General features: G+C 49.2%; 9 protein-coding genes across 31 annotated transcripts; 7 read left to right on the plus strand and 2 right to left on the minus strand.

The window, feature by feature from the left end:
- Positions 1-1,760: 1,760 nt before the first annotated feature.
- Positions 1,761-6,654, minus strand: LOC115341525. Of its 7 annotated transcripts, none has more exons than XR_005932420.1 (5): positions 6,584-6,654; positions 5,376-5,616; positions 4,353-4,476; positions 3,236-3,619; positions 1,761-2,258 (listed from the first exon to the last, which is right to left on the minus strand). XR_005932420.1 is itself a non-coding variant. In XM_030014718.2 (4 exons), the coding sequence occupies exons 1-4, from the start codon at positions 6,645-6,647 to the stop codon at positions 3,356-3,358; spliced, it is 690 nt and encodes a 229-aa protein (XP_029870578.1). In that variant the 5' UTR covers positions 6,648-6,654; the 3' UTR covers positions 3,104-3,355. The 7 variants fall into 7 exon arrangements, 4 of the variants coding, with proteins under 4 accessions (XP_029870578.1, XP_040979480.1, XP_040979482.1 ...); XR_005932419.1 differs by lacking the exon at positions 1,761-2,258 and adding an exon at positions 2,267-2,751; XR_005932421.1 differs by lacking the exon at positions 1,761-2,258 and adding an exon at positions 2,769-3,089.
- A 396-nt stretch (positions 6,655-7,050) lies between these two features.
- IRF5 (interferon regulatory factor 5) lies at positions 7,051-12,049 on the plus strand. The gene is given in 10 exon segments (XM_041123545.1): positions 7,051-7,169; positions 7,976-8,183; positions 8,891-9,080; positions 9,387-9,439; positions 9,550-9,580; positions 9,686-9,780; positions 9,782-9,962; positions 10,309-10,698; positions 10,972-11,090; positions 11,233-12,049. Coding segments are annotated over 9 exon segments (1,467 nt in total). The 5' UTR covers positions 7,051-7,169; positions 7,976-8,009; the 3' UTR covers positions 11,467-12,049.
- A 422-nt stretch (positions 12,050-12,471) lies between these two features.
- On the minus strand, positions 12,472-55,249 carry TNPO3 (transportin 3). 2 transcript variants are annotated; one of them, XM_030014716.2, is made up of 24 exons: positions 55,052-55,202; positions 39,774-39,962; positions 37,601-37,801; positions 36,621-36,694; positions 35,643-35,799; positions 31,778-31,921; positions 28,841-29,016; positions 25,375-25,513; positions 23,542-23,688; positions 22,761-22,868; positions 22,274-22,365; positions 20,800-20,939; positions 20,521-20,712; positions 19,113-19,204; positions 18,119-18,195; positions 17,757-17,817; positions 17,126-17,266; positions 15,973-16,089; positions 14,952-15,046; positions 14,573-14,729; positions 14,162-14,329; positions 13,878-13,990; positions 12,846-12,937; positions 12,472-12,698 (listed from the first exon to the last, which is right to left on the minus strand). In XM_030014716.2, exons 3-23 carry the CDS (start codon positions 37,721-37,723, stop codon positions 12,877-12,879), a joined length of 2,574 nt encoding a protein of 857 aa, XP_029870576.1. In that variant the 5' UTR covers positions 37,724-37,801; positions 39,774-39,962; positions 55,052-55,202; the 3' UTR covers positions 12,472-12,698; positions 12,846-12,876. The 2 variants fall into 2 exon arrangements, with proteins under 2 accessions (XP_029870576.1, XP_029870575.1); XM_030014715.2 differs by lacking the exon at positions 39,774-39,962 and having other exon boundaries at positions 55,052-55,249.
- Positions 55,250-63,841: 8,592 nt separating this feature from the next.
- LOC115341526 lies at positions 63,842-66,680 on the plus strand. Its single transcript, XM_030014722.2, has 5 exons — positions 63,842-63,898; positions 64,517-64,598; positions 65,084-65,464; positions 65,720-65,845; positions 66,484-66,680. The coding sequence occupies exons 2-5, from the start codon at positions 64,541-64,543 to the stop codon at positions 66,561-66,563; spliced, it is 645 nt and encodes a 214-aa protein (XP_029870582.1). The 5' UTR covers positions 63,842-63,898; positions 64,517-64,540; the 3' UTR covers positions 66,564-66,680.
- A 3,696-nt stretch (positions 66,681-70,376) lies between these two features.
- Positions 70,377-74,992, plus strand: TSPAN33 (tetraspanin 33). 2 transcript variants are annotated; one of them, XM_030016279.1, is made up of 8 exons: positions 70,377-70,559; positions 71,825-71,882; positions 72,103-72,230; positions 72,344-72,418; positions 72,509-72,604; positions 73,056-73,184; positions 73,684-73,845; positions 74,092-74,992. In XM_030016279.1, exons 1-8 carry the CDS (start codon positions 70,392-70,394, stop codon positions 74,191-74,193), a joined length of 918 nt encoding a protein of 305 aa, XP_029872139.1. In that variant the 5' UTR covers positions 70,377-70,391; the 3' UTR covers positions 74,194-74,992. The 2 variants fall into 2 exon arrangements, with proteins under 2 accessions (XP_029872139.1, XP_029872140.1); XM_030016280.2 differs by having other exon boundaries at positions 70,401-70,593.
- Positions 74,993-77,482: 2,490 nt separating this feature from the next.
- Positions 77,483-85,195, plus strand: SMO (smoothened, frizzled class receptor). Its single transcript, XM_030016207.2, has 12 exons — positions 77,483-77,867; positions 80,192-80,397; positions 80,595-80,804; positions 80,885-81,057; positions 81,250-81,469; positions 81,574-81,697; positions 81,781-81,873; positions 82,088-82,196; positions 82,393-82,578; positions 82,940-83,088; positions 83,182-83,316; positions 83,475-85,195. Exons 1-12 carry the CDS (start codon positions 77,591-77,593, stop codon positions 83,999-84,001), a joined length of 2,409 nt encoding a protein of 802 aa, XP_029872067.1. The 5' UTR covers positions 77,483-77,590; the 3' UTR covers positions 84,002-85,195.
- A 6,530-nt stretch (positions 85,196-91,725) lies between these two features.
- Positions 91,726-200,926, plus strand: AHCYL2 (adenosylhomocysteinase like 2). Of its 3 annotated transcripts, none has more exons than XM_030014109.2 (17): positions 91,726-92,182; positions 166,129-166,237; positions 176,579-176,722; positions 177,425-177,525; positions 178,205-178,307; positions 179,238-179,332; positions 185,373-185,479; positions 187,284-187,400; positions 190,943-191,006; positions 192,141-192,229; positions 193,737-193,807; positions 193,946-194,040; positions 194,844-194,942; positions 195,380-195,448; positions 195,534-195,612; positions 196,400-196,520; positions 198,142-200,926. In XM_030014109.2, exons 1-17 carry the CDS (start codon positions 91,769-91,771, stop codon positions 198,146-198,148), a joined length of 1,884 nt encoding a protein of 627 aa, XP_029869969.1. In that variant the 5' UTR covers positions 91,726-91,768; the 3' UTR covers positions 198,149-200,926. The 3 variants fall into 3 exon arrangements, with proteins under 3 accessions (XP_029869969.1, XP_029869970.1, XP_029869971.1); XM_030014110.2 differs by lacking the exon at positions 91,726-92,182 and adding an exon at positions 155,383-155,571; XM_030014111.2 differs by lacking the exon at positions 91,726-92,182 and adding an exon at positions 162,050-162,207.
- A 1,487-nt stretch (positions 200,927-202,413) lies between these two features.
- STRIP2 (striatin interacting protein 2) lies at positions 202,414-237,536 on the plus strand. Of its 12 annotated transcripts, none has more exons than XR_005932503.1 (24): positions 203,513-204,323; positions 205,384-205,458; positions 205,562-205,696; positions 205,893-206,013; positions 206,414-206,482; positions 206,588-206,694; positions 206,812-206,939; positions 207,287-207,472; positions 208,721-208,944; positions 210,285-210,350; positions 211,005-211,068; positions 212,159-212,230; positions 212,528-212,602; positions 213,851-213,948; positions 214,486-214,612; positions 216,635-216,735; positions 218,838-218,904; positions 222,356-222,460; positions 222,846-223,050; positions 225,210-225,815; positions 229,317-229,348; positions 234,903-234,960; positions 235,140-236,921; positions 237,502-237,536. XR_005932503.1 is itself a non-coding variant. In XM_030015790.2 (21 exons), the coding sequence occupies exons 1-21, from the start codon at positions 202,429-202,431 to the stop codon at positions 225,458-225,460; spliced, it is 2,499 nt and encodes an 832-aa protein (XP_029871650.1). In that variant the 5' UTR covers positions 202,414-202,428; the 3' UTR covers positions 225,461-227,154. The 12 variants fall into 12 exon arrangements, 5 of the variants coding, with proteins under 5 accessions (XP_029871650.1, XP_040979792.1, XP_040979793.1 ...); XR_005932505.1 differs by having other exon boundaries at positions 236,446-236,921; XR_005932504.1 differs by having other exon boundaries at positions 236,593-236,921.
- SMKR1 (small lysine rich protein 1) lies at positions 229,318-237,970 on the plus strand. Of its 2 annotated transcripts, none has more exons than XM_030015805.2 (3): positions 229,318-229,348; positions 234,903-234,960; positions 237,502-237,970. In XM_030015805.2, the coding sequence occupies exons 2-3, from the start codon at positions 234,958-234,960 to the stop codon at positions 237,730-237,732; spliced, it is 234 nt and encodes a 77-aa protein (XP_029871665.1). In that variant the 5' UTR covers positions 229,318-229,348; positions 234,903-234,957; the 3' UTR covers positions 237,733-237,970. The 2 variants fall into 2 exon arrangements, with proteins under 2 accessions (XP_029871665.1, XP_029871663.1); XM_030015803.2 differs by lacking the exon at positions 229,318-229,348 and adding an exon at positions 234,413-234,458.
- Positions 237,971-240,146: the final 2,176 nt, after the last annotated feature.

The following is a 240,146-nucleotide window of genomic DNA, read 5'->3' on the forward strand; positions in this document are numbered from 1 at the left end:
GCGCACTGACCAGCCCCGTCATCGGGCTGGCATGGCACGTTCATGAACCATTAGGCAGTGGCTCTTAACCTCGCTGGGTAGCTATAAATACCCTCGTGCTCCACAAGCGGTGCCAGGAGGCATCAAAAGGGAAAAGCACAAACCTCCCCTGCAAAATCCGAGTGGAACAAACCAAAACTGACTCGGCATCTGCAAATCCCCGCAGTGTTTGAAAGTGCGGGGTGGAGGGAGGAGCAGAAATCCCGACACCTGGAGCGAAGGACTTGTGAAGAGCAACCCGTTGTGTGCAGGATTTAATATAGCGATGAGCAACGCGTCCTGGGGTCAGCGGCCGGGGGCAGAGGAATGCCCCCAGCTAATCCTCCCACCCTGCAGCCGTCTATTTAGGGAAGCGATGGCCGCTCGGAGCTGAAGGAGGCCCTGCGCTCAGCGTCCTGGCATTCCTCCACATCCCAGCTGGCTGCTCTCCCAGCCCTGCACCCACTCCTCCCCGGCCGCTCCGGGGCAGCCATCGGCAAAACCCCCACGGATCACGGTGGAAAGGGCTGGGCAGAGCTGTGCCCCCATCCAGCAGGCACAACACCTGCCTTGAGGTCCACGGGGCTGGCTGAGAAAATCGGATGCGAGCCAGGAGAAGCATCTTGCCGCTCCTCCGCCCTCCCGTGCCGTGTGCTGAGCCGTCTTCGTGGGCTCAGCCACAGCGCTCGGAGCGGAGAGATGAGCCGGAGGGAAGGCATTTGGGCCGGTGATCTAAGGGAGCAGCAATGCGAGGGAGCTGCCAGCCCCGGGCTGCTGGTGAGCGTAAGCCCCGTGAGCACTGCTGCCGCCAGCCAACGCGGACGGGGAGAAATGTCCTTGTCCGAGCACGGTGCTGTAACCCAGCACTGCCGCTAGTGCCAAAGGGGCACTGGCAGCCTGGCGTGGGGGGCACGTGGAAGGCAGCTGAGAATGGGACGGCTGCATTGAGACCCCATCCTGGGCACACACATGCTCCCACGGGGACGTGGGTGTGTGCCGGAGGGGCACAGCCCCCTCAGAGCAGCTCGGGCTGCCCACCCCTGCCGGTGTCTGGGGCTGCCTGCGGCCGCAGTGGAGGAAAGGCACAGGCTGGATGCATTAAATGCACATAGTTTGGACTGGGTTTTGTTTGCTTGTTTTTTAAGGAAGAAAAGAGTTTTCTGCTCTTGATGAGCAGAGCAGCACCAAGGAGACATGCATGGCCAGTAGCCCTGAGCTCCTATTCACCTTTAGGTCCAGAAACTCCAAAAAATCAGTGACTTTCTGCACCTTGGTCTCTTTGAACTGCTGCTGCCAGGACATGATTATGTCTAATTTGCAAGACAAACTCCAACCGGCTGTTACACCGTCCACAGCACCTGCACATCTTACAAATCCCCTGTCCCGCAGCGAGGCAGGGGGCTACAGGAGGAAGATGGCAGCTCTGCGCCCATCACCCAGCTCCAGGGGTGCCTGCCGGGAGCCAGGGCTCCAGCAGGATGGCAGACACGTCCTCTCCCAGCACGGGATGGAGGGTCCCTGCCTGGGGTGAGATGCTGTTCTGATGCTGTTCGAGCATGATGCAAGCTGCCTCTTCTCACTCCTGGGTGTTGAATTTTCCCAACTCTGTCTCCTGGATCTCTGCTACTTCAGAGAGCTTTAGCCAAAAAAAGAAAAATGAAATGGGGAATTCTTGTTCCCGGAGCAGATTGATTTAATTAAAGCCATTTAAATCATTAAAGTGAATCTTGAGCTAAATCAACAAAGCAAGAAACCTCAAATTAATTCCATCCTCTTAATCATGGTTTGTGTTTGTTCATTTTAATCGTTCCCTTGCAGGAAGGTCTGTTATCAGGGAACAGTCGCCAGGACATGCCTGCGCCCCGATGCAAGCGCCTTGTGTGGATCGAAATACCCTGAGGACAACCATGTGTCCCCCAGGTGTCCCATGGGGGCTCTCGGACCCCATGCATGGCCATCCAGGCACAGTCCTGGCACCAGTGACGTTGCTGCAGGACATCCTGGACCCAGTCCACGAGGCCAGGTCCTGCTCATGTCTGTGTGGCTCTTCTAACCTCTGGCTCTGGTGCTCTTAGCTGAGGAGCAAGGGCAAAGTTGGTCTGGTCTCCCTCTCCTGGAAAACCGGCACATTTCCTGCTGCCCGGAAGGTTTCGGCTCATCTCCGGCTTTCAATCACATGCTGCCCTTGGTCATCTGACCCTGGAGAGTTCTTCTTTGCCTTGGTGGCTTCCAGCTTGTCCCTTTGCACCGCCAAAGGGGAACATCCTGTTACCACTGCAACTCCATGAACTCAGCAGCACCCAAATAGCACAGCGAGTCAAGGGTAGCAAGCGCACGCTGACGGGCACGGCCACCGCGGGGGACCCCTTGCAACGCCTCGTTGCAGAGCTCATTCATTAAATCACAGCTAGCCGGCTCAATTCTTTGGATGATCTTACAGGCCGGGAAGTTAAAAACAAGCTGCTCTCTGCCCATAAAAAGCAAAGGGCTTTCAGTGTGGAATCATCAAGGCCTGAGGGATCTCGCAGTGCATGCAAGCAGTGGGAAATGTTCCCAGAAGGATATGCCCTTGGAGAGGGGAGCTGGCATCTAGGGCACAGGCATGAGCCCCAAAACATGGCTTAGTCCCAGCCCTGATCCCCTCAAAGGTTTTGCAAAACACACTTGAAGCTTCACTGCCTGCAATTCTGCTCCTCTGGCCTCCTGGTCGCTACAGGAATCTGTTCTTACTACCTGAAACGTGTACCAGACTTATTTTTTAGGAACATGGAAGGGGTGGCATTCACATATTTTTCAGACAGTCCCCAAATTCCTGGCTATCCCACACCACTGGCTACAGAGGGCTGCTCTAGTCAAAGCGAGGGTGCCCGGGAGCTGCTCGGTTCTCCGGAGAGAAGTTGTCGCCTCCTGGCAGGGCCTGAGGAAATCAGGCTCCTAACACCAAACCGCCTCTGAAATTGGCAGCAGAGCTCACCGGAGGAGCCCGGCTGGCCCACTGCAAGAGGCTGCACAGGGAAGTCCTTCCCAGCAGAAAGCCAAGTCTTCCAGGCAGGAATAGGAACACCACCTCGCTAGAGACACAGTCCAAGATACAAAATTGTCATTTAATGGGTTGGTTAAGGAGGTGTTTGCAAAAATAGAACATACAAACCCAATCCCATTGGCACCGTGTACCTACCACCCGCACAGAAACACGTGGCTACACTGTTCTCCTCACCTTCTCGGTGCCTGCCTCCCCATGCTGCAGACAGCCCCGCTCTTCCTCAATTTGCATTGCTCTTTGCAGAAATAAGCATTTTCCTCCTCCCCTTCTTCCTTCGCCTCCCAAGGCCCAGCCTCAGCTGCTGCCAACATCACCGAGATCCGTCCTTCTGTCTGGCTGTAGGTTGATCTCCACTAATCTGACAGCCCGCAGCACCACGGCAAGCTGCGAGCAGACGGCGGCCAGGACGTCGATGAGGGGGTCCGTCAGGTCCCGGATGCCGCAGAGGACCTTCAACAGGAACAGCAGCAGAGGTTGCAGGAGGCTGTTGAACGTCGCCGCCAAGAAGGGCTTCAAAATATGATCGCTGATGGCTGTCAGCAAACCGACCACCAGCACCTGGAGGGGAAGGCAAATTTGGGTTAAAATGCTTGTGTTTGATGAATATTCACCAGCACATGCCATCCTGAGGTGTGGTGGGGACTCTGTAAAGAGCAAGTTACTCAGAAGGAACTCCCCACTTCTCGTAGAGATGCCGAAAACGTGGCCAAGATGCAAAAATTTCACTATGGGAGGAGAAGTCTGAGATAGTGAAGAACCCAAAGTTTCTCCTCCCAATACTGAAGTGTTTTGACATGGAAATACTCAGAGGAAGGGAAGCAGAAGTTTATGCTCAGGGTTGTCAGCACGTCTCATCACCTCCTACAATTATCTCTCCTTTTGCCTTGTCCCCTTCCAGTGACCCCAGACCAGGCGTATCGGTGGCAGAAAGGTTCCTGGTGGTGTATTTGGGATGTAATCACAGTTTTTGGAGAGCAGATCTTCTGGGTTAAGTATCGAACACTCCCATTTCTCATGCCGCCCAACCTCCACCATCGAATGTCCAGTGTTTCTGACCTTGGGGCTTTCTTTTCTGTTGGAGAACAAGCCCAGCCTCCCCACAAACACATTCACCACTGAGACAGGACTGAGCTTTAACAGCCCAGAGCTCTTCAAGGCAAACAGGCATCAAAAAAAGTAATCAACAGACATTAAAAAAAAAATCAGATGGAAAATTCTCCATTAGAGGTTGGAGATCCTGACTGCTCGTACCGCATCTCCTCTCAGTGGCAGGGAAACCGGCGCGGCTCACCTGGACCACGGTCTCACCGAGGAAGTGAACCAGCTCGATCAGGAAGGCGGCGAGCCCGTTGACCAGGAGCCGTGGGACAGCAAAGGATTCCCTCAGCTTTTGCTGAACCGTCCGCTCAGAGCTGCCACGGAGAAAACGAGACGTCAAAACTGGAGAGTAAACCCGCGGAGCGATTCGACCCCCAGCACCTCGCCGCCTCTTCCCAGAGACGGCATTACGGAGCTCTTGGATGTCACGAGTGCTGGAGCATCTCCCACGCGAGTTGGGTATAAACTGGCCCAGAGGCACCGTCCCCGGCGCTGCAGGACCTGGCCAACAGCGGGAGGCCGAGCTGGGCTCCGGCCATGGAAGAAAACCCCTGGAAACACGACGGCCTTGTGTTTATCCCCCTTCCCAGACAGCCTGGGAGTGGGACGGCCGGCTAGGCTAGCCTGGCATGGCTCCGGCACCCCAGCCGGCTCCTCGGCGCCGCGTCCCGCTAGCAGCAGAGCTGGCTCCACAGGAGGAGACCACCAAATTAAGGATGAGAAAGAGCTGGAGGTCAGGCTGCCCTACCCGAGGGGGTGTCTTACCCCCCCCCCCCAAATTAACTAATGAGCAAATAAATAGGTGATTTGAGGCAGCTGCAGGCAGAGACTTGGAGGTGGGAGTGCGGGTTTGCTGCCTGCTGTGTTTTCGGGCAGGCTCTCCCTGTACCTGTGGCCAAAACCCGGCTGAAGGAGCTCAAAAATACATCATGCTGGTATCCAGAGCTGGCGGCTGGCCGGGGGCCCAGGAAGCGATGACTCCGAGATGCTGACAGCCCAGCTCAGGGAAATCCCATCCAACATCAGCCCTACGCCCCAGGGAGCCGCTTCGGCCTCGGCAGGGCTGAGTGCTCCCTCTCACGGCAGCGGAGACCGAGGCAATCCCGGGGAGTTTTAACCAGAAATAGAAAAATAAAGAGGCGGAGAGCGTTGGGAGAGGGAAGTCAGTGCCAGGTTGGAAGTGAAACACAGCGTCCCACCCGGAGAGCCAACGTACCCGGGGCTGCAGGCGAGAGCAGTTTCATTTCTCGGTGGAAGAAGCGAATGGGAAAGTCCCCTCCTCCGCGACTTCACGCGTGATAACCCCAAAAAGCTGATTTTTTTCCCCCCCTTTGTCCTCATGAGGGCACGTGGCAGAGAGCGGAGCTGGGGACGGGGACACGGGTGAGGGTCCATCGCCGGCGGAGCGGCCCAGGGACTCGTGTGAACAGCAAATCCAAAGCTGGTGGAGACAGTTGCTGTTAATGATGGAAAAATTAAAGTAAAAAAATAAAAATGAACCCTCTGAGTGAGCTGAAGCCCTGGCGCTTCCCAAAACACAGAGGATGCGAAAGGAGGCGGCAGCGGAGGGGAAATGCGCGACCGTCCCGCTTCCTTCCCATTTTCCCTGAAATCTCTGCCGAAAAGCTTGACGCCGGCTCATCGGCGGGGCTGTTGTCTCCCACCCATGGGCCTCCCGCTCCGGCCGCTCCTCCAGCGAGGACAGAAAACACCGAGGCAAGGCTGGAGCGGATGTGGAAAAGGGATCCTTGAGGAAATATCCATTCAGCATCCCATAAATTGGCATTTTTTAGTGCCTTTTTCCGGCGTTTTGTGCTTAGCTGTGGTTTGCATGCCGGGTACAGTTGAGGAAGGGAATTTGGATGGGTGCATGGAGGGAAGATGCTCCGAGGCTCACATCTCCCCTTCTCCCAAGCCCTGTGGCAGAACAGGACCGCCATTCCCAGCCCAAATCGACTGTTCCCGGCTCGTAGGCCAGGATCCGGCCCTGCCCTGCAACCGGGATTCATCCGTCCCGCAGCCACCTCTTGGCAGAGGCCAGGAACCCGGGACGAGAACGGACGAAAAAACCCACAGCGGGGAAAAAACATCCGTATGGCATGGCGGATGGCGGGGAAAGAGGGGAAAGGTTCCCCCGAGCACCCAGAACGTCTGGAAGGGACTCGGCGGTGACGCGGGTGCGGAGCGGGAATATCCCTGGGGAAGCACCGGGAGATACCCACGGGATTTTGGAATCCTCCGTGGAGCAGATGGACGGGAGCCGCGGGGTTAGGCCGGGCTTTGGCAGACGAGGGGGGGGCTTAGAACCACGGCCGAAACTCTGGGTGAGGAGCAGCAGCGCGGGGGGGTAGGGCTAGCTTAAAATTAAAACAAAAACCCCCACCAAAAACCCCTAAATTTGCAAGTTAAATAAAGCCGTTCTACCCCAAATCCGAAGCCTGCCCGGGGAGCGCTGGGAGTCTCGCCCCGCCCACTCGCCCCGCCCCATTGTTACCGCCCCCGCGTTGCCGGGCAACGGCCCCGGGGAGGGGAGGTGGGCGGGGGGAGCAGCGCTAGGGGCGTGGCCTCCCGTAAAGGGGCGGTGAGCGGGTGGGGCACGCCCACAGATGAGTGACAGCGAGCGCGGCCAATCACAGCCCGGTGGGGGAGGCCGGGGGCGGAGGGGGGTATGGGAGGGGATGCCCCGCCCGCTGCGGGGATCCCCCGCGCGTCACGTGGAGTGAGCGATGGGCGCGGGGTATGCAAATGAATGTAAAGCGTATGTTAATGAGGTGCCTGCCGGGAGGGGACACCCGGGGGCGGGGGGAACACGGGACCCCGGAGAGGGACACGGGGTGGGAGGACACGGGGTGGGGGGGGGGCGGACACGGGGGGGGGAGGAGGGGCACGGGGGGGGGGACACGCGGGGACACGGGCCCCGCCCCGGGGGCGTGGGCGTGGCCGGTCCCGTCCCAGGGCCCCGCCCCGCCGTGCGGAAGCGCTGGGCGGCGGCCCCGGCTCCGGAGCGCAGGTGAGTCCCGGAGCCGGGTCCCGGGGGGGGGTCCCGGGGGGTGTCGGTCCCGGGGGGGGTCCCGGGGGGGCGGGAGTCAGCGGGTGCCGTGGGCACCGCGGGGATGCCCAGGAAAAGTCCTGGGGGGCACTTGGGGGCCGTGACCCCCACCCCGCCGGGACCCCCCCCGTCCCCACAGGGACCCCCCCCAGACCCCGCAGGGACCCCCCAAACCCCGCGGCGACGCCCTCATCCCCATAGGGACCCCCCCGTCCCCTCAGGGACCCCAGGGACCCCCCCGCAGGGGCCACCACCCCGCTGTCCCCACGGGGCGCAGGACCCCCCCTCCCCGTTCCCGCTGGGGTCTGGGGGTGCCCCGCTGGGTGCGGCCCCTTCCACCCTCCCCATGTCCCCCCCCCATGTCACCCCCCCGGCAGCTCGGGGCCACTTTTGTTTCCCCGAAGCTGCCGCAGCTTCTGCTTTCGGGGCGCAGGGTGACGCCCCCGCACCCACGGGGGGGGGGGGTACACGGCGTTTGGGGGGGACACACCCCCCCCCCACCATCCCACCCCCCCAGGACGGGCAGGGACCCCAGCTCCGACCAAGCCCTGCACCCCTTACCCCCACCCGCCCACCCCAGGGTCCTGGGGGGGTGGTGGTGGCACGGGGGGGGGGGACACACACACGACACGGTTCCTGTTTTGGGGCACAGCTGCACACACGTGTCACGAGCCGGCCGGGCCTCAGCCCCTCACACACACATGTGTCACGAGCTGGCCGGGCCTCAGCCTCACCTCCGGCTGGCGGGTACCCCGGTGCCCCCCCAGCCTTTCTGTTCTCCCCCCCCCCCCAGATCCCACCATGAACCCCCCGCCCCGCCGGGTGCGGCTGAAGCCCTGGCTGGTGGCCCAGGTGAGCAGCCGGCGCTACCCGGGGCTGCAGTGGCTGGACCCCGAGCGGCGACGCTTCGCCATCCCCTGGCACCACGCCACACGCCACCCCCCCGGCCCCCAGGACCACGACACCATCTTCAAGGTGACAAAGGGGGGGGGGGGGGACGGGACACAGGGCGGGGGGCGATGGGGTGACAAGGGGGACATGGGACAGGGATGATGGAGTGACAAGGGGGACATGGGATGGGGGCGATGGGGGGACCAGGGTGAGAAGGGGGACACAGGATGGGGGTGATGGGGTGACAAGGGGACAGGGATGATGGGGATGACGGGTGACAAGGGGGTCATGGGATGGGGATGATGGGGGGGACGTGGGATGGGGGTGATGGGGTGACAAGGGGGACACAGGGGTGACTGGGATGATGGGGTGACCAGGGGGAAATGGGATGGGGGTGATGGGGGGACCAGGGTGGGAAGGGGGACACAGGATGGGGGTGATGGGGTGACAAGGGGACAGGGGTGATGGGGATGATGGGGTGACAAGGGGGTCATGGGATGGGGACGATGGGGTGACAAAGGGGACGGGACGGGGGTGATGGGGTGACACAGGGGACATGGGACGGGGGTGATGGGGTGACAAGGGGGACCCGGGATGGGGGTGACGGGGATGACGGGGTGACAAGAGGGACGGGATGCGGGCGATGGCGGCGACGAGGTGCCAAGGGGGACACGGGATGGGGACGACGGGGTGCCAAGGGGGCACAGGCTGGGGATGACGGTGGGACGGGGTGACAAGGGGGACCCAGACCAGGGTGCTGGGAGTGCTGAGCACCCCCGCCCCCCCCCCAGGCGTGGGCGCAGGAGACGGGGAAGTTCACGGAGGGAGTGGACGAGCCGGACCCAGCCAAGTGGAAGGCCAACCTGCGCTGCGCCCTCAACAAGAGCCGCGAGTTCCGGCTGCTCTTCGACGGCACCAAGGCCACCCCGCTCCAGCCCTACAAGGTCTACGAGCTCTGCGAGGGCCCGGCCGACGGCGCAGGTACGGCGGGGGGGCACCCATGGGTGGCGGGTGTGTGTGGGGGGGTCAGGGTGCTGGAGGGGTGGGGAGGGATGGGGACTGGGGGTGGGTGGCTTTGGGGAGGGGTTTGGGTACCCCACGAGGTCCCAGCACCCCTCAAAGCCCCAGCAGCCCATCGGCTCCCAGCACCCCGTGAGGTTCCAGCAGCCCACGAGGAACCAGCGCCCCGCGATGCCGCAGCCCCCCACAATTCCCCCTACACCCCCCAAAGCCTCAGCCCCCCCCCCCAGCCCCAAACCCCCGCCCCAGCCCGTCTCTCCCTTGCAGATGGGGTGGCCGAGGATGACTACGGCTGCGTTGTGGAGGAGGACGTCAGCCAGGTACCTGGGGGGGGGGGGGGGGGGGGGGGGGGACGACCCCTAAACCGGGGACACCTCGGGGGGGGTCCCTGCACCCTGACCCCATAACCACCCCGCTCTCCTCCCCGCAGCTCCAGAAGATGACGTCTCTGAGCATCAATGGTGAGTGGGGGGGGTGTCAGGTGGGCAGGGGGGAGGCACAGGGTGCAGTTTCGGGGGGCGGCTGGGGGGCCGTGGCCACCCTCCGACCCCACGCTGTGCCCCCAGACACCCGGCACGGGGGGGACCTGCTGCCCCCCTACCCCTGGCCCAAGGAGGAGCCCCCCTTCGGCAGCGGCTGCCCTCTGGGGCCCTTCGCGCCGCCCCCCCCCGACGCTGCTCCCCGGGGAGGTGGGGGGCACCCACGGGACCCCCGAGCTGCCCCCCGCCGCCCTCGCCGAGACGGGGCCCCCCCTGGGTACCCTGGGACCCCCAGCCGCCTGCCCGCTGGCACCCATGGAGCACGTCATCCCCAACCTGCTCATCAGCCCCCACATGCTGCCGCGTAAGGACCCGGGGGGGGGGGGGGGGCTGTCTGTGGGGTGGGGATGGGGTGCCATGGGTGGGGGGATGGCTGGGGGGGGGGGTGGTGTGGGGTGCTCATGGGGTGGCTGGGCATGGGTGTGGGGTGGCCGTGGGGTGGCCAGATGGTGGTGGCCATGGACGTGGGGTGGCTGGACGGTGGTGGCCATGGGCGCGGGGTGGCCGTGGGGTGGCTGGACGGTGGTGGCCATGGGCGCGGGGTGGCCGTGGGGTGGCTGGACGGTGGTGGCCATGGGCGCGGGGTGGCTGGATGGGGTGCCCGTGGCGTGGTCCCCGTTGGGCAGCTCACATCCGCGTCCCTTTGGCAGTGACCGACCTGGAGATCAAGTTCCAGTACCGGGGCCGTCAGGTCTGCGTCCTCACCATCAGCAACCCCCACGGCTGCCGCCTCTTCCACAGCAGCCTGGAGCCCACGCAGGAGCAGGTGGAACTCTTCGGGCCGCTGACGCTGGAGCAGGTCCGCTTCCCCGCCACCGACGCCATCCCCAACGAGAAGCAACGTTTCTACACCCACCAGCTCCTGGACGTGCTGGACCGTGGGCTCATCCTGGAGCTGCAGGGCCAGGACATCTACGCCATCCGCCTCTGCCAGTGCAAGGTCTTCTGGACGGGGCCCTGCGCCACCCACCGCGCCGGCCCCAACCCCATCGAGAGGGAGAAGAAGACCAAGCTCTTCAGCCTGGAGGGGTTTCTCAACGGTGAGAGCAGAACGGGGTTGTCCCCCCGTGCCCTTTGAGGACACGGGGTGGGACGGAGGGACCAAGCTGGGATGGGGGGACACCAGCTGGTACGTGGGGACCTGATGGCGTGGAGGGACCAAGCTGGGCTGGGGAGACATGGTGGCATGGGGGGACACCACCCAGCATATGGGGGGACACCAGCTGGGATGGGGGGACACCAGCTGGGATGGTGGTGGGACAGGCTGGCGCGAGGCCCCATCCTGCCCCTCACCGCTGCGTCCGGCCCCGCAGGCCTCATCCTGTTCCAGAAGGGCCAGACCACCACCCCACCCCCTTTCGAGATCTTCTTCTGCTTCGGTGAGGAGTGGCCGGACCAGAAGCCCAAGGAGAAAAAGCTCATCACGGTGCAGGTGAGGGGACAAAGGCTCCCGGGGACGGGGACACCCCGGGGCCGTCCCCCCCGGGGCCGTCCCCCAGGTCAGGACGCTGCCCGGAGGACACGGGCGGGCGTCCCCGCGCCGTGCCGGCTGATGCGGTGAGGGACTCTTGCAGGTGGTGCCGGTGGCGGCGCGGCTGCTGCTGGAGATGTTCTCGGGAGAGCTGTCCTGGTCGGCCGACAGCATCCCCCTGCAGATCTCCCACCCCGACCTCAAGGACAAGATGGTGGAACAGTTCAAGGAGCTTCACCAGCTCTGGCAGAACCAGCAACGGCTGCCACCGGCGCAACCAGAGCCCGGCCCCGCCGCCGGACCCTGGGTGCTGCCGCCCGGCTCCCTGCCCCAGTGACGAGGGGACGCGGGGCTGGGCTGGGGGGACGCAGGGGCCGCCCACCGCAGCGCCCGTTGGGGGGGGCGTTTCCCACGCTGTCACCCCGTGGCCGTCCAGCTGCGTCCACCCAGCGCCATCCCCGTCCCTCCGGAGCTGCCGGTGACAACCATCCACTGGGTCCCACGATCACGTCCTGGCCACGATCACCCGTTCCAGGAGGAGAAGCTGGACCCCCCCCCTCCCTGGGGGCACCCAGGATGCGAAATGGCAGTTTTGGGGCAAAACAGCAAGAAAAATGGGGCCACGCTGGACCCCCAGCGCCGGTGGGGGTGGCTGCACTCCCTGCAGCTCAGGGCACCCCAAGCCAGGCACGGCCCTGAGAGAAGAACCAGGCCGGGACTTGGGTTTTTAATTTATTTTTTTCAGTTTTTTGTTGTTTTTATTGTTCTCGAGATGGCTACACACCCCCGGAGGGAACAGCATGCGCTCTAGCCGTGCCCGCGGGCCCCGCGCCGGCCCTCTCCCAGCCCCGTCCCTGCACTCGCTCGAGCCGTCTCCTCCCCGCGCGATCCGACCCTAAAATAAACCAAATAAAAGCAATTAAAAAAAAAAAAAAAAAACCAAACAAAAAAAACCAACCCAAAAAACCAAACTAAAAAAGAAGAAAAAAAAAAAAATAGAATATATATATTTAAACAGTCTGTCCCGCCTGCATCTTCTCCGGGAGGTCACCACCAGGCAGGACACAGCGGGCTCGGGGAGGGCAGAGCCTGCAGCCACTGCCTTTTCCTAAATCTATTTTAAACCCCTATCTTTCCTGAAATAATTTCTATTGTTTGTTTGTTTGTTTGTTTCGGGTTTGTTTTTTTTTTTTTTCTCCACTTCACAGAAAGTTTTCTACTTCGCACTCCGGTGCAGGTAAATCCGTTTTCCTCCGGTGTCTGGTGGCGGTTTGTTGGTGTGTTGGTTTTTTTTGTGTTTTTTTTGTTGTTTTGTTTTGGTTTTTTTTGTGATTTTTTTTTCCCCCCGTTGGTTTGTTTTCTTGTTTCGGTAGCCGATGTTCAGGAAGCGAATCCGCCGGGAAAGCGGGATCCTCGAGCTGTCCTCCCGCGCGCACGCGCAGGCCCCGGCTCTCCTGGCTGGCGGGACGCGCTGGAGTGAGTGAAAGCCCTCGGCCACGATGAACTTTGCTGATTGTGGGACACATTCTTGGTTTTCTTCGTTTCCTGTCTTCTAATTAAAAGACATTCCTGGGAGGGGGAGAGAGGGGCTCAGTCCTTCTTCCCACCTGCTTCTCCCACGGAGTCGCAACCCCACGGCCCGTGGTGCCACCACCGTCACCGTGGGGCACGGTCACGGTCCCTGCGGCCGCTCGTGGTCCCATCGCCGGCTCTTACCTGGGAGACGGGCGCCGTGCCGGAGCAGGAGCTATCGGAACAGGCGGGTGAAGTCCCTCAGAGCCCAGCAGACTTGTTTACATTCCTCAGCGCTGCAAAACAAGGGGTGACACAGGGGGGGTGACATTAGGGGGACATTTGGGAAGAGGGGAAGGTGTCCTCCGCCCGGCACAGCCCTGCTGGCACGCGACGGCGGTGGGGACCGGGAGCCAGGAGCACGGTGGCTCGGCTCCGAGATGTTGGCAGAGACGTAGGGGCAACCGTTGGGACAGAACGGGCTCGGCAGCCCCCGGACCAGCTGAGGGGACCTGCGTGCCACTACGGTGGTGGCTGGATGAAAGGAGCCAGCCGCCCCTGGGGACGAGCCCAGCAGGAGACTCGGGTTCCAGGATTTTTTCCAGGGCCGGGCAGAGGGCGAGGGAGCGTTTGGGTGTTGAGCAGCCGATGCCCCCAAACCAGCCGGTGACCCGCTCATGGAGGGGAGGACAGCGGGCACCGGCTGGCCGGAGCAGGCTGCAGCTTGCCGGGCTGATCCTGCTGTGGCCCTGCGGCAGGACCCGGCCGTCGGAGCAGCTCGGCCGGGAGCCGGTGACTCACAGGGCCGAGGAGATGGAGGGAGGGAGGGCGGACGGCAGGATGGCTTGCGAAAGGAGGGATGCCGGCTGCACAGGGCTCGGGCAAGAGCAGAAAAACCTGTTCAGTGATGGAAAAGGCAACACGTGCCCTCCAAAGCAAGGCTTTCCGCAGCCCGTGTTGTACTGGCAACACCCCGGATGAGACATCCGAGCAGATTCGTGGGCAGAGGCCAGCGGTGACGTCCCACCAGCACGCTCGGCTCTTGCGGAGATGCTTTGGGGCTGCTGGAGGACAACCCGTGGCAAGCAGCAGGTAGGGCTGAGCCTTGTAGGACACCAGGGTGCACAGCCCGCAGCCCAGAGATGAGCTCGCACGGGAGACGGAGCTGCGGCCGCGTGCCGCCCATTGCCTTCCCGGCTCCCGGCATCGCAGCCTGCCCCGCTCCGGCACACTCACCTCGTGACCTGCTTGTGGAAGTCCGTCAGCTGTTTGTGTGTGACCTGGATGGCTCCTCCCGTCGTTTCCTTTGGTAAACCCTTCAGCGAGTTCTCCAGCCAGCGACAAAACGTCTGGAGGAAGCAAGAGAAGGGAGAAGCTCAGGATATGGAGCCAAACCCAGCTTCCCCACGTTCCGGCTTGGGGAAGGCTTTGGGATTTGGCCCCACGTGAGCCCACGTGCATGCCAGGACAGCTCAGGCCCCCCCCCCGCACCCTTTTGGGGTACATCCCGTCCCTCTCACCGGCCGGTCGATCTGCATGATCTCCCAGAGCACCTCGGCGACATCGGGCAGGGTGTACGGCGGCAGGCAGAAGCAGCACGTGTGCAGCAGTTGGTTGACGAGCTGCTGGCCCAGTTGGTTCATCACCTGGCTGATGAGCTCCTTCCGTACTTCGAAGTCCTCCTCGTGCTGCGGGAGGAAGAAGAGGGGGGCGGTGAGCAGCGCCCTGGGGACACGGACAAGCTGCTCCTCGCTCTGGGAGCGACTCCCAGAACATCTCCGCCGGCAGCGGTGGAGTAACCGTGGTGGCTTGGCTACGGCAGTGGGACAGGCCTCTCAGGGGACCGCGGTGACAAACGCTGATGAGGATGGCAACCCCAACTCCGCAGAGGAAGACCCCTGCCCCGAGGAATGACCCCACGGGTCACTCACGTCGTTGGCCACCCCGGTGTGGATGAGATCACGCAGGAACTTCATGACGCTGCAGTTGGCGTCCCGGTGATCCAGGGTGGTGGCGGCGATGGCCCACTGCAGGATGGGAATCATCACCTGGCTGCGTAGCAAGGTGACGGGGCTGCGCTGGATAAACCTGGCCGGGCAGAGGACAGACGGACATTACCGGCGCTTGCCTGGCTTCCTGGCACCCTGCCCATCCCCGTGTGCTGGTGGGAAGGCAGCACCCTGCCTTCTCCCACTTGCCCACGGAGACGGGAGCGCTCCCAGGGGCGCGTGGGGACCCCTCCACAAGGAGAGAGGGGTTGGTTGGGGTGTCCTCACGCAGCAGCAGAAGGCGACAGGAGAGTGTGGGTACCTGGCTGCTAGTCGGAAGAGGTCGTCCACAGTGTCCGGGTGGTTCTGAAGGCCATTGGGCTGCTCTAGGAGTTGGAAGGTGGGTATGCATAGCGCCTAGGAGAGGGGTTGTGGGGATCCGTTAGTAATTAACTATGATTACATCTCAAACTGCCTTTCTCTCTGCAGGGAGATTTCTAGCAGGGACCACACCAGAGTGGATCACACCCTGGCTTCTCCTCCTGACAGCCACCGTCACAGCCGAAAGGGCAGGTCTGGATCTCTCCTCCCGATGGGGTACGTGCCCCAGAGCAGCAACACCTTCCTCAACGACCGAGCTCCTCCAACAAGAAGCCACTCACCAGTTCTGCTTTAACCAAAAACTTCTCCTCCTTGCTTTTGTTCAGCCAGCTACCAACTTACACAAGAGCAGAGAGGTGTTGGGACCAGCCTAGGTTTCTGGGGAAACTGCTCTGCTTCGTACAAACCCCCCAGGCACCCACAGCACAGCCCTCCCCACGAGCACAGGGGGGTAGTTACTGTGCCAGCACGTGGAAACAAGAAGGGCAATGAGGTTGGTGAAGGGTCCAGGGCACAAGTCTTATGAGGAGCAGCTGAGGGAACTGGGGTTGTTTAGCCTGGAGAAAAGGAGGCTGAGGGGAGACCTGATCGCTCTCTGCAACTACCTGAAAGGGGGTTGTAGCAAGGTGGGGGACAGTCTTCTCCCAAGTAACAAGCAATAGGACAAGAGGAAACAGCCTCAAGTTGTGCCAGGGGAGGTTTAGGTTGGATATTGGGAAAAATTTCTTCACCGAAAGGGTTGTCAAGCATTGGCACAGGCTGCCCAGGGAAGTGGTGGAGTCACCATCCCTGGGGGTATTTAAAAGATGTGTAGATGGGGTGCTCAGGGACACGGGTCGGTGGGACTTGGCAGTGCTAGCTTAATGGTTGGACTCGATGATCTTAAAGGTCTTTCCCGACCTAGACGACGATTCTATGATTTAGATACGTGGGAACCAAACCCATCAGCTCTCTGCACCCACCTGCAGCATGTCGAGCAGTCCCTGCCGGCAGCCTTCCTCCATGCCGTACTCGTCCACCAAGATGCTGCCCAGGTAGAGGAAACAGGAGTGCTGGTGCGCCCGGTAGACATTCACCATCTGCGGGGAGACACGCACCGCCTGGCACCGCGAACGCCGCCTGCCCACCGCCAACACCGCAGGCGGCGGCGGGTCCGGCACAGAAACTGCTGCGGCTGTTTCCACCAGAGAAGTCCCTGCGTGCCGCTCGCTGGGGCCCAACGGCTGCAGGATCCGGCCGGGAACTTGGCAGCCCCCCTGCCACGGCCAGGGATTTCCTCGGCCAGCCCCACACTTCCCGAAGGGCTGGACCTACCGCAGAGACCCCAAACGAGCTGCACCCCAGGGGCACGGTCCTCGTGGCTTCCTGACGGCGAGGGGCTGTAGCCCGCAGCTCCGATCCACAGGCGAGCCATGGAGGGGTGAAGCCGTACGCTCGTCCCTGGCTGGGGCGGTGGGAGGTAACGCTTGCCCACCGGATCTGCCCAGCAGTCCCACCTTCTCTCTGAGAAAGGGCTGCTCTCATCACGTGCTGAGACGATGTCCCAGCCTGCTAAACCGTCCCCCAGCCCCACGGTGGGCAGGGGACACCCTGAAGCACTTGCTCAGGTCTGATCTTGCACTTGGGAGCGTCTCCGTGCTGCAGCTCCCAAAGCCAAGGCAGCTTCCCCTCGCTTTTGGTCCTTCCTTAGCCCAGTGGAAGCACCGAGCAGAGCAGGGGACACCTGACATCAGGCTGAGAGTTACCTCTTCAAGGAGTCGAACAATGCAGAGTTTCATGCATACTTTTCAAATTACAGATGCAACTGCAGGGCTCCCACAACCTACAGAGCATCAATCAGGCAGAGCTTAGCTCTCCCTTGCGGTTCAAAGGCTCTCTCTACTCCTCAAGGGTTTATGTAGGAACTCCTGAGACTCCCGGTATTCACCACAGCGCTTTCCAGCACCAGTTGCTGCCTGGCCACACATCAATGGCAGCCTGGGCAGCTGCCCACAAGATGCGCCTGCCTGCCGATGCGAACCAAGTGAGCTTTTTCCAATGACAGCTCCAAGCCCAAGATCGCAGCGTCCCCACAAAGATGTTGAAAGCGAGGTTTCTCGGCAGCAGCCTCCGTACCTGGGTGACGAGCGGTTGCAGCAGGGCGGCAGAACCTTTGCCCACGCAGCGGACAGCGAAGCGCAGGCACCGGCAGCACCGCTCCACGATGCGGTTATCGGCACTGTGTTTGTTCAGGGTCTCCGACAGCACGGGCCAGATCTGAGCGCAGACAGACAGAAGGGGTTAAAGCTGAACTGAGGACACAGTGCACCCCACCACAATAGCACCCTCCTGTCCGAAAAACACCCAGATTCCTGTACTGTCAGGCAGATGTCAGGCCACTCGGGTCCCGAAAACAAGAGGCACCTGCATTATGGGACACATAAATTAGCTTTACATAGGAGTGAAGAGCTCAGAGTGGCTTAATACCTCTGGTGCAGCGCTGCAAGCATTACAAGGGAAGAGAAATTAAAGTACCTGGGACACTTCCAGAGCCAGGTCCCCTTCCAGGGATTTGAAGACCCAAATCCTGCCCCCCCCCCCCCCCCCCCACTCCCCCCACACCGCACAGCCCCAGGCAGAGGTGCCGTCGGACACATGGATCTGCCCAGCAGCTGGGGATTGCAACCAAACCCACCACTCGGTACAACACCCCCATCAATCCCCCTGCAGAAATTCCTGCCCCGAATCCGGACCCGCTGGCACTTACTTCCTGAATGACTTTTTGGCACGGATGGATCTGTCCATTTTCTACAATGGGGTTGGTGTGTCTGTGAAAAGCAACAAAGGGTTAACGGTATTTTTTCTAAACAGTCAGGTTTTGTGTTTAAAGCTGAGGAAATGGGTTGGAGCCTCAAGCACCCACTGAGGCTGCGGGAAGGGGACCACAAACTGGCTTAGAGGAGCTGGGGAGTCTTGAACTTGGTTGAAGAAGCAGCTTCCAGCCCATTCCTCTCAGGGCCAGGGGGAAACGAGCCGCCACTAATTTGGTTTTAAGTCTCTGGGTGAGCAGTTTTGACTCACGTGCTCACGAACCCCCTGCACAGGCTGTCGCAGCCCCTCCTTCCTTACCTAAATATGACAGCGAGTCGATCCAGGGGCACAGTAGGGTCTGAGGAGAGGCCGTTGCTTGGCTCCTGAGAGAGCAGCTAGAGAACAAGGGAAAACAATGGGATTTCAGGACCACAGGCAGCCCCATTTCCCAGCCTGGACACCAGACCCCACCAGCAGCACCTTCACATCCCCTTCAGGCCAAAGCAGAGCAGACATCTCTGCAAACCTTGCCTAGGACCTAGGCAGCTCCTAGCCTCAGCCACACGCACGTAGGTTACTCTGAAAGCTCAGAGTGGCTTCTCTTTTTGTCTTCTCCGCATTCAGAGCCTACTCAAAGGGGTCTCTGGAGGAGAAGGGAGCAGGGTCAGAGGTGGAAGAGAAGCCTGCCAACGGGTGAGAGCTGCTAGGAGCGGGCAGTGTTGGCAGGAGGAGCTCTCAGGAACCACTCTTGTGCAGCTACAGGTCATCCTGAAAAGACAGAGGACGTGCACGTCCCTTTCTTGAGGCTTCCCTCCCTCTTCCTGCCATCCTCCGAGATTTCTACTCTCCGTTATCCTGGATCTGCATGGAAAGGTCACTAGGGCCACCGTGTTTTTGGGACAGCCAGAACGTGACCTTTTGGGGCCACATGCCCCACAAAGAAGTCGAGTTCCCACATTCTCCATCCCAGAGATGCGGGGTGAAAGCTGCCTGCTGCATTCAAGGTGGGTTCAGGAAGGCCAGCTCTTTGGCTCCTTGCACATAAACTGATTTCTAGGAACCCTTTTCTTCCCATTTAATGCATTACAGGCTCTACCAGCTGGGTATTTCGCAGCCAGGAGAGGCTTAGGGACAAATACGGTCTCAGTCGTGGACTCCTCATACACCTCTGACTTTGAGGACATGCAATTACCGCAGCAGATCAAGCCACCGGGCAAAGACGGAGCCTCAGCAGCTTGATGGCGTCTGATCTGTCCCATCCAAACCAGTGACAGACAAGGAGCATGTTAACGCAGCTCCGGCCGGGACGTACCTTCTTCAGCGCCATCACTTGTACGGCACAGAGTTCACTGAGGCATTCTGCTATCTTCTCCAAGGGGAGCCTGGCGAGGACCAAGGCTGTCCCTGAAAGGCAAGAGGAGACAGGCTCAGGAGCAGGAATGCAGCGTAGGAGTGTGGTCGGTGAAACACAACATGAGCGAGGTTCCCAAACAGGCCCTGCCTGCAGCCTGGTACCAGTCCTGCCTGTGTGCAGGCAGGGAGAGAGCACGGCTCCGAGGCAAAGGCAGGGTCTGCTTCCCGAGACTGGAAGATGTTTCTCTACAGCTTGAACCCGACTCTTTGGTTAAACCAGACACCAAAATACTTTCTGCGGGGCGGGAAGGAGGAAGGGATGCCAGCACGTGGGAGTACAGGTATGATCTAAAGGCAGACGGACATCACAAGTACATCTGGGCACCCCGGTGTGCCCCTGCAGCGTCCCTGCCCTGGCCCAGCAGCAACACGAGGTCTGAAAAAGCTTCTTTTGACCCACAGCTAAGGCATTTCAGGGCTCCCACAAAAATGAAATACGACGACAAACGCTTGAGCCGCTCCCCACTGCCACATCACAGCATCCCACTCAAAGGCAGGAGGAGCACAACCACCCCGCGTCGGAGGTGCCAGCAGACCACAGGGCTGGGGCTGATGACAACACCAGGAGGAAAAAATTCTCCCCGGCTCACGTATTCATTGCGTTGTTTTAAAGAAGGAAGAGAAAATACTTTGCGGCAAAGAGGAGCAGCTCAGAAGCACGGCTAATGCTGCTTGCATCAATACATGAGTACAAACAAGTGAAAAACCATGAGTTTTGTCTCTTTAGTCACACATCCTGACAGTACAAGCTCCAGAGCTGCTCCATTTTTAAAGGTTTTGGAAGGACTCGAATCCATCGGGAATCTTTGAGACCAGACACCAGTCCTGCACACCCACGAAACCAGCCGTGGTTGAAGAGCCACACAATGCCCAACAGCCAAAGGCCTGGTGAGAAGCAAATGCTCTGACTGCTGGCTGGAGTTGAAAAACTACATTCTTGTGCCCAAACTGTCTCTAAAATGACAAATACTTGCAATTTTCCAGCCTGTGCGTACAGCAGCCGACTTCCAAGTGTTCGGATATAGCAGTAACCCATTGCTAGCTTGGCATGCAAGCATTTCAAAGGTTTTTTTCCCGCATTTCAAGTTCAGAGCAGGGATGGAGATAGCTTATAAACCCAGAAAGGATCTCTTTCTACCTCCTGCCCCAAGCGAGCTCTTCAGAAGACTCTAAATGTAGACACATGGAGTGCCTCGGGGCAAACCGAGACACTCTTGTCTAAGAAAAACCATGTGAAAATGGAGTTGCAGCATCTGCAGTTGAGTGACAACCCCCTCAAAAAACACCATCAGCTTTTCCATACGCACCCTTTAGGAGCCCCACAGCAGCCTCCGGAGAGAGCGTGAAGGAGTCGAGGGAACGGGCTATCTCCAGCAGCCCGTTAAAGTGCTGAGCCATGTGGTCCCGGCATACCGAGCAGATATTGTGGATGGCCTTGGCCGCCGCCGAGGCCAGCCGCCTGTCGCACAGACCCTTCATCAAATAACCCAGCACGGGATCTGCGGAGGAGAAAGCCGGGGTGAGGAGGGGTCCCGGAGACCAGGCTCGTCGCAGGGCAGAGGGGTGGCGTGGCAGGAGGGACTCACCCAGGAACTGCGGGTTTCTGTCCACCACCTCGCTCATCTCTCCCACCAGCTCGATGCTGGTGTAGCGGACAGCGGTGTGCACCGTCTCGGGGAGGCGAACCACCCCCTCCAGCACCTCCACCAGGGTCGGGTTGTTCTCCCTGCAGGGAAAAGGCAGCTGGGTTAGCTCCAAGGTGGCTCCCGGATCGTTTCCACAGAGTAGCTGGTTTTATTGAACCCGATCGACTCCCATGTCACTCAGTATCAGCCCGGCAAACCCTGCTGCCGTGGTGTGCTGGATATCTGGGATGTGGGCTAGTGGGGGGCTCGGGCTGTTGGAGCTGGGTTCCAGACGCACAGCAGCCTCCAGCTTTACCAAACAGAGCAGAAGAAACTAAATACCTCCAGTAAGAGTGCTTGTGGCACAAGAACAAGGCTAATTAATCCTCTGGGGACTGCAGAAAGCCAGAGGAGCCTGTTCCCAGTGTGGGAGGGTGCTACAGGGGGAGTCCCGGGCTCCCTGCAGCCCATGTCAGTGGCAGGGCTCTGGCTCGCCTGGCACTGTCTGCCCTCTCACGGCAAGAGCAGAGCTGAGCTCAGTGGAGCCACGGGGCGAGCAAAAACCTTGTGGGACATGCTGGTGGGAAGTGAAGTCCCCTGTGCTCCAGCAGTGCAAGGCCACGCAAGGCTCACGCTCTCAGAAACAAAGGAGAAAAAAAAAATTGAAGATAAAACCGAGCGCGAATAGCCTTGACATAGATAACGGGAGCCAGTGAGCGTATAGCAATCGTGGTGACTCCCCCAGCCTCCCAAGGAAGGCAGAAACGGTGCTCCCAGCCCGGTGAAGGCCAGGCAGGCTGTCCCACTGCATCAGCATGGCTGTCAACACGCAGGAGGACTCACTGCACTCTCGCCGCCCTGGACATTAGCTGTTGACCCTTCCACTACAACAAACCAGGGACAAGAGGCGCTTCCAGAAAGTGATTTAACCTTCCCTAAAGATACCGGGGAAAACTCTACCTGGAGGTAGAAGGATCTGGATGCAGAAGGATCCCAAACAACCAGCCTAGGCAAAACCGCTTTGCTTTCAGGAGATAAACTAAGGGGAAACAAAACCTTAACCTATTTCACCAAGGCTGAACTCAGGTGTGTGGCATTAAAGTCCCCAGGCAGGCAGAGAGTAGAACTGAGAAGGTCCAACTGCTTCATGCAGTCCCAGCTCTGTCCTGGACCTGTATTCCTGGCCAGAAAGTGGAGATCTCTATCCTCGGGCTACAGGACTGCTGCATCAGCAAGGGGTACTGCACTGCTGCAGTACAAACCATGTACGCTGAGGACTATCTGAAATAAGTGTGGTTTTAAAACATCTGCTGCCTGGGAAAGCATGTTCCTAGCAGGATCCTTGGGATATTCGCGGTATCTCTGCAAAATTCACTTGGAGGCAACATCTGACCCCACAGCCCTTACAGACAAGAGCGGGATGGTCAACACTCACTGGTCAACGCTCTTAGCTATGGAGGCCATGATGAAGAGGACAGCTTCCGTCACCTCCCAGGGTGGATTCCCATCCTTCAGAGTCGCATAAAGCTGCAGGAAAGAGAATCAGTCACAAAAGCAGCTACAAACACAGCTCAGGGGCATGTGGTCACAAATCCCACCCTGCGAGATTGCCACCTGCTCCTCACCTCCCACACACCTGAAATACCAGATTCCAGGCATGGACCTGCATAAACCCTCCTGTTCCAGAGACCACCCTGCTATTTTGGGACCACAGTAGCTTTCCCCAGCTAGTACCCCAAAGTGTGAGACCTCCTGCTTCTCCCAGAACAGTCCCCACCACCTACTTCAAGATACGGTTGCTTCCTTGTGCACCAGGAGACAATGTGCGTGACCTCCTCCCCACCCCAAAGGCCACCAGGGCTCGGCTACCTCCAGCACAGCGATGGATGCAAGTGTGCCTCAGGATGCTCCCGCAAACCCACCTGAGCAAAACACTCCACCGATCCCACCAAGAAGATCAGGTCTTTCACCAGGTCCGAGACCCGCATCCGGAACTCCCCAAAATCATCTGTCTCCTCTGGGACACCCTCCTAACAGAAGCGAGGGAGAGGAAAAGGATGAGAGCAGCTCAGAGAAATCCAGGTTCCCATTCACCCACAGCTAGGACAAGACAAGCAACTGGGTTTTAGAGAAGAGATCTGTCGTTCCTGCCCTCATCTCCCCAGATCAAGCCACTGAAGGGGATTTGAAGGAGAGCCATGCACAAAGGAAACGCTAACAGCCTGGCCACATGCTGTGTATTCCTGCTATGACACACAGATGAAGGGATGGAAATCAAGGGGATGAGGAGCCTAGGCAAAGATGGAAGAAGGATAAAGCATCCCAGACTTCCAGGAGAAAAATGATGGTACTGCGGCTAGCGAGCTGTGCAAGCTTTATTCCAACACCAAGGCCCCCAAGCAGGGGACAACGCAGCTCTCCACAGCTCTCAAAACGGGAACCACCTGGGGGTGGCGGGAGAGGGTCATCCCGCAGCAACTAGACGCCAGAAAGCTCTGTTAGAACAAGAACTGACTTAATGAAAAGAGGTTTAATACAGCAATTTTAATTACTCTCGATCCTCTCTCTGCAATTACTGCAACTGCAGAACTATTACCTGCCGAGTCCTATGGCTACGGAGAGCCATCGGCACGCAGCAGTGAGGACAGACACATCCTACCGCCCTGGCTGCCTCCAGAGGAAACAAAGCAAATGCAGCCTTACGTGGTCTGAATCAAGCTGGCAGTGTCTGGCCAGAGCGTGGAGAAGGCGCTGGATGTAGGCTTTGAAGATGCTGTGGATGACTGCATCGTCTGTCTTGTACAGGTGCTCCCCCAGCCTGTACCAGAAGTTAAATGAAATTTCTACCACCTGTTTAGAAAGAAAAATTCAGCATCTTGTTAGCAACAGAGCATTTTTTCTCTACCCTGCTGCTGCTGCCGACAGTGTGGTGAGGCACCACAGATTTCCATCGGTGCTGCTTTATCACACGATGAGGAAACGTGGACCGGTTCCCCCAGCTTTGCCAATCTCCTCTGCTGCTTGTCACTTAAAAAAGGATTTGAAACCCACTGAGTTAATCTGAAAACCTGTCACCAGCCCTCAGAAGTAAAGCCTTTTCTCTGCAAAATTAACATTGAAGCATAAGAACTGTCTCTTGCTTCAAAGCATGGACATCACCCCATTTCACATCAGTCAAATCTGCAAGCGATAAGTTTTTATCTCCCTGACCTGATTCATGCCCTCCCTCTGTCCTTGCTCACGCATCTGGAGATGTTTAATACCCAGCCTGCCCCAACAAGCTACGGGGCATTTTGCTGCTTTTAGGTACACTGTCATCACCAGAGAGCCACATCGGTGGAAGAGTTTGCCCACCTCATTGCCTGTGCCTGGACATTTAATGGTCTAACCATCCCGATGGCCAGCTCAGGGTGCATGCAGGCTTGGGCTAATGATGCGAGGGGGACAGCAACCCCAGATAGGAGCAAACATCTCCAAGAGAGCAGCTCAGGCTGGAAGGTGACGTTGCTCCAAAGTCTACAGCCTCTTAGTAAGTAGGGTTATTGCAGAAAAAACAAAAAGAGAGTGCAGATTTTTTTCAGGAGCAGCTGCAGAGCTTCAAGTCCTCCTAAGCATCGCTGGCACAGGACAAGGTCGTGCCCAAGGGAGACTGAGCTTAACAGAACTGGAAAGGGGACTAAAAGAGTCACTGAGTCCCAAGCAAGCACCAGAGACCTGATGAAGCACAGCTACTCCACAATCTCCACGGCAAACAAGTCCTCAAAGGTTGCATCGCAGCAGCCATCGTTTCTTAGCTAACTCGCCTGCTGGTTCTCAGGTCTGATGTACTTTCAGGGCTCTGAAAGCTTCTGGAAAACACAGTCCTGGAGAGGGCACTATCTCATTCCATACCCCGCTCCCATCCATCACTTCAAGGGCTGCATTCCTCCCCCAGTGGGACCTTAAACACGGAGGGAAGGAAGGGAGCACACCCCAGCAAATCCCAGCCGGCACCTCCCTGCTCCCCGTGTCAGATCTAGCAGGACAAACCCTCTGCAAAGGAACCTCCGTCTGCTGAACACAGACATGAGTCAGCCAAGGATCAGCTACTGGGATTCAACTAACAGTTTTGGAAGAATAAAAGGGGGGTTTAAGAGGAGACTGCAGCTTAAATACAATGTTCGGTACTTAAGGCAGGATGGTCAGGGAGCTGTGATGCAAAACAGCATTTAACTTACTTAGAGGGCAAAGTTACCATAAGCTACACTGCAATCCCCGCAAAGCTTAATTTAAGTTGAACACATGGAAAGAAAATAACAGAGGCTTTCATAGCTGTACTCGCAGTACTGCACATCCAGGATGCTGGGAAGGGGAAGCTAAGTCAGATTTCTGCATCACAAACGCAGAGCAGGCATTTCAGGGCCAGCAGCTCACAGGAACTGAAGCCTCCCAACCACGTGGCAACAGAAGAGAAAGATTTTTTCCACTGACTCAACTCTGGACAAGTGAGATGTGGCGATAGGGATGAGGAGAGGAACACTGGTAAACCTCACTCACCTCGTACTGTGGGTGACCTGCACAGATCAGCAGCAGCTCCAGCGTCCGCAGGTCACCCAGCCCTTGGCCTGGCGTACAAACGATTTTATCTAGGAACGTCTCGCACAGCTCGGTGAAAACACGGCAATAATTGAGCACCCTGGTGAAGAAAAAAAACAGGGCACAAGTCAGAAAGATCTTCCACACGGGACCAGATATCCCAGCACAGGAGACATTTGCTCTGTGCAGGTAAAGTGCCCTGGAGCCTTATCTTGGACCAAGAAATATCGACTTCTGCTTTAGCTTTCTGTCAGCAGTTGGGCAACACTTAAATAGGGGAACTTGGCTTTGTTCAGAAGTAGGTGAAAACACTGTGTTCCAATAAGCAAATCTTACGAAATTTTCATATTACCCAAAGCATCTGAGTAAACTTCTCCAAAATCACAGCATCGGGTGACAAGGCACAGGACGTCTGCTACAAAACAGCTGGAGTCTAATTCAGCACCCGGAAGGTGCCACGTTTCAGAAGACAAATACACAAACCTACTTTAAAAATAAACCCCGGATGTCCCATTGCCCCATTGTCCAGGGGACAGCGCTGCGTAAAAACACAGGCTGCTCTTAACACAAAAACAATTTAGTGGCCGAGTTGAACTACAAGCTTTACTCTGCTTTAAGATTGCAGAACCAGACAGAAGAGTGAACATCCTGGAGCCACAGCACGGTGTGATGGAGGAAGCATGGCATCAAACCAAGGATGACTCCTCCCCAATAAAACAACTTCAAATCGGGGATTTGGGGGAGAGGTCCAAGATAAGCCATTAGACCTGGGCTTTGGTTTTAGTATTCCTGTTCTGGAGAGGTTTAGGGAATCCAAAAACAACATGCATCCAGAGATGTGCTGCAAGCACACCCTAACGCCTGTCTTAAAGACAGAGGTGAGTCCTCCATGTGAGATGTTTTGGTTTGTTTTTTTTTTAATCCCAAAAGGCTTCACCCTTAACACAACCCACCAGCTCTGCAGCGTATCCCCAGGAGCAGATCAAATACAGCGAGATGTCGCCAGTGCCGTCAGCAGGGCCTTTATACAATACCCGGAAGCGTTTAGGGGAGACTACCTTCTCTGACAGAGACTGGAGAACAGTTGCTACTAATTATACCGTGCCCCAGCAATTCCTGAAGATGAAAGCTTTCACATTTTTCAGAAAGTCACAGACCGAAGAGATGCTATTGCAGAGTCAATCTTACCAAGCAGAGAGGATATTATAACAAACTTTTACATGCCTGACAACTGAAGACTAATTCTATTAGTGTTAAATGGAAGGATAAATAGGAACAGATGCTACTATAATTTTCAATTTCAAAAGGACTAACTTTGAGGAGTCACTACTCATTTCGCTTGTGGAAATCTCGTTTAACATGGCAGAGGCTTGGAATTTCCTTAAGTCAAAGGCACATACGTTATCTGGGCTTTGCGCTGAAACAAGGGGAGGGGGGTGCTTGTTGAGTTCTTGAGCCTAAGTCATCAGAAAAGCCTCCGCAGTGAGCCAAGTGCCTCCAAGCAGCTGAAGGGCTGCCAGGGAGGAGGACTGAAAAGCAGACAGCTGGATTTTGCAAGGCAAGATGAGCAGAGATCAAGCGACAATTGCCAGAAGCCAAACCAGTGCCAGACCCTGCCAAGGACGGTCACAAAAACAGCACAGGATTTTTCAGCTGTAATAAACAGCTGGTGGAATTGCTGCACACTGAAGACACTGGCACAATTAAAGATTTGTGGCATAGCTCTAACTATATGAATACACATCAGTTTTCAATACTGTGGCTGAACAGGAGACACAAAGGCAGGAGGAGTGAGGAGGCTGTTTAGATGCAAGAATCTGCTAACCTCCAGGGTGGAAGGAGTGGAGACTGGCTAACTGCCATCCCAGAAGTCAAAAATCGGACACTAGACATCTGTCCTACAGCTTCATTGCTGGTCTTGTGGTTTCCATCCATGGCAACACCTTGCACAGCCATAAAACACGCTCGTATTTGGCATTGGGGACACAGGGTCTGGCAAATATAGGCCAATTAATCTGCCCTCAGTAGCACGAGCAATTTCCTACATAGTTTTCCAAATACATGGAAGTTGGAGGGAAATGGGCTAAACGCAACAGGGGTTTACCAAAAATAGACTGGACCCATCTAATTCTTATCAGTAATGTTTTAAAATAGGATAAGTGGAGCGGAGCAGATCATGGTGTGACACAGAAGCTGGTTAAACTGGATAAAGCACAGTTGAGGGCAGGGATGAACAGTTGGCTAGCGGGGTGGTTAGCAGGCTGGGCTGAAGAGGAAATACCAGTTTGGTACTAGGGAGGCTCCAGATCACTCTCGCAACTGATCTTGTCTAAGTTCATTAGCGACAGCCACATAAAGAAGGAAGAGCAAGCACTAATGGTGCACGCAGTATCTGTGCAGAAGAAGAATGAAAACCATCTAAATTTGAGCAGGAAAACTTGTCCACTTCTGACAACTTGTGGATGGACTCAGTCACAGGATGACCAAAACACTGATACCACGAGGTGACGAGAAAGGCAAGAGATGCCAGGCAAGGCGTTGCCTGCACACAGGGATGCCACAATGCCAACACACAGGAGCAAGATCCCTCCTGGAGCAGCACGTACCTCTCAGGCCCTTCTGCTCAAGGAAGTTAAATTCAGAACAGGAGCACTAAAGATCACCCAGGGAAAAGAAAGTCGTCTCGGGACTGAAAGAGCTGGGCCTGTTTATGCAAACTCAAGGCTGGCTGCTTCCTACCTACAAATGCATCTGGGAATAAGCACCAGCTGGGGAGCTATTCAAGTTAAGACAATGTTGGCAAAAGAGAATAGGCATGAACTGGCCTAGAATCAACCGAGGCTGAAGATCAGAGGGTTTCCAATCAGAGCAGCAACGTCTCGTAGCAGCCAACATGCAGGAAGCTCTGGTTTCAACATGCTTGATCAAGGTATGATGGCTACAGTTTCTTGTAAGTCAAGAATGAGGGGCTGTTGACCCAGCCGGCACATCCAGTCCTCTTTCCATTGTTAACAGCTGAGCCAGGTATGGACATTTGTGGAGAGGAGGCAGTAGGAGAAGCAGGTCGCTTCTAAACTCTATTTTAAGGCTGGCAACACATCAGCTGCACCTCAGAATACTTCCCTTGCGCTTTGCCCACTGCAAGGAAGACCAAGCATCCCAGCAAGCCGAGTCTGGTGACAGTCTAACTCTCTGCCAAAGCCTGAGCTGAGCGCACACGCCTGGAACACAAATCGGTGCACCAAGGGCAAGGAAGTCATTTGCTCACTTGTCTTCATTCAACAAATACTTATTTGCATAAGAGACTTCAGTGCGCGGCACGCAAACACCGTGGATTCCAAAAATAACCGCAGACAGACACCGTGACAGTTAATTACTGTACCTCTCCTTCCTTTCCGGGCACAGCCGCGGCTGCAAGTTCACTTACTTGTCTAGGTCCTCACGTGCTACAGCCATGTGATAGGCACTCTCAAGAGTGAGGACGCCTTGGAAAAGCTGCAAGGCCAGGGGAAGGTTCGTCTCCACGTTCTCAATGGCGTAGAGGGCTGAGCACACGCAATCTGAAGCAGCTTCATGGAGGTTTGATGATGTCTTGTCTTGTTGCTGCAATAAACAAGAAGCAGAAGAGCCCAGTGATTATATGTGAAATGAGATGGTAATGGAAAAACTAGTCTTTTGTTGTTCCTGAAAAACTTTGTAGAGCTTCTGCATAGCCACAGCTCCCATTAACTCACTCCTACCCTGCAAAGCCTATGCTGCTTTACCACCGCGGACACTTGAAGTCAAAACTGGTCCAATGGGACCCCACCGAGTCTTCCCTGGGAGAGGCAAACACAGGAGGAAAAATGCCAACCGAAATCCACAGCAGTTCAGAAGGAAAGAAAATGTTGTGCTACTCGTTACCCTGGCCAGGTCATAGAATCATAGAGTATCTCAAGTTGGAAGGGACCCATAAGGATCATCAAGTCCTCAGTGAAGAAGGAGACAAGGTTTCTCACAAGCACGTGTGAAATATTTATCATTGCGAGGGTCTGAGGGTGAACAAGTGGATTTCAGGCCCCGCCTGGTAGAGGTTTATAGCGATTGTGCAAGGCTGATTTAACAGGCGCTTTAATGGCTCCCGTGGAGCCCCGAGCAATTAAGGAGGGAGACAAGACTGGCATACTAAGAAGGAGGAGAGAGCAAACAGCGAAGCCCAGAGAGGAAACAAAGGAGCAGTAACTCTGTGCGTGCCTCTGTCCTTTCACATGAGATCTCAACGCATTTGGAAAACAATTCACGGTCCCACGTGAAGCTGGAAGGGGAGGAAGGAAAAATGCCTGATTTAAAAGCAACATTAACACAATAAAAAGGCTGGTGAGCCAAATGCCCTGTCCTGGGGGAGAGGGATTTCTGCTGCAGCACTGCTTGGGAGCTGGGTCCCTGCATGAATATTGTCTGTTCCTTTTCCCACTGAATGGGAGCCCTCATCTGCATTTGTCATTAATTGAATCTGCACCATGGAATAGATGCAAATGAGGGATCCTGTTTAACAACGAGCAGAGGAATAGACAATTCCTGCGCTGGGTCACAGCTCCAGGCAGTGCCACAGCAGAAACCTCTGTCCTCCGGGAATTCCTCCTTCCTGGTTGTTCAGTTCCTTGCCCTCCCTGTCACAGCGATGCGGGACTCTCCTAACCTCCCCGTTTCACTGGCCTCTTCAGCTCTCCTGCATTCAGATAGGACAAAAAACCCCAACAACCCCAAACACCTTCAGTAGTTAATTTTCCAAGGTGAAAATGTCAGAAAAGGAATAAAGTAGTATTTTATAGAAAACCTGGAAAGAAAACAAAACAAACAAACCAAAAAAACCCTGATTTTAGTATTAAACAAATGCAGTTTCTTCAACAACAGACAACAGCCAAAACTAACCAATGATCAAACCCATGAGGATGGCAAACTTACTTCAACAATGCACTGAACAAATGTGTTTTGCTCAGAGCCCCATAAAACAATTTGGTTTGGAGCAAGGACCAAGCACAGTGTGTTTCAGACCAAAACTCCCTCTCTCTTAAAGTCTAAGTATGCTCAAAAGTACAGCTGGCACCTACTTTGGCAGCAGTGGCAACCCACGGTAATGGCTAGAAATGGTCATTTCTCAGATGTTCAATCTTCTATTCTGCTCTGAATGGTTTGCAACCACCACAGAAAAATGGAACCTGGCTCCCGCTTGAGATAGACAAGATATCTGCTTAATATAGGCTCCAAAATTGATAATTAGTACAGTAGGATTAAGGAGAACAGATATAAATAGAAGATTAAATAGTCTTTGAACTTTTTTCTTGATGTACTGTCTGCCAGTGAACGTAGTAACGAGTTTATGGAGATGAAAGGATCATTCATGGTGATGTAGCAGGAAGGTTCCTGTGACCCAACACCTCTGTGTCTGTGGCAGCTCTGCCTCAGCCCGACACGCCGCAGCGAGCAGCGACCTCCGCTCTCCCCCATCGCCATCCGCCCGGCCAGCTCCGCAGGAACAGCCCCCATTCCATTCCCAAGTGGTGCGGGGAGAAGGTGCATCACGGGCACCACTTAACAGGAAAGCTCTCGTGGGGATAGCTGAGCCAGGTGGCTGAGAAGGGCTTCAGTAAAACCAGGCAAGGGCAGCTGCTCAGGAGAGATTTCAGTCTTTCATGCCTGCCCAAGAACAGGGAAAGATTCTCGCCTCTGAGCACATATTCTCTGGGTCAAAATAGAAGATGGGGAGGAAAGAATAATCCTGAAGGAGCTGCAGAGTATCTTTCCTCCATGCAAATAGCCAAACACACATGTGCTTTTTTGTTTGCATCTGAAAGCTCTGCCAATACTTTCTGTCCATTAGCCTTGTCCCCACATCACAAATCCTGAACTAAGGACCAAGCACACAGGCAGAGGAAACCCTGAAGTGTACTTCTGTTTTCACCCTTGAGAGATTGGCCAATATTAGGTGTTACTTATGTGCTGTCTTCTAAGCTTCCCAGGGCTAACAGGAGGCAGGGAAGATGTATGGAAACTCACAGCGGCAGCCAGAAGAGGACTCTTGCTGTGCGCTGCTGCTCTCCGACTGTCCTCCAAGGTGGACAACCGGTACAAAAGGAAGATCATCATTTCAGGCAGCGCAGATCTGTTACTGTGCACAGAGAACTTGCACTTCCCTGCCTGCTAGCAGAGAGGGACAGCCCGCTCTACGGAGCTGATCAAGGTAAAGAGGGAATCAGAGGGTTCCTGCTCAAGACAGGAGGGATGAAATTCACCTTCCACACCTCAGTCACTCTTGGATTTAAAAATGACACCATCCTGGTACCCAAGGCCCACCACCACCTCATTTCCCAACAGAAATACTCACCAGCACCTCGAAGAGGAGTGACAGTAACTTGCTGTTTGCCATGAAGGTGCTGTCCAGGACACCCAGGTTGAACCAGCTCCCCAGGCACCGGAAGATTTTGATGAGCATCTTCTCATCATTGCCTGCTTTCTCCACACACGTCATCTACAGCAGGACAAGGAAGAACTGCTTAGGACCCCAGCTCCAACAGGTAATTTCACAAGCAAAATAATAAATAACTTTTGGAAAGCCATCCTGGAGTCTCTACAATTAGCATCAAGAACCCCACCCATGACACCTAGCAAGATACAGGGGGCCTGGGACAGTCAGCAGTGATCCCTCCAAAAGGCAGGCACAACTTTCAGCAATCAAACAGTAGTGTTGTACCTACATGGAAGCAGCACTCTGACCAAAGACACCTGAGGATGCCCACACCAGCAGAGAAGACTTTTACATCTGCCTAGGGTGACCATGTCCCCACGCTGCTTCTGTAATCGGGAACACGACAGTTCTGCAAACATCCTCTCAACAGCACGTGGACTTTGAGCATCCTCTCAAACTCCACACGAAGCCCATTCGAGAAAGCAGAGTGCTTCCAACATCCCCATCCCCAAGTGAAGTAGCCCTGGACTTGGTGAGATGTAGGGGCAGAGCCAAAAACCTCTCAGTCAACTTCAGCTGCTGTTACAGAAGCGAGAAAAGCAGTTGGAGTGTTTTCATTCATTCCCAGCACATCAGTTTTCTGCAGAATCCTGTCTCAGACTGGTGGAGCAGAGACATGAGTTTCATACGTGATAAATCCCTAAACTCGCTCAAATCTCAATTTCATATTCCCCACCACAAAACAACCGCTGTCAAAGAGAATATCGGTCCTGAGGGTCAAACCTACCCCAAAGGCCAACCTGAGGACAGCCCAAACACACCATCGCAGTGTCATTCCAGTGATGGTCAACACTCCTGCTCCACAACAGCACCTAACAGCAACCCTTACCAAAACCTAACACCAGAGGAAGCGCTGACCTTGCCAGGCTGGGAGGGAAAGGAAGAATAAGTGGACAGGTAGGACCTGGAGAAGCATCCCAGACTCCCTTCTCCCCAGAAGAGAGACTAGACTGGCCAAGCAATCCTGCACATGACAGCTTCCAGAGATCCTTGCTTGACAGTTCAATCCTGAAGGCAGAATGTCGTACTTCATCACAGTCCCTGTACAATTTTTTAAAACCCCATTTTGTAACTCAAGAAAGTAAATTTAGAATTTAACTCCTACGCAGAAAATTTAAGTTTGCTCTTCAGGCAGGTGGTTGAAATGCTTGTGCTGGGATTTACCATGAAAGCTCCAGGCAGATGCAGAAGAAGTCTGAACAGAGAGTCTTACGACAGGGCTATGACCCTTGGCGATCCAACACCGGGGCCTCGCGCTGTCTCCAGTAAGGCTGCGAGCAGCCAGAGCGAGGTGATGTTGCCTGTCTCACCGATGTGACAGCCAGACTTCTCTGAGACCTCCTAGGAAGAATGCTGAGGGCTGGAGACAGCTCGGAGGGATGATACGGTGCAGGGATTCGAGGAAGGTGAAAAAAGTTTTAGAAGTAAGTGAGGACTTGTTCAAAGACAGCTAAGCCTATGGAAAAAGTGGAACTGGGCTCCCCTAATGGCTGTGGTGGTAATGGCATGGACCTCTGCTGGGATGAATACAGCGTAAGGCGGGGAAGAGAGTCTTCTCAAGCAAGACCTGAGCTGCTATTGAGCAGAGGACACAGCTCAGCTCTGTGTGCTGATACATCCTGGATCATCATGATGCCCCTTCCTTCGCAGTTACTGGAGTAACTCCAGAGAATGAATCCTCCTTCCCAGGCTTCTATGGGGAAAGACAAAACCAGACATTGCGCAAAGACAAAACATCCACCAGAAGTGTCTGCCACGCTCATATCTCTATTCCAGATACCCTCTGTGGCTGTCTTAACCACAGACACACAAAAAGCAGTGTAGAAACAGAACAGGGACCTTTTGCAAAGGTTTCAGATGCAAACTTAAACTCAACCCTCCTTACCACTACTCCACCCTTTTCTCCAAATTAAACAAAGGAAAACTGCTGGGGCTTGAGTTTGTGTCGGGTCCCATCAGAGAAGGGGATTCAGAGAGGGAAGGGATATTGGGGAGGGACTGCAGCTAACATCTGAGAGGCAGGAGGGGATGAATGAAATGGCAGGTTACACGAGTCTGGAGGAAGATGAAGCGATGCACCACAAGAACACAGGCTTCTCTGGGCAAAGAATCAAATCCCAGGGCAAGCATCCCCCTTCTTCTCTCTGGCTCCTGAGAGAAAGCCCAGAGCCTTATTTCTGTGCAGCACAGTACTGGGGACGTGCAAAGATGCTGCACGCTGGAGCTATTAACGTCATGAAGAAGTATCAGTTGAGGAGAAGAGAACATGGTCACAAGTAAAACTGAAACCTTACAGTTTTGCTCATCAATGAGGAGAAAATCTAAATGACAGTCTAACAGCAAAGGGAGACCGTGATTCTGTAATTTGGAGAAATGGCATAAAAAAGCACTGCAAAACATGGGTCATTTCACATGGATAAAGTATGAAGGATCCTAAAGGCTAAGGTTCCTCCTATCTTCAACAGCTACAATTCCACTAACAAAGGAGTACTGACCAGCAGGCTAGCAGGGCAAGAGGGAGGCACCTGGCAGAGAGATGGGGAGACCACAGACCCAAGAGTGCAGGGCGGCCAAGCACGGAAAGACAGGGCTGCAGAGCAGAGAAATGACTGCTGACGAGACACTGCAATTAAACGCACCAAACCTCGACTCCGTCTGGAGCACAGTGACATTAACCAGCTGCTTGGTGGAATTACAGACTTGCTACGTGCTGCCGAGTGTACGTTATCTTTCCTTCTTTAGATAAGCAGCGTGAAATGGTAGACATTAACGGGAAGCTCTAGAGGCTATGGCACATGCTCCGTTTGCAGCCTGAGTCAGGGATCAGGTTGGCTACTCATTTACTGAGGTCAAACAACACTGAAGAACATGAGAAGTCTCTCTGGAAAGGAAGGAGCCAGCAAGGAGCATTTCTTTTCAGTCCCTGAGGTAATTCACCTCAACGCTTATTCTCTGCTCCCCAAACTTGCCCTGTTTTGGGGCCCACAACAATCTCGTTCTTAGACAGCATGAATGCTCCACAAATGGGGAAACCTGTGAAGAAGAACCAGGAGATTCAGCTACAGTCTCCCCATTTGGCCTGCAGCTAAATGTATAACCTCAGCTTATCACACGATGGTCAGAAATTAGGCATGTACTTACATTTGAAAGGGGCATGAGAAGAGAGAGAAATCACAGTTAAGTACCTGAATGACCTTCTTCTAACACATATAGAGAGAGATGCGTGTGTGAATCCAGAGACGATCTAGAGATCTGCGTACACAACCCCGTAACAGGCTGAAATAATTTCTTAACCATCAAATAACCCAAAACTACCACAGCCTGTGCAGGAATCCAGTCCTAGCCAACCATGGGACGGACAGTCCAGGAGACTAAAGACCTTTTCCTGACCTTAAAGTACACAGTGCCAGAAGACAAGCCTCCACGCTCCGTACCACCAGCTAAAACAATGCAGTCCTCACAGGGACAGTCCAGTTGAGAGGATGAGAAAGTTATTAAGTTTCCATAACTAGCTCCATTTTCAATCCAGTGCTGACAACGGGAACCTGACTGTGATTTTGATCTGCTTGGAACCGAAATATAAAATCAGCTTGTTTCACACAGACCAGCTTTTTGATCACATCCAACCTGGAATAATCTGATTCGGAGATGTGGAGGGGGAGAAGAAGCTGCATGAAGTTCTTTAGCAGTTGACCATGGCTCAGTCGCTGCTCAGTCTCCTTACCAGCAGAGAGATGACTGTGCTGGAATAGTACGCCAGATCTTCTATGATTTCGGTACGGCGGTTGGCTCCGATGCGCAAGGATCGGCTGTGAACCTCTTCTGGCAGCACCGTGAGGATTTCCAGCAGAAAGGGTAGTGATGTTACATCATTGCTGTACCTGAAACAACAGGGAAGAAGGACAGCGCATGAAGGCAGGTGACAGCCAAGTGCATGCAGAAAACCTAAATACTGGCAAGTAGGTTAATGGTACAGTGAAAGATGGAGGGGCATTTCAAAGAGACTCAGCAAAAGTGTTACTGCAAACGCACTCCAGTGTCCAGCTGCAAGGGCAGAGCACTGTCGAGAAGAGCCTCCATCAGTGGTTTAGCTCAAGATTTTTCAACAGAAAAAATGACAAAAGCTTTCCCAGCCCACCAGCACATCAAGTCGAAGTGCCATTGCCCAGACAAATCAAGTTCCCTCCTGCTACAGAAATACCACAGGGCCACCTCAGCACGGTGATCTGCCCAAACAAGGCATATGGCATCCCACGTAGGCAAACACAGGGCAGTGAAAATGCTGTCACACAGAAATTGGGCATTACTGCACCAGCCAAACGAGCGCCTCGGGACACCCAACAGTAGCAGCAAATGACTCGACCTCACTGTTCAATGCTGCACTACGGCTAAAGCTGGGAGGGGATGAGGGATCATCGTGTAACAAAAACAGGGATGAGGAAAACCGCTGAGTCTCAGAGAGCCGTGTCCACAGAAGCGTGCACAACCTCTCTGTTACACAGAGCCACAGACAGCCCTATCTCTCCCTCCAGACCATCTCCCTACCATGATCCAAGAGACTTTAAATTATTAATCAAGAAAGAAAAACTTTCTTATTGTCAGGCCGTTTGCTGCTGTGTGCCTTTTTGGACCACGCAGGTCCACCCACTCAACATTTACTCAAGGAACAATTTGGAGTTTAATGATACAAACAATTACTTACTTTTCAACCAGTGTTTGTACACAGCCTTTCCAAGAAGCCATTTGCAGGGCAAGGTCTGCTATTGCTAAAGCAAGCTGAAAGTGGAAGAGGAAAAAAAACAAAAAAACACAACTAAGTGCAGTGACTGATGAAATCTGCCCAACAGCACAGGAGAAAGGGTGCTGCGACCATCAGACCTGAGCTTGGCAGGGCTGGCAGGTAACTTCGAGCCTGCAGAGGCAGGATATTAATACACAATATCCCTGTTGTGTGCGCAGTCCCTGTGGTTAACTGCAGAACGCCCACCACCCCGATGGGATGATATTCTCTGCTGGGCTATTTAGGGGCTGAACAGGCAACCTTGCCTCAGTCTGCACGGTGTCAGACATCCCAGTGCCACAGAAACGTATTGATAACAGGAATGATGTATACAGAACAAAGGGATTTCAGAGAACATGCCAGCACCTCAGAAGAAATCCACCCATCACCCAGGGTGCTGCTGGGCAGATCAACACTTTATCTCCATTGCAGAGCACAGGGAAAACCCCAGGAACAGCTGTTCCTCCTCTCAGCCTCTCCAAACAGCAAACAAGAGGATAAAGTAATTGATTTAACTACAGGAACCAAATAATGGAGGAGGGCAAACAATTCCATATTGGCAGACATGACCGGGCTGGCTGCAGCCATCAACCTTCTCTGTTCTCCATACTGGAGGAAAAGCAGCCAGAGTTGTCTCAGTCTCAGAGAAAGTCAGAAGTGACAAAAGCTGGAGCTGGCCACCATCGGTGTGACCTGCAGCATCTATCCTTCCTCTCCCTGGCTGGTGATTACTGTAAGGAACGGCTCTAGCAGAGCTGTAGCACAAGCCTGGCTACCAGTCTGCTCTCAACAGCAAGTTCAGACTGAATGGTGCAGGCTTTGCTGCTGAGAGCAGCCTCAGCCCTCTCTCGCTCGCAGACATTTAGAGAGCAGCTCCTTTCAACCCTCTGCTCAGCACCTACCTGGGTGACGATGACCGGTGACAGGTCTTTCAAGTTCTGGATGTGAGACAGCAAAGAGTCCCGTAATGAAGCATGGGAATCCGTGGGGAGTTCGTAGAAGGAAGTCTGGATCTTCATCTTCATGGTCTGCGCCGCAAAGTAGCACGACTCCACATCCTGACGGATCTGCAGCAACTGGTCGGAGATCTCCCAGGCGTGGACCTGGAAGCAAAGCACGGCATCGTCAGCGAGCAGGCAGGGGAACGTGGAGCAAACTGAGTAGGTACCAGCAGGCTTAACAGAAAGACCAAATTCCCCCAGATGAAAACGCATCCTCTCCCCCAAAATACCCCCAAAATTTTTCACCAGAACAGTCCATGCCGCGTTGCTGCCACAGCTCAAGCGGTGGGGACTGGCTAACAAAGGTGCCAGGGCAGTGGCACCCACCCAATGACTCGAACAAGCCGATCAGCTTCCAGCACAGACTTGACATCGGCAGAGATGCTCACAGAGATTACAACAATCCCTCTGGGAGAGCAGATTAGAGAGCAGATCTGATGCCCACCCTTGCAGTAAAGAGCAACAAAAGAGGCTTTTTTGGGCTAAGGTGGATAATTGCTGCGCCTATTACACAGCAATAAAACCGGAGAGCGCCCAGCAAGGGACAAATGGAAAAAGGATTGGATAACAGTCTCCCCAGATCAAAATAATGATATGTAATTGCAAGATTGAAGCCGCCGGGCCCATCTAAGAGCACACACTGGGACCGGCGACTCTGCAGTAGACTACAGATGTGCCGAAGAGCTTGGAGGAGAGCCAGCAACGGGGGAAATCATCATCTGCCCGGCCTCGGAGAGGCAACAAACGGCCTCCTGGCTGGTACAAAGCTGAAGGCTTTGCCCTTTGCATGGGACCAGAAGCTACGGGGAGAGAGCTGGGTGAGCCGGAGGACCGGTGGGCACTGCCAGGCAGACCCCGTGCCACCCTCGCCTCGCTGAGATGGGAGAACGGGCAGCCACGGGGGATAAGCCCTTTACACCCCAGGCATCATTTAGACCTGCCGAAGCACCTACTGCACAGGGTTTGGTGGGAAAACGAAGCCAGTCGGGGAAGGAAAGCTTGGCTGGGCCACCAAGCGTCACCAAACCCCACCAAGGGATGGCAGAGCCACCGCTGGAGCACGTCAGCACGGCTTGGGAAGAAACCCTTGGATCTGAGGTCTCCTGTTAAGGAACGAGATCTTCAAAGGACTCAGACGGTCAGTAAAATACTCCTCCTTTCCTGAAACATCTGCAACACATTTTAGTTTTGGTAAGATTTTTTTTTTTTCCCCCCCTTAAAAATTAAAATTAATGTTTTATTTTTCCAAAACCCTTGAAATCTGAATTTCTGTGCGTACTTAAGCTTGAACTAATCAATTCACACAATCCACCCTGTGCATGTGACTAACATCGAGTGCCTCAGCCCCCTCCTCTGACCTGCACCCCAAAAGCTGCTACACAAAAGCCACAGACACTCAGAAGGAAAGGCTAACCACACACAACACTCATCAGGCTGTGTTTTCTAGCACTATAGTCACTACAAAAGTCACTATTGGACTCCAAAAGATATCTGTGATAGAAAATACGGTGAATGGGTCATGGGACTGGAGGATGACAGATATTTCTAATTTTTCTCTTTGGGGGAGGTGAAAGACAGTTCCGACCAACATTACAGATGGACAAACATCGCACCCCAAAAGGAGGAGTTCCCCAAAAGCCTCGTGTTGATGGCCAGCAAGGCAGGACCCCACAACCACCACAGAGGACTTTATCTATATATAAGTCTATCCAGGTCCAACAGCACAGCGAAGGGAACAATTAAATAAATTAAATATATTAAAATCATCCACAGTACAAAGGATTCTGTCTGTCTGCCTTTTAAAAAACACTTCATAAGCACAAATCCAGGTGGTGCTACCAGCCACTGGTAGATGTAGACATTACCATTCTTCGCGCATTTGAAGCTGCCACAACGAACAGAAATCCCAAGAAAAAAAGCCATCCCCTTGCTCTACCTGGAAGAAACATCCATGAGGAAAAGAAGACCCAGGCTGTCACCTTCCCTAGTCCTTCACAGTCACAAACTTCTCCTAAGCTTACATTTAGGCATCGAGGAAGGGGGAAGTGCTCTTTGGGATGTGTCTACTGCTCGCCTCCAACTATCTACAAGGGAAGCAGAGCATTGCATTGCTTCGGGCTGGCCAGCACAGCAGGACTCGGCGATTCAGCCAAGCAACAGCAGCAGCTGATACCCCATTATGGAAATAAGGGTTTTTTTGATGAAAGTCCGGCTCGCGTTCATGAGGTCCAGGAGGTTATGCAGGCTACCTGCGTGAACACCTCTGGAAATCAAAGGAGAGCTCGGTCAGACATCCCCGGTGCATCAGGGCTGACATAACACCCACAGCGTGGTCTCTAAAATTCTTATTTTTCAAACTTCAAGCATCCTCTTGCACAGGGGCACCTTGGCATTACCCTCGCCCCATCCCCAGCCTAAGCATGGAAAGATAAAAGAAGAGAGACTGATGTCTTATTTTACTGAACTTAAACGCTGGGAATTTTTGCACTTCATGAACCTAAAGCAACGTTAAAAATGAGCTGATGTCTACATAATGGAGGAGGATTACTGCTCTTTGGTTTAGCACGGTTAAAAAATACAAAATTCAACTGATTGAGAGACCTGGTACTTGAGATGAGCATTTCTGAGCTTGAACCATGCTATGAGGTGATGGCTTTGCAGCCCTCATCTCCGACATCCTTTAAGCCACAGGACTTCCCTGAGTTAAATCCAGTGTGAAATAAAACCTCTCTATTTTTTTTAAAAAAACCCTTCTAGTCCTCATTTCAGCTTTGTTAGCAAAGGAGATTCAATAGTAACCTTTGGCCAGTTGTTCCAATGGCTAAATACACTTTTTTTTTTTTTTTTAAATGCAGTCTGTCTAGCCTTGTCTTCCAGCTGCATTTAACGTCTTCTGAGTAAAGAGCCACATCCGTTATCGAGAATTCGATCCTGCATCGGCAAAAAGGGTACAGACCACACAGCCAAAAAGAAGTAACAGGTGCAGTGGTTACGCCAATAAATCCCAATTCAGTGGTTCAGCGAGCTCTCCCGTATCCCAGCTTATTGGCTTCTGTAATTAAAACACCTCCAACTTCAGCTTCTTTCACACCTTCAGTATTACACCGGATAGAATTGCATTATGTGACTTTATTGCCTGGATTTTCCCAAATGTAAAATTAATTTGGCACTTCTGTTCCTCCCTCGCACAGGAGCACACATCCCACCATCCCTGTCCAGAGAGCAACACCAGCATTCAAATTTTGCTTTTAATACGCTTGAGAAACTTCCTTGTGATTCCTTGCTCCCCGTCAATCTTCTGCTATTCAGAGCCTGAACGAATTCATCTTGAAAGAAAAAATAATCACCTTTCAAAACTTATCTACCCCTTGCAGGAAGGTGGGTGCCCAGAAACAGCGGCGGTCTCCAACACATCACCAGCCGACACTCGAGAAACCAGACGTCCCGAGTCCCCGGTCGGACACGTGCCCAGGGGTCTGCAGCGTCATGCAGGGGGAAGAGACAAGGCCACGAGCAGTTTGCCAGGTTGTTCAAGACTTTGGGTCAAGGTCAGCACAATCCAGTCTTATTCCCAGCGAAAAACAGTCTTTTTTGCTCACGGCAAAGTAAAATTCTGATTTCTTTATAGTCAATATTAGCAAAAGGCTCAGCTCCTGAATCTACTCCCTGAAATTTCACTGGAAGATATTTCTACGGCCATTTTCGCCCATAACGTAGTACCTGAGCTGACAACCCCAAAATTCCCCAGACATGAGACTAACGTATATCAGGGACCCTCAGACCACGCCGAGATGCTCAGAGCTCTGGTGTTCTCCCCTCTCCTCTCCCCTCCTCCTTTTAGAATCATAGAATCGTTCAGGTTGGAAAAGACCTTTAAGACCTTTTAGCTCAACTCAGCAAAATTCAAGCAAACAACTGCATCCAAATACAACGGAAAGAGCCCCAAAAGAAGCGCAGTAATCGCCTTTATGCTCAACCTGAGTGACAGGCAAATCAATCCCTGCCACAATCTGCTGCCACATCCAGAGGGGAGCAGGAGAGCTTCACTCTTCACAGCTTTCAACAGGACACAGCACGTTTTCTCCGCGGGACCGTAACCTCACTGTAAACGCTGGTCCTCATCATGTCCCGACCATGCGTGAGGTTGGCTGCTAGTCCTCGTTCCCAACCTCGGGCTGGTGCTGCTGCCGTGAATCGCTTTTACCTTTGAACTTTACTGCAGCAAAAGGCTGGAGGGTGGACGGAGGAGACTGCCCACGGACACACGGACGGACAGGCTTGCTTCAACAGGTGCTCACCAGGCTTTGAAGCCACGGCTCGTGACGGTCGAGGACAGAGTCTTTCTGGAGCTGCCTCCTTTCAGACAAGCTCCTTCGCTGTTAACCAGGCTTTGATGCTTTCTTTCCAGCTGCCTCTGTGACCACGGGCTGTTAAATAAGCTTTTTCCAATAACTCTAGCTATTACTGGCACATAACTTGCCTGTAAAAACTTCAAAACAGGTAGTAAGAAAAATTTGGACCTATTTCTGACAGAAACGTCCCTACTGATTTATTTATATCCATCAGGTAATTCCCTAGCTCGTAATAAATAAAAAGCCCTTCTTAAGAAACTAAATAACTACAATAGCTAGAATCACACCAGACCCTCTGCAACTCATATTAAAAACTTTCTCAACTGTATTAATGAGCACATATTTTCCACAGCATTTAGAATTGTTCAATTACAGACACAGCAGCAGAAATGGGTGCTCAACAGTAAGCGTGTAAGGAGATCCTACCAAAAAGCATGCAAAAATCAAAGCCAGAGAGCTGCTATATAACCGATAATCTAACTGTCTGGAAGTCGCTGATTCAACAAAGACGGCAAAATTATTAATGGTTTCGTGATGACTAATGACTGACAGTACTAAAAGAAGCTATTTGTATGCCCAAAATTCACTGCAGCATAGTCAGAAATTACATAAACCCTTCAAGAGCTGAAAGAAGTTGGCTCACACGCCCTCAAACAGCTCCAACAATGATTACCTGGACTGCCAATCAATATGTAGGAAAAAAACAAAACCCTGAAGCAGTATTTAGCAAGAATAGATGTATACGGCAGCAGAGCAGGTAAGGAAGACCTTAAAGAAATGTCAGGTTGGGAAATAAATAAAGAATTCTTAGTCTTTGGCTGCAGCTGTCAAATACCCAGTCTGTATCTCACTGCAAAGAACAGATCTCGCCAACGACCAGAATGCAGCTGAGTACTTCAGGAGATTAACGTTATTTGGGGAATTTTTTCTGGGCACGTGACAACAAAGTATTTCCAAAATGTTAGAAAATAATGATTTTAGATTCTAGCGTTGACCACCAGATCGCTAAAAAAAGCGAGTTAAGAGCATCCTCCAGATAACAAGCGCCTGTGGGAAGGAAGACAACATACCATCACCATCAGATTGTGCAAGGATCTTGGCAAACCATCTTGAGTCTCGTGGATTTTGGGGGGTTTTAAATAAAAATTGCCTTCCTACTGAGAACATGTGAGTACTATGGGGCAGAAAAGTCTATTTTGCAAGCATACGATACAGCCTGTCTTCAAAGTTTTGAAAATAAAGGCTCATTCCTCATTTTCACCTACAAACAGACTCAGCTCCAGCTGGATTTCCAGAGAGATCCATGAAGGTGAACTAACCCAGCCTGGGTGCCAACATCCCCTTCTCTAACCACACAGAGGGTGACACCCCTGATGACCTTATCAGCCATCAGTTCAAACTAAAACAATCTTCACTTTCCAACCCAAACTATTTTTCATTTTTCTTGTATAATCTCCCCTACATCCTACCACGTAGATCCTTCTAGAGCAAAGGCGTTTGCCTGTAGACTGCTGTACTTGGGGGCTAACACCAATCATATTACAAATAGCTCAGATATGATGTTGCCATCACTTTGTGAAAGGATTTTCACGTAAAATTGAGGCTGGTTTACTGCCAGAAGCAAAAGTGCTCTCGCAGAGACGTACTGAAGCTCCCAGGGAGGAAGGAGCCGAGAGCCGTTGCAATGTTATAAACAAATCATGAGCTGCCGTTCCCATCCGTATGTAGGAGTCTACGGGCTTAAAGTTTGGCTTCCTCCAGTCCCTTAGGATCTATCTGCACACAGCCTTGCTCACATGAATAAAATTTTCTTTTACCATCTACCTAACTTCATACTGGGGTTCAAAATTTACTTTTGATGTAAAAATTGAGCAATAAAAGAATGAGCATAAACCAGGAAGACAGCTCAAGCCCTCGTCGTTGAGCTCTGAAGTTCACCACCCAAAGGGATTTGTCTTGATGCCCCCGGCTTCTAGAGGCAGATAAAAACCGAAACCTCACGCTAAAGCACAGAGCATTTGCAGCTTGACATTTAATACTGGGATGAAATATGAGTTGGGTGTTTACACGGCTGTAACAACAAGAGACAAAGATGTAAACAAGGCGAGCCTAGGGACCGTCTTCACACAAAGAAAAAACCCTCCCCACAAAAAAAAGCAGTATTTCTTTCAATTTTAACAAACGGGTAGATGAGAAGGCATTCATTTAGAGACGACTTGTAGCATTAGAACCTCAGAAAATTAAAAGTGAAAACATTTGCAAAAAAAAAAAAAAAAAGTATTTTTCATCATTTCACTGTTCATTTTCTGCAGTTCCCTCACTTTTCTGCACGGGAAGAGGATTGAAGCCTAACAAGTTTCACCATGCTGGTGGCATCCAGAGGGCAGAGATCATCAGCTGGAGGACAGGAGCCTGCTACAGAAGCATTAAGACTGATGAACAAAGCATCAGAATAGCAAGCTTTAAATAAGTAAAAACCTTCTTCCAAGGGAGGGGAAAGAAAAATGCAATTGAGCAGAATGAATACCCCGTGCCCACCAACCACCCACACCTACACCAAGCCTCCCAGCCCCACCCTCACAAAGCTTATCCATAAAAGCAGCCACATGCCACCACGTTAAGGCTGCTCTTCAGCACTCACGATGATGTCATCCAAGCTCTTACACAAACGCAGCCTTGATGCAAGAACCTCGATGCAAATAGCCTCAGCCCCGGAGTCGGGTGGAAACGGAGCTGGCAAAACGCATCACTCCTGGAGAGAAGAGCTGGGCAGTTTGCAGCTAGAAGGAAATTCAAAAAGGACCTCAAATGGGAGGCTGGAAACCATAAGCGACTCTCAGAGCTAAGTAACATTGCCTCTTCTACTCAGAAGAAGATGCACTGCCCAAGAGGGAGAATTTTAGGTAGGAGGACACGTCTACCAGCCTTGGCACAGAACTGCCTCCCCAGCTCCAGTCGTAGGCCAAACCATGGCACATCCACACCAGAAACCTCCAGGAGAAAAGGGACCGTTGCCTTCCCAGTGGACACCTCAGCTGTTCTCCAGCCCACGTAGAAGGACCTCTTGCTGGCACCACACCACCTTCTGGTCCCAGTACTATAAAGTGACCATCCGTAAGAGAATGAGCTTATGCCAGCTAACGTTACAGCTCCTGAGGGACGCGGCCGATTCCCACCATCTACTCCGCCAGGCCCACCAACCACCAGAAGTGACATCGGTTCAGCTGATGAGACCCTGGAGACAGTGGAGATGGAAAGAGGGCAGTGAAATGGGCACCACGTATTCTGAAGGATGAGGACTGGACAAAGAGACAAAGAATTGCCCGGTCATCTCGAGAGCTGCCGTCGTTTGATGGAGCGTGGTAGGAAGCGCCCCTGAAAATCTGCGCTTGGGTTTTGACCAGTCTCGAGTCTGAAGACAGAGGAGCATCCCACAGAAGTACTCGCTGTGTCCCTTCGGTGCAGAACATGAGGCACCAATAGACTCGAGATGTGAATTTAAGAAAATTAATGGAGTTTGGCTATGCATATCTAACCAAAGGACATGCAGATGGCTCTAAGCAGCTGTGGAGGCCCTAGCTGCTCCCTAAGCTCCAAAACCAGTTTAGAACTAGATAGGCACCAGAAACAAGCAAGTTCCACCAGAATTTAATCTCCTAGTATGGAGCAAGAGACCACGAGTAAGAAAGAGGGATTCAGTGCTGCACCACATTGGGCGCCAATGTTGGAGAGAGTTCCTAACAGCTCGACTCTGCTCATTCCAGCCAGAAACCTTCAATGACAAGTAAGTCCTTCTGGAGAAGCCGACTTGGGAAAAAGGAGCATGCAGCCTGTTCAATCCCAGCTAGCAAAGAGTTACTCGCAGAACAAATCTTCCAGCTATGCAGAAGCTGAAGCACCAGCCAGAGGAGCTTCTAACACAGCCCTAAATTTTACGGAGCCTTTTAGACAAAGACTGGCTTGAGCCATAAAGCTGTGAAAAAGGGGGAGGCTTCACGCTTGAAAGGCAGCCACAAAGTGTTTCTCTGACACCCCGGCCTTCTGACAAAGAGCTGTTTCCATTCTTCAGTCAAGTGGTACCTCCGAAGTATGATACGCCCAAGGTCATAATTCCCAAGCCAAGACAGTTGGCAAACCCTCTCAGCTATTGAGCGGCCTCTCCCCAGGGTCTCGTACAGGCTTTTGAAGGATGATTCTAATGGACATCACCACATTGAGCTCAAGCAAGCTTTAGGCAAAGACAGCACATTCAAAGTCAAGTCTTCTGCTCAACAAGACTTTGAAGATGACTCAAGAGGGCCAGTAAAGGTAGGCATCTTCCAGCGGAGAGCCTGCCAGCCAGACTTATGTCTGTTATTGAGAAAACAGATGGCAGCTTGTGTGCTGGAGACGTCGTTTCACCACGAGGCCAGGGTTGGTGACAGAGTCCAGCAAAAATCCCTGAAATTCCTCTCCTTTTCCACACACGAAATTGAAGGAAGGAATGGGCCTATTCAATGCCAGCCTGAGACGGATACCAAAACAGCACAAAGATGAATTAAGAATTGTAGGTGCTACGAGAATCAAGAGCTTCCAGCTCAAAAGGAAAGTATGTGGTGGGCCTTTTGGTAAAACCGTGCCACAGGGGCAGCATTTCCTTCTGAACTTCCACCAACACGTTTAACTCGCATTTTTTTCTCCAAATTATAATCTCATGCCCCTTCCTTCAAAGGATTCAACTGCTACCATAGTCAATCTTTACCATGGAAGATTTACATCGTAGCAAGGAAGACATTGATAAGACTGCAGAAAAACCTAAAACTCAGAATCACAGAATAACTAAGGTTGGAAGCAGCAGACCTGCAGGTGTCTGGTCAAACCCTCTGCTCAAAGCAGAAGCAACTTAAGTCGAGCCTGTTCAGGGCCCTTGTGAATGTCTCCAAGGACGGAGACCTCCTCAACACTGGTCTTTGTTCCAGGGTTTATCCATCCTAATGCAGCCCAGGGGCAACTTGGTCTCCTAAACCCCAAACCACAACACTGCTTTCCAGCCAGTCATCCCAAGGCTGACCCGCTGCATGGGGTTTTCGCATCCTGAGGAAAGGACTTTGAATTGGCTTTTGCTGAACTGTCTGAGGTCCCCATGAGCCTGTTCCTCCACCCACCGAGGTCCCTTGGAAAAGCAGCCCTGCCTCCAGAGTATCAACCACTCCTCCAACTCGGCATCATCCATGAACTTGCTGAGGGTGCATCTGTCCTATCATCCAGGTGATTAATGCAGACGTTCAGCAGTATCCACACTACTATTGACCCCTGAGGAATGCCACTCATAACCGGCCACCAGCTGGACTTCAGGTCAATGACCACTACTGTTTGAGCCCTGTGATTGGGAGAGCTTCCCAAGCACCAGGTCCATCTCCCTCCAGCTTGGTTACACGAACACTGCAGGACACCATGTTGAAAGCCTTGTTAAAAATCAAGGAACAGGACATCCACTGCTCTCCCCATCCACCACGCTGGCCATCTTATCATAGGAGGCTACTTGGTTGGTCGGGAAACTTGTCTTCTCCACCAATAGTCCAGGAGACACATCATTCTCTCTTCCGCAGCCTTTTCTACCCATTGCTTTTGGCCAGATGTGGGCCAATTTCATGACACGTAGCGTTGAATGCTTCAAAAACCCAGGACTACCATCAGTAGAGGACTTGGGCCGAACACAACCCTGCAGTCTGGAGCATCTCAGTGACTGGGCAATGAACACAGTCTCTTCTACGGAGGATCATTAAGGTCTCCTCTCAGCGTGCTGGCACACAGATTCTCTTCTGAAGCCCTGTCAAGGTGCCATCACCTCTCAAAAATCCATCAAGGGCTCAGCAGCCTACAGGAGGCAAGGTTATCTCCAGCTCTGGCAAGGGTGGCTACGCTGCAAGCAATACTCCCTAAATGAGCAGCTCACCTCTGGAATGACACTTTTAAACCCGTGCTTCCTTCGGATGTGCCAAAATGGACTTCCAGACGTCCCGCAGCAGCAGCCACTCATGCGTGATCGCCCAATACAACCAGCCAAGTGCCCCAATAGATAAAAAAACCCCATCAGATCAAGGCCCATAACCCCATCCTTGGGTACTTAGTTACAGGGTAACCAGCGACAAGCATTCTTCTGAGTCTGGGGATTTCTCATTTATACTGGTTTGCTGGTAATGTGAATCATGAATTTTGGGTCAGGCTAAAGCCTTGTTGACCAGGATGGTTTGAGCAATGGCCACACCATCATTGGCATGGGACCAGATCTAAGCTTGAAGCCTGCTCTGAGCAGCCGGGTGGACTGGAGACCCTCAAGGGTGACCCTTCCCGAGATCCTGCGATGCTATTTCATGCAGGGAAGGGGGAAAGTTTGTCTGGCATTTAGAAGAGTGATGCGCCTGATGCTCTCAAGCCACGTGGCCTGTGAGCAGCTCAACCACATCTCCTGGACCGTGCCCGTGCCACACGGCAGCAGGAGGGAGCGCGGAGGCGGGCAAAGCGGTGCAGGACTGCCAGGACCACACACAGATTTTGGCACGCAGCTCTTTGGTTTGGGATGAAGGGTCCCCATTGGTTGGACAACCTCAACCCACGCCAGCCTCAAAGCGACAGGCAGCACCAAGACACGATCACGTACAAAGGAAGAGCGACGTGACAACACCAAACAAATTTAGGCTGTCCGAGACGCTAAAACAAATCCCTAACATCTGCTTTTACACCTTAGAGGAACTCAGGAGGGGACAGTAAGAGCTGGCCACATCAGATGCTGTGGCCGACTGGCACCCAAAGGTTCCCTCGACAACTTGGCTGCAGGCGATGTGGGGATTTTACATTGGCTTCTCTTCTCACCACCCTAAAATGAAAAAGCTTTAAACAGTGTTTGTAAACAAGAGGAAAGCCAGCAAGCGCCTTCCTTTGTTTGCTTCCCAGGTTCTCCTCGCAGAGACGATCTGTTTCTCATGCATTTTGTGGGCTCCTCTCCACACACGCAGCACTGATCACGGGGTGCAAGGGCAGTGAGATTTTATTTCCCTTAAAATGGTTTGGGAAAGGATTCCAAAATTATTTCCATCATGCTTCAATTGGTAAAAGGTGTTTTGATTATTTTTTTTTAAATTTAATTAGGGGTTATACTTCTACCCAATATTATCATTAAATTAACTTTAGGGACAGATCAAAGGAAATCCATATCAGAATTAGTCACTTAAATGAACCCTGTCTGGCTACGAGCCACAGATAATTTCCGCCTCCTAGAAAGCACTTTATGAATCAACATTAAATCACAAACCAACCTACACTTAATCCACACCGAAAAAACCCAACGCACCAGCTTGCAGCTGCTTATCTGCGCCACATATTTTACAAATGCTCTGCTCCAGAGACAAGCTAATGAAGAAACACTTAAGAAATCAGGATCAGAAAGCCGAGCACATCTGTAACAAGTTTAGTCCCTACATTTGGTACAACTCTTCCGCATTAAAGAAACTCCAACTAGTCTGGAATTGCCTTTATGCAGCTCCAAACATACAGAGTAGGTTCGTTGGTTGAACAATCCTCGAATTCTGTGATTTAGGTAAACTTGTACCTACAGCCAACCTCTTCAGTGCCGTACAAGACAGAGGCAAGCTCACAACTGCTCTTCAAGATATTCCATTACAGCATGCCTCGTTCCCCTGAAATAATTAGCCATTAAAAGGCAAGAAACAATGCTGCAGGGGGAGCAGATGGACAAATCTGAGCCACCCAAGCTGATCACTACCAGCGACCTTACCAACACCGCTCAGCAGCGCCCTGTCAACGCCATGGAGTGATTCAGGCACACGCAAACTAATATTTAAGCTTTAGCTTCTCGTCCCCACGATGGCTCTAGCGTGTGATGACCATCCTGCCAAACAGTGAGATCTTAAGACAACATCATGACTCCAGAAATGCAAAAAATAGCAGCAACCCGATCCCGACAGCCCATCCAAGCAGCAGCAAACTTAAGTAACCAACTGAGACCAAACTGCTCAAATATCCAACAGGCACAAACTGCTCAAGTGTTTCTAATCAACCACTACCCTGGCTGATAACGAATATGTAAGAAATATTCAATGATGGGTGTCATTTGCACAGAGATGGTTTGTCAACAGAAGAGAGTCCAAAGAAAGGACCTTCAGGTTATTAAATCCAAGTGACCTGATCCGGCTCGAGATACAAGAAGGCCTTGTTTACAAAATATTAATGATAAGCGAGCACTTGGTCAGTGCAGCCACTGCTTTGAGGATCAGTAGGTGACACTCCAAGCCTTTGGCTCGTCACTGTCGACAGTCAGCAAATAGTTGAAGTGAAGAATCAGTTATTTTCCTTATTGAGCCACTGTTTTGGTTTAACCCCAGCCAGCAACTAAGCACTACACAGCTGCTCGCTCACTTTCCCCCCACCCAGTGGGATGGGGGAGAGAACTGGGGAAAAAAAAAAAGTAAAAATCATGGGTTGAGATAAGGAAGTTTAGTAGAACAGAAAGGAAGAAACTAATAATGATAATAACAACAACAATAAAATGAAAATAATGATAAAAGGATTGGAATATACAAAACAAGTGATGCACAATGCAGTTGCTCACCACTCGCTGACCAATGCCCAGTTAGTTCCTGAGCAGTGATCCCCCCCAGGCCAACTCCCCCCAGTTTATATACTGGCCATGATGTCACATGGTATGGAATATCCCTTTGGCCAGTTTGGGTCAGCTGTCCTGGCTGTGTCCCCTCCCAACTTCTTGTGCCCCTCCAGCCTTCTTGCTGGCTGGGCAGGAGAAGCTGAAAAATCCTTGACTTAGTTTAAACACTACTCAGCAACAACTGAAAACATCAGTGCGTTATCAACATTCTTCTCATACTAAATCCAAAACATAACACTATACCAGCTACTAGGAAGAACATGAACTCTATCCCAGCTGAAACCAGTACACCCACCCAGAGAAGTCAGGCACCAAAACCCACCACACTCTCTGCTTTTACATTTTTATGTCAACCACTGGACACAAAATCCACACTTGAAGCTCAGCGCTGAGGTCGTGCCTTCAGTAAAGCTGATGCCTTGCACACCACATCTCAGGAACACGTTGTTAAAGAGAGAGAAGGGATGAAGGGTGCAGAAAGATGGCAAAGGAGTTTTGGTTTTCAATCTTCCCCTAAAAGCTACAGCCCAACGTGCACGTCCCACGAGCAGGCTTCTGCCCCTGCCACTCACTGCAGCTACGGGCAGGACGCTCGCTCACTGCTGCCACCTCAGCTCCCTCCTCTGCCAGGGGAGGGACGACACAGAGCTCTAAGGACAGAGGGTGGCAGAATAACCTCCATATTATACCCTCATAAACTCTCTATATCCATAAATGTAAAAAAACAGAGGTATAAGAGTACTTGCATCTTCAACAGTGCCTGCTGCAACGGCTAATGAGTTGCATTAGGAGGAAAGGCCTTAATTTCAGGAATGGCCTTCCAACCTGAAAGCAAGCCAGCTGGTTCCTACTACAGCTAAGGCTGCAATTTGTTTGCCTTCATGAGTACAGAGGAATGCAGCTACTTAAACATCTAAGTTCAGTCTCTCTGCACAAAAAAAAAAAAAAAAAAGAAGCAGAAAGACCTTTACTTTCCAACGTACCTTCCAGGGACTTGCTCCAGCGCATGTCCTGTGACCATCAATGAGCAAAAAACTTCTGACTGGCATGTCCCAAATCCTCTTACCATACTCCACGACACGTGCATGAATAGTTTCCTGCTTTTAAACTCCGCTTTGCCACAGGCAGCGCTAATCCTGCAGCACCACGCCACGCCGAGCACACAACGCCAGTGACGGGCACGGAGCTAGCACTGCTTGTTAAGCATAATTCCCCCACCCTGTCTCATAAAGAAGCAGCCGAAGCTTCTGTTATCTTCTTTATGAAAAAATTACATTAAACAAGACCTCAGCCATCAGCTACCTGCAGCTTTACACCCTCAATTACACACAATACTTTTATCACAAGCTTTCATTTAGGCACAGGGATCGGACAACGTCGTACCTGCAGGGAGAAGTTGCTAAGAAGCAGCTTAATATCATCCCCGTACCCATCAGTAAAACTACCAGGCAGTTTTACCACAGCCAGGGCATGCTCGTACCCCACAGCAGCTTTGGGCTCCCACTTACCACGGGGTTAAGATCACGCACGCTGGCACGCCGACACGACGAGATGCTCGTCTCGCTCCAGGCTGCCTCGTTAACCATTGCTGCAGAGCTCGCAAGATCACCTCTCTGAGCAGTCGTTATCTTCTCTCAAGGAGAACGAGGGGGCTGGACAGCCCCCAGGCCTTGAGCAAGTCAAATTTGTTATTCTGTTATGGCGTTAATGCTATCAAAAGTGCTCACCTTCCTCTGGCTTGCGCCTGAAAGTTTAAATAAACTCGATAAAGAGTAGTTTAACCAAGCTGAACATGCTGAATGAAATCAGGCTGTGTGCCCCAGAGCATCCAAAGGCCTGGAAAATAACTGGAATTAATCCTTAGACCCGGCAAATAAATCTCTGAAAGGATCAGGCCAAATAAGCACAAATAAAAAGCGAGAAGCAGAAATGCCGTTAACCTGGAGTCGAGCTACCTTGCCGCTTGCGTTTAAAACACCCTTGTACATACAACAGAGTCAGTCCAGAGCTGGAAAGGGATTTCTGAAGGCATTTCTCTTGAGAAGAGATGGGAGAGATATGCCTCTCTGAAAAGCAAAGGGATCCCCTTTGTTTTCTGGTACAAGAGCTGAGGTGCTTCACAGGCACTTATCTGCGCGCAGGACAAAAGGAGCCGCGCAGAGAAACCGTCTCTTCAGCCACGGGAGACTGTGCGACAGCCGGAGCCAGTCAAGGGGAGCAGCGCAGAGAGATGCCTTGTAGGAACACAAAGGTTAAAACCACCTAAGGGCACCTGTGATTTCTATTAAAAACAACCTGGACAACACAGATAAGAGCCCAAAGAAACCACAGTGGAGGAAAAGAAACCCCAAGACTTTTCATAGGCAGAGAGATCCCATCCTTACAGGTGGTCGGGGTACTAAAAATTAAAAGTAAGTCTCAAATACTTCAATCTCTCCTTTGGATGGGGCAGTTTGTACCACGCGTGGGCAGCCAAAGTGCAGCCCGCAAACCTCTGATGCAGAAGAACCACCTTCAGCCTCCCATCCGGCACAGAGTACAGGTGAAATCCATCTTCTTCATCCCACTACATCACTCACCCATCCCTGATTCTCCACTCCACCCCGAAGGCTGACCAGGAGCTCCTCTAAGCACATTGTGAAATGGTTATCTACCCCACCAACAGATCCGCATTAATTGCACCATCGTTAACTCCCCTCGTACTCAGAAGTCGGGGTCCTCAGACAGCTCTTGGCTCTCCCCCCGCCCAGGCAGGGACTCGGCAGGCAGGCCTCACCCAGCAAGCACTGAACACCCGCCGCTGCGACCACAGATTTGGGTTGTTTCTGGAACAGCAATCATCTCTGAAATAATAATCTCCTTCTTTCAACTGAAATGAGATCTTCGTATGGGCATAACCACAGCTGGTGGTGCTCAGACACACCAAAGAACCGCTGTGGGCTCGGACCCACTGCTGATCGGCGCTGGACCCCTCACAGAACCCAAACTCTCCCCGGGTGCTTTCCAAAGTGTGAAGCCCCCTTCCCAGGTCAGGGGACAAACAAGGAGAGCGGCTGTCTAAAAACACACACACCTGACTGATGGGTTTTTCCCCCGCTCAGCGGAATAGCTGCAGAAACAAACACTGCTGCAAACTCTCGTGGTAACTGGGGATGTAACTCTGCATGGCGCGCTCAAGTAAATAAAAAGAAAGGGGGGAAGGAAACATGAGTTTGTGGTAACAAATGCTCTCAAGATGTACCAGCCGGTGGGAAGCTGATGGAGCTGAAGGGAGATCTGCGAAGCCTGTTCGGGGGGGGGGGGGGGGGGGGGGGGGGGGGGCACTGAGGGAGCCAAGGAGGGGAACTCTCTGCTCCGCTCCACGGGATTCAGGCTTTGAGATCAAAAGACCAGCGAGGCGGGCAGGATACTCACTCCTCCAGAAGTGACAACCCATGAGCTAAAACTAATCAGACTTCTCCTGGGAAAGCATCAGCAGCCACCAAAGATTTTAGGGGAAGAGCAGAGGGGGAAAACTATGTGCCATGGTGCCACAAAGGGCACAGGAGCTGCGCAGGAAGCGATGCGCCGGTACAAAAGACAACAAGGAGAGACAATAGGCTTTGGAGAGGGGAGACAACAAAGTCACCCCCAGCTTTGCAACTCAGAGGGAACAAATCTGTTTCCACGAAGACAAGGTGAGGACGGAAAACACACACTGCCTCCCAAATTTAGTCTTAAGGCTAAAGTTTGGGGGATAAGGAGCTCGCCATATGTGGCTTACAGACTTGGGAAGGGAGGATCACGGCCGTGGCTCCGTCGTCGGTCCCTTCTGACGCCTTTGGCCTCTCCCGCTGACTGGCTCTGCCGTGGGATGCCCGCCAGCTCCCTCACCTCAGGCGGCCGCAGAAGGTCGGGGTGAGCCCCCCCCCCAATTCCCCCCCCCCCCCAACACCTCCCGGCGTCGTTTCCTCCTTCCCGGCCACCGTGAGGGCTGTGCCAAACGCCTCAGCCTATCTTTCCTGTTATTAAAAAGAAAAAAAACCCACCGAAAGAGCTGACAAAAGGGCCGGGCCTGTGGGGCTTCCCAAAACGGCTGGGAGGGCGGCGTTACCCCAACCCCCCCCCAGCAACAACAACCAACAACAACAACGACAACAAACAACCCCGCTGCCCTTCGCATGGAGCCCCGGGGGAACGGGCCCACGGCGGAACCGGGCCTCCCCGCCGGGTACCGGCCACCGAGGAGACGCGACCGAGCTCCGAGGGGTTGGAGGAGGAAGAAGAGGAGGAGGAGGAGGAGGAGGAGGTGGAGAAGGAGGAGGAGGAGGGAGCCCCTCGCCCCCCGGCAGGCCTCACCGATCGCTGAAGCTCGCCCAGCCAGCAGCTCGCCCGTTCCTTGCCGCTCGGGTCGGGGTCGTGGTAAAGCGCCTGCACGGCCTGGTAAACCACCTGCAGGCTGGGTTTGCCCCCGCCGCCTTCCATGGCTTGTTCTTTCCACCACCACCACAACCACCCCCCCTCCCCTCCCGCCCCGCCTCAGCACCGCCCGCCGTTGCCGCCCGCCGCCATCTCCTCCGGTACCGGGACGGGGCGGTGTAACCTGACAGAACGGTCCCCCCCGGAAACGCGCTCCCTCCGCCACCCGCGTTCCGCTTCCCTTCTCCCCTCTTTTCCCTCCCTCCCTTCAGCCCCTTTCCTCGCCGCCCTTACACCCCGCCTCCGTCCCCTTCTCGTTTCGGCCCGGTTCGCGTATCCCGCCCGGCTCCGGTTCTTTCTAAACGGGGGTCGTCAAATCTCCCACCCGGAACGATCCCCTTGCGCCTTCCGGGGAGGGGGGGGGGTGTGTGCTACGGGAAAAGAGGTCCGGGTGCTTCCACCCCCCCCACACGCGGAAGGGACGCGCCCGCCGCGGCGGGAAGGAGCCCACGGGCCACCCACCCCCCCGGCCGGGCTAACGGGAGCAGATGGGGGGCGATGGTCCCATCGCCCCCCAGCTGCTCCCGTTAGCCCGGCCGGGGGAGGAAGGGGGGGCGTCCCCCCCCCCCCGCCAGGTCCTGGTACCCCGGGTGTGCTGGGACCAGTCACCCCAGTCCCCCATAGCCCAGTCTGGGGGGGGGGGGTCCCATCGCCCCACACCCCCAGTCCCGTTACACCATCCCACCGGGGTCCCAGCACCCCCCAGTCCCATCAGCGCGTCCCTTTGGGGTCCCATTGCCCCCCCCACTCCCATCGTGTGCCCCCCCCCCCCCAGTCCCATTACCCCTCCCTTTGGGGTCCCATTGACCCCCAGTCCCATTACGTCGACCCTTTGGGGTCCCAGCACCCTCCCCCAGTCCCATTACCCCCCTCACTTTGGGGTCCCATTGCCCCCCAGTCCCATTACCCCTCCCTTTGGGGTCCCATCGCCCCCCACTCCCATTACCCCTCCCTTTGGGGTCCCATCGCCCCCCAGTCCCATTACACCAACGCTTTGGGGTCCCAGCACCCCCCCAGTCCCATCAGCGCATCCCTTTGGGGTCCCATTGCTCCCCAGTCCCATTACCCCCTCCCTTTGGGGTCCCATCGGCCCCCAGTCCCATTACCCCTCCCTTTGGGTCCCATCGCCCCCCAGTCCCATTGTCACCGACCCTTTGGGGTCCCATTACCCCCCCACTCCCATTGTCATCCCCCCCCAGTCCCATTAGCCCCTCCCTTTTGGGTCCCATCACCCCCAGTCCCATTACCCCCTCCCTTTGGGGTCCCAGCACCCCTCCCAGTCCCATTACACGGACTCTTTGGGGTCCCAGCACCCCCCCAGTCCCATCAGCCCGTCTCACTGGGGTCCCATTGCTCCCCACTCCCATTACCCCCATCCCAGCCTGGCCCAGTGTGCCCCCATTATTCCCACTGGTCCCAACAGCCCAGCCCAGGGCGATCCCACTCGCCCTTCCCACCTCCGTTCCCAGACCCCGGGGTCCCCTTGTGTGTCCCCCCCCCCCCGCCATGGGATAACTCCACACCATCCAGCATTGACCACCCACGGAGTCCCACAAGCCCCCCAGGGCTGCCCCGAACCCCCTTTCCCATGGCCTCAGCCCCACAGACACTTGCCTTATTTTAGGAAAGGGGCTGACCCACGGGACCTGCCCCCCCCCCCCCCCCCGAGCCCTCATCCCACCGAAAACTGGGGGGAGATAACGAGACCCGGGGTTGGGACGACCCCGGGGAAGAAGAGGGGAGCGTAGCAGGATGCTCGGGCGGCACTGAGCGCTTCTAGCCTGATCTCTCCCACCCGTGTACAGAGCTCCGGCACCTTCCGTGGTCGGAGAGACGGGATCTTCCGCCAAACGGGGTCACTTTGGGGTAATCCAGACCTTTTTTTGACCCCTCTCCGAATACCCGGAGTTGGGAGGATCAGCAAACCTGCGGATCAGCGGGAAAAGAGCTGCCGCAGCGGCACGGTGACCGGGGGCTTCTCCCTGCCCCACGGCTGCCCCATTCCCGGGACCCCCACCGGGTTCGTGCCGTGGTCAGGATGTGACCCCGAATCCCATGGGAAGGGGCTTTGGCTCTGCTTTACCCCCTGCCCGCGGGGATGAAGCTTCAGCTCGAGGGATGGGGAGCAAGCGGAAACCCCCAATTGGGGGGGGGATGCTCATTTTCCTGCCTCCCTCGTGTGTCCCCCCCCCCACCCCGGCACACACCCCCACGGTGGGGACCGGGTCCGGGTATTTCCACAGGGAGACAGCCTGTCCGGCCGCCGGCACAGCGCTGAAATCCCCGGCCCTGCTGACTTTGCTGTCCAGTGCGAAGCAGCCGGCACGGGGGGGTTTAATCCTCCGGCTCCTCTGCCGCTGCTGTTGGCGTTTCTGGCTGGATGCGTCGATGGGAAAGGGTCAAATCCAGACCCCAATATCCCACCGGGGACCCGCCGTGAGCCGGACACCCCCCTTTCCCAGGACTGAGTTGCCTCCGGTCCTGCACTCCAGCTCCCAACACTGATGTGGGGCTGATTCAGACCCAAATTTGGTATAAATTTTGTACAAATACCAACTCTGGTAGGAGACTGAAGCCCCCCTCTTAAAACCAAGTGATCTGGCACAAAAAGACCCCCACAGAGAGGAGTGAGACCCAAACCAGAGCTGTTTATGGCGTCTCCTGGAGGAACAGGGTTTGGGACAGGCTGGTCAGACTGGCTCCCCGCACCCAGAAGCTACGGGATCCGTGAAATGTATTATCTATTATAAATATATTAAGCATGGATATATTAAAATCCCAGACCACAAGTAGTTCGTTGGGCACTACCTGGGTGGCAAACCCTCAGATTGAAAACCCCATGGTCTCTATGGATAAAACACCGACCGAGCAGTCTACCGCCTTTCTATCTCGGGCTGTACCCACCAGTGACTCGTGTAGGACAAGGTCATGTTGGCCCTGAAGCCACGCTGGCCATAACTGCTCTTATTCAGGATGGAGAACGAGGGGATATTATTCGGCAAACTCATTCCCTGCGTAAATTCCCTGTCCGTGAGCCCAACAAATCCCACCAGAACCGGGGGGTGATGGTATATCAACATCTAGATGACATTTTAACAGGAGGGGATTCCTCCGGTAGGGTCTGGAGAAGGTGTAACCACATCCCAGCCCACCTGGAAGGGAAGGAGGTCTCCATCCCTGAAGGTGAATGATGGGGATCCAACCAAAGGGTTTGATTTTTTGGTGTAACCTAGCAGGCGGTGTATTCCCCCCCACACCTCGCAGCAGACACCCAAGTTGAGGTCACCCTTCAATGAGAAGGAGCTCCTACAAGTCCTGGGAACTTCAGGACTTGGAGAATCCTGGCAAGGCCAAATCCCAAGGTTCATTAGAATTGCCCACGTGCAGAAGTGCAGCTTCTGAGGACGGGGATGGACAGGTACTCGTGACAAGGCACCTCATTTCTGGATACACAATGTTTTACAACATCAGGCCATGGCCCAACAACACATGGAGACCCCTTCAGTCTACGTAGAGGACTCGCAGAAGGAGGATGATTGTGGCAACGAGCTCCCAGTAAAGCCCAATGAGCTTCCCTATGGTTTGGGTCAACCTTGGGGTGGCAATGTTCCCCATCGTGGTGGTCACCATGGGCTAAACCTCTACTGGGTCCTTCCCTGTTGGCTACCGGACTCATCGCTGGAGATGCACCCTTAAAATACGGACCCCGTTCCCCATCCTTGAAAGATGGGGAGAGTCTCCTCCTGCTCCCCAGGGAATCCCACAGCCCAGCGCAATCCAGAAGATGTTGATGCTCATGGCACACCGTGACTGTGTCAAGGAGGACACCCGGGACATGACGGCTTGGTCTGATGACGTGGGTTTAGGGCATGGATCAGGGATCCAGGTGGAACCACCCAGCAGATCCCTTGTCCAAAGGACCTTGAAAGCATTGATGTTGATCTCCCACACAACACACTCACCGACCCCACCTCCGATGGCGTGATGGTGGGCTGGCTACCTGCTCACCTAGGACAGCCTGAGGGGTGGTAGATACTTGTTGTCCTCATGGCAAGTAGATTTTATAAAATATATCCCAATAAATGGGAGTATATTTTAACCAGGCTAGAAATCAACAGTAGTTTAGGTGTGGCCTACCCATGCCCTCAAACTCATGTGAAACACGTCGTTTTGGGATTAGGACCATGGTTTGCACACCATCAGACCATGGATCACATTTCAAAAATAAAGATATACAGAGACGGGCTGAATCCAGAGGAATTTGGTGGATCTTCCACATCTCTCATCATCCCCAGCCCAATGGTTTTCCTGAATGCACTTCTTAAAACTCAACCACGACTTGGCACTAGGACCAATGAGTCCCAAACCTCAACCAGTCCCTCCCCGTATCACAGGTGGCAACATCACCTTGACGGTATGGTCGCTGCTTTAGGCAACCGGCAGACTATGACTGGTCTTCATCGTCTGATCTGGAAAGCTTTTGATGGCAACCATGACGTAACCTCAGCTTCAGGTGTAAATGATGATCATCAGTTGTCTGTTGGACGAACTGTCCAGGTTAACCATCTGCAATAAGTCTGTTCTCCTTCCAAATACCTCTTTGAAGCTCCACATGGAAGTGGGTCAACCATCAGGGAAACGAACCTCTCATTTCTGAGCAGTGGATAGCCAAACCGCCTGTTACTCAGGTTGTCTTCCCTGGATCCTTGGTTTGACCTTATTCCTCATCCCGATCACTTGTTTGGCAATTAGCCTGGATTCAAAACCAACGTGTGGGCAATGAGTACCAGATTAAGAAGGGTTTTGGGGGAAAACTCCTTAAATTTCCTTTCCCTCTCATAATCATTACGGTATGATTAGGTCGCATCTAGCAATGACAATAATGCTCATTCCCTTCTCCCAGGGCTGGGACGGCAATCGCATCGTTCAGTTTATGAACGTGATTTCTCCGGTGGGTAACGAATCAGGTTGTTGGGTTGCTTCACCCCTGTTAGATGCCGAATTTGGGTGGTCAGCAGAACCTGCCCCCAAAGCATCCTGGTATCCACCTCATTTGGGATAATTACTCCCCAGCACCCCAAATTATTGACTGCAGCCTTCCGAAGCATTACAACACCCCGAGGCACAAATTCAGCCTGGGCAGGGAAGAGGAGCCGTGGTAATTATATTCCACATTGCGATCACACCCATCTTAAACAGGACAAAGGAATACCAGCTCCTAATGATCCTGACCTGGACACCTACCTCATGGACGTCTAATAATTAATCCCTGATTACAAATGGTATTTTTTATAATCTGGAATTCTGGCAGCTGACACGTGTGTTAATAATATGAATTGGCAAAGATACCATAATTTAACCGGTCCCAATTTTCACCAGTTTACAGAGTAATGGTTGGCTGAGCACTAATGATGATTGGGACACACATGGCCCAGAAGACATACCTGGCTGTACAGATCACAATCCCTTTTGGTCAATCCAATTAAGTCTTTAATGGAATTCAGTTGCTCTTCCAACCCATGGTGCTCAGTTGGCCAACACCATGATGACCTTGGGCAAAGGTGGTGGCCCACCACCTGAAGACCCTGGTGGTGCTGGCTTGGTGGCACCAACGCCTACAAGATCCCATCCCCACAGTGGGCAGATGCCTGCACCATGGCACGTCTTGGTCCTTGTCTAAAAATATAATATTTAACTTCCAACACAACCGTCACCTTGTACATAATTAGCGCGTGGATGCTCCTCGTTGGTTTTCCACTAACGAATCTAAACAAATCAAATATGACATAAATGCCATTCAGCAGCACGGCCCCGGGAGACGTCCCTGCTCGGGGTCTGCCACTGACATCAGTGGGCAGACAGCCATGGTCTTGGCCACCAGACCTGGGAGCACGGGCACGGCATCGTTTAGTGACATCAGCTCTCCTAGCTGTTGGGGTGGTGGGTTTTGGGTCCTATCTTGTATCAAATCGCTGTGTGAATGGCTGTTAGAGTGGCGGGTGCGGTACCTTCACGTCTTAATTGATGAACCCTCCCAGGAGTCACAACAGCAGCCTTGGGCCCAATGTGGGTAGGTCTCCTCCACCTCACACATCAGGATGCCAGAGAGATGCCCCAGGGACATTGTGGTCCCACTCCCGGTGACCCCCAGGGACACTGTGGTCCCACTCCTGGTTACCCCCGAGTGGCCGTGGGCCAAGGGATGGAGCGTTGGAGCAGCCATAAAGGCGACCCATGGGAAAACACCGGCCGAGGAAGATTCCCACCGGCCTGGGGACCCGGCGCATCCTCAGCCAACACAACTGGGAGCCGGGGACATCCTTGACGAGTGCAGAGCAGAGACACCACGGTAACGAACCGACCGGCTGGGAGAGCAGAAGCCAGCAACTCAAAATGGTGGTGACACCTCAAAATTAAACATAGAGAGAGATGCGTCCATGTAAGTAAGTAATCATAAGTACCCTTGTTGCTTTACTGGTAGTAATTTGGAATAATCAGTAATATTGAATATATATTTGCTTTTCTGGTAGTAATTCTGTAGTAACTTGTAATACCTTCTTGCTTTACTCATCGCAAGTATGATAGTAATTTGTAGCGATCTGTAGTAAAGAAACTAGAGATGACTAATAGTAATCTATGTTATTACTAATAATCTGTATTGTTACTATTACTACCACTAATATTACTGCAGTAATTACTAATACTAATAGTATTTTATGCTACAGTGACAGTAGACAATAACAGTCACTAATAGGAAGAGTAATTTATAGCAATTTTAATGAAGAAATTCATGGAAACAAAGCCACCGAGTCCTCATGCCCGGTGGGATCCAGGGACCCGTGAGCCGAATCCTCTGCGACTTGGGGTGAGCGTGAGCCCCCCCAACCCCCCGCATTGGTGGGACACCCCTGACGGACACCTCCTGGGTGGGAGCGGTTGGCAGGACCCAGGAACCCCGGTGGGTGCAGGATGGAGGAACCCGGATCACCGAGTGACCTTCCAGGAGCTGATGTCCTACAGCCACCCATGGCTCTACACCAAAAAAGATACGAAACAACCCCCCAACTCGTTATCTACCCAAACCAAGCTTCTCTGCAGGAGCTTCCGTGCAGGAGGTCTGTCTCCTGGACAGACGGACCCTCGTGGGGACGCCTGGCCAACTTGGTGACATGGATCATCTTGGAAGTGACCCTTGGCCATCACCAACGTTTTGGGGTTGGTGCGGGTCATGCCCCGACACCTCACACCCCACGTCCAGGTATTTATATTTATTTATAGCTGTGCGCCGGTAAGAGTTCCTCAGTATACGCTTACGTCACTGGTGGGAATTCTGTAACGACTTGTAATGTTGATGTATTTGCTTTAGTCTTGGAGGTTTTATATATATATATATATATATATATATACACACACACATACACACATATAATTACCACTAGGAAAGTGTGTGTGTGTGTGTGTGTGTGTGTGTGTGTGTGTGTATATATATATGTACTTTCCTTGTGATAATTTTGTAGTGGCTTGTAGTAGATAGATACAGGTGGATATAATATTGTTCTATTCTATTCTAATTATATTATGCTATATTATATTATGCCATGTCATGTCATGTTATGTCATGTCATGTCTTGTCATATATTAATATTCCATATTTTGGATATAATATAAAATAGAAATATTATATATTTTGTATGTAATATAAAATACCTTACTATAGTATGTTTTTGTAAGTATTGTATATACTTATGTCACTAGCTGCAATTCTGTAATAACTTGTAATATAAAGGTATTTGCTTTGTTCTTGTAATAAATAGATAGACAGATACTTGCTTTCCTAGTGGTATCTTTGTAGCGACTTGTAGGAGAGAGAGAGGTAGTATTAATCTAATCTATTCTATTCTATTCTAATTCCATTATACTATATTATATTGTATTACATTATGTTATGCTATGATGTAATGTTATATTATATTATGTTGTTATCTGCTCCGTACATAAGCAGGCGGTATTCCGTACAGACCACAAGGCAGGTGACGACCGCACACCCCGCGTATCACCCACAACTCCAGAAACACTCCGTGGTTTGTGCCGACCCCCCCAGACCGACAACTCTTCCCCGTCTCTTGCAGACTTTGGCTTCCCCCCGCCTTGTCCCCCCCCCCCAGCACTCTCGCAGCCAGGCGTGACCCGGCGCTCTGGGCCGCCCAGGCCCCCCCGGCCCCCACCTCTGCACGGGTCACCCCGTGGCCCGACGGGGACACCCCCGTCCCCCCTGCGCCCCCTCGGTTTCTCTGACCGAGAGCCCTCGCTTTCCCCTGCCCCGAGACCCCACGCGTGGGCAGGAGTGGGGCCGTGGCGGCTGCACCCGTGGGTGGGCGGGGCGGGGCACAGCTGGATGGGGCGGGGCACAGCTGGGCGGGGCACGACTAGGTGAGTCACAGCTGGATGGGGCACAGCTGGGTTTGGCAGGAGCACAGCTGGATGGGGCACGACTAGGTGAGTCACAGCTGGGCGGGGCACAGCTGGGCGGGGACAGGCCCATCCCAGCCCCGCCCCCCCCCCCCGGGTGCAGCGGCCGCTCCGTCCGGTGCTTCCCAGCGCAGCGAGGGGCGGGGTCGGGGCGGGGTCGGGGCGGGGCCTGGGCGTGGTCGGGGCGGTGGCGGCGGGGCGGCTCCCGGGGGTCGGTGCGGCGCCGGCGGGCGGGCGGGCGGCAGCCGGGACGCCACGGTGAGGGGCGCGGGGCCGGGCGGGGGGTGTCGTCCCCCACATTCCCGGGTGGGAACGGGGACGGGGGGGGGGAGTGGGCTGCCGGGCCCCAGAGCATCCCGGGGGGGACGGGGGACCGGGGGCTGCTGCCCACCGCCCTGCCCTACACCCGCCCCAGCCCCCTGCCCTATAGATACCCCAGACCCCTGCCCTATAACCACCCTGGACCCTGCCCTATATCTGCCCCAGACCCTGCCCTATAGATACCCCAAACCCCTGCCCTATAGATACCCCAAACCCCTGCCCTATAACCACTCTGGACCCTGCCCTACAGCTGGACCCTGCCCACTCCCAGACTCTGCCCTATAGCTGCCCCAGACCCCGCCTTATAGATGCCCCAGGCCCTGCCCTATAACCACCCTGGACCCTGCCCTATATCTGCCCCAGACCCTGCCCTATAGGCACCCCTGCCCCTGCCTTCCCCAGCTGTGCCCTGCCTGCCCCTGCCCTGCCCACTGCTCCCTGCTCACCCCGGGTGGGCTGGATGTCCCCGGGGTCTCCTCCCTCACCATGGGGGGCTGGTTTCGGGGTGACCCACTGGTGTCGGTGACACGACTGTCTTCTCCGGGTGCTGCCCAGGTGGCGGGTCCGGATGCCGGCAGGATGGTGCTGGTCCCCGTCGCGGTGCTCTGGGCCCTGGCTCCCCTCCTCGCCTGGGCAGGTACCCACCGGCAGCGGTTTGGGGAGGGTCCAGGCAGAGCCCCCCCCCCCCCCCGGGGGACCCCCCCTCCGCACCCCCTTTCCTCCCCCGCAAGGGGACAACAGTGTGGGAGACCCCACAGGCGTGGGGCGAGGCCGGGCTGCAGGCAGGAGCTGCCTCCAGGCAGGGGCAGGCAGGGGGGGACGGTTCCCGGCATGGTGCTGGTGACTCACCGGGCGGCTGCTTGGCATCGCCTTGGCCTTGGCAGGAGCCACCGCTCAATCCCTGGTGCCACCAGCATCATCCTCACCAGTGTCGTCCCCCCCCATCCCCAATGCCCCTCCAGCACCTGGGATCCAACAGGGACCCCCACATCCCCCTGTCCCAGGGGTTGTCCAGCTCCATGTCCCCACCGTGTCCCCATCCCGGGGCTCCTGGGGGAATTGGAGGGGCCAGCGCGGGAAGGGTGACCCCACTGTGTCGTGTGTGTCCCCCACCTCCCGCAGACCAGCCCCCCGTCACCGTCACGGCATCCGTCGGCGAGGACGCCTGCCTGCCCTGCGGCACCCAGCCCTGGGGACACCTGCGTGGGGTCACCCTCACCTGCGCCCAGCAGGCTGGCACCCACCGCCCCGTCCCCGTCCTCAGCCACCGCCTGGGCTGGCACCCACCGCCGGAGCAGGGCTGGCACCCGCCGGAGGAGCCCAACAGCCGGTTTAGGGGCAGAGTCGCCTTCTGTGCCATGGGGCCGGGGGACGCCGGCGTGTCCCTGCTGCTGAGGAACATCAGCGATCCCGATTTTGGGAATTATTCCTGCTACGTGGCTGGTGACACCGCCACCGCCCCGCAGCTCCTTTGCAGCCTGGTGCTGCAGCCCGCCGTGGCAGGTGAGCGGGGTCGTGCCGGGGGGACGGGTGGTGGGTGGGTGGGTGGGTGACACCACCCAGTGTGGGGTCCCCCCCATTCCATCACCTACTCCATCACCAGGACCAGCCCCTCTCCCCATCTGGGTGGTGCCTGGTGCCCCTTGCTCTGCACCCCCTGGCATTTTTGGGGGTTCCCCCCAGCGTGGGGCATGGGGCAGGAAGCGTCATTGGGAGGGAGTCCGGCTCCTGTTCCCACATCTCCGTGTCGCTCCGCAGAGGTCCCGAAAAATGCCGAGCCGGATATGATCATGATGGTGTGCATCCTCACCGCCGCCTTCGCCGTGGTGGCCATCGGGGTCCTGGTCTGCTGCTACTGCGGGAGGCGGTGCTGCAGGGGCCGAGGTGGGTGCTGCGGGACGGGGGGGTCCATCCGGTGACCGACCCCCCCTAATTCGGCTGGGAACAGCGGCTTCTGGTTGGGGACGGGTTTTCTGGTCTGCTCCTGGCTCCTCTGTGAAACTGGAGTTGGGATGGTGATGGGGATGGGAATGAGGATGGGATGAGGATGAAGATGGGGATGAGGATGGGAACGGGATAAGGATGGGAATGGGATGAGGATGATGATGAGGATGAAGATGGGGATGGGATGAAGATGAAGATGGGGATGAGGATGGGAACGGGATGAGGATGAGATGAGCATGAAGATGGGGATGGGATGGGGACAGAGATGGGAATGGGATGAGGATGGGAATGGGATGAGGATGGGGACAGGGACAAGGATGGAGATGGGGATGAGGATGGGGGCGGGGATGGTGATTGAGATGGGGCTGAGGATGGTGACTGGGATGAGGATGGGGACAGGTAAGAGGATGAGGATGGGATGAGGATGGGGACAGGGATGGGAGCAGCTCTGTGTGGGGACATCAGGGTGCTGCTTCTTGCCCTGTGGGGCGCAGCCGGGCTGGGGTGCCCGTGGGTGGCACAGGGGGGTCCCGCAGCCCCGGCTCACTGTCACCCATCACCCTCGGTGCGGGGTCCAGCCCAGGAGGCCGGAGCTGCAGCTGGAGGAGGAGGAGGAACAACGGTGGCCTTGGGTGACCTGAAGGGTCTCAGTGCCTGAGGGCACCCACAGCCCCACGGAGGATCTGTGCGTGACCCCGGTGCAGGATGTGGCCCTGGTTCCACCGAACGGGGGGGTCTGGGGGGGCCGGGACTCGGGCGATGATCCCGGGACGGGGGTGCAGGCAAAGGGGGGGGGGCAAGGACCTGGGGGTGGGCAGGAGGGGTGCTGGGGGGGGCGGCAGGGTGGGTGCACAGTGGCTTGGTGCCAGGGGCTCTGCTAGGGCCCCAAGGGATGGGCGGAGGGCTGTGGGGGGCTCCCGGTTCCCCCACCCATTGGGGGACAACCGACCTCCACGGTTCCGCAAGCGGGGGGGGGGGGCGGGTGAACCCACCCCAGGCACCCTCAGTCCCCAAATAAAGCGTGCTGCTCCGGAGCGGAGGGTGGCCCCCCTCCTTCCCGGTGCGCCCCGCCTGGGGATGGCGGGGGGGGGCTTGGGAATGGGGGGGTCCCCGTGCAGGGATGGGGTATGGGGGTCCCGGGGGGGGTGGTGGCTTGGGGATGGGGGTCCCGGGTTGGGGGGGGTCCCCGTGCCCGCCGAAGCCCCGCGCTGGCTGCACGGCGCTGCAGAAGGCTGGGAGGGGTGGCCCCGCCCACAGACACGCCCCCACCCCCACGCTCCGCCTACAGACACGCTCCTCCTCTACCCCGCCTGTGGACACGCCCCGTGGACACGCCCCATCGCTTCTGGCCCCGCCCCCTGCCCGCGTCCCGCAGCGTGGAGCGGCCGGCGCGGTGTTGGGGGGGGGGGGGGGGTGTGTTTGTCCCCGTCCGTGTCCCCGTCCCGTCCGTGTCCCCGTCCCTGTCCCTGTCCCATTCCCACCCCAGCCGCTCCCCGCCCCACGCCCGCCCAGCTCCCCGGTGTCCCCGTCACAGGGGGGGCTCCCCCCGTCCCCTCGGGACCCCCCCCGCAGCATCGCCAGCCCCTGCGAGTCCTCGGGGCTCCCACGGCCGCTGACCCTCCTCCTCCTCCTCCTCCTCCTTCTTCATCTTCCTCCTCCCACGTCCGCCCGCAGCGACTGCCCGAGCGGCACCGGCGGGTCTGCCATCCAGGGTGGCACCGTCCCCGTCACCCGCAGGGACCCCCCAGCCCGGGACACGCGTGGGGTGGAGACACCAGCAGCCGGGACAGAGCCAGGTGCTGATGGGGACGGTGGGATCCCCGAGGACATCCCTGCACGGCGGTGGTACCGCTTACCGGGGGAGGGGGGGGCTGCTGGGGAGGGAGGGGTGCCCCCCCAGCTGTGTGGTGACGTGCGTGTCACCCCACTCCTGTCCCACAACCCGTGGGTTCCTCGGCCAGAGACTGCTGGTGGCACCTAGGACGGGAACAGCAGAGTGGCATTACGGGGTTCCTTGTCCCCAAACACCCTGTCGCCCACCCGGCTGTGGGATTTGGGGACCCTGGGGTGCAGCAGGAGGGAGCTCCCACATCAATGTCCCTTTCCCGGGGGGCTGCCGAGCCGTGGGAACCAGGGTCGGGGTCCCCCCGGCAGGGCTACACTGTGGGCAGGGGGACGGGGGGGTGAGCAGGCAGGGAGGGGGGTGGGACACAGCCACCGCAGGCAGGGGATGGGCAGAGGCAACGGGGTCTGCCCTGGGGACCCCCGGGTCTCGGGGATGGTGGCATGACCCTCGATGGAGGAAGATGTGGTTGGGGGCCACCTCAACCATCGGGTCATGTCAACGGGGAGACATCCATGGGGACACGTCCATGGGGACACGTCAATGGGGAGACATCCATGGGGCCACGTCCATGGGGCCAGGCCCTGGGGACCTGCCCGGTGCCATTGCAGAGCCATTTGCTGCCATCGTCACGGGATCTGGGGAGGATGGCACTGGTGGGAAGGAGACAAATGTCACCATCACCAGGGAGGGCGAGTGGTCCGGTGGTGAGATCTCCCATGGGTCCCTGTTAGGGCCCCCAACCCCTCAATGCTGGTTCTTGTGTGGATCTGATGGGTGGATGTAGAGATCTGATGGGTGAACACATAGATCCGGTGGGTGAACATATAGATCTGATGGGTGGATGCATATATATATGATGGGCAGATGTAAAACTGATAGGTAGACATGTAGATCTGATGGGTGGGCATACAGATTTGATGGGCGGACACGTACATCTGATGGGTGGACATGTACATCTGATGGATGGGTGCATATAATATGGTGGGTAGCTGTGCAAATCTGATGAGTGGATGTACAGATCTGATGGCTAGACATGTAGATCTGTTGGGTGGATGTACAGTTCTGATGGGTGGACACGTAGATCTGATGGGAGACACACAGATCTGATGGGTGGACGTACAGGTCTGACAGATGGACGTGTAGATCTGACGGGAGGATGGTGCACCCATGGGCCAACGTGGGCACCTTCATCTTCATCGCTGGGGCAGAAGCACTTCTGGGGGGACCAGGGAGCGTTCAACCCCACCAAGACTTTGTGGGTTGCCTGAGGGGGCTCTCCAGAGACCCACGGGCATCAACCGCGGCATTTTCGGGGCCACGGGGTCTTTTTCCAGCAGCACCAAAGCAAACGCCTCCTCGGGTGCAGCAGCCGGGGCCGGCTGGTGGCTCCTGGGTGACACGGGCTGGGTGCCATCGTGGCGGTGGCACTTTGGTGACCCTAGAAGCAAGAAGGGGATTTTGGGTTTCAGTTCCTCTGCCCGAAGCTCTTGGGTGCCTCCAGGAAGGGCTGTGCTGGCGCCAGCAGCTGCTCCCCGGGGCTTTCCAGCCTTGATGAACCCTGGCATAGAAGATAAATAATAATAATATAATAATAAATTTAATAAATATAACAATAACAGGGGGGTGTGGTGCTCCCCCCAAGCAAAGGGTACCTGTCCCCGCACTGGCACAGCCATGCCACAGTGATGGGACAAGGCGACAGCTCTTGCCTCTGCCCACACCAGCCATGAAAACTGAAAGCATGATGCAAAAAAAAAGGTGCAAAAATTCAGCAAAAAATGGGATTTGAGGCTTGGATCCGGGTCAGGAAGGGATCTGCTGCTTCCTCGCATCCCAGGCTGAGCCTGTAATAAACGTAAACGAGGTGAGCAAACAGAGCGTGGAGGGGATGGAGCGGAGTGTTGTGATGGAGGAAGGATCCATCCTCTTCATCCTCCTCCTCCTCCCCACCAGACACCCCAAAATAAAGGGAAACATGAAGAAATGCACCAAAGCTTCCCATTTTTTTATGTAGCTCATGGATTTTAGCAGCAGAGAGGGGAATTGCCAGGGTTTGGGCTCCTGCTTCCCCGTGTTGGTGAGGTCGCTGGGGACGGACCGTAGGCGGTGCCAGTTTTGGGGTGATTTCTGCAAACTGGGGGTCAGAGATTCAGCCACACCCTTTCAAGGAAACCCCGAATCTCCCCAGCTGAGCACATTTCAGGGACGAGGGCTCTCCCGTGTCCCTGCCGTCCCCGCGATGGCCCCAGCTGTCCCTTCGTGTCCCTCCTGAGGGCTGTCACCAAAGGCAAAAGTCAATTATAAATTATAATTATAAAATGCAACACACCCACCCACCCACGTGCCGCCGGGCTGGGGGTCTTTGGGGGAGGAACAGCACCATTCGGGCAGTTTTGGGGAAGGCGAGGCCGCGGGGTCAGCCAGGAGGGATTCGGGACCGATCCTGGCTCATCACGTGATTTAAAACCAGGGTGCGCTGGCCCTTTAAGGAGGAGGGGCGCTGGTCCTTTAAGCCCGGGGCGGGGGGGGGGCGCGAACAGGTGCGGCGACGGCACACTGCGCTCGGGAGGGAGTAAAAGGGGGGCGGTTGAGCGACGGGGCGAGCCGCCAATAGGAAGGCAGAATGAGCTAGACGGGCCAATGAACGGGCGGCTAACGGAGGGGGCGGGCCGCTGCCCGGCTCGGCGGCGGTCGCGGCGGCTCGACCCGCTCCGCTCCGGCCCGGTCAGGCTCGGCCATGGCGAGGCGGGCGGCGGGAGGCGCCGGTCCCCGCGGGGACGATTTCTCCTTCGTCAGCCCGGTGGTGAAGTACGTGCTCTTCTTCTTCAACATGCTCTTCTGGGTAAGTGCCGGCGGGGCGGGACCCCCCCCCCCCAAATCCCCGGGCACCCATCGGTACCCTCCCACCCGGGGGTCTCACCGGCGACCCCCGGGACTGTCCCGGTCCCTGGACCCCACTGGGACACCCCCCCCCCATCCCCGGGGGTCTCAGCGGGGACCCCAGAATCCTAGGATCGCCCCCCCCCCATCCCCGGGGGGTCTTCGGGACCGCCCTCTCCATCCCTGGGACCCCCCCGGGACGCCCCCATATCGCTGCGGGAGTGGGGAGTGGGGTCCCCCATCCCTGGAGACTTTTAGGGGTGCCCCCCACGGTGGTTGCCCCCTCCTCCCCCCAGACCTGTTGCTTTCCCCGCCCCCACCCTTTGGGGTGCCACAGCCCTTTGGGGGTGTCACCCCCCCCCCAGGCAGGGACACAGGCGGGGGGGGATCACCCACCCAGGTGCCATCGCCACCAAAACGCCGGCTTTTGGGCCCGATCCTGGCCCCGCGCAGGCGACAGCCCCCCCCGAGAGCGGTGATTGGGGAGGGGGGGGGGTGCGGACGGACCCCCCCGTCTTGTCCCCAGCCCACCCCCAGGGACGCCCCGGGCGTGGGAGCCACACCGCTATCCGTGTTTTGGGGTGTTTTGGGGTTTTTTTTTGTTAATGGTTTTGGAGGGATTTTTTTATGTTTGGGGTTTTTTTGGGGGGGGGGGGTTGGGGCAGAGTTTAAAAAATGGTTTTGGTTTTTTTTAAAATTTTTTTTTTTTAATTTGGGGGATTTTTTAAATGTTTTGGGGCTTTTTGTTATGTTTTGGGTTTTTTTTTTTTGGGGGGGTTTTTATATTTTGCATGGGGTTTTTTTTTTGGAGGGTTGGGATTTTTTTGGAGGGCTGTTTCCATGTTTGAAATCACATCTTTTTTTGAGGAAGTTTCTCGCTTTCGACAAACTCCGTCCCCGGGTCCAGCCACCCACAGCGGGGAAGGGCTGGTGGGGACGGAGGTGACCTCCCGTGTGCCGGGGCCGCTGGCGGTGGGCTCTGTCCCACCCGTGACGCCGGAACGCCGCGAGCCGGGTCCGTACGGGGGTGTGAGCGGGCGTGTGACAAGGGGAAACTGAGGCAGAGGGTCCGGTTCTGGTGCCCTGTCTGCAGCCCCGACCCCATGGGGGCTGCAGCCAGGACCCCTGGTATAGGAAGGTGCTGGTGCCTGGGGTGGGGGGGCTCACAAACTGCCCCCCCCCATCCTCTACAGATGATCTCGATGGTGATGGTGGCGGTGGGGGTCTACGCCCGGTTGCTGAAGCACGCAGGTGAGGTTTGGGGGGCTCGGGGTGGGGGGCAGCGAGGATCCCTGGTGCCCCTGCCCCCGCCCGGCCGAGGGAGAGCGGGGCCGATCCTGAGCCGGCACCGCGGTGGGGATGCCCGTCTGCCGGCGAGGGGGTGACGGCGGGGGCCCCCCTGTCCGCGGGGGAGCGGGATGCGGGATCCCGGGGGATCTGGGGGGCTGCCGGTGACGGCTCGCCGCGGCAGAGGCGGCGATGGCCTGCCTGGCGGTGGACCCCACCATCCTGCTCGTCGTGGTCGGCGTCCTCACCTTCCTCATCACCTTCTGCGGCTGCGTCGGTTCCTTGCGGGAGAACATCTGCCTGCTGCAGGCGGTGAGTCCCCGGGGACGGCGGGTCCCTCCCGCGGTGTCCCCCCACCCCGCCGCGGCATCCTCGGCGTCTCTTCCGTGGGCCCCCCCACGCCATCACACTCCTCTCGCCTGCAGTTCTCCGTCTGCCTGACCGTCGTCTTCCTCCTGCAGCTGGCGGCTGGCGTGCTGGGCTTCGTCTTCTCCGATAAGGTACCGCCGGGGCGGGGGGTTGGGGGGCTGGATGACCCCGAGCCTGTCCCGTTTGGGTGATGATCTTGCTGATGTCCTCCTCCTCCGCAGGCGCGCGGGAAGGTCAGCGAGATCATCAACGGTGCCATCGTGCATTACCGGGATGACCTGGACCTGCAGAACCTCATCGACTTCGGGCAGAAGGAGGTGCGAGGGGGGGGGCGCGATCGCCCTTCCACGGACGAGGACGTGTCCCCGCTCGTGGGTCAGGCTCGGGGGTCTTGGCTCTTGCCTTCAATCCATGGGATCTCCTGGGTTGAGGACGTTGGGGGACTCCTCCGGGAGGGTTTGGTGTTTGTGGTGAAGCCCTGGTGGGGGAGAGCTGGATGAAAGGGGGCGGGGGGGCACAGACACCCCCTCAGAGTGTCTCTGTTGGAGCCTGTGTTTATGTAGGGCCTATTAAAACCAGGAGCAGTCCCTAAAGACAGCGGCGATGGGGCGAGCTGGACGTAGGTGGGCTTGCGAGGGCCATCACTCGCTGCCCGTGAAGCCCGCCGTCCTGCGCCCTGTTGTCCCACTGTTCCTGTCGTGTGTCCCCCCCCAACCTGGGGGGGCCGGGGTCCCCTTCCCGCTGAGCACCCTGTGCCCTTCCCCGCAGTTCAGCTGCTGCGGGGGCGTCTCCTACAAGGACTGGTCCCAGAACATGTACTTCAACTGCACCGCCACCAACCCCAGCCGGGAACGGTGCTCCGTCCCTTTCTCCTGCTGCCTGCGGGACGCCGATGAGGTGAGGACGGCGTTATCGGGGGGACCCCTGGTGTCCTCGGGGGAACCCCGCTTTGCATCTCTCCTCCCATCCCTCGGGGATGTGATGAGCCTGGAGACCCCTCCCCAGGAGAGGGAACCCACCACCGGCAATGTCTGGGAGCCCATACTGCCCTCCGGGTTTGGGGACCCCCGGCTGGGGATGTTGCAGTGGGGTTGGGGTAAAGCCCTGCTTCGGGGGGGGGGAGGCTTTTTGCAGGCAGGCAGGGACCCTGCCAACCCTGCCACCCCCAGGTATTGTCCCTTTTTGGGGGCTGGGGGTGCTTAGGGAACCCAGTGGTGGAGGGATGGGGCTGGGGGACGCCAAGGGCAGGCTGGGCCCAGAGGAGAGGGACACCCCGACTGGCACCGAGGCGAGGGCAGAGTTCCCGGTTGCCCCCACGGCTGCCCCCCCAAGAGGCAGGGACACCCTCCAGCCCGGTGCGTTTTGTCCCCAACCCCTCTGTGTCCCCCCCTCGCAGGCCGTCATCAACACCATGTGCGGGCAGGGGATGCAGGCCATGAGTTACCTGGAGGCCAGCGCCTTCATCTACACCAACGGCTGCATCGACAAGCTGGTCAACTGGATCCACAGCAACCTCTTCCTGCTGGGGGGCATCGCCCTGGGGCTGGCCGTCCCCCAGGTACCGGGGTGGGGGGGACTGGTGGGATGAAGGGATCGTCCTGCAGCTCCGCTTTGCTCTCCGTGTCGTTTGGGAGTCGCCTTAACGATGCGTCTAATTGCAACTCCGGGGCAGTCGGGGCAGGATTTGGGGTGTGGGGTGAGTGGTGCAAACGTCAGGCACGTCCTCGCCTGGAGCTGGGTAACCCGCTCGTAGGACAGTGGGCTGACGCTGCCTGGCATCCCTCTTCCTCTTCCTCTCCTGCAGCTGGTGGGCATCTTGCTGGCTCAGATCCTCATCAACCAGATCAGAGACCAGATCAAACTGCAGCTCTACAACCAGCAGCACCGGGCAGACCCCTGGTACTGACCCTTGGCGCATCGCGGCGGAACCGGCATCCGTCCCCGTGGTGCAGCGGTGGCTTGGGGAGCCGGGACCTCAACGGTGATTTTCCAAACCCTGGATCCGTAAGAAGAGCTGAAGGGGCTTTGCTGGAGAAGAGGGAGGTTGGCCACTGTGCTGCAGAGAGGGACGCGCAGGGACGCTGGGGAGTCCGCGGCTTTGGCAGCTGGCGCGAAAGCGGGTGCCGGGTTTGCCGGGATGTGCCATGCTGCTGCGCCCTGTTTGGGGGACTGAACCAGCCCTGGTGAGCTGCTGTCTGTCTGTCTGTCCTGGGGGACCGAGAGCTGGCGCGCAGTTTGTGCGTGAAGCCGGTTTGCGCTCAGACGTGCTTCCCATCTCTCGTGCTGGAGATGGGTGTCTGTCTGTCTGTCCTCTCCTAATCCGCACACCGAGCTGTCTTCACCCAAGGCAAGGCTGGCTCTGGACATGGGGAGGTTCTCCCTGTCGATGGGTGTTGGGGAGCCCATCGGCTCCATCTTGGTGCCCCGTGGGGACAGCCAAGGGCTTCACTTGCCAGCCGGGAGCAGGAGCCAGCACCTGTGTGTCCACCCTGGAAGAAGAAGGAACAGGAGGACCCATGAGTGCTTTGTTAGCCGAGGGTGGGGGGTCCCATCTCTGCCCCGGGGGGCTTGAACCTCTCTACGGGGTGCTGAGCCCCGTGCGGAGGCGGGGACAGGCACAGTCCTGTGTCCCCTTTTGAGGGGTCAGTGCCGGGCCATGATGTTTCCCTTTGCTTTTGTGGAGAATAAAGAGAGAAAAGGCCGGACCCTGCAATCTGCCGTGCCACGTGGGGGGCTGCTTGATCACCAAGGGGGGGACAACCCCGCAGGGGGACGACAGCATGGCTGTGGGGGATGGCTGGATGGGGACGGGGTTGAGGCCAGCCCCTTGCCGTGCAGTGCTCCTGTCTTCTCAACAGTCTTATGCGGGTGGGGGTCGGCTGCGAGGCCCCAAAACAGGGGGGAGAAGGGGGTGAGGGCTGGCACAGCCAGCTAGTAGACAGCAGAGAACCTCCCCCCCCCCAGCAAGGAAAGCTTGGAGAGGTGCTTGCTGCCCTGCTCCGGGGGCGGGGGGGAGGCTGACGGGCTAAATTCCCACCTATTCTGCCCCAGGGAAGAGCCTGCAAAATGTTGGGGTGCTGTGAGCTGGGGGGGGGGGTTGCTGCTGCCCCCCCAGCATCACAGGCCCTGGCCTCGTTGCTGCTTTTCGGAGCTGTCGCAAACCGTGGGTGGAGTTTTTTTGGTTTGGTGTGGGTTTTTTTTGTTTTTTTTTGTTTTTTTTATAATTTTTTTTCTTCTCCTCGGGCTGGGTGGTCCCCCCGCGCCGCCCCGCCGCAGAGGGAGTCGGGATGCGGCCCAGCGCCCGGCCCTTTGTGTGCGGCCGGGAGGCACCGAGGCAGGCCGGGGCTCGGCCCCGCCAGCGGGTCTGTGCCCCTCTGCCACCTCCCTGCGCTGATTTTGTGTCGTCCCCCCCTCCGTGACTTTTGGCCAGGGTGGCAGAGGGCTCTCGGGGACCGAGGTGGCTGTACTGGCCCCATCCTGCCCCAGCGTCAGCCAAGGACCAGCTCCTGGCTGCCCCCGCTCCCCTCCGGCATCCCCCAGCCGAGTGCTCTAGGAAAACTACCCCAAAACTGTCCCCCCTGTACCCCAAAGAGTGACGTTCCTCACAAAAAAAAAAGAGATTTCTCACACCAAAAGAGCAACTTCTGAAAAAGTTGTCGTCGTTCCCCCCCCCCAAGCAACTTGTCTCCCCCAAAAAGCAGTTTCTCTTCCCCCAAAAAGCCACCTCACCCCCCTGCCAAAATGTGGCTTGTGACCCAAAAGAGATCACTTCCCTGAAGAATACCTCCCCCCCCAAGTTAGTTTTCTCCCCAAAACTTCTCCTCCAAAGAGCTACTTCTTCCCCAAAAAACAAGTTCTCTCCAAACAGTAGCTGCTCTCTGAAAGAGTGGCTTCTTCCCCCCCCCCGCAAACTGACTTTTGTCCCCCAAAAGTGACTTTCCCATCAAGTGGCATTTTCGCCCCAGAAGGGACTTTTGTCCCCAAAAAGCAACTTTTCTCCCCCCAGAAGTGGCTTTTGTGGCCCCAAAGTGGCTTTTCCTCCCTCAAAAGTAACTTTCCCCTCAAAAAAGTGACTTTTCTCCCTAAAAAGCAACTTTTCTCCCCCCTAAAAGGGACTCTTGTCCCAAAAAGTGACTTCTTTTCCCCTACAAGTAACTTTCCCCGCAAAAAAGTGACCTTTATCCCCACGAAGAAACTTTTCTCTCCCAATAAAGTGCCTTTTGTCCTCCCAAACTTTTCTGCCCCCCAAACCCAGCTTTTCTCCCCCCAAAAGTGGCTTCTCTTCCCCAAAGGCAACTTTTCTCCTCAAAAAAGTGACATTTCCTCCCCCAAACGTACTCCCCCCCAAAGTGACTTTTTGCCTAAATAGAAACTTCTCTCTCCCAATAGAGGGCCTTTTGTCCCCCAGAAGCAACTCTTGTCCCCCCAGAGTGTCTTTTCTCCCCCAAAAAGTGGCTTCTCTTTCCCAAAGGCAACTTTTCTCCTCCGAAAAGCGACTTTGCCTTCCCCAAAAGTAACTTCCCACCTGAAAAAAAGTGACTCCCCGCCCCCCAATCCAACTTTCCTCCTCTAAAAATGACTTATCTCCCTAAACCGCCACTTTTCTCCTCCAAAAAAAGTGACTTCTCTGCCCCAAAAGCAACTTTGCCCCCCCAGAGTAACTTTTTGCTCCCCCAAACAACTTTCACCCTCCCCAAACCCGACCTCTCTCCCTCAAAAAGCGACTTCCCCCCCTCAACCCCGACTCCCCCCCCTCCCAAATCCCTCTCCTCCCTCCCCACCAAATCCCAACTCCTCTCTGAAAAAACCCAAACTTTCTCCTCCAAAAACGCGACTCCTCCCCCTTCCAAAGCAACATCCTCCCCTCCCCAAAGCCACTTCTCCCTCCCTAAAACCAACTTTCCCCTCACAAAACCCAAAATTCCCCCCCCCCTCCCTCCAGCAGCCCCCCCCCATGGGAGATCAACCCTTTTCCCTCCTCAAACCCCCACTTCCCTCCTCAAAAACTCGTCCCCTCCCTGCCCGCTCCAAAAAACAGCCACTTTTTCCTCACAAAAAAGCCACTTTTCCCCTCTAAAGCGGGCTGCCCCCGCCCTTCTCCTCCGGCCGCGCCGCCTCTCCTCAGCCCGCCCCGGCGGGGGGCGCGGGGCCGTGGCGGGCCGGGCCGCGCTGAGGGAGGAGGAGGAGGAGGAGGAGGAGGAGCGGCCCCGCTCCGCTCCCGGCGAGCTCAACAAAGGGCGTCGGGGCATGGCGGGGGCCGGGACCGGGAGCGGGCCGCCCGCCTAGCGCCGGTACGGGCCGGGATGGCGGCCGAGGGCGGCGGGTGGCGGTGGGCGCTGGCGCTGGGTATGGCGCTGGCTCTGGGCGGCCGCCGTTGCTGCTGCCCCGCCGCCGCCGCCGCCGCCCCTTTCCTCAACGCCTCGGCCGTTCCCGAGCGCTGCCGCCGCCCCGCGCCCTGCGAACGGCTCCGTTACGCTGCCTGCCTGGGCTCGGCGTTGCCCTACGCCGCCACTTCCACGCTGCTGGCCGCCGACTCCGACTCGCAGGAGGAGGCTCACGGAAAGCTCCTGCTCTGGTCCGGTACGGAACGGGGAACGGGGAGGGGGGGGTACGCGGTATAGCGGGGTGGGGAAGAGCATGGAGGGGGCTGGGGGAGCGGTGGGGAGGGGGAGCGGTATAGCGGGGGGGGGGCAGTGTGGAGGGGAGCAGTGTAGCAGGGGGACGGGCGGTGGGTACGGTATAGAAAAGTGTATAGCAGGGGCCTGGGGGTGGGTGCGGTATAGAAAAGTGTATAGCAGGGGCCTGGGGGTGCGTGCGGTATAGAAAAGTGTGTAGCAGGGGACAGGGGGTGTATGCGTTATAGAAAAGTGTATAGCAGGGGCCTGGGGGTGCGTGCGGTATAGAAAAGTGTATAGCAGGGGCCTGGGGGTGCGTGCGGTATAGAAAAGTGTATAGCAGGGGCCTGGGGGTGGGTACGGTATAGAAAAGTGTATAGCAGGGGACAGGGGGTGTATGCGGTATAGAAAAGTGTATAGCAGGGGCCTGGGGGTGGGTACGGTATACAAAAGTGTGTAGCAGGGGACAGGGGGTGTATGCGGTATAGAAAAGTGTATAGCAGGGGGCTGGGGGGGCGTGAGGTATAGAAAAGTGTATAGCAGGGGCCTGGGGGTGTGTGCGGTATAGAAAAGTGTATAGCAGGGGCCTGGGGGTGTGTGCGGTATAGAAAAGTGTATAGCAGGGGCCTGGGGGTGGGTACGGTATAGAAAAGTGTATAGCAGGGGCCTGGGGGTGAGTACAGTATAGAAAAGTGTATAGCAGGGGCCTGGGGGTGCGTGCGGTATAGAAAAGTGTATAGCAGGGGCCTGGGGGTGCGTGCGGTATAGAAAAGTGTATAGCAGGGGCCTGGGGGTGGGTACGGTATAGAAAAGCGTATAGCAGGGGCCTGGGGGGTGAGTGCAGTATAGAAAAGTGTATAGCAGGGGCCTGGGGGTGTGTGCGGTATAGAAAAGTGTATAGCAGGGGCCTGGGGGTGCGTGCGTTATAGAAAAGTGTATAGCAGGGGCCTGGGGGTGACTACAGTATAGAAAAGCGTATAGCAGGGGCCTGGGGGTGGTTACGGTATAGAAAAGTGTATAGCAGGGGCCTGGGGGTGCGTGCGGTATAGAAAAGTGTATAGCAGGGGCCTGGGGGTGGGTACGGTATAGAAAAGTGTATAGCAGGGGCCTGGGGGTGCGTGCGGTATAGAAAAGTGTATAGCAGGGGCCTGGGGGTGCGTGCGGTATAGAAAAGTGTATAGCAGGGGCCTGGGGGTGTGTGCGGTATAGAAAAGTGTGTAGCAGGGGCCTGGGGGTGTGTGCGGTATAGAAAAGTGTGTAGCAGGGGCCTGGGGGTGAGTGCAGTATAGAAAAGTGTATAGCAGGGGCCTGGGGGTGTGTGCGGTATAGAAAAGTGTATAGCAGGGGCCTGGGGGTGTGTGCGGTATAGAAAAGTGTGTAGCAGGGGCCTGGGGGTGCGTGCAGTATAGAAAAGCGTATAGCAGGGGCCTGGGGGTGACTACAGTATAGAAAAGTGTATAGCAGGGGCCTGGGGGTGCGTGCGTTATAGAAAAGTGTATAGCAGGGGCCTGGGGGTGCGTGTGGTATAGAAAAGTGTATAGCAGGGGCCTGGGGGTGCGTGCGGTATAGAAAAGTGTATAGCAGGGGCCTGGGGGTGTGTGCGGTATAGAAAAGTGTATAGCAGGGGCCTGGGGGTGTGTGCGGTATAGAAAAGTGTATAGTAGGGGCCTCGGGGTGGGTATAGTATAGAGGGGAAGAGTATAGGGGGGGACTGGGGGTGGGTACAGTATAGAGAGGTGGAGGTATAGTAGGGGACCAGGCATCGGTGCCATATAGAGGGGAGCAGTATAGTGGGAGACGGTACTGTATAGAGGGGGCCTGGGTACAGTATGGAGGGGAAGGGGACTGGGGCTGGGCACAGGGATAGGTACAGTATAGCAGGGCAGCAGTATAGCAGGGGACATAGCATAGGGTACAGTATAGAGAGCTGTAAAGGAGGGGAGCAGGGACCGGTGTAGTATAGCAGGGGACCTGGGACTGGGTACAGTATAGAGGGAGAGCAGTATAGCAGGGGACCGGGGCTGAGCCCCATATGGCAGGGGACCAGTATAGCACCTGGGGATGGGCATGGCACCGCGGAGGTGCTATAGAGGGGTCCGGGTGCTACGTGTCCCGGGTTGACGGGGTGGACAGTGCCGGTGCTCCCCACCACCGCAGCTGGGGTCTGCCCCGTCCCATCCCACCCCACGTCCCCGTGGGGCAGCAGGGTGTGGGGACGGCACGAGGTGGGTCTGCCTGGGTTTGGGGGGGGGGGTGTGCGTATGTGTGGTGACGGCGCTGTCCCCGCAGGCCTTCGCAACGCCCCGCGCTGCTGGGACGTCATCCAGCCCCTGCTCTGCGCCGTCTACATGCCCAAGTGCGAGGACGGCCAGGTGGAGCTGCCCAGCCAGACCCTCTGCCAGGCCACCCGTGCGCCCTGCACCATCGTGGAGCGCGAGCGCGGCTGGCCCGACTTCCTCAAGTGCACGCCCGACCGCTTCCCTGAGGGATGCCCGGTACGGGGAGGGGGGGGTACACACGGAGGGGAGACCCCACCACGCTGCCACGGGCTCCAAATCCCCACGGGGCAGCAGGAGCGGGGAAACGCCGGCTGTCCCCAGTCCTCTGCGGGGGACTGATGTCCACCCCGGCAGCGCAGCCTTCCCCGTGGGGGTGCCTCCTCCTCCTCACGGCCTCGCTTCTCCTCCGGCAGAATGAGGTGCAGAACATCAAGTTCAACAGCTCGGGGCAGTGCGAGGCGCCGCTGGTGCGGACGGACAACCCCAAGAGTTGGTACGAGGACGTGGAGGGTTGTGGCATCCAGTGCCAGAATCCGCTCTTCACCGAGAAGGAGCACCGCGAGATGCACGTCTACATCGCTGCCTTCAGCTCCGTCACCATCTTCTGTACCTTCTTCACCCTGGTGAGATGCGGGGGGACACAGGGAGGTGTCCCCAAAAGGGGACCGGGCACCAAGCTGTCCCTTTCTCCGCACCCCATCAGGCCACATTCGTTGCCGACTGGAGGAACTCCAACCGCTACCCCGCTGTCATCCTCTTCTACGTCAACGCCTGCTTCTTCGTGGGCAGCATCGGCTGGTTGGCACAGTTCATGGATGGCGCCCGCGACGAGATCGTGTGCCGGGCCGACGGCACCATGCGGCTGGGGGAACCCACGTACGTGTTACCTTTGTCCCCATCCCACCGCAGCTACGTGCCAAGAGGTGTCCCCGGGACCAAGGAGGGCTCTTGGGGTTTCCTGGCCTCTTGGGAGCATGGAGGATGCTCCATGGGGTAGGAGAGATGCCCTTCCTCCCCTGTGTCCCCTCATGGAGGCTGGTGACCCTCCTGTCTTGCCTCCCCCTGTAGCTCCAATGAGACACTCTCCTGTGTCATCATCTTCGTCATCGTCTACTACTCGCTTATGTCGGGTGTCATCTGGTTCGTCATGCTGACCTACGCCTGGCACACCTCCTTCAAGGCGCTGGGCACTACCTACCAGCCACTGCTGGGCAAGACCTCCTACTTCCACCTCATCACCTGGTCCATCCCCTTTGTCCTCACCGTAGCCATCCTGGCTGTGGCGCAGGTAACGGGACCACGATCCCATGTCCTGGCGGTTCCCTGCCAGGGTGATGTGCGTAGGGAGGGGTGGCCGCAGCCAACCGAACCCCCCGTCCCCATCTCTACCAGGTGGATGGTGACTCCGTCAGCGGCATCTGCTTCGTGGGGTACAAGAACTACCGCTACCGGGCTGGCTTCGTCCTGGCGCCCATCGGGCTCGTCCTCATCGTGGGGGGCTATTTCCTCATCCGGGGTAGGTTTGGGCTCACTCCGGTGTGGGGACGGGGGCATTGTGGGTGTCCCCCCTGCCCTGACCACTTCATCCCTCCACCGCAGGCGTCATGACGCTCTTCTCCATCAAGAGCAACCACCCTGGGCTGCTGAGCGAGAAGGCGGCCAGCAAGATCAACGAGACCATGCTGCGGCTGGGTAAGCGGGGCTCCATCGGCACCGTTTCCATGGGAATTTGGGTGGGATTGGGGATGTTTTGTCCCCTGAACCCAGACAGCCCCATCCCACCTTCCCAGGGGTGGCTGCAGTGGGGGACAAATCTGTAGTGACAGCGGCACAGCCCCGGTGCAACGTCTTTGTCCCGGTGTTGCTGGCGTCCAGCTAAACCAGGGATGTTCCACTTCTCTTCCAGGCATCTTTGGCTTCTTGGCCTTCGGCTTCGTCTTCATCACTTTTGGCTGCCACTTCTATGACTTCTTCAACCAGGCAGAGTGGGAGCGCAGCTTTCGGGAATACGTCCTGTGAGTGGGACAGGGACGGGAGGGCGAGTGGGACACTCGTGGCATCCCAGCACCTCGTGTTTAGCGGAGGACGTTGCAGAGTGGAGAGCCCCGTGTCCCCCACCAGCGTTGCCACCATATCTCCACTCTGCAGAGCTGTGGGGTGTTGCTGGGTGTCTCCTTCCTTATGGCCACCGTTCTGCATCTGTCCCCGCAGGTGCGAGGCCAACGTGACCATCGCCACACAGACCAACAAGCCCATCCCGGACTGCGAGATCAAAAACCGGCCAAGCCTGCTGGTGGAGAAGATCAACCTCTTCGCCATGTTCGGCACCGGGGTCTCCATGAGCACCTGGGTCTGGACCAAGGCCACCCTGCTCATCTGGAAGCGCACCTGGTGCAGGTGGGACCCTGGGGATGTCACCCATCTTCGTGTGACCCTTCCTGCCCCTTCCAACGTCCCGAGGTGTTGGAGGTCATCCCCAGATTTTTGTCCGTCAGCTCAATGAGTTGTGGGCTCGCAGCAGACAGTGGTTTGGGAATGGGGTGGCCTCTCCCACTTTGCAGGTGTCTCGTGTCCTGTTTGTGGGACACCTCTATCCCCGGAGACCCATCCAGTGCAGTCCACAGCCCTGGGTGTCCCTGTCCAGAGTGGGAGAGGGAGACGGGGAGGGTCCCCATGCCCACAGCTCCAATGCCTGGGGTTGTGTGTCCCCTGTGCCTGGGCTACCCCGTGTCCCTGCTCTGACCCACCGTGTCCCCAGGCTGACGGGGCAGAGTGACGACCAGCCCAAGAGGATCAAGAAGAGCAAGATGATCGCGAAGGCCTTCTCCAAGCGCAAGGAGCTGCTGCGTGACCCGGGCCAGGAGTTGTCCTTCAGCATGCACACCGTCTCGCACGATGGCCCCGTGGGTACGTGCCCGTGGGAGGTGGCCACCTCAGCAGCACCCCGGGGTCCCCACTGTCCCCCCCCGCCTTGACCGGGCTGCCCTGTTGTCGTTGCAGCCGGTTTAGCGTTCGACATCAACGAGCCGTCGGCCGACGTGTCCTCTGCGTGGGCCCAGCACGTCACCAAGATGGTGGCCAGGAGAGGAGCTATTCTTCCCCAGGACATCTCTGTGACACCCGTGGCGACGCCTGGCAAGTCCTTGGGGACCGCGTGGGGCATCTCTGGGGGGGACAAGCCAGACTGAGGGGTGTTGCGGATGTGCAGGGAGGCAGAGCCGGGGGGGGGGCTGGGGCTGGCGGGGGCGTGCAGGGCAGGATGCGGCCGTTCTCACCCATCCCGTGTCCTGCAGTGCCGCCGGAGGAGAGGGCCAATCTCTGGGTGGTGGAGGCTGACGTCTCCCCCGAGCTGCAGAAGCGCAGCGGCCGCAAGAAGAAGCGGAGGAAGAAGAAGAAGGAGGTGTGCCCGGGCACCGAGCACTGCCTGGGGGGTTCTGCAGCCCCCCTGGCCCCCAGCGCCGTCCCTCGCCTGCCCCGGCTGCCCCCCCAGCCCTGCCTGGTCGCCTTCGCCCCCGACATCCTCCCGGGGCTCCCGCCCGGCCAGCCTGAAGCCGCCTTCGCTGGGGGGCTGTGGGACGGCCGCCGCAGAGCCAACGTCTTCCACCTCATCAGCAACCCTTTCTGCCCCGAGAGCGGGTCCCCGGACGAGGAGAGCCCCGGCCCCAGCAGCGGGTGCCGGCAGCACAACGGGGGTCCGCTCTGGCCCCCTGACCCCGGCACCCTGCCCAGGACTCAGGGCCGACGGGCCGGCTTGGCCCCCATCCACTCTCGGACGAACCTGGTGGACGCGGAGCTGCTGGACGCTGATTCGGACTTTTAAGCCTGGCGGGATGTTGCAAGGGGACAGGGACACCTGGGGTGAGACCCGAAGACTCGTCCAGCATGGGCAGCCTGCGAGGGGACACCGAAGCCCACCCCATCCTGCCGGGGCTGGTCCCGAGCATCCCTCCGGCCCAGCCACGGCTGATTTCTCCCCTTGGAGGACGGCGTTTCTCCCCGCATCGCCCAGACAGACTCGATACACATCCCAGCCTGGCAAGACGCTGGCAGAAGGGTTTTGGGGTGTCCCCCCGCCACCGGCATTGCTGGGAGAAGAGAAATGGGGTGTCGGTGGAACAAACCCCACCCAGGTCCTGCAGGGATTGAAGGAGAAGGGGGACATTGCCACCGACAGGGACGGGAGTGGGTGGCCCCCCCAGGACAGCGGTACCAGGCAGTGGGCGAGCATAGGTCAGGGTAGATTTTGGTGAGCTTTGTCCCACGTCCCGGGGTGCTGGGACCCCGCTGACACCCATCACTCGCCCTCTGCCCCCAACCACGGCTAGATGGTACGTAGAACTTACAAACACTTGTGCCAATAGGGTTTTTTTTGTTTTTTTTTTTTTTAATTTTTTAATCTTTGTATAATACACGAGACGTGATGGCCAGGCATGGCCTCCGCTCAGGTGCTGCGGCCGACAGCGGGATGAGCTGACCTCCCCCTCCCTCGGTGGCAGCAGCATCCCTGGGGTGCACCCGTTTTTCTGGGTGCACCCCTATTTCTTCAGGGGTCCCAAAGTGCCTTCCAGCTCCCCAGAGAGCTGAACCAGACCCTAAAACAGAGGGTTGGTGGGACAGCAGTCCCTGGCCACGGGAGATGGGGAGCCGCATTGGGGTGCACGGGTTCTCCCCGAGCCACGATGCAAAAAGAAAAAAAGAAACTTTATAATCCCAGGGCATGCAAGGCGAGCCGTGGTTGCCTTTGCTGTCTAGGTGCACCAACCCCCTGAGCAAAGCTTTTTATTATTTTTATTAAGAAAAAAACCCAAGTTACAGCGAACCCGGCCGAGCTCCGAGGCAGGAGGTCTCCAGTCCCTGCTGGTGTTTTGTATCTGTCCATTATCCCTGTACGTGTTTTTATTAAATCCTGGTAGGCTCCTGGCTTTCTTGCTATCCTGGTGACCTCCACGGGTTAATTTTTGCTGTGTAAAGGAAAACCCTCCTGTATCAGTATTAAATTTGCCAAGTTTCCATTGCCAGCGTCTGCCCTGGGCTCTTTGGGGAGGTATCGACTGCGGGGAAACATTGTGGGGTTTTGTCCTTTCTCCTAAAAGGGCTCCAACTGCTTTAAAAACTGCTTTAAACTGCTTAAAACCCCCCATCCCAGCCATTTTGCCCGCGGAAGGCAGGTGTGAAGGGCTTGAAATGTCTGTGGGGTGCTATGGGGTCTGTTTTGGGGGACGCTCACTGGGCTTTGGCAGCAAAGCTGGGGGGGGGGTTGGGGGGCCCTTTGCCAGCAGATGGCACTACGGGCTTAAATATCCCCAAACCCACAGTTGGGTGGCCCCAATTTTGGGGTGCTGCTGGGTGCCTCGGCCAGAGTGGAGTCCTGTGGGGTGCAGGGGCACCCGCTGCTGCCCTCAGCGCCGGGCAATGGGCTGTGCGGATGGTGCTTTTGGGGACAAAACACTGCTTTTAGAAAGTGTCCTTTTTTTTTTTTTTTTTTTTTTTATTTCGCTTGGGGGCGAGGCATCTGCGTGCTTGGTTATCCTGGAGGCCAAGCACCCCTCTGAAATTTGGGTGGAATTGGCCAGTGATAATTGCATTTTTCTGATGGTTTTTGGTGAGCAGGATGGGCCAACCCCACTCTGCTGCTGTCGCAGGGCTCTGCACTGGTGCAGGTGGGCAGCGGGAAACTGGAGTAAAGGCTGGTTTGTCTGGGGTGAAACAGAATGTTTATCTATATTAATTTTATTTTTGTAAGCTTCTTCTTTTCTCTTCATTTTATTTTTGTAGGCTTCTTTTTTTAAAAGAAAAATGCATTGAAGCAGCTGTTCCTAAATGATATGTTGTTTTGGAACAAAAAGCTAAAATACTTAATTTTGGAAACAACAGGAGCCATCCTGACCCCACCACAGCCCTTATGTTTTCCCCCAGGCACCAAAAAAGGCCCCTCGATTTGGGACACAGGGACAAAGAAGTGTTTTTTTAAGGAAGAAAAAAGCATTTATCTTGGGAAGCACCACGTTTTCCTCGCAAAGGTGCTCAGAAGATGGAAACAGCTCTTTGCTCTAGTGGGAAAAATGAGAAGCAACCACCCAAAAACACCATTTAAACAGGGTTATGATTAAAACATCCTGGTTAAAAGGGATGAAATGCCCGGCACATGACAAATTCAGCCCAACTTCTCACGCCTGCTGTGCCCGGAGCATCCTGCCCTGGCACTGGTCTGGGAGCACCGAGCATCCCCACCCAAAAGCGGCTGGTGGTCCCACTTAGCACTGTGGGTGCTCGTAGCATACGCTGCTCAGGATCAGGTTCCGCAGGGGAGTAAGAATTAAGAATAAGAAGGCAGGGAGGTGCCTTTGCCACTGTTTTGGCTCCAGGGGATTTTCCTCCAGCCACGGGACTGGGACGGGGATGGGGACGGGTAGCGCAGCGGCTGCCAGCCGCCACCGTGGGTTTCCCTGACCGATGCCGCTCATCGGGAAACCACAGCCAGGAAACCACTAATGTGAGCAGCGAAAGCCGTGCGGTTGCCCGCAGCAGCGCTAACGCCCGTGACGTGGGATAGGGGAAGGGACCGGAGACCCCCGGGGTGGCCGAGCCAGCTCCGACGGAGGAGATCTCTCCCCCGGGGCAGTTTTATTAGGGACAGGGACAAGGCTGGACAAGGGTCCCCTCCATCCTCAGCACCCTCACACTGGAGCTCGGGCCGCTGCTTCTCCCCATGCTGCGTCCCCTGAACCTTTCCCCAAGAGCATCTTCTCCCTCTAACTCCTTCAGCATTGGGGAAGGTTACTGGCTAGTTTTAAGGTCCCGAGGGACAAATCTTCTCCTTTGAGTGACCCAGATGTCACCCGCTCAGCTCCTTGGCTGGCAAAACCCAATTAATTTCCTCAGCTGTACATCGAATATCCTCAGGAAAGAAAGGGAAGAGCTCAAATGGTCACACGTAAATAACATCCTCTTATTTATTATTCTTTTCCCTTTCGGTGAGGAGCAATATTTCAGGCTCCACTTTACATTACAAAGGAGCAAAGAGCCCTTCCTCTTCCCCCTGCCTGCCCTCCCATTGTGAAACAGCTTTAATATCTTCCAGTTATTCTTTTAAGCCCATTTCCTAAGGAAACGAGGCTCATATGATTACATGCCTATGCATGTGTCTGTCCGTCAGGCATCTCCCCAGCAGAGTACTCAGCTGTGCTCAGCAGAAAGACTGCAGATTTGCAGGTAAAGATTGTAAAGGTTTTGTGAAAACTGAGCGCAAGGAGAGGAATTCCACACATGCATGCGCCCCTATCCTGCTGTTCTACGTTTAAGTGGGTTTTGGGAGGCGCAGAAGATAAAAATGTGGAGGGTCACACTTCTCCCCGAACACCCCCGAGAGTGTTCATCAGGGCAAGGCAGGGAGGTTTCAAGGAATCTGGATAATATTCTCTATGAATACACTTAACCGCTTGCCCCCGGGGACAAATGTCGGCACTATCTGGCCATCTGGTTGCCTTTGCCGTAATTAAATGAATGAAAACTACGGCAGCGCAGGCCGGTCGCAGGGACTTTGCCAGAACAAATCAATAGCTGCAGTAAAATTGGATTGCTCATATCAAACGTCCAAATGCCATTAGGCAGGGGTAGGCTGAATCATCTTGAAAATCATATGTGTCGTACAGGAGGTACAATTAGAAGATTTAATATTATAGGGTGGTATCGACTTCTAGTTTGGGATTATATATATCTCGGCAAGATGACTACTGTGTCTGTCTGTCGGCTTACAGTAGGGTATCAGAGTCTTAAAGAATTGAAAAACTTCCCTATAAATCTCTTTTTTTTTCTCTTTTCTTCATGTCTGGAAGGCTCAGCCTGTGTAGCCGTGCTGGGTGAAGCTCCCCTGCTCTGCCCCTGGATCACCGTGTGCCGCGGGGCTGTACAGCAGCCCATACCATCCCTGTTAACAGAGGCTCGGCTGCTTTTAATTGGGATCAGGGAGGTGAAGAGGATCCACGCCGAGCAGTCCTGCCCTCCGTCACTAACCCCAGCACACACCCAGCTGCTGGCTTGATTTTCCAGCGCTGCTTTTAAGACTGAACATCACAGGAATGGGCAAATCCAGACCATGAAAGTGATAGGGGCTCTGCTGACCCAGTAACCGGCCCGGTCTCCTCCCAGGCAGGTGTCCGGCATCACCGCACGATGCCAGCCGTTTCCCACAGCGTGGTGTAGTCAGATGGAGGATTTCAGGGCAATATGGCAATTCACGAGCCGAACGGCTCGGCCACGCTCCATTTTGCAGCTGCTGTGGTGGAGGAAAACCCGGGTTTTCTTTGTTTGTACAACATCAAAGCATGGGTGTCTGCACCAGAGCACACCCGTGTCTGCCTAGGTTTTCCTCCAACCTTCCCTCTCTGATTATCACATGCCAGGGAGCAAAGAGGACAGAGACGACTACGAAATGTCTGACATCGGTGTCTAATCTCGCTCTTCCCTCACCTTTGGGCTATGATACGCTCCATTTGGGGTTTATGTATGCTGGTTCCCAGGCAGCGCAGGCATCTGCCTGTGCCCTGCCTCTGCTCCACGCCACGTAGTCCCTTCAGCGCAGGATCCTGCACGCCAGGCCCTGCCAGCAGTACTGTGGGTGTTGTGTGGTGGACTGGGTCCAGCTTGGTTCCACCACGCATGGCGTGCTCGTCCCCAGCCTGTCTGGGAAAGAGGTATTTCCATGCCAGCAGGTCAGGCACAGGCAAAACAGGCTGGCGACCACAGCTGAGCCTGTCCTTACAGCTCTGGGAGAGACCGCAGCTATTTTACTCCTTTTCTGGCTTAATTTCATTGTTTGTGGTCATCATTGGTACAAGAAACCAGGCTATCGCCCGTGCAGATCTACGTGCAGCCACGGCTCTCAAGGGAAAGGCTCTCGCCTTTCCGAGGCTGCTTTCTCCGAAGGTGCCCAACATCTACTTTCCGGCAAAGGCAGCCCTGCCTCGCTGCCCGTCTCCTGTCCCTCTTGCCGTCTTCCACACGCACAGCACGGGGAAGGAGCCAGCCCGAACCTCTCTCATAGGCACCGCTGGCGCCGCTCTCACAGAGCCCCGATTGTTCGAACCGCTCAGTCCTCCCTAACCAAACGGCCTCTCCCTTCCTCTCCTGATATCCGTTGTTTTTCCAGATAAATCATCAAGTACAGCCTAGTACATTGCTCCGGTTGTGTGGATGGTTTGCTGGACCTCTGGCAAGCTGTGATATCATCTATTTGCTCAGCGGACGAGCAGTGGTTTGTGCCCCGATGTGATGGAGGCATGTCCAATTAGCGCTGGGGTGTTTGGGCACGCTGACATTAGTATATGACTTTTTTTCCAGGAAAACACCATCCCTGTCGGTAACCCCATTTGAGGACTGCACTCTTTAAAAGGTGACCAGGGCAAGTGCAGTGACGATCCTATGCTGAGCCAGGTGGGTGATGCACGGCTGGGGTGTGGGTGGCGCAAAGGACCAAACTCAGGGTCAGGATTTTGCCCAAGCGGCAGATTCCCCCAGGTCAGGCATGTGCAAAACAACCTGGCATTTTTTCTGTTGGACTGTGGGATCTACGGCACCATGAGACGACAACATCTGGAGGATTTCTGCCCCGGGCATTGGCGCTGCTGAGTGGGGCTCCAGGTCAGCACAAGCCCCACTCCGCAGCAGAACTGTGGCACTGCAGGAGCTGGGGCTTTGCATGGAGTCTGCTCTTGTCTTATGACTGCAAGAAACTCGCAGCGTATATCAAAGGGGAGGGATATTCATCGGCTACAACTTCAAATCCCTCCCACAGCAGCTTTCAAAGAGTTTTGTTTTCAAAGGCCCCTTCTGAGACTGAAATCTGCCCTGAGACTGAGCTTTCTGATCTGAGGGAGAGGGAGAAATGCACTGGGAAACCCGCAGGCAGATTCTGATTTCACTTCAGTAAGGAAATAGCATTAGTTCAACAAAGTTGGGACTTCTCCCTGGCACTTTCCATGCACAAAGTAATGTGCTTCTTTTCCTTTAACTTCAACCCCCCTCACACATTCCTCCTGTCATCCTCTCCGCTGCCTCTGGTACAGGGTTGCCTTCGGAGCCCATTAAATGCTTTACAGCCCTTTCTCGCCTCGCCTCCGTCCTAGGCATTTTCCAGTCCAGCTGCCACCCCTGCATATAATGAAACCGTTTTTCCTCCTGTCCCCAGTGAGTTTTTACCAACGCAGCGTGCCATCAGCTGCTGACCTGGTTCTTCCTGTCCAAGAGTGAAATCCTCCTTCGGCTTCTCAGGTTTTGCTGCCTCCCTCCCTTGATCGGTCCTCTGCCTGTGATTTTGGGGGGTTTTCTGTGTGCTCCCCCTCTCCCTGTGCCCCATCTCGCAGCCTGCTCATCTCAAACACCGAGCTCACCCAGGGCTTGCAAGTGACTCAAAGATTCTGGGTTGTGGGTGTTAACTTGGGAATCGGAAACTCCCCCAGTCGTGGCAATCTTGCCAGTTGTTTTGTCCTGCACGTTTCTAACTTCTGGCATTTCTGGTGGATCCTGAAACTCCCCTCAAGCTTGCGGTATTTCACGCCTCTCCATTTTCCAGGCTCCTCCGCATCCCTCCTGCTTGCCCGATGACATCCCCTTTTGGGATCAAGAAATTGTCCTTTTGCCTCCAACTGGCCCGACGTGTTGGACGCGAACTCCCGCCCCTCGAACGAGACAGAAATGTTGCACTTACGCAGCCCCAAACACACAGGCTTCAGTCCTTGGCTTGTGCCCAGACACTGCATTTATCCTAATAGCAATAATAATACCCCCCCCCCAAGGATGGGTTTGAATTCCCCTTCCCTAAGAGGAGCTTTCCTGAAGAACTGGACTTAGTGAAACGCGGCTCGTTACTGGCTTTTGTTTGTATGAAGGCCCTTGAAGAAAGGCTGACCCACAAAGGGGCTCTGTGGGCTCGCAGAACCTGGCAGGACAGCAAGTTTCCGGGCTCTCCATGCCACGCTCCCCTTGCCAGAACCTCTTGGCTCCTTGTTTTCAAGGGTTTATGCTTGTGGAGGAGCAGCGGGCCCGGGGGAGCAGCCTGACACAGGGCCTTGCGCTGGGGGGTGCTCAGAGGCCTCCGGCCGGTGGCACGACGGGCACCGACCGAAACGCAGAAAATTCCACTAAAATGTGAAAAAAAACCCCCCAAACTTCTCCACAGGCAAAGAGGTCAAACGCTGCACCGGCCACCCCCAAAGGGCGTGGGGGCCGCTGGAAGCCCCTACAACCCGGGCGGCGGCTCCGGCCGGCCCTGACGGGGCTGCGCCTCCCGCCGCCGCCATTCCGCGCCTCTGCCCCGGGCGGGCGACAGCGGCGGGACGGCGGCGCGGCCCCCGCCGGGACTACACTTCCCAGGAGCCCCCGCGCCGCGCGGCGGGTAGGCGGAGCGCGGTGGGAGGCGGCGCGGAGGCTGCCGGGAGTTGTAGTCGCGGCGTGGCGGCGGGCGGGGCGTGGCGGCGGGCGGGAGGACTGCACGTCCCGGCGTGCCCCGCGGGCGGTGAGGGGGCGGTGGCGGGGGAGGGGCGGTCGGTCCCTGAGGGAGCCGGAGGCGGCGGCGGCGGCGGTAGCGGCGATGTCGGTGCAGGTGGCAGCCCCCGCCGTGGAGCTGAAGGAGCTGAGCGGTCCCATGGATAAGGCGACGGGGCCGCCGTGCGAACCGGTGACCGCTCACCCTCCCGGGCACGCTGTGGTCGCGGCTCCCTGTCCGCTGCCGGCTACCGAGCGTGAGGCGGCCCCGGCCCCGGCGTCCTCCTCCTCCTCCTGTGGTGGCGAGCGGCCTCCGCTGAGCGGCTGCCCCGGGCTATCCTCCGCCACCGGGTTGCCGCCGGGAGCCGCCAAGGTACCGCAGGCTTCGGCCATGAAGCGGAGCGACCCGCACCACCCTCAGCACCGGCACCGCGACGGCGGCGACAGCGGCGGTGCCGCGGCCGAGGCTCTCGTCAGCCCCGACGGCACCGTTACCGAGGCGCCGCGCACCGTTAAGAAGGTAACGGGGAGGAGAGGAGGGGGACCGGGGGCCAGCACCCACACCACGCCCCCTCCAGGGGATAACCCCCCCCCCGCAGCCCCACCGGGACATCCCCGGGGGACAGACACCCCCCCCCCCCCCCACACACACCGGAGGAGGGGGGGAACCGTCCCGGTGCTGCCTCCCTCCGGGTAGGGACCGTCCCGGCGTGGGGGTCCCCGCTACGCGTGGACGGGGTGTCGGTGCGCCCCGAGGTGCTGCCGTGGGGTTGCTGCCGTGGCTGTGTTTCGGGGATGCGTTTCTCCGGGGGCGTGGGGTCCCGTCCTCTCCTGGGGTCCCCGTGTGTCTCTGCCCTGTGGGTAAGCACGGGACGCGCATGCAAACGCTGAGCGTGGATATGCCCACGGGCACGTGTGACCAGCGTGATCCTGCCCCGTGGGTCCCTGTCAGCTGTACGCGTGCCCGGCGCGGTGCTCCTGCCTCACAGGGTATGTGCTTGCTTACACACTCGCATCTGCCAAGGAGTGTAGGTACACATTGGGTGTGTGTACACCCCGCTCCTGCACACCCGGCTGTGGGGGTGTTTGTGGGAAACGCGGGTGCCAGGTATGCGAGCTGCCGGGTGTGTGTGGGTTCACATCAGGTTCATGTCCCCGGGATTATCTGCTCGCTTGGAAATACGGGTATGCACCAGATAAAAACGTACAGAGAGGTGCCCGTCCCATTGGTATGCGAGGGATAATCAGGCGTACCCAGTATGGATGCTGGGTGTATGTGTGCACAGGCATGTGCCTCTGGGTGTATTGCTGGGTATGCACTCGCACGCACCCAGGGGTGGGTCTGCACGGGGTGCCCTGTCCTCGAGGGTGCCCCTGTCCTGGCGCTTGCCCGTCGAGGTGTACGGGTGCACGCTGGGAACACTCAGACTGCTCGCTGTCTGCCTGGCGAGTATGTGTTGAGCATGCACCTATGGATGTGGCAGGTACGCACTGTCCCCTTGAACCGTGCCTGTGCTGTGACCACGTGCCCAAGCGTGTGTTTGCCCCGTGGGTGTGCTACGTGCACTGGTACATAACCTCTAGAAGCATACGTTGTCTAGGTATATATACTCCCGAGGTATATATGTACATATAGGGATATGTGTGTGTTTGCAACCACTTTTGTACTTGCACACAAATACGCAGGCATAGCCGTAGGTATACATCAGCTTGTGTATATATGAACCCACGTGTGTGGAGGTAAGTTCGCAGGTACAGAGGTGGACATGCAAGCTTACATAATGCATGCTGGTACATATACAAACATGCATATAGACGCGTATGCACGTTCAGGTGTCTACATGCTATAGCTATATGCGTGTGTGACACATACCTTCACGTGCAGGGGAAGTATACCTGCAAGTTTACACGGTTAGATATCTATAGGGATGCAAACAGGTGCACATACATGTACCTGTTAGTACATGTGTACGCATACAGGTGGGCATACACATTTATATAGCTGCACAAACGCTGGCAGAGGTAGGTATATACACACTAAGGCACACCTGCTCTCCTTGGATGCCTACCTATGGGTGCAAAGCAGACCTTTGTGCATATAGGCACTTGTATGCCATGTGCTCAGGCACGCACTTCTACCTTTGCACGCCTGCCCACACCCAACCGTACAGCTGTAGACATCCTTATAGACACAAATGCATGCAGATGCACACAGGCAGCCCCATGTGTGTCGTGTATAGACACCCCCATGCCTTCGCATACACAGATTATGTGCATACCAATGTCCACCTATAGATGTACCCAAGTCCACCCTCTGACCTGTTCACGTAGATACACGCATGCATTATCCATGTCCCTTAGGTGGATGCAGCCGTGAATGTAGATACTCCCCTGTAAGCAGGGGGGGATAGGTGTACTCTCCTAGAGATACAGCCTCCTATAGATGCACGTGGATGAAGTGTCCCTGTCATAACTCATACTCATGAAACCTTGGGGTGAAAACTTCATCTACGTATTGCTGGACTTCCACCCTCTTTCACTGTCGCTCTAATATTTTTTTCTCCAAGGGAGTTTGTCTTCATATCCATGATCTCCTCCTGTGTGGCTTCCCTGAAATTGGAGTCTCTCCTAGAGACTCTGTGGGAAGGAGCGCATCCCTGTAAGGCTAAGTCTGCCCGTGAAGAGTGTCTGGGTCAAGGGCTCCTTCATCCCCTTAGAAATCCCTGCTGGGGGGGTTCAGTTCCTCATTAAAGGATGTTTTTCCACTAAGATTGTGACTTCTGTCCCCAGTGTCTGGAGCCCTCTCCATTTGATATCCTAATCCCGTCTCTCTATTTTTAGAGACCCTCAGGGCATCCATATTTCTCTATTTCTCCTCAAGTGTGCTTAATACTTCTAAACCCCTCCCTTATCCCTCTCCTTTCCTGTTGTTGTTTTTTTTTTTTTGGTTAAACAACAAAAAGGCATTTCTCCTTGCACCTGCCTCCTGAAGTCCAGCTCTTGTCGGGCCAGAGGAACACAGTGTTAGATGACACATTTGCTGCATCTCTTAACTCTAGGAGGGAAGGGGCATATTGATGGTGGGTCGTCATCTGAAACAGCTTGAAAAAACCTGCATCTCTCTCCCTGGATACTCTTAATAGCAGCAGAGGGTGCCTTATAAGAGAGGAGCAAAGGATGCCAAGCTTTTGGGAGAAACCTGGATGCGGGAGGAACAGCCAGCAAGCTTACGGAGCAGCAAAACTCCCCAGCTGGCTGCCTTTGCTTTGGGTGATGAGTTTGTTTAGGAGCTGACAATCTGTCTGGTTGCTAAAGGAAGCGAGATGTGTTGATGGAGGGTATCTGGGAGTACATACTGTTCCTTCTCTTTCTTTTCCCCCATACTGTTGCTTTCCAGTGACTTCACTGTGTGCGTTCCAGAGACTTGAGAGGTTGTTCAGCATTTCATTTACCAGATTTACAAATCCAGAGTCCTTTCTGCCGTTTCTTAGGAAGTCATGTTATTTAAATAAAACACCAGATTTGGTAGCCATAAAATTGTTCCCGGTCCTGTGACTGAAAAATTGGGCACGCAGAGCTGAAGCATCTGTTGAAAGAAGGTTTAGTACAAAAATAAGTCTAAAAGAAGCCAATAAATTTTTTAGTCAGATCCAATAGAACTTTGCTTTAGGACCTGAAAAAAAGGCAAAGGTCTGTTAAAAATAGATAAGCAAGATCATATCAAATTTGCAGGGAAACAAGTTAAACTGTAGTTCTTACAGTGTTTGTCTGGAAGAAAAAATCTCAGCAGTTTTTTCTTGACGGGTTTATATATTAAAAGTACTTTTTTTTCCCTGTTTTTTCTTCCCTTTCCTTGAAGTTTTAACATGTGTTCTTGAAGTACTGTGTGACCAAATGTTTATTTCATAGTCCTGACACAAGCACAGAGTTCCCAGTAAATAGCTGTGACTGTTCTTTCCTTTAATACCACTCTCATTTTAAAACTATTTTTTTATCGGTTTAGTATTTTACTTAAACCTGTCTGCCTTTAGATGTGCTAATTAATATTGTACCTTGATGGAGCAGGGACAGTACATGTGCCCAGACTAGCAAGTGTTAACAGCTTTGCAAGTTTGTATTTTTACTTATTTAGGCGATTGCTTCATTTTGTTGTAATATTACAGCTGATGTATAGACCTGATTCTGCAGTCTTGTACACCTGCTCACACAAGAAATGATGGCACTTCTACAAACCCAGAGGTCAAAATCAAGTACACTGGGCTTGTCTTCATGACACCTGCGGAGGTGGTTCCCATCAGATCTAGGTGAAGATCTCTGTAATCGCGTTTTTGTTCTCTTTGGATTCTTGCTGTAGATCTGTGCTCTCAAGAAATAGCTAGAAGACCTCATTTCTGAGATGACATTGGACTTGACTTTAACAGCTAACTCTGACTAATGGATGTGGCTGTGACCTTTACGTGCGTCTACACAGGTAGATTTAGCCGACCCCTGGTTGTCTGGTGCTGCTTCAGAGCTGGCTGCCTCTGGAAGGGCTAGTGACTGCGTCTTTGACCTGTGTCTGAGGCGTGGGCTGATGGGTTGAGCTTCAGGGGTGGTCCAGATCTTCTCCTGCCTCTGACTGCGTGTCCTGACCCTCTCCCCTTCCCCTCCTGCCAGGTTCTCATGTGGCTCCAAGATGAGGCAGTTCAGGGACCTCAAACTGCATAAAATTCCTCACTATAAGTTGGGTTAGTTTTCTCTTGGCATGGTTGCCTGCAACGTGGGGTCAAGGAAGAGCCAGGAACGGTGCAGGAGAAGTGGCACGAGCAGGTTGCTGGAGATGGGAGGCATGGAAAGGCCTCTCCAGCAGCAGCTGGATGTTGAATTGGCTCAGTTGTAGTGCGAGTCTATGTGATGGGGTGCTGGCAGCAGCTGGCTGGGGTGACTCAGGAGATGCGTGGTTTGTTCTGACATCCCCGCTCCCAGAGCGAGGTGAACCGTGGGGCTGAGTAACAGTTTCAGGCATCCCCGGCTAAGCTTATCCGTGGATGTGAGTCAAGGCCCCGAGTTGCATGAATTGTTTACGGTTTTAGATCTGAATGGTGTTTTGATGATTAGATGATCGCTCATTGGCTTTGCGGGGGTGGTGGCCGCTTAGGTTTTGTATTAATTCTTAGGGCATTCCTAGATCAGAGTGGCCGAAAGTCACAGAACTTCTGGAAATGTTGTCGTTAGTGTGTGTGGGGTGGGAGCCAGTAAGGGGCTGTAACTGAGACTCCCAAACTGATTAGGTGGGTGATCTTAGCCTCGAGATGACAGCTCTGTGTCCTTCTTTCTTTAGCTGAGAGAAGAACATATACTTAAACAGATGCACTTCTTGGTTTAATGATTCTTAACTGCTTGGCAAGTAAGGCTTAGTAAATGCTTGTACACCGTGCTGGGAGTTTAAACGACAGCAATTGTGTAGCTGTGAAGTTTTATATTAAGCATGTACCAATTTACAAAATGAAAGGTGGCTTGTTGGTTTTTTGGGGGTTTTTTTTGGCCCAGCCACTTGGTACGGAAAGAACAGCTTACTCCTTGAATTTCAAGCTGTGTTCTTTTGCTCCTTAGCATCATTAAAACAGAGGTTTTAGTATTGGAAGGGATTGATTTGCTGGTTTGTTGGTGCTGTTGATTCATTTAGTGGGCTAGAGCAGAGCACAGCTTGCTTTTCCAGAGCTACGCTGCCTCTGCAGTGCCAGTGGCTGTAGAAAGCTGTGGCTTTTGTCTGGGCAAGGCAGAAAAAGCAGGGCGTAGAGGTATACAGTAATGAGGTGCACATCCTTGTGTAATGTCACTGCTTGAATATAACCTTTTTAAAACTCCTTGCTGTAAAATTCTTCGGTGAAGGGATTACATCAAAATAAATGCCTGGTGCTCGCTAGACTGGCACATCACCTGACTGGTGAGCTGCGATGGGAGGTTTTATTCTGCTAAGACTATAAATGACTCTCATGTGGCTTGTCTAAATGATGATTCTGACCTTGACTCCCAGCAGATTTCATTGCCTGCGATGAAAGTGTAGCTTTTCCCTTGAAAATGTGTGTAAATTCCTTGTGACATTCCCAGGTCGTTTTGTGGGGCAGAGGGATTTTTTTGGCAGGTGCGTGCTCTGTTAAGGATTTCTTACGTGCTTGCGCGTTGGTTTTCTATTTTCTCTGTTTCATTCTAACCCCTAGTGATCACTTATGCTAGGTAATAAATGTTTCCCCTGAGGCTGAATTCCCAAGTGCTGCTTGTAATGAGTGTGGTTTGAATGCTATTTAGTAAAATCTCATCATTGGAGGCCATATTCTTTTATTACATATAATACTTGTGGGTCTGTCTCCGTATGAATGTCTGCAGTTTAATTTTAGAAGGTGCCTGCATGTGACTGCATGGAACTGTGTACAAAGATCAATACGTCAACCTTTGGGATGGAGGCCCAGGAACAGAAGAGAAGATAAAAGAAGACTGGGGAAAAAGTGATAGAAAAATAATGGCTGTGAATGCGAGTAGATGGCAGGCTATAAAACGTAATGACATAGAAATGAGAAGCTGGGGTGTGGTTCAGGGTACCTCAAACCTTGTAACTGTCAATGGCAAACTTGCATTTTGCCGGGAGGCTGCGGCACTGTACGTCTGTTGCTTTCTCGGGTAAAAAATGTTGAAACACATAATGATCTTTGTGTTTGTATCTTTCCTGGAGGGACAGAAACCTGGTATTTGAATTTACAAGCAATTAAAAGCGTAGTCTTAGCTTTGGCCCTGACTTGACGCATGAAAGATGAGCAAGGTAAAGCAATTATGACTTTCAAAGCCATGTTTGACCTTTTAGGATTTCTTTTTAACTCTGTCTAGTGAATTGTAAAACAATGTGATGATTTAACTCAAACAAGGAAGAGATGGAGGCAAAACTAAAAAGAGAGAAGTCAGCTAGGTAGCGCAGAGATAATAGGCAGATTTCTCTGTATGACTGAGTGACCTGCAGCATTGGTTAAATTTGAAGAATACTAAAGACTGAAAGAATAGAATTGGCCCAAATGTTCTGTAGCACTACTGCAGTGGTAGGGTACAAAAACTAGCTACTTAATTTTCCTCTTAGATATTTATTTTCTTCTTCAATTTTGCAGATTCAAGCCAGCGATCCGAGAGTAGAACCTCAGTCTTGTGAAGGAAGCATCCTCCTTGAAGTACGATGGCTGACGTCCTGTTAAATTCCTATATAGAGAAATGAGCTATAGGCAAGTTACAAAACCTGAATGATGAATGGAAGAGAGACAGCCTGAGAAATAATGTCCAGCCTTTAAATAAAAATACTACACGCCACTTGCTTTAAGTTCCAACAAAACTGTTAGGTTCTAGGGCTTCAAATGAGCAACAAACTGACTAGGAGGAAAAGGGTGAATTAAGGATAAAATAAGCTTTAACTGTTTCTTGCACAAAATCCTCTATGCTCAGGTCTGCAGTTAAAGGCATTCGTAGCAAAAAAACCCCCACTGAAATGCCTCAATTTCAGTCTAGAGAAGCCATAATTAAGTTCCTTTCTTCCTTTCTTATCAAATGGCTACCAATGTCAGTTCAGGGTCTTTCTTGATAGAAAGTTTGTAAATTACAAACAGAAGGTGGGGAGCCTTACAGCCCGACTTCCATAGGAGCAGTTGCTGTCTGTCACTGATGCAGGCTGCAAACAGAAAGGGAAAAATTGTTTGTATTTTTAGTTGGAACTGCAGTCCTGTCTTCTGTTAGAAGCAGTCTTCTTGAGATTAAGATGAAATATGGTGAAGAGGTAAAAAGGACTGAAGTTTTAGTAAATTCTGTTTACTCATTTTTGTTGTGCAGCTGTGGAGAAACTGTAGTGCCCACTCGCAGGTGCGCTGCAGGCAACAAGGGAGGCAAAGTCAATTCTGGAAACCTAAGTTCAGTGCATGTGTACTGGATTCAACGGAAGACTTTTCTGGGCTTTCAGCTAAATCCAAACTCTGAAATGGGAGAAGTCAGTAAATGAGAAAATAGGACTGAGGAACATGAAATAATAGCTCTTCGGGGAGCTTTGAGGTCAAAGACTTTAAAAAAAATTTTTTTTTTTTTTAAGAACACTTCTCAACTGAACGTTTCCCTGCTTAAGGCCTTGAAGCAGTAAATTGCTGTCATGCTTGTGCCCACTAGCTGTGTACTGAATACCTTTAGAAAACTTTTTTTTGTTTGTTTCTAGTTATATTTTGGGAAAGCCAATGTTATTTAAGCGTATTGGCTTGGCTTTTTTTGCATCAAAAAATTGTGCAGCTATTCCTAGAGCAGGAATTCAGCCTTGCAGACAGAGTTGTTGATGAACTACTGGCTTCGTAATGAAACTTTGAAACTTCATATTTTTCATAGGTGCAGCTCATCTAATCTGTGCTTACTCCGAAATACAATTCCTAGAATGGAGAATGGTGAAATTGATCAGTTGTGACTTCATATTCTGCAAAAGTGCATGTGAAGCTGATTAAATTGGCGTCCTGATTTACAAAGCTTTTCCCTAAATATGAGCTTTCATACAGATTGTGCTGCAGAGACAACCTTTAATTGATTTTTTAAAAAATTTATTATAGTATTGTTATTGGAAAATACATGTGTATAATTATATAAATACATATTGAAATATATTTTATTTTTATTATAGTAGAAATATGCACAGATGTCTCAGGTGAAACGGTTGTTAAAGAGAGCAGAGGCTTTCGTGTGACTTTCCAGAAGACTCGGTGACCAGCAGAACAGTTCCCTGAAGTGAATGACATTTGCAGGCACTTTTCTGAGAATCAAATGACATGGTCATGCTTGTGTTCTTTTTATGTCTGAGATGAAAGGCTTTTCTGCAAATGTAACATTGGAGTGCTCTAGAATAAGCAAGGATGGGTGAGAGCCTAGAATTAACGTTCCTCTGCACCCTTGAAAAGCTCACCATAGTGCTGGAACACTTTGTAAAGTATTTCCAGCTTTTGCAAGATAGCACTGCTTCATCTCGGGTTTGTAGCTGGGGTATTGATGCACTGAAATTAAGACTGCTTGTCAATATATTTGGGGTTTTCACTATGAAGTGGAGACGATCTGCCCTTTTTCCCCAGATGTCTTGTGTCATTTTTAAATAGCACTCTCTTATTGAAGCATAGTTTCCACTGACTTCAGTTGGAGCTATGATTGCTCAGCACTGCTCTAAGTCTTGGATCGTGAGCCATGAAAAGATGATGATCTTACAGTTAATGGCCAGATGTGAAAAGTTTACTGAGGGTGTCTTGCCTAGCATTGCTGAAGACATGCCTAAACAGATGAAGGCAGACCCACGTTTGCTCTGCACATGCTGAATTGGTCAGATATGAGTCACTTAATGTCTTGTTCTCTTTGGGATGCATCAGCACAGCGCTGTGCATGAGCCGACGCTACCACTGTGCAGCTTCTGGACCAGAGCTGGCTTCTGTCCATCCAGCTTCAGCTCCAGTCTGTCTGCACCTGCCTGCATAGACTTGCCTATAGCAACTTCGGCAAAGAAAAATACAGAATTTAATTACATAGGGCAGCATTTAACAGCCTAACTAAAACTCCTTGTTCTTCTTGAAGACTCCTGTCTCCTTCTCTGTGCACTTTGCAGCTTCCCAACAGGGGAAGCAAGGCATCAGCAAAGTCCAACCTTGAAACTGTGTTCTGTCCACTGGTGGAGACAGGTTCTTCTGAAAGAAATAGTGTGTGTGTGCGCGCGTATTTATTTGCAGGATGTGTGACTTCAGGCTGAGTGAACAACCTTATTTCTGGGATTCTTTATTTTTGGTCAGCTTTCCAGCCTTAATATTCTTCTAATAGCATTTTTAGCATTTTGCTATGTGAAATGTTCAAATGCTGCAGCGTGCCGACCTTACTTTAAATTGCAGGGGTGGCAATGTTGGAACTCAGGTATTTTTTTTTTCTCCTGACAGAGCCTTAAATAGGCAGCCAGTTGCATTTTTCATGAGTGTCAGAAAAAAGAGGAAAGTCAGTTGAAAAATTAGTTAGCTACCCAGAACTGCTGAACTACTCTATTTCAAATTTTGTTCCAAAAGCAAGTATTCAAAAATAGAAGTAGTGTGCACATGCCTTCATCTGACAGTTAGGAAGCTTTGCTTGTTATTTACTTCACAGAGGTGAAGTGATCGACATTTAATCCTGAAGTTATGTGAGAAAAACCAGGGAATGGACTGTTCCCATAAAAATGACTCAAGGACCAATTTAGGAAAACAGCTTACTGCAGTTCATGCTGGTATCTGTTCCCAGCAAGCTTTCCTTCCAGCTACCCAGAAGCTTGCTGACTCAGATTTGGTGTTCTCTCCATGACTTTAGTGTTTATGGAGGTGGGGAAATCTGCTTGGATCCTTTTCAGTATCGGCTAAGATCGTTTTTATTGTTTGCAGAATGCACTAATGTGTTTGATGTGGATTTTTTTTTTTTTTAAACCAACCTTCTACATTCTGGGATGAGAGATTACTGCCATAATTTCCAGCATTTCACATTGACCAGTTAGGTATTAATTGAAGTGGCTTTCTGTAATACTAAACTGCTGTAATTTTTCTGCTCTTCACTGGCGTTGAATCCCACTTCAGCCTTGCTATCTGCTGTTAGTGTGTGAGATTTCAAGAGTCGATAATAAAATCCTTTTTGTTTTCAAGTAAGGTAAAAAGTAGTTGATTCTCTTGAAGGTTTGATTCAGGTGCATAAGGTATTATTACTTTTATGTGCTTTTAGCAAGTACGTTGAGGCTGATACTTGGCTTCCTGTGATGAAAGATGTGACAAATGAAAACGTTTGCGTGCTCCCTTCATTTGTTCAGCTTTCCCTTGGCTGCTTTGGAGGCAGTGGTGGGTTGTAGAGGTGATGAACCGGGGTAAAGGCCAGAAGGCAAGGAGTAGTATTTCAGACATAGTGAGTGTATGTATTATTTTTGTATAATTTTTTATTTTTGGACTGTGATGAGCCACTTGGCAAGTTCAGGTAAACGGCCTGAGAAGCCACAAGTAGATAGCTGGTGAACTGTCACTTTATTTCATGCCCCGTGTGCTACAAGGTGGATGCTTGCTTTTGCCATGTGTTGTGCATGCTGAGAAGGTGAGAAGTTCACAGAACTTGGTGACATTTGCTGTAACTGTTCTGAGAATTAGTCTTCTGCTAGACTGCTTTTGAAAGTCAAGCCATACAGTAGTGATATGTCATGCTGCTGTGTTTTAAACCAGCTGGGAGAGGGGAAGAGAAATAAGCAGGTTGGTCCAAGACGTAAGCTTTGCTAGGGTCTGGATTTTTCTGTCTGTAAGGCAATACTTTCTCTTTGTGAAGTTAAACCTGGACTCCAGCCCATCCTCTGGCCTGCAAACCTGTTAGAAATGGATTATCTTTTGAATCACGCTAACCTGAAAATGAAGTCTCCAGACATTATTGTAGTTGGTGTTAAATCCTGTGTTTTGTTATTTCTGTACACATTAAAAGATGCTTAATTCTTTAAATATGAAGGGGAGTGAAGACATCAAGAAGCAAGCATTCTTTGTGGGTTTGTCTTTTTTTTAATGTGTCACATTAATTTTTTTTAATGTGTAATTTTAAGTTTGGGTTTTTTTGTTGGTTTTTTTTGGGGGTTTTTTTTAAGGAAAAAGTAGGTACTAATTTTTTGAGCTTTAGAGTAGTCTTCAGCATTTTGAAAGAGTCAGGAGAAAAAGAATTATTTGCCTTCAAGGACAGAGTTAGTAGTTTATTTGACCTTGGAAGTTGAATGTAACTTTTCAGTTCCTTTAAGTAATGTTAGTGGAAATGGCTCTTTTGGTAGCAGAGATTACAGAGGTGCTGCTGGAGTGCACTCTGACTCTTCTCCCTGCCAGTCTGTGTCCAGGTTTCACCTGTCCTTCAGAAGGGAAGAGTATCTGATAGCATTTGGAGAGGCCATCTGTGCAGTAAAAGCCAGTCCAGGCTTTCCTTTTAGCTATCAGTTACTGTGTCCTTACCTGATTTTTGACAAATACCATCTTGTTCCATTACTGTTTCCAGAATACTGCTGCAAAGGTTGTTTTCCTGATGGCTTATGCAAGGGCTCTCTGTAACCGTGCACAAGTTCTCATCTCCATTCCACCAAGGACTTACCTGTATTCTCAGACCTTTTCACAGCCGCTTGTTCTCTTCTCCTTTGGAAGTCAATGTCCTACTGTCATCTTTGATGCCAGCCCCCACCAGACATTTGTTAGCACAGAAATGGCTTGCTTGGAACCACATCTTCCATATTGCCTTTGTGCTTTGAAGGTGGTTGGCGGAATCATCCGCAAAACTGCCATTTATTCTTCTTCAAGTTGTTCTTTGTTGGATGCCAGCAGAAGCCTGATGATGGCAGGGTGTTGATATGCTAACGTCCCTCATCGCAGGGGGAGCTGGAAGCTACATTAGCATGCAGCTTGCTCGCTGTTGCACTCAACTAACCTGTTTTCATCCTTTTTCTGATACAGGAGTATAAAACTGAAGGACGTGGAGTATGGAGACTGAAGGTCTTGGCTTGGAAAGGAGTGGGTAGACAATGCAGCCTATCCTGGTTGAGACAGAGGTGGAGGATTTGGTAGGAGGACCTGCAGCGCTGAGGTGTTTATGTCAGAATGCAGCTCCTAGGGACTGGAACATTGGCTAATACTGTCTCTTGCCCTGTTGCTTCTGTCAGCTTTTATCCAGCTATTTTCTTTATCTAGAACCCATGGTCTTCTGGGCTTCAGGTTGCTGTGAACACCAAACAAGCAACACTTTCTTGTCATAAAGCAGTGACTTTATTTCAGTATGCTAGATCTTGCATCCTTCCAAACAGGTTTCCTTTTTCTGCGTTTGGATCAAATATGAAAGGTCATCATAACTTATCTGTTAGAGCTAGAAGTGATTTTGTACATGGCCAGAAATGAAAGATTCCTAGCTATCAAGTAACAAAGCACTAATAGCATGCCAGAGCTCTGCATGAATATTAGCTATCTCCTCTGCTTCTGCTTTATTAGTACCGCTGTGATCTATTTCTTGTGCTCTGATGGATGTTGAGATCTAACCTGCTACCACTGAGACTGATGACAGGAGAGCTGCAGCTTAGAATGAAGGTATTTTAGACTGCTTAAACACTGTTGTTAAATATTGCTGAAATATCTACAGTCTTACAGGGAAAATCTTATTTCAAGCTTAAATAGAGGAGTTGGGGGGCTGGTTTTGTTACCACCTTAGCTTTCCTGACATAATCATTATTTCCTAACATAAGCGTGAATTTTAGCTGGTGGGAAAAAAACCTCTGGAGAGGAGAATAACCAAGCAACAAAGTAAATAGTGGAAGAAGTGCTGAATACCAGACTATCCCTGATTTTTGTTGTCTGACTTTGTAATGCATTTAAATAATGCATGGATGAGCACAATACAAGCAGAACAAATTAGGCTTCAATACGAGAATTGTGGGAGGGGAAGTCTATTAAACTACTGTTGCATCTCCTTGCTGGAGCAGTGTCCTGCCTTATTGGGTAACCTCCCCAGTGCTGCTGGTGTTCACAACTCAGGTCAAATTAGCGGTATCTGCATATTCTAGAAATGCTTTTTAATTTCTTCTTTGAGGTTTGCTAATTGAAGGCATTACATTGCACATGACAGACTTTGCCAGCTCTTATGGTTCTCACCTCTGTGCTTCGTTTATCAAACGATAAGGTATTTTGCTCAGTCATTTATGCAGTTTTTGATCCATGTGATTTATTCCTAGCCATGTGAGTTAGAAGACATTGTAGAAAATGGGATTTTGTGGGACACTGTGAAGTAGCTAATCTTTTTGAAAGCCTCCGTTGTTCACTGTGCAGGAATTAAGTCAAATGAGTGCCTTGAGAGTGCAGCACAAACTATATTTCAAAGGGTTCCCAGGCTTAAGTCAGTTAGGACTGTGCTGGTTATTTTTCGGGAGTTGAGGACTGTGTATATGGCTTCGGTATCTACTTTATCTCTAATGGGATATCGCAAACAGTGGAAAAAATTCTCTTTCCGCTGCCCATTTTAAAGCTAATGGAGGGTCGTATGTGACTACAGAAAATAGTCTGCATGGTAGATTACCAAAGCTGATACCACTAAAGGTCAGATTTTGCTGCTTCTTGTTTTGCCTTTGGGAAAAATGCTGGGTTTTGGACATTTAAGGTTGGGAAGGAGAAATGTAATGCCTTCTATACTTTCCCAGGGTAGGAAATGGAGCTTCATCCTGTTGTACCTAGAAAAGCATCTGTACAGACATTAGTATTGTAGGTCCAGGAGAAATTCCAGAGAGCAAAGGTTATGAGGGAGAAAAAAATTAAGTGAAGAAAATACTTTGTATTTTAATAGGGAGAAAAGATGTATTTGGCTTTACTATCCTGGTAATTGACCACTAGATGGGTGCCCATGGAAGGCCTCAGTCTCAAGTCGTCCTGCTTTCAAAATTCCTGGAGAGAGGATCCAGACTGACTTTGTTCAGCGGGAAGAGTTACATCCTCATGTATGGGGTATCTAACTTGTACTACGTCAAGATGTTTGTGTTTTAATTGCTTAAGGACTACAGATGGAACAGTGTAGTGTTTATCTCTTCTTCCTCTGTAGCTAGATTGGTAGCCCTTAACTAATTTTAGAGACCTGAAGCCCAAAAGGAAGACTAGAATAGCTTCCAGGGAGTTTCTTTGTCTAGGCTAAGGTCAGCTTTGCTTATTACAGCTGTGTTTAAATTACAGGAATATTTTCCACACAGCTTTGCCAGTCATACTATGGGCAGTGGTCAAAGAAGAAACTTAGAAGTTGCAGTCTGAAACCTCTTCCTGCAGCTCATAGACTCTTATGCTAAACTTTCCATGCTTGATACTCCAGGATTGCCATGTTGTTTTATTCTCCCAATAACTAGAAGTAATTCTTTCAGCACCTTTGACTTGATATGACGTCATTGTACTTACTTTATTTTTCTTTTTTAAGAAGATTGAGGGGACCATGTTTGACTAAAGAAAATGGTATTTAATTTTGGTTCTGCTCTGGCTTCGGCTCATCCATAGCTTCCACGTCGTTAAGACTGACAGAGCGCTTGCTGGAGACAGATAGAGAAGCAGTGCTTCCCCGAACAAAACAGTTGGGGTTTTTTTGGTTTTTTTTTTTTTTTTTCCTTTTTTCTTCTTTTTGCGTCAACATCCTCTGCCATAATCCAGGCTTTTAAGTTGGTTTAAATTGGGTTATTCAGTGCTAATGTTATGCAAGATTCCTGATTAGTGGTGTGGAGTTGGAGTTGTGAGACTACTTGGAGCGATGATGGAATTAAAGTAACCGTGGCAACCATTATAATTAAAATAGGGTTCCTTGGGAAGTGAGGCTGTGTGTGTCCGTGTGTACACATTTGCTGCATTCATTCCTGCCCTGTGTGGCGGCACGGTGTTATGTAAAACGTTCAGTGCCCCGGCACTCAGGGTGACCGTACCAGTTTTTGAGTGCATCTTTTGTGAGCCTTTAGCCTCACCAACCCGCTCTCATCTGCTTCTTTGTCTCTGAAAAGCAAAACCTGTTAGCTCCCTCAAATTATGTCTTGAATGTTTCTTTCTGTAATATTTCAGCTCTTGAGTACAGATGCTGTTGGAGTGCAGAGCTTGGTGTGTACCAAATCGCTTGAATTTTCTGAGTAATCGTGACAATGCATATGTGGCTTTATGGCAGTGAGTGTAGCTAACTCTTGTCTTGCTTAATGGTTCCTTTAGGTTGTGCAGAGAATCAGTTCCTATAATTCAGGCTCATTATACCAACTTCTGGCTCTTCTAAAAATACAAAATTAACAGTGTGGTTCAGTGCTGTTATTTTGATGAGTTTGGCAGTGGCTGCTTCAGATATTGATATGGCTGGAAATCAGAGGAGCAGCACAGAGGAATAATGGTGGAAAAATCCTTAAATGTCAAAGCTGGGGTAAAAAGCTAGTTGTTGTATGAATTTTCAGGAAAACCTTGGGGTATTGAGCTATTGTAATGCTATGCTGCACTTCTAAAACCCAAAGCTTTTTTCCTATTTTTAACCTGTTGTTTATGGCATCTTGTGTTATTTTTAAGTGAAAAAATCACCCAGAGGTTTCTCTTAATGCATTCATCAGTGTCTGTTCAATTGCTCATTCTTCCTTTTCTGTATTGACCAATATTCCTCGCTGGTGACTCCTCAGTTAATTTTTAAGTGTTCTTCCATTTATGGAACAGCTCCTTTGCTAGTCTGCCCAAAACAGATAAATTGTGTCTTGTTTTCAAACAGATATATTGTGTCTTGGTCAACATCTGGAGGAAAGGAAGCAAAGGAAAGAAAAAGAGAGGGGGGAAAAAGAGGAAATTTTTTTTTTTTTTTTCTGGGTTGCCACCCGTCACTGTTTGCTATCTCAGGGATGTTGTCTTGCGCTTCTCTGACTTTCTAGATGTTGAGTAGGACAAGAGTATTTTAGAGATCCTCTCTGCTGGTCTTCAAAGGAGTTGTTACAGACCACATCTGAAAATGATGTTTACGCTGGCTCTCGCCCTACTGTGAATGCAAGGACAGGACCCCGTCATGTGCAGGCTCATGTACTTCTGTTAGAAACTCTATTCCTGATGGGCATAAAGATACCATAAGGACACGATAACGAAGCTGTCATCACTGGGAAATGCTTTACACACAAACTTTATTTTGTAAATACCTTTCATACAGACTGTAGCCCATAATGTTTAAGCTGAATATGGTCCAAATTGATACAGCAGTAGGAGTAAAAAGAAAAGGAGGAAAAAAAAAAAACCAACCTAAACTAGTTTCAAGTCTCACTTGAAATTCTTGTGTTAAATCCCTGTTGCTCAAGAGGTAGAGAAGAAGTCCAGAAAAGCCATCTGTGTAGTGAAGGCTGTTTTAAGATTAGTTGCTGGGTTGTGTAAAGGGATAAAGCAATTGCATTGGTGGGGAAGAGGAGGGAGGCTAGAATGGGTCTCTGGGGAGTCTTCAGCAATGAGAACAATTTTGAACTGAAAAGTAATAAAGGAACGAGTGATGTTTTGTAGATGAATGTGTTTGTATGGTTACAGTCTGCTTTGTTACCGATATCAAGAGCAGCATTATGCCTGTCATGGGTGCCAAAAGAGCTCGGCTGCAGGGGAAGCCTTGGTTAAAGTAGAGCAGGCTTTTATTAATAGCATTTCTTCTGTGACGTGGTGCAATCTTCATGTTCCAGCTTTGGTTTTATGATACCTGAATGACTGCTGGTAAACAAATTCTGCTGTAAAATAGTGTGAGGTTGTATCTGAAGTGAAGATCTGTAGTAGTGCAGGAAGCCTTCAGAAGGGAGCTGGATAGCTGTCACGCAGGAAAACAAGAAGCATTTCCCCTTAAAGCAGGTCTGTGTGGAATGCATACAAGAGAGGCGTCTTAAGAGGTAAGCGCATCCTTCATCCGGCAGTGTTAACAAAGAGAGAAGCAGATGAATGGGTGCCAAATGGGTCTTTCTACATGGTAACAAAGCCTGAAGCTTTGGTCTCTGAAGGTTGTGTGTCTGCTCATCTAGTTTTTAAAACTGTTTCTGTGGTTACCGAACAAACAAGATCAGACAAAGGCAGTACACGTAAGAGAGCCCAGAAGGCTTATTGGTGGTTAGCCCATGCATATGTAGGCTGGAGAAAAGCTGCCTGACTGCAGATTAGGACTTGCACATGTACATGGGTTTAGAGACCTCCAGATACCTTCAAATGGCCAAATAGCAACAGAAGTGCTGGGAAGCAGAAGTTGCTTTCTGGCTCCAGGGAAAAAAAAAAACCACGAGACAAGCAAACCAGAATGGCTACGTTGATGTATGTCTTTGTGAAGGGAACTGCTTCAAGGGAGTTGCTTGGGATTGTTCATTCTTCATCACCAACAGGCACAGAAGGGCTGAAGTGTCAGTTCCTAATGGAAGGAGGCTTTCACAAAAAAACCCTTTGGTTACTGTTTTCCCAGCTTGTTCTTGAGCCTTGAACACAGCACTGAAAGCCTTTTGTATTTGTGGTGTTCAGTTGACTTGTGAAAAGCTATGCAAGAAAGATTTTTCTGTGGTCGGTACTTCACTATGGTCTAAGACTGGATGTGCAAGTACAGGTTCTCACCCAAATGGCAGAGGAAAAAAATAGAGATGTAAACTCTCATTGTTTAGGATGGAAACCTTCCACTAGTCTCTGGGGTAACAAGAGGCTTTCAGAAATGGGGAAGTAAGGAAGAGAGGAAGAGAAAATCTTTGTGTAACTTTCTGAACTTAGCTGTCTTGTGGTTTTAAGACAATCTTGGGCAAATTGCTTTAGCTATCTCTACCTTTCTCTTCCTTACCAAATGAGACAATATCAGTTATCTCTTACAAGCAGATCTGAGGGTGGATGAATGTTTATCATGTGCTGTGTGCTGGGTTTGTACAGTGCTGTTTGAAGACCATTTGCAACTACAAGATAGATGAAATGATAATCCACTTGATGCATCAGGAGAGCTTTTTGTCTGCCATCTCACTGTAACTCCTTGTGCCTTTCCAGCTCTGTCTCCTGAAACCATTGTGTGTCTCTGCTGAATTATTCCATGCTCCAGATTGCTTCCTGCCTGTTCTTACTTTGCCTGGATGCTGGCCAGCCGACCCGTTAGTTCTCACACCCATGATCTTCCACCTACCTATATAAACCCCGGTCCAACGCGGTCTTCGGGACTCATTTCCGGACATCCAAAGAGTTCAAGGGAAGGGTGAATGTATCCTGAGAGGATAGGAAGGAGCATTTGGGTGTGGAGAGAGCTTTCTCCCAGCTGCACCATGTTCACGGTGTTGCAGGATATCTTTTGAGCTTTTAAAAGGGAACAGCCCCCCAGATGAAAAAGGGTTTAGTTAGTTCTAAACCAGTTACTTTTTTTTTTTTTTTTTACATTGGTGATGACTCAAACATCCATAGAAGTGTCTGGCATAAATCTCCAACTCTGAAGTTCTGAAATTTATTGCTTATAAATGTAATTTTTCTGGGACTCTCTTAAAGTGGAATCAGTTTCTTTGAGACAGTGCAGAGCCTCTGAAATATGCTGTGCAGTACACAGCTTTGCTGGACTGATTGAAGAATTATTTTGGGTTTCATGTGCTTTGACGATTACAGGAAGGTGGTGCCCAGACACTGTCTGCAGGAGGCTTTTGGGTTAGGAAGCTAGTTATCTGGTCACCACAGTAAAGATGCTGCTGGGTAACTCTAAATGCCAAGAACTTTTTGTGCTTTGCTTTTTGTTTTTCCTTGACTTTTTATTTTTAATATAAATAAGCAGAAACATTTTCTGGTTTCTCTGCGGCAGATGCAGCAAAATGACCACAAATGAGTCATCGAGCTGCCTGAACATGTAAAGCATTTTCAGTCAATGTTCTTCATGATATGACTTCCATGCTACATTTTCTGTTGTCTCGTCTGACTTCAGAGAGGAGTTAGTTGCTAATACAGTGATTATAAAACATGAGAAAAGCTGCTTCTCTGGTCAATCACGTGAAAAGTCCGACAAAAGTGTGTTTTAGGAAGTTGCATGAGGAAGGACCGGAGTTCGGACAGTAATGCTTTGGCTGATTCATCAAGTGATTTTTGGACATGATTTTTGGATACTCTTCCTCAAGTAACTCAGTGGCAAAACTGAGTAGGTGTGTACAGACCTGCTAAGCTTCCTGGCCAAAACCGAACCCAGACAATGGTCTTTTTATGCTTTAGGGATTCTGAGCTGCTTTTTCTGTTGTTTATTTGTTCTTTGTTTCCTGCTCTTTGTCATTTGTCTAAAGGAACAGTAAGTTAATACTGGTGGCATTGATTAAAGGGACACTTCAGTCTTGTTATTGAACTGTAGGGAGGCAGCCTTGCTCTAGATTTACATGCACAATCACAGGCCTCCATCAAATGGAATTTAGGTACTCCCCAAACAAGTTAAAAAAAAGTACTCTTGACAATGTCTTGAAATTTGTCCCTCATCTTCATCCAGCTGATGAAAGTTGTTATGGATTATATCAAATGACCTTGTCTTTGAGATCAGATGAATTCTGTTCTTTCAGTGGTTTCTCTGGACTTCTTTAACTGGGTTTGGGAAGAAGCTGGTTTTTTTTTGTTGTTTTTTTTTTTTGTTTTTTTTTTTTTTTTTTTTTTTTTGTTTATTTTTTATTTTTGTAGGCGTGGCAAGAGGTGAGTGTCTGTGTTTCTCTGTTAGATAAGCTTTGCCTTTCAGTGAAGCATTTAGATACATCACTACCTTTAACTGTCCTTCCCTCTCCCTTGCTGGAGGTATGAAAGAGTGGATGTGTCTTAGCTGCTATGACTCACAGCCCAATATGTTAAATTGACATCGCCTATATTTTATATTAACTTAGCATGCTGCTGAAGTGCTGGCAAATGTTAGCTTCTGCTGAGTCTCCTGTGGGAATGGTGACCTCGGGCAGAAAGGCGAGGTAGAAATCTGTATATAATAACCACTATCTTCTGTCAGTGAGAGCCTTCTTCCCTCTTCATCTTAAAGTTAGGCAAGACTGTTGAATCATCTCAACCACTTAGTGCTGCTTGAAGGAGGTCTCACTTGTATTTGTGTGGTTCCACACCCTTCCTCCTTGCTTTGTTGCTCCTTGATTTTACTAGGTAGCCTTGCAAAAAAAAGTTGGGGGGTTGGTGGGGAGGATGCGGGTGGGGCTGGCCTGAGTTGAATGGGTTCGCAGCAGGATCGGTTGGATGCAGAGCTAAGTACTACATGGTCAGGAGAAGAGGAGGAGGAAGGCTGAGTGGGGAGGAAGAGGAACCTTTCCCTTTTGGTGCTGCAGAGCTGCTGGATTAGATCAAGCAGCTTTGTAACTTCATCCATCATACTGATTTTATGGTATCCCTAAAGTCATTTGATACCAGTCTTTACGGTTTCCCCACTGACTACTCAGTAACTGTCAGTGAATTAAAAAAACAACTCTTCAATGAGGATGACGAAATCAGGATGGCAGGTCTTAGACAAATCTGGTTTTGAGTTGTGTCAGAAAGAATGGGAAAAATATTCTAGGTGACTGTGGATTTGGAAATACTAGGTATTTCTTTTCATGCAGCTTACTTCGGCCTCTCATCTGAGAAGTTCAGCCTTGACTCAGTTCTGAGGTGGCTTTTTAATGCATGTTAAGTTCTTGAGCTGTCAAACGTCACTGTCTTTATTCAGTTTCTGAGAAATTTTTGAACAGAGGAAAAGAAATATGATAGAATGTATTTCAGAAACAAATAAAATGGAGAGAACATGAGCAGAAAACCACTTAAAAGGCACCTTTCAAGCGCATTATAATACATCAGAGTGGAACTTGAGTCAGTCACTGTAAAGCTTTTTGACTCCCTGTTTGTCGGGAGGCTTTCACTGATCCTATTTCTTTTGTTTATTTTCTCCATGTAAAATGCATTTAGATCATCAAATTTCTACACCTGCAAAAGAATACAAGACTCTTTCAGAGTACCCAGCAGAGACCTGCTCGTGTCCTGCTATGTTGGGCAGAATAAAGGTTGCAAATTTTAGCTTTTTTTTTAATGCCACTAAGGCTTGCATCATCATTTCACAGTAGGGACTGTGCTTCTATTGTATTGTCTGCGGCTTTGGGTATGCAGATGGCTACTTTAATATAGACACAGTGTGTCTAATATTTGTGTCTTAACTCACAGCTGATTTAAGGCAGAGTAGGTGACCTAAACTTAGTTAAGTTTTTGCTGGGGAGTACTGGAAGTTAGGACTGGATATGCAGAGCTTTGTATGCTTTGGCAGCCTGACTTTCCTAAGGACTTGGAAGAACAGGATTGAGATGTCTAACCCAAAGACCTGGGTTGTTTCCTCTGACAGCTCAAGAATTGCTTAAATTAGCTGTTTCACCCCAGGTAGTAAGATTTATTTAGAGCTAGATTTATTTAGACCCATGTGCTGGAGTCCATTTCTCTCATGAATATGGAGGGATGGAAGGGAGCAAAGTGCAGCAAAAATTTTCAGAGGCCAACACACCATAGGGCATCATTGCTCTGGCAGTTTGCAAAGCTAAGTAATGCTTGAATGTAACACTCTTCCATTCATAGCTGATGAACAAGATACTTCAGCAAAAAGCTGCTTCTTGGAGAGTGATCCGTTCAGTTATGAGACACAGTGGAGATAAGGTCACCCTTCAGAAGTGTCCTCTAGCACCTAGGTCTCCTTACATCTTGTCTGTGTTTGAGGTTAAACCGCACAGTCCTGGTAAGAAAAGGAGCTAAGCGAAACAGTCCTTTTAGATAGAAACCGTATGGACTACTTGGTTCAAACTTCCTTTAAAAATGATCAGGAGACATTTCGTGCAAAGCACAGGTGATGGACAGTTTTCTGAACAAGTGGCATCAGCTTAGCTCTCTTGATGCCTTAAGCTATTTGCCTTTGCTTTAATTTCAACTTCATTCAAAAATCTGTCCAACTTCTGAGTGCATGCACTTTTGTTTCAATTTGCAGCAAAGTAGAAGCTCTTAAATATGCATATGGGGATGGGGTTGAAGTAGTTGGATAGAGACTACCTTAATAACTGACTTAATGCTAGTATTTCTGTTTTGTCTCTGCTTCTTCCATACATAATTTTCATATCTGAATCGTTTTTAGGGCAATAGTATTCTTAAGATATTAGCCCAGTGCTAAGCAAGATGAGCATCTAATTGTATGTAGTATCCTGGACTCTAGACGTGGCCTCTTGATCGACCTAGCCTACGTATTCCTCTTTTGGTCAGACTTGCTACACCCTTAACATCTTCTTGTCTGTTTTCTACTCTCATCTGAATCTGATATTGATTTTATTTTGTTTAGGAAAAAAGCATAAGTTATTAGCTGTCGAAAGGCAATTTCTGCTTCTAGTGGTCTAGGCTCTACCACTTGTGGCTTTGGAGACTTTCTAGATCTTAGTGCCAGACTGCTTATGCTGTTTTTCTGTTGATTGCAAATAGCTCTGTTTTGTGAAGATATTAGCAACAGCTAACCTGAAAACGTTGTCAGAAGTTATTTTTTTCCTTCTAACTACCTAAACACCTAGGAGTTTGGGGTTTTTATTACCTGTCCAGATCGAAGTTTTTAAAGAAAAGTTCATTCCTTGTTCAGTAGTTTGTGTGTGGTTGGGTTTTTACTTTGTCTCTTGATTTCTGTCCAATTTATAGCAAATATTAAACAAATCATTATGAGGTAAATTAAGCATCTTTGTAAGCTGTGTCCTTGTTTTCACCTGGTGAACACAGGGGAATAGAAGAGTTGATTTTTCTTTTTAATTTCCCTCCCCCCGGGCCTGTTTAGTCTTTAGCCTTGTCAAGATTGGCAGCTGAAGTGCCACGGAGACCATTTGGGGCTTGTGATGTGAATGCTTGTCATTAAAATGGAACTTACCACTTTACACGACTCAGTCATCTAAAGTCTCCAAATGAAAGTTGCCACCAACCCAAGCTATGCTCTAAATAAGAGTATGGTTTAAGGATATTCCACACTGAAAATAACCCATGTAATCCGTTTTCCATAATTCTACCAGTAGTTCTTCATATAATTTTATTCTCCTCCATTCACCCATGGATTTCTAAAGCTTCTTGTTGGATTCATTTGCAAATATTGGTTATTATCATCAGTCAGTCCTGAAGCTTGGCTGTGAACTGTTAGAAGAGCCCGTGTGCTTAAGGCACATACAGCAGTTATCCAAGACAGTAATGTCTTTGCTTTTCCTAGGTGACTTTTAGGAGAGTGCAAGCTGGACGTAAATAATTTTCCAATTAGAAAAGGAGTCTGCCCGTGTGTCACATGGGCTTTTGTGGGCTGATAAATGCTCCTGCTTCTTGACACTTGCAGCCATTTAAGAAAATAAAATATAAAAATGTGGCTGCCAAAGTATTTTGCCCCATAGAATCTTCTCAGACTTACAAAATGTGGCTAGACAATAGTCCTGGTGTTCTGTTATATTAATTATGAGGCATCCATCTTTGTATGCAGCCATAACTGCCTTCAGGGTAATTAAAATTTTATTAAAGAAACTAGGAGGAGTAAAGGGAATATTTTATTTGGAGCTGGGGCAGCACTGAGTCTTCAGGATGCTACAGGAGATGTGAAGCTGGCTTGGCTCAGTGTGATATCACACAAACTGTACATCCCCCTTTATTTATTTTTTATTTATTCTAATTTGGAGTGTCAAAAGCCTGGGAAAGCAATTACAATGCAAAGCAGAGGTGTCTGGAAATAACCACATTATGGTTTCCCAAAGAAAATGCCTTCATCTGTGTTCTGAAATTATGTTCCTCAGGAAGGAGAATTTTTTTTTTTTCCAGAGCCAACTTAAGACTAAAATTATTGAGGCCATGGAGTGGGTGATACTGCTTAAGATGGACACGGATAGGCACAAGATTTTCTGGCCTTTGGTAAGATATTATTTCCTAATGTAGAAAAAAATATGTAACTCTCCCCTAATAGAACTGTTTTAGGAAGGAGTTAATATTGGGAAAGAGGTGGTTTTATATAGCACATCATTGAAAAATCAGAACCAGGAGTGCCACCTCTGATGGGTTTTTCTTTCTTTCTTCCTTTAGTGCAGTTTTCCAAATTGCAGTCTAATGCCCTTCCTGAGCCTGTCCTGAGATGTGACACTTCTGGGCTGCTCTGGTTTTCTGAGGTCTGCAAAGAAAGCTGCTTTTAGAGATCCTTAGACATAAGGAAGAAGTTCTTCACTGTGAGGGTGGTGAGGCACTGGCACAGGTTGCCCAGAGAAGCTGTGGCTGCCCCATCCCTGGAAGCGTTCAAGGCCAGGTTGGATGGGGCTTGGAGCAACCTGGTCTAGTGGAAGGTGTCCCTGCCCATGGCAGGGAGCTTGGACTAGATGGTCTTTAAAGGTCCCTTCCAAACCATTAGTCAGCCTTTCCTCTGGTCCAAGCCTTTGCACGGGTGTAAGGAGCAGGTGCTTAAAGCAGCAGTTGACACCCCCAAAATGGCCATTCACAACAACCTGACAAAGAGGTGTGTGTTTGTGCTGCCATCAGGAGATGATGAAATCTGTGGAGAATTAGCTTCCGGCAGACTGGATATGCTTACTAGAAATTTCAGAGAAGATATAGTGCCCTACTGATCTTGTACTTTTAGATTATAAAATCCAAGTAGAACAAAGTCATGCCCTATATTTCAGGTCTTTTGAGCCTAGAGATTTCTTTTCTTTTCTTGTTTCACTGTCCCAGCTGATGACTTGGCAAAATGCTGTTCTTTGCATTCCTGAAATGTTAGACTTTGACAAACTTGGAAGAGAAAATGGAGGAAAAAACCTCCAGACTCTCATTTTAGCAGGTTTTTGTGCTTACGCAAACATGTAGAGAAATGGGTCTTCTCTGTAGGTATATCAGCTTCATCTATGGCTTTTTTTTTTTTTTGTCAGATAGTGACTTCAGAAAAATATTTTTGAGGTTTGTAGCTTTGTTACAGCAGTGTCTGTTGCTTTGGTCTCAACTCTGATCGTTCAATCAGTATTTCCAATGTAAACCCCACTTCTAGAGGTCTGTAAATGTGCCATAAATGTTCCCTCCACGCAAAGCAAATCATTTTTAGAAGAAAGAATTGCGCATATCTTGTAAAAGGTTTCTGTTCAATATGCAGTTGCTATTTTACACACTCAATATATGTGTGCCTTACAGATGCAGTTATTAGAGCCTGTAGCTGAAGCTCTCATTAAAATTAGTTTTGCAAAAACTGTTACGTAAGTAGGTGGCTGTATGCTAGGGAAAAACCCAAAACTGTCTTCAACGCATGTCAGTATGGAGCACGTAATACTGGCATGCTTAAACAATAACAGATCTAAAAAAGCACGAAGCTTTTGAACCAAATTCTTCCTTTAAATATAGCTAGAGAAGCTTTCATGGTCTTAAAAAGCTGAGTTGCAAATGGAAGATCTGGCCCCAAACTGTGGCTTGGTCTTGCCAGTTGTGGACCAATGCAAGCAGAGTCAAACACTTAAAATCATAAAGAATATATCACAACAGTCTGTTGATGACCTATGCCATTTTAAAGGACAAACCTCTAGTTAAATATGTAGTAATTCTTCTTTTTTGTGGTCTTTTGCCACTTTTTCTGTAACAGAAATATGTTGAAAGCATAAAGCAGTGACCAAAACCTTTAGCCACACAAAAGGGAGTGAGAAGTCAACATGGAGAGAGGATGTGGATGAAGACAAAGGCCAACAATGACTTTAATTTTTATTTGTTTCTGTCTACCCTTGTAGCAGCTGATTCTCTTGAAGTATATCTGGTGGTGGTGAGCTGGGTGTTTCTCAAATGTTTGTTTCTCTTCCATGTATTTCCAGGAACCTCTTTGCTTCAGCAAAAGGTTTGTGTCTTGGAATGCTGAAAATACAGAAAAGGACAGAAACTCGTTGGTCTCTAACTATAGAGTTATTTAACTGTAAAAGAATTATTAATATCAACTGCTTTAAGAAATCTTAGCTATACAATTGAAGTGATTGTATTGTGAGCCTTGAAAGGGTGTTGCTGGAAGGTTTTGAGTGTTTGAGTTTTGTAATAAATGTCAAACAATTGCTGAAAAGCTCAGGGACTTGGTAATTTACATTCTGCAGCACCTATATTTAGGTTTGAGAAATAGGAGGAAGAAGAGCTTAAGCTCTGCCTTTGTATTCCAAGAAAAGCACACACTCTGAGAAACCTTTAAATAAATTAAATAATCCTTAAATACACTTGCATGCTGGCACAGTGGACAACGCTTAACAACTCTAGGAAACCCTTGAAAGAATTAGTGTTACAGTTAACTGTGCCCCCTGAAGCCATGATTACATGTGTACATCCAGGAGACTGAAAAGCACGTTTATTAAAATGCCTCTTGTTTCTGTGTGCAGCAAAGATACTATTTTAATGGAGTTCTGAACCAAAATACATTTCTTCTTGAGATGGACCCTCTCGCTTCTTTAAAAAGTCCAGATCTATGTTGTATCAGCTGCTTGGCTCTCCTGTTATCTAAAAATGAGTGATGAAATTTCACTAATAGTTCTTTTTCTTCCCATTTGTAATGCATTTTGACCATGCTGGCACTGTCCTGCAGGCTGAATGTCCTGTTGCACGTTTTCCTTCTGCTTGTGCAATAGCAGAGGAAACTTAAGTTCTGGAAGATGGTGGTGGGCAGTACCACTGGAAGAGCCTTCAAGAAGAGTTTTGCTTTTGATGGGTTTGGTGAATTTTGATGAGATTTTTTTTGGTTTGTTTTAAAGACTGCAATTTCATACATTCTGTCATCTTATTTGCTAAGTCAACTTGCATAAGATAGCTGCTACAACAGGGGTGAAAGGTGATACTTCTTCATGAGAACAATGAGAAGGTTTGAAAAATTGCCTCGTGTTCCAAAAGTTTGGTGTTGTAGTAAGTGTTATCTCTCAGGGAGTCTGGCAAAGGACGAGAAATGAGGTGAGGTGTATAGAAATTCAGAGACGTTCATTAGATGACAACAGGGTAATCTTGGTTGGGTCCTCTCCAACACACCTTCTTATCTTTCTGTGGAAGTTTGCCTTTTTTTATCTCTACAAGGCATTATAATGTAGTGCTGGGAGAGGTGGTTTTTTCAGTGTTGCCCAAAACATGTCCAAATATCTCTGTGGTAACTGGCATTTTTTTGCCATTTATTGGACTTTTTATTAGGAGAGCAGGGCGTGTTTCTGTTTAGTAGCACGTTCTGTGTTAGATTCATATGTAATGGCATTTGCTTCTTAGAGGGAGGATGAGCTGTTGTAGGATTTTTTTTTCTGTCGGCATGCACATTTCTATAAATCTTCGTCTTTGAAAATTACATTTTGCAGAGACTTTTGTAATATATAACTACGAGTATGTAATAAACCTTATCATTTTTGTCTGCATTTATAACTGATGTGTGTAATAGGAAACCAAAATCATAATTTTATCTCTTCTGGTTGCCCACTGAAGCTGACAAACTCCACTCACTAAAAATATATGTGCTTTTGGGGTAATCGGTTCAAGGGCTAGTTTTAGCTTTGTTGCCAGGTGACCTTTTGCTGCCTCTAAAAGAGAAAATCAGCATGTCTGGTGCATTGAGCAAACATCTAGAGTCTGCTGGAGCACTTGGTGTTTCTCCTGGAAACTGCTGATAGCCCTGAACACCAACAGCCTCATTCCTGGTGGTCTTGTCTGACTGTCTTTGATGGGCTTTTTCATGTATAAAGTGGGTAGAAACCATAGCAAGTAAAGAGAGAGTGCTTTAGATAGGAAAACTCTTTTGGTTGTCTCTTTATTTTCCAGAGCGGTTCTCGTGTTGTCCAATGGAGGCTCATTTAGTGCCAAGCATCACTCCAGAGCTCACTTTAACTATTAGAGGGAGAAGATTGTGCAAGATCTTACTACTGGTCAAGACCATATATTTTATTTGAGGAAGAGCTGCTACAGAAAACAAGGTATTATCCTGTATTAGCTCCCTGCCAGAAGACGTTTTTATCACTGGAAGTGTGATGACTTTGCAGTTCTTTTTAATGGGCTGTGTTCACCAAAGACTGTTTTGTAAATGTTTCGCATTGGTATGATAAATAGAAGGATGATGAATAGGAGCTTAGAGCACGGAGGCTGCATAAGCTGTATAAGCTGCATTTATGCTAGCATTTCAGCAGTGCTACCCTTTCAAAAGGCTACCTGACGTTGTGGTAAATTCTTTGGAAAAATAGTAGCAGAATAAGCCCCAGTGTAGGTACACAGCCAGTGTTTCTAACATAGCAAGACCCAGAGCTTCAGTAATTTTTGCTCTTATTGCTATCAGCTGACAGGCTTTATTTGGACATGAAACCTCATGCCTAGGAAGTTCCAACTGATGCTGCATGCTACAGCACAACTGTGCAGAATTAGTCTGCTGTGAAAGCACTGAGTTTGCTTATCAGCTCTCCAAAAAACATCAAACCAGATTTAGGGTCTTGATCCTTTTCTTCAAGGCACTCCCCAGCCTGGTGCCAAGATGTCTAAAGTTCTGCCTGAAATTCTCTAAGGAACATTTGATGAGCTTTGGTGCTGTCAAATCCTTTGATCAGAAAGGATGGCTATTTTGTGGGGGAGACTCTTGTTGGGTATCTGACTTCATGCTATTCCCTGTGTAACATTGTTAAAACCCCACTCTCGGACATACACAGCAGCATCTGAATTACAGAACCACTCTATAAAATGATGATGGTGCCAAAGGCAAGATTCATTTCTTTGGGAAGAAGATGAAAACAAACTTGACGGACATTTAGAGAAATCTAACTAACATTATCGGCAAGCACATAACTATAGTGATAAACATACTGTAAGATTCTGTGCATATTATGTTAATTACTCATTTAAGGCTTGATATTTTGCAGACCTTTGCTGCTCAGAGTCTGTCCTTGATGATATTCCCAAATTTCTGAAGATGCAAGGCATGTGTTTGCTGTAGCACATCATGAGAGCAGGCCTTTGGGGGAGAGCCGTGGGGTTCTCCTCTCACTACACATCAGTGGATAGATTTTTAACACTTGTCCCCTTGAGTGATCGAGCAAAAATCTTATGCTTTGTAGTCTTGTAAGCTTGAGGGATTTTAAAGTTTAAAGATTTGTGGTGCTACAGCACCATTAATCCTTCTTATTCAAATTTACGTTATTTGATGTGGTGTTTGGGTTGTCGTTGAGTAGGGTTGACATTCCAGCACAGTTGTCCTCCATTTCCACTGTAGTCGTCCATTAGTTTCTTCCAAGAAACAGACTTTCTTGCCTGAGCAGTTGAGAGGGAGAGCTTTGGGGTGCTTTCCCTGACGGTGCTCCCTGTTTTCTCTGTTGTATTAAGAATATTGTTAAATTCAATATCCGTCCAGCCAGTGTTTCCCCAGTATAGCAAGGAGCTAACTATTAATAATTTGCTGTTTTGAATGTAGATAGTTTTTGTGGTAACTGAAGCAGATCAAGAGTAATAATCAGAAATGTGTACCCACAGAAGAACTGCATGAAAATCCTGTGGTGACACAGGCTATGAATTGTTTTTCAGTGAAAAAAGTGATGTTACAGTTATGACTTTCAACCTTTTCCATATTTTGCAGTAGAGGTACAAACCCTTCATTGTGAGACTACCTGATTCCAGAACTTGCTTTCCCTCGTGCCCTGTGGAGACTCAGGTTAAAAACATTATCTCATGATACCTTCAGGTGGTTTTCACAAATATTGTTTCACAAAAGAAGTTTCTTTAAATTTCTTTCTCTGAAACCAGTTTGATATTAACTTTTCTTAAGTTAACACCAGTAATTGGACTATTTCAGCTGCCACATGCAAACATATTGAGCGCTTTCCTTTCTAGTTCTTATTTGGCATTGAAGATGCTGGCAAAGTAAATAGAGTTAGAGCAGTGAAGAGTAATGAGTTGGGGCTGATATAATCTCATTAACTGAAATACTTTCTGTCCTATTTATGGTTGTCAGGGTATTAGGAAAAGAAAAATCAAAGAATTTGATAGCTGAGTTGATATCAGCTATTCCTGAGAATGAAAAAACTGCCATTAACTTAATTTTGTTGTCTTGACCTTTATCTCCTCCCCCAGATTAATTGGAAAGCTGAATGTAAAGCTGATGTCATAACCTGCTGCCCAGGCAGATAGGTGCCTTTAAAATGAGCTCCAGCTTTCCTTTTTGCCAGGAGAAGACTGAGAAATCAACTTCTTGCTTTGGCTCCCATTCCTTTATCCAAAGATTGTTTTGGTTTTTAAATGTGTTTATTTAAATTAGTCGTGATGAAAATACAGTTGGTGCTTTTGCATTTTGCAGAGATGACTTTAAGCAAGTACCTCCTGAAGGAAATGGGTCACTTGGTATTACTTAACTCACCCCGTGGATTTCTTAACAGCTTTGGCAGTCCTACCAGAATGAGGATGTGTATTAATGTAAACCACTCTAATTGAGGCTTGCTTTACAGCTATTGGATTAAAAAGGTGTTAGATTTCACCTCCTCATCCAAGCATTGGCTTGCTTATCATCGTGTGGATGCAGTGGCAGAACCTTCTAAGCACTGAGGTGCAGAGTCTCTGCAATAAATAAAACTGCTGGGCATGCTCTTCAGCACGGCAGTACAGACCACAGACTCTCCTAAATAGTGCTTTGTGTATTCCAATGCCTTAACCATAAAACTTGCCCTTTGCTATAAAATAGTTTAATATTTTTAAAAGCATTTGGGTTTTTTTATGTGGCAGCAAAGAGAATCTTCAAAAGGATAATTGAGCTTAAACCAGCGCAGTGAGATCATTATCTACAAACATGAGTAAATGGCTTTAGGAAGTATTTGCTTATTCATTAACTTTGAAATCTGCTTGTGGTACTTTGCAGTTTTCCTTCTGATGGTTGACAAAAACCAGCATTTGGAGACTTAGCCCACAGTGGACTTGCTCTTCTGCACCTTGCCGTGTGCCTCGAATTCAGTTAAAATTAACAAAAGAGAAAACATAAAATTGAATAAATTTATGTCTGGTATAGCAAACATCTGACATCTGTCAAAATTCAAAATGTGAAGTGTCATTGCAACAAGTTTTGTGAAGCTTTTTAGTCCTTTTTTCTTACCTGAAGAGCCAGCCAAAGTATAAAAGCAAGGTATAAAAAGAAGGATCTTCATGAACACTTTGAAGAATTGTTCTGTTTTTGGAAAGATGGCACATCTACTAAATGCAGTGGCTTGGCTAATAAAACCAGTTTAAAAATGTGATAGAACTTTTCTGCCTTAAAGCCACTTTTTACTAAGATAGAACAAATTTTAAAGTGCATTAGCTGTTCCCCAGGACGCATTTGGGGGGCATTCTTGTTCTCAGTAATGATAACCATGTTGGGAGCTAGTCTGGAGTGGCTAATCGCAAACACTCCCATGTGCAGACAGATTGGGTCCTTGCAGAATTTTCAGTGGTTTCTGATGTGTTGTGTGGTTCAAGTGTAGCAGAAAAGCAAGCAAAGCTTCCTGGGGGTTGTGTACTTCTGGCTGGAGAGCATCACATTCACAGTCTGGAAATGAAACAGCAATAAGGACTGTTGATAGTATATCTTGATCATGAGTTAGATACCATTTTCTTGGCAGTTGGTACTTGGTGTGTGCTTAGATTACTGAATAGCAACTCCTTTTTCATTGCCTTCACAAAAGGTGCTACCAGAAATATCACATTTTCTGTTGATTTAGTTTTTTGAGTCAGTGGAGATCAGAGGAGCGCCAGTGCTGGTGGAAGCAGGGCGATGGCAATACCCACCGGGCCAGAGGTAAGGAGAAGGATCTCGCCCACATTTGGCTTAGTCTAGCCTTGAGATGAATTTAGCTAACTGAACCTCTCTCAGGCTGTAGTTCCACATCTTGAAGGCTAGCCACTGAGCTGCAGACACCCCTCCATCTGGCAGTGTGCTCTGGCCACAACTTCATGGTCCCTGTTCAGGTAGTTAGGGATTCAAGAAATGCATTCAGGTGTTTTTTTAGCGGCAAAGTGGCTTCCTTGGTGCAATCCCTTCTGTGAAGGGTAGCGCTGGTGCCAGGGTCAGGCTGTGGCTGCCCCTCACAGCAGCAATCGGACTGTAAGACCTTAAGATTATCTGTTCTGTCTGTTGGGTGTCTTCTAAAAGTTGGCCATATCTAATTATTTCAAAAAGTTTGTGGATAAGGTTTTTTTAATCTCTCTGTCTTTGTTCAGTTTTGCACAGCAAAGCCTTGCTGTTTATAGCAGATTTCAGTACCTTCCTTTGCAAGCAGAATCCCCTGGCTTGGGGCTTCTAATACTTTAAAAGAAAAAAACCCCTGACATTTAAATTGTTGGTTCATTGGAAGCTAGGGCAACAGTAATGTATTTATTATTATTAGCCTATTTCCAGCAAAATCTGGATTTGCGGTTTGGTATAAATTGGGAGTGACAATGTAAATTTCTAAAATGCATTTCAAACTGTTGAATATTTTGGTTGCAAAAAATGCATTCTTATGGGTAATGCTGCGCCCATTAATTTCAGTAACTTTTGTCTCGAGACCAGCGCTCCCAGACTTTCATTGTTTCTTTTATTCTTTTTACGGCCAAAATATTACAGCTGTGATCTTGGGTAACAGGTTTTTTTCCTACCGAAAGCTTTGAGAAAATGCTGATTAGCAGAAAAGGACTTAACAGTGTAATTGATAGAGACTGAAATAGGGAGGTGATTTTCTTTTCATCCTGTGTCTTGTAACGAATGTGCCATCTTTTAGCTTTCGTGGAGTTTTTGAATACTGGAGGAGAAGAGGAAAACACTTTGCCTTTGGCATTTCCTTTAATTTTCATTTTTTGAAAGCCCTTAAGAAGAGACAATGGCACTCATATGAAGCTAGAAATTGAGAGATTGGAAAGGAACATCTGGGTTAAGGAGTAATTTTTTTTTTAATCAGTCTTGCACAGCTGCTTTATTTCTTGGAGACTTCTTTTGTAGTGGCTTGGATTTTAATGACGCACGTACAAATTCTCTACTGAAACCTGACATTTGTGTCTATTTGTGTTGCAACAAGTGGTGTTCTTTCTTGGATCTCACATCAATATAATGCTTGTGAGCAAGATATACCTAAAATAAAAGGTTTTAATGCGTTAGGAAAGTGCTGAAGATCAATATTTGACCAACATATATAGCAGAGTTTAACTTTTCTCCCAACACATAACCAGCTTGGCTGTTTCTTCCATCATAAGATGCCCTTGATCCTACACTATTTGATGGAGATGGTGTTACAGAGGTAGGAAGCTACACTAACCTAAGTTTGAATCCTGTTTAAGGGAACAATATCACTTGAAGTGGTTCCTGACCCTTTGGGGAAGTTGGACAGATTCACCGACTGGCTCACAAATCCAGCAAAGATTTAAAGTCTAATTTGAAATGCCCAGGTATTAATTGCATTGCTCTTAAAGTGCACAATTAAACATGCTTAACTCTTTGCAGAGTCAGGGTGTTCAGTGTGCTGTAGCTCACATTCATCTTTCTTCCTTTTCGTTCCACTAAAAAATGTACATTTACACTTCAGTGCAGCTAGCCTTTTCTCATTTGTCTGTGAATGTAGGGAACAAAAAGTTGCTTTGCCATTAAACGGGACTTGCATCCTATTTGCAGATTTTTTATTTTTTTTTCCCCCAACCTATTTGGAACAGTACAGGCTAGCCAGGCTGTAATTCTTTTGAGACACTGGGACTATTCTTGGGGTGTGTTGTTTGGCTGATACATGTACAGCTAAATTGTAAAGCATCCTGTTGTCAGGCAACTGAGATCTACCTGCATTATAGCGATGCAAGCACCAAATGGAGTTTTAATGCTGTGAACAAGCCAGATAATGCTGAGATGATGGAGGAATTTGTACCAGACAGGATGGTATGGACTGAGGTTGTCTAAAATGAAGCCTGAGCAGCTGATGGAAAGGACCATGGGGCTCGGTGCCTGCAACTGCGAGAGGCTGCAGGCTCACTGAGCCAGCAGAACTGTTGCAGTTCGTTCATATACAACAATTAATGTCTTGAGCTATAATAAAAAGCAGCCCTTATTTGGATTATTGTGCTGAACTGTTAGGATTTTTGTATTGGAAGAAATATACACAGTAGTTGATGAAGCTTATCAGAGGAAAAAATATCTATAGGAGAGTAGCAGTGACTGATCTGTAAAGGACTGGATCAGCAATAAATGAAGAGTGGCTCTAGAAGAGGGAATGCAGCGTGGTTAATGAGAAAACATTCAGAGAAGCAAATTGTCACAACCAGCTTTTGATATTCCATGTACATGCATGTGTAGAGTTTGGGATCTAGATTATAGCCTGTTCATATGATTTGAGTGCCTTAAATTATAAATGCATTTTAAAAATATTTTTGTGTTTCATTAAAGGATTTGGCCATTTTTTTTGTGCTTCTCAATATAGAAGTAGTATTTTTACGTTGTGGTGGATTCTAAACACTTAAACTGAAATATGAACCTTGTGTTGGGTATAAATGTGGAAGACATGCCAGTGTCATGAAGTTCAACAAGGCCAAGTGCAAGGTTCTGCACATGGGTCAGGGCAATCCCAAGCACAAATACAGGCTGGGCGATGAGTGGATTGAGAGCAGCCCTGCAGAGGAGGACTTGGGGGTATTGGTGGATGAAAAACTGAATGTGACCCAGCAATGTGCTCTTGCAGCCCAGAAAGCCAACCATGTCCTGGGCTGCATTAAAAGCAGCGTGACCAGCAGGTCGAGGGAGGGGATTCTGCCCCTCTGCTCTGCTCTTGTGAGACCCCACCTGCAGTACTGCGTCCAGCTCTGGGGCCCCCAACATCAGAAGACCATGGACCTGTTGGAGCAAGTCCAGAGGAGGGCCATGAAGATGATCGGGGGCTGGAGAACCTCTCCTATGAGGACAGGCTGAGAGAGTTGGGGTTGTTCAGCCTGGAGAAGAGAAGGCTCCAGGGAGACCTTATTGCAGCCTTCCAGTACCTAAAGGGGGCTTATAGGAAAGATGGGGAGGATGCTAACAGGGAGTGTAGCGATAGGATGAGGGGTAACGGTTTTAAACTGAAAGAGGGTAGATTTAGATTAGATGTAAGGGAGAAATTCTTCACTGTGAGGGTGGTGAGGCACTGGCACAGGTTGCCCAGAGAAGCTGTGGCTGCCCCATCCCTGGCAGTGTTCAAGGCCAGGTTGGATGGGGCTTGGAGCAACCTGGTCTAGTGGAAGATGTCCCTGCCCATGGCAGGGGGTTTGGAACTAGATGATCTTTATGGTCCCTTCTAACCCAAACCATTCTGTGATTCTATGAAAGGACTTCCCAGGACAAATCCAAAGCCTGGTCTCTTTTTCTGGGCTAGCAAGGAAGTGGAGCCTTTGCAACAAACCCTACCAACTTGGTCTTGAAAGTAAATTGTAAAGGTCTTGCTGCAGCCCCCATCGAGTAAACAAGAGCTCAGGATTGGAGTGTAATTAAGAGCTACTGTTGAGAGATGTAATTAGGGAGGTTACGCCATTGAAATACAGAGCTGAACTGCCTACACCCTGGGTTCCTCTCCAGAGCAAATGCTGTTGGAAAAGTCACGAACAATGGGGGTGAAAAGCAGTTTGAGCTGCTTTTTAAGGAAACTATTGAGGCCTGCTGATTAGATCTCTATTAAATAAAAAAAAAGTCATTGTAGTACTTCTTTATTTTTTTTAAAGTTAGATAAAATCTGGAAATACCTTCTGTAGCTTGCCTTTATTCACAGCTCTTAAATAATAAACTAGTGCTGCTATTGTTGAACAGCTGGTTATTGCTGTTTCTTTCCTTTGCTCCAAAGATTAGGACACCCCCCACACCCTTTTTTTTTTTTTTTTTTTTTTTTTTTTTTTTGGCTGTTGAAGCAGCTTTTTGACTCTTTGCAAATCCAGAAGAGGGAGAGGGTACATTGTTCCCTGTAAGGTAGGTCTACTCCATGCTTTTTAACAGGTAACCTGTCTCAAGCACTGAAGACTCTTCTGCAAGCGCAGCTGTAAGCTTTAGAGGACCTTTGGCAGAGTAAACATCACGGCCCAGGCTCCCAAAAGTACGGACTAATGCAACTTCATGGAAACGCCTGGTAGAAACCATGGAAGTGAAATGCAGCTCGGCTGATAGGATCTCTGCCTACAAAGTGCTGGGTGACAGCCAGCAGCTTCTTGAGCTCTGACCTCTTCTGCTGATGCTGTCCTGGGGCAGTGGGCAGAGGCAGATGATTGCCACCTGCTGCCTTGTGCTATGGAATCATAGAGTCATCGAGGTTGGAAAAGACCCTGAAGATCATCAAGTCTGACTGTTAACCTAACACTGCGAAGTCCACCGCTAACCCATGTCCCCAGGTGCCACATCTACACGTCTTTTAAACACCTCCAGGGATAGTGACTCTACCCCTTCCCTGGGCAGCCTGTTCCAATGCTTGACAACTCTTTCGGTGAAGAAATTTTTCCTAATATCCAATAAGCCTATAATTGGGCTAAGTGCCTGCGTTGGGTGAGTGGTAGATGGCACAGCATCTAAAGCTCGGGGAAAACTTGAGGGTCTCCTCAGGATGCTACCACACTCATCTGGGCTTTTTTTCCCTAATTTTCCTTTCCCTTCTATGCTCTCTTAGGCTGTATACTATTCACCTCTGTCTGTAAAGCACATTATGTAGTATCGTCTTTACCACAGCTCTCGCACAGCATAGTGCTGTGCAAATCCACGTCGACTGTTCCTGTTTCAGGGTAAGGTTTTGTACAGGTTAGCTGTATTGCTCGTGCTTTGATCCCACTGGTATGAACAGAAAATAAGTTAGGTGTTGTTTCTCCCTCCTCTCCTTTCCTCTGCCCAGTGCAGCAGAGTGTCTTGTGAGTCTGCCTTTGTATGGTCATTACATGGTATGTTCTTGCATACACTTCATGTGATTCTTGCTGCTGTAATGAGTGGTTTCAAGTAAAATATTAGGGTCTGGGTTTTTTTTCCTGTTGGCTTCAGCTTCTTGATGGTTTTAATCTAAAGGCTTTCTAATTTATCTCATTTGTTGTTGGCCTTGGCATCTACCAGCTGCTTTGTTTCTGTAAACAATACATTATTGTTTTTTAATGTATATATAATTTTTAAAAGAATGAGCATGAGTGTGAGCTTGGCCTTGAATGCAGTTCAGATCAGTGTCTTGGGGGCAAATCTTTAGTCTGGCTCGATCTGGTTTATATTGAAAACCTACTCCCAAATTTTGAAAGCAGTCCTTATAAAAGGCCTGTCTATCTTTGCAAATGGGAATGCTGCAAAGTGTTGTTAGCTCAAAGTCACGCGCTTGGCTTTTATTATGTGCCATAATACCAGTGAAATTGAGTGGATTCTTTTTATTTTGTTTGCTTGATTTGAGCTCTTTGACAAGCCCTGACATACAGAAAGTTGGCTTCTCTATCTGCCCGTATCAAATGAACTTCACCTAAGAATAAGTTCAAAAAACCTGGCAGCTTTTATACAAAGTATATGCAAAATAGCCTGTTGTAACTCCTGGTAGGAAGAGCTATACACTATACAAACACTGGCTTCCCTGGCATAATTTGTCGATATACCCCAACCTCTCACCCTGGATGCGGGACAAATGCCTTGCTTGCACTTTCCATTCTCCAGCAGAGCCATGTGAGACCTGACTTAATTAAACCTCTGGCTTTGAGGTACTGTCTCTGCGAATCTGAAGGGAATTACGTCTATGTTCCTATTTATGGTATGTCTTACTGTGGTTAACCAGACGGGGATCTGTATCTTTTGTGATGTCTCTATTCACTATTCACTGCATTTAAATTAACTTCTAACATTGCATAAGCAGAACTGCTTTCAGGTAGGGCTAGTGATTTCCCAGGTGATTTGAACCCGTAGAGGCATGGCCATCTCTTCCAGTGCTTAGGGTACATCAGCTGAGATCTCTGATGTGATCTTGACTGAGCTCAAATATCTCATTATACCATTCTTGGCACAAATCTTCCAGATCTTGATGCAAGTTGCAGTGCACAGCTGAGTTCCTGAAAGCAATGCGCTCTGCTGGGCTGATGGATCTGTGTGTGCTGGGATGCTTCTGTGCTTCCCTACTACAGATGGAAGAACATTTAAGAGGGCCATAAGCTATGTTTAAGTCAGATTTCATCTAAGACAGTTATGTAGCGATATTATTTGTGTAATACCATTGCCTTGCTGTGTGTATTACAGGTAGTTCAGCAGCCTTTTTTTAAACTTGAAGACCTTGAATCAGTCTGCAAGTCTCTTTATCTCAAGTGTGAACATTAGTCGAGCTAATAAATGTCAGATGCATTCTCTTCTATCAGGAAAATCATAGACAGAAACTTGCTGAGATTCTAAATGGTTCAGCTATTAATCTTTTTGTGCAGAGGCAGCTGAAGGCAGTCTTGATTACCTCTCTGCCTACATTCTCCATTAGCTTGGACTTTTCACTAGGCTTTCCCTTTTTCTTTAAGCCCACCCACATTTGATTCTTCAGACTTTTTCTTCCATTATCTCAGTAGGTTACATTTAAATGTGTGGACTTTCTTTGTTAGAACCAGTGTTACTTAGAAATTTTGGTCTTTTAAATTGCTCCTTTCTTTGCTTCTGCCATACTCATTAAATCCCATTTCCAAGCAAGCTCTTATGAATGCTGCTAAACATGATGACTGATCTGAAGTTCAGCTACAGTGAGATTAGTTGCATGACTGGTTGTAAAAGGCTCAGGTTCTCTGATGAGCCCTGCAAACTCCCAAAGACTTTAGCTTTGCACTTTCTTGGAAATTATTATGTTATTGCCGCTTTATGGATGGGGAAGCTGAAGAGTGGAAAACCGAGTGACTTGGCCAGGGTCCTGGAGGAAGCTTAGCTGCCCATTAGAACCAGAGACAGATTCTTGAAATAGATTTATTGATAGTGCACTATGGAGTCATCTCTGATGTGTCTTAAACTGATTTTTTTCTAAGAAACATGAAAAATGTACCAGGTTGTATGGAAGAAAACAAGGCAGAACCCCAACTGTTGGGAAAAAACATTACAATTGTAAAAGGAAAGCTCTAAAACTGCTAGAAGCAATAGAATAAAAACACACCCTCTGTCACCCCAAAAAGTAAGGGAAGAAAAGGGGAAGAGATTTTGTTCAATGACATGATCTTTTAAACTTTGAGAGTGGGAAAATATATTCTAGAGGGAATTAGTTTTGAACCCAGATTTGGGAGAGAGGGGGGAAAAAAAAAACAACAAACCCAGCCAAGAGCCACCAGACCAGCTGTGTGTTTGTATGGGGAGAAAGGGGCTTAGGAAGGGAAGGTGTGTGGCAATAATTAGGGAGAATCAAGGAGGTGACCCTCAGCACCATCAAGGTTTGTATTTTAACATTATTGAGGGTAACACACCCTATTAGAAAACTAAGATTGTCATATTCATCATCCAGTGTTTAATGATCAGGAAAGTTATAAAGGGTGTATTGAGTGTTTATTTTATTTCATTTTTTTATCCCTCAACAGCTGTAACAAAGTATTCTGGCACAACCAGTTATAAATGTATTCATAACTAATGTAACCGAGAGATGCTTCTGACTGATTAGTGCTTGAGAAAACGTCGTTTTGCATGCAGATGAGGAACATTTCTGAAGCTTTTCATGTTTGGTACATGGATTGTGAAAGGCTTCTTACCCTCCTCCTCAGGCAGTGTTTTGCCAGAGGAAGGTGCAGACGGATTGCTTGCCGCAAGTGTTGAGGTTTATTAAACTGCCAAGTCGTACATTTTCTACAGCCTCGCATTTTGTTCCCTGATGTGTATTTAAGATATCCCTTTAGGTATGATCCTGAAGGAGCTTTTTTTTTTTTTCTGCAGCACCCCAGGACAAGGGGATGCAAGAAGAGGAGGTGATGCATTTGGAGTTTTTCCTTAAGCAGATCAGCTGCTTCCATGCACACGTGCAGGTCACGGTGAGGGAACTGAGGCTTGGGACACGCTGAGCTTAGAAGGAGCAAGCTGCATTGCTTGTTTTCCTATGGGCTCGGTAATGCTAGGAGGAGAACCAAGGTAGTTGCCAAGCTAGTGATTGAGTGCGTTCTCTCTCGTCATCCCTCCCTCTGCAAAATGTCAACGTTTATCACAAGTAGATCCTTTGAGTTATTCCATTGATCCTGCTGAGCCACGCATTTAATCAATGATAAGACTCTAAATTCTAAAACCCTTAAAATTATGTAGGTTTCAGAATTGTATGCTTGTATAACATACCCACTTTAAAAATAAAAAGACAAGAATCTAGACAATTTTGGCCTGATAAAGTAGCAGCTGTGTTCGGATTTTTCTAAGATAGATATTCCAGTTAATAGCCCCTTCTCAAGCAGAATATGACTAATGCTGCAACTCTTGCCATGCATGTTAATTTTCTGTGTTCATGTATGCTGATCCCCCATCCACTGCTTTTTATAAAGACTGCAAATTCCCTCAGTGAGTGAAATTGTCTCCCCAAACTGCTCTGGGTCTAATACGTCATCCAGGGATGTAGATATTTTCTTCTGACTATGCTGGCATGTGTCTGAATGAGCTAGTTCAGCAATAACCTACTACGCAAATCACTTTAGCTCATTTTGAGTAAATCAGATTAGGAACATGCAAAAATATTTCACTGGGTATACTGGAGGTGCTGCTAACTTTTACTGGGGCGGTTACTAGTAAGTGGCTAGAGGTGGTAGCATCAGCGCTTCTAGCTGTAGTCAGAAGAGTGTGCATCCCCAAGTCTGCCAAAAATTGTGGTTTTTAACATCTTTTCAATAAAAACAAGGAAATTGTGCATAAATTACACGTGTTACAATGAAAACCATGTAAGTGAAGGGATGCATTTAGCTTTTATCAGTAATTTTTTGGTTAAGAACTGATATGTGTAGCACCTGCTTGAGTTTTGTAGTGATTTTTTTTTTTTTTTTTCATAATTATATATGTATTTGTGAAACTACCGCCCTTATGTACTGGGAAAGCAGAGGGAAGAAAAACAGTTTTGAGGGGACCACAGGATTAGGGAAAGCTCTGGAAGAGGACACAAAGTACTTCTGCTGAGAAGCACTGGGTGTAGAATCAGTGAAGCTTTGCTTATTATTTATCCCTTAAACTATTTCATGCTTTTATTTTTAAGTGGGCATGAAAGCTGAAAATAGTTTCCGATTTAAATAATGCTTTGGGTCTTGTCATGGCTTTTTAATCTTTGAATATTGCTCTGTTGCAGGTGTGGGAACAGCATATACCACCCAGCACAAAACCTTTGGTTTGTCACATCAGGTATCCCCTTTCAGCTACAGTCCCTTGTGCATGCAACCAACTGTACAATATTTTTTTGCTGCATGGAGCATTAGGGGAATTATCTACAAGAGCCAGAAGGAATCTACTGATTTTTCCAAGCGTGTAATGTAGCTGTCCCGTGTTGACATGTGGAAATGGATACTCTGGGTCACGCAGCCACGTACCTGCTGTATTCGACTGCATGCTGCGATGTGCAGTGAGATCTCAATCTGACTGACACTTCTGGGAGCTAAAATAATACCAGCAGCACTGAGACTGGTGAGTCTCATTGTTGTCGATACCAGCATTTCCCTTGCAATCCCCGATTCTGTTGTAACTGTCTGTGTAATGTCTAAATTGCAAGTGCTATCAGGAGCCATCTTCATGCAATACACTGCTAGGATGAACAAGTCTGTGGGGTTTTTGTTTTTCACTTGAGAGGCTGCAGACTTTTGGTGCTCTGCAGAAGATGACTACAAAAAAGCAAATGTATTATTGATACGATAATATGTTTGCTTTTTTGTAGTCATTAACCTAATGTAGTTGGTTTTAACTTGAATCAATAGAATCAGAGGATGGTTTGGGTTGAAAGGGACCTTTAAAGGCCATCTGATCCAACCCCCCTGCTCTGGGCAGGGACATCTTCAACTAGATCAGGTTGCTCAGAGTCCTGTCCAACCTGACCTTGGATGTTTCCAGGGATGGGGCATCTACCACCCCTTCGGGCAACCTGTGCCAGTGTTTCACCATCCTCACCGTAAAAAATTTCTTCCTTATATCTAGTCTGAATCTACCCTTTTTTAGTTTAAAACCATTACCCCTTGTCTGATCACTACAGGCCCAACTAAAAAGTCTGTCCCCATCTTTCTTATAAGCTCCCTTTAAGTATTGGAAGGAGGGTGATGTAGTGCTTTTCTCATTTGCCTTGAAATAACGTTAGGGGTTATGCAAATAAAGAAAAAGCATAAAACCCAGTTTAAAATGGAAGGTAGCTGTCAAAGGTCTTGTGCTTGTGGTCATGATGTTGTGATAAGTGATCCATGGAAGAGCACTCCTCCTAGTGTTTTCAGTTGGAGGCTTAGCTGTAAGTTTGTGCGCTGGCCTAGAAATTGGGACACTCCTCCTCTCTGGAAGTGTTCAAGGCCAGGTTGGATGGGGCTTTGAGCAACCTGGTCTAGTGGAAGGTGTCCCTGCCCACGGCAGGGGGGTTGGAACTAGGTGCTCTTTAAGGTCCCGTCCGACCCAAACTGTTCTGTGATTCTAAGGTTGATGGTTCATTGATGCTGAAGGGTTGGGAAACACTGATACAGTAAAGGATTATGTTTTTCTGATGATTAAGCCACTTATGTAGCGTATTCAGGAAAATGTTTTTGAATCATCGGTTCATTAAAAACGAACGCTTAGCACCTACTATTTTTCAGAAGCAATCTTCGATACAGAACTCAAAGCAATCACTGTCACACGTTACTAAATCTGCCTTAAAGCAGTTAAATGTTAATGTGTGTACCTCTCTGCCAGCTTGCAGCCTACAGCGTGCTCCCCGCTTTCTCCCGAGAGGCAGCGACTCTGATGGCTGTTACAGGCAAAACCTCACCTCGCCGAGACGCTGCCGCACGTGCTTTTTGCTGCTTGGGAAACCGCATGATGCAAGGCTCCAGGCTGCCGCAGCCGGGAGGACTTGTCGTCCTGCGTGGGAGGAAGGGAAGGCAGTGATTACTCCTCCGCTCAGCTCCTTGTCAGTATGTGTAGCCTTTATTCGAATAATAATGGGAGATGGGAGAACAGTGCGGAAATCCATCAAAATTTTGATAGGAACACACGCTCTGGCTTTTCTTACATGCATTGTGCTGCTGCTATGTAGCGCAGCTCCAGCAAACCTGCAATAGCTGCATTTTTAACCAGAAATCCTGTGCGTTGGTTTATTTCCTGATAAAAATAATTGGAGTGAAAACTCTTTGACGCAGCAACAACTGCTCAAATTGCTACTTTAATGTCCTGCTTGACCTGCCAGCCTTGTGATGAGAGTTTACGCGGTGATTGTGGTCTCTGTGACCTGTTCACAGAGCCCTTGTGTTTGGAGAGAATATGAACAACTGCAAGATGGGAGAGAAGGCACAAGGAGGACAGGAGTAGGCTTGCTTGCTTCAGAATTTGATTTTTTTTTTTTTTTTTTTTTTCCTGCTTCTGATCCTGCTGAATCATGCTGTCCAGTCGTGTAAGCTCTGGAGTTTATTTAAAAAAAAAAAAAAAAAAAAAAAAAAAAAAAAAAAAAAAAAAAGGCTATCTTCCAAACCAAACTGTGAAATAGTCTCTATCTCTCATCTGGAGCAGCATAAGCTTTCCTTTGAGCTTTCTAATGAGGAATATTATTTCATGTGCCATTTCAACACTAATAGGCCATAATTTCCACTGTAGGCTGGAAAGCTTCTGTCCTAGTGTTATAATTATAAACTTTCATTTTGGTTTGGTTCTTAGTTTCATTTTAGTTTGAGTTTTGTGAAGAAGTTATAAGGCACGCTTTGTGCTTGGTAAGTGAAGTTGTTTCCATTTTTAGTTACGATTTTTTTCTTCCCCTGTAGAATGTGAAGCGAATGGGCAAATTACTTTGTGGGGGGTTTTTTTGGGTTTTTTTGTTTTGTTTTTTTTTTTTTTTTTTGTCTAATTTAATCTGTGAATTCATCTGTGTGATAGCACAATGCTGGCTTATTCAGATCCTGATACCTCTTCTGTCACTGGAGGTGGGAAGCTTTGTGTGTTGTAAATCTCAGTTTGGTTTCCAAGACAGGTGTTTGCTAGTTCACTTTTATACATCCCTCAGGACTTACTAACAGCATGTGCTTACTACTTGGTTGTGTTTAAGCAGTTTTAAGTTTTTGGGCACCCCCACCTGCCAGCCTTGTCCCCCTGTAATTGAGTTTAGTTCATTAAAGCAAGCACGGTGATCCTGAAGAAACATCCATCTTTCATTAAAACAATGGGAGAATTTTAAGACAAGTTTTAAGACTTTAAGACTTTCTTGCTGTGTTAATAAGAAAGTTTTAAGTGTTCATAAGTAATTGTGAGGAGCACATGATTCTCCGTCCCTCTCATTCTTTCGTGGGATGTGTTTTAATTGCTCGTTTTAATAAAGAAATACCCCGGAAGTAGAAAAAGTGGAAAAACCCTTTTTACAATGATTTGTTACAAAATGCAAAAGCAACAGAGTCCGTACTGAGATTTCTTTGTCCCATTTTTCGAGACGCTTGGGCTCACTTAGCTGAGAGAGGTAAGAGGTAGGGTTGGATTCCCAATTTAATTCTCCTTTCTAAAAGAGTATACCTTCATGAAGGACATGAGTGAACTTGGTTTCTGAGAGGAAATGTCAGTGTGTGTCTGTGTTAATCAAAGTTGCAGGTTAAGCAAAGAAAAATGGATCAAATGTTTGAAATGTGTGACGAGGCATCTGGGTGAGGGTAGGATTTCTTGCAGCCCTGCGAAGCAGGATGCTCCTTGTGTCCTGTGGAGCAAGAAATAACTATGCTAATCATTGCTGCCTGCACACAAATGCGCACTGTCGGCTCGGTTTGATGCCGGCTTTTATTGCATGTTAAATTGTCTCTGCATTTTATGATGAAAGCCCAGTGACATCAGTAATGGCTGCTGCTGTGCCAGAGCTAAACACAACTGATGCGTGGCCTGCAGTAACAAACACACATAGGTTAGCTACAAGGTGGTGCTCACCTGGAGGGATTAGTTGCTATGTTAAACCAAGAGAATAAAGGTTACATGGCTTAAAAATGTCATTAGAGCTCCCTTAAGCCAATTATTGCTTCTGTGTTATTCTGCATGATGGTAGTAGCATTTGAAAAATGCAAGGCAGTGTATGTGGTGCCGGAGCACTGAATATCCTGTTGGGTCATTCAAGATTTATAGTGCTGACATCTCATCTTCTGCAGGAGTATCCCCTTACATGGTCTATAATATATGCTGTTTATGGTTTATTCATTTTTGTAAGGGCAGTATTAGTGTCTGAGCTCTGCGATCTCATCTTCTTGTCACTCTGGAAACGAGCCCTTGCTTAGAAGTCAGCAGCACCCTCAGCGTATGGAGCATCTGCAGGCGATGTGCCGTTTCCCTTGCACAGTTAGGAGCCACACGTGTCGCTCTTTGGGGAAAAAGCAGTTTTGAACAGGCTGTGATTGAGTTTTGCATTACGGCAGCCAGGGCAGGCAAGAGTCATCCTGCTGCTGCTTCAGCGTGAATCTATAGTAAACTGATACTACTATCTCTGAGGTTATATAGGGCCAAAGCCTCGCGTGTTCTTGGGACCTGTTGTTGCAGTGGGTGTTTCCTGAACCGCTCATGAAATGCCTTTGGGAACTAATGTTTATTTTTAAAAAAAATTGGGAGGAGATGATTAGCTTTGACAGCATGGCTTATTTTTAAAAAAAACCTTTCCAAGTCTGAATGACATCTGGGCTTTAAACAAGTTTATCATCTGACGCTTCTGGAGGCAACTTGTTTCTGACGCAGAGGCAATGGTTCTCGTTTTGCTAAAATGAGTCTCTGGAAGGAATTTGTTTCCTGGGAGCAACGCTGTTGTCGAGCAGAGGACAGGCAGTACTTTGTAAACTGTCTTCTTTCTGTCTCTACAAAAACCAAACCCAATCCAGCCCCAGAAACCCAAGCCATGTGTTGGGACAGCGTGCACTGATTTAATTTGCTGGCTGGTCCTCCAGTGGGATGCAAATTAGAGCCATGCTATAATAGCAGCAATTTTAGATGGGTATGTATGGGGAGAGGGTAGCAGAGGAGGGATAAAAGGGGGCTGCTGGCAGAAGGGTGGCTGCAAAGTTAAATCTACAATTTCTTGTTAAATCTAAGTGATACAAGGGCACATTGGCTTTGTTAACAAGAAGGCCAAACCGTTTGGGGGTTTTGCTGTGGAAGGGTAAAAATATCAATGCAATTGATATTTTTTATCTCTCTTTCTCTCTCTCTCTCTCTAAATCAATTTAACCTTCTCCAAATATTGATGAAGGAAGGTTTCTTCATTGGATTTTGACGCTTCCTGTAGAGTTCTCAATCCGTACACAGTGAATTTCACATCTTTCAAATGCCTGTCACCTCCGTGTATCCCATTCCCAAGTGTGGGAGTAAATGCTAAGCCCACGTACGAAATAATAAAGCATTTGCCTTTTAAACTGTCAGAGTGTTCTGGTTTGAGAGAGAAATTGTTAGTAATCCCTCATTAGTCTAATTTTAAGTATCTCACATGTATTTAAATGTTCTTCTTGATCTTTTAATACACATGAAGAATGCCTAATTGATTTACCTGCAGTTCTGATTTCTCTTGTGCTTATGATGCTGGATTTATTAATAATCTCGTTTGAGCTTTCTGTAGTCCTTGTTGCACTGGTGTGAGTCAGAGCTTCCATTTGCTCCTACTGGGGTGACGGCTCCGTGAGAACGCTAATGGGGCTCTTGACTACACAGTTGTTGTTAATGGCTTCTTCATAATTCAAAGTATAAAGAACGCCTTCGTTTTCAATTTGACTCCAGTTAGATTTTTTTAAAATAACTTGCTAAGTGTGGGTTGCTATGTGTTTTACTGAGTAATGTGACAGGAGATTGCAGTGGAGGTGAATCTCTGCTGTGTTTGCATCCCAGACCTTGAGAGCCACAGGTAGGAAATGAAATAAGGAAACAAAATGGAATAGAAAATCACTATAAACTTGATTGAAACGTGCTGCTGTTTTTGTTTTCCAAAGCAATCCAGCTATCTTAAAAAACAGAACATAAATCTGCTTATTAAAATAATTCACTTGCTATTAAAGTCGTATTTTCAATATGGTCAGTGAAACTGTATTTTAGACAGATTTGGTTTTGGACATTGTGGCATCGTTGCTGAATATGGCTGGGTTCATGACTGCTTAGGATAAAGAGAGAAGGAAGCCGAATAAAACATTTCTGACCTTGAGAAGTCTGGTGATCCCATGTCAGCCCTTGGAACCCGGAGGTTGTTACGAAAAATTAATGTTTAACAGCAGGGTAGAGTTTTTCAATGGCTTTCTGTGGACTGAGGCACCAAGGCACATTTAACAAAAATGTTCGCTAACAGCTATTGTTCCTCTGGGACTGGTCGTAGCCAACACACGTCGCTCTCTGCATTGCACTGGATGCTAAATGATTAAAATGCGTAAATTAACGGATGTTAATAGCACTTGTCAAACTTGATTTTACTGAGGCCTGATTAACCTGTAGAAAGTACAAAGAAGTAAGCTAGGTTGTTTAATTTACAATAACCGTTTCCATCCCTCTCGGAGCACATTTATTCTGTACCAAGTGGTTTTTGTTTTATTTTTCCCCCCAATAACTTTGTATTAATGAAGTGAGTTTATACTTCAAATTCACACTGTGCTCTGTTCTTTACAGCTTCCTCTTAGGTAACCTTCAGGCTTGTCTGAAAGCTTGGTAGCAAGGTAATGGCATTAGGATTGGTCTACAGAAGGTAAAATACAATTAATGACTCATGTGGCTAACTCCCGTGATGGAGTATTTTGCCCTTAATGGCAAAAAGACATTCCCCATGCAAAAGATGACTATCTAGGCTGGTTTATAACTTTGCTTCCAGTGCAGGAAGGTTAAGATCACTTGAATTATATTGTAATTTCTGCAAGCGAAGGTGGCACCGAGTGACAGTCATGTTAGGAGCAGTTAATAGCCAGGGATTTCTGTAAGTCCCAAGTAATGGGAAGGGTCCAATCCTTAAATAAATTTGTTTAAAATACTAACAGAAGTGTAAAATGGCTTAAACATTGTGGATAGATTCCAGAGTAGTCCTGTCATCATTAGGTTTTCATTCTGCACCACTAGAATTGTGTGCAAAACCAGATCTTCTCAAGTTTTTATGCAGGGTACAGCACTTGCAGACCACAGCTATGGGTGGGCAGAGGGGAGGAGAGGTGTATTTTGTTAATCAGGGTCACTCTAAAAAGGGTCACTGTGGGCAATAAAAGTGGTAAGACCTATGAATGAATGCTGTGTCAGAAAGCTTGAATTAAAGCCTTAAAGTATAAAGAATACAAACTGGGGATGAATGGAGAATAGCTTGTCTTTGGTTATAGTATTGATAACATGGTTTCTGCAAATATCTTTATTTCTGATAGCAGCAGTTAACCCACGGTGCATCCCAGGCTGTTCAGCTACTGAAGAAGTTCCCTTATGCCAAGAGGATGATTTTGTTGAGGTTATTGAGAAGACTTAGTAGGAACTCGGATGACAAGGTACACTTACAGGGAGACCAAACTAAAGCCAGGAAAAAAAAATGTAGTGGTTTATAAGGCAAAATTTTAAATGGGATTAACCTTCAGGGTAAGCAGTCAAGGGAATTGCCCGAGGAAGATGCCCGTTAGCCAAACACAGGTTTACAGACTCGGCTTAGGTGTGCTAAACGGAGGTCAGGCTCAGTGGTCCATTGGTTTTAACACCCGTTAAATATGTCAGATGGTGGTGGAGCATAGACTCATCAAGTCTAAATGGGTCGAGATTGCTCAAATTCAGCCTGTGTGCCTTGACCATGGGAAAGTGAAGACCTAACATCCATCAGCTGGGGATTGTGCTCTTGGCTGACCACTATAATCTCCATGTGATGAAGGACCGTTAGCGGCCTGTTAATAAGGGTTAGTAAAGACTCTTAAACTGGGGTGGGGTCTAGACTTTCAGTGGAGTAAAACTCAAGACCATCTTGCTCGGAAAAAGTGCCTGCAGCTATGCTCTTAAGAAAGCACCAACCTGCAGAGGCTAAGCGAGGACACAGGGATAAACCCTCCTAATTTTGGGTAGATTTCAGACAAGCATTTGTTTTTATTTGCCACAAGCTTGAATGAAACTGTTCCTCAGTTAATGAGGTGTGTCTCTGTAAATTTACTAGCAAAACAGCAATGCTGTACAAGCAAACATGTTTCTTCTCCATACTCCAGCAGCTCCTGCTCCTTCTTGCATCTCCTGCCGTCCAGTTGCTTTCTGCCCTGGGGAGGATGTGTGGGACAAACTGGTGCTTAGAGAAAAGCTGCATTTGTGTACAGGAATGCTGCTTTTACGTGGGTGCTTTTAATCTCTGATTTGAAGGCTTTTTCTTTTCCATTTGAGATGCTGTAATTTTCTTCCCATGGGAAAATGGAAAGTCAGGGAGAGATGGCCTGTCATTACGTATTCAAGGGGCTCTGTTTCTGATTACACCAAGGTCCACTGGTTAAAGCTTTGCTCATTAACTTCATTTTCCCTAGTTGGCTGACAGCTGAGTGGCTCGCACGAGGAGCGGCATTTCCAGCACCGGTTTGGCGCGTTGGCAGTTCCCCCAGAAGCCCCGCCGCCGTGGGTACCGTGCGTGGGAGGTGGGATTGCTCGAGGATGCTGGAAGCCGGAGTGAGTCTGCAGTCAGACAACCTCGTCAGTCTGCTGCTGTCGTCTCGCTGCTGGCAGGGACGCATTCCACTGGGTGACGTTTCTGCGTGTATTGCTGATTTACTCGGCTTCGGTTTATATCGAGCCATTGACACAAGCAGACAAGAATAAATAAGACTTGCTAACCTGATAGCTCCTAGCATGCAGGCAGGGAAGCTTTTGCATCTCAAATACCCAAGTTCTGGGTTTGGTGTTGGATCAGGGCATGGTTTTCTTATCAGCTTGGGGTCTTTTCCCAGCACTCGGATTTTGCGAGGTCTTCCCCCTGAGCTTATCGACTGTGTATGTGTTGATTTTTTTTCCAAATGTGGAGCTCACTTTTTCTGAATGTAATCACCAGTTCACCACCTCCTCATTAGTGCTGTGGCAGTCAGGTAAGGCAGAGATATTTAGAGAGCCCAGGAGTTCTGATTTTTAATTTAATTTTATTTTTTATTTCTTAACCTTCCTTTCCACACCACACATCAAAACCTGAAGAAAATTTCCAGATCTCTCCCAAGTTTACATTTCTAATTCTTGTCCAAATGATACAATGCTGTGGCTCTGTCAGCCTGAAATACAGACTGCAGAAAGCTTAAAAAGCTGCAATGGCAAGGGCTGAGGAAGCACAGACAAGCTGTAATCTTGTCTGTTGCTATTTCAGATCACCTGGCGGAAGGACCTTTTTTACACCATTAATAAAACTCTTCTGCTAGAAAATATTTTAATGAGACCTAATGAATGCATCCGGAAAGATGCTGTACCTTGTCCTTACACCTATGTGGTCCTTACACCTCCTTCCACACGGGACTACTGAGCTTGTATCTGGCTGTTATTATGTCCCCAAAATACTGTGAGATCTTGGCTTTCTATACTTATTTACCACTCTCACTGACAGTCATGGTCGTTTTGGCTTGACCATCCCACATAGGAGGCTTTCTAAGTAGAAACCGTCTTATAGTTGGATTTTAAGCACAGAAAGCAAGCTTAGACTAAAGATTTCAAAGTGATTTTCATTTGCGTCTGTGGCAAAATACCAAATTTGATGTCCTGGCTTCATGAAGTCATTCTCACAATGGGCAGAACTGGAAGTGGCCTTCATCCCTTTTAACTTAAAAAACATGTATGTACACTGCAGGCGTATTGATTAAATAACCATTAGTGTCATGCCGCTGAGTGCGTAAGAGATTACAGTAAAAAAATTGGTAAATTGGTCATACGGGTGGCTCCACTAAGCCTTTGTTTGGCTCTTAAAAGGATCCATGTTTTGACAGGTTGGTAATCAGACTTCTGTCTCCACAAATAAACTGCAGATTGATCTCTGAAGGCCATTGCACTCTGAAAGAGAAGAGGCTGTGAAAGGAATTAGGTGTACATCTAATTACTGAAGAGCTTGGCTTCAAGTATAAAATAATGAGCACCATGCTTTAAAAAGCAAAACCAAGCCTTTTTAATTTGCCTAAAACTGCTCTCATAAGCAAGTAGGAACATGAGAGATTACAAGGTACTGGTATTAAATGTTTATTTTATATATATACACACACACACACTCTATATACAGTGACTGCTGCTAAAGGCATAATGTTTTGGTTGTATCTGAAGCCTATAAAATAATCTGTCCTATAAAATAATCCCAATGCAGAGCGCATCGCAGTAGTCAGGAGTGGAGCAGATGTGAACCTTACCGCAGATTTCCTCTGTGTTTTTAATGGAGGAGAATTAAAGTGCAAATGTTTGCATATAACAGAGTAGGAGGCTGGTGACAAACAAAATGATTCAGCTGACATCCGCTGGATAAAACATTAAGATAGCAGAAATTATTTGGCATATTTTCAAAGAACTGGTCAGTCTGTCCGGGGTGGTGTGTATAAAATACTGGTTTAGACTTGCAAGTGAATGGATATAATAGGGCGCTTTTTTCTTTTTTTTTCTTTTTTTTTTATAGTAGCATTTTTCCTCTGACTGATCAAGTTTTCAGTGGAGTGGTTCATGCTGGGTGTGGGTTGGATCCACTATGGCTTAATCTTCTGTCAAAAGAGTGCTTGGTCAATTAAAACAGGTGCTAACTTGCAGCGGCGTTGCCTTTCTTACTCTCCTGTCCTGCTTCTCTTCTTGCCTCTTCTCCAGATAAAATTTTAACAGAAATTTATCATTCAGGGGTTTTTGGCCACTGTTCCAAGTGATGTAAAATTTGCAGTCTGGACTTTAGAATATCTGACCGCTGTCATAATACTGAATGTAGATGAGACAGCTTAATTGCCATAAACCTGTCTAAGATCACAATACAAAGAATAGTAAAAAAGCCCAATATTTAGTGAAGGTACATATGCACCCCCACATTACAAATCAACCTGGTTTCCAGTTAATGAGCAGGGACCATTCAGCTCCTCCAGCCAGGTTTATCTCCTGGTTAATATTCATATCCCTGAGGAGGTGATCGGCTGCATTCCTGAATGACTCTGGTTGTTCTAGGTTTGACAGCCTTGCTGGGAAGGCAGGCTCTGCATTTTTAGGATTTTTTTTTCTGTAGGCACTTACTTGTCTAGGAGAGCTCTTCATTTTGCTTCAGTCCAGACTGGGTGACCTCTCGCTCCCCAGTATTTCCACATGGAAAATTTTATGTTAGTTTTCCTTTTCAGATTTATTCCAATACCTGAAAAGTCCCCAAGTATCTCATGTCTGTTGATAACACCCTGAGCACATCTATTCCCTTAGCCTATTTCCTGAGGCAGAGAAAGATGCTGTTACTTTTGTACAGAGAGGAGACTAAATGGTGGGGACTGTGCAAAAGGATCATACAGGTTGGTGGACCTGCTTATGAATGTAAGCTCCAGTTCAGACTTTCAGCTCCAAAAATATTTCCGTAGATAGATAAACTGGAAAATAATTTTGAAGTGCATGCCATTGACAAGGTAGTAAAGTTAATAAAACTGGAAATCTAAGCATACTGAAATAGGAATTATTCTTTATAGTATATCATCACCATCTTCAAAAAAAAAAAAAAAAAAAAGTGTATTGACCTGTAGGAGTTTTCCAGTGGATCCAGTACAGGTAGATCGTAGAATTATAGAACAGAATGGTTTGAGTTGGAAGGGACCATAAAGATCATCTAGTTCCAACCCCCCTGCCGTGGGCAGGGACACCTTCCACTAGACCAGGTTGCTCCAAGCCCCATCCAACCTGGCCTTGGACACTGCCAGGGATGAGGCAGCCACAGCTTCTCTGGGCAACCTGTGCCAGTGTCTCACCACCCTCACAGTGAAAAACTTCTTCCTTACATCTAATCTAAATCTACCCTCTTTCAGTTTAAAACCATTACCCCTCATCCTATCACTACAGGCTCTGGTAAAAAGTCTTTCTCCATCTTTCTTATAAGCCCCCTTTAGGTACTGGAAGGCTGCTGGAAGGTCTCCCCGGAGCCTTCTCTTCTGCGGGCTGAACAACCCCAACTTTCTCAGCCTGTCCTCATAGGAGAGGTTCTCCAGCCCCTGATCATCTTCATGGCCCTCCTCTGGACCTGCTCCAACAGGTCCATGTCTTTCCTGTGCTGAGGACCCCAGATCTGGACGCAGTACTGCAGGTGGGGTCTCACCAGAGCGGAGCAGAGGGGCAGAATCCCCTCCCTCGACCTGCTGGTCATGCTGCTTTTGATGCAGCCCAGGATACGGTTGGCTTTCTGGCTTTCAGTTTGCTTATGATCAAAATTAATAATTTGTCCATTTGAAGGTCAATTCGATACGCCGTTTATTCAAAGGTTTAGGAGTTGTCTCTGCTGTGGTTACGCATCCGTCCTCTCCATGCTGCCTCTCCCAGCCAAGCAGCCGATACCTGTCCTCATGCGACACAACGCACGTGGACATATTGTGAAAACGCAGAGTCATTCACAAATGGATGGGAGGGGATGGGATGCACCTACTGCTCTGGGTTTCCAAAGTTATTGGTACCAGTCGCATACAGACTCGAATTGTTTGGTGTCTCTGTTTCTGAACGACATTGTTGCCTTCACAAATGTGTAAACAGCTTTTCTTTTGGGGCCTCCTCATTAGTCTTCTTTGGGCTCGTGTTTGAGCCACGGCAAGCCCTTTGTCATCTGTGCACTGGAATGAAACTTGCTGTCAAAGACCGCACTGATACAAGTGCTCTTTCCTTCTCCCGGTTTAGAGCAAATTAAAAAAATCTTTTTTGTTTTTGTTTTTTATGGGTTTGTGATGGTAGCATACCTACAGGCGCAGACCTCCCATATAGAAGACAGCTGATTATTCCCTTTTTTGATACAGTTCCCATCTTCCTGGTATGCAGCAGCTGTTTGTTCAGCAACAGAAGACTCTGAGTTCTCAGTAAGTGGCAGGTATTGCTGTAGAGGTGTTGGGAGAAGAGAATATTCAAACTTAACTTTTTCTTGTGCGGATTAGGATTTTTGCACTTGCCTCCCTGGAAGAAAAATAAATGTAAAATGTGTAGTTAATTTTTTTGAGGAGGTAGACTTATGCTCAACTTTTCAGTGCCAAAAACTGGGGAAATTAAACATTTTGCTCTTTCTTGTGTTTTCTGATATACCTGGGAAGGAGCAATTTTATGTTTTAAAAATGAAAGCAAAAGAAGGAGCGTCCTGTAAAACGACCGGGTCTGTGCCGTTACATGGGACCATACAGATCTGTCACCTCTTTGCTTGCGGCCTCTTGACAACCTCTTCTGCCTCCTGGAAGGTCAGTTCCTTGAGTTGCTGCCAACTTGGAAACACATCGAAAGTTTTGTCTTCTCTCAAGACCACCAATAGTCTGGAAAGTCTCCTGTTGGTTTTTTGTGCTGTAAGTAATACTGGGAGTCTTCCAGTAGAAATATGACTCGTATTTGGTGCTTTTCCTGCAAGAGAGCACAAATGCCATCGTGGGCTTGGATCTGACCCAGGTTCATCTTGCTATAATAGGAAGCGTGGCTGTCTTGAATGAGAAATGTAGATGCAGGATGGCCTCTGTGTTTGCATGTGTTGAGTCTCATAATCTTGCTTTGAGCTTCGCTTTGCCTGTTAAAGAAGCCGTTTAAAAGCTGGTGCTCCACAGTGTAACCTATGGAAGAGCCGTTCTCTCCAAGTTCAGCCCTTTCTATTTCAAACTCCAACTCATACAGTTGCTTTCTTGTAATTCTTAATGGCAGAATCCATTTTTAGTTCATAGAAACTTTCCAGCTGTTGAAGACCTTACCCCTTGCTTTTTGTTTGATTGAGAGACCTCTGCACAATCAGGCTCATAGGAGTTGGTGAATATTTGCCTGCAGGCAAAGGTGTGCTAAGAAGATGCCTCTTTCTCCTTGAAGATCCACCCGGTTTACACAATGCAGGTATTTTATTCTTCAGGGAGTGCTTAGAACACATTTTAATTCTGTTAATGAAAAAAATACATTATTTAAACTGTTCCTGGAATATCTATTATGTTTCCTGTACTCTGTAAAGGGGACACATTCAAGCTGGCTGGCCGGTGTGACCATGCTGCTGGTGGCTGTTTGTCAGGCTGTTCCTCAGGGATAGGTGGTTGTCCCTGTCTGCTCCAGCCAGCTTGTCTTTTCCTTGTAGTATCAGAGAGATTATATTTTGGAATTATTTATAGCAGGGGGTGATGCTGTAATTCAAGAATGGCAGGAATTCATATGGTGCTGCCTTGCCTTCTGCTTGAACTGGGTCATGGTCTTGGATGCAGAAGTCTGCACGTCCCTGGATTATTTGAAGCCCTGCGGGAAAATCAATTTTTAAAAAAAGAAATTTCCTCTGATGATAAAATCTAGAAGCAGGATCTGTAAACAGCCTGATTTTGAAGCAGATCTGTATTCAAGCACTATTAGCTGTGCTTCTGGATACTCCTTATTTAAAAAGAAATAGAAAAAATTGAGAGCTTAAATTAATTTACCATTTGTTATTTAGCCTCAGCACCTTCAACACACTCTGACTTCTAGTGCCAAGCAGCTGACAATCTTCCTATTCAACAGTGCTTTGAAACCACGTTTAATCTTGAGTAAATTCATCCGCCTAGTTGCACAGACCTTCAATGCTTTCTTCACGGATTGACCTGAAGCTCCTGCCTGAGCTGGAACTTCAAGTCCCTACAATTTCACAGGATTGCAGAATATTCTGCTCTTGTGCTTTCCAAAAACTGATGGTGAAGAAGAACTCACTTGAGAAGTTTACAGCTGGAGGGTGAGGGGGCAATGACCGGAGGAGAAGCAGGAAAGTAGACAAACAGATGAGCAGCACAGCAGAGAGGGCTTCAAAGGAGGCTTAGATGTGAACAGGGTGGACCTCTCCTGAATGCGGCCAGGCAGGTGGTACCATGCGCGGGGTCTGTGGGGAACGTGGCAGAGGTAGTTGTATAAGCTGATTATAGACCTCATTATAGCAGCGCGGTGAGACGCTGCCGGGGTTGTGATCAGTGGCAGCGCTGACACAATGGTCATCCTCTTCGGTGCAAGAGGGAGGAGGCTGCTCGCGGATCGGCAGCGGCCAAGGCACTTGCTCAGACCTTTAGAAGCAGATTTCAGGAACAGCTGTGTAGGAAGGGAGGTGATGTTAACAGAGTTATTAACAAATTTTTAGCTGTTAAATAATTTGTGTCTCTTGAAGCCCATGTGCAAGCTAACATCATCTTTTTTAGATATAAACATGATACCTAGACGGTTACACTTAAATTTATACACGATACCTATACCATTATAACTAAAACATGATAGCAGGAGCTACACCTGCCTGTGAAGATGGTCCTTGCTGTAAAGCCCAACCTTTAGTTTCTGCAAACACTTTAACTAAGCTGAGTTGATGGTTCAGATAGTCAACAGCATTATAAATACGCAAAAATTGGGCTGCCTGGAAGGTGAAGGGTGAAACACAGCTGATGGAGTGGAGTAAGTTAGCAATAAAATGAGTTCCCAGTAAGCATTTGTAATATTTCTGCAGGATGAAGAGCTGACATGAGCAGATTTTATAGGTGTCACAGAAAAACCTAAAGGAAAGAGCCTTCCAAATCTAGTTTTGCCTATTTTTTTTCCCCATTTCCCCTTTGGGGAAGAGGATTATTTGCCTATATGCTTCAGAAACATTGTATCTACCAGGAAAAGCAAGGGAGCAGAGCAGTATGGTGGTACAGTCTGGTAGTGCTGGTTTACGCTGCCTGTATCATGCAGCATCTTGTACGCTTGCCTGCAGGGCCAGGCAGTGACCTGTCTGCCTTAAAAATAACAAGAATCTTTCTATCTGTTGTTGTCCTGAGCTGGAGCCATTCCCTGGTCCACTGTACCTGCACAGCTGTAAGGACAACTGAACAGATGTTCAAGAAACTGCTGCTTGTGTCTTTGAAGAGCTTGATGCCTCTCTGTTGCAAAGTGCTCAGTCCATGGTCTTAACAGTCTAGGCTGCAGTAATATTTGTGGTAAACTGATATTCTATAAAACTGAAAAATTTCTGCAGAAATTACGTAACTCCTTTAACGACCATTCTGATGTTGACTTGGCAGAAAGTTTTAAAATGGGAGAATTCATAACTCACTTGGGAAAACATGTCTTTGAAAACGAGAAATGGGAGAGCAGAAGCAGCCTAATGTTCGGTGGGTGCTGCTGCACTGGCGTCTCCCGGTTGTTTGGGTTATGCTACGATGGGGTGAAGGGTGCGATTGGGATTTAAGAGAATTTGAATTTGAGAACAATCTCAGAACAAGAAGTTAGTGGGGTTTAAGTCTACCTGACAGCAAATACCTTGCTGAAATAGCGAGAGAAGGGGACGTGCCCTCCCTGTAGGCACGTCCCAGATGAGCTGTGCCTAAAGCCATTGATGGGGACATGCAGGTTTGTGTTAGTGTCAGCTCAGGGACACCAGGACACCGCACAGGGACTCCTTCTTATTTCACCTTTTACATAGGCAAAGGCTATTAATCTCTTGCCAATTTGCACTGATTTCCCGAGCATCTGATCACGCTTGCAGTTTGGAAGAAGTTTCTACAAATGCCTGAACATAAAGCTGGATGGTCCTTAAAGCCACTCAGTTTTCTACCATTTTTCTTCATAGGTCAAGGCTTAAACTTTGGGATTTTTTTCTGCAGGCTCTCGCTCCCCCTCGTGTCTGCGCAGGGCTTTTGCAGCCTATCATCTTGCATTAATTTCTCGTTATCTTGTTCTTCTAACAGCCCAGCACGATTTTGAGGGCTGGCTTGTTTTCATGCTTCTGCTGCAACAACTCTCAAGCAAGTCATTAAATTGTACCCAACTTTTCAGCAGAAATGGCAAGCCATGTATTTCTGCGTATTCGAACAGTAATTGCTAATTCTTGTTCACCGGTCAGGGCTTTAGTCCTGTTTTGCTTTCAGTAACTGAAAGCTGTATATTCACTGAGGTTTGAACTGATTCTTTTCTCTGATACGAAACATATTAGTAAGCAAAAGAGCGTCCTTGGTTCATTTGGCCTGGTGACCATTTCATCTCCCTGCTGAAAAAGGTTTTTAAAAGCTTTTTGTAATTGTTAGCACTTTTCCTGGAGCTGGGTGCTTAGCACAGTGCAGCTTTCTGAGCAGCTCAGTGCTGGTATCTTTTTGTTTTTTTATAATAAACATTGATTTGAGTCACAGATGTTAGAAACCACTATCCACAGGCAGCTATATGTTGGGTATCATCAGACAGATTTTGTTTCAGTGTGTTTTCACTGTGCCTTCACCTCTTACATGAAGGGATCATGTTAGAGAAGGAGCAAACAAATCCTTACTTACTCATTCTGAGCTAAAGCTTCATTTCATCTAAAACTTAAAAAGATCTTAAATAGTGGCAGGCAAGGATACGTTACCCACATTTTCTAGGTTTCTTTTGCTAAAATAAGGTTGTATGGCCCAGCATGAGAAGCAATGAAACATAACACTTGTTCTTTGCAGACGAATGTGTTGTCCTGATCCAAGATATTGTCCAAAACTTTAAAGGTTTGCATTGCATGCATTTTCAATGAAAAATGCAACAACTGGGTGTTTAATATATCTGAACATTTGTTAGTAAGCAGAGTTGGATCAAGCTTCACAGAATGGTTGAGGTTGGAAGGGATCTCAGGGGATCAAGTCCAGCCCACCATGCTCAAGCAGGGCCACCTAGAGCAGGTTGGTCAGGACCATGTCCAGTCAGGTGTTGAATATCTCCAAGGATGGAGCCTCCACAACCTCTCTGGGCAGCCTGTGTGTATTGGCTTTGTGTGGCAAGGTTTTGGTAGCAGGGGGGTTACAGGGGTGGCTTCTGTAAGAAGCTGCTAGAAGCTTCCCCTATGTCCGACAGAGCCAAGGCCAGCCGGCTCCAAGACAGACCCACTGCTGGCCAAGGCTGAGCCAATCAGCGATAGTGGTAACGCCTCTGTGATAACGTTTTTAAGAAGGGAAAAAAAGTTGGGACAGACAGAAAACGGCAGCCGGAGAGAAGAGTGAGAACATGTGAGAGAAGCAACCCCGCAGACACCAAGGTCAGTGCAGAAGGAGGGGAGGAGATGCTCCAGGCGCCGGAGCAGAGATTCCCCTGCAGCCCGTGGTGAGGAAGACCACGGTGAGGCAGGCTGTCCCCCTGCCGCCCAGGGAGGTCCACGGGGGAGCAGATCTCCACCTGCAGCCCGGGGAGAGAGGACCCCATGCCGGAGCAGGGGGATGCCTGAAGGAGGCTGTGACCCCGTGGGAAGCCCACACTGGAGCAGGCTCCTGGCAGGACCTGTGGATCTGTGGAGAGAGGAGCCCACGCTGGAGCAGGTTTGCTGGCAGGACTTGTGACCCCGTAGGGGACCCACGCTGGAGCAGTCTGTGCCTGAAGGACTGCAGCCCGGGGAAGGGACCCATGCTGGAGCAGTTCGTGAAGAACTGCAGCCTGTGGGAAGGATCCACGCTGGAGAAGTTCATGGAGGACTGTCTCCTGTGGGAGGGACCCCACGCTGGAGCAGGGAAAGAGTGATGAGTCCTGCCCCTGAGGAGGAAGGAGCAGAAGAGACAACATGTGATGGACTGACCCCAACCCCCATTCCCCATCCCCCTGCATTGCTGGGGGGGAGGAGGTAGAGAGAATTTGTGAGTGAAGTTGAGCCAGAAAGGAGGGAGGGGTGGGGGGAAGGTGTTTTTAAGATTTGGTTTTATTTCTCATTACCCTACTCTGGTTTGATTGGTAACAAATTAATTTTCCCCAAGTTGAGTCTGTTTTGCCCATGGCAGTAATTGGTCAGTGATCTCTCCCTGTCCTTATCTTGACCCACGAGCCTTTCGTTATATTTTCTCTCCCCTGTCCAGCTGAGGAGGGGAGTGACAGACCGGCTTTGGTGGGCACCTGGCATCCAGCCAAGGTCAACCCACCACATGGGGTTATCCCTCCCCAGAGCCAGGAGTCGGCATTTCCCTTGGTTGAACTTCACAAGGGTCCTCTCTACCTGTTTTCCAGGCTGTCCAGGTGGATCAGCTTCTCCTCCACTTGTCACCTGCTGACTTGGTGAGGGTGTGCTCTGCTCCATCCCCTAGCTCATCAATGAAGATGTGCAGCAGTCCTGGTCCCAGTAGAGACCCCAGGGCACACTGCTGGTGACTGGCCTCCAGCCAGGCTTCGTGCGTCCAGTCACGACCTTCTGGGCCAGTTCAACCAGCTTTCAATCCACCTTGCTGTCCACTTACCTAACGTCTATGCCAGACTTGTAGGCATATGCAACAACTTCTCAATATTAGCTGCCTCTACAATTCCTTTACCCATCAGTGCTGTTGCTAATTTGTTGAAAGGGGGGCTTAATTATCAGTGTTTCTTAAGTATTTTGAAGGCTAAAAGATGTGTTTGAGCAATAACTGGGAACATTACCATGGTCTGTAGCGTCAGTAAGTCAGTAGATGTCAGGGCTTACGCCCTACATGACTAGTCAACAAGACTGAGCTTCTGCTGTGCTTTTCACCTGGGAACCCTAAAACTGTGAATCCTGATCGGTTCTTACGTTAGTTTGGAAAAACACGGGTCAAACAGGCTAAACTATTCGTCCCTTGGGTCTACAGCAGCCAGGCTGTGTGGGTTTTTTGCAGCCTACTGTGCCAGTGCAGTGTTTTTGGCAAGGTTTTGTGTTGCCTGTCCTTTTTAAGCCAAATTCTGTATATAGATGGTTAGTTCTGTCTTTCAAATGACCCAAACCCCCTGTATTTAAAAGCAAAACTGAAGCTGGCTCACTCACGACACCAGCAATATATGAGATGGTTTTGAGGTTAATTTTACACCAATATGAGCCCCTGTTTATTATAGAATCACAGAACAGTTTGGGTTGGAAGGGACCTTTAAAGGTCATCTAGTCCAACCTCCCCTGCAATGAGCAGGGACATCTTCAACTAGAGCAGGTTGCTCAGAGCCCCGTCCAACCTGACCTTGAATGTTTCCAGGGATGGGGCATCGACCACCTCTCTGGGCAACCTGTGCCAGTGTCTCACCACCCTCATTGTAAAAAAATTTCTTCCTTATATCTAGTCTGAATCTACCCTATTTTAATTTAAAACCATTACCCCTTGTCCTGTTGCTGCAGGGAGCATCTGAGATAAGGCTGCCCATGACTGTGTGTTGCAAAGCAGGCTCTGAAGATCACTGGGGCTGGTGGTGGCAGCAGCTGTTTTAACCTTAAAAACAAGTTGGGGAAGGCATAATTATTACATGGATGCTGGTACGGGGTTTGCTTTCAAGCCACAAAGGTAGTAGAGCAGCCTGGGGGATGTTCTGTGCTGGGGCAGGGATGCCCAGTGGCAGGGACAGGTAATGCTCTGGGAAGCACTTTGATGGCTATAGGGGAATATACGTGCTGTGCAAAACCCATACATCTGGTGCCTGGTGGTGTGTTGGGTCTGGTGGGAACATCTGAGATGTCTGCGTGATGAGGGACCGCTGTGCACTGCCATCTCTCCTGCTGCAGGAGGGGACGTTACCAGCCTCCGCAGCTGGCTGAATTGCTGCTCAAGGGACTGCCTAGATAAAGAGGTTTTTTTCTGGCTCACATTAAGCTTAATGTTGCTTGGAGATGGGAATATAATGGCCTGAAGGCTTGAAGGCAGCACTGAACAGAAGCTTCGTTCAATCTGGAAGGGTGAGCTTGCCAACAGTGTGAAAATATCACCCCAAAAAATAACAATTTTTTCCTGGTTTCTGATAATCAACTTAGGTGGTGATGCAGACAAAATATATCTACTCGACTTGGGTTATGCATGGTGTTTGCCCAGAAGATTTGAGTTACACCTCTTCAACTTGCTTTCACCCATAGCCTCCTGGCACCCTGTCTTAGCCAGAAACAGCAAAATCCAAAATTTCCAGCATTTAAATTGTTCAGCTGATGAGAGAGCAAAGTAAGGAAGGGAACCTGGGAACTTCTGTCCATCTAGGTGTGCCAGCAGCCCAACGGGACGTGCCTAATTGGTGGTGTGCAGGCTGGTGGCTCGCAAGCTTGTGGCTCACAAGCCAAGTTCCTTGCCTGGCTACCAGAAGAAGAGGAAGTTGGTGAAGGGAGTTTTGTGTCAACTATTGCCCTAAATAAAATGCTTCGTGTGAAGAAAAGTAAAACAAGGAAATGTTTGTGCAGGCTGATGAGCTGCCAGACCTTCCCGGCAGAGAAGGGGGATTTCTGTGAGCATCTCCAGCGAGATGCTGTCAGCCCCACCTTCACTTCTCCCTGTTCACTTTGCGGATGGAAATGTACTGATAAAGTACCAAAGTGAGCTCAGAGAACGGTCACTGATGGCTCATTAATTCCTGAGGGTGGAATCCTTTGTTATTTTGAGTGAACCAGAGAGGTTTCAGTTAAGTTGAAACCTCAGCTCAAGTCTTCAGCACTGCAAAGTGGCAAAATTTTGTTTGTATCCTGGTCTGGACCGTTGTGGAGCTGCCAGCCGTGGAAACATGCCTTTGCAGGAGCAGGAGATCCCTTTGCAATCGCTCTGTCTACAAAATCCTCATTTCTGTCCTCTTCTGCAGAGCAAGGGCTGAGCATGCTCAGCAGAGGGAGCTGCAGCCCCACCAGCCTGCTCCATCCCTGCTTTTCCCTCAGATTGGGCTAAATGCAAATCATTTAAAAATATTTATCTGGTTCTGTGCACGGCCACGAGATTATGAAGTTCATTTCTAACTATATTGAGTTTGAAGCTGAAAGCCGTTCAGCGTTAGAGGTGACCGTATGCTGTTTTGTTTGAAGTTGCATGAACTTTTGATGGTGCCAAGTATAGTCCTCATTGCAGGAGACCTATAGCTCTAAATACAGGTGTGCCTCTTTGACCTTGCTGTTGTGTCGATCAGGGTCTCGGCATCTTGGTGACGCAGGGCTAGGAGCATAGGCAGGCGATGGATGGACGTCTCCTCCATGCCATGTCGAGTTTGCTCTCATTTGCTCTCGGCTCAAACGTCGAGCAGAGCTGGGGTCGGCATGAAATCACGGCTGCAAAAATGGGCTGGATCTGAGTGCTTCACCCAGTGTGGGATTTTGAACAGAAATGAGGAACTGAGCTGCCTGTCTCACCCCTGAACGCTTGGCTAATGAGGCTGGTTCACAACGAAGACCTCAGCTGGCAGAAGATCTGTCCAGCGAAGACCCTGGCGAGCAGCTGAACAGTGGGGGGCTTGGCTGCTGGGCTGTTGCATCCCGCTGCATCCCTCTGCATCCCCTCTGCCAAACAAATGTGAGCGTGGAGGGTTTCACCTATGGAGAAGAGGGACAGCAATGCCAGTGCCTCTGCTTTCCACGTGCCCGAGTGGATGGTGAGTTATTTAGCTTCTTCTTTTCATCACCACCTAGCCAGCTGATTGCTGCTTAATTTTTGGAGGGAGCTTCAGATCTCGCTGCTCAGCATCAGGATATGATGGCGTTTAGCTGGAATGAGGGTCGTTAAAGTCCGATATTAACAAGAACTGTTAGACATCCTCCCCTGCCAGTGCAACATCATTCTTCGGTGTGAGCTGCCTAATTGAAAACGGTCAAGTGATGGAGGGAATGGTCTCCTGTGGGCCACCCTGTCTTGCAGATGTGTTATATTAAGAACTAATTTTTTTAGCAATTTGGGACCAGCAGGAAGGAGGAGTGGGAGAAACTGCAATGTGTTCCAGAAGACTTTGAATTTCATCAGGATCAGCACAGCAGATACTATTTTTTCGACTACTATAATTTTTATCATCAATTTAGATTCTGTTGTTGGAATAAAACCTCTAAAACTTAAGACACCCTTCAGGGCATCGTGTGCTGCTCAGCTTCGTTTGGGTGGTTAAAGAGGTTAGAATAGATACCAGCAAATATTAAAAGACACTTTTCTCTGCTTTGCTTCTCTGGTGGAAAGAATTCCCAAAGCAGCTGAAAATATAATGACATGGCTCCAAAAAGCAGGCAGTGCTTGGAAGACAGAAGGCTGCATGTCTGGAGGTTGGCTTTGCCTGTCCCCTGAGGGTCTGTCCAGTGTCTTGTCGTCCAAAAAAGTTCATGATACTTCAGAAGCACTGAAATTCTGTATCAATATTTGTTATATATTCCTAGGTTTCTGCTCATATCTTCCATTTCTATTTTTGAAGTCATCCCTCTTGGTGGTTCTTCTAAAAATACTTAGATCACTATAATAAAAAGTTGGTATTCTTGTACTCCTATAAGGGTATTCTTGCTGCTTTGATCTTTATCTACAAATAGAGGCTGTGCATGGTGATTTGATTCAAATTTCATTATTCCCCTTTAATATCAACTTTATGTACCCCTGCTATCGCTTTCTTAAGCATTATGGATTTTATTTTTGTAAAATTACAGTTTATCGTTCTGCTTCTCACTCATTTTTTATAGACTGCAATTCTTTCAGCTTTCACCCAAGTCATGTCATATTTATATCAACAGTGAGGAAATTTTGCGTTTAAGGGTTAGCAGTGATAAACTTTGCATAACACACAACTTTGTTTATAGTTTCAAATGTGGATTTTTGAGTACTAATTGCAAAAGTGTGGAGTTCTGCTTAAAAACAAGCAACAAACCTCTCCCTACGGATCTATCACCCTCTGCAATTTTCTCCTTTATGAATTTGGTGCCGCTGGTATCAGGACCAGATGACAGAAACTTTATTTAAATAGACCTTTTTTTCTAATGGCCATGCAATTTCCTTTTGCAGCGTGCATGTATGATTTTATAGATGGTTTATAGCTGCGGTGGCATCAAACTCCATCTACAAAGGGCTTACAAAGGGTTATGTCCTCTAGCAATGTTTTTAATCAGGATTTTAACTTGAGTGATTTGCATTTTATGTGGTTTCTCAGGACAGCATGGGAGTGAACAGCCACATTTCAAGAAATAATTAGCCTAAGCTTTAAAACACTCATTATCTTTAAGGTCATTATTTCAAACAGTCTTTTATGTCTTAACGTTCTTACCAAGGTCCTACATTTACTACAGTACACCTCTTATTATTAAACAAATAACCAAATATTGAAAAAATGTAGTATTAGTGAATAACAATAATCCCTTCTGCATTGCTTCTCAGAAGAGCAGGTTAAAATACAAGTTCTCCCATAGCCTGTGACTCTGATGGCTGGGAGGAGATCTGCAGCAGGTCGATTCTGGTTTTGCAGAACAGTGTCTGAGCTGTGAGAGAGATTTGAGGTTTTGCAGACCTGAGCAACAACACAAGCTGAAGTCATTTAATCTGCTGTGAGCCAAATCAGGGATCACAGTGTTTCCTTTATTGGGTAAAACCCTCAATTTTTCAAATAATCCACAACCTGGATTTAATACTGACAGTGAACACCTTTGTACTCACAGTAGTCAGGGAAAAACTCCTGTGTGCAGTTATGGGACATAAATTTCTCATCCCTATGAGGACGGGATCAAAAGAAGGGGAAATTCTGAATTTTCAAAGTTTTCTGAAATTCTGCAGCCAGTGAGCACATGAGGCAGAAATGCTGTTTTGACTTTGTGTCTTATTTGTGAAGGTTTCAGCGATTTCAGGTTGTATAATTGAGTGATGGTTTAGATAATCTCTAATTGCAAAGTCTTTCATAGTAATCTTTAGAGAATTAGCAGGAGAGGCTTTCGCTGTAATAGTTGACAGTTTTTCTAGGGAAAAGTTGTGCTCCTGGGTTGTGTCGTAGCATCACGCGTATGAAGGAGCTGTAAGACCACGTGGGATGCTGGCCGAGTATAAAAGCACTTACCGCTAGAGATGATGCACTGGCTCGTGATGACTCAGTAGGTGTTTTCCATCTCTGACTTCTGAGAGTCTACATTTTTTTTAATTATAAAACACAAGTTACCCCTTCATTGCAAGTTGAAGCGATATGGAAATAACCGTTTCCTCTTTTGCCTGCCTTGTCATGGGACCGTGACCAACAGAGCCAGGGGTGGACCAAGGGATCTGTTGTACAGCTGGGGGAGAAGGTTTCTCTCTTCCTTGTCCTTCCCATTGTGCCCACTGGACCCGCCTGGTTTAGGTGTTTGTTATTTTCTTTTTTTAAAGATTTCTCCTTCCTGCTCCCACCAGTTACAGCAGCAGGGGTGGCCGCTCTCATTCTTGGTGTGCATTGGATGTAGGTGCTGGTGTTTGCTACCGTGGAAGTGTGCTCTGTGTCAATAAGCACTAAGATGTTGGAAGAGCTTCTTTTAGTTTTATTTCCAGGTTTTCCACCTGCAGCTTTACTTCTGTGGGCCATGGAGGATTATTTTTTAAAAAAGAGGTCACCTAAGAGTGGGTCTCAGCCACTGGAGTGAGAGCAATGGCTCGATAGACATGCACCATGATTCAGTCCTCATTAGCAATTGTCTTGGAGGTCTGAGGACCGAAATCAGTCTCAGTCCTAGTGAAATATAATAAATTGAGGTGTATGGGGCTGTGGTCTGATGTTTGCACTGTACACAACCTCAGCCCAGTGCTGGATGTGAGTTAGAAATACACTGGGCTGAGAGTTTGCAGAGCATGGTGGATCCACCACTGGTGTGAGGTCTTCAAGAACCAATGGCTTGAATTTCTAACACGCTTGGAAACCACTTTGGCCCAGGTGGGTGACTCTTCATTCCCATCCTTTCTCTCCCAAGTCCTGTAGGTAAAATCAGCCTTAACCTGCACATTCTCAAGCTGTTTTTTCAGAAGGAAGATGCGAAAGGGTTAAATGTGTGTGTTAATCCTGGAGTCGGTCTCCGTGTGACCTTTTGTCTGGAGAACTGGAATCTTAAACACTTGGAGCTCTGGTTAAAGTTTTGGCTCAGTGAGCAGCATTGTCAGGATTACATATTAATTTAAGGCATGTGAAACTATGGAATAAATGGGTTTGGACAGTCCCTTTCTTGAAGCGATATGATCTGGGCTCAGGAGGTGGATTAGGAGAACAGAAGCTGCCTGAATTGTTGAAGCTGAGGGTTGCAGATCATGGCAAGCATGGCAAGGGGCAGGCATCACTGATACTGCAGAAGGGGAGCGGGTCTCTTCTCAGTTGCCTTTCAGCTGCCAACACCTGGTGTCCCCATACACAGCTCCGGTTTCACGGGGGAAAGTGGAGCGGATGAAGTATCTGGCTTGGCAGGTCGAGTGCTGGAGGAAACCAGCTTTTCCTTCATGAATAGGGATGAGAGGGCAGGAGGAGGAGGTTTGGTCTGGGAGCTGCAAGCCCCAGGCTCTGGTGGAACATCAGAATAGTCATGTCGGTCCCCTCCGTTCTAGCCACAGCTGCAAAATTATTTCTCTTGCATTTATCACTTGGCATCATAGATGGATGAGAAGTTTTTCCACTGGGAAAAGGCTTTCCAGTTTGTCACATGAATAACCAAGTAGTGCAGCTCTTGAAGACCGCAAACTTGACCTGCTGTTTCATACGCGAATAGATGGATTTTAATTAGCTCCCTAACTTGCTCTTTGTTTCCCAAGTTTTTTGCAGGTGGATTTGCAAGCTGTTAGCAATGCCAGAGAGCTTGTGTGACTTAATCACACAAAAACCTGTTGTTTTCTCCCTTTGTTCCTTTAAAAAAATAAATCTCCATGGCTAAGAATAAATTTAAGACTCTAGCACTACAAAAACGCTGCGCTTGCAAAATTTAAAAGTTCAAAGAATTTACAAGGATGGTTCCTCTTGCACATTGCACAAGTGGTTGGGGATTTTATAGCTGTTACAGTATTTTAAGGTTTCATGTAGCACTTTTTAAAAAGAGTAGAAAATGTTACAAGCGTGCGGCATGGCTAGACTAATACAGAGGGAGGCTGCAGTAAGGTTGGGCTCCAACCATGATGAAAAAGCAGATTTTAATCATGCATGGTTTATTAAATTATAGTGATAACTTGGATTTTACTAGGATTGAACATAGTTCTCCCTGGTTTTATTTGAAGATTGAGCTAGATTACAACTGACATCCAACTTGCAGAAGATACCTGAGCTGTGACCTGGAGGAGCAGGAAAGAACTTTATTGTTAGAATTTTTATAGAATAGAGGTTCTTAATTTTAGTGTCTCAGTCTCCAATGAAAAAAAAAGGTGTCGTCCCCCCCCCCCGGAAAAGCTATTTGATTTAAGTATCTTGATGTGATAACCTAGTGGAAAAGTAGTTTGTGCTTTGGTGGTACCGTCAAGGTGAGCTTCATACCCCCTTTAAAGGCTTTTAGCTAACTTACACTGAACTAAAGTAGCACCTCCCTTAGGAATTTGCATGAAAAGGGTCATCAATAACGTTAAAAATTAAAAACTTACCTTGAAAACACAACTTTGCTGTAATATCAGTTGAGGCAAGTGGTGCTAATCCCAGTCTCATATTTCCTGGCATATTTCCATATTGGAAATAGTCCGTATTGCCTTTTTCCAATTATTCTACAGATTCATTAAAGTTGGGAATTCTGGGTTTTTCCCTTCACAAAGCAGACGTTGCTTTCATATAGCCCAGGAATTTTTACTCTTTTAGTGGATTCCTTGAAATCTGCTGTGGAGATGTAAAATGCCACCATGGCACGTCCTCGTCTGGAGAAGCGCTTTGGAGGAGCACTTGCAAGCAATGTTTCCTTGACAGCATTTTCCCCATCATGCTGTACCATCCACTGGACAACAGTGACAACTGTTGAGGAACAATATTATATCAGATCAGAGGAATATTGTATGAGATCAGTGCTAAATTATTTCAAAAGCAGGTATATATAATAATACATGGAGCTGGGGAGAGCTTTTTTTTCATATTTAGTTAGAATTGGTGTTGAGGTCAATCGGCAGTGCCTCATCGCTTCCCAACTTCCTCTTCTTTGGAAGTAAATGTTGAGGTTCTCTGTGAGAAATGTCTTGGGTTCATTGTCAGGGACAATACTCTTTGGATAACAGCTCCAACCACTAAATAAAAATAAAAAAAATTGCCCTGCATCGAGTCTGCTTGGTCACTGGTAGCAAAGCATCACGCTTCCCAAACCCTACTGCTGCACGAACATCCCTCTGGGGTTATCTGCAGCCTTTTTCCTGCTGCAGTAGGTACCTGCAAGGTGGGAAGAGACTAGATATAATGAAGAAATTTTTTATGATGAGGGTGGTGAGGCACTGGCCCAGGTTGCCCAGAGAGGTGGTCGATGCCCCATCCCTGGAAACATTCCAGGTCAGGTTGGACGGGGCTCTGAGCAACCTGATCTAGTGGAGATGTCCCTGCTCATTGCACGGGGGTTGGACTAGATGACCTTTAAAGGTACCTTCCAACCCAAACCATTCTGTGGTTCTGTGATTCTAAGAGGTATGGTACGATGCGGGAACAGTGGGATGGGTGTTGGAGTCTGGACCCTTCCAAGGATGGACTCTCTGCACTTGCCACCGCGGGGGACGGAGCGGGGACCGGCATAATTAAAAACCACTTTGCCATCTAACAAATGCCTTCATTGTTTTAGTTGCTCATTAGTTAATTTTCTTCTAATGAGGCTCTGTTAACGTAATCATCTGACATTGGGGAAAAAGAAAGTGGGGGGGAGAACCCAAGTTAAAAAGAGCCTAATTAGCAAGTTAATTATAGTGAGCAGGGAAATGTTCTGGTTATATAAATAAGCTATTGTTATGCACACACAAGCCAGGCCACGTTAAAAACTGCCGCTAACTGTCTAGAGGTCAGGCAAATGCTGTAATTCAACATAAAACAGAAGTAGGGCTTGTTTGGCGGGACGCCTCATTAAGTCTTGGGGTCCTTTCCTGCCAAAAAAAAGGGAGTCTGAAAATCCGAGCAGTTCCCCTTCCCTCCCGCCCTCCCTCCCTCTCCCTCCACCCCGCAGCTGAAACCAGAGCGGGCAGGATCGGGATCGGCGGGGCTGGGAGGTATAAATGGGGGGGCAGCCCCTGCCCCGGCGGGAGACGGTGCAGAGGGGCTGTCGGTGATGCCGTCATGCCGAACAAGAAGAAGTACAACGTGAACGGAGATTCAGGGATTAAAGCCCAGGTGAGGGCAGTCTTTAGTACCGTAATAACATTTTTTCTATTTAGAAGTACATTTGTTTCTCTCTACCCCCCTTTTTTTTTCTCCTTTCCGTGCTGTTCCCCCAGTCACTTATTTCTGGAGCTGACTGGATCCCCTTGCTTAGAGAAAATCCCAATCTCCGGAGGATTTCTCTTCATTTTCTCTCAGGAGCAGGAGGTTTGAAATGACAAAGTGTTGAGCCGAACACGTTGTTCTGGGGTTGTTCTTCAGACCACTGAGATGGAGGAGTCGATGGGTTTGCGAGCAGGTAGATTGCCCAGGAAAACCTCGGATGACAAGACTTTTTTTGCTCAGTGAAGTAGCATAGAGCAGCTCTTCATGGTGGAGATCCCAGGTCGAAGTGAGACTTAGCTCATTTGAAATGTAATGAGCATGCACCTGCATTTAGAAGTCATTAACCCCTTGTACCTCTGGAGGTGAGGTTTTTCAGCCTGAATTGTTTTTTTCCTGCTGGAGGTTGAAAACAGCAGTGCTTGTGTAGCTGCAGAGCAGGTTGGACTCCTAAATCCAATCAGCTACGGCTCTCAAAGGCTTCACAGCCTCTCCTTTGAGCTTTAGCCTGTGCAAAGTTGTCTGTTACCTTCAGAGGTGTTTCGGTGTGAGCTGAATGAGTTCAACCTGGAACCAAATCACTGTTCTCATTCCCATCTTGAATGCCCCCATCTTTCCAACGGGGCTGGAACATGGTGTGCCATGCCATCAGTTGCCTTGTACCATTCAGTAGGGATTTAAACCAGAGTTTTGGTCTGGGTAAGCAAGGTCTGGTTTTCTCCTTCTGGCTGTGATGTCAACTTGAAAATAAAGATGTGTTGTGGAAACTGGCTTAGGAGTATATTCCTGCTGACACTTTGTACCCTTCACATGTCCGTGTGATACAAAAATTTAGCACTGAATGAAGGTGGATACAACAGATGTCTTAAATAAATCAAATACCAGCATCCTTTCTCACCCGCTGTCTCTATTGCTGGAAGGATAAAGCTAAAAGACATTGGTGGCGTGTCAGTGCCAGCTAAAAGCAGACCTCAGCTTTGACCTGGTCCCTTCCTGACGTTCTCCTCTTCTGATGCTTCCTTCCACCTCTTGGTAGTCAGTGCCTTGCTCAGCTAGAGCTAAACCCAGCTTGTGGCAATGTTTAAAGGGTTTAAACCCTTAAAGGGGTTGAGGGCAGGGTTTATTATAAAGTCTAGTTCTAGTTCTGCCTAATTTGGTTCATGACTTATTTTTCTTTTTGGCGTGTACTTGCCTATCAGTCCTGGATGGGGAAGTACTTAGAGAGCTCTGAATGCAATTATTAATATTACCGTGTCGCTTGAAATAGTTGCATTGAATGTCCTTGAAGAGATGATGTGGGAAAGGAAAATGTTAATTGTAATACGAATTATTCACCCTTTGTTAGACTTCTAGCCTATCTCACTTTGCCAAGAGCATCATTTCACACAAAACCTGATGCTTTGATGAAGCTGCTCAGCTGTCGAGGGATTTGGTTTTTAAAAAAAAAAAAAAAAGAAAAAAGGTTATTTCAGGCCAACAGCTTCTTAGAAAAGGAATATAAAAACTGATGTGTGTGCACAAAGACCCCGTCCTGCCGGGATCAGAGGTGTTAATCCACAGCACAACTCTTGACTGTAATATGAGTTTGACGTGGTTTTTTTTCTCTCCCCTGTGTGTTTCCTGATCTGGTGTCGTTCTGTTGTTTGGTTTAAGATTAGCAGAAAAAAAGAGCTCCCAGGTGCTGCTGCAAATCCTCTCCCAGGTCCTTTCCTTCCTCCCCAGCAGCTTGCGCTGGCTGTCCCTGGGCCAGCTCAGACTTGTGTTCACAGAGGACTCTGAATTAGCCACCTGAGACCCCTGTCACCTTTTTCCTTCACTTACTGGCCCAAAAAGCAGAGCACCAGCTCAGTAGCATCACCAGCCCGTCTCAAGTGCAATGTCAAGTGCTGCTACTTAAACCACTGAGCTTGAATTTGAGTTCCCAGAATGGGATCAAATTCTTTCTGGTTAGATGACTTCTTTAAACAAAACTAACTTCTCAAAATACCCCAAGGGGTTAGTTAATAGACTCAATTAATGGCTTTCAGTATTTTGGAGATGTAAATATTTAACCCCATTGCCAGATTGAGTCAGTTTATGCTCGTAGCAAAGTCCAAGGAAATTTGCAATTGGAAGTCGTGCTTCCACTTTCCCTGAGATTTAGCACAAATCATGAATACAGTGGGAGCGTCAATGGTTGGCTTACAAAGTGATGAGCACTGGGAGTTAAAATACTTCCTAAAACTATAAGCCTGTTGTCCTGAATGCTTAAATATGGCCCAGTAGCCACATATAGAGAGAATTAAAAGGGATGTTGAGCTGCTGGTGTGGTTTTGAGATGTGCCGTGTCCCTTGGGCAAGGCAAGTGGGCTCTGAGAAGTTTTATGTCTGTTGAAATGCGTGTGATGCTCGTGAAGCCCTTTGGGGTGACTAGCTGAAGGCTGGTGCTGATGTGAGCAGGGAAGCGTTAAGACAAGTCCAACCTGAGTTGCACGTCAGTGGGGCACGGAAAGGTTGCGTTTCTACTGTAAAATCACTAATAATCATCTGTAAGAGCAGATGTTTGGTTTATGTGAAAACCTGGATTTGGGGAGTTTATAGTAAGGAAATACTGATTATTTGGCCTGCTTGCTGCTCTTTTCAACCAAGGGCAGGAGTAAATCAAAGCTTGGAGGAAGAGGTTCTTCTATAAATACCAATGTTGAATGTAATTTTCCCCTTAAAAGTGCCTAGATAAAAGTGACACTTCTTTACTTATCCCTTCTGTCCTCTGCATGCTATGGAGCAGATCAGCTTTGCCGACTTAAAATAAATATTTATCTCTCGGCTTGGCGGTTACCGCAGCCATAACATTGTCAGGACTGAGCCAGATTGTGCTCGGCCACTCTCAAACCCACTGGTGGTCTTGGGGCTTCACAGATGTTCCTGGGGAGTCTGAAATCTTCATTCCTTGGTGATTGAAATGGAAACGGGCTTGATTCTTCATCTTGGGTTGAGCAGGTTGCTATTTGTCATCCACAAAAATTTTTTGCAATGAGATGAGCTCCATCAAAAAAGAGGGTAGATGCAAAATGTCACAAAACATTAGTGTTACATCCATTGCTGTGGTATTGTTGTAGGCCTTGCTGGTAAATGATAGTTGGTTCCTTCTCTCCAACTTGGATAATTACATTTTGCCAGTCTGCCCATTGCTTCATTTACATGCCTTATCCTTCATTTCTTGATTTGTTGTATAAAGTTGTGTACTCTTAAATACAGTGCTCTTAAATACTTATGTTCTCCAGGTGTCCATGCTCCCAACAGTTACAACAGCCTTGAGTGATGTATCTAATCTCAAATGTTTCTTAATATTGAGTGCAGCTGGAAGCGGTATTGGTTACGTGAAGTGTTTTTATTTTTGCCTTTTGTATTTTGTACAGCAAATAGGGAGCATCTCATACTGGTCACCACAATAAGCATTGCAAGATAGGTCAGTGTCCGCATCAGCTCTACAAATGTTGGGTGGCCCTAATGGGGCTTCTCTTGCGACAAATAACCCTTATCATTAGCATTTTGGAAAAATAAGTTTGTGCGTAATGGGGACAGAAGCTTTCTAATTTCTGTGGTTAAAAGAGGAGCTTCAAGGTATTTGAAAGACAAGTGTGTCAATGCTGCGTCTGGTGGGGGCTCTGAAGGTAAACCAAGTAGGCAATTTAGTGTACCCTGTTCCCAATTAAATAACAGGAATTGCGATTCAACCCATAACTGAGATGGTGTCGGTGTCTGCTCAAGGCTGTGGGTTCTTGGGATTAATCTTCTGTATCAGACTGTTGGGTTTTTACATCTGACTTAACTATTCATTTCTTTTAACAGATCCAGTTTGCTGACCAAAAGCAAGAATTCAACAAGCGCCCGACGAAGATCGGCCGCCGTTCGCTTTCCCGCTCCATCTCGCAGTCCTCAACAGATAGCTACAGCTCAGGTGTGTGCCATCAGCTGCAGTTACAGCATCTCTGCAGACTGCAGGGTTTGTCCCGCGTTTTGCTCAAGGATCTCCTAGATCTGCTGTGTAGTTGGTAGTGTTGGAGGGAAGGCATAGAAAGAGGGTTGTTACTTTTTTTTCTCATCTTTGTGTATAGTTGGATAGAAAATTGTTACTCTGATGCGCTTAGCACTTCTAATCTCTCTTTATAGTCCTCGTGTGCAGTTGCTGCTGGCTTTCCTCCTCTCTTCCCCTTCCTTTTCCTTCCAGGCTCCACAAAACAGTGTTTCCATTGTGTTTGTGCTTGCATGTCATCTTCCCTTCCTGTTCTTGAATAAATCCACGTGGATCCCACTGTAGGTTTGGACTGACCCATTGCACATAGAATTGGAGTCTTTGGAAGAGCAATGGTGACCTCTGAAGGCCATGCATATGTCTTCTGTGTTTTTCCCGCTGGAATCTGTGAAATGAAACTTTTAGCAAGTTGTGGACTTGCTGTACAGTCTTGCTAGCTGTACTTAGGGGAACTCACTGGGGAGGGAGGTTGAGTTTATTGGGGGTTTTTTGTTTTGTTTTAATTTTCAGGGCTCTTCTGAAGTCCCAGGTATATTTACGAAGATTGGTTCTGGAAACTTGATTTGTCTGGACTAATACTTGGTGGTTGTGCGGCACTGTCCAGAAACCTTCAGGCTCTGGTCCCCCTGGCAGCGGGCTTGTTCCTTTGAGAACAAGGCACAGCAAAGTTTTGTTTTGACCTGTGTAGGTGCTTGAGTTGTTTTGTTTTCTTTCAACATGCATCATTTTCAATGTAGACAACTGAAACTTAATTTCTGGAGCAGTCCATGAAGGTTTCTTAAAAGTCAGTCAAAGGTAGATTCCTGTGAAAAACAGATTAATTTCATTGAGTGCCGTGTTCATCAAACACATTCAACATTTAGAAATCAAACATACAACAATCAAACATTAACATTTCAAGCTGATGCAAAAAAGGCAGCACAAGAAAGTCCTGAAAACAAGTCTTCTGGTGGAAATTGGCATTTTTTCCTTAGAGGAAAGAGTGCAGGCTTGAGAGAACAACTTCTAAAACCTACCTTGACTTTGAGTGAAGAAGGCGAAGCTGCCCTGCACTTCGCAAACAGTCTCTAGCATTATTCAGCAAATAAGTCGCTGTGTGCTGAGGTAGTTCAGTGCCACCACACTTCCCAGCACATAGGAATGTCACTGGCCCATTCGATAAAACATTATGCCCCCAAGTGGCACCTTTAGCTAAATTTACCCTAGTCCAGTAACACCCACATGGGACTGGTATCATACCTCACCTTCCAGTGTCCTCTTTTCTTTGTCTCTGAATATGTCGTTAAGTACCATTACTGTGCTGGAAACCTTATGTCACTTCAGGAGTTGGTTATGAGGACAGTGGCTTTCCAGGAATAGGGAGAGGTCACCAGGGATGCTCTCAAATTGTTCAGGATAGGTCCATCCAGGATCCTTGGCACTTTGAAGGGAATACTGCTTGCTACCTGAAATGTTACAGCTATTGTCCTAGCTGAGACTGTCACAGAAAGGAATTTGGATCCAATTCCCCATCCCTCAAGCAGTCTTAATGCATCTGATCCCCTCCTGGTCCTGGCCCCTTGAAGAAGATGCAGAAGAAATCAGCTTCCAACACAAGGCTACAAAGAATGGAGATGTAGGCAGCTTGAAACTGGAGGAGGTATTATTCCTCTGTTCCTCATGACTGTGAAGGCAAATGATCAGGCCCTTCTGGTGACGTGTACCAAAACTCATGGTGGAGTACCGTCAAGAGCTCACAGATGGGTATTCAGTTTGGTGGCCAAGGTCTGGCTGCAGACCTTGCAGGGGTCTGGCTTTATGCCAGAGCCATGGGGAATAAGGAGTATTCACGGTAAAGCTCCACCACAGTCTGTCACTTAGTCCCTGTCCATGACATGGATGCATTTTTTGGATACTTGGTAGGTCACAGTGTATTTGAGGAGAATCTGGGTAGGTATCTGCTAGTTTGGAGCATCAGAGACCATGAGAAGCTCAAAGGTGCATCCTACCCTGACCCCCTCAGCTAGATACCTTGGGTATAACAAGAAAGAATTGTATTTTGGGGTGGATGACGTGCTGTGAGCTATGGTTGGGTTTTGGTTGCAGAGTTTGCTGGCCATGGACTAGTCCCATTCTGCAAACTGAAAGCCTGTGGCTAAAAATCAAATCTGAAGGTAGTCCACCCACATTTGCTTGTACGAGGATATTTTGGGCCATATCCCACCTGCAGCTTCCAGCTGCGTGTCTGCTGTTGAAGGAAGCAGGACAGAGCCCGTGGGCTCACACAGGGCTCTCCACGCTGTCCAGTTGCGCGCATGGATGGATGTGAGCCGAATTCTGCCGCGCCGGCCAGCGCCTGTACTGGAGACCATTCCCCTGTTTTATTTCCCAGAGTGGATGTAGCTGACAGCTACAGCTGAAGTTGATGCCCATCTGAAGTCCTAGTAGTAGGTCTTGATTGTTGAAGCTTTAGAGAACGTCCCTGTTCTTGTGCCCGTCCTGTCATGCTACATGCCATAACCTGTTGGGAGCAAACAGGATAAAACCTTCTGCGTATGATGAACCTGGTTTCATGTTTTTTTCTTGAGCTGTCTGGAGAAGGTGTGCAGAGCACCGTGTGAGCGAGCAGTGAAGCATGGAGTGATCCTCTCTGCCAGCACAAGCGATGAGCTAGATGCCACCACTAAAGGGGGACTGCATTAGCAGTGGAAGGTTGAGGAGCCAGCAGAAGCTTGAGAGGTTTAAACAGAGACATTTTAGCTCTGTTAAGTGTAGAAAGCCTCCACAAACTCAGGATCCGGCTCCTAGCTGGCTGCTGCAAAGAGACACTGTGCACAGAACTTGTACTTAAGCCTAGGTGGTGGGCCAGAAGTCTTCCTGACGTACAGATGGAAAGCCTCCTTTGTGTTTCTCTACTCATTTTCCTGATTCTGAGGGTATCAGAGATGAGCTGGGATCAGACCACACTGTGACAGCCCACTGGATTGAGGTAGTATTATCAGTCCTGCCCATCTCCCATTCCTTCTGGCTGTAACGTATCTCAGAACCACAGTCAGATCAGATGACTGAGCAGATTTATATGAAGTGGCTGTGTAGCAGTAGTGCATTGTCCATGACAGAGATGGTTGCCTGTGTGCTACATGAAAAACATGCTAGATGAGAACCTACAAGCTTTTCACATTTTTCAGCAACCCAGGTTTAGAAGAGCAAAGGTAACTGATGGAAAAGTCATGGCTGTTCAGTCCTCTCTGCTCCTGGCAGAGGCAGGGGCTCAACTCCAGAAGATGCAACTGCTGGAGGCTGTGATCGGATCCTGGGCACACAAACAGTGAAAGCCACGCACAGTCCAACGGCTTCACCCTGGTTCCTGTGGAACGAGCAACTGTTCTTTATCTCCTTTCCTGCCTGTTGGGTTGCTGCTTCTTTCATGCTGCCTTGTATGCTTGGAGGAACCTCCAGAGCCTCCTCCAGAGGCTTGGAGGAGCTCCCCAAGGTTGGGGACAACCTGCGTGACCCAGCACTCCTGCAGTGGCTGCGTTCCCACACAAAGGGCTTTTAGGATAAATTGAGGAACATGCATGCCATGTCCTCTCCAGAGAGACATCAGCCTGGGCTCCATTTGCACTTTGTAAGACACCTGGATTATATTTGTAACATTATCATCTTGGGTAGCATGTTTTAACCTAGCATTAACGATTAGACTTCTCTAATACAGGTCTGTGATTAATATATTTGTACAGGTTTTACAACTCCATCTGATATCTAATCAGCAGGGTATATTTTATGCCTGTCATTTTTGAAGACTAATAGGCTGATTAGGCTGGCTAATGTCATCGTGTTTGCTTCCAATTCACAGCTGAAAGAATTTGGAGCAACTTTGGGGAATTCTCCTCCGCCACTTGCACTTAGCATCTCCTGCTAAAGCATCAGCAATTGCAATTAATTAGCTTGTGAAAGTATTATATTTCCCTCCTAATGAAAGCTGGTAGACTGACAGTCAAGACAGAAGACTTCTGCTCCCACGATGGTTGCAGGATGGGTAGATAAATCCCATTAGTACCTCTTGGCATGGATCTTCGTCATTCTCCTTTTAAGGCTGAGCAGTAGCACAGTCTGAACAACCCATTAAGCCCTCCTGGGATGGGGAAAGGCTGGAAAAGAAGCAGTATGAGGAGCAGAGAGATGATAATGGAGGGGAAGAATCATAGAATCATTTAGGTTGGAAAAGACCCTTAAGATCGTCGAGTCCAACCATTAACCTAACACTACCAAGTCCTCCACTAAACCATGTCCCTAAGCGCTATGTCTACATGTCTTTTAAATACCTCCAGGGATGGTGACTCCACCACTTCCCTGGGCAGCCTGTTCCAATGCTTGATAACCCTTTCAGTGAAGAAATTTTTCCCAATATCCAATCTAAACCTCCCCTGGCACAACTTGAGGCCGTTTCCTCTCATCCTGTCACTTGTTACCTGGGAGAAGAGACCTACCCCCACCTGGCTACAGCCTCCTTTCAGGTAGTTGTAGAGAGCGATAAGGTCTCCCCTCAGCCTCCTTTTCTCCAGGCTAAACAACCCCAGTTCCCTCAGCCAGTCGTGATAAGACTTGACCTGTAGACCCTTCACCAGCTTTGTTGCTCTTTGGGCACACAAGAGGTACGTGGATGTCCCAAGGTTTGGAGGTGGTGGGTGTGAGTGTAGAAGTGAGTGAAACCCAAGCAACTCTTCCTTGAGACGTGCTTGGTGGGAAGGCAGTCATCCCAGCATCTCTGCCTAAAATGATGGGGAGGTGCCGGTGCCATTTTAGTGATGCAAGAGAGGCCTGGGTGTGGAAACAGCATCTCTGTAAACAGCCAGTGGTTTCTTGCTCTTCCTGCCCATCAAAACTGGAAAAGTTTGATCAAAATCATCAGCTGGTCTCCAAAATATGTACCATCTGTGAAGTTACGATGTGGAGCAGCATGTACTCCGAGATGCAATGCGTCGCTAACTGGGCTTTGCTAGAGGCAATAATGGGAAAAATGAGGGTGGTGGAACCCTGGCCCAGGTTGCCCAGAGAGGTGGTCGATGCCCCATCCCTGGAAACATCCAAGGTCAGGTTGGACGGGGCTCTGAGCAACCTGATCTAGTTGAAGATGTCCCTGCTTATTGCAGAGGGGTTGGACTAGATGACCTTTAAAGGTCCCTTCCAACCCAAACCATTCTATGATTCTATGATAAACCATTAGAAGCACTGTTGAACATGAAAAATTTATCACTTGGTTGCTGTAAAATATGAAGAATGAAAATACTAACGATCCGTTCTGATCTGATTCTTTAAATTGGAAGTAAAAGTCTCTTATCTGTATTTGCCATAAGCCAGCAGTTTTCTGTAGTTGTTCCACTTCATTTAAAACGAGTAATTTTTCTCGCCAGGGAAATTAATTGTTTCCTGTGCCATTTGGGAGTGGTTTATATGCCCAGGGATGTGCCGTGGTGTTTAACAGCGTCTGCTATTGCAAACCAAGGAAAGGCACCGACCTGACAGCTCAGCTTTGGAGTCGAGGGGCTGTTTTGGTGGTGTGCTGGGCAAATCACTTAAATTTCAGTAGCTGTTCTTTCCCTTTCTGCAAAACTCAGATAATTGTTATCTGCTTGGACAAAGATTTTGGGGGATCACGTGGTTTATATCAGCCCAGCGCTTTGAATACTAAAGCACTCAGCGTTGTGTATTACGCACCGCATACACATTTTGTGGGCGCTGAAATGAGATTAGAACAGTAATATCTTTAATTAAAGGCGATTGACTTCATCCTCATGCTGTTTCATAACTTTCAAAAGGTTGTACAGAAAAGAAACAGGGTTTGTCTATTTAGTTGGGCTGTAACAGGGGCAGGTTGCCCCTTTTTTGCCCTTAGTGATGCCAATACTACAAATGTAAGTGGATCCTCATCTAAAATATTAGCAAAGCTAAACTTTGCTGAATTTAGGCTCTGACCTGGTCTTTGCTGGGTCAGGACATGGACTGCAGGTGTCTTCTTTTCCCCCCGACATTTTTCCACTGGATAATGGAAACAGTGCCTGAGACCTGCTGCTATTTTCATGTCATTCTCTTTGAAATAATACAATTTATATCAAAATGGTATGCAGCTCTATGGAATGCCAACCCGAGTTATGAAGCTTTCATTAATCAACTTTTGGGTGATTTGAGATGATATTTAGGAAACTGTCTATCCCATCAGTTAATCGGATATTTCTAGATTACAGGTGCTAGGAATCCTTTCCTTTCTGTACTTGTTTTTCATTTTACAGGAAAGGAAGGGTAAAATTTACTATTATGTATTAGTATGCTATTACACTACACTAACAATGTTAGTTTAATTCCCATAGTGCTATATGCACTGCTATATATTATATGTATGGAACAGTAAAGAACCACCTGCATATGAAAATCTGTCTACCATCTAGGCGGGGTTTTTTGTTTAAAAAAATTACTTTCAGCCCCCAGAACCAAGATCTATGATTTTAAAGAAACCTCTGCACAGATTAGCTGTCTTCAAGGAAATAATCCTCCTTTAACTAATTAATCCTTCCTTCTGGAGTCCTTGATATACAAGAGCTTGGTATTATATAAGGTGCTCTTTTGTTATTAAGCCAGGCTCCTGGTCCTTCAAGAGCTGCTGTGGGATTGTGAACACAAATTCAGAAATATATTGCCATCTGCGTGTTGTTTGCAGGGTCGGACTTGCCTTTCACACCCCGCTGAGGATGGCGTCTTTGCAGAGAAATTTCAGCAATGCATAATTCTCCTCCGTAAGCGGATTAAGACCCGAGCGGGTCTCGGGGAGCCTGGCACACCGACAGCAGCAACACTAAGCTTTTTTTCCTTGGGATCATTCAAGCACTTCACACGAGCCAGAAGAGAAAGTAATCAGCTTGCTGGGTGCTGCAGGAAAGACAAACCCATGGCCATGCTTGGGGGGAAGGGTTTAACTCCTTGGTTTGGGTTTTCTGGCATGAAATTGCTAACAGAGCCACTGAAATGCTGGGTACAGGGGTGGTTTGCCTTTACTCCAAGTTATCTGAAGGGGCTCTCAGTATCAATCTTCACCTGAGGTCTGGATGCCTCTGGAAAGCTGCAGCTCTTTGGGAGCACTGGTGGGTAGTGATAAGACCATGGGTTCAACCATGCCATTCGTCCTATGACACTGTGTAAGAAACGCTCACCCTTCCTTGCTTCCTAATTCCTTTGGACCAGAATTGGGGTAAAAGGTTGGGAATCCCTATTGACTGTTGGGTAGAACAACTCCCTTGGCTGTTTGGTGTAGATCATTCCCTCCTGGAGACTGCACCTGGGAAAGAAGCTAGTTCACGCATGCAGAAACACATCACCCAAAGCCAGCAGCTGTTGAGTTTGACTATGCAATGTTTTGTAGGTAAAGATTTAACCAATTCTTTTCCCATGTTGTGGGAGAAAGAGAGCTCATCATCGTATGTGATGCCCTCACACATATGCACATCATTTGCTAGCGATGCATAACATTGGCTAACTCCACTGAGGCTGTTGTGGGTAGTGCTGTTCTGCAAAGGTGGTCCTCTTCTGCTTTAACAAATAACGTGATGTCAAGTCCCACATTCATTTTAGAAGTACCATATGATCTGGAGAGTAAGGACTTGGAGTAAAACTTCAGGGCAATTTCATGAGGAATGGGGGATGACCATGTGGATGAGGCTTTTTTGTTGGGTCCTGGAAAGGTCCTCTGGAAAGGAAAGAGGAGTAATGCTTTCCAGTTCATGTCCAAGCCTTACCTTACATGTTGGTTTGACTGCTGATGCCAGTCCTAGCAGATGAAAGAGGTCTGGTGTCCCACATGGGGGCATATTCCAGAAGAAAACATGGCACAAAGAGTCTCTTCAGCTGATCCAGATAAACTGGAAGCAGAAGTGGTGGCTAATTCATTGCAGCTTGAATCGAAAATGGACTCTACATGTTATTTTAGTAATCAAAATAAATGGGAAGAGGGATTTCTAACTCCATGAAGGGCTCTGCAGTAAATTGCCATGTCTGCCATAGACTAGTTGCCTAACCAAAAGTTTGGAGGACATTGATAGGAAAAGAAGACAGTTATTGACAGCAACTGTAATTAATTCTGTGTTCACATGCACATCCATGCCCGATAGCCATATATCATCTTAAACAAGAAGCATAATCTGATTCTATGAGACTGTATGTTTGCTATCCCCTGTAGGCTCCTTACTATGGAGAGAAGTGGTGCCATCTTTCTTCCTCTTCTCTTATCAAAAGAGCAAGAGAGAGGAGGGGTTAAAGAAGATCCAGAAAGGCAAAAGATGAAATACATGTCCAATTGTTTGTTATTTATAATAGAAAAGAAGGGGAAGATCCAAGGGCTGGATTGAGCTGTCTGTAGATGTACAGAGATGTTGGTTGGAAGGAACCACCAAGGTCATCTCAACCCCCTGCCCACTCAGAGCAGGACATTGCCAGCACAGGATCAGGTGAGCCATGGCGCTCTCTAACCAGTTCCTGAAGTCCTCCAAGGATGGCTCAATGTCCGAGTGGAGAGCAGTGACGAGTGGGGTTCCTCAGGAGTCGGTATTTGGACCGGCGCTGTTTAACATCTTTGTCGGCGACATGGACAGTGGGATTGAGCGCACCCTCAGCCAGTTTGCGGACCACACCAAGCTGTGTGGTGCGGTCGACACGCTGGAGGGAAGGGATGTCATCCAGAGGGACCTCGACAGGCTGGAGAGGTGGGGCCATGCGAACCTCGTGAAGTTCAACAAGGCCAAGTGCAAGGTCCTGCACATGGGTCGGGGCAATCCCAAGCACAAATACAGGCTGGGCGATGAGTGGATTGAGAGCAGCCCTGCAGTGAAGGACTTGGGGGTATTGGTGGATGAAAAACTGAATGTGACCCAGCAATGTGCTCTCGCAGCCCAGAAAGCCAACCATGTCCTGGGCTGCATCAAAAGCAGCGTGACCAGCAGGTCGAGGGAGGGGATTCTGCCCCTCTGCTCCGCTCTTGTGAGACCCCCCCCCTGCAGTACTGCCTTCAGCTCTGGGGTCCCCAACATAAGACAGACAGGGACCTGCTTGAGGAGGTCCAGAGGAGGGCCATGAAGATGATGAGAGGGGTGGAGAACCTCTCCTATGAGGACAGGCTGAGAGAGTTGGGGTTGTTCAGCCTGGAGAAGAGAAGGCTCCGGGGAGACCTTATAGCACCCTTCCAGTACCTAGAGGGGGCTTATAGGAAAGCTGGAGAGGGACTTTTGACAAGGGCATGTAGTGATAGGACAAGGGGTAATGGTTTTAAACTGAAAGAGAGCAGATTTAGATTAGATGTAAGGAAGAAGTTTTTCACTGTGAGGGTGGTGAGGCACTGGCACAGGTTGCCCAGAGAAGCTGTGGCTGCCCCATCCCTGGCAGTGTTCAAGGCCAGGTTGGATGGGGCTTGGAGCAACCTGGTCTAGTGGAAGGTGTCCCTGCCCATGGCAGGGGGGTTGGAACTAGATGATCTTTAAGGTCCCTTCCAACCCAAACCATTCTGTGATTCTATGATTCCATGATGACGGAGAGCCACCACCTCTCTGGGCAACCTGCGCCAATGTTGCGTTATCCTACTGAGGAAGATGTTTCTTCCTACCATCCCATGTGAGCCTCCCAAGCAGCAACTTGTGGCCATTGCCCTTACTGAGGAATATTGAAATTGAGCAAATCCAAGGACTGGGAATACCACCAGAACTGAACAGTAATTAACCAGCAGCCTTCACCATGCCGTTGTTTAAAATGAAATTTTAAACACCACCGGCTGCGTGGTGCTTAGTTGCTGGCTGGGGTTAAACCACGACAGGGTCTTGTATCTGTCCTGTCTTAAATTACAACTCTTAATGTTTTGGAAATACTCAGAACATTAATAGGTGTTTTTGTTGGCTATCTTAGAGCTGTAAAGGCTTAACATTTGGGAAGAGAGATGGGAGAAGGCCACAGAGGATCTGCAAAGCATGAGGAGATGAGCCCATGGGGGACACGGGCAGTGGTCATGCTAATTACCTCTGGTGTGGTGTTGAAGTAGAGGTAGATGAGAGTGAAGAGGTTGTTGCAGGTAAAAGCTGACTGTGGGGAAATTGTCATTGTAAGGAGAAGAGTAGATGCCAGCTGAGGACGGAGGGAGTTGGCACGTGCACATGGACACAGACACATCCAGCAAATCATCTGCACCTTCCACTGCAGGTGGTTTGGCTTTAGGGAATATTTTGTTCTGTCTCTGACCTCCTTTTCTTCCTCCAGCTGCCTCCTACACAGACAGCTCTGATGATGAGACCTCCCCCCGAGACAAGCAGCAGAAGAACTCCAAAGGCAGCAGCGATTTCTGTGTGAAAAACATAAAGCAGGCAGAATTTGGGCGCCGTGAGATTGAAATTGCTGAACAAGGTAAATGGGGCGCGTTCCTCAAGCTCCACGTTGTCCTAGGCTTGGACACGTTGTCTTTTGGGGTTCTTCCTTCCCCCAAATCCTCTTCTTGCAAGTTTCAGTATATTGGTGATTTCTTGACACCGTTCTTGTTAGAGGTGGGAAGACTTTTATGGGATTTTGTGGGATGGAAAGGAGTTACAGGGTTATGCCATGTAGGTCCAACCAATCAACTACTGAAGGACTACTCTATAGTCAAATGCATTTTGTTAAAATCAGTAGAAAAGATGAAATCCATCAAATAAATTCAACAACTTTGTTCTAGCATGATTGTCTCCAAAAATCCATACTAAAGGCAATGCAGTGTTTAGGAGGGATATTGGAGAGGCTGATCAGAGCAGCGAGTCCCAAGCCCTTCTCAGCCTGAAGCAGATTTTCCTCCAGCCTCACCTGGGCATTCGCAGGTAGAAACTTGAAAATGTGATCATGCTATGTCCTAAATAGTAGGGAAAAAAAATCACAAGGGTTATTGGGTCTTTTTCAGCTATGCCATGACTTACTTGTTGCTTGCTCTCAAGGATTTAGGTTTTTTTGAAGCTGCCACATCTGTACAAATTCATGGGAGTACCAGATAGCAGGGCAAGAAGTGATGCTGTCTGTTTCTTCTGTGCTTGTCTCTCTTTCCATCGTATTGACGGACTTCTTTTTTATTTTGCCTTTCAGAAATGCCTGCGCTGATGGCTTTAAGGAAGAGAGCTCAGGGAGAGAAGCCACTGGCTGGGGCCAAGATTGTGGGCTGCACGCACATTACAGCGCAGACAGCTGTAAGACCCCATCATTAAACTCTAGACAGGGATTTTCCACTGCTTAGCCTCTAAAATAGACCCCAAGTGGTTAATATAGAGATGTGGTCTCTCAGTCCAGCACCGTACACCAAGTAAAAAGAGAATGGCTGATTTTATGAACACTTCTAGATAAACAGAGCCTGTGCTTCAAGGTGATGTGATGCGTGTACCTGTAAGGCATTGCTTGAGTAGTGATAACTATTTACAGAATTATCTGTATCATATAAACAGGAAGAAGTGGTGGTCAGTGATCAGTGCAGTTATGCAAGTCAAGAGCTGTGGTTTTTCCTCCAAACATGGGATAGAAGTGCTTTTTACTGACTAGATTTGGGACTTTGCTGAGTGAAATCTGCATATATATATATATATCTATGTCTATATATCTTTCTATACACCCCCACACATATATATGCTGCATATAGAATATACTCTGAAGTTCTTATTTTTCATCCATTTAAAATTGTAAAAAACCAAAAGTAATTGCAAAATTGTTTTCTGTGCAACTCTCTAATGACCCTGATGCTGCTTAAAACCAACTTCAGATACCCCCCAGAAGCTTTCCCATAAATAGCAAATAAAAATCCCAGTTGTGTGTTGCTCTTAGCATTGTATATTGCTCCTTGCATTGCTCTTTCTGATGTTTTTTGTTTAAATCCAGGTCCTAATGGAAACTCTTGGTGCATTGGGTGCGCAGTGCCGATGGGCTGCATGCAACATCTACTCTACTCTTAATGAAGTGGCTGCTGCCCTTGCTGAGAGCGGTAGGAACTTCACCCTCTTTGTTCTTTCTGGATTTAAAAAGATTTGTTACTGCCCCATTGTATTTAGTTCATTTACCATCTCTTACAGGTTTTTCCCTTCATTCTCTTCAATTTAGAATAAACCTATAGGAGGTAAACAGCACAAGATAATCCCTTCCATTTGTCTGAAAATCTTAGAATGATTTTTCTCTGGAGTATAAAAGTAGGTAGTACAAATGATGGTGATGCGCATTATTAGCTGAATGCGCTATGTGAACCTGGAAGTTATTTTGCTAAGAGAAACAAAGCTAAATTTTATTTCAGTTCTGTAAATTTGAGTCATAACTTTGGCTAAAAGGGGTGAAAGAGAGAATTTTTGGTGGACCTAATTCACAAAACAGAAGCTGTCCATGTTGCTCTCACCTGGGACATGCCTTAATTCAAATCCTGTTTAACCTGGGTAAGGCCAGAGATTTTACTGTGAGAGGTGGGAGACCCCAAAGAAGCCAAACCCACCAGCTTGCCTGTTACCTGGTCTTGCTCGCTGAAGCTGAATGATAATTGCTCATGAGTCAGGATACATTCAAGTAAATTTGTGGCTAACGTGCCTAACAGGAAGGTAGAACATCTAACTCACAGCGAAAGCTTGGTTTTGCAAATAAATGTTATTGTTGAGAGCGTGTTGCCCTCTCGTCTGGTGGCTAGAGCTTTTTCTTGGGGGAGAGGAAGAAATTAGGAAGGCTAAAGCTGACTCCTATCTGCTGCCTTCAGTATGTGTCTTCAATGTGTATCTCTGAAGCTTCTTCTAGAAGGTAGATGTTGAAAAATCAGACTGCAAGCAAGACCTCAGTGGTGTTGGGAGCCTGGTTCATCACGTGTGGACGTAGGGAGAGCCGATCCCCAAGTGGTTTGCTAAGGCTGTGTTAGCACCCGTCTCCCTCTCTGTGCCAGGGTTCCCCGTCTTCGCCTGGAAGGGAGAATCTGAAGACGACTTCTGGTGGTGCATCGATCGCTGTGTCAACGTCGAAGGATGGCAGCCCAACATGGTGAGATGGGGCTGACTGTAAAATGCTTGGCGCATGTTGAAGCATGGGTAGCTCTCATCTAAAGAGAAGGAGGAGGGGTTTAGTACTGGTCTCTGTTTTTCTCCTGAATTTGGACCTAACTTAGCAGTTAAGGCTTGGTGCTAGCATAGCACTTGCCTTCGAAGTGCTTTACAATTAACTACGCAATGCAGGAAATTAACTTATCTCAGTCTCACAGGTGTGAAGTCAGGGAGAAGATGGGCAAATGACTTCTGCGTGTGAATCTTGCCTACCAAGCAAGGTTTTGTTTAACTATTTTCTACATAAGCATAGCTGCGTTAGTGCAAAGTTTATCGGGTGCTTAGTTGCTTCCGGAGTAGCTTGCTACAGTTTAAACCAAACTCATTTAATCTAGCCAGTAAAAAATGACTCAAAATCAGTATGTTCTGAAAAGGAGTTGCATCCATTTTACCATATTCGATTAAATTCACACCTTTGGTTGACGTGATTTTTCTTATCTAGGCAAGGTGTCTGTTTCAGAACAAAAATTAGATTTTTAGGTGATTTCTGCACTTTAAGCCTGCTCTTACTTTATGAACACAAAACCTCAGGTAGCCCGACTCCATACTTTGCTGGTTTATTCTGCCCTTGTTTCTAGGGAAAACAGAGAACCCTGAACTAGGTGAGCGGAATAATTGCAGCTGTCAAATGTGCTGTTTTCATCATGCTTCCTGACAGGTTTTGAGCCCTGGAGCTTATGATCTAAATTAGATGAAAAGTAATCAAAGGTGGAAGATAGGCGTGTATCTGTATTGTTTGTTTGCCAATATCAGCTTGTTTGAGGTAGGTTTTTTGTCCTTTCCAGTCTGCACCTGCTCACTTCCTTGCTGTCACATTTAAAAAGAATTGTGAATGTCAAAAAATCCACCCCCAAGCTACGAATCTGAGTCTAGACATGATAGCAGCTTTCTTCTTCTTTCTGAGGAATAATTTGCCATCAAAAATGTCAGTAATTGAAGAAGTCAGTGTACCAGAGTGTGCATATTATGCTTTCCCAGGATCTCTTCAGACCTCTTGATTCTGCGACATGTCTCCAGCCATCAGTGTATTTTCAGACCTGCTTCTGGAGCACAGAAATAATTGCTGGGGAGCACCAAATACCTTGGATCTAGCAATTCCCAAAAGTCCACGTTTTTAGAGATAAGAAATAGGACGCTGGACACTGGGTGAAGAACAGGGGTGGAAAGGATCTTTTTCATGTGATTATTTCAGGAGAGAGCAGCTGGCAAACTTAGCCAAAGAAGCAAGGTGAAATTTGCCTCTCCGGTCCATCCAGTCTCATGGCTGAAGCGAGATGGACCTACTGTGTTCGCTGTGCTGATGGCAACTTTTTAGAGCATGCATCACAATTTTTCTCTCCTGTTGAGACTGAGAGTTTCCCCCAATATCCTGAATCAAGGCGATACATCCCCAGGTTGTAGGACTGAGCCTGAGCTGCTGCTCCTGGAAGCCCATGACCTTTGTATAAACCTAAATCTAACCTCTTTTCATAGAATCATAGAATGGTTTGGGTTGGAAGGGACCTTAAAGATCATCTAGTTCCAACCCCTCCCCTGCCATTGGCAGGGACACCTTCCACTAGACGAGGTTGCTCCAAGCCCCATCCAACCTGGCCTTGAACACTTCCAGGGATGGGGCAGCCACAACTTCTCTGGGCAACCTGTGCCAGTGCCTCACCACCTTCACAGTGAAGAATTGTCTCTTGTCTTGTCTTCTCTTCCCATCAACAAAATACCAATGATACCTTTCATTGTCATTGATGATTATTAGTGGCTGTACAGTGCTTTGAAGATGTTCTGTGCAGCGCTACGTGCCATGGTGTGATCAGATGGGAAATTCCCTCTGTGTGAAAAGTGATTTAGTAACATGCCTATCTCTGTCCAGGACAAAATAATCAATTTGGACTCTTATAAAGTGTGGAGTAATTCAGAGCATAAGTATCCGACTTGTACTTGTTGATCTATCCGACTTGTATTTGTTGATCTAAGATGAAAGTAGTGTGCAAATACATCTCCATTTCCAGACTTCTACATCTTTAAGCTCAACGAAGAGAAGTACAATCTCTATTTCTCCTTAAGAGAAAGCAAAATGGGTCAAAGTAGTTCAGCAGCTTGCTGTAAGCCACACTGACTTAATATCAGGGCTTGAAATACACCCCTAGAGTCCTGTTTAGTGTTGCTTCGCCAGCCCCCACCAGTCCTGTGTCCAGGGAGGCACTGCAAGGCGTGATGGAGCTGACCTTGTACATCCCTTGCAAATAAATAGATGTCTCGCAGTCCAAAAATCTGAATATTCAGTGTTAGGGCTTCTGTGTGGCACTACTCCACAGGAACAGTTAGCCACAAATACTGAGAGTCTCCAAAAAAAGACGCCTTGGATTTTCTGATGGGAATAGCAGACCTTCAGAGGAGTGCTCTGTCTGGACAGGAATGGCTTAGAGTTTTTTTCTGAAAAATACTGAATCTGCAGCACTGGGAGTTTGGTTTCCTTTGCAGCATAAACTGATCTAGGACCACGCTGCCGCCGGGGGATTTCAATGCCGCCCCCGACCATGCCTGCCTGCCTGCCATCTCCTTGCGTTTTCACCAGTCATTTTCTGTAGTTAGTTATTTTCAACCATGTTGCTGAGCTAATCCTAGCTAATTTTAATCAGCTTGGTTTTGGCAGGATCAGCCCCACGGTATCGGCTGTTGTCCCAACAGAGTTGGAAGGGGAACAGGGTGGGACATTTGGTGGCAGCGGGGTCTTAGATGGGTTTAAAGAGGTTGTAAAATGGCACCCTGAGACACCAGTTTATTTCATGGAAGAGCCAGAGATTTTCTGCTGGAGAAAACATGAAATGGAAGGACTGAGGGAGTGAGAAGTCACAGCCCTTCTGTGCAGATAGCAGTGTGAAATTGGTTACTTGGAGAGAAAAGCACTGAGAGAGGAACACCTACCAAGGGGATATGGATACACCAAATCAGTCAAAAATCATAAAAGTTCAGAGTGAGTACTGCTGTGGAGGAGCAGGACTAGGTATCTCCCGGTGCTTGGGTCAGAGGGTGATCCCATCTCCAAAGAGAGATATGTCCCTGCAGGCACGGGGTGATAGGAGGATGTTTTTTACGGGCACGACAACTCCAGCATGCTCTGCTCCAAGATGAAAGTGCCAAAATCAAGAGGGAGGTTGATGAACTGCAGCCGGCAGCGTTGGTTTGCAGATCGTGCCTCTCGGTGGGTGTCAAGCAGCAGCACCGAGAGGCAGAGCGAGGCTCACATCTATAACGGCTGGTTTTCTGTACGAAAAATTCTTTGCACGTCAAATAAAGGCTTTTTTTCCCCAAAAAAATCTGCCTGGGAAGAATTGGAATGAAGGCAGATAACCTGTGTAAAGCTGAGAAAACTGCAGGAATATGGGGCACATACCACGGGCTTTGCCGTTGGCCGTTTGGGGCTGCTACACAAAGGTGACCTTCCATCAAAAACTAGTTCCTCCATTGATTTGGTTTGGGTTTTTTTCATCTCCTGCCCTCCTAGGAAAGAGGAAACTGCCAACCCCCAGAATTCTCTCTTAGAAAGAGGATTATGTGCCCTATTAAACAGGGATTAATGAAATGAAGACGTCCTGGGAGCCAGGCAGCTGAATTCCTACCTCGGCTGGCCCAGGAGAGTTTCTCAGCCCACTTAACCCTTACCTGCCTCCGCTTCCCAGCCTGTGAACGGGAGCTGGATCTGGGGGTTCCCTGGAGACTCAAGAGTTGGGTCTGCGTGGGAGATGTGTGCTGTGCTCTGGCAGGACACTGTGTGCTTTCCAGACATTCGTGGAGGAGCAGCTGCTACCCACAGCATTTGCCTTCAGTGGAAAATCCCACAATTTAGAGAGAAAAAGGTTGCTATAGTACGTAGCATTTCCAAGTAACTCTTTGCCCATGGATGTCAGTGTGGTGGCTCCATGAAGCCACCACGTCATGTTGTGACAAAGCTCAGGAGCGTTGTCTTTGTGCCCGCAATGGGGCTTCTGCTGTAGGAGCATGGTGGGAGTGTTAATTTTTCCTGGGTGGCTGCAGATGCTGGTGGGAGAGCTGCAGACGCATGTGACAGAGGGTCTCTGCTGAGCTCCACCACCGGCCAACGAGCAGAGATGCTTCTGCCCAGGTTTCACATTTGCATTTTAGGACACCTGCACGCCACACCAGTAGGTTAATGAGGGCTGGCTTGGCAGTCGGAACTCTTGAACACTGGTGTAGGGAACATGCAAAGAGGAGAAGAAGGAGGATGATGATGATGCAGTCAGAAGTCTTTGACGTTGGTGTAGGGAATATGCAAAGGTGATGATGATGATGCAGTCAAAAGTCTTTGCTGGCGTAGGGAATATGCAAAGATGATGGTAATGATGATAGGGAACATGCAAAGAGGAGTATGATGATGATGGTGATTCAGTCAGAAGTCTTTGGTGTTGGTGTAAGGAGCAGGCAAAGAGGAGGATCATGATGATGCAGTCAGCGGTCTGACACTGGTGTAGGGAACGTGCAAAGGGGAGGATGATGGTAATAATAACATGGGCCAATGTGCTCTCAGCCAGCCCAGCTAGCAAAGGTCCTTGGCACTTCACCTGCCGCTCGGTGAAATCTGCTCCTTGTTTTCTCTTGAGTCTGAGTCTAATGGGGGTTGTCACACTTCCCACCGTGCTTGGGCACTGCTTGGGCCACCTGAGGCCACCTGAGTGGCGGGAGGACTCAGGGAAATGCACGTGTTTCATTTTTTTCTTTCCTTGTAGCTTTTCTTCTTTCCCAGACACCTCTTTATGGTACCCCAGTGGGTCTGTCTTTGAAGCATTTAGAGCTCAGCGCCCTCTTTGGGTATGGCTGTGTGTTGAGATGCAGCAGGGGATGACCCAAAGTGTTTGGGACTGGGGCCACGTTCATTATGAGGAAAGTGTGTAGGTCACAAACAAGACTCCTAAGAAACTCCACTGGCTATCACCAGCAGTGAGATTTTCTGTAATTATCAGAGGTTCTGTACTTACAGAGGTAAAAAATAAGCCTTGGCTTAAAGTCTTTGATTATCCTGGTGACACTATAGCACATCACAAAAATACCTGAATAACGTCAACCTGTGCAAAGGTGCATCTAGATGTACGTGTTAGATTTTTAGCAGTGTTACGACTTTCATGTCCAAAGCCATTACCAGGTGCGTTTCCATGTGCTGGAAAACACCTGTGCATATTCTCACCAGCAGAGAATAGACAAGCTCTTAGACATCTCTTTTCACTGCAATTTTTAGACTTCTGTGACCAAATTGTTTTCGTGTCTGTCCTTTCCAAGGCACTTTTTCAAAGGGCACCTTTACTTGCTCATCTTCAATGTTTTTATTAAAGCTGTAAGTCTGGCTTTCTCCACCGCCCCGAAATGTGTCATTAGGAGGAAATGGGTGGCTCGGGAGACTCACGATCTGATAAAGAAGGGGTTTGTACTTCTGAGATTGAGGTTCAAGGCCAGATGAAATGGGCAGAGACCCAAAGTTGTTGTCTAAAAGAGGTTCGGCATTTTTAATACGTAGTGTTTTATGATGCAATTACATTATAATTGGCATTAGTGGCTCTGCACCATCCTCCTCCATCCTCCTCCTTCTCCATCCTCCTCCATTAGCAGTTATATTAGAAAACCTGATGACTCTGTATGGTTCAAAGGCTTTTCCGCCTGTGCTTCTCGGAGATGGGGAGAGAGGAGCTTCCACAGCTGTTTTCCATGTTTCCTCTGGTCTCATTATAAACATCAAGGTCTGCTGTGTTTGTCTGACCTGTTGCCTTTCCAGCACAATATCGATGAAGCAGCACTCCTGCTCTGAATAGTCAAGCAGAGTAGTCTCACTAAGCTGTCACGATGTGGTATTTGAAATGCCAAAACATGGGCTTGATTAGGAATGATTTGAGCGTGTGATTTATCCCTTGTACCTTTTTGGGGTCAGCAGGCCTAAGTGGATCTTCAGAGCAGTGACTTTGTGGTTATTTTTATTACAGATCTTGGATGACGGAGGCGATCTCACTCACTGGATTTACAAGAAATATCCCAACATGTTTAAGAAGATCAAGGGGATAGTAGAGGAGAGCGTGACTGGTGTCCACAGGTAACAGGACAGGCTGGACTGTCAGTACAGAGATGTTGGGACAAAAAGAGCATCTTCTGCCTCAGGGCACCGGTAGCAAAAGATCCCCAATCTGTAAGATGCCACAGACTTGGCTGAATATCGAACCTCCTAATACATGGTCTGTGGTTTTCCTTCAGCTTGGGCTTAGCTTTTCCATAAGAACTGTTTTAAATCTCTCGTATAGTGAAAGCAACTTGGAACCACTGCTCTGAATTTCAGATGAGGAGGAGAAGCAGCTACTGACCATTGCGCGGGTGAGAAAAGTGCACGAGGTCTTGTTTTTCCACCTGTGAAATAGGGGCAATGGTTACCTCACCTCATTTTGCAGGTGAAAAAAGGAAGGGGTGAGGGTGTTGCACAAGAAGGCGTGGGCTTTGGAGAAAGTCAAAAGTGTCGTCCTAAACTAAATGTATGGGAAGAAGTGAGATTTGGGAAGAGGAAGTGAGTCTCTGGTTGGGGTGGGAGTGCAGAAAGGGACAACCACAAAGATGCAGCCTTATGACTGAGTGACATCCATCAGTCTGCGGCAGAAGCAGAATTGTGATGGGAGAAGTGGCTCCTAGGATTAGGAGAGGTATCAGAAGTGCTTTTCCAGTGGAGTTAATTGTATCACAGGTGACAGAAAATAGGGGACTGAGGAGAAGAACAGCAGATTCTGCTTTTTTGTTTATTTTTGCAGGGAGAAAGGCTTGGCTGCAGCTCTTGGAGCTGGCTGAGAGTTTGGCCAGAGGTGCAGGCAGCCCTTGAAACAGGGAAACGAAATATTTGAAACAAGGAAGTGACCGATTCAGGTTTGCAGCCAGTGGGGTCAAGAAAAGGACCCGATAAAATTTTTAGTATTGGGAATCATTCCTAATATGGGCAAAAGAGATGTGCAAAACCAAAGCAATGTTAAAAACTGTTCCCCAAGTTCTCATGCCAGGAGTGAGGTTGTTTTCTGAGGTTGGTGGTATCGATGCATGCGTGCGGGGAACGCGTGCCCCTTACCTTCAGGGGACAGACAGTGTGGGGACGGAGGCTCCCCAGATGACAAAGAGAGACTGGGGAGAAACCTGGAGGTGGTCTGTAGAGACTGACCAAGGGAGCATGTTCTCCTTCCTGAGGTCTGGAGCAGGGAGGTGATTTTCAGATTCTCTTCATAGCTGTAGTTTAGCATTTAGATTCATTTTTAGTGTTTTTGCTGCTGCCAGGAGTTGAGTCTGCTCTCAGAAGTAGGAGCTCAGCTTGATGTCTTCCCCACCCTCGTTGTTTCTTGCACCACATCTCGGTGATGACGCTCCTACTGCTGTTCAGATGGATGTTTTGCTGCAGGTGTTGATCACAGCAGCTTCACACTGCTGTGAGTGTCAGCCTTCTGTATCCGTTGCTATTTGTCTTGAGCTGTAAGAGCTTGAGGAATTACATGAGCTCTCATCTTATGTTATCTGAAGCAGGATTTGGGGTTTTTGTCCTTTTGAGGACATCAGAGGACGGTTGTAGTATCAACAGTTATAAGGCACACGTTGTTTTGAGCACCTTCTGACCTGCTATTTGACATTTTTATGAAATGCCTTTTGCCAAACTGGTAGTTCTTCAGTAGGGGAGGAAAACAGATAGAAACATCTGGGGAGGAAAGAGTGCTGTTTCTCCTCCAGAAATGAGGAGCTCCCATTAAGAGGTTTTCTTTGAGCCTCCAGATGGGTACTGCTTACTCCAGCAAAACAAGACCTCGAGAGCACACAACAGTAGAGTGTAGGGAAATATTTTTCCACCAATCACCTGTTTCTTCCCGTATTCATAACAGGCTGTACCAGTTGTCCAAAGCAGGGAAGCTCTGCGTCCCAGCCATGAATGTCAACGACTCGGTCACAAAGCAGAAGTTTGACAACCTGTATTGCTGCAGAGAGTCCATCCTGGACGGGTATGTACATGGCCACCCAAACGGAGCTGTGTCCCTTGCTCAGGTTGCGCTGGACCCCACAGTGAACCGGGTCCATGGATCTGTCCTACCTGCCACTTCAGATCATTTTAGATCAATTGATGTGACAGAGGAGAACAAAGACCCTTTATTACCTCTGCTCCATCCTGTTTTTATCAAAGATGGGAATCTGCAAGGCATTTTGGGAGAGCAGCTATGTCTCTATGGGTCAGAAGGCCCTAAGACTTATTTGTACAATTGTATGTAAAGCTCTACAAACATATGCACAGCAGAAAACAAACATTGAATCTTGTGTTTGTAGCAGAATGATCTTGCAGCAAAGACGTTAGCACCTCTAGGAAGTCTGGCTTCAATATTTTTAACCCAGCTGCATGTGTGAATGGGGCACATCACTTAAATTCTGCCTCTGCTCCTCTCTTTGTAGAAAGCATATCTTCTCTTTTCCCAGAGTGTCTGGAAGACACATCAGGTATTTTATTAGCCATAGCGATACAAGACACTTCCCAGTGCCCTTCAAGGGCACTTTGTGTTTTTGTGCTTTGTGCTCTCAGGGCAATGTTGCCCTTCCATGTGTGTAGGTGACTCGCATGCATTTTTCCCTCCTCGGTGAGCATGACTGGAGCTGTCTTCAAGCCCTGCAGCTTCTCCTACTCCCATGTGAGGACTTCAGAAGTCCTCACATATAGCTATAATACTCCCTCCTGTCCTTCTTACCTTTGTGGCATCAGGATAAAACCCATCTGTGTCTGTTGCGTGTGTGTGAGTCAACCAGCAGCTTCCTCACAACAGTTTTTGCCTTTCTAGTTTCCTTTTTTTATCTTCTCCTGTGAATACACAATAAACCGAAAGAAAGAAAACAGAAGAGGTTCTGGTAGACCGAGACTTTATCCCATAACAGTTGCACGTCCAAAGTGTACACTTGAGTCTGAGGATTAAACCCTGTCCTTCAGCTGAGCATAAATAAATAGGTGTGGAAGGTGGGAGTGACAGGGCTGATGACTGCTTTACCCACCTCTCCCCACCCCGGTCCTGCAGGATTTACAGCCGCATGCTATACAAGCAAGCAGAAGAGTGTTTGCTTCCCTCTGTGCTCCCTCCCCCCAAAACTCCCAGCAGGCAGACCGTGGGACTGGGAGCAGCTCTGCAGCATCCTGATGGTGCTGTACTTTTTAGGATCGGATGGGAATCAGTTGCTGACGGATACGTGGGCACCGGGAACATGATGTATCTTCTGAGACTGTAGGTCTTGAGATGCAGTGCAAAATACTTGAAGTTGTGATCTAAAGAGTGTGTAAATCTCGGTGATCTTTTTTTTTTTTCCCTCTCCCTTTTTTTTCTTTATTTTGATGGAATTGGGTGTCTGTGTCCCCACCACCCCCACTGCCAAATTTTTTCACAGCCAAATGAGATTAGGACAAGTTTTATTCGTACAGTTCGGATGCGTGGACTGTGACATATTGCATCTGGTAGTGGTCCCAGTAGACAAGTCTGCACAGAAGCAAGGACAAATGTGACTTTCCGGACTGGCGTTGGTGCTGATGAGATGAATACCAGAGGAAAGATTGCCTGCTCTGTCTCAGGTAGCTGTGGTGCGGAGAAGACTGCGTGCTTCAAGAGAAAAGACTTTTTTTATGTTGATAATTTCGTACGGCTTAAAGTTTAAACAAGTCTTGAGATCTGCCATTCTCAGTTCCTTGCCGACGTAGAAATGTCTCCTGTTTAATAAAAGTCCATCTGGCAGTGCTATTGGTGTTCAGCTGTGCTACCGTTGCCTTCAATCTGGTAGGACCAGAGGTTCTTAGAGACCCAATGTAGGCTTCCCTGTTGATGGTGGACTGTGCTTTAAGGTCTCTCACCCAAATCTTTGTGGGATATGTAGTAAAGTGCTGCGTCACGTCGGCTTTGAAGCGGTCTTCCTGGGAGTGGTCATCTTGACCAGGAGAGGTAAAGAAGACTCATGTTTGTAAAACCTGTGTGTCCAAATACAGGGGCATGAAGATGATCTTTAAAAAGCATGCAAGTGCCATATGAGTTAGCAAACCACCGAATATGCTTCTCTGGATGATCTACTGCATGTGCAGTTTCTTCCTCAGATTTCCATCGCATGTTCTTCTGAAAGACTGAATTTTGTGCTCCTTGTCAAGTCCGGCAGAGACGGTATCTGGCACTTCCCTGCCAAGACGTTTTATTACATGAGCCAGAACCTGACACTGCAAACAGCCAGTGGTTTCTTGCTCTTCCTGCCCATCAAAACTGGAAAAGTTAGATCAAAATCATCAGCTGGTCTCCAAAATACGTACCATCGGTGAAGTTACGATGTGGAGCAGTGTACTCCAAGATGCAATGCGTCGCTAACTGGGCTTTGCTGCAGGCAATAATGGGAAAAATGAGGGTGGTGGAACACGGGCCCAGGTTGCCCAGAGAGGTGGTAGATGCCCCATCCCTGGAAACATTCAGGGTCAGGTTGGACGGGGCTCTGAGCAACCTGCTCGAGTTGGAGATGTCCCTGCTTATTGCAGAGGGGTTGGACTAGATGACCTTTAAAGGTCCCTTCCAACCCAAACCGTTCTGTGATTCTAGGAAAACATCTTGATGAAGTAATTCTCCTAATTAAGTAGCCCTTCCTGCTTTATTACAGCCATGTCTCTGCTCTGTGGTCACAGGATTCAAGGCACATAAGGCAGCCTCTGTCATGGGGGTCGGCTGCCTTGTGAAGAGTTGCCCCCAAATTTTTAGTTGAGGACACAACTTTTAGCTCCGTGTTCCATGTGTAGTGGATGCTGCTAAGAAACGTTAAAATCTTCTTTATCTTGTTGTCTTCAGTTGTGATAGATGATGGACCTCATGGGTAGGTGAGTTGGGATTTGGGTTAAGTCTGGCCAAGGCATCTAAAACTGGGCCAAGGGAAATCTGAGCAGAGGTGCGATTAAATCTGCTGTGGTTTTTATCTACATTCTCTTGGAAATGTAAGGGAATTTCACCTTCCCTGCACTGCTAACCTATTTACTCGTGTGCTAAAAATAGCCTATAATGTAGGACACTCTTAGGGAGAAAGCAGAAGGAAACCGAGTGGAAGGGAGAGCTTTATTTGTGGAAAGCACTGGGATTCTGGCAATAAATTACCACTTTCCTGCTTCTTCTGTAGTTATTTCTGTGGGGTATTTTGACTTCAAAAAAAATTAAGAAAAAAAATTTTTTTTAAATATTTTAAATATTTCTGGAATACCAAACCAAAGGGATCCAACAAAAAAAAAACAACACAAAAAAGGGATCCAAACCCCAAATCCTTCCTCTGTGTTGCGTTTCACTGGTAGCACCCACCCTTACCAAAAGAAAAAGTCAGTTTTTAGGTGCCCTTTGGGTCCTCTCTGCACCCAGAATTGCTGTGTGTCCTTAGGGATACAGGTACAACCATGGTGTTTAGGAGGGGCAAATGGAGAAGGACCACTGTCCTTCACAGCATCGTCAGTGGAATAGATCTTACTGCTGGTCTTTAATTGTTTTTTTTTTTTCTCTTTCCTTAGCCTTAAAAGGACAACAGACATGATGTTTGGAGGAAAGCAAGTAGTAGTTTGTGGCTACGGGGAGGTAAGGGGTTCATATTTTACATGCAGGTGCTGCATGTAAAATCATCACATCCTTTGCATGGCTTTATCCAATGGGGCTTTTCTGCCCTTGTGGCTTTTCTCTGCATCTGCAGGTATCTTCAAACCTGACGGGTTTGCCAAAACTGAAGATTTTCTTGATTTCCAGTATATTTCTATAGTATTACACAGATACCAAACCTGAATCTTAAAAGACATGAGTATTAAGTATTCTGAATATCTTTAATACCTGAATATTGACATATCCAGATATTAATATTTCATCTATTAATATTATCTTTTATATTTATATATTATATTCTATTTGATATAATATTAAAATATTCAGAGGCAGGGTTCTGCAGATGTACTGTGCAGCTGCAACATTGCATGTTGAAGCGTGGTCAAGAAAAATGAGTTAATTTTGACTTTCCCCTGTGCTTTCACCCCCAAACGGAGGAATCCTCTCTCGAGGCAAGACTGGGATACTCACCCTTTGGCAGTTCTTATTGGGACCAGTGAACACCAGTTATGGTGGGCTGTGCTGTAGGTGCCCTACTGGGACTCTTTTCTTTTTTTTTTTTTCCAAAGAGCTGAAATGGGACAATTTTCTCATGTGTAATCGCATTTTTGGGGAACACTTGGTCATTTAACCGTTTCCCTGAATTCCCCTGCGAGCTGCACTGTATGTGCTGTGTAAAGGTTAAAGCTCATTAACCCTCGGAGATTAAACCGTTAAGCTTCCTAAATAGAGTAAAGGTTACAAGAGACTTCAACTTTCCCTGAGATAAGTGTAATCTCTCGTTATCATGGTGCTTTCTAGATACCAGGATGTTTGGGGGGAAAAAGAACTCCCTGGGACGTAAATCAGCGGCACTTTTGTATTTTTTAGTGCTTCTCCTAGCTAAGCTGTCCCTGACTCAGGTCCTAGATTATTCCAAATCCATGAATTTCCTGCACCCAGAAATTAAGTATATGCAACCAGCATTGCTAAGAGGGCCGCAAAGGGCTCTTGGGGCTGCAGAAGAGACACCCAGAGTTGTACATTCCCTATACGCTTCCCACGGCCGTACTGATGCTCGGCGCCTCCTGAGCCCTCGGCATCTCACTCTTCCTCTGTGCTCTTCTCCCTCCCCAGGTTGGAAAGGGCTGCTGTGCTGCTTTGAAGGCCATGGGCTCCATAGTGTACGTGACAGAGATCGATCCGATCTGTGCCCTCCAGGCCTGGTAAGCAGTCGCACCGAGCCCGGCTTCTTCTTCAGGCTTTTTTTTTTTTTTTTCCCAGGAAAACCATGGCCAGAAACCAGTCAGCTGTGGTCCCTCTCAAGAGGGATGCTGGTGAGGGGTTCGTGGTTTCTCTGCACCCTCAGAGGGACCCACAGCTCTCTCCTACGGCCAGGAAAGGGTTCCTGCACTAAAGCATTACCCAGTTTATCTGTATCCCACGTGCCAGCTTGCATAATCATAACCACAGTGGCCAAGAGTTTAATGATATGGCTCGAAAGGATGTTGGGAGTGAGCTGCGACCTTTGGAGTGCGAACTCGGGCTTTACTGTGCTGTGCACACACCTCACCCGAGGGATATTTTCGTTTCTGTGATCATGTGCCCCTCACAAACCTCTCCCCGCTAACGCCGGTACCCTGCTGCAGGGCTGAAAGCACACGGCTCTCCCCTCGCGCGGGCACGTTGCAATTATACCTGACCTCGTTTCCTCCAGGTAAAGGTTGTTTTGGTGCAGAGATGGTGCTTCTGCATCCCAAGGTGCGAGGTGGGACATGACTATGAAAGCAGAGTCCCAAAAACACCAGGAGCCTTATTAAACCCGCAGCCTCTTCCTAACAGCAAGCTTTCAAAGGGCTATTGCGGTGAGGAAACTAATGAGCCCTGCTTAATTAGCAGAGCTGATCAACTTCTGGTTTGCTTTGCAACCTTCACAAGTGGCACATCCAGCACCCGCATCCTTAATTGTGAATTTGGTCGTTCGCAGCAACCCCTTCCCTGACTCTGCACGAGGCAACCCCATTCGGCCCCTCTCGTAAGGAGTTTGCAATGGGGGAAAAAAACAGTAAATGGGACATACAGCAGAAAAAAATTATTTTTTTTTATAGTAACTATGATTTTGCAGCTTGTGAGAGTCATGGAAATAAGTTCTCGGGAGGACTGTCAACAAATCCTAAAAAAAATTCTGCCCTTGTTATCCGATGTGCTGAATACACCTTGCTTGGTGAAGTCAGGAAAGACTTGCTGAGTGCTCGGCACTTCTAAAGATCGTGTAGGTGCCTAAATATGGATTGCAAAGTTAATGGCAGACATCTGTGGGGTTTGGGTGATTTGGGTTGTTTTTAAGATGATCTAAATCTGTATCAGAAGGGTTTCTGCAGCAGGAGGGTGTATCTACATCTTCTGGCTGTACTTTGCAGGAGTAGCAGCTTTCAAAAAGCTGTCTCCGTTGAAAATTGAGATTTGCAGATGTGGAGGCCCTGACAGAAAATGTGAAACCCCCAAAATCTCTTTTCACTTCTCCCCACAACAGTCCCAAATCCTCCAGGTTGACTCTAGAAACCCTCCTAATGACTTGGGGTACGTGGCCCTTCGCATGTTGCGTTGCTGTGTCCCACTCTGGCATTAGAAGGTTAAAATGAGTATCTGAGAATCACTTGATGGTTTTTTTTTTCTATTTTTGGCATGTTTTTGCTGCTTCTCAGACTACTTTTCCCCACCTTCTCTTCTTAGCATGGATGGATTCCGGCTCGTGAAACTCAATGAAGTCATCAGACAAGTTGACATCGTCATCACCTGCACAGGTACGCAGTCCCCGAGGCAGGAGGACGGGTCATCAGGGATGCGCACCCCATAATCGGGTCCATCTTTTTCCAAAGGAAAAGGCAAAAAGATGGGGAAAGTGAACATGGGGATTTATTACGGATTTTGCTGTCTGGCAGGCAACAAGAACGTGGTGACCAGGGAACACCTGGATCGGATGAAGAACAGCTGCATCGTCTGCAACATGGGGCACTCCAACACCGAGATCGACGTGGTGAGTGCAGGGACGTGCACGGGATGCGGGGACGGCACGGGGTGGGGTGACGGTGCTTTTGGGACCCTTCAGCAGCTATGTGTGACCCGTGCTGCTTTAGCAAGCACCTGGGAGGAGGTAAAATAATCCATTGCTCCCCGTGTCCCAGCAGACATTCTCAGGTATGTCATCATCATTCCTGTGATCCCAAAGGTTGCCAGCAAGCCAGACAAACTGCTCCAGCTTCCAGCGCAGTGTCTGGTGTCCACCAGCCTCATTCCTTCCCCTAGAGAGTCAGTGAATCACCCTCTCCAGCCCAGTCCCTCTGCTTTCATGTTACTATTATACCATTAAGACCCAGCCAAGAGTTCAGCTTGGTGCAACACAGCACGCTCAACCCCACCGCACTTTACCGAACGGCACTGAAATCTGCTCGTCTGTGCTTAGAGATGAGTAGAAAAACAGGAGAGTCTTGTCTGAAAGTCAGTGGAGAATTGCTCAGCCAAACCGATGGGTTTAAAGCCATTTTCTGTGCTGGAAAGAAATGACCACAGCCATACAGAGTTCGGTTGGTGACCATGAATCCTCTTCAGCCAGAAGAGCTTCAACAATAGTTGCTGGAGCTTTGATGTATTGTAATCACAAAAATAGTTCCAGGTTATGATTCATAAAGGTTTCATTGGTCTGAGACTGTGACCGGACCCAAAGGAAACTATAAGCCCAGGACAGCGTCAGCGAGTTGCTTCCTCTTTTCATTCCTATTATGTAGCTTTTGGGTTTTGATCTTTTGCCAGTGCTTTAACTATTTTAACACTGTGTTTCAGGCAAGCCTGCGTACACCTGAGCTGACCTGGGAGAGGGTGAGGTCCCAGGTGGACCATGTCATCTGGCCAGACGGGAAGAGAATAGTCCTTCTGGCGGAGGTGAGTTGCAGGCAAAAGAGCAGGAATTGCAACCTGTTCTCTGCCTGCAGGGGAAGAAAACAAGGGCTGAATGAGCCATGGAGCCAAAGAATGTCCAAAAATCACCTCCTCAGGCTTCAGCAGCTCAATAGTCCCTCTGGTTGAAAGGCTTGGTGTAATCCTGATTTGGCCCATGACTTACTGGAACGCAGAAAAGCTCCCGCGTTTTCCTTTATCCCACTCCAGGGTATCTTCCACAGGGTATTTTATCAGATTTTCACTTCTAAATAGTTTTACTGAGTTATAAGGGCAACCAACATCTTGCGATTCAAGTGCATGTGATAAATATTGTTCCCTCCCAGAAGGGACGCATTTCACCAGTGATTCCTGTACCTTCTGTAGGGCTGTAAACTGGTTTTGGTGCCGTGTTGAGATAACAACCAGTTTTTGCTTCCCAGGGCCGCTTGCTGAACCTGAGCTGCTCCACTGTCCCCACCTTCGTCTTGTCCATCACTGCCACCACGCAGGCGAGTAGGGTTTGGGCTGAGCCGAAAGCAGCATCTCGCTCCATAGCGGGTAGCAGTTACTTACCTAAGTGTCTTCTCCATCCAGGCTTTGGCTTTGATAGAGCTGTACAACGCTCCCGAAGGCCGCTACAAGCAAGATGTGTACTTGCTGCCTAAGAAAATGGGTAAAGATGTACTCATTGCCTTCTCTTTTTTGGTTTTGAGATTGAACAGATGGGAGGTTTTGCTAGGCTGGGCTGAGGACGGCAGGGCAGCACAGCCTCCTGGGCTCTCTTGTTTGCCTCCCTGCCAAGCTCAGGGTCCTCCAGCAAGTTCTTCCCACTGGGTCTGGGCTCTTCGCTAATTTGGACTCGTTGTTTCTCTGTCCCACCTGGGGAAAACAGGCTGACACACTCAGCCGACTGCAGGAGTCCATCCGCAGTGATGCAGGGGATTTTCGTGTAGGGCTTCTGCCAGCAGAGCTGCCTTCGTTGGCTGCGAAGACACATGGTCCCTGAGCCACAGCTCTGCCAGCAGAACCCCCTCCTGAGGACACAAGCTATACTGACCACGCTTTTGCTGCAAAACTGGACTTTTTTGCCTTAATTGTATTTTTTGAGACCAGGGACAGTTTGTCCCTAGCTTGGGCATTTGGTGTCACCTACCAGAAACGTCCAGTGGCTCCTGCATCAGTAGAGCATCCAGGCTTGCCCAAGGGTATGGCATAACACAGCAGCAGACCCAGGAGTCCTGCTAGAAGGGTATTTCAGAGAAAGGTTTTTCCCCCTCTAACTCAAAACAGGTGAGAGCCTTGGTTTTCCTCATTCAGGGTGAAAAGCAGTCCTGCAATTTAGCAGCAAATGTGTGAGGAGCGATGCCTTTCCCAGCTGGGGCTTTAGGGAACTGGTGTACAGCAGGAGGGGACTCCTTGCCTTCCCTTTCCCCTACTAACGAGGCTTGAAATTGTTTCAGACGAGTACGTGGCAAGCCTTCACCTCCCAACGTTCGATGCCCACCTGACAGAACTAACGGATGAACAAGCAAAATACCTGGGACTGAATAAGAACGGACCTTTCAAACCAAACTACTACAGGTACTGCTCCACAACCTCTCTCTTTCTTCTGCCATAAGTGTGGGGTACACGTGGGATGCACGTAGGGAGGGGCAGAGGGGACGGCGTTTAATCCCACCAGTCCCCTGAGAAGATACCACGGGCTTTCTGATAATTCCCATCGCCTCGTAGAAAGTGGTCCGGCCGGGAAGGGGATGGCGCGGTTGGAGCTGTGACGCAGAGCGCTTGGCAGGACACGAGCCCTTTGTATCTGGCAGCAGCTGTCACCCAGACGTGGCAAATGGCAGAGTGATGCCATCCAGCCAACTCAGATGACAGCTTTATTTTTAAAGTTTGACGAAGGATGAGAGGGCACAGAGCAGCGTTCGCCCCTCGCGCCCGGGGCTGCTCGGACAGGCTCGGCTCGATGGCTCTCCTCCCCCCCAGTGCCGGCCGGGCTGATCCCCCCAGAATAATAATAATTCTCAATATGAGTCCCTGGATCACTTCCCTTTCCAGGCTTGTGTTTGTAGCCAATGCTGTAATGCATTTTTTTACCGTGAAAATGAAATGGCTTTGCACAAACACAGATCAGCTTGTCGGGAGGTCGAAGCCCAGATCCTTTTCTTGCAGGAAAAGGCATTTTCCTGGTGTGCAGGTCTTCAGCACTCATATGAGAGCAACGCTGCACCAAAAACCTCCAGTTTGGGGGTTTAGTGGGTTTTGCCAGATCCTGAGCTTTTTTTTTTCCTGCCCTGTGTTACATGCAAAATTATGGTGCTGCTGCACGGCTGTGCCCTCCTATGGAGGGATTTCCTCCAGTTCAATTTTCTTTGCCTAGTTTCGGTGTCTGGCTGTAGTCCCGACCTTGCGGGGAGCGTGGTGTGTCCCACACATGGAGAAGTTGGGATAAGCAGAGGGTCACGGCAAATTCCCTGCATCAAGGGAGAGCCACGCCGACTCAAACACCCCGCGTGTGCCGTGGGGCTGAGATGTACTCGGACAGCTTCGGCTTGGTGTCCTGCAGGAAATAAAGCCTCCTGATACAAAAGGCAAAGAGTCAAGTTTTCCAAAGGTCCCTACTTTGATGTGTAGGGGCGTAGGATGGGAGGCGGGAGGAGATCTCCAGGTGCACATAGCCTCTTTTTCTGGATATAACAGGCAATTTGACTTCATCCCCGTGCAGCTCAACAGCTTGCTTTGTTAAAACAAGCACCTCTCTCTCCCTACATGTAGCTTTGTTTGCAATATGAATTAATCTGCTTTTAGTTCTCAGCCTAACGGCAGCCTTCCTGATAAATTCAGCCAGTCTGAGCCAGGCTTCGGTGTTTAAGGCATTTGCTCTTGCACCTTTAGCGCATCCTCCACGATTTCTGAGCAGACATTGCTGCAGAGCGGTGGGACTCAGTCCCTGAATCAATCGGGTGCCGTTGAATTTTCCCCTTCCCGTACTCGAAGCGAGAGATGGTGTTCAAGCAGCGAGGGCAGGCGGCTAAATATAATGTGGTATTTGTGGGGGAGGAGATGAGGACCGAGTCCCTTTCTAAATAATTTCTTTTCTTGTTATCTACCCCTCCCAAAATACACAGTGTTGATGCTGGGGGAGCTTCGCATCTCTTCCCCAGCACCTCACCAAAACCTCATTTTCTCTTCTTTTCCCCAGATACTAAGTTCCTGCCGCTGTATCCCGGAGAATCGCGAGGAACAGGAACCCAAGTCTTTTCTCAACTACTGTACAGGATGAAACAGCGCAAGCTTCCTAAGTTAGAGCTGGGCTTGCTCACATAGTAGACAGTGTGTTTAGGTTATTTATTTATTAAATTAGAATACTGTACATGCGGCCTCTGCCACTGGTGTTCGTACTGCCGCGGGACTGGGAGACGGTGGATTTCTTTCCGTTTGTTTCATTTTTCTCTTTGGGTTGTTCTTTTTCGGGGCTGGGAGGATGAGGGAGGCGAGGGGGAAGCTGGTGGAATCGAATCGCTGCGATGTACTTGGAGTAGTCCGTTGTCACCCTTAGTCCGATGCGCACGATGGGAGCCGTGGGATCTGACTTCGAGGCCACACGTTCCTTTTGGTTTCCTTCGCATCCCAGCGCTTCTTCCAGTGGAGTGGGATCCCGGCAGCCGTGAGAGCCGGCCGGAGGGCGGCTGGGTTTGCATTTCTCATGCCATTTGACAACGCAGCTAAAAACCTCATTTGCTCCAGGCGCTGCCGACCGGCTGGGTGCCACCTTGGCAGCAAAGCGGTAAAATCTCGCCGGCGATCACTGGAGAAACCTCTCGTAATTCTGCCGACCTGGCTGAGGGACGGTTCTGCCAGCAAGTCGGTGAACTTCGCCTTAGCACTGCTGAAAGCTGTAACGAAGGGTCCGGTCGTTAGGGTCAGCCAGGGATAGCCCCTAGCGTGCGGTAGGAGCCGGGAGGGCAGAGCGGTGCCCGCTCGGAGGCAAACGTGGTCGTGGTGGGGTAGGACCCACCACCGCTCCCTTCATCACAGCTCCGCAGTATTTTCCTGCTGCTTACATTACGAGTGCCAACCTCCTACGGTTCAACCAAAGTTGTATTCCCGGTGGGGCTACGGGGCAGCCTCGTGTGCCCGTGCTGGTGGAAGAGCCTTGCAACCTCGCCGACAAATGCTGCTCACGTGTCGGGGAGCTCTTCCAAACCCAAAGCAGAGCTCGTCGGCCATCCCGGCTGGGAGGACCCGTGTCCATGCGAGGTCTTTCTCCAGCTGAATTTCAGTCCTCATTGGAAATCTTTGGAGTTTTATTTTCTAGTAATATTTGTACGATAAAATCTGGAAATCCCCTTTGAGTGTATGAGACGTACGCCGGAGTAATCCCCCCCCCCCCCAATTTTGTGTGCAGGGAAGAGTTCAGCATCACTAAAACCCTTTGATCACCTCAAATCTTGATGCATCAGAGCCAACGGAGAACAAATTTGCCATTACTCTTTTTTAGACCAGGATGTCCCACCTGTACGCTGTGGACAGCACGGCACGCTTACCCAGGTGACTTTCAAAGTCTCCGTGTCTCATCGGAGTCACTGTTACGGTTCACATGGAGAACATGGTCCTTCTAAAATAAAATTGCCCAACCCCGTGAGCACAAAGCCTTTATCCTGTGGTTGCTGCTTTGGTATCCGAGTTCCTCATCAGCTACAGATTCTTGTTTTGTCCTCACGGACTTCTTTGCCATCAGGAAAAACTCTTTTGTGACAGGTCGTTCACGCACAAGAAAGGAAAAACTGTGGAATTACGGTCTTGGTGGCCAAGTGCTTCTCATGGCTCTTGATGCCAAGGTCTGAAGTCAGCTTGACCACAAGCTGCTCGTCTTTGGAGCAAACATTCTCGTATGCTTGCATATTCCAAATTTCTCTTTGAAATTTTTCAAAGCCTAGAAGGAAGACGGTGAGAAGACCTTGAGGAGATGTTAGGCCTTTGAGGAGACTTTGAGGAGATGTTAGGGCTTTGAGAAGGCTTTGAGGAGACTTTGAGAAGACCTTGCGAATACCTTAGAGCTTTGAGAAGACTGATAAGACTGATCACTAACCACAAACTCAAAATAATCTCTACTCACTCATGAATTTTATCCAGATCCTGGGATTTTTGGAAGAGTCCCCTGAGCTACTTGAAATGTCACATTTGGGTCTTTCCCCGCGCCGGAGTACCTTGGTCTCCATCAACAGCAAAACCCCAGAGTTTCTGTTGTTCTCTGCAGAGGCGCAGCATGAAATCCTGCTCTCGGTCGAGGTGAAACGCGGTTGCGGGGTCACGTTGAGCAAGGCAGCTTTTGGAAAACAGGCATCCCAACCGCAGCCACTTCTGCCCCAGGAAAATCCCTCTCCATTCGCGTGACCCTTCAGTACAGCTCACGCAGTCGCTTACCTCCCCCGTGTCTGTCGCTTGCGCAGCATACGGTGGTGCTGTCCTCATCCGTGAATTCCTTCGTGCCGATTTTTAAGCCCGTTTTATCTTCCAGGTAGATAGGAGAAAAAGAAAAAATTAATAATAAAATCCCAACTGGCTTTTCCCACCTCGATTTTTAAAGCTCTTCTCCATGTCGTTCTGCTTCCTCTGTAAGCTTTTTTGCTTGCTTGGCTTTTTCCTAATCAATCTGGAATCATATTCTGTGATCATCTCTAAATTAAATGTGTAATGGGTTGTTTGTTTGTTGGTTTTTTTTTTAATGTAACACATTTTTAAAGAATTAGGAAAAAGGAGATTTTAGGTAACACCAGCAAAATTGTATAAGGAAATTAATTCTGTTCTGAACTTTAGAAATAATAAGACAAAACCTGTCATCAGCCTGCAGTGAGGAAATGAAAACTTTGCAAACGTAACATTTTCAAAAGGATGTTTTAAATATTAATGTCTGAGTGATTGTATTAGATCAGCAATAAAGACTCTGTAATCTCAAAACACAAATAAAACATTGGAAAAACTCAGCTTCTCTGGAGCGTCTTTCAGGACTTGCAGGAGCAGATGGGGAATTTTTGAGGCTGGGGGCCAGGGGGGTACAACGAGGGGGTGAGGGGTGGTGATGCCCTGGGCTGGGGATGGGGAGTTTGTCCCCAAACCCGGTGCCGTGCCGTAACCCCGAGCTCCCGCCGCTGCCGTATAAAACCCGGCTGGAAAATCTGCTCCGGCGGCCGCGCGTCCTTGGGACAGCCGGGGCTGTTTGAGCTCCGGGGCGGCTGTTTTGGCTCTTGCTGCCGATGTGTCCTTGAGGAAAGGGGGATGAGCCGTGCCGGGAAAAAAAAATCCCGTTATCTCTTCTGCTCCCGATCTGTCACCTCCCTGCTGCAGAGCTGCAAACGCTGCGGGGCCGGCGCAGAGAAACACCGACCGAAAGACTTTGGTTTTCCGGCGGCTGGGGACCACGAGCGGCACCAAGACGGGGTGTCCAGCACCTCCCCGGCCGCGCGCCTGAATAGTCACCCCCAAAAGCACCCCCCCCCCCCCATATTGGGTAGAGAGGGAGGGAGGAGAGTCCCCCCCATCTCTCCCACCCCTGGTTTCCAGGCCCCCAGGAGGAGCTGCTTTTAACCAAAATCGTGGTAACGGGGGTTTGGCCAACCCCACTCAACGGGTGATGCTGGGGGGGGGGTGCCTGGGGAACGCCAACCCTTGGCCCCCCAGGTGCCAGCAGGACCCAGCCCCCCCGCCCTGCACCCCCATGGCCACCCACCCGCACGCCCCATTAGCCCCACGGGCACCTCGTACTGCACCCAGCACCCCCCTGCTCCCCCAACCCATCACCCCTGGGGACACTCTGTACCCTCTGTGGCACCCCCAGCCCCCCCCCCTTACCAGCACGCCCAGGGACACCCCATAGCCCCCCCCCCAGCACCCCCAGGGGCATCCCATAGCCCCCCCCAGCATCTCTTGCTCCCAGCACCCCCTCATCACCCCTGGTGCACCCCATAGTCCCCCCCCCCACCACCCCCAGGGACACCCCGTAGCCCCCCCCCAGCACTCCCAGGCCCCCCCCCCGTTACCAGGGCCCCCCCTTACCAGCACCCCCAGGGACACCCCAAAGCCCCCCTCCCAGCACCCCCCATAGCCCCCCCAGCATCTCGTGCACCCAGCACCCCCTCATCACCCCTGCCGTACCCCATAGCTCCCCCCCCCCCAAAACCTGTCACCTCCAGGCACACCCCATGTCCCGTGTGTGCCCCCCCCAGCACCCCCTGTTCCCAGCACCCCCCCCATCCCGAGGGTACCCTGCACCCCTCCAAGTCCCCCTGGGTTACCCCAACACCCCCCCGTGGTGTCGCCCCCCCCGCCAAAGACCCTTCTGGCTCCGCCCTCCCCCCGCCCAATGTATCCTCCGGCCCCGCCCCGAGGAGCGGCGGACCAATGGGAGCGCTGGGGGGGCGTGGTGAGGGGCGTGGCGCGGGGCCCGGCCCCCACGTGTTCGGCGGCGCTGCAGAGGGGGCCGCAGCGGATGGAGGCGGCGGGCGGAGCGGCGCCGGGACCGGGACCGGGACCGGGACCGGGACCGGGCAGGGCTCGGCCGGCCCAGCCCCAGCCCCAACCCCAGCCCCAACCCCAGCCCAAGAACCGGGAGCTCTTCAGGAGCCAGCGGAAGGAGTCCGAGGTAAGACCGGGACGGTGGGAGAGGGGGGGGGGGTGGGAGGCGGTAGTGTCACACACCTCCTCGCCCCCGGGTTCCTCCTGGACGCCGCTTTTGGAGGGGGGGACACGACACCCCAGATGGGGAGGGGTGTCTCTGCCCCGGGGGTTGGGGTTCCTGCCAGGCCGCCGTTGGAAGGACCCCGATCCAGAGTTGGGGGATGTCCCGGTCCTGGGGGTTTACTCCCCCCCCCCCCCGCCACCTCTACCCTGGGGGGGGGTTGTGGGGTCCTGCTGCCCAGTCTGGAGTGGGGGTCCCCAGGGAAGCTGCCCCCGGCACTGACACCCCCACCCCCAGAGCTGGCAGCAGGGGTTTGGGGTCCCAGCTTGGCCCTGGGCTCCCCCACGCCTTCCAAGCACCCACTTACCCCCCCACCGCGTCCAGGGGCCTCAGTCCCCTCCACCACCCTTCAACCCTCCTGCCCAAATAACCCAACCACTAATCCCCCCCCGGGGCTCCATCACCGCCGCTGCTCTGCCCCGGCTGCACCCGTCCGGCTTTTCGTGGGTGCCAGGCGGGGGAAGCAGGACCGGGCTGAGGTCACCAGCATCCGACCCACGACTGATGTCCCCAGCCACAGTAAAGCCACCACAGGACACCCCCCCGTGAGCAGAGGAGGGGAAAAACCTCGCTTCCCCACCAAGGAGCTGCGGGTCGAGGGAATCCTTGGGGACGGCTGACCCAAAAAAGGGTCCCTTCTCCCCGGGGGACAGTGCCCGAGTTGTGGCCCCCGAGACCTGCCCGTGAATTTGGGGGTTGCTTTTCTCCTCTGGCTCGGTCTCACCAAGCGGATTAGCGCTGCACGCGCTTCACCAAATTCCTCCTCGGCTTTAGCTCCTCCAACTGCCCCGCCGGCTTGGCTGCAAAAATTGGGTGAGAAACCAACGTTTTCTGAGCAAGTTGGGCTCAGCTCGGAGCTGTGCGTCCTCCGGGGTCATCAATATTAATCATGACGATGAGCATCGGTTCCAGCCTGGCTGCCGAGAAGGGATGCTGGGACTCAGAATGAGAAATTATGTTAATTTAGTTGATTAGCCATTCATGTGTTCCCTTCCCGGGGCACGGCGGCACGATGCCAGCGTTGGGTCTCGTCTGGCTGCGGCCGCCCGCTCCCTGCCCTGCCGTAATCCTCCGGCGAAGTTTCATGCTCCAGTTCCCCATCCGCAGGGGAGGAGGGGGGAGATCCACAATCCTACCGGCTTCAAAAGGGCAAAGCCCGGCCCCGAAAGCTGTCGGATCTGGGATGCTAAGGACCGAGCACAGGGGGTTTGCATCCTCCCAGGCACCTTTGCTTCAAACCAGCCCCCAGACTTTGTTTTTAAGCCTATTTGGGGCTCTGAAATGCACTGAGTATTCACTGGCACTTTGGGTCCTGCCTCTGCTTTCCCTGGGACTTGAGAAATGCTATTTTTACATTCGCCTTCCAAATTTGCACGGTATTTTAAGTAGCCTCGCGTGGATGTCCCGCTTGAGCCCTGGAGACCAGTGTCAAGATCATCCGTGCACGAGTCACTGCTCCAGTGGCTGGAGGAGCTTTAATGCAAAGGCTGAGAGCGCTGGCAGCCATCCTGCCTCCCGAAATATCCATGGGGATGCGCCAGCCCCCCCCCCGCTAATCCCAACCCACTCTCCACAGGGCTCGGTGGATTGCCCCAACCTGGAGTTCGAATACAGGGATGCCGACAGCCACAGCGCTGAGTTAGCAGGTGAAATGGCGTTTGGGTGCTGGGATGCTATTAATAGGTGCCTGCCGGGGAGGGAAAAAAAAAAAAAAATAAAAAAAATAAAAATCCCTTGGGGAGTCGGGCGAGCGGGAATCGGGATGGATATCGAGTGGTATCATCCTTGCTGTAATAGAGCAAGAGGGATTTATTAATAGAGAACCACTCGCTCCCCGGGGATGAGCAAAAGGGAGGTGTGGGGGCACGGGGATTACCCCGTGCTCCGAATTACTCGGGACACGATGACGGGCGTGCAGGGGGTGGGAGGATGGGTGGCGTGCCCGGTGGCACAGCCCAGGCTGGGAATTGTCACCCTTTATCGCGGGTGCCACAACGGGTCGAGTCCTCGTCCTGTATCTTCCTGCCATGCAGCGACTCCGGCTGCTTCTGCCCCGTAACCCTCGGGGTCCCAAGCATATCTCGACCAGCTAAGAGGCTATTTTTAGCTGTGTGTGTCTCAGCTGTGCGAGCTGGCCCGGCTGAAGCACATTTTTTCTTCGAGGGACCCTTACTCCTCCCTTGCAGGACCGTTTCAGTCCCCCATGGTGCTGCTCAGCACCATAGGACCTATAGGAATTATACAGGAACAGGTAGGAATTATATAGGAACAGGCACAACATCGTCTCCCTCCAAGTCCAGCCCCTATTTGCAGCTCCCAAAATATCTGAGCTGCTGGGTGTGAAATCAGTGCAGGTCTTGCCTGGGTGCTCCTGCAGTCCCTCCCTTTGCAAACCGCCATAACTGGGACAGAAAATTACCCCCCAAAAAGCCCCTGTGAAATAACAGATGCAGCTCGAGCACTGTCGCTGTGGGCAGGAGCGTGGGAACAGCCCAGCCCGGACACGAGGATGAAAATGATGAGTTTGGTAGCATTGGGTGGCTCCAAGATGCCCCTTGGAGCTGCAGAAGAGCTCAGGGCTAAGTTTAGGTCTCTGCCCCGTGTCTCCTCGGGTGCGTAGGGATGTTTCAGAGCCCCATGAGGAATTTGGTGATGAGGAGGAGGGTGAAACCCCTCCGGGTCCCTGCTGACCTCTTTCTCCATCAGAACTGTACAGCTACACCGAGGAGCCCGAGCTCAGCACCAACAGGAGATGCTTCGAGGAGGATTTTCACGCTCAAGGTACCGGCTCTGGGCTCAGCACCCCAGGGCTCGGGGTAGCCCCCCTGGGTGAGAGCGGGACCCCCGGGGAGGCACCTGGCTGGTTGTCGTGTCCCCTTTCCAGTGCAGGGCAGGAGGTGGCTGGAGCTGGATGGGGCTCAGCAGAAGGCCTACGTCATGCGCCTGCTGGATGGGCTGGAGGTGGTCAACAGGGACAAGCGGCTCAAAGTAGCACGGGCCATCCTCTACCTGGCACAGGGTAAGGACCACATCCCCCGTGTCTGGATGTGGCCACCTATCCGCTGCCTGGCTTCGGCATGGGGGCTTGGGAGAAGCCTTCTCTTGGGGTTGTGCCAGATCGGTGCAGTGAAGCTCCTTCCCGGGATGGTCCCGCGTGCTCCAGGGGTCCAAAGGCAACTCCTCCCTAACCAGTGCCTCCCTTTGGTCATCTCCAGGTGTCTTCGGAGACTGTGATAATGAAGGGGATGTTCTGCACTGGTCTCGGCACAACAGCTTCCTCCTGTACCGGCTGGGAACCTTCACTGCCTTCCTGGAGCTCCTCAACATGGAGATTGAGTGAGACGACCTGCACTGCCCTCACCCTCCTTGTCCTCTTCTTCATCTTATTCTTTCTCCTTGCCCTCCTTACCCTCCTCTTCTTTATCTCCTTTCTCCCCATCCTCCTCACCCTCTTCTTCCATCCTCCTTTATCTTCTTTCTCCCCATCCTTCTTGCCCTACTCTTCATCTTCTTTCTCCCCATCCTTCTTGCCCTACTCTTCATCTTCTTTCTCCCCATCCTTCTCGCCCTCTTCTTTCTCCTTCCTCCTCCTCCTCACTGAGGACCAGGGGAGGTGCCGCAGCCACGGCACGTCCGCCGGCGTGGTGTTTCCACCGCTGCAGACATAGGCTGGGAGTCAGGGTGAGGAGCAGCCCGTGCCCGGTGGCTGGCGCTGAGCTCGTCCCCTTCCCCGCAGCAACAGCCAGGCCTGCAGCAGCGCCCTGAGGAAGCCGGCCATCTCGCTGGCCGACAGCACGGAGCTCAGGTACGTCCTCTCTGCCCCCCGCTAGCACGTTGGGTGGAGGCTGTTGGGGGGGACAAAGTGTCCTCTCGCTGGCAGCATCACCTGCCTGACGTGCTGTCCCGGCAGGGTGCTGCTCAGTGTCATGTACCTGATGGTGGAGAACATCCGTGTGGAGCAGGAGACGGATCCCCCCGAGTGGAAAAGCTGCCGGGAGACCTTCAGGCTGGAGCTGAGTGAGCCACAAAGTTCATTGTGCCCTAAGGAGGTCCATTTGTCGTGCTGGACCGGCGGTGAGGCCTCAGGGATGGGGGATCTGCTCTGAACCTGCTTCTGGTCCCTCTCTCCACCAGGTTTCCCCGTGCACACTGAAGAGCCCTTTGCTCTTCTGCTCTTCACGATGGTGACCAAGTTCTGCAGTGGTCACGCTCCACACTTCCCCATGAAGAAGGTCCTGCTCCTGCTCTGGAAGGTGCTTCTGGTGGGTGCAAACCCTTCCTTTTTCCAGAAACTGGTCATTTTGGGAATAGTGCTAATGCAGCCTGGATGTTCCCCACTATTCAATCCAACCGTAGCAAGGTTATTTAGGATGGCACAAGAGGCTGAGACAAGGCAAACAGTTTCTTCTGGGACGAGGGTGGGCTGAGCCATGCAGAGGACATGGGCTGGGGGAGAATTCTGGAGAATGAACCAGTGACGTGGTTTCTTCATCCTCACCTCTCCAGTTTGATGGCCTCAAACTACTGCTCCTCTGGAAACCCAGAAGAGCCATGCAGTCCAGGTGGGATGTCCGCTCCCCGCTCTCTCACCTCTCTTGTTGGTCCCTAGTTCACGCTGGGTGGATTTGAAGCCCTGCAGGCGATGAAGGTGAGGAAGCGGGAGGAGCTGGGGCTGCCGCCCTTGCCAGAGGACAGCATCCAGGTGATGCGCAGCATGCGCGCCGCTTCGCCTCCCACCTACTCCATCGAGCTCACGGAGCAGCAGCAGCAGAAGCGCGGTCACCGCAGCCGGAGGGTAAGAGCAGGTTCATCCTCCGCGCACACAGCCCGGGATGCTTTTCCAGTGGGGACCATCATCCGTTCAAGGATGCCAGCCTGTGCTTGGGAGCGTGTTTCCTTTTCCCCCCCGCAAGTGCTCCTGTGTGTTCCAGTTTCACAGAATCACAGAATGGTTTGGGTTGGAAGGGACCTTTAAAGGTCATCTAGTCCAACCCCCCTGCAATAAGCAGGGACATCTTCCACCAGATCAGGTTGCTCAGAGCCCCGTCCAACCTGACCTTGAATGTTTCCAGGGATGGGGCATCGACCACCTCTCTGGGCAACCTGGGCCCGTGTTCCACCACCCTCATTGTAAAAAAATTTCTTCCTTGCATCTAGTCTGAATCTCCCCTCTTTTAGTTTAAATCCATTACCCCTTGTCCTATCGCTACAGCCCCTGCTAAAAAGTTTGTCCCCATCTTTCCTATAAGCCCCCTTTAGGTACTGGAAGGCTGCTATAAGGTCTCCCCGGAGCCTTCTCTTCTCCAGGCTGAACAACCCCAACTTTCTCAGCCTATCTCCACAGGAGAGGTGTTCATCCCTCTGATCACTCCAGCCCTCCTCTCAGTTGGACTCAGTCCAACAGGTCCATGTCTCTCCCATGCTGAGGACCCCAGATCTGGACGCAGTACTGCAGGTGGGGTCTCACCAGAGCAGAGCAGAGGGGCAGAATCCCCTCCCTCGACCTGCTGGTCATGCTTCTTTTGATGCAGCCCAGGACACGGTTGGCTTTCTGGGCTGTGAGCGCACATTGCTGGCTCATGTCCAGTTTTCCATCCACCAATTTGAGTTGCGGCAGATCAGCCCTGCGATGCACTTGATCCGGAGGAAGCGAGAGGACATCCTGACCCTATGGCAAAGGGCTGATAAGCACTGAGCAGCAAACTGCTCACAGCAAGCTCGTCTTTTTTTAGCTCTGCTCTTGGAGTTGCTGTGTTATGGTCTGAGGATGAAAACACCTCTTTTGCTAGGGGAGAGATGTCAGATGGTAGCTCCAAAAGTTAAGGTGGAAAATGGGGTCACATCTCCAAGAACAGCAAGGTTAGAGGTACACAGGGGGCTGTTCCTTGTCCAGGCTCTGGTGGCAACAGCTAGGAAGCAAAGCCTCACCTGAGGAACATCTGGGAGCATGATCCTACCAGGATGGAGAGGCCTGGTGCCAGCAGCTGGGAGGGAAATGAAGTGCATGGAGTGACTTGAATTTCTCCTTCCCCTTCTGCTGCAGCCCCTGGTGAAGCAAGACAGTTTGGATATCTACAATGAGAGAGACCCCTTCAAGAATGATGAAGCAGGAATTGACGAAGAGGAGAACGATGATGTGGACAGCGGGATTGAGGGGGAACTGGACCTGATGGAGCGGGACGCGATTATCCCCACGATGCCTGCTCAGCGCCCACCTATCGAAAGGGTGTCATTCCCCAAAGGGCTCCCCTGGGCCCCCAAAGTCAGGTAAATCCATCTGGTTTCGTTGCCATCCTTCCCAGCCCTACCTGTCCTGGAGCTCATTGCAGGCTGAATATCAGTCTGTGGCAAGTTTGTTGGCCTCTGACAAGTTGAATTGAAGTGACTCCCCTTCTTATTTTGTCTCGGTTGGTCCTTTCTGGACTGGGTTTAGCTGAGCTCTTCCCCAGGCTTTACAAACCAAGCATGGCCACGCTTGACCAATAAGTGGCGATCCCATTTTGGACATCCCAGGTTGTACTGGGAAGGAGGCTTGTGCTGGAGTGCTGTGGGAGCAGGGTCAGCTTTCCAAAGTGGCACCAATGGATCTTGGTAGGGCAAGGTCTTAGGCTAATCGTCTTGGGAACTGGTTAATGACATTGCCTCTTGCTTGTTGACTGGGACTCTTGTGTGGCCAGATGAAGCCTTCTTGAATGGCCTTGCTTTAAGGTAAGAAATTGGAGAAAAACATCTGAGGATAAAGAAGTTGGTGCCTTCCCTTCCTAAGACCAGTTCTGCTACATGTGATACAGGGGAAGGATTAGGAAAAGAGAGTGAAATCCTCTGTCCCCTTCCCTCTAATCCACGCAAGTTTTTTCGCTGTTGATCTGAAGCCTGGATTTAATTCAGTATCTTTAAATCACAGGAGCAAATACATCTTTTTGATGTGGGAGCAGTGACAGGGTTAAGTGTGTCTATGCAGAGCACTCCTTGCAGGGACACGGCAAGAATCGGTTTCCCATGTGGGTCTCCACACATGCAGTGCCACCTTACTCCACGTAACTTAATGCTCTCCGCTTCAAAATCAAATGACTGTTGTTTTTCTTGGCTGGTGCCTGGATATCCAGCTGGGTTTCTTTCTGCCTGTGAGAGCCTTGGCTTACGGTTCATGTCCTACTTGTAGTGCTGAGACCCTGACCAGTTCTCATGAAAGATGCCCAAGGTGGACAAGATGTCAGCTTGCTCTCTTGGAGCAGCACGTGCTCTGCCAGACTGCGGAGACAACATTTGTTCGCTCAAAGTGAGCAGATGCCACTTGAAGATGCATGTGCTAGGAGCACAGAAGGTGGATAAAAAGGTGCTGGTCGTAGAGAACTCCTTTCCATTTGCACACTCCCATGGAGTTGCACAGCAAATACAAATGGTTTTGGTTCACGTTGCTCCCAACCAACGAGAGCAATAGCGGCTCTAGTCCACTGCTATTAAGACCCCTAGAAATCAATCCTAGAAAGCTCAAAGGTTCTTGCTGGTCTCACACTGCTGGCCTTTCTGAGCAATGTAGGCTGTAATCTGGTATATGTCTATTTTCCAACCTTCTCCTTGTTTTTGTTTCCCTCCTGCTCCATCAGACAGAAAGACATCGAGCATTTCCTGGAAGCAAGCAGGAACAAATTCATCGGATTCACGCTGGGACAGTGAGTCTGTCTCATAGCTCCCATCAGTGCAGTTTAGCTGGTGGGAGGTATCCACGGAGCTTAGGTTTTTCTCAACTGAACCAGCCTAAGGCATGCTCAGGATGATGCGGCGCAATGCTGGATTTTGCTGGAGCTGCAGCAGTGCGCTCGGCGTTATAAAAACATGTTCTTGGAGTTGCTGGTCTCCAAGGACCTCTTTCTAATAAAAATCAGACCTAGCCCAGAATCAGTGACCCCTGGCCCAAGCCAGAGACTGGTTTGATGCGGGAGGGAGTTGGGACAATCTGGTATCCACAGCAAATTACCCAGTTTGTGAATAAATCAAGCTGCAGGTGCAGAGTCATCCTGGCATGGGCCCAGCAGGGTACATTCGTTTTTAGGTGCAGTGCTGGGCTCAAGCTGGCTCCATGCAGAGACCTGATTTCACCCCAATTCTTCACCCTGGTGTTGCCCCTCTTTTGTGCAGGCTTTGCTGGGGAGGAGGTGGGAGGGTGGGCAGCCCACGCCAACACCCCTCCCGATTCCTGACCCATCCGGGACGCGTTCCATAGATTCAGTGGACTGCAGGCTCCCTCTTTTACCTTGTATGACGTGGAAGTGTTAAACCCAGATCTTCTTCCCAGCCTCGTACTTACCTTCTTTCATCCCCCACAGAGACACCGAAACCCTGATAGGGCTACCACGGCCCATCCATGAAAGCGTGAAGACACTGAAGCAGGTAAGATGGTAGCTCCACACGCAGCACTTGGATGAAGCAGCCCAGAAAGCCTCGCTGAGCGACAGTCAGCTTGTCTAAACTCATCCTTTACTATTTCTGCTCCCTGGTACTCAGCAGATGCTCTGAGGTGGGATCGGACCTGTGGGGATCTCATGGAAGTGGGGAAGTCTTTGGCCAAGGTCATCAGGGCCATAGGGGGATTGCAGGGCGTCAAGTCTCATACACATAAACTTTGTGATACAGAACTTATAACGAGTTTCAAGTTCCTCAGATGTATGCTCTCAGCCCGCAGTAGATGTTTCATGTGAATTTAGTCTTCTGCTCCTCTTCAGCTTATGTACAGCAATGCCTTCGGTCTGAGCTCTTGCTCTCACTGCCTTTGGAAGTCAATCTGATAAATCCAGTCAAGATCTGAACAGCTGAGAGGGGCTGGATATCCCCCACATGTGGTGTGGGATCCTCACGTCTAACCTCTGGCTGAAACACAGTTACTGGAAGGAGTAAGAAGATCCCTTCTTGTTAGTTGTCACCGGAAAAGTTTCTGGAGCTTCTTGCAGGAATTGGGGCAAAAAATGGAAAACTGAGTCCTCACTGCATTCCAAGTAGATTGTCCAGCACTTGGACTTTCCCTTTATCCGAGGTAGAGCATTACTGCGTCCTGGTGAGCATTTGCTTTGAAGGTGACAGACTTTCAGAAATAGGTTTGGACGTACATGCCCAGACCTGTGCTGTTCCCAGGGGGAAGCATGGCTAGCCTTGGCTCCTGCACTGCTCCACATGGAGTGAGACACCTCCAGAGGCCAACTGACCCTATCTAAGGTCTGGATTGCCTTTTGGAGGTGATTGTCCCTCTCCATTTACTTACGGAGAGATCCTAGAAGGAGTAGGTGGAAGTAATCAGAGGCATGATGTGTGAGGGGCTTCAGGGACCGAGGGATGTCCCACACAAAGATGAGTTCTCCATGTATCTGCTGTGACCTGTACACCTAACTCGGATATTGCTTAAATCAGCAACTGTCGTCATCATCGCTGACTGTGTTTCATCCTTCAGTTGTGATATCGCTCTGCCTCTGTCTGTGTATTTTGCCAGCACAAGTACGTTTCCATCTCAGATGTCCAGATAAAGAACGAGGAGGAGCTGGAGAAGTGCCCCATGTCTCTGGTAAGAAGTTGCTGCACCTCATCACTAGATAGGCGTGTGGAAGATTTCCGAGGTGTCATAGAAATCCATACGTTCTCTGTGATCCTTAGGACATACCTGGGGTGCTCTTTTTTCTAGAAGTCCCTATCTTGATTGTATGTAGCAGTGGAGAAAGGCCTGGAGCTTCCTGCAGTCAGCATGCAGCTGTGTCCATCATTAAGTCCCCAAGCTGGGTTTTATGGAGGTGACTGATATATCTCAAGTGTGTGGACTGGAAATACTTAATTTTCCCTTGTTTCTAATGTTTCTCTGTGCCAGGGAGAAGAGGAAGTCCAAGAAACCCCTTGTGAGATCTTGTATCGAGCAATGTTGTACAATCTCCCCCAGTATATGGTAAGCCTGTGTTTCTTAAAAGTAAAGAAGAGCTTTTGAGTGGGGAAGGGTGCCAATCTGTGAGCAGCAGAGCTCAGCACGGGGCTGCTGGGGTGTGTTCAGGACTTGAATGGTGAGATTTTGGTGGGAATCCAGAGCAGAGTTGGGTGGAAAGTACAGTCCAAGAGAAGGGATTCAGAGGATCAAGGGATATAGATACCCAGGGACACGGTCAAATGGTTGGAGACAGGTCAGTGGTTGGAAAATAGGATGCGCGTGGAGGATTGGGAACAAGGAACAAAGTCGTCCACATTGGTGGGAGCACAAAACTGGCTCCTGCCCTCCGGACACTGAGGGGAACCAGTCAGGGATGGCCCTGTGTCATCTCTTGAGCTGTGTGAGCTGTAGTATTTACCAGCAAGTTGTCACACACTGATGCAGGCATCTTCACTTCTGGCCTCAAGAAGCAACCTAGGGACTTCACTGTCCCTTGAGCTTTTGTCCTTCTTGCTGAGATTAACTTTCTGTTACAATATCATGCTGATCTCCAAGTGTGATGGCTTGCTGGGCCAGGAACCGAACTAAACCATCATTGTGCTTTACGTCACTCAGCAAACAAGGTGTTAACACCTTCAGGTTTCTTCCAACCTGGCTGTGCTCTCAACAGCTATTCAAAGTGTGGAGAGCCTGTAAGTTATGACCTTCCTTACAGGGACATCCCTTGTGGCCTTCCCATGGCCCCAAGAGATTCCCAGAGGAATACAATGCGTGTCCTGAAATTCAGCTATGTTGCCAGGTTGGATGAAGCTTTGAGCAACCTGGTCTAGTGGAAGGTGTCCCTGCCCATGGCAGGGGGGTTGGAACTAGATGATCTTTAAGGTCCTTTCCAACCCAAACCATTTTGTGATTCTGTGATTCTAAGATGCTAACTGGGTCACGTGCACTCTGTCTGTAGGGAGAGACAAACACATATTTAAATGCATTAAGCTCCAGGTGTCCCTTGCATTATTTTATCCATACTACTAGAGATCAGGTGCTCATGATGCCTTAAGGCTAAAACAGAGCTGCCATGCTCCCCACACTCAGTCTGTCTGTCCAGGGTATAAAAGGAGAGGTTGAGCTGGCATAGTTGGTCCATCACAGTGAGCGGACCTTGGGCTGGTGAAACCCTATAGAGTTGGCTTGAAGTTGCCCAGTTTCAGCAAGTGAAGGAGAAGAAAGGAATGCTCCTTCCTGGGAGCATCCCTCCACGCCTGCCCTCTTCTGCAGATAGCTTTGTTGAAGATCCTTCTTGCTGCAGCGCCCACCTCTAAAGCCAAGACCGACTCCATCAACATCCTGGCAGACGTGTTGCCTGAAGAGATGCCGTAAGTCCTTGAGGATGGGCCCACTAGCCATCCCAGTTTTGCCACGAAGTCTTGGACTGAGCAGGAGAGCTGGGGTTTGCCGATGAGTTCGGGGGGCTCCAGATTTGGGGAGGCCTCGTTGGATAGGTGCAAGCTACTGTTGCCACCAGGGCAGAGAGGTGAAAGCCAAGGAATTGATGCTGTTTTTTTAGGAGCATAACAATTCGAGCACAGTCGGCAGCTGCTGTGCTCTGCTAGCTAAGTGACACAAATCATAAAATCATGCTAATTGACACAAATCATAAAGATATGTGAGCATATGGCAGGTGTCCTTCATACCGCTCCCCCAGGATTGCTGGTGGAGGGCAATCAGCTTTTTTTTCCATTTTTGAACGCACTTGGTGTCACCAGGCAGGAGAGGATGGAAATAGGAGTCCCGGGGGAAGCGAAGGTCCCTGTTTCTGTAGAGCCTGTCCAGATGAATATGAAGTCAACAGTCCCTTAGTCCTCCTTGCTCCCATACCCACTGTGCTGTTACCTTCTTTCCCTCCAACCCAGCATCACTGTTCTTCAGAGCATGAAACTGGGGATTGATGTGAACAGACACAAAGAGATCATCGTGAAGAGCATCTCGGCTTTGCTGTTGCTGCTCCTCAAGCACTTCAAGCTGAACCACATCTACCAGGTGAGCGTAGAGAAGGGTTGCCAAGCCGGTGTGTCCTGATAAACCCTCTCCTAAAAGACCTCACCAGGAAGGGTTTCCACAAGGAACTGCAGATTCCTTGTCTGTAGCAGGGAACCCTAGCCCCGGGGCCAGAATTTGTATAGGGTTACTCAGGCAGGGATAACCTGCCTGCAATATATCTCTGACTGTGTTTTGACAGGATTGTTTCCACTCACGTGGAAGGAGTTTTCAGACTTCTGGAAAAATTCACGCTGTGGCTGATCAGGTTAAAATTTAGGAGATATCATGAGCACAAGCCTCCCTGGCAGAAGGGGGAAGGGGATGGGGGTTAAACAAGACCCTCTTTTGCTCTGTCTCATCTCCAGTGACCAGAAATAGTGCTGGGTAGGACCTCAGGAGGTCAACTAATCTGGTCCTCTGTCCCTCAGCAGGATCAAGTTCTTGGGGCTCCAGTTTCAACAGAGCCTGGAGGTCTGGGTCCTAGATGCAATCTGATTTTTGTTTCATCTACATGGCACCAATTGAACTGCACCCGCATGAGGGCTTTCCTTGATTAAAAAAAGACCGAGGACTGATTTGAGCTGTGGCCTGGGCCCAGTTCTCCACTTATTCTGCAAGACAAACAATTAGTGTTTTGTAAGTTTTTTTTTTCTTTTTAAAGATTTCAGCATGGTACAAATCCATCTGTGTTATGAAGCCACTAATATTTATCTGAGGATAAATATAAATCCATATATTGGATTGGATAAACAAACCCCCACGTTTTTACAATCTTACATTTCTTCTGGATCCCCCCACGTCCCTTCACTAAATTTTCTTGCTTCACCCCCAAAACGGCTCCTCTCACTTCTTCCTCCGTGGCAGGAGGACCCTTGCAGTCTGGTCCTAAGTCTGGAGAAAGCTGTGGGGTTTCCCCCCCTGATTCTGCTTTTGTGTCTGATTTTGGGTAAGCCATCATAATTTCTTTCAGTGCCAAAGCTGGTCTCAGGGTGCACCCCAAAAAGCCACCGCAGGGGCTGAGACGATGTTTCCAGAAAGCCGTGGAGGGTAACGGAGAGTGTGGCTGGTCCGGGCTCTGCTGGGGTCACCCTGTGCTCGCCGGCTGCCGCGTCGGTGCGGCAGCAATTGCACGGACCTGCGCACCAACACAGATCGTGGGGGTTTTTTGTCTTGGTTCTGTTTTGAGATTTGGCATTTCTTATGCCAACAGAGAAATGCCATCAAATTATTGCAGTTCAGCGTTATCTTTGGTCAGATCCTATATAACATACTAGTCACTGGCAGCTGCATTTCAAAGCAGTGAGAGCATCTCGGATCCTGGCTAGCAGGGACTGCCAGTTACTCACTCGCAAATAACGGCGGCAGTGTGTCGTCGGTGGCGTACCGAGTGTCGACAGCTTGTACCAGGCTGAGACAAGACGTGTAGGAACAAACTGTTTCTTTGCTCTCAAATTTGGAATGTTGATTGCAGGTTAGTGAGAGGCATGGGATAGGATAGGATAGGATATTGCTGCCATTTGTGTCTGTCTCTTTAGAGGACAGTAGAGATTTGTTGTATTATGCAGCTGTACATACCCAGACCATTTAATGTTTAGAGGGGAGAGAAATTAAAAGCATGTATGAAGGTAAGGGGACTGGGGTTAGCGTGTGACAGCAATAGGGATTTTGTATTTTCTCATATAATAGCTACATCTCTTCCTTCCCTCTTCCCCATATACTCTTTTGCCACAGATTTTTATCTTGAAAAGCTACACTGCAGTCATTAGGTGCAGCTATTCCTAAACTACTGCCATAAAGTTTGTGGGTCCACTCTATGGCAAGCAGAGTTTTCCAGCTGGTGGGAGTTGCTGTATATGATGCAAGCCTTATACAGCAGACTTCTGCAAGGGGAAGATGGTCTGCAAGGTGTCTAGAGCAAACCATCAGGACTGCTTTGCTCTTGGCTGGAAATGGGTTTCCATTCTCAGGTGATGCTCCCACTTGTTCTAGCTAACGTTGACCCATTTCACTTCTCTTCCTCAGTTTGAGTACGTGTCCCAACATTTGGTGTTTGCCAACTGCATCCCGCTGATCCTGAAGTTCTTCAACCAAAACATCATGTCTTATATCACTGCCAAAAACAGGTACAGCCGCTTCTGGGGAAGAGAGAGATGATGGAGCAGGGAGGCTTTGTGCATGAGGAACCCTGACACGTGAATATGTGCTGGGACCAAGTGACCTCTGGTCCCTAGCGTGGCTTTGGGGCAGTATGCTCTCCACTACAGGAATATGCTGGAGGGGAGCAAATCCCTTCTGCTTAATGAGGAGGACTGGATGGGGGGTTTCCAGTCTCTCACTGGACTACTAAAGTACAGGCAGACCTGTCTCCCTTGCTGACAGTAGGCTTGTTTTCATCTTTACGTGGACTCCTGGAAAGCATTCCAGTGCCACCGCGCATCTGTGGGCCACAGCTTCAAAAAGGCTAGATGGGGTAGAGTCTTCTAGGTGTTTTCCACTTTTTATAGCTATAATTCAGCTTTCCTGACTTCTTCAGGTTTTGCATAGTTGTCACTGCCTTTTACTTCTGATTTGAGAAAGACACTAGCCCCGTTTTGAGTCTGTAGAGGGACTAGCTGGACTACCGCAAGTCAGCATAAGAACCGAAAGAGCAGAACTTTCACGACTCAGTAGGACTGGGTAGGATTTCCCCATTTGGAGGGGAGTGCTGCAGGGGATGTTGCTGTTGGAATGATGAAAAGATCCTTTTTGTTGCTTTTTGATGCTCTTTTTGTTGCTCTTGAGCCACATGTCTAAGCTGGTCTGTTTCCTGCATGGTATGGTTGTGTATGTGTGAGAAGGCACGCATGGAAAAATAGAAAGTAATGTATTAATTCCCGTGCTGATAAACATTTCCACTTCTGGTCCTGTGCTTCAAAGGCCCATAAGTGAGGAGGAAACGTAGCCCAGGAGCACTTAGCTCCCTCCCCTGCTTTCTGATGGAGGTTTCACAGGCAGGATACGCTCCTGTGAAATGAGGTAGGATTTGCAGCTGGATGCTCTGATCGATGCTCTGATCCAGGGAGGTTTAGCTGTTTTGCCCAGCCCGGAGTATCTGTTTGTCAGATAGCAGCAAACGATGTCAGGCACTGACCTGCAAAAAGGATCACAGGATTTTGTTACATTCAGATGTATGGACCTGAGTCCAGTGATGCTGCCACAGGAAATATCAGAAGCGATGCCAGTACGGTGATGACATGCGGCAAATGAGCTGTGGGGCTCCTGATCCTGAGCTGGCTCCCTCTGAGCCCTCTTGCTTGTACCTGCACGGCGCTTCCAGTTTTAGGGTTATGATGGGTAGGAGCCAGCGAGAAACATCTGTCCTTGTGGTCAGACAAGCCCTTCCTGGGCCAAATGCTTTAAATGAAGCCTGGTTTAGGGGATCTCCTGACCTTGGGTCTCATCATGGATTGCCTCTGACTCAGTGATAGTCACAAGTCAGCTTGTTGCTCAGCTGCTGAATTTAAAAGCAAGAAATAGCAAACAAGAAGGAACTCAAGAACTGAAGCTGTGTGATAGTGCATGCTTCGGTTTTAGATTGGTGCATGTCTCAGGGCACGGAGAGCATCAGTGCGTGTGTGTGCATCTACACATACATTATATATATTTTACTTTTTTTTTTTTGTTGGCTACTTTTACAAAGGCAATAGGCCTGGAGGGCTTTGAAAAACCTGATGCCCTCATTGTGAATTTTCTTGCTGATAATCAGATGTCTCCATTTTAACCTAAGATGTTTTGTTTTATTTTTCCTTTTTAAAAATATGCATATGAATAACTAATCTGTCATGTCGTAATGGATCCAAATCCTTCGAGTCCTTATTAATGCGTTCAGGATGTGCTTCGGAGCCAAGAGGAATCGACATGCTCCATTAAGCTGAGACGCGAGGCAGCGGTGAGGCTGGGAGCCCATTTGGATGCCGTCTGTGCAGTCGGAAATGCAGGAGGGAGGCACCTCTGCGCAGCACCAGCTGCGGGCTGGTTCGCATGTCCAACATGGCTCGCTGGAAATGGGATTGCTAGCCATCCAAACTACTTGCTGCATAAGGCAGTGCTGCCGTTGCAATTCAAACCCCAGCACAGGGAAGGAAGACGTTACAGATTGCTGGGCATAATCTCCTAGATCATCTTAAAAAGTTGGTTTCATATTTACCTGGTTCTTAACAAGTCCCTTCTTTCCTGTCTTCCACAGCATCTCCGTCCTGGATTATCCGCATTGTACAGTCTATGATTTGCCTGAGCTCACTGCAGAAAGCCTGGTAAGCAGCACAGAAAGGGTCCTTGTAACCAGTATTGCTGTATGTGAGAGCGTGAGGAAGGATTTTTGTTTCCTTTTTTCTGTCTTCTTTTTCTGCACCCCCAACCTTTCCAAAATTAGACTTTTTTTCCCCTCCAGACTTGAAAATTCCTCCCATCACTGTTCTGACTCGCTATCAGCTATGGGGAGGTGAGGAGGAGGCACTGCTGGCATCGTATACCCCATAAAAATAGTTGGGTTTAGAGTTTTCCCTTTCACTCCTCCAAATGAGAGAGCCTGCTTTTAAAAACGATTTGCCCAGAGGCTGTTGCCTCCCAGGTTTAGATTGCTCTGAGCACTCGTGTTTAGTTAGATGCCAGGAGATGAAGGAATGAACCAATTCCCTGCGGAGAGGAGCCTAAGTATTATGGAGACCGGCCAGCACGATGGGCTGTGTGAATATATGAACTACAGATGAGACATTAATGCTGGCAGGTTCATAACTGCAATAATTCAAATGCAGAGCAGGTTGGACTCAGACAGGGCACAGAGCAGGGACAAGCTTTGGGGTTAACAGGGAGGGGGAACAGAGGGAAGGGAGACCCTAAATGATGCAGGAATCATTAAGAAGGAGCCTGACCAAAACCAGTCCAGGCAGGGATGATCTCATGTTGACTGGCTGCTAAAAACTTAAGCCCATGTTGTTTTCCTTAGCTGTGTAAAGGTTAAAATCATTAAAATAAAGTGAAAGATTTTCCCTAGCTTCTATGAGCCAAAGTTGCTCACAAATCCCTCCAAGGCTGTGGTCAGCCAGGACAGCCAAACTGGTTTTATTGGATCTGTAAACACAGCATTTCTGCTGTGCCACTGCGATGCAAATTCCTGCTGTGAGTTGATTATGCCAGATCAAATTTATAAAAAACCCATCTGTGGAGCGCGTGCGGGTGGGTGCGGGATCGTCACGCGCGGCCAGCGTGCTGGCTCGGTCCTCCACCGCTGTGCCGCGTGCCTTTCCGTCAGCACTTCTTGCCTTCTTTTGGGTGCCTGCTCGGGGTGACAGCTCCTGGACATCACCTCCCTCCTTATCAATGGGATCCGTCCCCTGTTTTGTGCTGGTCCATGGGCTACCTGCTGAAGGATGGGTGTCCTGGCCAGGCTCGGTGCCGTCCAGCTCTGCCAGGCTCCCACCGACGTATCCTGGCCCGATGGGGACATCTAGCGACATGTCGCTCAGCGCTCCGATGGCTCATGCTAATCCTTATCCTCACGCTAAGCTTTATGGCTGGAGGAGAAGACTGAACTTTTTTGGGGGGAAAATATTCCCAGTTACCCTTTCGCAATAGGGTCTGGTCCCCTGTTTGGCAGCTGTTGCATTAAACAACAGTGCTTCATCGCTTTCCTCCAGCAGACATGGATGTTAGCCTCACGGGAGACTAATTTAATTAGAAAATATGCAGAAACCAACTTGAATTTTACCATGTGTGTTCGTCCTTGGGAGGATATCCGTGAATGTAAGGATTTAATCGAAATTAAACGTGCCCTGGGACTTGAGGCATACGCTTGTGTATGCATTTATGTTTCTTCAGCCAACATTTTATGTGTTGTTTTAGCTTTTTTTTTTTAATACTCTGATGCACTGATTTTAACAGCCCAGCCGTAACACATTTCTTAGCGGATATAACAGATGATTATGGTTTCAGGGGGTTGAACGCGGAATCATGTGTGTTTGGTTTACTTCCATGGAAAACCAGGATGAGTTCAGCAGTGCTGTCTCCAGCGGAGGGACCCCTAGGCTGTGGGGTAACGGTGTAAATCAGGAGTGGCTGCAGTCCCGGCGAGGTAGCGGGGGCTTCACCCATCCTGTTGTGGGACAGTCTCTTCGATTCCTTGCTGACCCCCATGTCCCCTGACTTGTCACGGCGCTGTCGCTCCCCTCCAGCTCCCCGTGTTTGGGGAGGGGGCTGCAGAGGACCCTGCTGCACCGTGTCGTGGTGGCATGGAGAGGGTAACAGGAGATGGGGGTAAAAGGGGGATTAAAGTCTGTTTAGCCTGTTCCCTCCTTCCATAAATCTGATGGAAGGACTCTCACTTACTTGAAGCTATGGAGACAACATCAGACTGGTGACAAAAATAAATCCGGCTGCCTATGAAATGGGTATTAGTTTATCCTACTGGGGTCTTTTTGGAAAAACTACTTGGTGCAGAGGGAGCAGGTTAGGACTGGGCACCGATATGAAACTGCACGGGCACTGCTCCTGAGCTGGTACCCCCAGAGCTGCACGCAGCATCCGCGAGCACCTCGGTGACATCTCGGTGACATCCCACCTCTGCGCTCTGCTGTGCAAGCTCCGCTGTGTGCACAGGAGCCTCCAGCACAGACGTAGCCTCTGCTGGCAGAAAAGTGCATTTGCTCAGAGTGGCTTTTACCAAATCCCAGAATTAAATGAAGTAAGTCAGCAGCGCTTCCTTGTTGGCCTCTAAAAATTATATGTGCAATAGCATTTTGCCCGCTTACTGAAATGGTAGGTCTGGTGCTTGCTTTTAAGAGCAAAGGTATTATGCTGGTGGGATTTTCTTGGGTAAATCTAGTTTCAAAGCTGGATTAGACACTCTGACAGAAGGGGCTCCCTGGGGTCATTCCCAAATTCATCCCGAGGATGCCCAGAACCTGAATCATGCACCAGGCTGCAGTTTTTGCCATGAGTTGTTAAGGCTGTAGCTTGCTGTAAGTGGCTTATAAATTAAGCGGCACTTGTTTCCACTCTCATCCCCAAATAGGTTATTTGTGGGACACTTCTGCTGTGCTCAGTCTGTACAAACGTAAAGCAAGTTACTGTAGTGGTGGAATTACTGCTCAAATGTGCCGCAGCCAATATTTATGCAAGCTGGAGCTGAGGGTGCTTACATTCAGCTAATATTTAAAATAATATATCAGCTGCACTTAAGCTGGAGGGGATCTTTGTTACAGAAAAGTCTTGCCCTCCTGGTATAAATGCTGCTGTTTGTCATCCTGTGTTGTTATGTGATTTCCTTTTATTTGTCTGTAATATGTCCTCTAAGCATGTGGTAATTTATGAATTAATTGATATAATTAACAAAAACTGTTCTCTAAGCAGTGGTGATCACTAGGCTGTAATTTGCTCTCTGACTGTAAACAACGAATACAAACCTACCACAATATATATTTCCCATGACAAAATAGTGTGATTTATCTTAGCTTTTATTCTAAACCTAAATGCAAATTAAAATGCTGCTTACATCTGGGTCTTTCAGAACGGTTTTCCCCAGAATCTGTTGGCTTCTCAGCAGCATGATGATAACCCAAGTGAGGAGGTAGCTCCGCTGCTCACTCTCCATCGGAAATAAGACTTGTGCAGATAGTAAAAATAAAGACTTTCTGCACAAGGACATCTCTGTGGCGGTGCTGTTGAATGCTGCAGTTAGGGTTACACTTTTCCTTCTCTGCTTTGCAGGAAGCCGGAGACAACAACCAGTTCTGCTGGAGAAATTTATTCTCCTGCATTAACTTGCTGAGGATCCTCAACAAGCTGACCAAGTGGAAACACTCGAGGACAATGGTAAGGTGATGTCCCGTCTCCCTGAGACCTGCCATGGGCTGCCAGTGTCGCACCCTGAGCGTGTCCCTGGCTCTACGCTGCACGGCTTCAGCCCTGCAGAGAGTTTCTTCTGGCAGTTCTGGGGCTTCTGCTCCTTCATAATCTGCCCATTTTTCTTTCACAGGTTGAGCCTTAAATGCAGAAATAGTTTTTCTTCTCTAAATAATACTTATTTCTGTGACCCTCAAGCCCCCTGCTGCAAGTTTTGGTTATGCTGAACACTCCTGTTCTACCTGCTTGGGGTTTGTACCATACATGGCCAGGTGTTAGCACCTGAAGCTGCGCAGACAGTGCTTGTGTGGCTTTCTTGAGCACGTTGCATTAATTTGTGTTGATTCCTTGACAGATGCTGGTAGTCTTTAAGTCGGCCCCAATACTGAAACGAGCTCTGAAGGTGAAGCAGGCCATGATGCAGCTGTATGTCCTCAAACTGTTGAAAATCCAGACCAAATACCTGGGGCGTCAGTGGAGAAAAAGCAACATGAAAACCATGTCTGCCATTTACCAGAAGGTGCGGCATCGCATGAACGATGACTGGGCTTACGGCAACGGTGAGTAGTGCCAGGGAAGCATGCTCTTTGCATGCGGAGTTGAAATCAGCTCACAGGGGGTTTGACCTGTTAGGATCCCATTAACTTTTTTGGGTTGGTATTGGGAGATTTTTTTTCAGAAGCTTTAAGGCACCATTCAGCAGCATTAGGAGGGAACAAATTGATTGCGTGAGGAAAGGTGGGAATAATCAGACCAGGCTGGGATGGGGTCAGCTCAGGTCTCCAAGATGAGAGTTTCCACCAAGCTCAGGCCTGCGCTTTTGCATTCCCAAATCACTTTTGCCATTAAACTGTCCTGGTATCCGCACCAAATGCGCGTGCTTAGGATGGCCATGGAGTGAAAATCTGACTGATAGCTCTGCAGTTTGCAGTTGAGAAACAACAGCAGTTACATCCTGGCAGTGCGGATACTCTGAATCATAGACTAGATGTACCAGTCCATTTAAACAGCTCTTACAATGGTCTAAATCTGTATTTTTTGAGGGGCCTCGAAGTTTCTGGTGTTCCTCATGTATTAGTCCATGGGATGCATGAGACCACATACTCTTATTCCCCTGTAAGTACCCCCAGCTGCTGCAACAACTGGCCCAAGGTTAGGACAAGAAGGGAAAGTATTAAAATATCTTTTTGCCTTAATAACACAGTCCTAAATTTTTGCTCTGCATGTATCTTCTTTTTAATGAGGATTAAGTAGAAAAATTGGGTAGCATTCCTGTTTCAAAAGAAAACAGGGCAAGAAGTAAAAGCCTAACATTTTAACTTTTTTACAAGGAAAAAAAAGCATTATAATTATGTTAGGATGTTCAACTTCAACTGTAAAAGATATAATCTATTTTTTGAAGACTTGTATGCTTTTGATAGTCATGATACCACTATGACATTAATTCAGAAGAACAAAAAACTAGACTCAATAGTTGTAATTTCAATTTAGGGCTAGTGGAGTTCCCCCAAAAACCAAAGAGCGGGAAGGCTGGAAGGCTGAGGAAGACTGAGGACTTCCTTTCTTTTATGGGGATTTCTCTCCTGTCACTGCCTTTCTCAGCATGCTGGTTGTTCCCTGTGGGATTGAAGATGGCAGCAGGGCTTCTTTATGCCACTAATGGGATACTGCTATGGGATACTGCATGCCTTGGGTGACTTAAATAGCTTGAGCACTACATGCTCCAAAACAGCAGAAGATGACTACCTACGTCACCTGCCCTGGAGCAAGGGTTTGCCCTAACAACTGAATTCACGTGGCAATATTGAGAATAATGCAATTTTAAGACAGATGCAAAGGATAAATTTTTGTGTGTGTCCCACTTACCCCAAAGGAGTTAATCAGCAACATAATGCAACACTCGATTGCACAATTTGCTACTTAGCAGAGACTGCATCTTGACCTGGACAGTTTGCCAGGGAAGCACTTGGCTTTCAGAGACACAATCTGGAAGGGTTTTTCCTGGAGTGTTTATTTTTATCTTTGTATATCTGGGTTGATACTCAGCTTGGACCTTTCCCTCCCTTGAGAGTTGCTGAGCTTTGCCAATGAATTTACTGAACCTTTATGGAGCGAATGACTATTTTGTATGGATTTAGAGCTCATAAAGGCCAACTTTCAAATTTCTTTTTTCCCATGTTACATGTTTACATAATATTACATGTTTAAAATATCATGGTTATTACAGCCAGTTATTAGATTTTTCAGTATAATTCATAGTTAAATTTGTCCAAATTTAAAAAAAACTTTGTTTTCAGTAGCTCATAATAAACTTGCCGGATTGTTGCTATACGCATTTAATCTTGATCTCTGGTTCAGACAGCTGTGGAGATTTTCAGTAAAAGTGGTGGGGCCTTTCTGAGAAAAGCAGGAGCTAGGTAATTCTTCTAGAGAGTCCTTAAAGCACATGGAAGAGTGGAAATAATGGCATTTCTATAGGAAGTTTTCTGACTCTGCTTAATTTACGAGTGATTTAAAAATATTTCATTTAATTACCTTAAATTAAAATGCATATATAATGGGAATTGATTAGGAATAATAATTAGGAATAACTGACTGGCTAATACTCTGGTCAATTCAGGCATGTGGTTGCTGCAAGATCTTCATCCTTCCTTTTGCTCAGACCTTATCAGAGTTATTTTTTCCACAACGCTCTGGTCTTGTTTCTTCTTCGATGTAGATATCGATGCCAGACCATGGGATTTCCAGGCTGAAGAATGCACCCTGAGAGCCAACATCGAAGCCTTCAACAGCCGGAGATACGACAAACCTCAAGACTCAGAGTTTGCGCCGGTGGACAACTGCCTGCAGAGCGTGCTGGGACAGCGGCTGGAGCTCCCCGAGGACTTCCACTACTCCTACGAACTCTGGCTGGAGCGGGAGGTGTTTTCCCAGCCCATTCGCTGGGAGGAGCTGCTGCATTACCAGTGAGACCAACACCTTCACCTGCCCCCAGTCCCACCTCAGTAAGGACTCAAGGTGCTACAGGCTGAGGAAAGAAAGATTATTTTGGACCTGGGTGTTCTTAAGCACAGCTGGAAAAAAATCATGGTATTTCCAAAGAGACCAAGCCTCTTAGTATCTACCCAGACACCCCTGAGTAGGCAACTGCCATCTTTCTGGAGGTCATCCCTTTCCTGTGACTTCTCGGAGACCATACAGCATCAACGGACCTGCACAGAAGCCACGGAGCAGGTTCCAGTGTCACACTAGTGGCAGTGTCGAGAGTGAGCTTATCTGGTCCTTACTGCAGATTGACACCAGTGTACGAGAGCTCAGAGTCCAGGTCTGTCTCTTAGCTTGGTTCACGCATGTAAGTTTGTTGTAAGAGTATCTCAACTGTGAAAGGTTTTCATCTCTCCTGAATGCCCCACACTGTGCCTGATTTGTTTTCATTTATTCATTTATTGTCTGATAATGTGCTTCAAACAGCCTACTGCCACGAACAAGCTCCCCTGCTTCCCTAATGAAGCTGAAAATAAGAAAAACGTGGCACTGTCCGTGACAGTCTCAATCAGAGGTGACAGGTTGACTTGGCCAAAGGAGATGACGTTACCTCTTGTCCCTGGGCTGGCATTGCTGCTGCTGGGATTACACAACCCGATTTACAGAGGTTTGCTTCCACAGCTGACAATTTTTGCATTGTTCACCAAGGATAATAATCCATTACCTTTTCACCGCTCTGCTTTCCTCCACCATTCTGTTCACTTACCATTTGTAGTAGAGTAAAATGATCGGTAAGCCGTGCAGTGTTTAGAGCTGTAGAGGAGGTTGACTGCCACATTTCTCTCCACCTGATTGTTTTTGAAGGATAATTACTGCAGATAGCTTGCTTCAGCATTTCTAACCCCGAAGGAGATAGTAAATGCAACATTAAATAACCTAATTTTTACACAGCTTTTCGGTTATTTGGGGGAATGTTTGTGCCAAGTCTTAAAGTGGGGAGGGAAAGGCTTTGGTTAACACTTTATTGCCATCATACGAGGAAAAGAGCAGACACGGCGGTCCATAACTTTCAGAATGAATAGCATATTGAGCTGTAAACTTTCTAAAGGTCCATGCAAATGCTACACTTGGGTAAAGCTGCATTGCATGAGTATGGCAGCCGAAGGTAAGGTGGAAATCCCTGTGAGCTGACCTGCTGAATGAATCTCAGCCCTTAGTACCGTGCAGGGTGACAGTCCCTTCTCCTCGGCCAACGGCGCTACCTGAGGGTTGCACTGAAAAGGCGGGCTGGGCTTCACAGTACTTTCTTCAGTATTATGACAGAGCCTGCAAGCTATAATCTTTCTCTACAAAATTTTATCAGTCCACCACAGGGAATCCTGGATCTAACCTCCCCATGGCCATGAAACCAGGAGTTCGGCTTTTGTCAGAGAAGCATGTGTTCATATAGTGCAGGCAAGCACTTAGGCCGTACTGTTATTGATATATCACGCACACAAGTGATAAAATCACAAGTAGTTGTTATGACAGGATTTGTGCTTATTGCTGTGGAATTAAACTGAGAATGTTTCCTTAATGGGGTTTGTAAAAGGTGTTTTTCATAGAAATAGCATTAGTAAACCTGCTCACCTTTTTAAATATGCTTTTGTTCAAAATAAACCAGAGCAACTTTTAAAGCACATACATTTACTTAAGCTTTTTTCTTCCTGTGCCTTAATTTAAATGCTTCCTTTGCTGCTCTTTTTGTTTTTAAAGGACAAAAACATCCCCCCCAAACCAACCCAGAAACTCAGCTCTCGCCCCTGCACAGATCCACTCTGTCTCTTCTGAGGAAAGGCCTTCTGTCTGACATACTTTGGATGTTTTATTCTGATGTATCTATAGAACTCTAAAAAAGAAAAACAGAATTATGGGCTGTAGATGTCTTCACAGTATTTGTGCTTGTTAAAAAATAAAAAGTTATTTAAAAATAAATAAAGCCTCTCCAAGCAGTAAGGCATGAAAAACAGACATACAATCTATAATGGAAGCATGGTGCTGTCTTCAGGGATCCCAGAACTGGGAGAGCTCTGCAGCCCCAGACAAGTCATTTCAGCATCTGTACTTTAGCTCCCTTTCTAAAATATGGCACCTAGCATTTCCCTATGTTCCCTAGAGCCTACTGGTAGTAAATAAACTAAAGATTAAATAAACACAAATAAATCAACAAACCTCTGCTAAAGATGGCAGACATCTGAAGGGTCTGTTAAATATTTAAGTAGTAGAAATGCAGTACAAATACTATTATTTTCAGCACGTACTAGGGTCCAGAGCCCAGCACTAGCTGGAATGTTCAGGATTTTCTCTGTGATATTTTGTCTCATATTTTCCTGCCAAATGTGCTATTTCCCCCTCAGGCCAGGGTCCCGGGAATTTAGCTGTACCTCAGTGTAGTATCATGTATCCTGACACAAGGGACACCTCTCCAGCACTGTTGGTTCCTTTTTTCCTCCCTTCACGTGGTGACCCCACACTGAAAGAGTCTGGAGTGTTTTTTTCTGGTTAACCATATTACACCCCTTGCTTTATGATTCGTCTGGTATTCTCTGTTTTAGAGTGATATAGAAAACAATCTAATTCCCCAACAACTAAGTGTGAATGTAAAGGAAGTACTATCAATGTATCCAAATCCTTTTAGTCTTAATAAACTAAGGCCATGAAGGTAAGTGTTTCTTCAAGGGGAAAAGGGAATGAATTAATGAATTATTAAAGAATCACAAGCTTAGAAAAGCCCTTGGTATTTGGCTCAAAACTTTTTCTTCCCCCTCCCCCCCCAAGTGTTTCTTTCCCACAATGTTTATGTCAGAAAAAAATAACCAGTACATACACAATGTACATTTTTCTACAGCTTATGTTTAAATTGTGCTTCATATAAGTTTTCCACGGCTTTTCAGTGCCTTCTGTTTTTTACTGAGGTAAATAGAAATACAAATTCTTACCCGAATGTCTGTGTGGTAGAGGATGGTATAAACTGTTATCTTTGAATACTATTTATTATTTCCACCACTATCACCAAAAGTTATGTTTCCTAGAGATATACCTCTGTACAAAACCTGAACCTCTGTGTAAAAAAGTAACTAGGGAAAGGTAGACCTTTTAACTTAAATATTTGTGTCTCATCACATATTTGTCACGAAGACTGTATTTCTTCTATTGAGGTGTGCCATATTTAGTGAGGGTTTCTTCTGGAAAGCTGGAAAAACGTGGGTTTCAGTTCATGCTGATAAAAACTGCTGGCCTCACTACGGGCTGCACAGCGCTCTGCAGAGCAGCTGTGGGGCTGAAGTGCCAGTTTAGCAGGCATAGAGGGAACCTCTATTTTAATAAGTTTATTCCACTTACTTACAAACAGATGTGGGGAATTCAAACAATGTAATACTCCAAAGACTCTCCCTCGAGGTGTTTGAGCAGTGTATTAACTGAGGCCCCTCTAGAAAACTCCCTTACCAGTACTTCTGACAGTCCCAGATGCTGCTTCTCTAGCAGTACTAGAAAAGACTCCATCCTCCTATTGCACTTCTCAGACTGCAAGCAGGTAGCAGTTTAAAACTTCATTGCTTCACAGTGAGGATTTTCTTTTCCTTTAAAAAAAAAAAAATCTCAAAAGAGCTAGGAGACAGCAGTTATGGAATAACCATTTTGATGTATAGCAAGAAAGTTTCAGAACAAAGTTTCACATGGTTTCTGTACAGCTGAAGGAACATCTGTTATCTTACCCCAAACATGACTGTTGATTCCAGGAATGCTCAAGTGTTCTCAGTTTCTGTTGTAACTGGTATACACAGAGGTGTTTTTCTTTCAGCCTGCAGGTGGTTGCTGAAAGTTTTGCTGTCGGTAAGTCATTTTCTTCAGTATCTCAGTACAGACTCTTCTATTTTTAGCCTTGTTTTCTAGGGATATAAGGCACATGCAATCACGCTGTTAGTTTCTCAGTCCTCTATAAGCAACATTCGAATGGATTAGCTAATTTCATGCAAATTTCAGTGAAGGATAAAAGGCCTCAAAGACATGAAGCTCCTTTCAGAGTTGTGAAAGTTGGCAGCTAGGTAGAGAGCAACCCTATTAACTCTCCAACAGAGGCAAAGGCAGGGGGAATTCAGCCTTGATCCATTCGGTCTGGCAGAAAGCAGCGGGCCAGTTAGTGCCCGCATGATGGCCAGAGATCTGCGTGTGTCTGGCAGATGCTGGGACAAGTCTGCAGCTGCCTTGTGCGCTGGGCTGGGGGAAAGAGGAACTCTGTTCTGCAGGGCATGGGGAAGGCTTACGGTTAGCGCTGGGAAAAGACAAGGGGGAGAGGGCTGAGCTGCAGAGTGCTGCAGGGAAAGGACGCAAATCTGTATGACACTGGGTTTCATTAATTCCACATCTTACGGAACAACCTGTTAAAAAAAGATATTGTCAATTTGTTGGAGTAAGGAATGTAAGACATTATGTTTCCATACACAGACATGCTTCCCAGTAGCCATTTGATTCTCTATTTGTATGTGGTCCCCTGTCTGTGGCTATACATTTTCTTGTCTCTCTGTGAAAATGGCCATAACCAAATATCCCTCCTTTCTCTTATGTGAATATTTCCATAAAAATAATGATACTGAGATGTCCTGGCCTCACAGCTGCCAGAGCTAAAGCACTCTTTATTTATCCAGTTGTAACTAAAGCAGTGACTTCATGAGGCCAGGTTTATTATACTCTTCATTTGCAGAAACTTCCCTTAATTATTTATCAAAAGCCTTGCATGTATAAACAATAGCTTGTTTTGTAGCCAAGTCCAAGCATCTTTACAAAATAGCAACAGTTGACTGCACAGGCTAATTTTTGTCTCCTTGATCTAGTATTTCAGACATGCTTGTCGCTACTGTTACTTCTTTTTAGCCTCAATAGTTAGTATAATGTGGTCTCTTGCCAGTTGTTCTTGCTAAAAGGAGATAAGGACTATAATTATGATTGCTTCATTTATGCCATGTGGTTTGTTAATAAAAATTACACAAAATCATTTTTCACTGAACACAGTAAAAATCAAATATTATTTTTTCATTATTTCTTTCATTATCCATCCCAAGACCCATTCAAAAGAATTTTACTTAGAAAATCTGCAGACCTCCTTTCTGAGATACGCTACCAAGCCTTTCCCTATTCTCTCTTGGTCTTTTGCTTCTTTCACTGTCTTTTTTGGCTCCTTCTGATCAGGTACCAGGATTCCTCTGAGATTCTCCTCAGCAGTGAGTTTTCTTCTGGCAGGGCTATATTAATCTCAAATAGCTAACTGATTCAGTTGCCTGTGGCCTCTTAGAGACAGGAAAGGGAGAGAAAAGGAAGAATAGGAGCTGCTTTAGTAAACTTAGCCACTGAAAACAAGACTCAAACCACAGACGTGCCTAGAACCACCAAAGACCAAGGCCCTGCACCTTTTCAAATGGCAAGGAACCTCTTTACTCTGCAATTCATCCTCCACATGGCCCTGACAATGGCCTATGAAACAGGGTAACAGTATCCCTCGTTTCCCTTCCCCTCTAAATATAAAGAAGTTCAGCTGCTCCAACATTTAGTCTGAGCAGAAGAGAGATAACATGCTCATTAGCCTCAGTGAAGTTTGATACTCCTCACTGATCAGAAAGCAATTCCCTCCGAATAGCACATTCTCCTGGATCCCACTCATAGCAACAGAGAACAGTCACAAGGGAAAAAAGGCTGTTTTTTTTCTAGACAAAACAAACACCCATGATAAGTAAAAGAATCTGAGATGTATGTTTTCTACGCTGAATGTCTTATCGCTTGTTCCTGAAAACATGTAACACGTCCAGATTACAACAGAGAGTTTTTTCCACTGGATTGAGAAAGAGGTCTGTGTCGTATTCACAGTAACGGCATTCAGCTGGTCAGGCACTCAAACACATTACTTTGGAAAGAAAAAATGGTGTTTTCCATTAACTCAATCCCTTTCTGCTCAAGGCAAATAAGCCTAATGGTTTCCACCCCGTGTTTCAAAATTGCTTTTCAAAACATCCTCCTCAGCAGCATCTCGCTCTCTGCCAACACCCACGCTTAGCCACGATGTCAGGTGATGACCCAGCTGATATTATTTCCAAAGTTTCCTAGTCTCATTTCTCCATCCAACCTGCGCTCCTGGCTCAACTTTCCCTCTTGATGAAAGAGATAATCATTAGACTTGTATTTTGCCAAGGAGTGCATTTGCTCTGTGCTTTCTCTATTCCTGAGCTCCTCCTCTAGTAACCACCTGGTGCATTTTGCTGTTGCACTCATTCCTGTCATTTAGCCTTCTTTTGATATCTAGTCTACATGCAGTGATAATTATTTTCCTTCAACAGTTTTCTTCTGACCACCTTCTTCCTTTCTTTCACTGACACCTTTTTTTCTCTTAATGTTTTATTAGGCTATTGTTTTCTTTGTTGTTCCATCGCTTCTTTTGTTCTCATTTCTGGGAGGAGTTCTGATCATTCTTTATTAAACTGTGTTTTACTCAGTCACCCGTCTGGCTCATTCTCTATATCCACTTCTATTTTCATGCTGAAATACTGTTCTTGCAAACATATCTGCCACTACAGAGTTGTTCTGTCCCCCTTCAGTATTTGTACATTTGTAGCCAAGTATGTCCACTCTTCTATGAGTATTAAAAAAGCTCCTTTACAGAGTCCACATACCTTCTAACCACCGCATCACTTCACAGTGTCCCAAGCAACAGCTGAATGCTTGTTAATCATTATAATTCTGTGAGATGGAAATCTGTGTTTGTAATAAACCCAACAATCTCTCTAGCTTCCAGGAAGAGGGGAAGAGTGGGAAAGATCGTTGGATATTTTTGTAAATCAGACTTACAGTCCTCTACCCACAGTCCCTTCCAATGCTGATTTATTTAAATGCCTGTACATAGCAGACTATAATTTGTACAAACTTCATACCAGGGGAGAAAACAAAGGTTGGACAGCTGTTATGTCCAATAGCGAAATTAAAAAGTAAAGGCATCTCTATTCCCAGAAGTGTTTTTTTAAAAAAGAAATTACATGTTGGTCTTCAGTACTTACCACTGTATTAAAATTATGAGTCTTTCTGCTATTTGAAACTTATTTTATAGGCCCCAGTTCCCATAATTAAGAGAATCCTTGTTTTTGTTAAAATTAATCGTTCTGAAACAAAGCTGTCTTCCTACAGGTTCATGTCCTACTGCCCTTAAAAACTGCTCTGTCCTCCCCACGGCAACGACAGCACGTGCCCCTGCCAAACAGCCCAAAGATGGGCAGAGCTGGGTTAACATTTCCTCGGCAGAGACATTAATAGTGTCTCTCTCCCACATTCTGTGCAGCTGACGATTTTCATGAAATGCATGGGGAATTCATGTAGTCAAACTCTTACTTCTGTGTCAATATTGGTTGGAACTGGCCAACCATCTCAGAAGTTATTGCAGACGGACTGATGGGCAAGCCCCATTTCCTTAGGAAACCTCACTAAAATCAAAAGCCCTCCAAGCTCCTACCTGTCAAGATTTGGAAGAAGAGCTTTAAAATATGATAAAGTGCATCCTATGGGCTTACGTACCAGAGAGCAGATTTAGAGAGCTTAATGCTCGAGACAAAAATAAAGCCATGATCTAGGCAGACTCATTGATGTGTTGGGGTTTGGCAACAGTATAATTATGAGCTATTTTTTTCCACGGGGCGAATCAGCTCCTGATATTTTTCACTTGTGCTGTCTGATTTTTAGCACTTTGCAGGTGAAAGCCTGGTGCTGAGGGATGCAGGAGAGACACCTGCCTCCCATTCTTTCTCCAAAGTTTAATAAAAAAGGGTATTTATGAGCATTAGTACCCTGGCTGTGAAAAAACTGTTGTCTAAAGATGGAGCAGGGCACCGAAATGAACCCTTCAGCCGCCTGCTCCTCCCTCCCACCCCTCCACCTCCACCGCTTCCCCGGGTCTCAGACCTCAGCTTAACTTTAACCCCTGTATGGGGATTTAAAACACCCAAACTCTATCACATGTAGCTTTAGGTGCCTGCTGCGCGAAAGCGTGGCTCTCAAAGGAGGCAAAAGCAGAGGTTGTTTTTTCAAATGTTTCTGTGGTAAAGGACGCTGGGTCAGCTGGTTAACCAAAGAGAACCCCCCCTGCAATAGCAGAGAGGATGAAGGCGTGGGCTGCGCCTCCCTCAGCACGGGCAGGAAGCCCAAGGCACAACACCCCGAGGCTATTTGCTCACAAATAACCCGAATATTCACTTAACGGTCTACCAAACGCCAATCTTTCCCATAACCTCTGAAAAGCACAACTTCCTTCCCTCCTCCTCTCAGCTGTAAGTTGTTGTGGTATTTCTTCCCCGCCTCCCTACGACCTTTCGCTGGTGGTTTTGGCTGTGGGTGGGGTAGGGCAGGGCCCTTTGTGCTTTGTTTCTTGCCCGGCTCCCTCCGAGCGCGGAGGGCGGCCGCAGCTCCCCTCAGCCCCGGATAGGCTTTTCCCGCCCTTTTCCTGAGGCGGCCGTTGCGGCCGCAACGGTCACGGCCTAGCGCGCGGTGCGCACCGACCCCCGGCAGCGGATTGGGCGAAGGGAGGTGCGTCAGCGGCAGCCCCCGCCCCTCTCCTCTTTCCCGCCTTTCACTGCGCATGCGTGGACTGGGGAGGCGGGGGTGGGCACCATGGCAACGCGGCGCGGGAGGTAAATGAGGGGCGATCGCGTCTGGCGGCGGCCGCGTCCGTGAGGGGAGACCGGGACCGGGACCCGCCGCAGGGAGAGCGGGGGCTCCTGTGGGCTGCGCTTAAGCGTTGTGTTTTTATTTCTGGAGCGCGGCGTCTCCGCGACACCGGCGCCTCTCACCCGGCGGGGGGAAGGCTGTGGAGAATTGGTTGTCTTTTCACGCGGGGGAAGGTCTCCCTAGCTTCGTTTCTTCTGCCCGTGCAAAAGGGGGAAAAGAAGGCTGTGGGTGCTGTGGAGACGGGGAGGTAAGGTCCTGCCTGTGCTACACGGGGTGTCCTGCAAGCAGGGGAGGGGGCTCGGTGGGGGCCCGGAGCAGCCTGGCAGGGCTGCCGTGAGCTTGGGGCTCGGCAAGTGCCTTTTGCAGGTCGCTGACACCGAGCTGAGGTTCAGGCTCTCTCTCTTTTTTTTTTTTTTTTTTTTTTTTTTTTTGGCCTGTCTAGTCCTGTGTTGTTAGAGTAAATCTCGAGGGCTTTGCTGAAAAGCTCAGAGTCCTGGAATCTGGCAGTTAGTACATGACTTCACAGGTGATTGTCTGCAAAGAAATGCTTTTAGATATGACACACCTCGTCCTGTTTTTGCAAGGGACTAACTTTATTTTCTTCTTTTTCCCCTTTAACTCTAAAGTTGAGGAGGGAATGATACTGGTGCTTTGCACAGTATGTAACCCACTGCGTGATTGTGTCTTGCAGGGTCCATCTTCAGGGCTTGATGTGGAGTCCCACCGCTCAGTAAAAAGACATAGCCATGGTAATACAGGTTTGATTCTTCTGAAGAGTATTGATAATGCTTTTTAAGGAAATGGAGTTAATATCCAAAAGGTTCCTTCCCAAGGTTGCAGGATGTAAACTGAACTGCCCAAATTTACTTTGTGTGCAAGTATGCACGTGATTCCGATTTTTAGTTTTTCTTGTTGTTCTTGGCTACAGGCTGTAAAACTTTGCACACATCCTATAACGCCTCAAATCTTATTGCTTGTGGTGAATGAAAATGCTGCACAAACATGGATTTCCCAGTGCTTTTGAAGATTTTTAGATGTCGTGCAGGACTGTAGTTTAAAAACTCAGAAAGCATGGTGGGAAGTCTGATCGGTGTGAGTCCTGCCTCTACACGCTGAAAAAGAACTGCATTCTGCTCAGCATCACGCATCCTTTGGTTGCCTGGTAAATCCATAGGAAATCCCAGGGTCATCAGCTGGTGCACCAAGCATTGGCTCTGGCACTGCCGTACATGCACGTACACGCACAAGGTGTCACTTCTGACAGCATTTGTGATGCTGTACTGTAGCTTGTTAGTTTCCCACGCTTTGGGAACCCCTGCTCTAGGTTGTGCTCGAATGTGTGAGCTGACTGCAGACTACAGCTTACCGATGCTGTGTTTCATGAGAGACGGGAAACAGAAGACAAGACAGTTGCTGACAATGGCTGAGAATGTTTAAAGCCTAGAGGTCATAGGTATCTGCTGCAGAGGGACTGCAGAAGCAGTAAGGCTGCTCTAGACCAAAGGCATTCCCTGGTTCTCACTGCAGACTTGGACAGCAGTTTGCCCTTACCTGTAAGCACCTTTTTTTATTTTGAAAGATCAGCTACAGGCCAAATTCTGACCAGGAACCTAATTGTGCTTACAAAATCTGCCAGAGACCCTGCTGGGAGTGCGTAAGCAGGGCGTGAGATTCAGGTGACTAGCTGAAAAAACTGACATGAGCATCTACTCTGTGAAGTGTGCACATTCCAGCATGTGAAGTATTCAACAAATTCTATCCAATTAAGGTCTGCAAAAAAGGCTTGTCACCTTCTCTAACGTATGTCTGCGTTCAAGTAGTTTGCAGTCTGCATGACTGAAGGTTTAGGAAACAACCTGCCACCAGCTGCAGCTTGCACTCTGTCTTTTCTGTCTTTTTTCCTTCTGTAGATAGTGGTTCTCTTTGTTTTATATGGAAATCTTGATGTTGGTTATTTTTCTTTTTCTTTACCCTTACATATTCCTTCACATTGTGGTCCTGGCTGAAGATTGTACCCCTGACTCTGTTCTCATACCTCAGAGCACAAATGTTTGTCTCTTTTGCACTTAACAGTACTGAGCTGTAAAGGGACTCTTTAGAATTGATACCATGAAAAATATGCTACATATACTGCCTTCCCCTAGTTTATGCCCAACTGATAGTTACATGTGGCCTTTCTGGCTGTATCTGTGCTAATTCTTCCTAATGAAGTGCTTGGATCTGTTTAATTACAGTGTGCAAAACCAGGCAAATAACAGAAATAGATGGGCATAAAGTGACTTGGTGTGTACTGAAAGTGCTCTTGGCATCAGACCAGAGATCAAATACTTTGCCATTCGCAATGTGTAAATACTCCCGTTCGGCCTTTTCTCTGGGACTAGCTGTCACTCCATCCTCGATGTTCCTGGGATGCTGCCCACCTGCTGGCTCCGTGTTGCCATCACCATTTTCCTGCCTACACAGCAGCAATGAGAGATCTCTCTGGCTCCCTGACCCGGTTTCTGTTGCTCAATACCTGGAGGCAGCGTCTTCCACGCAGGCACGCTCCGGGCTTGTTGCGAGGAGTGGCCAGGATGGGTGAGAAAACAATCCAGGGAGTGAATCAGACTCTGGCAAATCCCTCTTGGAGGCAAGAGGCTGGGTGTTCAGGCACCAACGCTAATCAGCTGGAGTTAACAGGAGTGGTTTTTTGGCCTGCTCCAAGGCTTGGGTGAGTCTTGGCAACACCTCCTTACATACAGAATGGCAGAGCTGCTGTTTAGATTGGTGTTACTGCTAGTGGTCGAAGAGCAACAGTATCACAGCCTTGAAAAGGCCACAGCTGTAGAAGGAAGACCTGCTTTTCTGGTTTATGATCCAGAGTCACAAGTAGACACACAGTAGTGGGTGAGCACACAACATAGGCTTAGTTTACTTCAGGATTGTATCGTAATGCACTGATTAAAAAAATCAATTGAAAAGAATGTATGATTTCCATTGTGCACAAACCTTTTTTAGCCAGAGAAGCGCAGGGGAACGCTAATTAGCTCTGTCTGATGACTTTAAAGATTCTTACAGCCCATAGAGCAAATATGGATTTGGTGAAAGTGTCTTAATGCTTGTGAGTCCATATATAAAATCACCACAAAATACAGGAGTTTGTGGTGAGGGGCTCTGAGCTAATACTGCGAGCCCGGACTAAGATGCAATGAAACAGCTGTTCCGGGATGTCTTGGGATCCTCTACCCAGAAGTGAGACAATAAAGACGCAGAACTAACTGAGCGGTTTTGTGGTGTTTTTCTCTCTGCAGGCAGCTAAAAGTAGCAAACCCAAGCGTGGCAAAGGCAAAAGCTCCAAAAAGAAAGCAAAGAAGGTGGTGAAGGAAGTGGATATCCTCAGCCCAGCTGCCATGCTCAATGCTTACTACATCTGTCACAATGCCGCCGCCTGCCTGGAGTTCCGGGGCTTTCCCTGGCCTGGGTCCCCCAAAAAGAAGGGGAAGAAAAAAAGTAGCTGGGTGGCTGGAAAGCAAAGGACTTAGTGAAAACCAGGCTGCCCAGTGAAGAAGAGACTTTTTTGTGGATTAGACTTGTACTGACCTCTCCAGTGGTTAGCTCAAATATTTTGCCATAATCACTGTTGTGTCTGTACAAAGACACTCTTATAGCTCAAGCATAGAGTGACAAATGGTAAGTGACACTGTGCCATTGTAATTTCAGCTGTGGCCCTTCACCCTCCAGTTCTGTGTGGAATAAAGCATTGCGCCTCAGCAGTCTGAAGGGTTTGTAGTGGGGTTTGCTTTACCCATACCGTTGCCATTCTTTTAAGGATGGGACGTGCACCCCAACAGCATTGGTGTACCTCCAGCTGGTTTAACCAGCGCTGGTGGAAACTTGAGCTTAGAAAGGGGAGACCATGGTAAGACTGACAGTGTTAAGGATGATTTCTATAACATTGGCTTATCTGTCTGAGAGTCACCCAGTGCTCCCCCCCCTTGGGTCAATGGACCCCTGCGATGCCATCTGTGTAGCTGCGTGATTCACCTTGTTCTGAAGGAAATGGCTACATTCGGTCAGACAAGCAGTACTTGAAGCTCCAGCGAATTACCAGCAGCTCTCCTTTGGCTGTAGTTAAAATCTAGACATCTAGCTTGGATGTTGTCAGTGATGCTGTTAGGCACAGTTAGAGGTGATGATGAACACCCACCCCCAGGTCTCCCCTTACAGTAATCGGTCTTAGTCCAAACATCCTGGCTGGACACCACAAGCTTTGTGTTACGATTCAGTTTTTTTACTCCATTTCCTCCAGATGTATTTAATGCAGCCCTTGGTCAATTGTGAAGCAGCATGTCAAGTGAAGCTGCACATCCCTCCCAGATTCTTATGCTGACTGGAAGGATGCAGTGGAATGACTGGGAAGGGTTAGGATGTGTCCTGAACTGATGCAGGCTGTGGAGAGATGGGAAGGAATAAAAGAGGGCTGAAATCTTGCAGGAAGAGTTGGGAAAAGAGAATGTGCGATGGGCTAGAGCTACTATAAGGGGCGATGTCCCAGTTCTCTAGGATACCCTAGGGACCGTGAGCATGCAAGACTGCTCTCTACAGCAAGCAGCACTGTGACGTGCACAGGAAGTATCACATCAGAATTTCGGTTGGTTTCTCAGGGCTGAACATCTGCAGTGCCGATCCGGCAGAGCAGCGAGCTGGCTCTCAAGGTCATTTCTGATTGACTTAACTGCAGGAGGAGGTGCAGCACCTTTCCAACTTGCATGTAACTTTATGTTATGGATAACAGAAGAGTCAATTATAATGTGATTGACCCAAACCAATAAAGGCCTCTAAGGCTTTATGCTGTTTCTCCAGCTTAAAATGTTCCCTCTGTGAAGAGGTCTTCACCAGGTAAAATCATAGTTTTGTGGCATTGCTTGTAGGCCAACTACTGTCATGTAGGCTGCTGCACTACTCCACCGTATTTGTTTCATCTACATGTCAAGAAAGTCATGGTGGATATCCTGTTTCCTTGCTAATTAGTCTGCAGTTGGCATGTTCTGCTGAATCAGAGATGTGGTTTGCAGTACCAGTTTGTTGTATGTTGTGCATCAGTGTGTCTTCCTCACCATTTACTCGTGTTCTTTCTTCCCCATCACCCCACCAGGAAGTCTCTGGTCACAGCATACACTTGCAACTATTTCCTCCAAGTATCAGCGTTCTAAAGCAAGAGATCTCTTGCAACCTCTGCATTTAGCATCTGGAGCTAAATGTTAAAAAAAAAAAAAAAAAAAATTAAAAAAAAAAATTCTTTTTTGTATGATATATTTACTACCCAGAGCTTTAAGGGACAGATGTTTCTGAGCACTGAGGTAGGAACTACTTAACATCATGGGGCAGCCCCCCACTGTCGCTGTCAGTTTGGGTCCCAGGGTCTGTTTGCAGGAGAAGTTGAAGAGCAGTACAATCTCTTGCCAAGATGAAGAACCCAGTTTAACAGCAATTGCACGCAGAGCAGGTGTTTGGGGAAGTGACTTCCTTCTGGGCAACTTATCTCCAGCTACCTATCGCAGCATCATGTGCAGTTTCCTCTGAAGCAGCTGTTATCTGACCAGGCGGGAGACAGCGTGCCACACAAAACAGGCAAGTGGTCTGATCTGATACAACGGTTACAAGTAGGTGAAGCCATTTTTACATCTATGATAGACTGGAGCTACAATGATTTAAAGACTCCAAACCAAAATTTTAGTATGCAAAAATAACTGCAACAAATAATGAAATATCATTGTATGTTTTCTATTTAAAAAAAAAAAAAAAATCTGATTTCTGCATGATGCAGTTGAGCGCACCAGATGGTGACCAACAAAGTGCAAAGGACAAAGACTCTGCTTTCTAGTGTATCTGAAAAGTTGCCATTCATTTCTTTGACAACAGGTGAAAAATGAAGCACTTTTTTTTTTTTTCTTTT

Source organism: Aquila chrysaetos, chromosome 5 (assembly GCF_900496995.4).
Source record: "Aquila chrysaetos chrysaetos chromosome 5, bAquChr1.4, whole genome shotgun sequence".
Taxonomy (NCBI): Eukaryota; Metazoa; Chordata; class Aves; order Accipitriformes; family Accipitridae; genus Aquila; species Aquila chrysaetos.

Bases quoted from the DNA above. Each gene is read 5' to 3' on its own strand.
- STRIP2 (XM_041123856.1), top strand. From the start codon at position 203,690: ATGCCAGCGTTGGGTCTCGTCTGGCTGCGGCCGCCCGCTCCCTGCCCT. The intron at 213,949-214,485 runs GTAAGTCCTTGA...CCTCCAACCCAG, and splicing joins GTGTTGCCTGAAGAGATGCC to CATCACTGTTCTTCAGAGCA. The intron at 218,905-222,355 runs GTAAGCAGCACA...TCTGCTTTGCAG, and splicing joins AGCTCACTGCAGAAAGCCTG to GAAGCCGGAGACAACAACCA.
- TNPO3 (XM_030014715.2), bottom strand. From the start codon at position 55,177: ATGGAAGGCGGCGGGGGCAAACCCAGCCTGCAGGTGGTTTACCAGGCC. The intron at 31,922-35,642 runs GTAAGGAGACTG...GTCCTGCTGTAG, and splicing joins GCACAGTCATCTCTCTGCTG to ATGACGTGTGTGGAGAAAGC. The intron at 17,818-18,118 runs GTAAGGAAGGAG...TGCTTTTCACAG, and splicing joins CGACTCGCTGTCATATTTAG to ACACACCAACCCCATTGTAG.
- AHCYL2 (XM_030014109.2), top strand. From the start codon at position 91,769: ATGTCGGTGCAGGTGGCAGCCCCCGCCGTGGAGCTGAAGGAGCTGAGC. The intron at 185,480-187,283 runs GTAACAGGACAG...TATTCATAACAG, and splicing joins AGCGTGACTGGTGTCCACAG to GCTGTACCAGTTGTCCAAAG. The intron at 195,449-195,533 runs GCGAGTAGGGTT...TTCTCCATCCAG, and splicing joins CCATCACTGCCACCACGCAG to GCTTTGGCTTTGATAGAGCT.
- LOC115341526 (XM_030014722.2), top strand. From the start codon at position 64,541: ATGGTGCTGGTCCCCGTCGCGGTGCTCTGGGCCCTGGCTCCCCTCCTC. The intron at 64,599-65,083 runs GTACCCACCGGC...CACCTCCCGCAG, and splicing joins TCCCCTCCTCGCCTGGGCAG to ACCAGCCCCCCGTCACCGTC. The intron at 65,465-65,719 runs GTGAGCGGGGTC...GTCGCTCCGCAG, and splicing joins GCTGCAGCCCGCCGTGGCAG to AGGTCCCGAAAAATGCCGAG.
- LOC115341525 (XM_041123546.1), bottom strand. From the start codon at position 6,647: ATGGGGCGGGGCGAGTGGGCGGGGCGAGACTCCCAGCGCTCCCCGGGC. The intron at 5,617-6,583 runs GTAGAACGGCTT...CATCATTAACAG, and splicing joins GGGCAGGCTTCGGATTTGGG to CAACTGTCTCCACCAGCTTT. The intron at 4,477-5,375 runs GTACGTTGGCTC...TTTTCTCCGTGG, and splicing joins GCTCTCGCCTGCAGCCCCGG to CAGCTCTGAGCGGACGGTTC.
- SMO (XM_030016207.2), top strand. From the start codon at position 77,591: ATGGCGGCCGAGGGCGGCGGGTGGCGGTGGGCGCTGGCGCTGGGTATG. The intron at 77,868-80,191 runs GTACGGAACGGG...CTGTCCCCGCAG, and splicing joins AAAGCTCCTGCTCTGGTCCG to GCCTTCGCAACGCCCCGCGC. The intron at 83,089-83,181 runs GTACGTGCCCGT...TTGTCGTTGCAG, and splicing joins CTCGCACGATGGCCCCGTGG to CCGGTTTAGCGTTCGACATC.
- TSPAN33 (XM_030016279.1), top strand. From the start codon at position 70,392: ATGAACGGGCGGCTAACGGAGGGGGCGGGCCGCTGCCCGGCTCGGCGG. The intron at 70,560-71,824 runs GTACGTGCTCTT...CATCCTCTACAG, and splicing joins TTCGTCAGCCCGGTGGTGAA to ATGATCTCGATGGTGATGGT. The intron at 73,846-74,091 runs GTACCGGGGTGG...CCTCTCCTGCAG, and splicing joins TGGGGCTGGCCGTCCCCCAG to CTGGTGGGCATCTTGCTGGC.